This window comes from Protopterus annectens, chromosome 1.part1, assembly GCF_019279795.1.
Source record: "Protopterus annectens isolate FY-2018-M chromosome 1.part1, PAN1.0, whole genome shotgun sequence".
In the NCBI taxonomy this organism is placed as follows: domain Eukaryota; kingdom Metazoa; phylum Chordata; order Ceratodontiformes; family Protopteridae; genus Protopterus; species Protopterus annectens.
This window is the reverse complement of record NC_056726.1, coordinates 1,225,284,454-1,225,540,907: the sequence shown is the minus strand read 5'-3', so window position 1 is coordinate 1,225,540,907 and position 256,454 is coordinate 1,225,284,454. Positions and strand designations below refer to the sequence as shown.

The 256,454-nt window shown below is 41.8% G+C and overlaps 1 protein-coding gene across 3 annotated transcripts; it reads left to right on the top strand.

Moving 5' to 3' along the window:
* Positions 1-15,363: 15,363 nt before the first annotated feature.
* On the top strand, positions 15,364-192,232 carry LOC122809428 (zinc finger protein OZF-like). Of its 3 annotated transcripts, none has more exons than XM_044080948.1 (4): positions 15,364-15,561; positions 47,105-47,231; positions 88,910-89,020; positions 190,818-192,232. In XM_044080948.1, the coding sequence occupies exons 1-4, from the start codon at positions 15,550-15,552 to the stop codon at positions 192,119-192,121; spliced, it is 1,554 nt and encodes a 517-aa protein (XP_043936883.1). In that variant the 5' UTR covers positions 15,364-15,549; the 3' UTR covers positions 192,122-192,232. The 3 variants fall into 3 exon arrangements, with proteins under 3 accessions (XP_043936883.1, XP_043936875.1, XP_043936892.1); XM_044080940.1 differs by having other exon boundaries at positions 88,910-89,032; XM_044080957.1 differs by lacking the exon at positions 88,910-89,020.
* The last annotated feature ends 64,222 nt before the right edge of the window (positions 192,233-256,454 follow it).

The window sequence follows — 256,454 nt, the reverse complement described above, 5'->3', positions numbered from 1 at the left end:
GAGGAACCTTTTTTATGTAGTGGGATAACATAGGACATTTTCCACATGGTGGGAATTTTTGCCTCTGTTATGGTACGATTAATTAGTATTGATATAGGATAGGCTATGGCATCAGATGATTTTTGAAGGTATTCAGCAGGAAGTTGGTCAACAGAGAGAGTGGTGAGTTATAATTTTTTGATAAGGGTACGGATGAGTGATGTGGGCATTGGTTGTAAGCTAAATGAGAGCCTATTAAAAGGGGTGGTATTGTCAGGGCCAGGGGAGCTAGGAGGTAGTTGGCTAGCTAGGGTTTGAATTGTTTCAGTAAAGAAATGGTTGAAATTGTCTGAGACATCTTCAGGAGATTTATCAATGAAACCAGTGGGGATGGGACTGGATGTTTTTCCCAGATGGAGTAGGTTATTCAGACCTGCCCAGAACTTTTGAGGAAGCAGTAATAGCCAACTTCTTACTTGGATTTTTTACACTAAGGATTCTTTAGAGTGTTTATTAGATACTAGCACTTCAAATGCTGTAATGTAATTGTTTTTTTACTCATTAATTAAGCAGTGTATTTTTATTGGCTATTACTTCTTTTTAAACTGTAATAGCCAATAAAAAATGCACTGCTTTAATTAATGAGTAAAATTAATTAAGCAGTGTTTTTTTTTTTGGCTATTACTGCTTTTTAAACTGACTGCGGTGGTAGTGCTGCGGTAGCGTTGTCACCTCACAGCAAGATGTGCCGTTCGATTCTCAGCTAGAGCGTCTTCTGTGTGGAGACATGCGTGAATGGGCGTACCTTCGTTGGAGGTTGTGCATCAGGGCTGGGAAACTCGGCACGTAAAAAATCTACTGCCAATCATTAGCGGACCAGAGTTCCGCTGTGGTGACCCATAACCGGGAACAGCCGAAAAGACACAAACACATTACAGCTTTTTAAACTGTATTGTGTTAATGTGCTGTTGTCTGATGAAGCGGATACCAACCATGAAAACGCTTACCATGTGTGATTAAACCTTATTTTTATTTCCTTTTGGAAATTTTATTTTTTGCTGTTTTTCTGGGACTGAACTCTCAGCCTGGAATGGTATGGGGCAAACTGTGACAACTCTGGGTACACAACTAGAGGGGACTCGTACATGTCAGGATTACATTTCTGGCACAGGAGAGGTACCCTGAACTGCTGTTATGTGAATGTGCTACTGGCATGCTTCAACTGGTTTCCTGTATGTATCTAGAGTTATTGGCAGCAGTGACCACTAGCCATGGCTGCGTGACAATTGAGAGACATGTATCAGGAAGAGTGCATGTTGTATGTACCTATCCTGCTGTCATTTGTAGGCATGTGGTGGGACAGTTGAACAGTTGTACACTATTTATTAGTATACCCTTCATACAACTACTACCAACATTTCCTTACCTGTAAAACCTGTGGAGAAAATATCTGTTAACACTACCTGACTGTTTTTATATATACTCCTGATTTCTTGTGTGTAGATATGCACACATCTTAGTAGCACTCCATGGATTTGAACCATGTCTGTGTGGGCAAAATTAACAACTCAGCTATTTCACATCGCACTGAGCTACTGAGGAACTGCTGTTTCATGTTTCACTGGTTTCTTCCTAATAGTCTCTTGGTTAGACAGTCTGAACTTGTAATCCTGTGATGCATGCATGACAGATAGTTATTGTACTGTGCATTAATCCTTTGGATTACTACAATCTGGAAAACAAGGTTTAACACAAAACACTGCTGGATGGAGCACACTTTGAAACTTCACACACTGCTATTCAGGGTTCAGAGCTTAGTGCAGTATATATTTCACATTTCAGTTATATCTTGTTTTTCAGCTCCACCATCTACAGTTTTTCTTAACAGCTGTTTCACCGAACAACCTCAGTTAATTTATGCTGTCACAACCATATTTGCTGTGAAGAACCTGTATACATTCTATATGTATACAACAACATACCAGAGTAAACACAACAGTTGTTGTAGGGATCTTTATTACACATCAATATTAGTCGGTCAAACTTTTTTATTTATTCAGATAATACAGTAACAGTATACCTACTAGCAATGAGCAATGTACTCTTTCATAGCTATTTGCACAAAATGCTGAAGAATAGATTTGTACTCACCAGCCTGTCAGCATGGGCTTCTACATTACTAGCCCTCTCTGCTGCAGCTGTAGGGGAGAAAAACAAACATTATGCATACCTGTCTATCACATTCTCAGGCTAGTATTTGCTACAAACTACTTGATAGTGATACTTACTACTGGAGCATTCCATGCATCTTGGATCCAGTAGGCCAAGAGCACCCCCTTCCTCTACTTTAGGTCAGCATAGTGGTGCCATACCTGCTCACCAGTGTGGGGGATGCCAGTAGCACTGGTGAGATCATGTGCGAGACAGTCCCTGGCCTCCACTTTGTGTTGTGAGCCCTGTTACTACCCCTGCAGTAGTCTCTCCTCATGGTTTTCTACAAGGATTCCAGATTCTGATTGTATTTCCACCTGCGCCATTTAAATAAGGTGATATTCCTGCCCTTTGCCATCATTGGACCATTTTGAACATGTTAAGCCCCGCTAAGCAGTACGCAAATCTGCTAAGCTGAGTTGAACAGTGTTTAAAGGAGTAATTGCTGAGCTCTGCTTAACAGTGCACAAATCCACTTAGCTGAGCTACCTGCTGCTTAGCATTCATGTTTAAGCAATGCTTAAACCTGGTAATCATAGCTGAGCATTGCTAACCATTGCTTACTTTTCATTTCTAAAAAATTATCAGAATAATGACTTAATTTAGTAAGTGTATATGATTTACTTTACATGACATCCCTCTATGTGTTTTCATTACATTAGCAAGGGGTGTGACTATACTGTATGGGACATGTGTGTATACATAGGTAGTTTCACATGTTATATGCACTCACACTTCCATTTTATATCAGCTACACTGCCCTGGTTGACAAAAATCAATTACTACATGCTTTAAGATGAAAATAACAATTTTAATACTGCTTTCCCATGTAAAAATAAATTGCCTGATTTGGTACTTGAACCGTTAACACCTGCATGTAAATCCAGGACTGTAACCATTACACTATCTCAGTTTGAGGATTTTAGCTGTATATTTTTATTTATCTCCTCTGGGGTGTTTAAGCAATGCTGGGCAGATGGCTATAGCGGGCACACCCACTCAGCTACCCTTAAACATGCCTTAGTATGGAAAAAAATATTTAACTATTTATGTCCTTGTTCAGCTTTGTTACTCTAGGAGGTTGACGGGTATGTGAGGCAGGCATCTGGGCATTCTGCAGACACCTGTGCAGTTGAAAGCTTTGCCCATACGGTACTTTCACATGGCAGACATTTCTGTTTCAGTCTTCATACCATGCAGGAAGTCCATGCTACTGAACATCTTTTATTCTGTCAGCCTTCAGGTTTGTCAGTGCACTTTGTAAAACGTGTCCCTATTTATGTGCCTTTGTCCACCTGTTATTTATGGCTTTGTACTGCTTTATTGCTCTAGGAGGGTGAGAAGTATGCGGGGAAGGCATCTAGGCATTCTGCAGACAGCTGTACAGTTAACTGCTATGGCCGTACAGTGCTTTCACATAGCAGACATTTGTGTTTCAGTCTTCCTATCCTGCAGGAAGTCCATGCTACTGCAAACCTTTTATTCTGTCAACTTTGAGGTTTGTCAGTGTACTTTTTAAAACATGTCCCTATTTATGTGCCTTTGTCCACCCATTATTTATGGCTTTGTACAGCGTTTTTGGTCTAGGAGGTGAAGAGGTATGTGAGGCAGGCATTTGGGCATTCGGCAGAAACCTGTACAGTTGAGGGCTATGCATACCTCTCAACTGTACAGATTTTTGCAGAATGTCCAGATTCCTGTCTCATATTTTTGGCCTGCTTCTGTTCAGATTATGGATTTCTGGCAAGTCATTAAGGACTGCAGTCAGGGAATCATGGCATGCATTTGAGTTTCAGACTTCTGTCCTTCAGAAAATTCATGCTAATGTATAAGCCATTTCCTATCAACTTTATAAGTTTGTAAGAGCTATATTTAAACGCTGTCCCTATTTTTAGGGCTTTGTCCTCTCCATTATTTGTGCCTTTGTCCAGATTTCTTGCTTTAACAGGTTGGAGGCTATGGTTGTACGGCACTTTTACAATGCAGGAGATGTGTGACAGAATCTTTGAACATTGTTTTCTTGCTCCCCTATGTATTTCAGTGTCTGCGGACACTAAAATACTCATTTATTTCATTTCAGTGTCCACAGACACTGAAATACTGCATAATATTAGAGAAGTTCTCTAATAGGTTACTGGCTAAGGCTCTTGCCACCCCTATAGTGCCTTTTTTTAGGCAGAGTTCAAAGGACAAAACCACCACCATAACAGATACAAGCATGCAAAATCTGAAGGTAATGCTACTCAATGCTAGAAGTCTAAACCTCAAAATGCACTCTCTCAAGGCACTCCTAAAAATTGAGAACATCGATATCTGTGCAGTAACTGAGACCTGGTTCAAGGCTCCAGAGAGCACCCCTGCAATACCAGGCTACAACTCTTACCACACATTTCAGCCACCAAACCAGGACTGAAACACTAAAGGTGGAGGAGTGTCCATATTCACCAAGGATATTCACACTACCAGGCTAGTTGCCCAACACAATGCATCTAAAATTCTCCAGGTGCAACGAACATTAGGTAAGACTGAAATCCAAATTGTAGCTTGCTTCAGATCCCCCACCATGCCTCAAGATTCTCACTACACCTTTCTAAATATACTGGAAAATATTAAGATAGAACCAAATACTGTAATACTGGGTGATTTTAACTACCCTGCCATTAACTGGGAAAACTACTCGTGTACCAACACCTTTGCCCAACGGTTCTTGGATTTCATAAATTCCAATGCCCTGGATCAACTAATCCATAGTCCCACCAGGGGCTCCAATATCCTAGACCTGGTCATTATCAACATGGGAAATTGATGCTCCACACCTATGGTCACCCCCTCGTTAGTCAGGTCTGACCAAAAGCTAATCACCCTTAACATCCACATCCCACCCCCACCCCCCAGTAAGGAAACCTCCATAAAAAAACTTCTCCAAAGCCAACTTCATGCTACTCAAGTCAGAAGTGACAAACTTCATGACACCCATGCAGACGGGAACTGAAAGTTCGACTGCTGAATCCTACACTAAGGTACTGTACGAGCACGTCCACTCATGCATGAATCGTGCCATCCCAAATAGAACCAAGATGCTCTCCTCCAAAAAAAGGAAGCCAATGTGGTGGTCCCCTGCTATAAACAAACTTTACAACAAAAGGAAGAAATTGTTGCAGAAAAGAGGAAAATCCCAGGATGCCAAAAACTCCCTTACCAGCCTCAGTAAGAAATTGAGATCTCTCATAAAATCCTCCAAAGCTAGTTACGAAAATAAAATTGCCAAATATTCCAAAGACAACCACAAGGCATTCTATAACTATGTCAAGAATCTAAATAGCAATGCTCAGATCTGCTCTGAGCTAAAACAGAATGGCATTAAATATACTGATCCCAAGGATATTGCCAATATCCTGGCAGATCAATTCAGTGCCAACTTCACCCCCCTCTCACCCTCTAAACAGCCCATCTCAATACTGGAAGATTGCCAAATTCTGGTAATAACGGCCACACAGGTAAAAAATGCACTCTCCAAAGCTAAGAATACAGCATTCATGAGATCAGATGACATCCCAGGCTGTGTACTACATGAACTACAATATGAACTGGCACCTCACCTAAGTGTCATGTTTAATCATAGCATCACCTCAGGTTTCGTGCCCACTGAGTGGCGCAGAGCTACAGTTATCCCACTCCACAAGGAGGGATCCACCTTGGATCCCGGAAACTACCATCCCATCAGTCTGATGAGCCTTATCTGCAAGGCCATGGAGCGTATTATCATGGAACTTATAAACAAAGACATTGGCAACCTTCAAACACTGGACCCCACCCAGTTTGGGTTCGTGAAGGGCTGATCTTGTCTCTTGAACCTGATTGACTTCTTCAAATCAGTCTCCAGAGCCATGGACAAGGGTAAGGTGGTCCACACAGCCTATCTAGACCTCGCCAAGACCTTTGACACCATTCCCCACTCTGGAATCATAGATAAACTTACTAAGCTGGGCATTAATCCCTACGTCATGCAATTGGTTGCCAACTGGCTTACTGACAGAACCCACACTGTAAAAGTAGCCAACTCCAAATCCAGCTCCAGACAAGTGACAAGTGGAGTACCTCAAGGTTCAGTCCTGGGACTGCTGTTGTTTGGCTTCTACCTTTCTGAAGTACACGCCAACACTAAGGGACTCTGGCTAACAAAGTTTGCAGATGACTGCAAACTGGGAGCCATTACTGAATCCCCAAATGATGTGGATACTCTACAAAAGGGCCTTACAGAAACAGATGCTTGGTGCCAGAGCCATGGGCTCAAGCTCAATGCCAAGAAATGTAAAGTTATTCCCTTTGGGAAAACACATGTACCCGTGAATCACCACATAGGTGGAAGTACACTAAACACTGAAAGTGTGATAAGAGACTTAGGGACACAGGTGGACAGTGGTCTCACCTTCGATAACCACATCGTCACAACAGTCAGGAAATCATTCTATGTGGCACACCTCATCACTAAGGGCTTTTCATCCAGAAAAAAGGAGGTCATTGTCCCACTGTACTCATCCCTCCTTAGACTCATTATAGAATACAACATTCCATTTGGTATGTACCTCTCAAGACATCTGCAACAACTGGAAAGGCTGCAGAAATACCTCACTAAAAGAATCACAGGCCTAAAGCAGATGCCTTACGCTGACCACCTTAAAAAACTCCAGCTATACTCTGTCGCATATCGTCTACTCAGAGGCGATCTCTGCTTAACATACAAGACCATGTCAAACCCAGAGTTGTTGGACATGCTACACTTAAAGAAATCCCAATCCCTCAGAGCCACATGCTCCAGGGATCTAAACCTTGTTATCACAATAAACAAAACATGCTGGAGAGATAGGTTCCTGACCCAGAGACTCCCCAAACTCTGGAATAGACTGCAGAGTGCCTCTTTGGCCTTCTTCAAAAGGAACCTTGATGATTGGATGGGAGAAAGGAAATTCACCCCGGGGATCACGTCAATCGCCCTGCTAGACAGGGGTCCAGGGAAGTAAATAGTGTGGGAAGAAATAGCCAGGGAATTGTTATGGCTAGGGCTGATAGCCTAGTACCAACCTATGAACCTATATTATGCCGAACTACTTTTGGAAAGTGCTGTATGGCACTTTCTGAGTGCAGGGGGTGTGTTCAATGTCCGTGCACTACTTAAACATGCCCCCTGCACTTGTTCACTGTTCGTGTCCATTTAGCCTTAACAGCAGGTGCTGCTGTTAATGCTAATGCTACACAGACACAAATTAATCTGTGCAGGAAAAGCACTATTCCTGCACGGAGTTTATTGAATCCAGGGGAGTAAGATTTGATTATTGTTGACATCTACCTCCAATGTACATAATAAAACATTCTTAACTGAACTACAGTGTATGCAGACTTTTATTCTGAAAAGTACAAGAAGATCTGGCACATAAAGGAGAGACTGGTATCTGTTCAGCACAGTTCTGAGTAATTAAAAGATAAAGACATTCATTTTAGCCTCATTCTAATTTCTTAAATTTTTCCAGTTTATTCCAGTTTCATACAGTCCTTTCAATTCTTACAGATACAGAGTGCCAGAGGTAGTATGTGACAGAAGAATGCCGAAGAAGCTGAAAAGTTAGGTGTACACAAAAGTGCTGTGGCCATTGTTTCTATATGGTAGATAAACCTGGGTAATGATGGCAGAACAGTTAAGATATTTATTTGACAGTCAGGCTTGGGGGTCAAAGAAGGTAGGAGAGGGACACTGAATCAAGAGAGGTGGTGACAGCAGATGCAACACCCTGATTTTATGTAGGAAAAAATGGGAAAAAGGGTACTGCTGCTGCTGATGATGATGACAATGATGACGACTAGTGTTAAAAGAAAAACACTTATTTCTCCAACATTCGCCAGAAGAAACACAGCAATTTCGATAAGCAAATAAAAGCTTTATTTACATGCATGGAGACCTGCCACATCAATGGTGGAATGCCAGCAGTCTAACTTCTGTACAAACTGCAGGAATTTTTATAGCCCCTTCTGCACATACACACACATACTCAACAAGATGTTTATCAGACACTGAGTTTCAGTTAAGACAGAAATATGCAAGGGTCAGTTTCAGTTAAGACAGAAATATGCAAGGGTCATAAGATAATTACAAGTTCTGTTCTTTCTCGGACTGCAGGTTAACATCTGCACATTCTTTCATGGTCAACCTGTTTAAGCAGGTCAAACAGTTCTTTTAGAAATTCTTTCTTTGCACACAAGATAGTTTAACCCTTATTATGCCTGATACAAAGTAGTTGTTCATACAGAATTTTATTACAACTAGGATGTCCTTCAAGAATGCAACTGCCGTCATAACATATGGGTTGTCCTGCCTCAGGCAGCCCTCGGTAGGCCGGATTCCAAAGTCTGGGTCCGGCGTCGGCTGGTGTCGCCTCCTCTCCAATGTCAGAATGGCAGGAGTATAAAGGCATTGGCCGACGCCATCTTCTTCAGTCTTTCTTGCCGCGCGGTGCCCGAAGCAGAAGCAGTTCGCAAGTGCCGGTCGGTCAGCTCCTGTGTTTTCAGTACCGAAGTCATCTAAAAGCTAAGTACCCTGTTGGGGAACATTTTTTCTTGCCTCAGCCGATGTCAGAACAAATTGAGAAAGTTAATAATTGTTTGTCTTGTGGTAAACAAATACCTCATAAGGACTTCCATTCTTACTGCCTCCCTTGCCTGGGCCCAGACCACGACGTCTCAGCCTGCACTGCCTGTGCTTGCTTTAATAAGCGCACTCTCAGGCACCGGGCAGAATTTGCCAAAGACTTTTTTCGGCAAATCTTTCGCTTATATCATGCTGTCGGATCAACCGACAACTCAATCTACCAAAAAACAAAAGGACCGGGACCGACATCCTCGGCCCGTGTCCTCCACCGATACTCCTCCTAAACCCTCCGCGAGTGCTTCGGTCCCTTCGGAAGTGGTAATTCAACTGCTTCAGGCCAATGACACAGCGTTAACACGTGCTTCGGTCTCGGAGACTTCTCCGGTGCCGGTTGTTGATTTTCCTCCAGAAACCGAAGTTCTAGATCTACCCGACACCATTCCTGTGGACAAGATTACTCCTGCACATGGGGCTGCTAGGCCTCCTGTATCCATGTCCATCAAGGCCTTTGCATGTGCTAAGGCCGCCGGCCAGGCCAAGGCCCATCCTAAACCTACTGCCCAGGCCCCTTCTTCTGATAAACAGATCATGTCTCTTGCTGCAGATCTTATTTCTCTTATCAGGGGGTCTCAGCCTCATCCAGACAGAGGTTCTCAGCTGCCTGCAGAGAAAAGGCCCAGAACTGAGCAGGCTGACAACCTCTCTTCAGATGAAGCCTTTGGGGATTCTGAGCATTCAGATACCCAAGAAGAATCCTTCCAGGCCTATGAGGACTTTGATGCTGAGGAATCAGTTCCCTCTGCCTCTCCTCCAGTGGATTTTTCGTTCGGTGAAGTTTTACACTCTATGAGGGAGCATTTTAAATGGCAGGGTCAGCAATTCTCTGATTCCAGGAAAAGGCTACGTTCCTTCCTCAAGCTACCCCAGTACAGACCTTTAGCTATCCCTCCAGTTATGGATGTCCTGGATGATGTTTTCTCCGACTCCAGTGCTAACCCTGATTCTCTCCCTCCTGCTCCTGTCAAGCCAGACAGATATTATAGGGTCCCTGACACTCACAAACATCTCTTTAAGGCCCACTCTGTGGATCTAGAAACTATTTCACAGGCCCCCAAGGGAGTGGCTACTTCCACTGCCAAGAATCCACTGCCAGTGGATAGGGAAGCTAGGTCCCTGGAGAGATGGGATAAAAAAGTTTATACCTCTACCACCCTGGCCATGAGGTCACTTAACTGCCTTTTTCATATGTTTCAGTACCAGGATTTTTTACTGGATGATTTACAGAAAAAGCTAGCCTCTCCTGAGCCTATTGATAGAAAGGCATTGCAGAATCTAGTACATAACACTCAGCAGGTTAGCAATCATTTTCTTCAGTGTGGTTATGATGCATTGGAGGCTTCATGTAGGGCAGCTATGACTGGGGCTGTTATACGTAGACATGCTTGGTTAAAAGAACAGCCACTGCCAGACCATGTTAAAGTAAAGTTACTTGATGCACCTCTGGAAAAACAGAAGCTTTTTGGTGCTAATGCACAAGATGTGTTGAAGTCCATTGAGGAAAAAGCTAAATCAGTACAGACAGTCAAAGATTTCCTCCAGGTTCAGCCACCCAGATTCAGCAGGAATTGGCCTTCAAATAATTGGTCCTTTCCAGACACTGACAAGTTTCAAAGGGGAAAAAACAGGCATGCCCGAGGTAGAGGGCAATACCGAGGCTCCTACAGGGGCCGCCAATGGCAACCACCAAATCAAAGAAGTGGCGCAGGGAGTCCAGCTGCACCACAAGGACAATCACAATGACTTGACTTTCATACCGCCTACAAAGGCTCAAAGAGAAGCACCTTTGGGCGGAAAATTATCCTTATTCTCAAAAAATTGGCATATCTTAACCAAGGACAACTGGATTCTGGATTTAATAGACAAAGGTTACAGATTCCACTTCCATACTTTACCAATAAGACAAGGCATGCCAAACCTGCCACATCATCAAAGGGCAGAGGCACTCCTTCAAGTTTCAAAGCTGTTAAATATAAAAGCAATAGAAAAGGTCCCTCCTCAGGAACAAGGCCAGGGATTTTATTCAATACTGTTCCTTGTTCCAAGAAAAGAAAACAAATGGAGGCCTATACTGGACTTGTCTATTCTAAATACTTTTCTCATTGTGCCAAAGTTCAAAATGCTGACGTTGCAGCAACTCCTTCCCATGCTGGGCAAGGGGTCTTGACTGGTCACTCTGGACCTCAAGGAGGCATACCTGCATGTCCCAATCAGACAAAGCTGCAGAAGATACCTCAGATTTCTTGCAGGGACAGAGCATTATCAATTCTCAGCATTGCCGTTTGGCTTATCTACTGCACCCAGAGTGTTCACGAAATGCCTGGCATCAGTAGTGGCACACTGCAGACTCCAGGGGATTCAGATATACCCCTACCTGGACGACTGCCTCATACAAGCAGACAACAAACAAACCTTGATAGCAAACTTGGACTATGTCATTCAATTACTACAGGCCTTGGGATACACAGTCAACATTCAGAAATCAAGACTACTGCCATCCCAACAGATTATTTTCCTAGGAGCCAAACTGGACACAAAAACACAAATGGCCTATCTCACAGAGGAAAAACAACAGCAGTTACCAGACTACTTCAAAGGCCTAGCAAAGCTCTCCCAGCTGACTGCAAGGAAAATCCTGCAGGCCCTGGGGTTCATGGCATCTTGCATTCTTCTGATACCTTTGGCAAGACTTCATATGAGAAAGCTGCAATGGTACTTAAAAAGCTTATGGTCCCAACACAGCCAAAGCCTAGAGGATGTAATCCCACTCATTCCATGTCTGCAAAGAGAATTTTTGTGGTGGGCTCAAGCAAGTCAGTTAAACAAAGGCATGTCTTTCAACAAACCTCAAGCAGGTCAAATGATTACAACAGATGCCTCAGATCATGGATGGGGGGGTGCACATGGAGGGCAGATGCATTCAAGGTCAATGGACACCAAGGGAAAGACATCTGCACATAAACCAAAAAGAGATGTTGGCAGTGATACATGCAATCGAGACTTTCGAAAAATCACTTCAACAAGGACATTTGCTAATAAGGACAGACAACACCACTGTTATGTGGTATATAAACAAGCAAGGCACTCATTCTTATCCCCTCTGCAGACTAACAACGATTCTCTGGGAGAAATCCCTGAGTCTGAAGATACATTTGCAATCCCAGTTTGTGCCAGTCAAGGACAATGTACTGGCGGACAAGCTGAGCAGAAATTTCTTGGATCCACACGAATGGATGCTGCATCCTCACATTTTCTCACAAATAACAAGGACATGGGGAAGACAGGACATAGATCTCTTTGCTTCTCACATGAATCATCTCCTGGAAAAGTTCTTTACAAGGACCCACCATCCTCTAGCCTGGAAAACGGATGCTCTCTCCTTCAGCTGGAATTCCCTAACAATTTATGCATTCCCTCCTCTACCACTGCTGACCAAGGTGATACTGAAGATCAAAGCAGAACAACCAACAGGCATTTTGATAGCTCCAGACTGGCCAAGGCAGCACTGGTACCCATTGCTGTTGAGCATAACTCGGACCAAACCGTGGCCTCTGCCCCTATGGCCTCTGCTTCTAACACAACACAATTACAGGACTGTTCATCAAAACCTGAAAACATTGCATCTGACAGCCTGGAGGTTACCATAACTCCTTCCGATATCTCTCTTTCCAAAAAAGTTCAAGAGATCTTACTGGAAGCACACAGACCTTCCACCAGAAAACCTATTCAGCCAAGTGGAAGAGATTCATCATCTAGAATGCCAACAGGGGTCAGGATACAACAGTATTGAGTATACCTCAGATATTGGAATACTTGGCAGAAATGTTTCATACTGGTCTCTCATATTCTTCCATAAAGATTCACGCCTCAGCAATCTCAGCAAAATACAATTGTGATCCACCTGTGTTTTCACATCCTTTGCTAAGACAGTTCCTAAGAGGGATAAAGAATATCAAACCTCCCAGAAAACCGCCAGTACCTGCATGGGACCTCAATTTCGTCTTGGAAAAATTAACTCTTCCTCCCTTTGAACCAGCAGCAACTTCAGAAATGCAATTTCTCTCATGGAAAATGGTTTTCCTATTGGCAGTGACATCAGCAAGAAGAGTCTCAGAGATACAGGCACTCATGGCAGTACCTCCTTTTCTCATTTATCATCAGGACAGAGTCTCTCTAAGAACCAATCCTTCATTCATGCCAAAAGTAATTTCCAGGGTGTCTCTAAATCAAGCCATTCACCTGCCTACTTTCTTCCCCAATCCTCAAAATAGGGGGGAAAAACTGCTGCATACTTTGGACATACACAGGCAACTACGCTACTACTTGGACAGAACTAAGGCCACCAGAAAGTCTGACCAAATGTTTGTAGCCTATGCTGCTGGAGTACAAGGAAAAGCAATCTTCAAACAAACAATTTCAAAATGGATTGGACACTGCATCAGATTCTGCTATTCTTTTCATGGAAAAGGTGTGCCAGCCAATATTAGGCCACACTCCACCAGAGCTATAGCCACATCCACAGCTTTCCTAAGAGGAGTGGCTACAAAGGACATTCTAGAGGCTGCTACATGGAGCTCCGTGCATACATTTACCAAGCACTACAACCTGCCTTTATACTCTAGATCCCGAGCAGGCTTTGCTTCAGCAGTCCTGCAGGGCATTTTAGCTACACCATCCCTTTCTTAGTTCCATCCACCCCCAGCTTGGCTATGGTATTCAACCCATATGTTATGACTGCAGTTGCATTCTTGAAGGACATAGTACAGTTTTGTACCTACCATAAATGTAGATGTCCGATAGATATGCAACTGCAGTCGGATTTTCCCACCCTCCTACCCCTCTGTAACTTTCTTTATGGGTCCACTACCCCTATTTCTATTAGCTGGGGGTATCTCCTATGGTGTATCTGTTTATTACTGTTGTGCATGTCTGGAATTGTTTATCCATTCACCAAATTTAGCCTTCCTAGGAGGGCACCTGGCATCTTGGGCAAGAAACACTGAAGAAGATGGCGTCGGCCGATGCCTTTATACTCCAGCCGTTCAGACGTCGGAGAGGAGGTGACACCAGCCGATGCCGGACCCAGACTTTGGAATCCGGCCGACTGAGGGCTGCCTGAGGCAGGACAACCCATATGTTATGACTGCATTTGCATATCTATCGGACATCTACATTTATGGTAGGTACAAAACTGTACTTTTTTCATTCATTCTCTGAGCTCCAATCCCTATATTATACAATTCAGGGTCATGGGAGAGTCAGATCCTAGTCTATGCTAGCACTCACTGGGTCCAAGTATTAGAAAATAATTCTGGTAGGATGTCAGTTTATTGTTCAATGTGCATGCACACACACACACACACACACACACACACACACACACACACACACACACACACACACACACACACACACACACACACACACACACACACACACTGCATGCTTATATAGAGGTATTTAGTGGTTCAGTAGTTCACCAATGACATGTCTTTGGGATTTGGAAGGAAACTGAAGCATCTAGCAAAAAAACAAACGTGGACACAGGAATGATGTGTACACTCCATTCAGATGGCATCACTCCCAAGAAATGAACTAGAGAGCCAAGTGCTTGAAGGCAGCAGTGCTGATCACAATTAACATTGTACTTCTCTTTTGCACACTATTTAAATTGATTTACTTTTGTAGGTTTTTAGGTTTTGGTGGACTACTTTCTTTGCACATTGCTGAGGAGTTTTCTCTTCAGGGCTCTGCTGAAAATGGACCATGGCCAGTTTGAATTGCCTAAGAAATACATACATTAAGGAGAGGTAAAGCAGCCAATATTAGCTGATTTTCTAGCATGAAACTTCACAGAAAATATAAGTCACAATAAACAGAAATGTACTGGAGGATTAGCTGCATCTGGAAGAAAAAGTCATAGTTTTTAGTCTGTCCTAGCATGCTGGTATGTATGACAAAGATATCCTATCTGTAACATGAGCAAGTACTGATATAGTTTACCAACTCAGGGGTCACTGAGTACGATATACAATTTTTTTTTTAATTTTTTTTGTGTTGCTAAAACAAATTACACTAATAGACTTCTAAGTGGGTTGGTGTACGCTCATATTGTAGCTTTATTTGAAAGTGAAGATGCAAGGTGTAATTTAGGATTGGTATGCTGATTAGAACTTTGTTGAAGCAGATAGGAAATGAAGAAAGAAAAAGCCACCAGCTATCCAGCAGGAAATAATGTATAATTGGGATCAGGATATGTATGTTTCACATGTTGTTAATATTAGGTCTTGCTGCTGCTTTGAAAAAACAGCAGAAATAAACTCAGAAACCTGTTATTATGATAACATTCTGAGCATCAGGGACTCACCGTTGTGAAGCACAGAAATGTTGTTCTGTCACTTTAAAGGAACAACTGTTAGTATTTCCCCTCCCACAAGCACTAATGAATACTAGTACTGAAGGACACTATGCTTCAGGATACAGGAAGTGTACTTTGGACTACTGGGTTTAACCGTATAAGTGGAATCTCTGAAGACAGGAAATGCATTTTTGTTACGTTTTAAAGATTTCAGCCATTCTCTGAAAATATTTCAGTTCTCCTCTGTAAATGTTAGTTACACTGTCTATAACAGAACTGGTGCTACTGTGTAAAACATAGAATCATGAAACTGGAGGTAAGTGTAGCAAAGTTAAAAGTGAATTTTCCAGTCACGTGTGTTACTGATACTTTGTAATTTGTTTTTGTGTCAGTATAGTATATTAACGTGTAATAACAGCATTTATACAGTACTGCAGAGTTATTAACAAATCCGGAATCAAAAACAAAAGGAGGCACTTTCTTTTTATAGACATACTTTATTTATCCCAAACTTTACTAAAAGGCCTGAAAGTGCTAAAAAAAGTGCAGTCATTTTCTTAAGTGTGAATATTTTTATTGTATTGGCCAAATATGGCATAGCACTACAAACTTTATATTTTTCTTACATTTCTTTAAACATATTTGAAACAGTATTTTGCCACAGACATTCTATTTATATATTTTATTTTGTTTAAGGGTGACTACATACATAATGCAATATTTATATATAATACTTTTTTTGGCTTTATTTGAAAGTGAATATGTTGAGTTTTCAGTCTGGCATTTAGTGCAGATGGTTAAGGTTCTGGGCTGTGAAGGAACCGGCTCCTGTAGCCCAGGGTACAGAGTTATATTCTTTTCCTCTCCATTTGCCTGCTGCGTGATTATGAACATGTCACTTAACCAGGTAGTGCTTCCAGGGGACCGCTGAAAAGGGACACTCATATCCAGTGTGCTTGCCTAGTTAACAAATGTATAAAATGAATTAGGATTTCATAGGTTCGTAGGCAAGTACTAGGCTAGCTGCCCTTATGGGTCATTTTAAGCCTGGCCAGTTTCCCTTTTTGTGCTCAAAATATCCCATCCCATTTGGTTATAGATTAGCCTTACCCATCCCATGGTCCATAATTATATATTACCCCTAATAAGAATAACTGGGGTCCTACCATAGATACTTTGAGGGGACCCATGCATGGGATAAAGCATTTAGGAGCTGCCTCTGTCCATTAATAACACAGGGGGCAGTCCTGTGATAAATGTTTTGTTTCCCTTCCATAGATATAACTTTTGCTTGAAAATGGACAAGGATGAACTTTGTTTTATGTGGATGGGGAGTCTGTTCCACAACATCCGTAGCCTCTGCAAAATATACCTGTCCCTCCAAACCATTCTCTTGATGTTGCAGAAGAGATTTAGATCCCTAGACTGAGTATTTCTGATGCCACTTGATGAGCTGATGTGAAGGAAATCCATCAGTAGTGGGTTGGAGGATGCCTTGCATGCCAGACATGGGTCATCTCTTAGCAGTCCATAGTATACTGAATATGGTGACAGGCTTTCAGTCTGCCCATGTAGGACATGTTGTTTAGGCTTTGTATCCTTTTAGTAAGTGCAATAAAATTCTGTATGAACAACTACTTTGTATCAGGCCTAATAAGGGTTAAACTATCTTGTGTGCAAAGAAAGAATTTCTAAAAGAACTGTTTGACCTGCTTAAACAGGCTGACCATGAAAGAATGTGCAGATGTTAACCTGCAGTCCGAGAAAGAACAGAACTTGTAATTATCTTATGACCCTTGCATATTTCTGTCTTAACTCCTTCACCCCGAGTGCCTTCTCATGGTGCCTGTGCCTTTAAGGCCGAGCGCGCCATGAGAAGATACAGTTTTCAAGCCATTCCCCCCGAGTGCTTCTACAAGCGAGAGAAAGTGTATTGCTAATTTTTAGTGCAACTTAATGTAAAACACTCTGAAATCGTAACTAAATATGTAATTTATCATATCTAGTTACGATTCAGTGTGTTTTAACATTAAGGTCACATTGAAGTTTTGCAGAAAAATCATTTTAAAAAGTTCTTGCTAAGCAAGTGGTGGCAGCCAATCAGATTCTTGCATTCCGAGCCACCACTTGCATAACACCTCCACCCCATACCCAAGCTTCTTTTGTTCGCCCCTAATAAATAGTGGGTCCAGCAGCAGGTATTTCATTCTTTTTGCGAAGAACTGGAGATTTGACCTGCTACTGGATCCTCTGTTCACGGACCGCCATATAGGCACTACGAGGAGTTCCCGTTCAGCCACTAAAGTTTCGAGTTCCCGGTCAGCTCAGCAACTACCTTGTCTTTCTGCCGTTCCCAACCAAATTTGTGAGGTACTGTACTTGTTTTTTCCATAAACAGTTTTTCCTGTATTTGTTTATAACTGTTATACTGATTTAGGCATGGGTGCATGGGGCGCCAGCCAACCGCTTTTTAAACTTGCGTTTTTTTTTTTAAATAAGTTGCCTAAAATTGAAGCGCGAGTCGAATCGTTATATTTCCGATAACGAGTTGAAACTGTTTTCACTAAAGCCAGTTAGTGAGTTTGTAGTTACTGTTGTTGGTAGTATCCACAATCATCTAATTGTGCTGTAAAGTCTTTGTAAGTTGTGCAGACTGTAGATTCCCTCATATAGGCTATATTGAAACTCGCTGCGTTGAATGTGACCAAAGCAAACAGTTATCCGTATAGTGTTTGGTGGGGACATTGCCGCAAAATGGCCATAGTGAAATTGTAGAATAGTTCCGGAGTTTTGTAACGCTTTTTTTGTAAAAGTTTTGTAGGTGGTGATGTTTCTGAGCCTTTTATTGTAAGAGAGAAGCCTCGTACTCCATGGACGTTGCTGTGGAGTTGAGAAGCTGGTTGTTGATAGGCATTCTCTCCGACACCAGGTGCACAGTAATGTCTTCCTCTTTGGAACAAATTTTATATGAAAGCAGGCTTGTAACCTTACTCGCAGATGAGCAGCATAAAATGATTACAGCGCAGCAGTGGTTTCGAGGATTGCAGTTCTGGAACGGTTTCTTGCAACTTGCTTATTACTCGTTCTTTTATAAATGTTAATGCTTTATTGGAGCTGTTCTCCCCGGGCCTCTGCTGAAAATGGACATGTGTCCAGTGTGACAATCCCCAATCCCGGTAAGTGTAAAATAAAATAAATAAAACTAGTGGATGACAGGACAGGAACTTTCATTTTCTTGTGATTTCTGAAAGTCCTGTTTTGGTGCAGAACAGGGGATCTGGTATTGCGGATCGTATTTGCGTTTACTGATTTCGTAAGAAAAAATGTGAGTGCTGGCTTATTGAACCAACTAAATATCTCCTTGATTTTACTTGTATTTTTAATTGTTTGCTTTGTCTAATTCTGGAGGTAGTCATTTAGTCGGTCGGATTGAAAGTACGCTACGGAAGAACGTTTAGTACAGTAAATCAGCCTTGTTCTTCATCTTACACATTATACAGATCAAGTATTTAATACTTTGCAAATACATATTACTTACTTAAATGCTTTTCTAACTTTATCTTATATGATCATTCTAACATGCTACTGGATTCTGTATTTGCTCAGCTGTACTTATACCCATACACCTTTCTACTTATTTTTTTTTCTATCTTCCTCCTGGGCCAGCACCCTTTGGCACCAGAGTTGCCAATCAAGCTCTAATCCCTTGAGCAGTAGTGAGGGCTTTATTATGGGTTTACAGTGGTAACACAGAGGAGGCCTGCTGTACATAGTCAGGGAGTATGTCCTCCTGTAGGGTGTTGCAATTTTCCTCTTAGAGAGGGAAAAATGTTTAGTGAACTATGCGAGTGATCTGCTGATGTCAAATAAACAGGCACTGCGGACTCCACTGATAAACAAGTGTACCATGGGCCTAAATCAATATTTCTGCTCCATAATCAAAACAAAATATGGAAATGTTCAATACCCAGTTGGGGAAGTACCATGGATAAGGGTGGGTGATCCCACTTTTTTAAGATGAGAGCCTGCATTCTGAAATTCCAAAGCCTATAACTGTGATCCCTTACAAATGAAGGGGTACTAGTAAATGGAGTCTGCTCAGAAGAAGGAATTGTTGCCACAATACAGTAGGGGAGGGGGTCACTACTGGACTGGTAATTTTCATTGCATACTCAATTGACCAGGTATACGGTCTGGAAGGAAATGCCTATGATGTTGCTAATGATACAAAGGGCAGAAGACATGAAAAGTGACTTGGTAAGATTAGAGGAACAATGTATAACAAAACTTAAATTCAATGCAAATGCAAAAGAATATAAATGGGAAGCAAATACAGAAAGCAGTAGCAACAACAAAGATCAGTTATGATAACCTTTGATAATATAAAAGTAAGCAGCAATGTAAAATATAGCAGGCAGAAGCCTGGCACTAGTGTGATGCCTAAGGAACAGAGTCAGAGGAATACTAGGATGAAGCAGTTTCATCAGGAGAAAGCCAGATGTTGTTCGTCATCTTTCTAGGGTAAACAGTAAGTACCTTTTGTAAGAGTGATGTATATAGTTTTGTGAACTCTGCATTCCCAGACAGGACAGAAAGTCCAGAAGAGCAGTAAAATGTTGCCAGTCTTAACAAGAAGGCATGTAAGAAGAGATTACTACAGCTAAAAACAAATGTAATTTTTTGGAAGAGAGAGCGAGATAGAGAGAGAGAGAGAGAGACAGGGGGCTATAACAGAAAATTAAGTACTTCAAGGCCAGATAGGGGCTTCAAATGAGGTGAAGGAGTAGTATACAGCAGCTGAACTTTCTGAACAAATCAGTATGATGTGTAGTTAAAGTGGGAGATAGGGCTAGCCTTATGGTTGTGGTTAAAACTTTTTTATACACATATTAAAGTATTAAACATGTCAGAAATGCGACCATTTCGAATCCTTAGGTTCAATCCACAACTTCTGTTTCCCCCTATTTTTGCACATGGGTTCGGGCTATGACATCAATAGTGACAATCATCTACAGCTAGTGTTCACATCACTGTTGGCTAGCCCTGCTGCAGTTGTCCTTCCAACACACACACACACACACACACACACACACACACACACACACACACACACCATGGCCAAATTTAGAGTATCCAGTCCACCTACTGCATATTTTTGGAATGTGAGACAAAACCAGAGCTTCTAGAGAAAACTGCATGAACATAGGGAGAACATAATGACTCCACACAGAAGGCACCCCAGCAGAGAATTGAACAGAAGAACCTCTTGCTGTAAGGTGAGATGTAAGCATTTCATTAATATGGGATGATGTGGAATTCTTTTTTTTTTTAATCCATCCATGTGTTAGCTAGATTCTTCCCCTTTTTGCATCTCTCTATTATTGCAACTCATTCCCTCGAGTACAGCTCTTTTGAGTGTATAACTTTAACTCCCAGTGGGTATGGCCTGAGGCTTTAAAAAATTAATTTATCACCTTACAGTTCGAGCAAATCCTTATTGACAGAGGTCAAATATCAATACAAGTGTGTTTGCCATCATGTATGCTTCAAGGTAAATTATTCTGATACCTTGTATGTAGCATGTTTTGTAAATTATTAATGCAAATGTGAACAATCAATATTTGACACCTAGAGGCACAGTAGGAGCTAACTGCAGAAATGCCTGGAGGTACACTCGGTTCCTTTGTTCCATATGACTTTAATTACTTTTTTCATGTAGTACTGCGATAACAGGTTTTTTTTTTTTGAGATACAGTAACTATAAACACTCTCTGCATCATTTCCAGTTTGCATATTGTCAGAAGGCAAAGCTATTGGTCTATACTTGTTAGAATGGCTTGCAGGTTCATCTTAAGAAATTGTTTGGGAGAACGTTGTAAAGTAAAGTAACATACCACATTATGAAATGCCACCCTATGACAAGCAATAGGTGTGACAAGGCTTTGGGCTACTTAGCTGCTGGGTTTGGATGTCAGGTGTTAAAGTCAGTGAATTTACAGCTAGTGACCTGTGATAGTATTGGAAAACCTTTCTTTTAACTGACAGCTTGCTGAGTCGTGAGTAGTATTTATACAAAGATTCAATAATGGCTACGGCAGATTCCGGTCCCGAATACTCGCCCTTTTTCACAGTAATGGGCGCTTCATCTGCTATGGTATTCAGCGCCTTGGGAGCTGCATATGGCACAGCAAAGAGTGGAACTGGTATTGCTGCTATGTCTGTTATGAGGCCTGAACTCATGAAATACATCATTCTTGTTGTTTTTTATTGCCATTTATGGCTTGGTGGTTGCAGTGCTTATTGCCAATTCTCTAACTCCTACTATTTCACTGTTCAAGAGCTTCCTACAGTTGGGTGCTGGATTGAGTGTGGGCCTCAGTGGTCTTGCAGCAGGCTTTGCTATTGGAATTGTAGACGATGCAGGTGTGAGAGGGATGTATGTAGGTGTTTAATTTGGGAGGATTGCCTGGAATTTAACACCCCCCCCAACCTTTCAGTCCCATTCTTCAGAGCCTTTGGGGGGTGATCTGTAAGCTGGGTTATGCCATCAAGGAATATTCTGTGTATAAATATAGAATTGTAATTTTTCATTTTTTATTTATAAAGACTTGAAATGTTAATACATCATTATTGGAGGAACATTTGAATTCTGATGCAGTGTTTATAAATATATCCATTAGGCTGGTTGAACATGTTATCTGTAAGTACTCAGATTTTTTTTCCATTTGGCTGTAATTGGTCTAGAGGTTGCTGTAGTGTCTGGTACTGGAGTGAAAGTTAATTTTGTGTTTTATGCAAATGTTCCAAAACACTTGTAACTGTTTTCCAGTGGGATATGCCTTGACATCAGAAATGTGCACCCATTACAGCACTGCTTAGAAGTTGAGTTCCTTTTTTTTTAAACGGGTCTCTTAGAAATAGGCACTATTTACTGACATAATGATGTTTTCAGAAAATGCAGCTTGGAGGATAACATTTAGAAAACCTTGGGACAGTGTTCTAACACCAGACAGAAAAAGATTAATGTTGGCTTTGGAGCTCACCCAAGTCTCTGATAAAACATGGCAGGAAATCATTAGCAGATATGTAGTCGGAGAGCTACTTGGTATATTGTAGAATTCTTGTATAATTAATAATGACGTGTGCTGTTAGACAAACCTAGGGTGAGACTTTCACATGTAAACATGATTTTAAGTGTTTAGGTTGCAGTCTTAAAACTTTCTTGTGGAATTTCTAAGTGCTGTACACAGTGGTCAATATTGGATGTTATTTTATCTGCTGATGAAGCTTTTTTTCCCATTTTATTAATTTGGGTAAGATAGAGCAAGAGTCAGACGGATGGTACAAGCCCCCGTAGGGTTATAAACATGCATTGATCACCCTACAGAAACTGTGATATAGGGAGATTTGCCAATGCCACCTTGTTCTACACAAAAATAGTACAGCCCCCCACCCTCTTTGTTTTCCTTCTGCTGCAATTGGATTTGACTGAATTCACTGAGGTGGTGTTTTTTGATACTGGTCATTGTGGTTACTTCACTAAATATAGAGTTATAAAAGATTTTTCCTTGAGATGTTATAATGGAGGATGGAAAGGATGTAGTTGTGGTACCTTGTGTGGTGGGTAAAGGGGAAGGAAATATGTTTGCCAATTTGTTAGTATGTGCAAGATCAGGGTTTCAAGTGGATCCTAATGAGATATTACCTTTATTTTCAACTGTATAAACAAGATTGGTTTAATCATGTCGAAGGGGATGTTTCGTGAATTTAATTTCAGTTATGTATGTTGCATATTGAGACAGCAAACTTTAAATTTGAAAAGGCTTGCTCTGTAAAAATGGAGATGCTTAATAGCTATAATATTTTTTGGGAGTGATTTTTTTACAAAGACTATATCCAGCTCAGTTTTCATTATGCTCAATTTGAATGTATTCCAGGTATTTTAGGTTATTGTAGGTGATGATACTTACACACGTGATTGTCCAGGGACTGACGTAAAAACAAAAAAAAAAAACTGTTATTGACATTTTGTTAACCAGGTTAGTCCAGTTGAGCCAAGGGGCCCATTTTCAGTGGACACCTGAGGAGAAAAGCTCTAGAAATAATACAAATAATTATGATATTTACAAAATATGAAAGTAGGGTCACAGAAACCTAGTACAAGTCCTGACAGCATGGAGCTGCCATATTTTTATGCATTTCTCCTGGCTTTGTCAGTCGCGTGGAATGTAGGTGGGACGAAGGGCACAGCAATATGTAAGTGTTGTACTCTTTGACTATGGCCTTATAACAGATAATATATAGCAATATAGCAATATGTAAGTGTTGTACTATTTGACTATGGCCTTATAACAGATTGTGACTGTTGCATAACACCTGCAGAAGGTAATGTAATGAATGTCAACAATTATCACCTGTGTCTGGGCATGCATAACTTTGCAAGTCATTAGCACAGTGCACCATGCATAACTTTGCAAGTCATTAGCACAGTGCAGTTACAATATAGCGCTGAGTCATTGTCACTTTTCAGGTAAAACTGTCAGCAGCTGTCACTGTTATTCACATAAGCAGAAGTCATTATCACATTGATGAATGCATGACTAACATTTTGCTCTTTCTCCACTTGCAGTGATTGCAATATACCCCCACCCCCTCCACACTACTTTCATATGTCTTGAATAAAATTTCAAGAAATATCAGCAGTCTAGGAGGAAAATTGTAGACATTACATCTTCAATTGCTGTTTTTCTTGAGACAGTGGCTAGAATAAGAGGCTTTGTGGTGTACTTTAAGAATAATTTGAGTATATATTATTATTGACTGCCTTGCATCCTCTCATTTGACAGAAAATCATAATTTTTTTTAAGTAAGGCAATGACAATATCCAAACTCATGTGTTGTATTTATTTGAGGCTATTCTGCACTGCGGTGGTAAATTATTTCCTTTGCTTTTGAACTATGAAGTCATTCTGTTACGTTATTTATTATAGTGTTTCTCTTTTTTTATTTATCATTAAATATATAACTCCCTTTGTGAGTGAGATCTGTTTGGTGAGCTAAGTACAGTGTGAAGTAGCTGGGGAGATATATATATATATATATATATATATATATATATATATATATTTGTAGGAGCATTGATAGTGAGTACCAGGATTTTCTTGTGTTTATGGTAATAATTTGTGGAGGGCCGACAAAGAACCTGCACCCACTATTGTTAGTTCTTTTATTTTCCTATGTGGCTGAATTTCCATCTTCTGTGGTTATCATCTTGAAAATAAAGTTCCATATATTGAGGTGTATTTTTTGCAAGGGATGTGGATACTACTGATTGGTGACTGGTAAAAATCGGTTTTGCTTGAGGCAAGACTTCAGGCCCTTCAGAAAATGTATGCTAATGTAAAACCTGTTAGTCTTATCAAATTTGTAAGTTGATATCACACTAAGAAAGTGAGATGTATGCATTATTATCATTGGTTTTGTATTATGAATCTTTAATGTTTTATAATGATTATGGGCGGCCACGGTGGTGCAGTGGTTAGAAGACATGCTGCAGGTGGATTGGAAGAAGAAGAAGAAGAATGTTTTATAATGATTGATAAGTGAAGCAGTTGGGAGCATGCAGTATAGGACATTAGTGTTTCTTTTCATTTTAAATACCCATAATAGACCTCTTGGTAATCTTGTAGAATAGGAGTGGTTTCAAACTTTCTGTGATCTGTTGTGCTTGTTCTGTAATAACCTGTTGGTGGTTTACTTGCAGTTGCAGTGCTTTGTATGGCTAGTTAGGGTCTTCCCTGAAATGTATCTATAGTTTGTTGCTGAAGTAAAGTAAATACATGCTATTTTCTCTATTGACTGGGTGGATTGGTGACCCAGCAGTACACCATTTTCTGGCTCAACCAGATGCCAACAGCAAAGTTTAGATCTCCATTACCAACTGTTTGGTATGTGCTAATTTTTTGAGATGAGTACCTTTATCTACTAAGGGTGGTCATTGTAGTGGTCTGTTGTAATCACTGTTTGCTTGCTTATAAATACTTCCGCAGATTGGTCATTAATAATTTGATTACTGGTGATATGGTGTTATAGGATCTTGAACTGCTTTTATACATGGCCTTCATTGTCTACTTTATATTTTTAGTTAACATAATAGAAATTGTATTTTTTTCAGTTTGGGCATGGTATTGGGCATTATATGATTGTAATAATGTTTGGTGTTTGGCATTAGATTAATTTAAAGTGCCTTTATTGGTCATAATACTAAGTTAGAGACTCTTTCAGTTTGTCTTCTTGTAAATTCTGTTCATCAATTATTCCAAATAGACTTTTGTGATGGCTTGCTTTTCTGGGGATACTGGGGATTGTTTGAGACTTTGCTGTACACACTGAATGATTTTGTTGGATTAGTTCTTTCATATAGCTTGCTTGCATAAAGCTGAAGTTTTAAATGGCTATCTACAGTATTATAGTCTCTGTAAGCTGCTGTAGGGGAGTTCGAGTCCTGTCAGTGAACTTTTCACTTTCCAGCATGATTCTGTGCACTAGTATCAAGTCTTCCAGCCCTGCCTCCTTGTGACTCCTATGAGAAGATCTGTAGTTCCTATAGTCTTTGACCATATCCCTTACCTTCCATTGTACATCACTTTTCTGGTAGCTTTCTTCTGCATTCCTTCAATCAGTTTTCTTTGCAGAGACTGGTATGTGGAACTATTCATAATTCGCTCCACCTTGACTAAACCCCCAATTCCAGCGAAAAGCAACCCCAAAGCATGATACTGCCATGACCATGCTTCACCGTGACAATGTTCTTTTGGTGAAGAGAAAGTGGTGTTTTTGTGCCAAACGTAACTTCTTGAATGTGCCCAAAAAATTAAAACCTGCTCTCACCAGACCACAACACACTTTCCCACATGCTTCTGGGAGACTTGATATCTTGTTTCACGAATTGTAGCCTGGCCTGGATTTTTTTCTGTTAGACAAGGCTTCTGTCCAACCCTACCTACCCTATAGTCCAGACATATGGAGAATATGGGATATTGGTGTCACAAGTAGTACACAACCAGTACTTTTTCAGAAATTCCTGCAGCTCCTTCACTATTGTTGTAGGTCTCTTGCCAGCCTCCTTGACAGTGATCGTGTTGCCTTTTCATTTTGTAGGGACGTCCAGTACTTTGTAACATCACTGTTGTGCCATATGAATTACTATGATCTTTGTCCTAACAGCCTTGGTAATTGCTATGTGTTATTACACCTGCATATAATGAATATATATGAATGGCAACTCAACAGATAATCTGATGCAATTTCCCACCTGCACGCAAGGTGTTTGTTTATGAATTTTTCCTGTTGGAACCAGGAAATGCTCCTAAATGGCATCTGGACTATTACAGAGGAAGGTCAACTGGCATGGTTTTGACATGTACTAGATACTGTGACATGGTTTTGATGTTTACAGTGCAAATTAACTGTACTGTTTTTGCTTTTGTGCCATGCTACTACTGCTTGAGTAATCATGTTATAGTGACTGTATAGATGTTGTGTGCACACAGAAGTGCCCAGGAAATCCTGGATTTACATTTAAGCTGTTGAACTTGTCTATGATGCCCCAGTGGGGTATTGTGACGAAAGCTTTAGCCAAGTCCAGGTATGCTGTATGGACTGCTTTGCCCTCTTCAATGGCTCTAGTGACTCACCTTTGTTGTAGAGGTGACTAGCTGTTCATGATTGAAAACAATTATGCATTTATACTGGGCATGAGTGTACTCTGTGCTGCAAGAGAAACACGCTCATTTCTAGACTCCCTGAAATGTGAATAAAGTCAGAGCATTATGGTTGCTGGTTAGTATCTTACCAGGGCATCTTTTTTAATCTTTTTTTAATAGATTTTTTTACCTGAATTTAGAGAAAGCCAGCTCACCTAAAAGTATTGTCACTTCTATTGTGACTTCTAGTGTTGCTGATGTGAGTGAGCAGAACGGTGCGGTTATAATACATTTATCATTTGTTTAGATACGAAGATCAGAAGTAAAGCTTACATGCATGTAGTGCAAACATTTTTTAGATTCAATTAAATTAAATTTCTAAAGGCTATACTGATCTGTTATTTTTTTCTTAATTTAATGTCTGTGTAAGAGTGTTTAGCTATGCTAGTAAGTAGAAGTGCAGATTTTCACGTGCTTCTCTGCAGGTATATTACATCAGAATGTTGTATTGCATTGTGTTTTTCAGGTGTGATTTCAAGTGTAAAGCAACACAGCCACCACCAAAGATGCCATCTGTTGAGGAGAAAGCAAGCAGCATTTACCTGTTGGGTGAAGAAACTGACTGTGATGGTTCTAGCAGTGGTTCAGACAATGGTATGCACCTTGATGTACCACATAATGCCAACCAGAGTGAGGATGATGATTATGACTCAGATGATGACATTCCACTCGACGTCTGCGTGAAAAGGCCATTGCCTGTGATAAGGATGATGCTCCTGTGCCCGCCATTCCTGAAAGACCACTACCAGTTGCCAAAGCAGACCTGACCAGTAATTATGACAGTGACCAAGATAGTGAGGATGACGTGCCACTTGCACACCTAAGGAAGGTGCCCACACACAAGTTGGCCACACACTATGGCCACCAAGGGCATTCAGAGTATGACGCAGATGATGACATGCCTTTATCTGTGTTCACGAAAGCACCTGGTCTGACTGACACAGCTATGCAGTCCTCCACAGTGCATGGCACTGCAAGTGCTGATAAGGGTGTGGATGTGCCTTCGACTGTGCATGATGTGGGAAGTAGTCCACAGTTTGGTGATTGTGATGGAGATAATCCTCTAGATATGAGTCCAAGTAGCTCCTTGTCAGAGACTGATATGGGTGTGCCTCAGCAGGGAACATGTGTCAGCAGTTCACTACCAACTGCAAGCAGTACAGTTGCTACTGGCATTGAGAGAGCATCATCTCTCAACCCTTCAGCCTTTCCCATTTCCAACTCTTCCTTGCGACCCAGTGAGGTACGCCGAGCATGCCCACCACGTAAAACCACGTGGGAAAAACATCTTCAAACTTTACACATTGAGGAATTTATGGGGCCAGTAGGACCAATAGATCACTTGGGCTCAGATAGCACAGAGATGGACTTCCTGAATTTGATGTTCCCAGAGGAGCTATACACCTGTATTGCTAATGAAACCAATCGCTATGCTGCACAGAGGCAGGCCGCAGCAGGCAAGGTTGATACGCGGTGGAGTCCTGTGTGCCCAGGAGACATACGCACATTTCTAGGTGTCAGAATATACATGTCTATTGTACATGTTCCTGAATTGAGGCAGTACTGGGAAACGCACCATGTATATGGTCGCTTCCCAATAGCAGAGTACATGACCAGAGATAGGTTTGAAAAAATTCAGCAGTACTTCCACTGCAATGATAACAGCCTGAGCCTACCACATGGTGCTGTGGGTCATGACAAGCTACATCACGTACGGCCAATACTGGATGCAGTACTTCATGCATGTAGGACACGTTACAATGTGCATCGTGAGGTGGCTGTAGACGGCCATGGTTGGCTTCCGTGGACGCTTGACATTTAGACAGTTTATGCCTGGTAAGCCTGAGAGGTATGGCATTAAGGTTTGGGTGTTGGCAGACTCAACCAATGGGTATGTACGTGAATTCCAGGTATACACTGGAAAAACGGAGCAGAATACAGAGGTCGGGCTCACACACAGAGTTGTAGTTGACTTAACTAGGGGACTGATTGGCAAGAAGCATCACATTTACTTTGATAACTTCTTTACCTCTGTTCCACTAGCACAGCAATTGCTGAAAGATGATCTATACTGTTGTGGAACCATGCGCACCAATAGGTCAGGATGGCCTCTTACATTCAACAGACAGGCCATTGGAAAAGCAGCTCGAGGCTACTACAAGCAATTGCAGAGTGGACCACTGCTAGCTACTGAATGGAAGGATAGCAAACCAGTATTCCTCCTGTCAACTAACTGTAACCCAACCTTGCCAGTCTCCAGCACATACAGAAGAAAGCGTGATGGAAGAAAGACATCAGTGCCATGTCCACCAGTTGTGAACATGTACAACAGTTACATGAATGGGGTGGACAGAGCAGATCAGCTGAGGACACAGTATCCCAGTGCCAGAAAGGCCCGCAAATGGTGGCTGTACTTGTTCTGGTTCTTATGGGATGTGTCCATTGTCAATGCTTTCATTATATTCCGTGAAAGTATCAGACATCAGCAACTGTCATGTTCTGGATGTATTATTCCAGCAACACAGTTACAGTTCCGAAGGAACCTAGGCTTGCATCTACTTGCCAGTTACACAAAGAGGAAACGATGCACTGAGATTACTGTCCCAGAGGCTGTGAGCAGATTTGAGCATGGCTCTCACTTTCCAGTGAAATGGCATAAATCAAGATGCAAAAACTGTGCCAGCAAGGGTAAACGTGCTGAGCCATCATGGGGATGTCCAACTTGCAAGGTCAACCTGTGTGTTGAATGCTTTGGAGAGTACCATGGCCATAAATCTCTCCCATAGTGCTGTCGGCCTTGAGTGTGCCACTGATGTAATGGTTCCCTCCGGCAAAGGACACATGCAAAAAAACACAGCCTGGGTCAGTCTAGGCCTTTTGCCATGTTGCCTTGATGTGGCTTTCCACTCAGTCTCGCTCCCTTCAGGTGTAGTCAGTGTATGTAGGTCAGGGCAACAGGGTTTACATTAGCTCTTCCCTTTGGCCCATTGCAGAAAGGACACATGTAAATGGAAGAGGCAGAGGTAAAGCAGAGTGCCTCAACTGCATTTTCAGTGTACATGTGCTCTTTCTGTGCCCCCATGTGAGTTAGCAGCCAAGCCCTTCAGCAACAATGCCAGGAAAGTCCCTCTTCACTTTTGTTTTGCCAACTGCTCTTAGGTTGGTGGGTGCTTCACAGGGGGCATACCCAGCCAGCATGGATCTTGTGATCCACCGGGATCGCACTTGGGAACCTGGAGACTCTACAGCACAGTCCCATAGTGCTGCTGTCCTCGGTAAGCATGGGCTTGGGTGTGCCACTGTGATGTACTGCAAAAACATGCAAAAAGACACAGCCTGGGTCAGTCTTGGTCTTTTGACATGTTGCCTTGATGTAGCTCTCCCCTCAGTCTCCCTCCCTTCTGGTGTAGTCAGCGTATGTAGGTGAGAGTAGTAAATGTATGAAGGTCAGGACAGCAATTAGTGAGTTACTTCAGTCCCTCATCCCTTAGGTCCATTGCTGAATGGGCACATGTAAAGAGAAAAGGCAGAGGTAAGGCAGACTGCTGCCACTGAAGGAGGTCATGAGACCATAGTGGTATCAGCAGTCTGAGTGGGCAGCCGCACAGCTATGGGACACTACAGATAACCAACATCTGGAGCCCCATGCCTGTCCTTGGCATATTAGTGGAGCGGTCCTTACCCTGCTTTTTCTCTTTACATGTGCCCTGGCTGTGCACCCTTGTCAGTGTCCACCCATGCTTTATTTCAGATAAGGTAAGACTGGAAGGGAAGATGTTCACTGGTTCAGAAGGGATGGCATTCACCTAACTGAGGAGGGCATTGGATTCTTCTTGACCAACCTCCACAATGGCGTGAGGAGAGCCATGCATGATTGTGAGAAGAATGGAAAACACCCATGACCAAGTCGGACCAGTATAGTAAGTAAAACACTATTATGAAATGTGTTATGTAAAATTTATTTCTCTGAGCTTGGCAAATAACTGTTATGGAAATTATGATTTTTTCATATTTTGGTAAATAACTTTGCAAGGGAGCATCTGAATGTGCCAAGTAATATCTCATTTTGAAGACAGTATTGCTGGTTCTGATATGGTAAAATAATTGTGCCAGTATGTTTGACACATGTGCAGATATCAAAGTTTGTTTGAGACTTATGGTTATGGAAATTATAATTTTTTTCATATTTTGGTAAATAACTTTGCAAGGGAGCATATGAATGTGCTAAGTAGTACCTCATTTTGAAAATATTATTTATAGTTATAACATGGTAAAAGAATGGTACCTGTATGTTGTACTCATAGGCAGATATCAAAGTTTGTTTCTGACTTAGGTTATGGAAATTATGATTTTTTCATATTTTGGTAAATAACTTTGCAAGGGAGCATCTGAATGTGCCAAGTAATATCTCATTTTGAAGACAGTATTGCTGGTTCTAATATGGTAAAAGAATTGTGCCAGTATGTTTGACACATGTGCAGATATCAAAGTTTGTTTGAGACTTATGGTTATGGAAATTATATATTTTTTCATATTTTGGTAAATAACTTTGCAAGGGAGCATCTGAATGTGTTAAGTAATACCTCATTTTGAAAAGATTATTTATAGTTCTAACATGGTAAAAGAATGGTACCTGTATGTTGTACTCATAGGCAGATATCAAAGTTTGTTTCTGACTTGGGTTATGGAAATTATGATTTTTTTCATATTTTGGTAAATAACTTTGCAAGGGAGCACCACATTGTGTGAAGTAATGCATCATTTTGAAGACAGTGTTACTCCTTACAACATGGTAAAAGAACTGTGTCTAGGCACTGTACACACATACAGATATTACAGTTTGTTTAGTCTTGTACAAATATGAAAATTATACATTTACAATACTTCTCATTATTATGCCCATATCTTTGCGAGGGAGCACGGTAATCACACAAATGATGCGTCATTTTGAAGCTGACATTCAGATGCACAACTTCTACACTGATATGTAGGTTCTGTCTGTTACAGGTGATGAGATATTATGCTTCGTTTATTTATCAATTATGAGAAATAATATACTAATCATATTTCTGTGAATATCTCATGAAAGGAGCATCACACAGTTATGGTTAAGGTATCATTTTAAAGCTGACATTCATACTAACAAATTAAATTCAAATTGTATGGGTCTGCATGGTACATAGACCAAGATATTGTGCTTTTCTTTTCCAAAAAATTAAAAAAATTGCACAATATCAGCATTCCTTGCCAAATATTTCATTATGACTTTGATATGCACTATCAACATTTACACTGTTGGAAAGGTCAGTGTCTGCTGAACAACTTTCGCGTTTACACTTTTAGTGTAGCTCTTATAGTTAAAGAGTTATGAACATTTGTTTTCTGTATAGTATTACAAATGGATTTTCTGAAAATGAGCTCAGGCTGCTCTGTTGTTCCTATGGTGGAATTCAGCAGGCAGCTCTTCCTGAGCTGCTCTGGAGTGAATGAGTTAACTGAAACTGACCCTTGCATATTTCTGTCAACTGAAATTCAGTGTCTGATAAACATCTTGTTGAGTATGTGTGTGTGTACGTGCAGAAGGGGCTATAAAACCCCCTGCAGTTTGTACAGAAGTTAGACTGCTGACATTCCACCATCGATGTGGCAGGTCTCCATGCATGTAAATAAAGCTGTTATTTGCTTATCGAAATCGCTGTGTTTCTTCTGGCGAATGTTGGAGAAATAAGTGTTTTTCTTTTAACAGTAAGGTATCTCTGTGGTCATTCCAGTTATTGCATGTGTCTGGTCAGATACATGTCAAGGGGGCATTATATTCAATGGCTGGCCTAATAAGTGCTGAGTAAAGGGGACAATGACATCCCTGGATCTAGAAACAGTCCCTTTGTGTATATACTGTGCAATATAGAAGGGCTTTTTTATAACCATAGACAGATGTTGCTCAAAAGTTAGGTCACTGTCCACATAAGTTCCCAAATCCCAAACCATTGGGTCAGCTCTTAAGGCAGTATGGTCAGTATGGTAGTTCTCTGGTGTAGATGATTTGCCAAAGGTTATGATAATGCATTTTAGCACATTGTTTAGACCATGATTTTGACACCAGTTATTCGAGACAAACCTTCCTTAAGCCATTTTGGGATTTAGTGACTGCTTCTAGCTTGCAGTCATCTGCAAACTTAATCAGCCAGAGCCCTTTGCTATTGGCTTTTACTTCAGAAAGATGTCAAATAGGAGATGTCCCAGCACAGAACCCTGGAAGACTCCATTGGTAACTGATCTCTTTGTGAAGGTAACTACCCCGATTCTGATTATCTGTGATCTGTGGACCAGTTGACAATCCAGTGGTCATGATCACTTGGATCATTTGTGTATTTTGTGAATCTGAGCAAGTTTCTGCCATTTATTTCTTAGACTTCCTGGAGAAATAGATGCCTTTAATGACCTTCCTGTAACTACCAAAACAAACTGCTACAGTAACAAGCTTCTTCTTCCGGCTTTTCCTGGTTATGGGTCGCAACAGTGGATTACCTGTCCGCTCATGACTGGCAGTGGAGTTTTACGATGTTGAGTTACCAGCCTGGTGCCCAGCCTTCCACAGAAGGCACACATACGCACGCACTCACACCTAGGGCCAATTTAGAATGTCCAATCCACCTACAGCATGTCTTTTGGATGTGGGAGGAAACCAGAGCACCCAGAGGAAACCCACGTGACCACAGGGAGGGCATGCAGACACCACACAGAAGGCACCCCAGCTGAGGATTGAACTGAAGAACGTCTTACTGTGAGGCGGCAACGCTAACCGCTGCATCACCGTGGCCACCCAAACTGCTACAATAACAATAAAATAAAATAAAAAAGTTTAGTTTCAAATACATTTTTCTGTGCACCTCAACTCCACCACATTTGGTGTGCTGGTACCCATCTATTAGCTGTTATCAGTCCTGCCAGTTTTGGGTTGTTCTAAGTGAAACAGTTGTAATAGGTATTCACTTTAACAGTGGATCTTTGTGACTGAACAATTTCAGGAGATACTCTGTGGATCGTTGTGACTGAACTATTTCAGGAGAAACTCTGTTTAGCAGCTTTTTCATTATTTAAGATTCATGAGCTTTTCCAGATAGCTGGATCTGGTATCCCTGTAAAATTTGGTTCTCCAGACTTCCCTTCTTTTATTAAAGAGTAAAATGTTTTCACAATGCAGAAACAAAACCTGCCCATAGAAAGCTGTACCTCTGCTGAGTCTGTGGCTCAATGAAATATATCACCAGGTAAATGAGTCAAAGTCATCATGGTTCCATTATTATTAGGCATCAGAGAAAGTGTTGTTTTGCTACAAGATAATGTATCGAGAGATCCATTGTGGTGTTTTAATACTTCCCTTAACTGTAGTATCTTACTCTTGATGCTTTTGCAGATGGAAGCTTACTTGGTGCTCCAAGTCACAGACAGTAAATCAAAACCTGCTGGAGAAAGAAGGGACCATAATAATTATGCTAGGATACCTTTCAGCATTGCTGTACTCGAAGGTTTGGATCTGGATGTAGAATTCAGCCTGCCATGTTTATTTTATATATGTACAGTGAGGAACAAGGTGCCATACTGCATATGCTGAGGTGAAAATTTATGTAAGGACTCAGCTGATGTGAAGCCCATCCAAGCAGAGAGCTTTTTGTTACTGAGTGTATTACATCTGCATTACAGCAGGAAATTATAAGCCTATGTAGTCTACCCTTTAAGTGCATTTAACATTGTACTTCTCCAAGCTTACATTCCCCCTTAATATTTCTCCACCTGTCCCATGCATTTTTCAATATCTCTGCAGTTTTCTTCACTACCATCTATCCAGGTGTCCCTTTTACAGGGCTGCAACTGTATCTGTGAAAAAGCACTTTCACACATCCAGAAAGTAGTCTGTTGTCAATGAGTGCTTCTTCTTCTGTGTCCTTCCTGTAAAGGATGGTGCCTTAATAACTCCCTGACATTATTCTTCTTTAATTTAGTGAATCTTTTCTCTCGCTCTTTTTTGTTTTTTTCATTTGTCCCCTCAGACCTCATTTGTACAGGCCCTTTCCCCAGCATCCGCTGTCCATGCCATGTCTGCCAGCATCCTCCTACTCCCCTGGACTTGCTCCAGTGCTGCTGGGGCCAGTCATTCATGGATCTTTAGGGCTTGCATATGTTGTTTTTTTTCTTTTGCCTATCCGACATTTATCTTTCCCCTACACTCATTGGTTGCTTCCAAGTGCAGTTCTCCTGTTTGGACCATGCCTCCTAATAGGGAGCATCACCACTGAGTGCCCTCCCTGCTGCTCCTTTAGTCATCTGAGCTGCTGATTGAACACTGATTGGCTGGGACACAGTTAAGGCTTTATTCCTCTGTGCAGCTGGAGTGGCTAGCCAACATATTCTGTTATATAAAGGCATATTATTACAGGCTAATTATTTATTTGTGTTCCAACACAACTTAACCTTAATATACATTTAGAGTAAAAGCCTCTGTCAGATATGTGTGAGGCAGTGAAGCATAATGTTGGCCACATACTGGTCAGAGGCAGTGAGGAATGCTATTATTTCTGTTACTGCTTAAGTATGCAGGATACACACTGCTTTGGTGCTCAGTCACTGGTGAGATGTCTTTATAGGAAGCATGCACTCCTTACTCTTGCCTTATAAGCAAAATGTTTGTTAAATACCTACACTGGTCCTTCATGGACACTAGTTAAGGCAATGTTTGAATGTAAAATTTATTTTCCTGCTTTCAGTCTCTGTCACCTAGCACAATAGAGTTGAGGCTTACAAAATAATAGCGTATATATTGTTTTAAAAAAATCCCTTCCTCTAACATCACAAGACTATTGTTACATATAGGTTCATACCAGGCAATGTACCATTTAAGCCATTTCATTGATGTCCAGCTGTTATGTTCTACTACTTGACCCCATTGTCCATAAGGGATGGGGTCTAAGTGTGGAGATACATTTGCAGTTTCCAGTTTGTCTAAGTTAGATTTGAAGATTGAGGGGAATGCTTTGCTTTACTTTGCAAAAAGGAGTTTTTTCCAAGGTTGGGGGACTCCTAGGTGGACAGATCTGTCATTCCAGTAAGTCTTATTTACCTCTGATATTGTGGGTGTTTACAAAGTCTATATGTTCCATTCCCAATTTGATGTAATGTTTTTGAAATTATTCCTACTAATTTTTAAAGCTCAATTCCTCGGGGCTGGTCTTGGTTGGGCTACTTTGCCTGAGATTTGCACTGAATCTGCCATATCTAAAGCCAACCACTGCTAAAATAAGAAAATAAGTATCATTTTGCACTTCTGCTGATTCAGTTGTAATATTTCTCACACTTCAGTAGAATTTCAAAGCTAATTTTTTTTCTACTGCTGCTGTAATATTTAATTACATTGTGTCTGCTAGTTTTACAGGAGTGTACTATCTAGATTGTGTGGTTTCCCTGCACTTGACCACTAAAACCAGCACTTTTACATTGAGGGTTTTCTGACTGCAGTCCTGTAGCAGCTGTAGCAAACTTATCTGAGCTAGGGCCTGCTGGCTGAAAGCTTATTGTGTGTTTCCCTGACTGGTTTATAGACCTTGGTATTGTAAAACATTTTCTGATTCTGTACAGGATCAGTGTTTGTGTTTGGCTGCTCTCCATGTAGCAGTGTCCTGTATAGACGTAAACCCTATCAAGTTAACATTTCCCATAGAATAACTATCTCTGCAACCTTCACCAGTCCCCCTGCTGCTTTAGGAACATCTGAGTTGTGTGCTGAGCAGCATCACCTTTTTGGATAGCTGGTGTTCATACTACTGAAAGCCTGAAACCATGGATGGGCACTTTCCTATCTCTGTGGCCAGCCTGGCGGACATGGGCATCCTGAGTTAATGTAACTGCTCAAATAGTAAGTAGACTAAGACACTGTACAACTGTATTCATACTTAATATAATATTTATTAATTATGACCAACCAAACACAACTGTTGATATATTAGCATTTTCTTTATAACGTGGATTACAGACAGATTCACTGCACTTCCTCAAATGACTCTCAGTTCATGGTCAAATGTCCTCCCCAACCAGTTGCTTTCAGTCACTTTTTATACAGTCTGTTTAAATCTTCTTGAAACATTCTTGGCATATCTGTGGCTTTACTGTGGCCCATGCCAGTTACTGTCCCTTAATCAATTTCTGAGAATATTGTGGACTTCACCAGTTTTCTGTTTCCTTATTAGTTTCTGAGAAGACCAGGGTGTATTCTTGTGACAAGACAGCCTTTTCCTTTTGCCATTTTCCTTTCATAGATCAGTTCTGCCAATTGAATCTTTGTTCTGTATTTAGCTTGCCATGTTATTTCAGCAAGCATCTGTTATCATAGTCATCTGTTACTAATGTTTTAAGCCCACAGCATGTCTTCTTCTCTTGCAAACACATTTTTTGCTAGGCTAATCACACTTGTTTGCTACATATTTCTTTCTGCATGCTTTGCAGGATTTGTATTATACTGTTTCTAAATATATCATGCTGCTACTATGAGGGAAGGCAACTTTACTTTTGTGCGATATCTATCCCCCTTTTATTTTAAAAATCAAAAATTAAAATTTTTACAACAAAAACATTTCCTCATTGTTTATGCAATTTTCATTGCCAGTTACATTATTTACAATAGAAATCTGGTTAACATTTTTATCGATACAGATTTTAATTATTATACAGCTTGTATCAGACCCTTATTGTTATTCTCTGGATGACAATCCCTCCAGTCCATCCACCTATATTGTGTTTTTGCCAGCTGCGTTTCCTCTGATAGTCTCTCTGAATGTATTAATTTTGTCAACCCTGTTCTGTAATTTTTGTTTTTTGTCATGTTCTTATTAAAACATTCTTTAAAAAATGTATATTATATTTGCTATTTCCTACCATTTTGCTCCTGTTTGCTGTATACATATGCTTCTTTTGGAACTGTCAGTATCCATAATATTGGAACGTCTGCAGTACCTGTTTTCCCACTAAACCTACTCTTGTTAAGAATTTGCAATGTCTCTTAATAGCATAGGGAATGCTGTAAGGACTACCCTATCCCATACTGTAGGTACCAGTATGCATACCCAGCACTTGCCTGCGTTATTTTTTTTTTACCAGTAGGTGCCAGTGATGCAACTCAAGCAGCATTTTTTATGTTAAATATAAGGAAGCGGAGGTGTTTCTTTCCTCCCATTTAAATAGAATGACAATAACGTGAATTACAGCTGTCATGCTTGGCTTGTAGAACCTGGCTACTGCCTTTGTTTTTGGTTGAAGCACCCCATTTTGCATTGTTTCCAGAGCTGCTCTAATCCATTCATAGTATTTGTAAATACTTAAACTAGCTGAATTGTATTTTTGTTTTCTAAAGTTCTGTATCTGTAGTCCTTCAAGTTCTGCCAGCCTTGTCCCACACACTATTCCTGCTCTTTCCAAGGTATCAAAACTATCACTGTTAATCAGGAGTAATAACTAATGCCAATGAGCATATAATAAGCTTGAAAACTTATTCTGCCATTCCTCAGTGACTTTGGTGGGAAGATGCATGATTTTATCCTGAATGTTGTATAAGTGTGCTGTATTTACTCAAAACTATTTTACTTTCATAATTCCTATCACTATATCTTTACTCTTACAGTGAAGCACAATATTGCTTCAAAACAAGTATGACCTTCTGTTCTAAAGTTTCTGTTATAGTTGAATTTTTAATGAGGCACAAATGACTTTGTACATTTTCCCTCGCCTGTTGTTGCATTGCTACCATCCTTGATCTTTTGCATTGTAGCAAACTAGACTTCATCAAAAGTACAATCCTTGAGCATGATAAATTAGTAGGTATATTCTCTGTTTTATGCCTGAAGACTAAAACACTACCATATGTAAAAAAGGTATTGCACTTACCTCCATTAACTGGTTCACTATCCAAAACAGATGTTGTCAGCTATGTGTACTGGTACCATTTATCTTCCTGTCGGCAACAAAGGCAATGGAGAAAAGTCCCACATCTCTATGCATATTTTTATAGCAGCTGATGACATCAGCAAGAATTGCTGCCAGAGAAAGATTGTGGGCAGTACCTAATAGAAGAAAACTGTCATTCGTCTTGTGTATTCAGATAAGACAATGAGGCTTGGGTGTTCATTTAAGTAGTTTATTACACACAAACACATCAGGATGGATGACTGGAACATTAAACAAACTAACTGACTGGCTGCAACACACATACATGCTTTCACTCTGGCTGCTCACTCAAAAAGGCACTCTTACTTGCACGTGCTCAGTACTTATATGCACGTGCCCACTGACTGGAATGCATCTTAAAGGTACATCACACACTGATCTACATCCTCCCTCTTTAACTAATCTGCCTTGCATTGACGATAACAATTGAATAGGCATGCAAATTATACAGACAATAACAAACAATACAATCCTGTAAAGGTTGCTATGCATCTAGAAAGAAGTCTTGAGATATGACCTGACCTCATAATATAATAGTTAGAACTGAGTTTAGCAATAGGGACAATTATTGGGGCATGTTGTACTTCTGGATTTTCAGGGACACTTTCAGGAACAGGAACAGATGATGAAATGTTCTCTGGAACAGGAACACTGTGTGACGACCGTGCCCTGGCCCAGCAATCAAGGAGCCTCAGTCCTCCCCACTAACACCAGGGAGATCATCTCATAGAAGAGAAAAGGATAACTAATACACACAGTAAAGTATAATTTCCCTTACGTGCACACAGAGAACACAGTCATTCTGGGGCTGGTTGCGCTCTTGCTCACCAGGTACCCAATAAGACTCACCACTGGCACAGTTATAGGGTCCAGGTCTCAGCCTAACTGGGCAAGCAAAAACCTCCAGTACCCTCTCTGTCCAACCAGTGCTTTGTGTCCCTGCCAAATAGCTGACGCAACACACACACACACACACACACACACACACACACACACACACACACACACACACACACACACACACACACTTTGAGATAAGTATTTATACAACTTCACAGACACTCCTGGGAAAGGCTGCCACATATTCTCCAATTGTGCCCCTTTACCCAGAATATATGCTGGTAATTACTGCCACCACCCAGCTAATAATATTAGCTACTAAAAGGCCCCTAAAAGGGTGTCCAATTATTACTGTGCAATATTAATATCCAATGGTAGTATGACTGACAGTCAATGTTTACCTTAGAGTGGCCTATTACAATAACCTCTATAAATATGCAATGTACTCTAGAGCTTATCTCTACACAAATCAGCCACAGGTGGAAGGTTTTAAAAATATTTAATAAAAAAATAATTAAAACACAAGACAAAACTACTACACCACAGAGATATCTAAGAGTTCAGAGATCACACAGAAACTAAAAATAACACAGTAGGACAGGTCTGATTTCAAAGAAAAATACTTAATTAATCTTTACTAGCTTTAACGGTTCCTACAAGAAATCACAGTGCTAGAAACTTACATGTGAGCATAAGGCAGAGTGCTGGTAAGTTGGATATCCAAATGCTCTTTAGTCTCTCTCTGAGACACAGTTTATAAAACATCACTAATAAACATGTCTCTGGGTCCTCCCCAGATTACATCATTTTGAGTTAGTTTCCATTACATCATTTCTTTGACACTTAACCTGGAGTTCCCAGGCTAATAGAAACTGCATTATTTAGCAAACTAACACCTGCACAGGAGACTACAACACTAAAAGGCATTTCACATATACACTCTAGCAATTAGTCCTTAGTTAACACAATAGACAGAATGTCTTCAGCCAGCCTGACCAGAACCAACTTTAAAGATCAAAGAATGTCATAAAATCATTTCAATTTCAGAAGACAAATTTGAAAGGCTTGACTTAGTTTTTCTTTACAGCAAGGGGGCAGTGTTGCCACATTGTTGAAGTTCACATTTCACAGTATTCTTTTGCACTCAAGAAAACATGCCTGTATTTTACATTTATTTATACAGTTGATAGAATTATGTATCAAATTCTATTTGACTAGGCTGGCAGCCTTTGCCCATCTCTCCCCAATCGACACACACTGGATAAAGCACTCTGAGGAGTCTCCATTACAAGCAAGATGCTGTAACACTAGCTCAGACACCAGTAATAAATGTTCTGCCTAAATTCCATTCCTTGTGATTCCACAATGTATGATCTCAGTTCTTCACACAAATGTTTCACAAGTCCAAGTCGATCAAATCCTTTTGCGGTCTGCATCCTCACTGTCTCTCCTTTTAATGGATTCAGAGGTTTGCTGATTTTTGTCATAGTAGGACTTTTGGAAAAAAAACTCTTTTAGAAGTTGAGCCTTTACTGCTTTGTTGTTTTTTAGCACATGAAACCAACAAATTCTTACTAATTGGTAATGTGGTTCTGGGTTGTCTCATCATTAACTTCTGGGCAGGTGAACCAAGTAAATTAGCATGAGGAATGTTTCCGAGATTCAAGAGATTTAGAAAAAAAATTGGTATTGTCTCATTTCAATTTCTATAACAGCTGTTTTGCACTTTGAACTGCAAGTTCAGCCAATCCGTTTGACTGTGTGCATTCAGGACTACTAGTAACATGAACAAAGTCCCATGTTTCAGCAAATCTTTTGAACTGCTGATTTGTAAACTGTGCACCATTGTCAGGAATTACTTTGTGCGGACTACCATGGACAGAAAAATGTCTCTGAAACTTAGTAATGATAGTACTGGATGTTAGGTTAGGAAGTAGGTCAGTCTCAAACCAGTCTGAATAAGAGTCTACGGTACTTTTCTGTTAATGGGGCAGCAGCACTTGGCCAACAGAAATGTTGCCGTGAGGGATTACTGAGGTAAACCCATCTTTGTCTTGTTTGTCAGAGTACTATTGACTTATCATCCAAAATCACTGCTGCTTATTCTCCACGTAGTTTGTTGTTTTCATTTTGCCTTTCATCTTGGACTGTTAGTCATTTTGCCCACAGTCAGTGCCGCTCACACTGACAATCTTAGAAAGCTTCCCTGCTACCTCCTAAAACCAGTGTACATCACTGACGGGACATTGTGAAAAAAGAAGGAAGTGCTCCTCTTTCCAGCCGCCAAGATCACTGTGTCAACATTTGTACTGTTCAGACACGTTTCTGTCAGGCTAAACACACACATACAGTGGGGATAAACCTCTTCCCAAAATAGGAGCATCTGTTGAAATACTGAAGTGAGATTGCTGATTTGGATAAATATGAACATCAGTTAAAATTATGAACATGTACTTAGCCTAACTGTTGAGGTTGTTGCCCATGTTTACCTCGCAGCAAAATTTCTGTTGGCCAAGCACTGCTGCCACTTAAACGGTTGTGTGCATACAGTCCTTGTAGCTATTATTTTGTGAAAACTGTCATAACTTGGACCAGATAACTGTTGTCCACGTTTGATGTGCTTTTTTAAATAAGGCTGAAGCTGACTGCAGCTTTTAGAATGCCTATCTTTCAAACTACCATTGCTTACGTGAGTCCTCCTCCCCTAAGTTTAAAAGTTACATGGAAATATCAGCGGATCTGTACTACGACCCGCCCTCCCCTTTACTCCACAAAAAGGCAAATGCACTTGCTGCAGGTATCTGGGGTGTCGGCTGAAGTCTACATTCTGTAATTAAAATGGTACTTTCCTGCTTCAGGGCTAACAGCTGTGTGATCATTGCATGCTAGTGTGTTAGAACTGTTGCCCTGATAATGGATAAATACTGAGTCTACTAATACCAAATAATGGTGACCATTCCATTCAAAAATATCTATAGCTACTGTCGACCAAGGTAGTTCAGGAACCTGCTTTAACTGAAGTAGTTCTTTTTGTTGATGCGGTTTAGTACTATTACATACAGAACAAGTTGAAAGTACCTTTTCAAGATGAAAGTACCTTCTCAATATCTTTTGACAAAGAAGGCCAAATACTAGTGCTCTCACCTTTCTTATGGCAGAATCAGTTTCTTGGTGGCCACGATGCAAGATGTTCATATACATTTGTTGCAAGGATTTTGGGACAATGACTTTTGGACCTTTCATGATGATACTATCTTCCATCAAATCCTCATCTCTATAAGGAAAATACTGCTGCACATTTACTGGTAAACAAGATTGCTTTGAAGGCCATCCTTGACTGATAAAGTGGTTGGGCGTCTGGAGAATTGGATCTGAAGTTGTGTGAGTTGTAAGCTCATCAAGATGTGTCGAAGAAACAATTCTCACTTCCATGACTTCAGAATCAGGTTTCTCATTCTCATGCTGTTCAGTGATTTTCTGGGCGATCAGGATAAAGTATCAGCAAGATAAAGAAATTTGCCTTTTGTATAAATAAATATATAAATTGCAGAAGTACAATTTCATTCTTGAGCATCATGTGTTGCAATCTTGCAGGGGCTGTGTGCATTGGCTTTTTCAAAATAGTGACTAAAGGTTGGTGGTCAGTCTCGATTTGAATAGGTCAACCATAAATATAATCATGGAACCTTAAACATGCAAACAGTTGCCTAGAGCTCTTTCTTAATTTGAGCATACCGTATCTTGGTTTGAGTTAGAGTTCTGGATGCATAGGCTACTGCTCTACCCTGTTGAAGAATGACTGTACCAAGACCATACTTAGAAACATCACAGGAAAGAGTTACTAGTTTGTGAACATCATAGTATCTTAAAGTAGGTGGACTGGCAATTTTCTGTTTCAGGACATCAAATGCTCTTTGTGGTGTTCTGACCAAGACCAGGATACATCTTTGTGTGTCAGCTCTCTTAGTGGTGCTGAAAGCTGACTAAAACCTGGAATGAACTTGCCTAAATTGTTGACCATGCCAAGAAAATGTTGTAGGGCTTGTACATTGCCTGGAGCTGGCATCTCAAGAATTACTGTTTGCTTGGAAGAATCTGAAAGTAAGCCTGAACCGGTAAACAAATGACCTACATAAGTAACTTCTTGCAGCCTGAATTTACATTTCTGAGGATTCAGCTTAAGATTCACTTCACGAGCATGTTCCAGAACTAACTTGAGGTTTCCATCATGTTTGACTTAACCTCCTACAAGAATATCATCTACTATAATAGCACACGGATAGCCAGAAAAATTTGTTCAATTACACATTGAAAGACTTCACTGGTGGAATTTATTCCAAATGGCATTCTCAAAAATCTGTACCTTCCAAATGGTGTACTGTCATTAGCAATGAAGATTTTTGGTCAAGGAAAATTTGCCAAAATTAACTTTTTGCATCCAAGACAGAAAAAAACAGTGGCATTTGGCATGAAGGCAAAAGTCTCCTTGACTGTGCGCATTGGATGATGAGGTCATTTTAGTGTTTTGTTCAAAATATCTTGGATCAATACATATTGCAATATCATCTGAGCTTTTCTTATGAGCTACCACCATGGAAGATACCCATTCAGTCAGTTCATCTACTGGACAAACTACTCCTTGCTGCACCATTCTGTCTAGCTCAGCTTTGACTGTGTTCTGCATAGCTACCGGAACTTTCCCTGCTGGTCTGATGACTGGGCTTACCTTGTGGTCTAATTTCATGAGTACACAACTGGGAGTTTGCCTAGTTTGTCTTCAAAAATATTAGTATAGTCAAAAAAAAATAGGCTGGGTGAAATTTGAGCTGTTATCATTCAAGCTTACTTTCTTAAATGAAAGCAGTCCCATTCTCAAACTATCTCTGAGGCCCAACAGTGACTGTACGAATTTCTTCACCTCCATAAGCATCAAGTTTCGCACATTTTGCCAGGTTAAGTTGTTCTCCAGCTTCTACTCTAGCAAACATTTCTGCTGACATAACATTGCACTTTGAACTCATATCTACTTTGAGCTTTATGGGTCTCCCATTAATCAGAACAGTACAAAATATTTGTTCTTTGCCAACAAATCTACTGCATTGACTGTTTCACCAACCACAGACACACCATCACCATAAAAAGTAGGGCTGCAGCTTTCTAATTGATCAACCTATCTCTCTGGATTTTCATTTTTAATAAACAAATGTGCCTTTTTAGATTTATAAAACCTTTTGAAATGATTCCTCTTTTACATGTGTGGCACTGCTGACCAGAATATAAGCACTTTTCTAATTTGGGCTCATGGCTACTTCCACAATTAGGACAGTTGACTTGCCACAGGTTTTGCTGAGTCACTCACTGTTTTACTGAGCATGTCCTGGGTTTTACTGAAGCTGCTCTGGGATTTGCTGAGGTGACCACACCCTTAGGCCTGTATCTTTTAACTTCATGCTGCATAATATCTACATTAGCACTGGAAGAAGCAACAAGCATGTTTTTTTCATTTGTAAGCATACTTGTGTGCTTTTCTATAAACTAATATATCTGACAAATCTTAATGGCCTTATTCAAAATTAAATCACTGTCTCAAAGCAACATTTTTCTCACTGCATCATTATTAATACCACACACAAGCCTGTATTTTATCAACTCCTCTCTCTTAAATCACCAGATCTGCAAGTTTTTGCCTTATTTCTCAAGTCAGTTATATATGCTGCAAAAGTTTCACCAGGCTTTTGATCTCATGTAAAATAAGTGCCTTTAATGTAATATTTGTTTGGGTTTACACATTTCTCTAAATTTATGTTTTAAGCACTCAGGGTCTTCCCGTTTTTCAGTCAGTACCACAATATGGTGGTCTTCCTCCTCCCCTGTAAACACAGCAGGTGCATACACAAATGAATGCTCTCTTCTGACCCAGCTCAGTTAAGCAGAATAAATGCCTTTGTACATGCATCTTTGTCAGAAAAAGCAGCCTGTATGAAAATGTCATACTCTTGCTCAAACACTCTCCAACTTTCTGCAATATTGTTATCAAATACAAGCAGATTGATTCTGCAAAATATTTCTGCCATGTCAACAAATTACTTTGAAACACAGTGCAAACTTGGTCCTTGTAATCATGTAAGAAGATGCACATACACTGGGTACTTGTAATAGTATTAAAATGCACAAAATTCCTCTGAAATGACAGTGCTTTGCAAAAAACTGTACTGTAATACTGCACACACTTGCCAACACTTTGCAAACTCTGGATACTTTGAATAGCTTTAGTTAATGTGAAAAAGTTGTACAGAATGAAAAAAATATGGTAGTTTCCCTCTTTTTATACATTTTATGCAATTCAGATACTGTTTGAAACATTTCCATAATTATTTTGAATATTTTTTATCACTGTGTTGCAGTTTTGAACATTTTGAGCATTTTAAATGCTTCATTTTTTATTCATTGTGTAAAAAAATAATTTAAGCACATTTTAGTACCTGGAATTTGTTTCATGATTTTGAAGAACTTTTTCTTTGGATCCCACTTCTGACACCACGTTGCTCACCTTGTGTATTCAAATAAGACAATGAGGCTAGGGTTTTCCTTTGAGTAGTGTATTACAAACATGAGGATGGTTGACTGGAACATTAAACTTAAGCTAACTGATTGACTGCTGCATACAGACATGTTTTCACTCTGGCTACATACAGACATGGTTTCACTCTGGCTGCTAACTCAAAATGACATTCTTGCTTGCATGTGCTCAAGATTTATATGAACGTGCCCACTGACTGGAATGCTTCTTAAAGGTACATCACACACTGATCTACAAAAACTGCAGCTACTTATTCTGTGGTGTGCTGTAAAGGCAGAGACAAGTTCCTGTGATAAAGCATGCATGAGGATAGGATTAAAAAATGGGTGGACTTTCCTTTCCTTTGATTCTGAAGCAAAAGAATGAAACTTAGTACAGGCTGGTTTCTGGTACATAAACTATATTAAAGAGTGAAAGGAAACCTCAGGGTTGAAGTAATATGCAGGTGGCAGTGGTCTTTTCCTTTAATGCAATTTAGTTTGAATCTGAAAATCAAACTGACCAGAATTTGGTGGAGGGAATGACATTATGGTTAAAGTCTTTACCTCACAGATTCAAGATACAGAGTCTGATTCTGGTTATTCGCTTGGCTTGTAATAGTCTGTAGACTGATAGCCTAATATTTACCTCTGAGCATAACTGCATTGACTTTTTATACTCAAGCATGTTTCACTTTTTTTCAGCCTCCTGAAAATTTTGAAGATGTTGCTATCACATTTTCAGATGAAGAGTGGATAATGTTAAGTGAGAAGAAAAGGAAGCTGTACAGGAAAGTGATGGTACAGAATTATGAAATGATGACTTCTTTAGGTAAGTTTAAAAACTGCAGTGCAGTTTAGAAGCTTTTGTTTGGTAGCAGCTGAATGACAGAGTGTTGTAAGATATTTTTTATCCACCTGCCTGCACATTCTTAACATACATTTAAAAGAATCCATCCACAATCCGTAACCTTTTTACATCATCACAGAAAATATTGCCTTTGTTCTTCATCCCGTCATTTAATGTTTCACTACAAGGCAGTGCAGGTGACGCATGTTCCTTCTTCATCCTTATGCATGTTTGGTTAGACAGAAAAAAGGTTGTTTGCTGACATTTGTCAATCTTACCAAAGAAGAGCAGGGGATGAGTACCTGTATTCAGTGTGGGTAAGATTTAAAAGGTACTGGTGTCTATTACGTACTGAAGCTTTTTGAGCTTGAGTAATAATTACTGGTTGACGGCGGATTTGAATGCAGTCTTCATTTCTATGTAGCTGGCAGTTGTATAAAGGCCGTTTACGTATTAATAAATGTAGAATTTCTTATGCTTTATATGGCTGTGAAGGTAATGAATCTATTTCTAAAGCCACGTTTTGCATATGATAAAAGGCCACATTTATTCATTTGGTCAGGGATCTGCTTGTGAACATTTTTAATAGCCTTGTTAAAGTGCATAGTTTTTTATTGGTCAGTTGTTTTTACTGTGTTAACCTTGGAATGTGGTGACAGAGGGGGCTGTAGATGTGCATTAGAATAGCTGCTAATAGGAATGCTGTCATCATAAAGAAGTAAGGGTGACAAGATATAATGTTGAGAGAGTTGTTTTTGCTTAGTGTATTTTTCCCCCAGTAATTGTGTAGCAGTTTTAGGGGAAATTTGCCAGAGGCACTCTGAGGATGTTTCAAGTTGATATATCCCTGCATTTATGTACGTTTTCTCCAAGTGTTGTAGTTTTCTCCAACATTCCAAAGATGTGCAGTAGGCAGACTGGCAACTTCTCAGGTGTGTGTGTGTCTTTGTGTTTGTTTGCCAGGCCTTTCTTGTCTATCTTACACAGTCTACTTTTCCCCCCTCCTTGCCTGGTAAACTTTGTGGATGGTGAGGTTTCCGTTAATGGGGCCATTATAAGAATCTTCTGCAACTTTTAAATGTGAATGGATGGATGTGTTTGTGTAGGTGTTAACCTGATCTAGCAGCAATAACACTGAAAAGAATTATATCTAGACCAGAGAAATAACATTTATCCTGGCACCTTTAGCTCTTGCCCTCCAGAAATGTTATTGCATCAAAATGTGCCTTTTTATATATTCCTTTTAAACTTCCACCAATGGAAATGGGCATCCATTACATCACGCATTACATGTTACATTTCATCCATATTTAATATTCTTAAAATGTGTACAAAATAGTCTAAGCTCATATTTTTTTCATAGTGCATCTTTAATTCAGCATTAATAAAATATTGTTCATTTCTCCTATTTTTTATGCGGGCGTTTCCCTCTGTAGTTTAGCATTTTATTCTTCTGGTTATGCTTATCATATCTAAAGAAGTACCTCTCTTCCAGTACCTTCAGACTTCCTTTTTCAATCCCCGCCCCTCATCATTTTTATGTGTTCTGAAGCTATAAATTTCTTGCCATCATGCAATGTCCTAAAATGTCATTACTTTACCATTCTTATCACGTTTGCTTCATTATCTTTATTTCATTTGCCCTATATGTCAGCTGTACTCATCAGAGCTAAACTTTGGTGCATAATTCACTATTTTACTTTGTAAGGGCAACTGTCCCAAATGTATGTAACTACCCAAAATGTTATTTATTTTTATGAGAAAGTACTGGGGACTTTTCCAGATGGATCATGTATTTGGACAAGTACATGCCTGAGGGAGCATTGTGTTATAATGTGCCTGATAAGGGAGGAGTACAGAGGGATGCATTATTTGGATCTCAATTATATACCTTTGGAGATGAGATGAGCAAGATAGAATGTTTTTAATGACTATATAAACATTGCGGTCAGTGAAGACTTCATTGTCTGTGTAAGTGCCCAGATCCCTAATAAATGCATCTGTTTTGAGTGGGGGATCTTCTTTTTGGTAGGTGCTTAGGGACTTATGTTTTCTGAAGGACGTGATAATGCACTTTATTTTAATTTAGCCATAGACATTAGTCTTGGCACTATTTGTTAGAACATCAAGAACTCTTAAAAGGACCCAGGAGTACTCTTCATAGATGATGATTCCAAGTTTGCAATCATCTGCAGACTTGGTCAGCCATAAACACTTGATATCAATTTGAATTTCATAGAGGTAAATGGCAAATAGGAGCTGCCTGAGGACCCCCACGGATAACAAGCTTTCTAGAGGAGAGTGTTCCTCCAACCCTGATTTGATGGGTTCTTTTTCTGAGCCATTCATCCTCCAGTGAATTATATAAGGAGTTGTGTTCAGTTTAATTAGTTTGTGTACAATGCCTAATTGTAGGATGGTATGAATGGCCTTGGTGAGATCAGTCTGCTTTTTGTAAATCAGTTTGCCCTTGTTGAAAGTCTCATTGACTTTTACACAGCATTTTTTGTTTAATTCCGACACAAAAATCACTTGAGAAGCTAAGGTTGAATAGTCAGGTGTGGGGTGTGAGGCAGTGTTTCACACTTGCACGGAAACATCTTAGCACATTGTGACCATAGAGCAACTGTCTTTTACGTTCAAGAATAGCTTTAAGACCTGCTCCTAAGTGATCTTTGGGGGGAGGGTAAAGACAAGATGTTATGTGGAGGAAACAAGGGGGATATAGAGGGGAGAAGCTGGGAAAATTTATCTGCTAATATGTTGGCTATGCCCTCAGAAGCTGGCTCTGAACTGCCGGTTCAGTGCAATGCTGTGTAATATTCCTAAGGTTTCTTACATAACTGAAGAAGGATTTGTGGCTGTTGATAGCTGTTGTGTAAATATAAAATGGTTTCCTCTACTCCGTTTTGTATTGTTTCATTTTACTTCTACTTGTTATGTGTACTTTAAAAATGTAGCATACATGAATAGTTAATTTTTCCAGCACAAATGTTAAGTTGTAATTGCTTTGTGTTATCACAAGATCCTTGAAATGTAAGAGTCTGAGCTAACATATAATGAGATGTATTAAGTTTAGTTAACATTGTAATGTAGTAGTCCAACATAAATCACAGTGCTTTCAGACTATAGCAGTGTAATAATTTAATGTATAGCTAGGAGTAATTTTCAATTCTTCCTGCAGTATTAGAAGTGTAAAAGGTTAATGCTTTTCTTAATCAAATGCACAAGAAGTTACATGTGTTTTTCCAATAAAATGCAACTAAAAAGGCTTCACTGGCAGTCCAGTTACCAGTCAAGACTTTCAAACCACTGCTGTAACAGAAGAAAAAAACATGTTTAGCCAAGCATGCTTATAAAGTAACTGCTTGAATAGGCAGTGAAGCAAAAGGTTTACAGTATAAATAAACAGTTAATGTATTAAAATAAATAATTTCATCAGTTCTGTCAGTTGTCTTTGCTAACTGTGGTATTTAAAGTTTATACTTGGCTTTGATGGATTAATTTATTTTTCTAAGTTCATTAACTTCTTGAGTGCATTTTAGGAGTGAGGGGTCTTTTGTTTGTTTTTAAGGGGCAGGTGTTCACCTTTTTTGAGTAATGTAAATACTTTATTTTACCGTTTACTAATTTAACATTACTGCACAATCTCCATGAATATAGCACTTGTTATTTTGGCACTGATTGCTGATACAAGTAATTTATAATTTTATAAATTTACTACACTAATAAAGCAGCCTCATGTCAGTCAGTGCTTTCAATTATCTGTAACTTGCCATTGTCAAACATGCAGATCCAAATATTACTGCAGCTATCCAGTTTTAATTCCACGATTAACTTAAAATTGCTTATTACATAATTAAACAAAAACAGTTAAACACACAATTAACTATTTACAACCTAATTTAAGATGAGGCAGTAATTAGAGGCTATATTTCATTTTGACTATGTTTCAAGATTTAACAATTGGACAAATTACCTCTCAGTTGTTATTGGAGTCTACAGTATTAAGTAAATGTAGATCTTGGGTACTTTTGTTTTGTGTCAATATTTTTGTCGTTTAGATTCTATTGCAGCACCCTATATAACCCATTCTTTACTGTGGAGTTCTGTTTGTGATCTCTAAAATTCTCAATTCCATATTTTTAATTTTTGTTAATTATCATTTTCACCTCTCGTGTTAATGTTTTGTCTGTGGTTTTCTATCTTCTAGTTGTAGCTTTTAATTACTTTCAACACTAAAGATAGTAATGCTTTCACCTTTTTAGTACATTATTTTACAACAACTAAGCAAAAAACATTTCTGTACTGAGGTTAACATGCCATTGAAGTAATCTTTGTACTGTAGTAACTCTATACCTTCCCAAAGTATATACTTCTAAAAGCCCCCCCCCCCCCCAAACCATCACAACTCCAACAAATGTGCCTTTTGTCTTTAGGAACATTCTTTAAAGTTTCAATGACAGTATAGGACTAAACGTGTGAATAGTTACATGCAACAATTGTTATTCTTCTTCATTTAAGTGTGTATCTAGAATTAAGACATATTTCTCTTTACATCTGAAATTTTTATCTAGATCCCATGCTATTTGTATCTTTATACTGTACGGTCTTTATGAAATCTAATATTGCCCTATATGTTCTATTATTCTTTTCTAATCTGTCATTTCTGTTCTGGCTTCACTTACAAAATCACTATTTGTGGTTTAACAAAATTACTATCCACCCTTGAGCTGTAATTTTAGACCTGCATATGTAAGTTGACAGAATTCAATAACCCACAACTGTTTTATAGCTTCATCCCATTTTATACCTCATCTCCATTTAGCTGCTGCTGCCATTTTTTGTTCTTTCTTCTCCAAATATTCATGTCTCTCTCTAATTTGTTGTTCCTATTACTATATATTGTATAATCTATTGGTGTTATTCTATTTTTTCCCCAAGGTCTAACCTTGCTTAATATCTTTATGTATAGAAGTCTGTACGTAATGTTTTTTATGTTAATTTCCAAGATCTGCTCCAATGCCCACACATGATCTTTTTGTTACCTCATTGGAAGCCGCGGTGGTACAGTGGTAGCATTGTTGCCTCACAGCAAGAGGTTCTCCTGTTCGATTCTCGGCTGAAGTGCCTTCTGTGTGGAGTCTGCATGTCCTTCCCGCGGTCGAGTGGCCTCCAAAAGACATGCGTAAATGGATGTGCCTTTGCTGAAGGTTGGGCATCGGGCTGGCAACTTGGCACCAAAAAATCTACTGCCAATCATTAGCGAACCGGAGTTCCGCTGTGGCGACCCCTAACCGGGAAAATCCAAAAAGACAAACAACAAACATTGAACGTTGTACCTATTATGTGCTTCCATTAAGGCATATATTCCATATTCTGAATCAAATACATTAATGTAAGCTGCATAGCTTTATAATATCCCTCCAAATCTGGAAGTCCCAAACTGCCCGGTTTGTCAGTATTGTTTTTTCCTGTTGCACTCTTTCTTCTTTGTATCCCAAAAAAACTCCCGTTTTCCTTTTTTGTATTCTTCCATATCTGATTCCTTGGATGATGCAAATGAGCCTGACCTACATACGGCACCAGTAGGACCAAAAACATCTTTATTTCATGCATCTTGCTTTCAGTGTACATAAGACAAGACTACGGAAACTGCTATTTATCTCGTTCGGAGCAAATTCCCAAATCTCATCTTGTCATGACCCACAGAAGAAGCTCTGAACCAAATCATGCATTGATGCTTAGCTCATTACTAGACCCTATGTTTTTGCTTCATTTACTTTATGTTCTGCTGTACTATTAAAATACTTCATTTAATAAAATATAATTGTATATCACTTTTGATTGGTAGCATATTATCTGTAAAAAATGCTATTTTCCCATTAATATTTCTCCATTTATATCCAGTTATGTTTGATTGTCTTATGTGCCTGTCTAATAGTTCTAAATATGAAGCAAAGAGTCATGGTGGAAATGGACAGTCCTACCTAGTTCTTCTTGTAAGGCTAAATGCTTTAGAGAGCTCCCCACTGCACATCACCGTTGCTTGACCTCCTCTGATATTCACTATTGTTTCCCATGTTTGTGGAAACTGACATACATCAAGTGGTCACTTTATAAATTCCCATCTCACTCTGTCAAATAGTTTTTCAGCACCGATACTTATTAACATCTATTATTATTGTGGCCACTTTATAAATTCCCATCTCACTCTGTCAAATAGTTTTTCAGCACCGATACCTATTAGCATCTATTATTATTATTGTCCAATCATTCTTTTCAATCTTAAGGGTTCTGTTAACATTGTCAAATGTTTGCCTACCTGCTATAATACCACACTGATTTAGGTGTGCTATTCTTAGTGATATCTTTGCCATTTTTTTTTTAATTGTCTTAAGTATTTTGTAACTATCTAGTAATTATTCAGAACTGGCATGATCTTTATAACCCTGGATAAAGGGGATCCTTTCACTTGTTAGTATAACTAGCGTTACTGCTTCTTCCCAAGTCAAAATCTTATTCCCACCGAGAAAAAAAAAGTATTTAAAAGTACTAACCAGACCTTTCCACCCTGCTCATTCTTTTTTCCACACTTTCATTGGAATTGTATCACTATAAGGATTTCCCCCATATTCTGGTTTCTTATTGCATCTTTAATTTCAGTTTCCTTATTTTTGATGTTAATACCACTCTTTCTACTTATGTTAATCAAGGAAGTTATACTTACCTGGAAACATTACCATTTGCTGTGGGTTACTCTCATCCTCTGCATCTTGTTTATGCTGTAGCGTAATTTAGCATTGTATTCCTATTTTAATGGTTCAGCTTCTACCCTACTATTCACATATTTCTTGATTTTAATTATCATTCTTTCAGCCCTTTGCTGCTTCTGATGTTGAGGCAAAATTTAGGTTGCTCTAGAATTAATGTTGAAAGGTAGTCATTTTAAAAACGGCTGCTCTGCGTTCATTCATGTCTTTGTGTACTCTTTCCAGGACATTCTAGCTTCTTTCAATTGCTCTTCAGCCTGTTGCTTTCCACTTTTCTTTTTTGCTTCTATAAATTCCTTACTTTTTAATCCTTCTACATATCTACTGCCCATTATTCTGAAATTATGACATTATCCCTGGATGTAGATGAAACACCCTTGGCAATTAATTGCAGCATAAGAAGGATTTCCTAACTACACTTGCCATGAAGTGATCAAAGGAGAGAGAGAGAACTATCTGCCTAGGTGCCCAGATCTCTAACAACTTTTGCACTTGATAATGGAGTGTTGTTAATATTGTAAGTTGAAGTAAACTGCTGTTTTCCAAAGGAAACAATACTTCATATTTTATTGTTTCTGTTTAAGACCATCATCCATACACCAGGTATTAGTCTTTCTGGTGGGTACAAGTACGTGCAGGGGTTAAATCATACCCATTTTGCAGTCATCAGTAAACCATTTGCAGTTCCTCCTGTGCCGGCTGTCTTGTAAGACACTTTCATTGCTGCTTCCAAGTCTCTTGATTCTCAGTCTCCTGCTCCTAAGAAACCTGATAGGTTCTATAAGGTTCCGAAGGATTGTCAATTTTATTTGTGTCCTTCTGCTAATCCTGCTGTGGTGTGAGTCTCTTCTGACATAGGATCAAAGGAGGCTACTAGGATATTGGCCCTGGGGCCCGTATAAGCCTAGCCAAGAGTTTAGCCCATGTTTAGACAAATTAGCACCTGATGCCCCTGTCCAGCAGGGACATGGGTAGAATCCCAGGGGTATATTTTCTGTTTCCCATCCAGTTATCCAGGTTGCACTTAAAAAGGGGTAAAGAGGTACTCTGCTTGATGTAGAGAGGGAGTCTGTTCCATAGATGGGGAAGTGTCTGGGACAGAAGTCTGTCCCGCCAACAAGTCTTGTTGATGGCACAGACTTTCCAAGCGCTTGTCTTCTTATAAGGATAGGGCAATGAATAGGAGTAGTGAGGCTTACACTGCTTCTAGTTTGGCCTTTAGAGTTATTAACTTCCAGACCAACATGACCAGATATGCTGTGGCATTGATTGCTCAAGTTTTGTCAGGTTTTTTCTGACCTCCCTTATTCTGAAGGCAAATCTTCTGCCTTATCTATTTAAGATTCTACTTCTCAAGTGGCTCACCACTTTATCAAGTGTAGCTATGAGGTGGGGTAGTTCGTTTATATGCTTTATTATGAAGAAACACATCAGGATGGATAGCAGCAGTACAAAATATAAACAAACTGATTAACTTGGCAGACCACACAGACATGCATGCTTACATCTCAACAGCTAACTACAAAATGGTAGTCAGGCTCACACATGCTCAGTATTTATACATTTGTGCAAGTCCCTAGAAAGCTTCTTAAAGGTATACATACATATTGATCTACATCCTCCCTCTTTAATGAATTGTTTACGGTATAATGACATTTGAAAAGAAACATGCAATTGTACAGACAATGAGAAACAGACACAATGCTTATGTCCAAGTTGCCATGTATCTGGAACATGGTTTGGAAATGCGACCTGATCTAGTGATGTAGCACTCAAAACTGGATTTAGCAACAGGGATAGTCATTGGTGAACAAAACAGATTCTAGAGTTTCAGGATTCTTCTCAGGAACAGGGATATTTACTGGAATGTCCTCAGGAACTGGAATGCTAACTCACTCTGAGACGGTCTTTCTCACAGGTATGATACTGCACTACAGGCTCGGACACCGGGACAAAATGTTTCCGATTCTGCCTAAATTCTAATCCTTGTGATTTCACAATGTACGATCTCGGCTCAGGACATCCATTTTTCACGACTCCAGTCTGAGCAAAACCTTTGGACATCTGCATTTTCACCATCTCCCCTTCTCATAATGGATTGAGTGGTTTGCTGGACATCATAATGACTTCTGGGATAAGTGCTTTTTCAACAGATGGGCTCTCACTGATCTGCTGTTCATGACACATGGAACCAATAATTTACTACTGATAGTGTGCTTCTGGTTCATCTCAACAGAAGTCTCTGTGCAGGTGAACCAAGATGTTTATCACAAGGAATATTTCTGAGATTCAAGAAAACATCACTATTGCCTCATTTTAACTTCTCTAGTAAATGTTTCACACTTTGAAAGTACAGTTTTGTACCTACCATAAATGTAGATGTCCGATAGGTATGCAACTGCAGTCCTGACATATGGGTTGTCCTGCCTCAGGCAGCCCTTCGGTCGGCCGGATTCCAAAGTCTGGGTCCGGCGTTGGCTGATGTCGCCCTTTCCCTGACGTCAGAGCACCTGGGGTATAAAAGCGTCAGCCAACGCCATCTTCTAGAGTGTTTCTTGCCCCAGATGCCAGGTGCCCTCTAAGGAAGGCTAAATTTTGAAAATAGAGAAAAAATTCCAGACAAGTACAACAACATAAAAACAAATACACCATAAAAGATTACCCCAGGTAGCTAAAATGAGGGGTAGAAACCCAAAAGGATACCACAGAGGGGTAGGTGGGAGGGAAAACCTGACTGCAGTTGCATACCTATCAGACATCTACATTTATGGTAGGTACAAAACTGTACTATGTCCTTCAAGGATGCAACTGCAGTCCTGACATATGGGTTGAATACCATAGCCAACCTGGGGGTGGTAGGCACTAAGACAAAGATGGTGTAGCTAAAATGCCCTGCAGGACTGCAGAAGCAAACCCTGCTCTGGATCTGGAATATAAAGGCAGGTTGTAATGTTTGGAAAATGTATGCACGGCGCTCCATGTAGCAGCTTCTAAAATGTCCTTTGTTGCCACTCCTCTTAAAAAGGCTGTGGAGGTGGCTGTAGCTCTGGTGGAATGTGGCCTGATGTCAGCTGGCACAGTTTTTCCATGAAAAGAGTAGCAGAATCGAATGCAATTTCCAATCCATTTAGAAATTGTCTGTTTGGAAATTGCTTTTCCCTGCAATCCAGCAGCGCAAGCTACAAAAAGCTGGTCAGATTTTCTGAAAGACTTTGTTCTGTCCAAGTAGTAGCGCAACTGTCTGTGTATGTCCAAGGTGTGCAGAAGTCTATCTCCTTTATTTTGAGGATTGGGAAAGAAGGTACGCAGGTGAATAGCTTGATTCAGGGACACCCTGGATACCACCTTTGGCATGAATGATGGACTGGTTCTCAAAGAAACTCTGTCCTGATGAAAAATGAGAAATGGTTGTATTGCCATAAGGGCCTGTAGCTCAGAGACTTTTCTTGCTGAGGTTACTGTCAGAAGGAAAGCTGTCTTCCAAGACAGAAATTTCAACTCTGAAGATGCTGCTGGTTCAAAGGGAGGAAGAGTTAATTTTTCCAGCATGAAGTTGAGGTCCCATGCAGGCACTGGTGGTTTCCATGGAGGGTTGATGTTCTTTATACCTCTTAGAAACTGTCTTAGCAATGGGTGAGAAAATACAGGCGGATCAGTGTTATATTTGGCAGATATTGCTGAAGCATGTATTTTTATGGAAGAATATGAAAGGCCATTGTGGAGCATTTCAGCCAAATATTCTAGGATCTGTGGAATGCTCATCACTGATGGGGTCTTGACCCTTTTTGCTGTTCCAGATAAGAAATCTCTTCCATTTTGCCGAGTATGTTTTTTCTAGTGGAAGGTCTGCGCGCCTCCAGGATGATATCTTTTACCCTTTTGGAAAGTGTATCCTGAGGAATAGTCATGGAATCTTCCAAGCTGTCAGCTTCAATGTTTTCAAGCTGGGGTGTAGTGTCCTGTAATTGTGCTGTGTCAGAAGAAGTGGCCTTTGAGGAAGGAGCCACAGATTGGTGTGTGTCAAGCTCCGTAGCAGTGGGTACCAGTGTTGTCTTGGCCAGTCTGGAGCTATCAGTATGACTTTCGGTTGCTCTGTCTTGATCTTTAGTAACACCTTGGTCATCAAAGGATGAGGTGGGAAGGCATATAGTGTTAGAGAGTTCCAACTGAAGGAGAGAGCGTCCACCTTCCATGCTTGAGGATGGTATGTCCTTGTGCAAAACTTTTTCAGATGGTGATTGAGGTGGGAGGCAAAAAGATCTATGTCCGGCCTTCCCCATGCTTGAGTTATTTGTAAGAAAATGTCTGGATGCAACATCCATTCGTGTGGATCCATGATGTTTCTGCTTAGGCTGTCCGCCAGAACATTGTCCTTCCCTGGTACAAACTGGGATTGTAGCTCTATTTTCAATTGTAGGGAAATATCCCAGAGATTCATTGCTAGTCTGCAAAGAGGGTAGGAATGGGTACCTCATTGCTTGTTTATGTACCACATAACTGTGGTATTGTCTGTCTTTATTAGTAGATGGCCCTGATGCATGAACTTTTCGAAGGCCTTGATTGCATGCATCACTGCCAGCATTTCTTTTTGGTTGATGTGCAGATGCTTTTCTTTTTGTGTCCATTGTCCTTGAATGCATCTGCCCTCCATGTGCGCCCCCCCATCCATGGTCTGAGGCGTCTGTTGTTATGGTTTGACTTGTATGAGGCTTGCTGAAAGGCAGACCTTTGTTTATCTGGCTTGCTTGAGCCCACCACAGAAATTCCTTTTGAAGGCATGGAATGAGTGGGATCAATGCTTCCAGGCTGTGGCTGTGTTGAGACCATAGACGTTTTAGATACCATTGTAGTTTCCTCATACGCAGCCTTGCGTGTGGAATCAGAAGAATGCAAGATGCCATGAAACCCAGGGCCTGCAGGATTTTCCTTGCAGTCATCTGGGTGTGTGTTGCTAATTTTCTGAAGTATTCTGGTAATTGTTTGTTTTTCTTTTGTCAGAAACGCCATCTGGGTGTTTGTGTCCAGTGTGGCACCCAGGAAAGGTATTTGTTGGGATGGTACGAGACTTGATTTCTGAATATTGACTGTGTATCCCAAGGCCTGCAGTAGGTGAATGACATAGTCCATGTTTTTTAACAAGGCTTGTTGGCTGTCCGCTTGTATAAGGCAGTCGTCCAGGTAAGGGTATATTTGTATCCCCTGAAGTCTGCAATGTGCAATTACTGATGCCAGGCATTTCGTGAACACTCTGGGCGCAGTAGATAAGCCAAAGGGCAATGCTGAGAATTGATAATGCTCTGAGCCTGCAAGAAATCTGAGGTATCTTCTGCAACTTTGTTTGATTGGGACATGCAGGTATGCCTCCTTGAGGTCCAGAGTTACCAGCCAAGACCCCTTGCCCAGCATGGGAAGGAGTTGCTGTAAAGTCAGCATTTTGAATTTTGGCACAATAAGGTAAGTATTCAGTGCGGACAAGTCCAGAATGGGTCTCCATTGGTTTTCTTTTCTTGGAACAAGGAACAGTCTTGAATAAAATCCTTGGCTTTGTTTTGCAGAAGGAACCTTCTCTATTGCTCTTATTTGAAGTAGGTTTGTTATTTGTTTGAGTGCCTCTGCCCTTTGATTTGGTGGCAGGTTTGGCCTGCCATGTCTTGTTGGTAGTGTATGAAAATGGAATCTGTATCCTTTGTCTATTATGTCCCGTATCCATTTGTCCTTTGTAATATTGTGCCAATTTTGTGAGAATAAAGATAATTTTCCACCCAAAGGTGCTTCTAATTGAGCCCTGGATGGCGGAGTCAAAGTCAAGTCATTGAGATTGTCCCTGCTGAGCAGTGGAAGGTCCTTCCCCACCTCTCTGGTTGGGAGGCTGCCATTGACGTCCTCTGTAGGAGCCTCAAGTTTGCCCTCTACCTCTGCCACGTCTGTTTTTGCCTCTTTGAAATTTGTCTGTGTCTGGAAAGGACCAATGCTTAGAAGGCCAATTCCTGCTGAATCTTGGAGGCTGTACCTGGAGGAAATCTTTGACTGTTTGCACTGATTTTGCCTTTTCCTCTATTTTATTTAAAACCTCTTGTGCAGTAGCACCAAATAGCTTATGTTTCTCTAGTGGTGCATCCAAAAGCTTAATTTTCACATGGTCTGGCAATGTTTGTTCCTTTAACCAAGCATGTCTGCGTATGACCGCACCTGTCATTGCTGCTCTACATGAAGCTTCCAATGCATCATATCCACACTGAAGGAAATGGTTGCTAACCTGCTGAGTATTATGAACCAATTCCTGTAACCCCTTTCTATCTAATGGTTCAGGGGAAGCCATTTTCTTTTGCAAGTCATCCAACATGTATTCCTGATACTGAATCATATGAAATTGACAATTTAATGCTCGCATAGAAAGGGTGGAAGATGTATATACTTTCTTGCCCCACCTTTCTAAAGCCCTAGAATCTCTTTCCGAAGGAAGTGGATTCTTAGCAGTAGTGGAGGAAACCCCTTTAGGCCCCTGAGAAATAGTTTCAGGGTCAGCAGTATGACCCTTGTACAGAAATTGATGTGTGTCTGGGACCCTGTAGTACCTGTCTGGCTTGACAGGAGCAGGGGGGAGGGAGTCAGGGGAAACACTAGATTCTAAGTACACATCATCTAAAACATTTAAAACTGGAGGAATAGCTAAGGGTCTATGCTGAGGTAGCTTTAAAAATTCCCTTAACCTTTTCCTAGAATCTGAGTATTCTTGGCCTTGCCATTTGAAGTGTTCCCTCATGGAATGAAGCGTTTCCCCAAAGGAAAACTCCTCAGGAGGAGAAGCAGAGGGAATGGATTCCTCCGAATCAGAATCCTTGTAGGCCGGGAAGGCCTCCTCCTGGTAGTCTGAATGTGCAGAATCACCTGAGGCCTCATCAGAGGACTGGGGATCTACCTGCTCAACCCTAGGCCTCTTGACAGAAGGCGGCTGAGAGCCTTTATCTGGATGTGGCTGAGAACCCCTAATTAAAGAAATAATGTCCTCAGCTAAACTTAAAATTTGAGAACCAGAAGTGGATCCCAGAGAAACAGAACTTGGAGGGAGAGACTTAGCCTGTTTGGCAGCCTTAGCATGTGTGTAGGCCTTAATGGACATAGACACTGGAGGCCTGGCAGCCCCGCGTGCTGGAGTAGTCTTATCCACTGAAATGGTGTCAGGAATATCCTGGGCTACGGTCTCAGAGGGGAGAACAGAAACCGCCACCGAGCTGGCCTCCGGTACCGAAGTAACTGTGGGGCGGTGTCGTCGGTCTGTAGCGGTTGTGAAACCGGCTCAGAAGAGACCGAGACACTCGCGGTAGGCCTAAGCATGGTGTCGGCCGAGACCACGGACCGTGGGTGTCGGTCCTTATCCTTCCGTTTTTTAGGTAAATGTGCTGTCGGAAGCTCCAACGGCATGATATAACAGAAATCTTCCCCAAAATAATCCTGTGCAAACTCTGTCCGACGACTAAGAGTGCATTTATTGAAAGAAGCACAAGCTGTACAGGCTAAGACGTTGTGTTCTGGGCCTAGGCAGGGTAAGCAGTAAGAGTGGAAATCCTTATGAGGTATTTGTTTCCCACAAGTTAAACAATTATTAACTTTTACAGTTTTATCTGACATCGGCTGAGGCAAGAAAAGGTCCCCAACGGGGTACTTGGCTTTTTTGAAGACTTCAGTAGCTGAAAACGCAGGAGCTGGTCGACCGGCACTTGCGAACTGCTTCTGCTTCGGGCATGCCGTGTGGCAAGAAAGACTGAAGAAGATGGCATCGGCTGATGCTTTTATACCCTAGGCGCTCTGACGTCGGGGAAAGGGCGACATCAGCCAACGCCAGACCCAGACTTTGGAATCCGGCCGACCGAAGGGCTGCCTGAGGCAGGACAACCCATATGTCAGGACTGCAGTTGCATCCTTGAAGGACATCTGCACGTTCTTCCAAACCATTTGATTGCAGGTTCTCAGGGCTACTAGTAATATGAGTAAAGTCCCACTCTTTAGCAAATCTTTTGAATTGTAAACTGTGTAGCATTGCCAGAAATAACTTTGTGCGGACTCGACCATGGTAGTCCAGGAATTCAGTTTAGATGAACTGGTTCTTTCTGTTTATGTGGCTTAGTGCTATTACATACAAAAAAGATGAAAGTACTCTCTCAATGTCCTGTGATATAGAAGGCCAAAATAATAGATCTCTCACCCTTATTTTGGTATAATCTACTCCTGGGTGGCCACAGTGCAAAATAGTAATATACTCTTGTGGCAAGGACGTCTAAGCTCATTAAGAGGTGTGGCAGAAGAATTTCTCATTTCCATGACTTCAAATCAAATTTCTCATTTTCATGCTGTTCAGTGGTATTTCTGGGTGATCTGGACAATGCATCAGCAAGATAAAGATGTTTGCCTTTTGTGTAGAAAAGATTGAAATTATACTTTTGCAATTTCAACATCATGCATTTGCAATCTGTCAGGAGCTGTATGCATAGGCTTTCTCAAAATAGTGACTAGAAGTTGGTGTTCTGTTTCATTCTGGATAGGTCGACCATAAATATAATCATGGTGTTTGGAACATGCAAACACAGTGACAAGAGCTATTTATCTTCAGTTTGTGTTAGAGTTCTGCATGCATAGGCTACTGGTCTGCACTCTTGAAGAATGACTACACCAAGATAACATTTCCAAGCATCACAAGAAAGAGTAACTGGTTTGTGAACATCATAGTATCTGAGAGTTGGTGGACTGGCAAATCTCTATTTCAGGACATCAAATGCTCTGTGGTGGTGGTCTGACCATGACCAAGGCATATCTTTGCATGTCAGCTCTCTAAGCAGTGCTGAAAGTTGTCTCAAGTCTGGAATGAACTTGCCTGTGTAGTTAACAAAGCCAAGGAAATGTTGTAGGGCTTGGATATTGTCTGGAGCAGGCATCTCAAGAATAGCAGTTTGCTTGGAAGGATATGATTATAAGCCTGAACTGGTAAATAAATGACCAACATAAGTAGCTTCTCGTAGCCTGAATTTGCAGTTCTGTGAATTCAGCTTAAGATTCACTTCACTTGCTCTTTTTAAACATTCTTGAGGTTTCTGTCATGCTCAGTTTCACCATTACCTCCTAGTAGAATATCATCCACTATAGTAGCACACGGATACCTAGAAAAGAATCGCTCCATTGCATGCTGGAAGACTTCACTAGCAGAATTTATCCCAAATGGCATTCTCAGAAATCTGTACCAGAGTACTGAAAGTGGTTGGCAATGATGATTTTCGGTCAAGCAAGATTTGCCAGAATGAACTCTTTGCATCTAAGACAGAAAAGCAGTGGCATTTGGCATAAAAGCAGTGACTACTTTAACTGTACACATTGGATGATGAAGTCTTTTCAGCACTTTATTCAAATCTTGTTGATCAATACATATTCTGATATCATCTGAGCTTTCCTTATGAGCTTCAACCATGGAAGATACTCATTCAGCAGGTTCAGGAGTGGCCTTAGGTCAACTGGTGCCCTAGGCAAAAAGGCTCCACAGTGCCTCCACCACAACACCTGATGCCCCCATTCTGGTCTACCTACACCAAATAAATACTGGGAAAGTGCACCTGCTAGACTGGCAGCCTAGGCGGCCACATAGTTGGCCTATGCCTAAGGACAGCTATGAGCAGGTTCATCAACTGGACCAGTTACACCTTGCTGCACCACTTTGTCTAGCTCGTCTTTGACTCTGTTCTGCATAGCTACTGGAACTTTCTGGGCTGGTCTGACCATTGGACTGACTTCTGGGTCTAACTTCATGGAGTACACAATTGGGAGTTTACCTAGCTTGTTCAAAAAAATCAGCATATGTAGAGAAAATAGACTGGGCAAAATTAGAATAGTGGTCTTTTAAGCTAACATGGTGGACTTCCTTGTTAAATGAAAGTAGTCCAATTTTCAAACTGTCTCGGGGGGGCTAATAATGACTATGTGCCTTTTGACCACGTAAAATTGCAAATCATAGCTTTTCCCAGCAAAGAAACATGAAAGCATTACTGAATCTTCAGTTTGAATTTCTTCACCACCATAAGCAACAAGCTTTGCACACTTTGCCAAGTCAAGCTTCTCACCAGCACATACTCTAGCATATGTTTCTGCTGACATAACATTGCACTTTGAAACTGTATCAACTTTGAGAGTACAAAATGCTTCATTCTTTGCCAGTAAATCTATTGCATTGACTATTTCATTAAGCATGCACACACCATCAACATAAAAAGTAAGGGTCACAGCTTTCTAACTGATCTACTTGTCTCTTTGAATGTTCTCTTAATAAAATAATGTCCCTTATTTGATTTACAAAACCTTTTGAAATTATTCCAGTTATTGCATTTGTGGCATTGCTGACCCAAAGCTAAGCACTTTTCTCTTTTAGACTCAGGATTTCCATCACAATTATGACAGCACTGAAATTGGCCCATTCTTTGAGTTTGTTGACTCCTCTTTGTGCGCACTCAGGAATTTGCTAGAAAGGCATGGGGTTTCCCAGTGACGGTTACAGTGCTCACATTGCTGCCATGTGCTCGGGTCTGTTTCTTTTAACTACGTGCTGCATACTATCAATATGGGCTTTAGAAGATACTGGAAACATGCATTTCTCATTTGTAAGCATATTTGTGTACTTTTCTGTAAGCTCATGTACCTGACAAATCTCAATGGCCTTATTCAAAGTTAAATTACTTTCACAAAGCAAAATCTTTCTCACAGCATCACCTTTAATACCACACACAAGTCTGTCTTTTATCAACTCATCCCTTAAATCACCAAATCAGTTTTATAAGCTGCAAAAGTTTCCCCAGGCTTTTCATCTCTTGTGTAAAATAAGTGCCTTTCCATTGTAATATTCATTTGGGGGTTACACATTTCTCTAAATGTACATTTTAAGCATTTGAGGTCATCCCTTGACTCAGCCAGTGCCACTATATGATGGTTTCCCCTCTCCTGCACTACCGCAGGTGTATACACAAATTAAGGCTCTTTCGATGGCTTCTGAACCAGCTAAATTAAGCAGAATAAATGTCTTTGTATGGTCATCTTTATCAGAAAATGCAGCTTGTATAAAAATATCATACTCTTGCTCAAACACTCCCCAATTCTCTGCAGTATTCTTATCAAACACAAGTGGACCAGATTTTCGAAATCCTTCAGCCATGCCAACAGAGTATGCCCAAACACACTGAAAATATGTCCCTTGTAATTATATATGAACATGCGCACACAGCCAGTACTTGCAATAACTTTCAAATGCACAATAAACTCTTCAAAATACTATACTTTGCGAAATATGCTTTGAAATGGCTGTATTTTTTTAAATAACTGTACTGTAATACTGCACAAACTTGCAAACACTGTGTATACTTTGGATATTTTGAATAGCTTTAATTAGTGCAAAAAGTATGTGCTATGAGCTACTTTGAAAAAAAATTTGGTCGTTTTCTTTATTTTATACATTTTATGTGATTCAGACATTATTTAAAACATTTACCTTAGTGATTCGAATATTTTTATCAATATGTTGCAGTTTCAGACATTTCATTTAACTAGAAATTCGTTTAAAGCTTTCTGAGTGCTTCGTTTCATATTTTTTGAGTATGAAATCATTTAAGTAAGCTTTGATACCTGAAATTCATTTCTGACCTTTTTTTGTGAGTTATACATACAGTAGGGATGATCCATTTGTCTGTAGTCCTTCAGCTTTAGCTGAGGGCCTTCAGTCCTGATTCAGTATCCCATTCTGACACCATGTCATTTGTCTTGTTTCACAAGTGAAGATGAACAGGCGCATTGGTTCGTTTATATGATTTATTATGTAGAAATACGTCAGGATTGATAGCAGCAGTACAAAAAATAAACTGATTAACTGACAGACTACACAGACATGCATACTTGCATCTCAACAGCTTATTACAAAATGGCAGTCGGGCTCACATGTGCTCAGTATTTATATACATGTGCAAGCCCCTAGAAAGCTTCTTAAAGGTATACACACATACATATTGCTCTACAATGACTACCCCCACTCTTAGACCAGGTTTATTTGTCTCTTCAACTTTCCCTTTGTCTTCCAATTTGGGTTTCCATCATGTCAGAGTCTTGGGTTCTTTCTACCATCTGTCAGGGTTACTTCATGGTATGGAAGTCTGTCTTTCTCTTTTCAGGGATTTCTCAACCTCCTCTAGAGCAACTTCTTCATTTCCTGGATGTCCTAGGTTCCCTGGTGAACCAAAGGACCATTCAGCCTGTTACCCCCCTTCCCAAATGGGAAAGGGTTTTTATTCCAGAATGTTCCTGGTTCCTCAAAAGGAGTGCACTTGGAGACATTTTCTGGATCTCTTCCTGCTCACCACCTTTTCTTGAGATCCCCTCTTTTCAGATGCTTATGCTTCAAACACTGTTTCCTCTTGTAATACCCTAGGCTTTTCTGGTGACTTTGGATGTGAAGGATGCTTGCCCCCATATCCATATTCACCCTGTTTTCAGGAAGGTTTTACAGTTCTCTGTTTCTTCCTCTAATTGTCAGTTCTCTGCTTTGCCCATTTGGCCTCTTTACTGCCACAAAGGTTTTTCACAAAATGCCTATCTCCTGTGATTGCTTTCTGCAGGCTCCAATGCAGTCAGATTTTTCCTTATCTAGACAACCGATAAAAAAAAAGGAATTTGAGTGGCGGATTCAATGGTTTGCCCTTGACTCAGGCCTGCCTCCAGTCCCTTTTTTGAGGACTCTTCACTAATGCCTCAGACATGGGGTGAGGGCTTCATGTAGTCATCTGGAAGTTCGGGATGTCTGCCCCCACATCAGAGGTCAGACCATATCACCATCAAATAGATAATAGCTCTGATTCTGGCCCTTCAAGCTTTTCACCCCATGTTATTCCAGGCCCCTTGAAGGTGTGTACAGACAACACTACAGTGATGTGGTATGTCAAGAACCAGGGAGGCACAAAATTTTACCTCCTCTACAGGATGGCTGTTTAGGTTTTGGAGGTGGCTGTCAGTTATTAGTTAACTCTTCAGGTGGCATACATTCCTTTAGAGCACAATTTAGTGGCAGATTGAGTAAGTCCAAAACCTAGGCTCATGAAGAGATGCTTCACATAGATGTGTTTCTGAACATTGCCCATCAGTGGAGTGCTCTCTGGCAGATTTTTTTACCTTCCTTCTGCACAGGCATCTCCCTCTCATCTGGCACGGAAGACAGAGGCCCTTTCTTTTTCTTGGAAGGGAATGTTTCTTATCTTGGTTCTGCCACTTAAGGCAACTGGCCAGTGGCAATCACCACAAGTTACCTCACTGTTTGTATCTCCTCACACAGGATAATGGGTCTCTCATCCATCCTCAGTTGTTCACTCTTCAGCTAACACTACGGGTAATAGGGTTTTGTTTCTTTTCAGGCACCTGTTTTCTGAAGACATTCTCAATGTTGTACAGGAGGAAAGTGAACCCTCAACTGGAGAATCTTGTATGTCCAAATGGAAAAGATTTTCTGTCTGATGCCTTGCTCATAACCAGGACCCTTTTTCAGTGGAGGTCCACTTTGTTTCTCTCTTGTTTGTGTGAGGTGTTCCAGTCTGGCTTGACATTTTCTTTTGTGAAGGCCCATTTGCCAGCCATTTGTGTTTGTCTGTCCTTGAATCATCCTTCCCTTCTCATTTTCAGGTCAGAAAATTTGTTAAAGACGTCCTGCATCTTAGGCCTCCAAGAAAACCCATTCCTCCTCCTTGGGACCTTAATTTTGTTTTGGAAAAATTGACTCTGGCTCCTGTTGAGCCTGCAGATTCTGCTTCTTTGCAACATTGTACAGGGAAGACTGTCTTATTGCTGGCTTCCTACTCCTGCTCTGAGGGTTTTTGAGCTTTAGGGCCTTATTGCCATACCTCCTGTTTATAGGTTCATAGGTGTGTACTAGGCTAATGGCCCTGGAGCCTTTACAAGCCTAGCCCATAGGTTTACCCTGGCATCGTGCCACCCGACCTTAGTTCCTACTCCCTCTGTCGAGTAAAGCCACTGGAGTGATCCCTGGGGTGACTTTTCTATTTTCCATCCACTCATCAAGACTTCTCTTGAAGATGGCCAGTGAGGTGTTCTGCTTGACATGTATGGGAAGTTTATTCCATAGCATGGGCAGTCTCTGGGTTATGAACCAGTCCCTCTAGCATATTCTGTTGATTGTGGTAATGACGTTGAGGTCTCTGGAGCTTGTAGTGCAGAGGGATTGGTATTTCTTTAGATGTAGCATTTCTAACCGAGCTGGGTCAGACATGGCTCTATAAGGTAAGCAGAGATCGCCTCTTAGCAGATGATATGAGACAGAGAATAGTTGGAGTTTTTTGATTCTCTTCACATAGGACAAATGTTTAAGGCCTAGGACAAATGTTTAAGGCCTGGGATCCTCTTTGTGAGGTACTTTTGCAGCCTCTCCAGTTGTTGCAGGTGTTTAGTGAGGTACATGCCAAATGGGGCATTGTATTCAATGATTGGCCTAATGAGGGAAGAGTAGAGGGAGACAATTCCCTCTTTCTTCCTGGATGCAAAACCCTTATTAATGAGATGTGCCACATAGAAGCACTTTCTGACCACAGTGGCAATGTGGTGGTCAAAAGAGAGGGTGCTGTCAACCTGTGTTCCCAGATCTCTTATAATGCCTTCTGGACTATCATCGATGTGGTAATTCATGGGAACCAGGTTTTTCCCAAAGGGGATGATGACACATTTTTTGGCATTGAGGTTAAGGCCATGGTTCTGACACCAGTCATTGGTCTCAGTGAGACCTTTCTATAGGATGTCAACATTACTAGGGGGACTTAATAATAGCTCCCAACTTGCAATAGTCTGTAAACTTTGTCAGCCAGAGTCCCTTTGTGTTGGCCTGGACTTCAGAGAAGTAGATACCAAACAGGAGAGGACCCAGGACTGAACCCTGTGGGACTCCACTCATGACTGGTCAGCAATCTGACCTGGAGTCAGCTACTTTCATATTGTGGGTTCTACCTGTGAGCCAGTCTGTAACCCACCTAGTGATATAGGGGTTGATGTCTAGTGATGTTTTCTATGATTCCTGAATGGTTAATGGTATCAGAAGCCTTGGCCAGATCAAGGTAGGCTGTATGAACCACCTTGCCTTCATCCACAGCTCTTGTGACTGACTCAGAGAAGTTGACCAAGTTGAGTAGGCATGATCTACCCTTCACAAAACCAAACTGTGTGGGATCCAGAGTTTGGAGATTCCCTACAATCTTGTTTATTAGGCCCATGATGATGCGTTCCATAGCTTTGCATATCAGACTCATCAGGCTAATGGGGCGATACTTCCCAGGGTCTGTAGTTGCTCCTCCTTTGTGGAGACGGATGATTGTAGCAGTGCACCATTCGGTAGGGACAAAGCCTGAGGTGAGGCTGTGATTGAACAGGGCACACAGGTGAGGTGCCAGTTCACTCTGTAGTTCATGTAGAACACAGCTAGAGATATCATCAGGTCCCATAGAAGCTGTATTCTTGGCCTTGGACAGTGCTGTTTTAACCTGTGCAGCAGTAATACTGGGTGCCTGGCAATCTACTGGTATTGTGACTGGTCCTTTGGGGGGTGAGCGGTAAAGCTGGCACTGAATCTGTCAGCCAGTATATTGGCAATATCTGTTGACTCTGTGTAGGAGGCACTGTTGTGCAGTAGCTCAGAGCAAATCTGAGTAGTGCCGTGGAGATTCTTTACGTAACTATAGAAGGCCTTGTGGTTGTCTTTACTATCTGCTGCAATTCTGTTTTCATAGCTAGCATTAGAGGATTTGATGAGGGATCTCAACTTTTTGTTGAGGCTGATAAGGAAGTTTTTCTAGTCTTGAGACTTCACCTTATTCCGCATCAGTTTCCTCCTTCTGTTGTAGAGTTTATTTATGGCAGGGGGCCATCAGATTGGCTTCCTTTTTTTTGGAGAGCATCTTTGTTCTATTGGATATGTTGAGATCCATGTATTTGTGGATGTGTTTGTACACTCCATTGCTGTATGATTCTGCGGTCATGCAAGTATTCTCCATTTGCATGGGTGCCATGAAGTTAGCCACCTCTGTTTTTAGGAGTCCAAATTTGGCTTTGGAGAAGTTTTTCATGGTGGTTATCTTTGCCAGGGGGTGGTGGGGGGTGGGAGTGATGTAGGTTTCCAAGGTGATTAGTTTGTGGTCTTTTTAATGAGTTGTCCTTGAATCAACCAATACAACTTACTTCCTTTTTCTCTTCTCAGTCTGGTAGTGAAAGTATCTCGCATACCTTGGATTTGCACAAACAGCTTGGGTACTATTTGGATAAAAATAAGACCATTCATAAGTCTGACCAATGTTTTCTTTATTTTCATCTTAGGAAATTAGGTTTGGCTGTTTCTAAGCAAACCATCTCTTCCTCAATATCTAAGGCCATTTCCTTTTGTTATTCTTTTCATGGCAAATCTCTGTCTACTTCTGAGAGAGCCCATTTCACTGGGGAAGTTGCCTCTTCTGGTGCTTTCTTTAAGGGTTTGGCCACCAATTCCATCCTTGAAGCTGCTACTTAGTCTTCAGAGCATACCTTTACTATGCATTATAAGTTGGATATGGTTTCTAGGGCCAGAGCAGGTTTTGGTCTGGTGTCATTCTAAGGGGATGCAGTATCTGTCTGCCTGGGATGACATGATTGACAAACCACGATGCTTTGCCAGAGATGGCCTACATCTGTTGCCCCGGGATTCTGGATACTGGATAAGGCTCTAGCCACCCCTATAGTGCCTTTTTTAGGCAAGGTTCAAATGACAAATTCACCACCGTAACAGGTAAAAGCAAGCATAATCTGAGGATATTGCTACTCAGTGCTAGAAGTCTAAACCTCAAAATGCACTCACTCAAGGCACTCCTTAAAATGGAGAACATCGACATCTGTGCAGTGACAGAGACCTGGTTCAATGCTCCAGAGAGTACCCCTGCATTACCAGGCTATAATTCATACCACACGTTTTGGCCACCTAACATGGACTGAAAAACTAAAGCCAGAGGCGTGTCCATATTCATTAAGGATATCCACACCTCCAGGCTAGTTGCTCAGCATAATGCATCCGAGATTATCCAAGTGCAACTAACTCTGGGCAAGACCACAATCCAAATTGTAGCTTGCTACAGATCCCCCAGAACGCCCACTCCTCATTTCTTGACACACTGGAAAGTATTAGGGTACAACCTAACACCCTAATAATGGGCGATTTCAACTACCCCACCATTAACTGGGAAAACCACTCATGTACCAACTCTTGTGCTCAATGTTTTCTGGAATTCCTAAATTCCAATGCCTTGGGTCAACTTACCCACACCCCCACTAGGGGCAGCAATATCCTAGACCTGATTATTACTAACATGAGCAATCGGTGCTCCACACCAGAGATCAAGTCCTCGTTGGTCAGATCCAACCAAAAGCTAATCGCCCTAGACATCCACATCCCTCCCCCACCCACCATTAGGGAAACCACCGTAAAAAATTTCTCCAAAGCCAGCTTCACGCTTCTTAAGACAGAAGTGGCAAACGTCACGACACCCATGCTGACGTACAATAGAGGTATGACTGCTGAATCCTACACAAATGCACTTTATAAGCACTTACACAAGTGCATGGATCGTGCAATCTCTAACAGAACCAAGATGCTATCCTTCAAAAAAAGAAAGCTAGTCTGGTGGTGCCCGCCATAAACAAACTCTACAACAGAAGAAAGAAACTGTTGCAAAAAAGAGTAAAATCCAATGATTGGAGGAACTCCCTGGCCAGCCTCAGTAAGAAGCTGAGATTCCCTCATAAAATCCTCCAAAGCTAGTTATGAAAACAAAATTGCCACTGACTCTAAAGACAACCACAAAGCATTCTATAGCTATGTCAAGAATCTCAATGGCAACACTCAGATCTGCTCTGAGTTGCAACACAATGGCACTAAATATATACAGAACCAACTGATATTGCCAACATCCTGGCAGATGTTAACCCCCCCCCTCTCATCCCCTAAAGGACCCATCTCTATACCAAAAGAATGCAAAGTTCCTGTAATCACGGCTGCACAGGTAAAAAACACACTCTCCAAAGCCAAGAACACACCATCCATGAGACCTGACAACATCTCAGGCTGCATTCTACATTAACTGCAGAACGAACTGGCACCCCACCTAAGTACCATGTTCAGTCATAGCCTCACCTCAGGCTATGTGCCCACTGAATAGCGCACAGCGATGGTTATCCCACTACACAAAGGGGGAGCCACCACAGACCCCAGAAACTACTGCCCCATTAGCCTGATGAGCCTGGTCTGCAAGGCTATGGAACGTGTCATCATGGAACTTATAAACAATGACGTTGGTAATCTCCAAACTCTGGGCCCCACCCAGTTCAGGTTTGTAAAAAACAGTTTGTCTCCTATACCTGATAGACTTCTTTGAAGTGGCCACCAAAGCCATAGATGAGGATAAGGTGGTTCACACAGCCTATCTAGATCTCACCAAGGCTTTTGACACCATCCCCCACTTTGGAATTATAGATAAACTCACTAAACTAGGTATAAATCCCTATGTCACAAGATGGGTTGCCAACTGGCTCACTGACAGAACCCACACTGTGAAAGTAGCAGACTCCAAATCCAACTTCAGACCAGTGATAAGTGGAGTACCACAGGGTTCAGTCCTGGGTCCTCTCCTATTTGGTATCTACTTTTCTGAAGTACAGGCTAACATAGAAGGTCTTTGTCTAATGAAGTTCACAGATGACTGCAAACTAGGAGCCATAATCAAAACTCCAAAAGATGTGGACATCCTACAAAAGGGCCTCGCTAAGACAGATGTCTAGTGTCAAAGCCATGGCCTCAAGCTCAATGCCAAAAAGTGCATTGTCATCCCTTTTGGTAAAAACTCTGTACCCATGAACTACTGCATAGGCGGTAGTCTACTTAACACCGAAAGTGTGATGAGACCTTGGGACACAGGTGGACAGTAGTCTCTCCTTTCATAATCGTATCGCCACAGTAGTCAGGAAATCCTTCTACGTGGCACACTTCATCACAAAAGGTTTCTCATCCAGGAAAAAAGAGGTTATTGTTCCCATCTACTCATCACTCATTAGACCCATTATAAAGTACAACGCCCCTTTTGGTATGTACCTCACAAGACCGCTACAACAACTGGAAAGGCTGCAGAAATACCTCACAAAGAGGATTACCGGCCTCAAACAGATGCCCTACGCAGACCGTCTCAAAAAACTGCAGCTTTACTCCATCGCATATTGCCTACTCAGAGGTGATCTCTGCCTAACACACAAAGCTATGTCAAACCCAGAGCTGTTGGACATGCTCCACTTAAAGAAATACCAATCCCTCTGAGCTACTCACTCTAGGGACCTAAACCTTGTCACCACAATAAACAGAACATACTGGAGGGATAGATTCCTGTCCCAGAGACTTCCCGCACTCTGTAACAAACTACCTGTCTATATAAAACAAAGCTCCTCATTAGCACCCTTCAAGAAAAATCTTGATGTTTGGATGGGAGATAGGAAATTCACCCTGGAGATCACTTCTGTGGCTCTGCTCGTCAGTGGCACAGGAAAATAATTTTCTTGGGTTGCGAAAGCCAGGGTACCTTTTGGCTAGGCTTATATAGGCCCTAGGGCCAGTAGCCTAGTACCTACCTATGAATCTATGATAGTCATTTTGTATGGCTTTGTTGATGGCACTTCTCAGCCTTCCACCTTCCATTCTGTTTCTTGAGCTTTTATTACTCTCCCTATAGTAAATAATACTGCAAAAGTGATGTAGAAGAACATGGTTCAGTTGTGTAAAATCTTACCAAAACAGTACATGTCTTTCTCTTCACTGTGACAGTATTCACTTCCTCCCTCCCTCCAATCCCCTCGTTTTTGTTTATGGATTCCCTTTTGGCTGTGGGTCTCCCCTTTTTCTTCTGCATTTACTCCTTCTGGATGTGCATGGATTTCTTTGTCCTTTGTAGACTGTTCTTTACTGAGGGAATTCAGGTCTGAATAACTGTGTTCATACGTCATTTTTATGCCCTATGTTCTGTGCAGCGAACATATGTGTGATGAATGGTGCATACAAGATCATAAAGCTTTGGTATACTGTTGGGCTGTCCTAGGCAGGAGATCATTTCAGTAAAGAATACTGCAGCAGTGAGGAGAAGAACCTCTACTGTAATGGTAGGATTTTACAGAAGTGTACTTTCTGAGAGTAAATGTCACACATTGGTGACTTGACTTAACTAGTGACGGAGAGACTAGGGAGTGGCCCAGTTAGAGGCATTATCTATGAAGAACAAATAAAAAATATTTTAGCCTCTAATTGGTTCAATGTCAACCTGATCTGGGGAATTTGTTTACCAGTCGAAAAATCTCTGAGCATATCCTACATTAGCGGATTAATAACTGAAGAAATCAAGGATTACATAGTTGTTTCGTATTGAATTTTGTCCTAAAAATGCCAGGAATTGTATATGAAAATCTGGGAACATGGAGGGGAATCTATAATAAACTATAAACTGGAAACATACCTTGCCCATGATGGTAAGCTGGAGTTCTGAGAGCTCCCTACTGGGGTCTCTGAGTATTAGTTTAGATTAGATGTGTCCCCCTGATAAATTTTGAGACTCTACTGCAGTTTCCTCAAGGTACGAAGGCCTGGCGGAAAGTAAACTGGGGTATGGAGAGCGAGTATTTTCTTTGCATTTAAACCATGCATCAGTAATTACATGTACATGAACATATTCACTGTGCAGAAATGTCTTGTGATTATGAAGTTTGTTTTTAAGACTCCTGGCATTGAAAAGCACCACCTTAACATTATCCAATTTGGATGGTGCATTGTTGCAGTGGTTGCATTGTTGCCTCTCAGCAAGAGGTTCACCAGTTCGATTCTTAGCTGGAGTGCCTCCTGTGTGGAGTCTACAGTGCTGCCTGTGTTCGTGGGGGGTTCCTCTGGGTGCTCCGGTTTCCTCCCACATTACAAAGACATGCGTCTGGAGCATTTCTCCTGGGCCTCTGCTGAAAATTGGCTTTGTTCTGAGTTGACTTTCCTGGTAAGCAAATGTTAAATAAATAAATTTTGAGATTTCATGAATTTGCTAAGTTGAGATGTCCATTAGATGAACTCAGCCTTTAAAGACCCTACAAGGGCAGCAAAGGCTTTAGTCTGTAGGTAGAAATACCTGAATGAGAGATGCAGGCCATCCATCACAAAGCAAGCTGGGCCTCCAGCTGTGTTGTACTAGGCAGATATATACTGGATCTCCCTGGAATGACAGCAGCTACTGAGCCAACTGTTAAGCCGAATATCATTTCTTTATATCTAGGCAGCAATCTCGAGAAGAAAGGATTTCACTCAGAAGCAGTGCATCTGATACATCCATAAAAAAATTCAGTCATGTCTCTCTGCATGTCCCTTAGGGTTTTATTCATCCGGTCATTCACTCCCTCAGGAATCACTACCATGTTGTAGTCATATTTGTCTTAAAAAGGGGTATTAACAGTCCTTATACTGTCCTGGCTGCAGAAAGATAGCTGACTCTATCCCCATTCTTGTCCAGCGTGGGAGTGCAGAATCTGTAGCTTGAGTCACTAATTGCTGTAATATTTTTGCTAGAAGCTAATTTCTGAGAACTGGATTGGGGGTGGTCGATTTGTTGGAAACTTGTTGATGTAGGATTCCTTGGAGTACGTGAACTGCGAGGGTTTTGCTGAAAACTATTTTTGCTAATTCTAGGAGGCTTAAACAAGCATTTATTAACTGCATTAGATAAGACATTTTGTGTTGCCTGTATGGGGATGTTCATAGGTTCATAGGTTTATACTAGGCTATCTGCCCTAAGGCATTTATAAGCCTAGCCCAGAGTTTTTGTGGCTTACGCCACCCCTTATGTTAAAAAATACTGTACCCATTAGTTTGTTGTGCCTCTGTCCAGCAGTGACACAGAGATGATTCCCGGGGTAAACCTATGATCTCCCATCCACCGGTCAAGATTTCTCTTGAACAGAGCCAGCGAGGTGCTCTGCCTCACATGGACCGGGATTTTATTCCAAACATAGGGAGTCTCTGGGTGACAAATCTATCCCTCCAGCATGTCCTATTTATATCCGTGCTAAGGTTTAAGTCGCTTGCTCTAGTGGATCTGGTAGATTTGGATTTTTTGAAATGGAGCATTCCCATTAATTCCGGGTTGGACATGGCCTTGTATGTCAGGCACAGGTCACCTCTGAGCAGACGGTATGCGACTGAATAGAGCTGGAGTTTCTTCAGTCTGGCAGCATATGACAGATTTTGGAGTCCCTTTATCCTTTTGGTGAGGAACTTTTGGGGTCTCTCCAATTGCTGCAGGTGTCGGGTGAGATACATCCCGAATGGGGCATTGTACTCGATCATTGGTCTGATAAGTGAAGAGTACAGGGGAACAATGACCTCACTTGATCTGGATGTGAATCCCTTCATGATCAGGTGGGCAATGTAGAAGTTTTTCTAACCACTTTAGCAATGTGAGTGTCAAAAGAAAGGCCACTGTCAACCTGGGTCCCCAGGTCCCTGATAACCTCTTCTGTGCTTAGTGGATTGCCACCTATATGGTAGCTTGGGGTTACCTTGTTTTTTCCGAAGGGTATGACTATACATTTTTTGGCATTTAACTTCAGGCCATGGCTCTGGCACCAGCTATCAGTTTCCGTGAGACCCCTCTGAAGGATATCTGTGTCCGATGTACTTTCCACTATGGCTCCCAGTTTGCAGTCATCTGCAAACTTTGTCAGCCATAGTCCTCCTATGTTAGCCTGTACTTCTGAGAAGTAGATGCTGAAAAACAGGGGGCCAAGGACTGAGCCCTGTGGGACACCACTTGTGACCGGCTTGGAGTCTGACATAGCGCCAGCTACTCTAACCCTGTGGGTTCTGTCCTTTAGCCAGTTTGCAACCCATCTTGTGACATATGGGTTTACATTTAAGCTGGTAAGTTTCTCTATAATACCCGAGTGGGGTATTGTCAAAAGCTTTTGCAAGGTCAAGGTAGGCTGTATGGACTGCCTTTCCCTCATCAGTGGCCTTGGTGACTGTTTCGAAGAAGTCGACCAAGTTCAAAAGGCATGATCTGCCCTTGACAAAGCCAAACTGGGTCGGGTCCAATGTCTGCAAGTCCCCTATGTCTTTGTTTATGAGTTCCATTATGATCCTTTCCATAGCTTTGCAGACCAGGCTTGTTAAGCTTATGGGGCGGTAATTACCAAGGTCCGTAGAGGCACCGCCTTTGTGGAGTGGGACCACTCCTTGGGCACGTATCCTGTGGTAAGGCTAAGATTAAACAGCTGCCTTATGTGCGGGTTTAGTTCCTCATTGAGTTCGTGTAGCACACAGCCGGGGACACCATCCGGTCCCATTGATGCTGTGTTTTTAGCTTTAGAGAGAGCAGTTTTCACCTGCACATTGGAGATGTCTGGGAGGCTGCACCCCACTGGGATAGTTACCTCTCCTTTTGGGGGGGAGAGGGGGGTGAAGTTTGCACTGAACCTGTCTGCCAGTATGTTGGCAATGTCTGTGGGTTCAGTGATTTTTGTATCATTTTGGACTAATTCTGAGCATATCTGGGAGTTTCCACCCAGGTTTCTAACATAGCTGAAGAAGGCCTTATGATTGTCTTTTGAATCTATGGCAATTTTTCTCTCAAAGTTGGCCTTGGATGATTTTATGAGTGCTCGTATTTTTTACTAATAATGATCAAAGGTGTCTGCTCTTTTATGGATTTTGCTCTATCATGTAACAGCTTTCTCCTCTTATTGTAAAGTTTGTTTATGGCTGGGGTGCACCAGACTGGACGTTTGCCCTTGGTGGAAAGAGTCTTGGTTTTATTAGGGATTGCCTGATCCATGCAGTCCTGGAGGTGTACATAGAAGGCATTTGTAAGGGCTTCCGCAGCTTGGGTTGTGGTTTCCACTGGCTCGGGGGCTTGAAGGATACCACACCAGTCTTGAGTAGTGTGAAGTTTGCTTTAGAGAAGTTCTTCACTGTGGTCTTTTTTGTTTGGGGTGGGGGCGGGATGTGGATATCCAGTGAGATTAGTTTATGATCTGATCTCACCAATGAGGGATATACTTCCGGTGTGGAGCATTTTGTCCCTATGTTTGTGATGATGAGATCTAGTATATTTTCTCCTCTTGTGGGAACGGTGACTAGTTGTTCCATGGCATTTGAATTTATGAACTCCAGGAACCTTTGGGCTAGAAAGTTTGGGCTTGAGTAATGTTCCCAGTCTATATTCAGGTAGTTGAAGTCACCCAATATAATGGTGTTTGGAGATACATTTATACCCTCCAGTGTCTTCAGGAAGGCTGTGTGGGGGTCCTGAGTTTGAGAGGGTGGCCTGTAGCATGCCACAAATTGTAGAGCAGTTTTGCCTATGGTTAATTGCACCTGGATGGTTTCCGATGCTTCGTGCGTTGCCACCAACCTGGAGGTGTGGGTATCCTTGATGAATATGGATACACCCCCTCCTTTTGTGGTGTGGTCCGGGTTTTGGGGCCGGAACGCATGATATGAGGTAAAACCTGATAGTGCCGGGGTGCTCTCAGGAGCCTTGAACCAGGTTTCAGTCACAGCACAGACATCGATGTTCTCCATACTGAGAAGGACCTCGAGTGCGTGCATTTTGAGATTTAGACTTCTGGCATTGAGCAGCATTACCCTTAGTTTCTTCCCATTTTTGTTTTCTAGGGTGGTAGGTTTAGAATTTGAGCCTTGCCTAAAAAAGGCACTATGGGGGTGGCAAGAGCCTTAGCCAATATCCGGAATCCCAGGGGTGACAGGTGCAAGCCGTCCCTTGCAAAGCAGCGTGGCTTGTCAAGCATGTCATCCCAGGCAGACAGACACTGGATCCCCTTTGAATGACACCAGAAATTAAGCCACTTGTTAAAGCTGATCATCTTGTCTCTGTGTTGTGGCATCATTCTTGGTGAAGGAAGGATGCTGCTCAGGGTCAGGGTCATACCTGCCTGGGCTACATAATCGGAGAGCTCCTCTATGTCTCTTTTCATGTAGTCCAGGGAGGTATGTCTCAGGTCGTTCACACCAGCATGGACAATGACTGTGTCATATTTGTACTTGCTGTGGAGTGACCCGAGTGCTTGTGTTATGTGGCGGATTCTAGCGCCCGATAGGCAGCGTACTGTGACCCTCTCCTTGTTCAGCCTGGTGAGTGGGACGTCAGTGTGTCTGACTATGGAGTCACCTATGACAAGTATGTTTGGTGTTGTATTTGGACTTAAGGGCTGTGACTGCTTTGCACACTGATTTTGTGTTTTATGTGTTGCCTGTGGTGTGTCATGAGGTGGTGGTTGCTTGGGTGTCTGCTTTGGAGGCCTCTATGTTGCAGTGATTTAGGTGGGAGGGTGACAATATGATGCTGGATGTGTACTACAAACTAGAATTGGGATTTCTTCATTTTAGCTAGGTATTTACACCTCTTGTAGATGTTACTGAGTTGATCAGGAGTTCATTATCCATGAGCATGAGGCTTACTACTTCAGGCAGTGATGCATACTTTCAATGCAGCAATGGACGTTTTCACAAATGGTCATTAAGGCAGCTGTTCAAAAAAAGCAGTTAAAGTGTACATTAGTGTGCACAATAAGCAGATGCTTTATATGTATATTAGCATACAACAGTGAAAAATCAACACCACGATTGGTCGTTTATTGATACTAGCTTAAAACCATTGAGCACTTTCGTCCCATAAGAGAGATTAAGTCTCAAAGCAGAGGTAATAGGTAGAAACAAAAGTTCATTTTCTGTTCGTCAGTTGATCAATTAAATCCATTTTACTTTTAAAGGACCAGAGAAAAGAAGCCAGAGATTACATAATGAAATAATTCCTGCAACATAAAAAAGTTTACACATTTTTTAAGACATTTTTTTTGTAGAGATGAATGCATCAAGTTCCAAACAATATTCACTTAAAAAAATCTTCTTCTTTTTCTTCTTCTTCTTTCGGCTTTTCCCAGTTAGGGATTGCAACAGCAGATCACCTGTCTGCTCATGACTGGCAGTGGAGTTTTACGGTGTCGAGTTGCCAGCCTGGCGCCCAACCTTCCATGAAGGCACACACATGTACACACTCATGCCTAGGGCCAGTTTAGAGTATCCAATCCACCTACAGCATGTCTTTGGGATGTGGGAGGAAACGGGAGCACCCAGAGGAAATCCACCCGACCACAGGGAGGACATGTAGACTACACACAGAAGGCACCCCAGCCAAGGATCGAACTGGAGAACCTCCTGCTTTGAGGCCGCAAAGCTAACCGCAGCACCACCGCGGCCGCCCTATTCACGTAAAAAATACACTCTATAATTAATTAGCTTTTAAATTTAGTACAGGTACAATGGATGCATTCTCATTCATTTGGGAGGTGTGGGGGGGGGGGGGGATAGATCCTAATCCGAGTTGCCAGTTAATTTCACATAGCTTTAAAAAAGCTTTCCAATCCACCTTTAGGGCCCAGTTTGATCTTCTCCAGTATACCAAAGCTGAATGTATTAAATTCATTGCATTCAATGGAATGTATGAACAAGGCATTATTTTAATTTTTGCTGGCAATATCATGAATATGTTCATAAATGTGTGTCCTTAAGGCATGCTCAGTTTTGCCAACATAAAATGCTGAACATCCTGCACATAAAGCAGCATTGTTTATAGCAGGACTCTTGGGAATCTTTAGGCCATTTTAAAAAACAGATTTGGAAGGAAAATCTTATATTTGTGACTATAGATGCAAGACATATGTTCACTGTCGTTCCATAAGAATTCCTAAGAATAAAAGGTTTTGAATACTTTCATCAAAGTTTGATTCAATGGTCTACCCTCTTCATTGTTAAAATAAGTCTTATTGTGGAATTAATGGTCTTTGTCTTGGACCATAACTATATTTATTTTGAGGGGGAATTTCAAGGAGGAATTCTCCCAGCAAGTCAGAGGTGTTGCCATGGAAGCATCCTGTGCCCCTGCCTTTGCTAACATGGTGTTGTTGGGCTGGGGAAAATCAGTTTGTGCTCAGTGGTCAATTTGGTAATCAGCTACATCTTTATGTAAGATTTTTAGATGATATGTTTATTTTATGGGATGGTGAAGCTGATGAAATTCATTACTTCATAGATCATCTGAATAAAAGTACAGATTTTCTTAAATGTACTCCTGGAGCAGAGATAAGATTAATTACTTAGACACCCTTACTTCTCAAACATCAACTGGCTTCAAGTCTAATATTTTTATGAAGGAATTTTTTTGTAACTCTTACCTACATTTTTCTTGTTGGTACCCTATATGGCAGAAAAAGGGTTTAGTAAAAGGGCAAGCCATTAGGGTGGCACGTATGACATCTCGAAAGGAGGATGTGTGGGTTAAGTTAGGCAAGTTGAAGGAAATGTTTTTAGCAAAGGGGGTATCCTGGTCAATTCTTAGTTTGTTTTTGGAAGTATATAATAAATGAGGGAAGAAGTACAAACCCCTGCTGGGGATTGGGTTAGCCACACCTACAACCTGTAAGTAAGCAAAGGCATTGATTGTGGAATATAACCAGTTTTGTAAAGAAATCAGAGAGATTATTAAAAGAAACTGGTGTATTTTCAAAACTAACCCTGCTCTATCTCAATCAGTGGGGTCTGAACCTATACTTATTTCCAAAACACCACCTCATTTTAAGAGATTAATGGAGAATAAATAGGTCCCTTTTTCTAAGGTAATGAAATGCACTATGAAGTGCAGAAGCTGTAAACAATCGACAATAAGGTATCAGATGTTGGTGCTGGGTAACACCACGAAAAGCAAATCACATTTCAAGATGGTAATTTAACACCCAAATAGTGGTGTAACTTGCGTTTTATGCAGGATGTGGAAGTCCATCATTTTATGTTGGCTAAACTATGTGTACCTTAAGGACATAAGAACTGAAAGATGGTTGAAATATGAACACTGCTCGTTCCACAGGACAATAATCACCAACAGTTTATTGTAAAACACACAAATCCAAGTTGAGCGCTTTTGACTGTACCCCAGTCTTCATCAGAACAAATAAAATGTCTAAAAAGGTGATATATATACACATACATCCCTTAATCATACAATGAAGTAATTGATTAAATGATGAAAAAACCGCCAAAAGGTTTAAAGATACATGATTCATAAAAACTATGTTCACTACTTTAAAATCAACACATCAATAACCCAGATGTAAAACTAAGATTCCTACATATGAATGAAATGTATGAATACAAAAAATATGAGAAAACATGAAAAGCATAAAAATATGTACACTAAACTAATGCTCTCTCTATAGGTGCATATATACTAAATGTATTAGTGTAAAATTGGTATATACAACTCATACACTAAACCATGGTGGGATGGAAACTGCAGCACAGGTGAAAGTGTACTACTGAATAATTATTCCAATGCTAAAAAAGGTTTAATACTGATAAAATCATTGAGACCGGGTGGTCTCGTGGAATCCGTTAAAATTTGCCATTTACTTTCACACAATGCCAATTTCATTTTCCAATCACCTCCAAAGGGTGCAATGTCCACCTGTTCAATAATAGAAAATAAGAAGCTATGATCATCTCCCTTTTCTAATATATGCCTATATAATGCGTTTTTTGTGTCATGCTTCCCTATTTTATACAGGTGTTCATAAATACTCCTATTCAGCTGTCTCTCTGTCTTGCCTATATAGTGTGCATTACATGTAATGCAGACAGCCAAATAGACGACCTGTTTAGTTTTGCAATTTCCTCTCTTACACCTGATGGTAGTATGACAGATGTCATCAAGTTTTATAGTCTTGTTCAGGTTGATATATTTACACTGTTTGCAATTTCCATATTTAACAGTGCCCTTAGATGTGTCTGCATTTTGTGTAGTATAACTACCTCTTTCCAATAACCTCTTCAAATTTGGGGCTGTTTTAAAAACACATTTCGGTTTAGTATCCAATATATGATCCTTATCCATGACCATCAGAGTCATCCAATGCCTTTCCAAAATATCTTTAATAATGTATGTACTGGGAGTATACATAAGTACACATACCCTACCCAGAGATGCACTAAGTGTTCCCTCATGTTTAGTCAGTTGATATGAACGTAAAAGGGGTGGATATTTGCTACCCCATTCATTATATACATAATTGGTAACTTCCGTGACCATCTTTTCTGGATAAGCTCTACGAATGAACATATCCTTAATAGTTCTAAGTTCAGAATCCAAAATGAATATGTTGGACGACATCCTCGCCACACGTATACATTGTCCTTTGATTACGTTTTGAAATACGTGTGGAGGATGGTTGCTACTGTAATGGACGTAATCATTTGAGAATGTGGGTTTTCTGTAAATTCTGGAAGTAAACCCACAGTGGTCATGACTCAAAAGTACGTCCAAGTACGAAATTTCTTTATGACTGTACTCATGTGTGAATTGTAAAAACTCCACAGTATTGTTTAGATATACCATGAATTCCTGCAACCTATCCTCTGAAGCCTTCCACAGAATGAATATGTCGTCCAGGTACCTAACATATAGAACTATGTCTTTATAAAAAGAACTCTTGAACACGTATTCAGATTCCCATTCGGCCATGACCAGGTTCGCGAAGATGGGCACAAGCGTATTGACCTTATCATTGAGGAATATCTCATAGACAATAGGATTTCCAACGATACATATTCTTTCATGAAAGTAGACCACCCGGTTTTAGCAAAGATGGTAGGCATCCCCAAGATACATAAATCTATCGAACAACCTCCTTTTCGACCAATCGTGTCAGGTTCTAGGTCGAAAACCTTCAAATTAGGGCAACTGATCGACAGTTGGCTCAAGAAGGTATATGATAACATCCCACATATCATCAAGGATTCCTGGAGATTTTTGGGTGCTATCACAAATGATATATGGGATACCAACTTGATTTATTTGACTGTAGATGTTGTTGACCTTTTTTCAAGCATCCCTAAGACAGAAGGATTGGAATATTTTGAAAGAAGTCTCACTAGGTATACTGGTTTCTCTTGGGAGAAAATCAGCCTCATATGTGACATGATGTCAATTGTGTTAGACTACAACTTCATCTCCTTCCAAGGAGAGTACTTCAGGCAGACCAGGGGAGTGGCGATGGGAGCAGCCTGTGCCCCCATCTTCGCGAACCTGGTCATGGCCGAATGGGAATCTGAATACGTGTTCAAGAGTTCTTTTTATAAAGACATAGTTCTATATGTTAGGTACCTGGACGACATATTCATTCTGTGGAAGGCTTCAGAGGATAGGTTGCAGGAATTCATGGTATATCTAAACAATACTGTGGAGTTTTTACAATTCACACATGAGTACAGTCATAAAGAAATTTCGTACTTGGACGTACTTTTGAGTCATGACCACTGTGGGTTTACTTCCAGAATTTACAGAAAACCCACATTCTCAAATGATTACGTCCATTACAGCAGCAACCATCCTCCACACGTATTTCAAAACGTAATCAAAGGACAATGTATACGTGTGGCGAGGATGTCGTCCAACATATTCATTTTGGATTCTGAACTTAGAACTATTAAGGATATGTTCATTCGTAGAGCTTATCCAGAAAAGATGGTCACGGAAGTTACCAATTATGTATATAATGAATGGGGTAGCAAATATCCACCCCTTTTAGGTTCATATCAACTGACTAAACATGAGGGAACACTTAGTGCATCTCTGGGTAGGGTATGTGTACTTATGTATACTCCCAGTACATACATTATTAAAGATATTTTGGAAAGGCATTGGATGACTCTGATGGTCATGGATAAGGATCATATATTGGATACTAAACCGAAATGTGTTTTTAAAACAGCCCCAAATTTGAAGAGGTTATTGGAAAGAGGTAGTTATACTACACAAAATGCAGACACATCTAAGGGCACTGTTAAATGTGGAAATTGCAAACAGTGTAAATATATCAACCTGAACAAGACTATAAAACTTGATGACATCTGTCATACTACCATCAGGTGTAAGAGAGGAAATTGCAAAACTAAACAGGTCGTCTATTTGGCTGTCTGCATTACATGTAATGCACACTATATAGGCAAGACAGAGAGACAGCTGAATAGGCGTATTTATGAACACCTGTATAAAATAGGGAAGCATGACACAAAAAACGCATTATATAGGCATATATTAGAAAAGGGAGACGATCATAGCTTCTTATTTTCTATTATTGAACAGGTGGACATTGCACCCTTTGGAGGTGATTGGAAAATGAAATTGGCATTGTGTGAAAGTAAATGGCAAATTTTAACGGATTCCATGAGACCACCCGGTCTCAATGATTTTATCAGTATTAAACCTTTTTTAGCATTGGAATAATTATTCAGTAGTACACTTTCACCTGTGCTGCAGTTTCCATCCCACCATGGTTTAGTGTATGAGTTGTATATACCAATTTTACACTAATACATTTAGTATATATGCACCTATAGAGAGAGCATTAGTTTAGTGTACATATTTTTGTACGTTTTTCATGTTTTCTCATATATTTTTTGTATTCATACATTTCATTCATATGTAGGAATCTTAGTTTTACATCTGGGTTATTGATGTGTTGATTTTAAAGTAGTGAACATAGTTTTTATGAATCATGTATCTTTAAACCTTTTGGCGGTTTTTTCATCATTTAATCAATTACTTCATTGTATGATTAAGGGATGTATGTGTATATATATCACCTTTTTAGACATTTTATTTGTTCTGATGAAGACTGGGGTACAGTCGAAAGCGCTCAACTTGGATTTGTGTGTTTTACAATAAACTGTTGGTGATTATTGTCCTGTGGAACGAGCAGTGTTCATATTTCAACCATCTTTCAGTTCTTACCTTAAGGACATGCATTTATGAACATATTCATGACATTGCCAGAAAAAATGAGAATAGCGCCTTGTTCAGACATTCCAGTGAATGCAACGGATTTAATAAATTCAACTTTGGTATATTGGAAAAGATCAAACTGGACCCTGGCGGGATTGGAAAACTTTTTTAAATATACGCAAAATGAACTGGCAGCTCAGATTAGGAGCCATCCCCCACCCCCGTGTTGAATGAGAATGTATCCATTGTACCTGTTCTAAATTTAAAAGCGAATAAATTATAGGATGTATTTTTTTAAGTGAATATCATTTAGAACTTTATGCATTCATCTCTCCAAAAAACGTGTCTTAAAAAATATGTAAAAGTATTTTTGTTATAGGAATTATTTCATTATGTAATCTCTGGCTTCCTTACTCTGGTCCTTTAAAAGTAAAATGGATTTAATTAATCAATTGACAAACAAGCAATGAACCTTTGTGCACTCAATGGTTTTATGCTACTATCAGTAATTTTGAGCCATATTCCGACTCTCCAAGGCACTGATTTTTCTTGTCAAGTTCAAGTGTTTTTGGTTGACGCCACACCATTTTCCTTACTAGCACACAACAGTCAGAAGTATACAGGGAAAGGATCAGGGACACCGATTTCCCATTTATTTTCTGAGACAACAACAGTAAATCCCATATTTGGACAGTCTGAGTATTGAAAAAAATAAGATTTTAATGGAATTTATCTTTTTAGCTTAGAGTACTCTTTCACCACAAGCTTTATCTAATTATTTACTTTAGTTTGTTTACCGGGATAGTACACTGATCACTACAGACCATTTGCAGACATAGCTTGGATGAAGAGATTCACAAAAAAAGAAAATATAGAGTCACAGAAGGCAGATAATCCCATAGCTGATTGGTAAATATGTACTTATGTTTATCATCCTTTTGACTGGACTACTCAGAGTTGCACTGTCATGCACTAGTTTGAGACGATTCCAACTAGTTTACATAGCTAGCGCAGCTCATCTACTGCAGGGAAGTAGGTTTTTTTGTTGCACTTAAAATCGCCTAGCTGAAACAGAAATTTAAACTGATTTTTGAGCACTTGTTTTCCATTTTACTCTGAAAACCTGTTTGGCTAAGTTTGAGGCCTTCCTGAAAAGAATAGTACTTATTAATGTGATAGAAAATAACTGCTGGCATTCCTGAGTCATTGAGCACTATTGGTTTGAGCTACTGTATGGGTCTGTTATTTCAGTTCTGAGGTAAATACAGTAGGGAAGAAGCGACACAAGACACCAAGGCACAAGCTTGAGTAATTTGTTTTCAAAGACCAAGATATTAAAATGAACATTTATTTACAAGGATCAAAATGGTCTTCATTGCTTACTGAAAGAGGGACTCCAACTTCCAGTATTGCAGCTATCTGTTCAAATCAACACAATCCAGGCACTGACAATGAAAATACCCTGTCCAAGCCAAAAGTCCATGATGATTTAAATCAAGCTAAAGCACTGCAGGTATTAGCATTAGTATGCTCAGCCCATACTGAAGGTTCTTGCTGAGGAGTCCAAATCCAATACTGGCTGGTGAGCATTTTATAGTCTTGAATAAACAACAAGTCTAAAAGGTCAAAATGATCTCTAAACTAATGATATTTAAAGGTCATAACAATTTTAGATAGATGGTATTCAGGAATTACAAATAATTTCCTAAGTTGTAACAAGACTTTATCATATCTGATTTCCTACTTTAAGTGCCTCTTCAAACTTCTTCCTTAAAAGAGCAGCAAACTACAATCTTGTGATCATTCATTCCCCTTATCAGACTGGTAAATACATCCATCAGAGGTCAGTGCACCTTAGTCCAGTAAACACGTTTTGCTTTGTAGCATGTTTCTAGCACATTATAAATCTTTCCACAAGTTGTCTGTAAAATTCAATATTATTGCTATTATTTGACGATATGCAGGAGTGAGACTTTCTCCGCATCTAAAGGTCAGGGTAGACAGTGTGGGCCCTTCACAGCTAGTAATGTTTGTGACTGGTTCTCCCTGTTTGGTTATTTTCTATTTATTGCAGTGAGTAATGCTCAGTGAACCACCTTGAGAGGTGTAGCTGCATAGTGAGTAGTCGGCACCTTTCCACGCTTTCGCCCGAATCAGCACTACCTAACCATCTTTGTTCTACTTATAGACAATTGGCTTAATTGTACACAAGGGTTAACCTGCTTTCTATTATCAGAGCTTGGCTATGACTGACTAATCTGATTTGGTGCTGGTTGTGCTGGTGGCATCATCGTGCCATGTGGAGGCCCATTGGTATGTCAGATAATACTGTCTTAATACTCACTCAGCCTTTCCTTAACGTCGGTATTTAGGGAACTACCACTCAACACTGTGGAGAGTCAGTGAACTACTTCCCCTTAACTACCACTCAACACTGTGGAGAGTCAGTGAACTACTTCCCCTTAACTACCACTCAACACTGTGGAGAGTCCGTGAACTACTTCCCCTTAACTACCACCCAACACTGTGGAGAGTCAGTGAACTACTTCCCCTTAACTACCACCCAACACTGTGGAGAGTCAGTGAACTACTTCCCCTTAACTACCACTCAACACTGTGGAGAGTCAGTGAACTACTTCCCCTTAACTACCACCCAACACTGTGGCGAGTCAGTGAACTACCTCCCCTTAACTACCACTCAACACTGTGGAGAGTCAGTGAACTACTTCCCCTTCTGTTGCCACTTTACTAGCAGTTTAATGGCTATGTAGACAAGGGTCAGTCAGAAAGCTACATATGATTGCAGAGACCTCATTTGCTTGTATGATTTTTGGGAAAGGATGCATGCTGGTTACTGGATAGAGTCATGATGAAATGAGGATGCATTTATACTACTACTTGTCCTAGTTAAAACTGAGTACAACACTTTGTTTTGTAGGCTACTGCATTCCAGAGGAAGAGCTGTTGGCACTTATTGAAAGGAAGGTGGCACAACCTGGTAGTCGTGTTCAACAGAAACAGAAGAAGTGCAAGGATCTTTATCCAAAAGGTACTCAGCACTGTGAGTATTTGTTTGAGAGAGACTTGCGAAAGATCTGTATACAATTTCTCCCCTGTTTAGCTACTGGGGATGACATTTAAAACAAAACAAAATCTGTGGTATCCCTTGAAGTTTCAGAAAACCCAGTATGCAACCTTTACTGGGTTAAAAACAAACCAAGTAGAAACTTCTCATTGTGGAGGGTTTGAAGTTCACTCCTTGAAATATGTTATACATCTAGTTCACTAATAAAATTTGAACATTAATATAGCACTACAAAGTAATAAAATAGTAGGTAGTCCACAGTTGAGTTAAAAATGCTATTTCCTTTATTGAAACACACAAACAAGTGATCCTAGTTGAGTATAATGAAAAATGTTAAAGGAGTCTGCATGTCCTCCCCACGGTCGAGTGACATTTAAAGACATGCAGGTAGGTGTGTGCATGAATGGGTGTGCCTTCTTTGAAGGTTGAGCGTTGGGCTGGCACCGTAAAAATCCACTGCCAATCATTAGCGGACTGGAGTTCCGCTGTGGTGACCCCTAACCGGGAAAAGCCGAAAGACTTGAGACTTGATTAAAGACGTTCATTAATTTGTATATATGAAGTATTTATTTGGTAGTAAAGCAATGTTAGTTAAAAGTGTTTGTTTATAAGTTACTAATATTTATTCTGATAGATGTTTAGTGGTAGATATTTCTGTTAGTTAATTAATCATTTTGTTAGTGACTTGGTTTCTTAATTAATGAAGTTTGGATTAGTAGGTTAGCCTTAATAAGCTGTTCTTACATTATATACTTTAATTTGTCTCTATCTTTTAAGTCTCAGTTCTAAGGTAGAATGGTCTCAGTTTACACTATGGCGTTAAGGGAGAAGGGGGGACTTAGTTAAAGGAATGAGTTTAATATTTTTATTGCTCTTAACAGACCCATCCTCTGTAACCACTCCCTTGCTCCAAATAACCTGATTATATATAAATTAATGAATGCATTTAATGCTACTCATTATACTTAACTAGGATCACTTGTTTATGAGTTTCAGTAAAGGATATTTAATTTTTAAATAAACTGTAGACTACCTACTATTTTATTATTTTATAGTACGTATTTTAAAGTTTGAATTTTATTAGTGAACTAGGTGCATAACATATTTCAACGAGTGAACTTCACACCCTTCACACTGAGAAGTTTCTGGTTGGTTCATTTAAAACAGAAAACTTCTAAAGGTGTTTATCTTTTAGGGGTATCTACTCAATAACACACTCTGTACTGTCTCAATAGGGGTCAGAGCAATAGATTCATGGGTGTATACCAACCTAATGACCACCAGGGCCTTTATAAGTCTAGCTGTGTCATTTTATTTATTTTTACTTATTTACATTTTTTGACCGGGAAAGTCCAATTGGACGCAGGTCCATTTTCAGCAGAGGCCCAGGGAGAAAAGCTCCACAATTAAAAAATTACAGACATAGTTACAGATGAAGAACATAGCAATTAAAATGTTACAAACATAGTTACAGATGAAGAACATAGTACATTCAGTAGACAACTAGAATCTTTGTCATCTGCGAAGTAAAGTAGCAGTCATTTACAATTGTTACAATAAGAAATTACTGCTGTATAGTAAGTAGCTAGGCATATAAGCATCAGAGCTTGCTGTAATTAAAGGTAGTTAGTGGGGTGGAAGAGAGGTAGAGGGTAGATGGAGTGGGTGAAATTAGTGGGGGGGGGTGTTACAAGGGCATAGCCAGCATGTTTTTAAGTGTGCTTTTAGTAAAGTTTTGAAGTGGGTGCATGATGTTACAGAGGTTATTGTGGGGGGGGGGGGGTGTTCCATAATTTAGCTATAGCATTGGAGAATAGTGCTTCTCCAGCAGAGTTATTATTGGCTCTAGTAACCTGTAAGTGATTTTTGTTGCTGGATCATAGTGGTCTGGTGGTGAGATAGGGTTGGAGTAGATTCTGGAGGGATGGGACTTTTAGTGAATGGTTTACTAGTTTGTGGGCGAGTGCGAGTTGATACCATTGAAGGAGGTGAGGGAGTTCTAGCCAGCCCAGTTCAGCAAGTGAGAGACAGTGGTGACTATGGCACATACATACAAATGTTTCAAGCACGGGCATTAAAGCCCTTCCAGCTTGCCAATATGCCAAAACACTTGTTCCCATAATAAATGTCCAGGCTGTTCTTAAAAATATCTAAACTAGTACTTGCTTTAATGTAATTTGGTAGTCTGTTCCAAGCATCAGGTACTCTGTCAGAGAACCAATTAGTACACTTCTAATTCTTATAGAATATTCTACATAGGTTATCCGACAATTCTCTAGTACGTTTTGATAACCCCAAGCATTCCCAGAGGTAATTGTCTCTAAATGCCCTATATACCTGAACTCCAAACATTCCCAGAGGTAGGTGTCTCTAAATGTCCTATATACCTGAATAAGATCTCCTCTTAAATATCTGTAAGAGACACTGTACAAGTTCAGATATTTTAGTCTTTCATAGTAACTTAGATTTTCACATCCATGGATGCCCTTAATATGTTTCCACTGTACTCTTTCTAGTTTATTCATGCTTGTTTTCCTATAGGGTTTCCATATTGTTATTCCATACTCAGGTTTGGGTCTAATGTAACTAACAAACGATGACTGCATTATGCTTGATTTCGTAGACTTTATAAATCTTTTTATACAACCTATAGTTCTATGACTATCATTCATCAATTGGTTGATATTATTAGAAAAACTCATAGCTGAATCTGCCCATATACCCAGGTCCTTAAATGAGTCTACAGTTTCAATCACTGTGTGCTGTATTAAATATTCACTTTTCAGTTTAGGTCTCCCAAATTTCATGCTTAGTTTTTGATGTATTTATCAACATATTATTCCCCTGTGCCCAAATGGTCAGTTTAGTCAAATTATTTTGCAGACATGCCTTATCCGTAACACTTGTAATCAGTTTACCCAATTTCAGGTCGTCAGCATATAGACTGTAGAACACCTCAGATGAAAAAGTAAGATCTGAAAGATACAATCTAAACAAGTAAGGGCCTAGTACAGAGCCCTGTGGGACACCCTGACTGTAACCAAGGATTTCACCTGTCCAGTTGGTATGTGATACTTGCCATGTCCTATTTGTAAGTCATGCAGTTATCCATCTTATCAACAGTACATCAATACCTAGTTGTACTAATTTATTGATCAGTGTTTTGTGCATGACCCTGAAAATGCTGAAGTTAAATCTATATAAATCACATCACAGCACAATTTTTCATTCATAGCTGTTAGGATAGGGTTAGCGGTAGGATGTCCCGGTGGTGAATTTGGTGATTTTGTTGTAGCAGGTCTTGAGTTTATTTAGATCACATTGCCTTAGGTTGATATATATTGGAGAGGCATAAAGTAGGGTGGAGATAAGGTGGCAATTTGCAACTGAAATCCTTGCTGCTTTGGTGAGGAGTTGCTTATTTCTGTATAAGGCTCCTAGTTTTTTGTGCACTTTTTTTATGGTCATGGATATGTGAATGTCAAATTTGAAATTGTCTATTTCAACTACTAGCAATTTGGTTTGATTTGTTGGGTGGATAGCGGTGTTGTCTTTTGCTGTGATGGTAAAGTGAGAGTAGTTTTGAGTATGTTTGGTGGGTTGGAAGATGAGTTTAGTTTTGTTTGGGTCGAGTATTAACTGGGCATTGGATAACCAAGTTTCAACAGAGGAAAAGGCATCATGTGTGACCTTTTGCAGTTTGGGTAGGAACTGGGCTGAGCAGATGATGGTTGAGTCATCTGCATATTGTATGAGTGAGCCATGTTTGGTGGCAGCGGCTAGATTATTGGTGAAAAGAGAGAAGAGTAGAGGTCCAAGGATGGATCGTTGGGCAACACCAATAGAGACAGGTAGTTTGGGAGATATATCATTCTGCCATACAATGGATTGCTGATGGTCAGACAGGTAACTCTGAAACCAGGTGGTGACTGACTGAGAGAAGGATAGGTTATTGAGAACAGAGATGAGTTGTTTGTGTGGGACCATGTCAAATGCTTTAGAAAGGTCTAAGAAAGTAGCAGAGGAGACAGCAACATTGTTTTTATGCTGAAGGATAGTGTTAGTAAAAGAGAGTAAGGCAGTGGTGGTACTATGGTTTGGTCAGAAACCATGTTGAGTATTGGAGAGGAGGTTGTTAGTAAGGAGGTAGTCTGAGACCCAAGAGTGAATGCATCTCTCTAGTATTTTGGAGAGTGGAGGGAGAATAGCTATGGGGGTGGTAATTGGTTAGTTCTGTGAAGGGGCCGCCTTTGTGGAGGGGAATTATATGTGATATTGTCCATGGTGTAGGGACATAGCATTCTGACAGAGATCGGTTAATCAAGATTGATACTGGGTAGACTAGTGCTTCAGCTGCAATTTGTAGGTATTCACTTGGGGGGTTGTCTGCTGCTAATTTAGTGGGTTTAAGTTTAGTTAAGAGTTTTTTATGTTGGAGGTAGGAACAGGAGAAAAAGAAGATGGGGAGATTACTAGTTGAAGGCATGAGGGGGAGGGGATTGTGTTGTCTAGCTAGTGATAGTATGGTTTATGTGAAGTATGTGTTGAATGAGTTAGCAATATTTTCTGAGGAATGAGGAATGTTAGGTGGAGGGGTACTGATTGTACCTGGGTGGAGGATAGAGTTTATGGAGGAGCAGAATTGTTTGGGGTTGTGTTGGGAGGAGTTAAGGGAAGACTGGTAGTATTGGATTTTGTCCTGCTTTATTACTTTTTTTACTCTATTGTGTAGTTCTAGGAATTTCTTTCTAGCTGAGGAGGTTTTGCCCAGGCTTTATCCCTGTTTTTCATTTCTGACTTAGTGTTTTTCTGTAGCCATGGGGGTGTTGGGCTTTGGTTCTGGAAAGTCTTAAGGGGGCATGGTTATTTAGGATTCTCAGGAAGATAGTATTGAAAACTTCAACTGCGTCATCTAGGCTGAGGTACTTTAGAGGATGCCAATTACATTCTTTGAGGGATGAGATGAATACAAGTGGGTTAAAGTTTAGTTTGTTACGTAGTTGATTGTAGATGATGGGTTTAACTTGGTATAAGTGTTTTTAGAGTAGGAAAGTTGGGGAATGACCACTGAGGCTATACAATAGACAGCCAGCTATGTAAGACTGGGGGCTCTTGCTGACTAGCATCCAATCCAGGGTAGTGTGCTTGTTGAGGTTTTTATTTATTCTGGTTGGTGACACGAGTAGTTGGGTGAAGCCATGAATGTTTAGATGATGGGTTGGATGGTTGCCAGAACAGGATTGACAGTCACTATTGAAATCACCTAAAATTAGGGTCTCTTGGGGGAGATGGTGGGTAGTCCAGCTGAGGAGGTTTTCTAGTAGAGCAATATTTTGGCCAGGTGGGAAGTAGCATCCTAGTATGTTGTTGGTTTTATTTTGGTTTATTTTGAGGTTGATATATATTATTTCTTCATTGCCAATTTGGGGAGCTGATGAGTTTAGGAATCTGGATGTTTAGGTGCTGTTTAAATATTATAGCTATACCACCTCCTTTCTTGTTTAGTTAGTCTACTCTTAGTATGCCGTAACCAGTAGGGAGGATTTTCTCACTGGTAATGTGAGGTTTTAGCCAGGTTTCTGTCAGGATGATTATATCTGGGAAGTACAAGTCTGTGGTGGTATGGAGTTTGTGGACTTTGTTGGTTATACTTCTGATATTTAGGCTTAGCAGAAGGAGGTCACTAGGCTTTCAACTGGCTGTGATTTGGGAGATGTTGTTGTTAATAGTCTGATTACAAGGAGTGGGGTTGGAGATGGAGGGGCCGGGGTTGGGGTGCATTTCTCCGCTGAGGGCTAGTTTTGATATGCATGAGGTTATTAGTTTTATCAATTTGTGAAAGAGTTTGCATATTAGGGAAACTTTATTATTGTGTTCTGTGGGTAATAGGTATGGTGGGAAGGTTATTTTGTTAATTTGTAGGTGTGTTTTTTGTTTGACTAATGTAGTTGATAGAATATGTGGGGGGTGCATAGGGGTGCTTCTTGAGTTGTTGGAGAGGAGAAGAGTGAGGGTGAGTCATGAGTGATAGTAGTACAGTGGAAGTGGTTGAGTGAGGGAATGATGGAGTTTTGGTAAGATGTAAGATATGCAAGGAGAGTGCATGCAGTGAGTATAGGTATGGTATGCTTATCCATGTTAGTTGAGGTGGAGGGATAGTTGTGGGAAGATGGTGGAGTTAGAGTTGGGACTAGTATTGTGGTTAGTGGTTAGAAAGATGGGAAAGGTTTGTATTTATAATAAAGGATGGACCACTGGGGGCGGGTGGAAATTGGGGGTAGCGAGGGGAGCGAAGTGGGCAGATACCCCGTTAGTTGCTTTGAGGAGGGGTTGTGGGCTGGAAAACAGTCAGGTAACAGTGTATAGTGATGTAAAATCAGATAATAATGTTGGTGGAGAATCGGGTAGATACCCCGTATTTCCATGGGCTGTTTGTTGGCTGTGCCCAAGTTCAAGCAGTTTAAGTACACTTTATGGCAGGGCTGAGCATATAGTGCTCAAATGGTTGTATTAAAATAACTAAGCAGCTGTCCCTCTTGGTGAAACACTTCCCTAGTATGGTCATATACAAAACAGGCAGGCTGGCAGAAAATAGTTAGAAATAGCAGTAAAATATGGGCTTTGTCTTACATAGTTGCAAAGCACTTTCATAAGGTTTTGAGGCTCTTTCAGCCCAGTACGTCCCTTGTAATTAAGGTATCCGTGGTGGTTGTTGTAGGGTCCGTGGGAAGGAAATTGACCACGTGCTAGTAGTAGGGAAAGGTATCCAGCAAGGAGGTAGAGAAGAAGGGTTGGTTACTAAGAGAGGAGAGAAGTGTAACAGTCAACACTTGCAGTATGTACGTGCAGCCCTTATTAGCGCTAAAGTAATTTACACAGGTAAGGCAGTCTGTATGAATCAGAGTTAAAAACATTTCACTTACCCTCTATTCACTATAGGCAGCAGTCACTACATTCCTTTGAGCACCATTAACTGGCTGTAAAATCTCTAAAGAGCATTGTCGCCAAACAGAGTTGTTATAGATATAGAGTTCAGGCAAACCTAGCAACAATTTTCTAGCATGGTTACAATTAGAACCAGCTAGTCAGTGTATATCAAAGCTCAAATGTAGTAGGACTAGGCTTGGAGTGTACCTTGATTATGGCTACACAGTATTTAAACTAAATTTAAACTAAACTGAAGTCAGCTATTAGATCAGGCTGTACAGCAGCAGGACTACACACTAGCAGCTTTGATGCAAATAACACATTTAACATTGCAGTGTACGAGCTGTTTCCTAAATAATGTAATATGGCTATTGGCTCGGCGGCTCTGTATTAATTACTAAGCAAATTCTAACAGAAGTACACAGCTAAGAATCCCTGGCAGCAGTATAATAGCTGCATGTGTAACAAGCCACACAGCTAAGAATCCCTGGCAGCAGTATAATAGCTGCATGTGTAACAAGCCACCATATGGTAAAATACATATACAGTAAGTATTAAGCAAATGCTAACAGAAGTACACAGTTATGAATCCTGGCTGTAGTATACTGCTTTATCATTTGTAACTAGCCAGCATATGGTAAAATAACACCTACATTAATTCAGTAGCAAGATACATTAAGTACAAATATCTGCACAAGCTAGGGTAATCCATCCCACTTGTGCCTATGTGTAGGAGGGGATGTTTTTAGTTAGGATGTTTCTAGAAATTATGTGGAGGGGGGTTTATTATTATTTATTATTATTATTATCCATTTGTTGATCAGGATAGTCCGACTTGATACATGTCCATTTTCAGCAGAAGCCCAGGGAGAAAAGCTCCATGGTAGAACACACAGTAAAAATCACAAAATGATTACAAATTACACACCGTTTACAGGCTCCAGTTGAGCAAGCAGGCAATATAATCATGCATTTTTAAAACGGTGACAAATTGACTAGGCAATGTAACATGATTATAGACTATAGAGGAGGATCTAGTTGGGTTTTGAACAAGGATGTAGCCAGTGAGTTTTAAAGTATACCTTGAGGGTTTTTTTGAACTGAGTAAGAGAGGGTTCAAGAGTAGGATCAGCAGGAAGAGAGTTCCAAATTTTGCCAACAGAGTTAGCAAACAGACAGTCCCCAGCAGAATTGTTGATTTTGGATGTTTGAACCAATAGTTTATTCGAAGAGCGAAGTGACCTCAGGTTTCTGTAAGGGTTGATGATATTTTTACGTGCAGGCGTATTATCAGGGTGGTTGAGAACTTTATGGGCAATTATAAGCTGGTTGTTCTGAAGAAGGCTAGGCCATTCTAGCCACCCCATCCTATAGGCCGTGCCTGTTACAAATCTAGCAATGTGGTTATAACAGCTAGAGAGTTTGCTAAGAGCAGATTTGTTCAAATTAATGAGTAGAGGGGAGGCATAGAGAAGAGTGGAGAGTAGATGGGAATGAGCAGTAGTAGTTCTAGCAAATGGAGTAAGGAAAGGTTTGATCTTATAGAGGGAGCTAAGTTTTTTGTTAATGGTTTGGAGGGTGGCCTAATGGTTAACGTGTTTGTCTTGCAAGCACAAGGTCCAGAGTTCGAGTCTCACAAGGGATAATTGGCTAAGCTTAAAATGGCTCACAAGGGGATTTAGCTTAGTACTAATCTATGAACCTATGAATCTATGGTTTTGATAGTTTGATTGACACGGATATCAAATTTGAGAGTGTTGTCTATTGTGAAGTGTAAGAGTTTGGTTTGTGCATCTGGGACGGTAATGGTACCATTATTAGATTTTATGGTAAAGATTAGTGAGGCAGACTTGCAAGTGAGGGAGAAAAGAAGCAACTTTGTTTTGTTAGGGTTTAATATCAGCTGATGGTTAAAGAGCCATTTTTCAACTATATTGAAAGTATTCTGGGTTAATGTCATTAGATCTGTTGGGGAGGTGGCTGAACAAATCAAGGTGGAGTCATCCGCATATTGGATACAGGTAGCATTTGGGATAACAGTGGGAAGGTCATTAATAAAGAGAGAGAAAAGAAGGGGTCCTAGTATGGAGCCCTGGGGGACAGCTAGGGTGACTGGTAGATGGGTTGATAGTTTGTCCTGCCATAGGAAGGCTTGTTGTCTACCCCACAGGTAAGATTGAAACCACTGAGGTGCATGGCTGTTTAGTGAAAATGCCTTAAGGGTGTGCATGAGTATTTGGTGGTTGACCATATCGAAGACCTTAGAGAGATCTAAAAAGAGGGCTGAGGAAAGCTTGCTATTATTTCAGTTATGGTTTATAGCATTAGAGAAGGATAGGAGGACGGAGGTCATACTGTGGTGTGGCCTAAAACCATGCTGAGAGTTAACCAACAGCTTACTCTGGATAAGATAATGCATAAGTTGTTTATGGACACACTTCTCCATAATTTTAGCCAATGGTGACAGAATAGCTGTGGGTCTAAAGTTTGACCATTCGAAGGTGCTGCCTCCTTTATGGAGTGGTATTACATGAGATATTTTTCAAATGGAGGGGATGGTGGCTTCGGATAAGGTTCTGTTGATTATGACGGAGATGGGGTATGCTATGGCATCTGCTGCTTTTTGCAGATACTCTGGTGGGAGGAGATCAGCTGTTAGAGTAGTTGGCTTTAATTTCTTAATTAGAAATCTGATAAGTGATGTAGAAACAGACTGAAAAGTAAAGGAGAGTGGGGTATTAGCTAAAGGAGAGTGGGGTATTGGCTGTTACAGAATTTGGGTTGGAGCAGCTGGGTGCCAGTTGGCTGGCTAGGGATTGGATAGTCTCTGTGAAGAAACTATTGAAGGTATTTGCAATATGCTCTGGGAATTTATGGTTGGAAGCTGACAGGGTAGGAGTGGAGGACTGTCCTGGGTGAAGACGTTTGTTTATTCCTGACCAAAACTTTTGAGGTTTGTTGTGATGATTTTGTTGAAGATGGTAGTAGAAGTTTTTTTTGTCTTGTATAATAGATTATTTTGTGTGATTCCTTGGCTGTCGGTATCTGAGTTGATCTAGTGGGACTTTTGTGGCACGCCATTTGTCCCATGCCTTATTTCTAGCTATGATTTTAGATTTGGTCCCTTTTGAGAGCCATGGGGCAGTTTTTGTTTTGGTTCTAATGGAGCGAGCAGGAGTATGAGAATCAAGAATAGTAAGGAATATGGAATTAAAGTATTAAAGTATGCTACTGCATCGTCCAGTGAAAGGTGCTTTACGACTGACCAATTGCAAGCTTTAAGTTTATTTTGAAACTTGGTGAAGTTGAAGTTCTTATTATTTCTGATGGTATTAAAGGTGGTCTGGTGGGGGTTATCCACCTTGTGCTTGATAATGTACATAAGTAAGTGGTCACGTAGGTCATCTGGGAGGGTCTTTGACTTGTACATATAGGGTTGGCTCTGTCTTTGTTATTGGGTTTGCCTATCTTGGTGGGGGAGGATATGAACTGTGTAAAACCATGTATGTTGACATGGGTTGTAGGATAGTCCAAGGAACAAGTGTTCCAATCAATGTTAAAATCTCCAAGCACCATAGTTTCTTGAGGGTAGGTACTGGATAACCAGTGGAGGATGTCCTCTAGGGTGTTTGTGTTATTACATGGGGGAATGTAAAAGCAGACAATGTTTATGCATTTGTTATTGTTAATCTGTAGTTTGGTGATAACAATTTCTGCTTTATTAAACTGGGGTGGTTGTAGGGAGACCGTAGTAAGATTTAGTGTATTTTTATAGAGTAAAGCTACCCCACCACCCTTCCTAGTAGTACGATATAATCTATGTCTGTTGTACCTGGGTGGTATTGCCTCATTGTCTTTAGTTACCCATTTTAGTCAGGTCTCCATAAGACATAATACATTGGAGGAGTAAACTGCTAAGAGGGCATGCAGATTATGGACCTTATTGTTTATGCTTCCGATATTTAGTTGCTAGGTCAGGAGAGAATTAAGGGGCCTATTAAACAGTGTTATGTTAGAAGGAATATTAGTTTGGGAACTGGAATCAGCAGATGGGGATGGGCCAGGGTTTGGGTGGATGTCATCAATCCATTGTCAGGCTGTAATGTAAGTTAACTATGAATTTCATAATTTTGTTTATACATTTTTGGTAATGTTAGTTTTGGGGCCTGATATACCTGGGTCTAATTGGTTGGTAGTTTTTAGGAATGATGGGGTCAGGTATGTGGGGAATTATGAAGTGGTCAGTATTGTTTGACATTGATATAGTGATAGTTTGGAATTTTGGGTAATGGAAACAGAGGTAGGGCTGATTTTCATAGGTGCTGAGGTGATATAGAATGGGGTGATATAGAATGAGTAACAGAGGTAAAAGTTAAAACAGTAGCAGTATTTTGAGGGATAACATAGTGCCTGGCTGGAGCATTATGTTGGAACTATATTTGGAGCAGGAGTAAATTAAGAAGACTAGGAAGATTAGTGGCAGGTAGGGGGTGGTTTGATCTAGGAGGTTATCTTTGATAGGTTATAATGGGGGGGGGAGGGATTAGAGCTTTAAATTTAGCACCACTGGGGGTGGGTGGAATTTGGGGGCAGGGTGAGGTATGGAGCAAGCCCGAGCACAGCAGGGCCAAACCAAACCACCAGGTACCTGATTTCTGGGCATGCATGGTAAGTAATTGTAAAATGTTATATTTTATTTCTCTAGTTTTATACTGCAGATGTTATATTTTATTTCTCTAGTTTTATACTGCAGATTGAAAGTGCACACTTGAGGTAAAAAAGATTATATTTGCCACTAGTCATTCTTTAACTAGCAACCAAATAATTAAAAACAACACTAAGAAATTCCTGAGGTCTAATGGCTTACCAGTGAGCAGAATTCAACTGCTGATGAGCACTTGTGCCCTGATGGGAGACTAGTAATTTAAAGATGGCTCCATAAACAGCAGGAATCTAATAAAGACTTGGTATTGGTGGTAGGGGTAGCAAAAAGGTTGTGAACCAGGTGCAATGCAAAGAAACCAGCCAAACCAGAGAGTCAAGCTGTGGAAAACTATGAGGGAAGGCCTCTGAGGGGGTGAGTAGTAATACAAACTCTACTTGTAAAGTGAAGGAGAGAAGAGACAGCAAAGTTTATTAAGGGCATTACTCTCCTCATTAGTTTGGGCATTACTGTCTGTCTCTGCATATTAGACAAGGGGACCAGACCTGTGGTGAAAATGAAACTTGGAAGGAGAGAGGAACTTTGGAATATAGTCCAGACAGAGTATGGATGTGGTAGACGTTAAGGCATAATTAAGGAAGAAGAGAAGTTAGAAGAAACCACACAGAATAACAGTAAAACAGTCAGGCACAATGTATGATTTCAGTAGTTATGGAGCAGTAGGGTTTTATAAGACATTTGTGAATGTGCTTTGTTACCTGAGCTGTAGATAGTTCTCCTGGGTTGAGAGGCAGTACCAGAATTCAGGGGATCACTGATTTTATGAATTTCACAGATTCCTAGACTGTTACTAACTAAAGACCCAAGGGGCCTTTTTAAGCCTAGCCAAGTTTTCCTGAAGGAATAATGATGTCTTGCATCCAAATAGGATATTTAGGGCCAGGCATTTATAAGCTACATCTGTCCATAATTGACATGGGTCCCAGGCATTGTGTAAAATTCCTGTGCTCATCCACTTGTCTCGGTTGTACTTTAAATGGGTAATAGACAAGTTCAGCATTACGTGGATGAGAAGCATGTTCCATAGGAAGTGCAGTCTCTGGGACACATCTGTCTTTCCAGAATGTTCTGTTTAAAGTCACAGACAAAATTCAGGTCACAAAACCTTGTATTTCTGGTACTGTTTGAGTTACGAATATGCAGGAGTTAGCGGATGCCATGTAAGCTAGCACATTATAGGCAGCTGAGTAGAGGGAAATGGCTTTAAGGTGCTCTGCATAAAGCAGGTTTGTTGTGCCTTGTATTCTTTTTGTAAGGAACCTTTGAGGTTGCTCTGGTTGCTGCATATGCCTGGTTAGGTACATACCAAAGGGAGCAGTGTACTCTGATAAGGGCAGAGTACAGTGGGATAATGACCTCTTTGGACCTAGATGCTATGCCTTTACTTGTAAGTTGTGCAACATAAAAAGGATTTCCTCACCACTGTACTATATGGAGGTCAAATGTAAGGCTACCTTCTATGTACGTACCCAGATCCCTGACCACTGGGTTGACTCTTAGGGGTGTATTATCAACATGGTAATTAGCTGGGAAGGGTAATTTCCCAAAGAGTGCAATTATGCATTTCTTAGCATTGAATTTAAGACCATGGCTTAGGCACCATTGATTAATCAGAGATAGACCTTCTTGAAGAATGTTGGTGTCTGCAGGGGAGTTGTTGATAATCCCCAGCTTGCAATCAACTGAAAACTTAGTCAGCCATAAACCTTCAGCAGTTGCTTCCAAATTTAGAGAAACAGCAGCCAAAAAGAGTAGGCCCAGTACTGAGCCCTCATGGACTCCTTCAGTGACTGGCCTCTTGGTGGAGGTGGCCTCACCTATTTTGACCTCTTGGGTCCTATCATTAAGCTAGTTGGCTATTCAGTGGGTGATACAAAGGTTTATACCTAAATTAGTGAGCTTATCTATAATATGTGCATGAGGTATTTTATTAAAAGCCTTGGTCAGGTTGAGGTAAGCTGTGTGCACAGTCTTACCTTCATCCAGTGCTTTGGTGACCCTCTCAAAAAAGTCCACCAGATTTAATAGGCACAAACTTCCTTTAACCAAGCCGAACTGTGATGGGTCCAGCATTTCCAGGTAACCTATGTCCTCATTTATCATGTCTAGGGTGATTCTTTTGCATGGTCTTGCATATGAGGTTGGTAAGAATTATGGGCCTGTAGTTACCTGGATCAGTGGTTGGACCTCCTTTATGCAGGGGAATGACTGTAGCCATCTTCCCATCCTTGGGCTCAAAACCTGACTGAAGGCTGCAGTTGAAGAGAGTGATTCATGTGACCCAAAGAGGTCATGTTTCATGCTGTTTATTAAACATAATGGGATGTTATCGGGGCCCATTGATGCAGTGTTTTTGGCCTTGTTAAGTGCATTAATGACCTGTTCTCTAGTAATGGTTGGGGGGATTTTGTTATGTGGTATTTCCTTTGGACTATCAGGAAGAGAGTGGGGGAGAAATTTGAGATGAACCTGTCCGCAAGAAGGTTGGCAATAGCCTCCAGTTCAGTGTGGATGATGCCATTTATACAACAATGTGCAGAACTTATTGTATTTCCTCTGAGGTTAAGGACATAGCTGTAGAAAGCTTTGTGGTTGTCCTTTGTCTCAGAAGCTATTTTTCCTTCAAATTTAGCCTTTGAAGTATTAATTTAACTCTCTTAGTGCCTGTTTAGACTGGTCAGGGGGGTTTTAGTATGTATGGCTTTGTTCCTCCAACACTTGGGCAAGATTTTTTTATTGTTGTATAACCAATTGATAATATGATTCCACCAGGGTGGCTTTTTTTTTTTTTGAGATTGTCTTATTCTTAATATGATTGAGCACAGCTTGTTCTATGCAGCTGTCAATATGGCTGTACAGAGATTTTGTAAATAGCTCAAATGCCATGTAGGCTAGCATAGATCACCCTTCAGCAAATTATAGGAGACTGAGTAGAGGGAAAGAGCTTTAAGGTGGGAAAGAGCTTTAAGGTGCTCCGCATAGTGAACTGCGTCCTGATATAATCATAGGTATTGCAGAGGCTTCAGCTCATAACTCTTCTTCTTTTGGTGTTTACTGGGTTGGGGTACTTGGAATTTAGCTAAGGTGTTGCTTAGCAGAGAGAGGTTAGCCTTGAATAACTCCTACAGGTTTTTGGTTTTGCTGGATCCTGGGATTTAAATTTCATTTCAAGTAATACTGCCTTATGGTCAGGTCTGATAAGTAAAGATATTATATTGGGTGAGGAACATTGCCCCCCCTCCCCGTGTTCATGAGTACAAGGTCAGGGATGTTTGTATCCCTGGTAGGAGAATGGATCAGGATGTTGGTGTTAAAGTTTAGGAATTGCTGGGCTGGTGCATTAGAAGGGGTGTAGGATTCTCAGTCTGTAGAGTGGTAGTTGAGATCTCCATGAATATGGTATTGGGTTGAATGGTGAGAGACTCTAGTCCATAGAATAAGAAACACCACTACTGTCCCACTTATAAGTGCTGTTTAAACCACACTGAGATCAGGTTGTGGCTTGCATAACAGATGGACTTCTCCACATTTTTAGTTTTATCCAGTTGTTTCTTAATCTCTGGGATACCTTAGTGTTCCACTGCCCCTATTATTACTCCCAGTTTCCCCAGTACTCATTTATTTTGTACACATTTACTCATTGGGGCTTACAACATGGTGAAGATGGTGGGGCACAGGGGCCATCATTAGTGATCTCTGAGATGAGAAGGTTACATTTATTGGAACCCCCACAAGGAAACTGACTTATACAGTGGTGTCTTACCAGTTGCTTACTTACTACTAGTCAGGCATGTGTTGTAGATGTGTAAAGTCCGTATACATTTAAAAGTTTGTGTAGATATGTATCACAGTATTAGTGATATACTCATCTAAGCTGTGCCTGTAAGTGATCCACTGAGATCAGTGTACGACCCTGACAAACAAATGTTAAAAATAAATAAATATGTAGATAATAAAGTACTTGCTATACTTCCACATTGCTGAATGTTTCATTTGTTCATAGGTTCATAGGTTCATACTAGGCTATCTGCCCTAGGGCATTTATAAGCCTAGCCAGAATTTGTTTGGCTTACGCCACCCATTTTAAATGAATTTTGCTATGCCCTTTTTCGAGGTTAGTATTCTCTGCCTCTGTATAACAGTGACACAGAAGTGATACCCGGGGTAAACCTACAATCTCCCATCCACTCATCAAGATTCCTCTTGAAGAGAGTCAATGAGGGACTCTGCCTGACCTAGACTGGGATTTTATTCCAGAGTGAAGGGAGCCTCTGGGTTATGAATCTGTCCCTCCAGCATGTCCTATTTATTTCAGTGCTGAGGTTCAAGTCTCTCGAGCGCGTAGCTTGATGGGATTTGGATTTTCTGAGGTGCAGCATGTCCATTAATTCCGGGTTGGACGTGGCTTTATATGTCAGGCACAGATCACCACTGAGCAGGCGCTATGCCACTGAGTAGAGCTGGAGTTTCTTTAACCGGGCAGCATATGGCATCTGTTTGAGCCCTTTGATCCTCTTGATGAGGTACTTTTGGGGTCTTTCCAATTGCTGCAGGTGTCTGGTAAGGTACATCCCAAAAGGGGCATTGTACTCAATTATGGGGCTGATGAGGGACGAGTAAAGAGGCACGATGACCTCCCCTGATCTAGATGTGAATCCCTTCATGATTAGGTGGGTTATATAAAATGTTTTTCTAACCACTTTGGCCACGTGGTTGTCAAATGAGAGATTGCTATCAACTTGGGTACCCAGGTCCCTAATTACTTCTTGTGTACTTAATGGATTGCCACCTATGTGGTAATTTATGGGCACTTTGTTTTTGCCAAAGGGGATGACTATACACTTTTTGGCATTTAGCTTGAGGCCATGGCTCTGGCACCAGTTGTCTGTTTCTATGAGGCCCTTTTGTAGGATGCTTGTGTCGGCTGTCGATTATGGCGCCCAGTTTGCAGTCATCTGCGAACTTTGTCAGCCACAGTCCTTCCGTGTTAGCCTGTACCTCCGAGAAATATATACCGAACAAGAGAGGTCCCAGGACTGAGCCTTGTGGGATGCCACTTGTAACTGGTTTGGAGTCTGACATGGCTCCAGCAATTCTAACCATGTGGATTCTGTCCTTGAGCCAGTTTGCAACTCATCTAGTGACATAGGGGTTTATATTTAAGCTGGTGAGCTTATCTATAATGCCCGAGTGGGGTATTGTATCGAAGGCTTTTGCAAGGTCCAGGTAGGCTGTGTGGACCACCTTCCCCTCGTCAATGGCCTTGGTGACTGTTTCAAAGAAATCGACCAGGTTTAAGAGGCAGGATCTGCCCTTAACAAAGTCGAACTGGGTAGGATCCAGTGTCTGTAGGTCCCCAATATCTTTATTTATGAGGTCCATGATGATCCTTTCCATAGCTTTGCAGACCAAGCTAGTCAGGCTTATGGGGCGATAGTTTCCAGGATCCGTTGAGGCACCACCTTTGTGGAGAGGGACCACTGTTGCTGTACGCCACCCTTTGGGTACATATCCTGTAGTAAGGCTGAGATTGAACAGTAGTTTTATGTTTGGGTTTAGTTCTTCTTGGAGTTCATGTAGGACACAGCCCGGGACACCGTCTGGTCCCATTGATGCTGTGTGTTTTGCTTTGGAGAGAGCGGCTCTTACCTGAGCATCTGAGATGTCAGGGGGGCAGCACTTTGCTGGGATAGATATTTGCCCTTTTGGTGGGGAAGGGGGGGAGAAGTTTGCACTGAACCTGTCAGCTAGGATGTTTGCAATGTCTGTGGGTTTGGTGTATTTTTTGTCATTTTGGACATATCTGGGAATTCCCACCCAGGTTCCTAACATAACTAAAGAAAGCCTTGTGATTATCCTTAGTGTCCTGTGCAATTTTTCTCTCAAAGCTGGCCTTGGACGATTTTATGAGTGCCCGTAGCTTTTTGCTAATACTGATCAAAGATGCCTTCCCTTTTTGGGATTTTGCTCTATCATGTTGTAGCTTCCTCCTTCTATTGTATAGTTTGTTTATGGCTGGGGTCCACCATACAGGATGCCTAAACTTGGAGGATTGGGTCTTGGTTTTATTTGGGATTGCATGATCCATGCATTCCTGAAGGTGTTCATAGAATGCGTTTATAAAGGATTCTGCGGTCTGGGCCATATTTTCCACAGGCCCAAGGGCTTTGATGGATTCCACCTCGGTTTTGAGGAGTGTGAAATTTGCTTTAGAGAAGTTTTTCACTGTGGTTTTCTGGGCAGGGGCTGGGGTCGGGATGTGAATATCTAGTGAGATTAGGTTATGGTCTGATCTTACCAGTGAGGGATACACTTCTGGTCTGGAACATACAGTCCCCATGTTGGTGATGATCAGGTCCAGTATGTTTTCCCCTCTTGTGGGAGTGGCAACAAGTTGTTCCATAGCATTTGAGTTTATAAATTCTAGGAACCTTTGGGCTAGGGTTGGAGAGACCTTCATATTTTCCAGTGTTCTCAGGAAGGCCGAGTGGGGTTCCTGAGTTTGGGAGGGTGGTCTGTATCAGGCTATAAACTGGAAGGCAGTTTTACCCACTGTTAGTTGCACATGGGTAGTCTCTGATGCTTCGTGCTGTGCCATCAACCTGGAGGTGTGGGTATCTTTGACAAATATTGATACTCCCCCTCCTTTTATAGTTTCATAGTTTCATAGTATAGTACTAGGCTATATGCCCTGGGGCATTTGTAAGCCTAGCCATAGTGATGTGGCTTTTGCCACCCCATGAAATGGTACAAAAATGTACAGAATAAATCAAGAATACTGTGCCTCTGTCTAGTAGTGACACAGTGAAGGTCCCCTATATAATAGAATTAGTTTACTGTGCCCCTGTCTAGCAGTGACACAGATGTGACCCCTGGGGTAAACTTACGATCTCCCATCCACTCATCAAGATTTCTCTTGAAGAGAGTCAGTGAGGGGCTCTGCCTAATACGAACTAGGATCCTGTTCCAAAGCATGGGAAGCCTTTGGGTTATGAATCTATCCCTCCAGCATGTCCTATTAATACTTGTGCCGAGGTTTAAGTCTTTAGCTCTCGTGGTCCTGATGGATTTGGATTTTTTGAGGTGGAGCATGTCCATCAGATCCTGGTTGGACATGGCCTTGTACGTCAGGCAGAGATCACCTCTGAGCAGGCAGTATGCTACTGAATAGAGCTGAAGTTTCTTTAGTCTGGCAGAATAAGACATATGTTGGAGACCCTTGATCCTTTTGGTGAGGTACTTTTGTGGTCTCTCCAGCTGTTGCAAGTGCCAGGTGAGGTACATACCAAATGGGGCATTGTACTCAATCATGGGTCTGATGAGGGAGGAATACAGGGGTACAATGACATCCTTGGATCTGGATGTGAAACCCTTCATGATGAGGTGTGCAAGGTAGAATGTTTTTCTAACCACTTTGGCAACGTGGGTGTCAAATGAGAGGTCACTGTCTACTTGGGTCCCTAGGTCTCTGATTACTTTTTCAGTACTCAGTGGGTTGCTGTCTGTGATAATTTGTGGGTACTTTGTTTTTTCCAAAAGGGATGACTATACATTTTTTGGCATTTAGTTTAAGGCCGTGACTACGGCACCAGTTGTCCGTTTCAGTGAGGCCTTTTTGTAGGATGTGTGTATCTGCTGGTGTATCGACTATGGCGCCTAGTTTGCAGTCATCTGCAAACTTTGCCAGCCACCGCCCTCCCATGTTTGCTTTAACATCTGAGAAATAAATGCCGAACAAGAGGGGTCCCAGGACAGATCCCTGTGGGACACCACTTGTGACTGGCTTTGAGTCAGACATTGCTCCAGCGATTTTAACTTTATAGGTTCTGTCCTTTAGCCAGTTTGCAACCCATCTAGTGACATAAGGGTTTACTTTTAAGCTGTTTAGCTTATCTATGATGCCTGAGTGGGGTATTGTGTCGAAGGCCTTAGCCAAGTCCAGGTATGCTGTATGGACTGCTTTGCCCTCATCAATGGCTCTAGTGACTGTTTCGAAAAAGTCAACCAGGTTTAAAAGGCAGGATCTGCCCTTTACAAAGCCGAACTGGGTGGGGTCAAGCATCTGTAGGTTCCCTATGTCTCCGTTTGTGAGTTCCATAATGATTCTTTCCATAGCTTTGCAGACCAGGCTAGTCAAGCTTATGGGGCGGTAGTTTCCAGGGTCTGTAGAGGCACCCCCCTTGTGGAGTGGGACCACTGTTGCTGTACGCCAGTGTTCAGGTACATATCCCGAAGTAAGGCTAAGGTTAAATAGCATTTTTATGTGTGGGTTTAGCTCCTCTTGGAGTTCACGTAACACGCACCCCGGGATACCGTCAGGTCCCACTGATGCTGTGTTTTTTGCTTTGTTTAGGGCGACTCTCACTTGGGCATCTAAGATGGCAGGGAGATTACATTCAGCTGGGATAAGTATTTCTTCTTTTGGGGGTGAAGGAGGCGAGAAATTTGCACTGAACCTGTCAGCCAGAATGTTAGCAATATCTGTGGGTTCAGTGTATTTTTTGTTGTTGTGAACCAACTCTGAGCATATCTTAGGGTTTCCGCCCAGGTTTCTAACATAGCTGAAGAAGGCTTTGTGGTTATCTTTAGTGTCCTTAGCGATTTTTCTCTCAAAGTTTGCCTTGGATGTTTCTATGAGAGAACGTAGTTTTCTGCTAATGATGATCAGAGATGTCTTCCCTTCATGGGATTTCGCTCTGACGTGCAGTAGCTTCCTTCTTTTGTTATACAATTTGTTTATGGCTGAGGTCCACCAGACAGGTTGCTTACTTTTGGTGGAGAGGGACTTGGATTTGTTTGGGATTGCATGATCCATGCATTCTTGGAGATGTCCATAAAAAGCATTTGTGAAGGATATGTGTTGTTTAGCCTTGTGGTTCAGTCCAAATTTTGGGCCCGAAAAACATGGTATGAGGTATAACCTGGTAGTGCTGGGGTGCTCTCGGGATCCTTGAACCAGGTTTCTGTTACTGCACAGATATTGATGTTCTCCATGCTAAGGAGAGTTTCAAGTGCATGCATCTTGAGGTTTAGACTTCTGGCATTGAGTAGTATTACTCTTAGTTTCTTATCCCTTGTGATACCTATGGAGATGGGTTTGTCTTTTGAGCCTTGCCTAAAAAAGGCACTATGCGGGTGGAAAGAGCCTTTGCCAATATCCGAAAGCCCAGGGGTGACAGGTGGAATCCGTCCCTAGTGAAGCATCGTGGCTTGTCGAGCATGTCATCCCAGGCAGACAGGCATTGGATCCCCTTTGAATGACACCAATACTTAAGCCAATTGTTGAAATTGATCATCTTGTCTTCATATTGTGGCATCATTCTTGGTGAGGGTAAGATGCTACTCAAGGTCAGGGTCATACTGGCCTGGGCTACATGCTCAGAGAGCTCCTCTATGTCTCTTTTCATGTAGTCCAGGAAGGTACGTCTCAGGTCATTCACACCAGCATGGACGATGACTGAGTCATAGTTGTACTTACCTTGGAGTGACCTGAGTGCTTCTGTTATGTGGTGGATCCTAGCACCCGACAGGCAGCTCACCGTGACCTTCTCCTTGTTCAGCCTGGTGAGTGGGACATCAGTGCGCCTGATGATAGAGTCACCTATTACAAGTGTATCAGGTGTGTTGTTTAGCCTTAAGGGCTGTGACTGTTTGGCACACTGGCTTTGTGAGCTATGTGTTGCACGTGTTTTGTTTTGGGGTAGTGGTTGCTTGGGTGTCTGCTTTGGAGGTCTCTGCTGCTTAGGTAGATTTTTATTTAGATCCTCCGAGTATGTTTCTGTGTGTTTATGTGTTTGGTTTGCTGTCGTGATAGGTCGATGTGAGACTGGAATTGTAGTGAGTGTGGTTTCCTTCTCCTCCTGACTGGTTACGCAAGTACTGAGTCGAGAGAGCTTATCCTCCACTTTGGCTGTATGGTTGCTACTCTCACATATGTTGGAATTTGTTGGGAGGAGGAGAGGTTTGTCTGTGTACATGAGGCAGTTATAGCATTGCCTCAAGATTCTTAGATTCACCAGCCGGACTTTAGAGGAGATTGACAACTGACCTTTGGATATGCTTGTATATGTCTGTACCCCCATCATCATCTGGGGGTCAGTGCCACAGTGAGAGATCCTAGTCCCTTCCACTAGGATGGGAATGTCTGCCATTAGCCTCAGCTTCTATTCTTCCCAGCCTGCCATATTGATGCCTGCTTATGTAATTGAACTTTGAATGGCAATAGCGTAGTTGGCATTATAACCCCTCTGCCACCAGATCCAGCCCCTCCATAGTTCGTTTGCTGTCTTGGCTCAGATGGGTTCTTTTCAGGAGATCCCAAAAGTGATACATTAGGAGTAGGTTAATTGTCTATGAATGGTTTGGACACCTTTTTTGTGACAGTTCTCTTGTATGATATGCTTGCTGCCAGTACAAGAGTGTATGAAAAAAGGCACCAGTACAAGAGTATATGAAAAAAGTCACATTTCCATCTAGAAGGTTCTTGTCCATTACTAAACAAGTAGCCATGCCGCTCTGAATGGTGAACAGCCTGTACATCCCACTTGGTCTTTCTACTCTTAAGGCCTTTTAATCTTTGACATGTTAGCAGTTACACAGTAAGCAAAGCTGCTTCCACTAATTTGAACTGTGTCCTGATATGATCATAGATGTTCCCGAAGCTTCAGCTCATAACTTCTTTGGAGCCATGCTGTAACTTTTGATTACACTGAGTTCAGTCCCTTAACTTCAAGTATATGGCTAACATACTGGCTTGGGCCTTGACCTTTTGGCTTGTTGCTTGAAGGGGTGTCTTGAATTCAGTTTATTATTGAGTCATCAATTTTTCTCTGAGACTCAGAATTTTTCACACTATTTGTAATGACGGCATAGTTGTTCTGGTTCTTAAAGCACATTGGAAAATGTTTTAATAGTTATCATCCTGTCTCAAACATTCCCTTTGTTGGTAAAGTTATTGAGAATGTAGGTTATGCACAGCTTAAATCAATTTTAAAGGTGTGTAACTGATCCAGTACCTTTCGGTAGGATTTTTAATCTTGCCATAGTACTAAGATAACCCTTGTGAGAGTAGTGAACAATATCCTGATGGTAAAGGTTCAGTGTTTTTCTCTGGTTAAGTTCTCCTTGACATCTTTGTAACATCTGACATGGCTGACTGATGTATCCTGCCGGAACAGCTTAGATCTCACTGTAGTTCCCCTTTACTATTCTGGGTTAGTTTGCTTCACAGGGTAGTATTTAATGTTACTCTTCTTCTTTCCAGTCTGTGATTGGTGTTGCACCATGGGGTTCCATTTGTGACCTCTTATTTTTTGCTGTGTCTATTTATTAGAAGAAGAGGCCTGAGTTATTAGAGTTATGGTAATGATACATGGCTACATTTCTCCTTCCCACAAAATTATATGGTTGTCTTTCCTTTCCTTGCAGAAATTTTGGACCTTATCCATCTTTGTAGACAGGTTAATTGGTTAAAAATCAACACATCAAAGATTGAAGCCTTTACATTTCACACTACTGAGAGGAATTATTTACTCCTTCACTGTTCCTCTCGTGTGTGGTGATAACAGACTAGCATTTGTCTCCAGAATGCATAGTGTTGACATAATTATCAATGAGAGGTTTCTATTTCCTGAACAACTATCAGCCATTGTCAAGTCTTATTTCTACTATCTGAGAAATATTGCCCATATAAAGCACCTGATCCCCTCCCGCCAAGATCTACTGGTGGTGAAGCAAACATTGTGTATGTCACACCTGACTACTGCATTTCAGTGGAGCTGATTGACACTGAAGTTGACTTTCAGTTGTGGAGACCTCCATCGCATGTTTAGTTACTGGTACATTGTGTTACCATTACATCACTCCCATGCTGTGGAATCTGTACTGGCTGCATACACATTCTTGTGCTACTTTCAGGAGTCTGATGTTAAAGTGATTAGCCTGCATGACTAGGGTCCCTCATATATTAATCAACTGGTGGTTCTTTACATTGATTGTGAGAATGGTACGTCTTTCAGAATTGCATGTTTCTGTAAATGTATTAACCTTTGGGCATTTGAATAGATTGCATCCCTGTCTGCCGCTATGGTGGGCCACCTGAAGCAAGTTCACTCACTTATTAAGTGATGCACGCTTAGAAGTATTACTGTGGTAGCTTTGGGAATGCACTTATCCCTGTCTGCTTTCAGAATAAACCTTAATTTATCTCTCTTTTTCGATCTTATTCTTTTTTTCTGATGCTGACTAATGCTATATTTATTTTGTTCACTAAGCTGTTGGTTCACATGTACCGTTTCATGTTTTGTATTATGTTGACTGTTATGTATCTATTTTATATATTTGTTTTTAATGGCCTTTGTATATAAGCACAATAATAAACATGAAGCTGAATGCCTTAAATTGCTGCCATTGGCTTTATAGGTGCCCTATTTTCTTTATTTTCTATATATTTTTTATCATTGTTTCTTTGTAAATTGTTTACCCTGTACAGTGCTTAGGAGTTAAGTATTCAAACCATTAAAGATGAAAGATAACTAAAAATTAAAGATTTGTAGTTATTGTTATGATGCTGCTGGAAAGTATGTACAGGTCTGATAAGAATTCATTACATTAGAGAAAGAGGAGAGTCTGATCTGATGTTATCTAGTCACCATTCCTCAGGTTAGGGTTTTGGATCCGATATTGGATCCGAGCCGGCATACACAGAACACAGCTTAGCTCAAGCTCCTCCCCTCCCATAATGCTCTGCTGCCCTGCACTCCCTCAGATCCCGTTTGCTGCACAGTCAGATGCAGATTTCACAGCTCCTCGTTAGTGTGTCTATTTTGGATAGTTTTTAAATTTCAGTTTTTCCGGTGTTGTAGAGGTATTGGATAATTATCCTTTTCTTGATATTGCCTCCTGGTCGATTTTGACCTTTTTTCTGGACTTTTTCCCTGGTTTTCTCTCTCTGCCTAGTTAGTGTGGTGTGTAAGTAGTGCTTAACTAGAGTTTATGTAGTTGTAAGAACTTGTTGAGTTTTTTGGATGGTCTTATCAGGTTTTGGAATTTTGGCTTGTTTTGACTTCGGTGAGGTTGGGTCCTGGGTTAGTTATGTGAAATAAACCTTTGTGTTTTAAAAGGTGCTCCTCACGTGGGCAGAAAATGCCTGTTTCAGACTCACATGAGGAGTGTCTGTACTTTCTCGGTGGTGACCACCTTGAGGTGAAGTGCAGCATTTGTGCTGCTTTCAACCCGAGGGCTTTGGTCGACCATCGTAACAAGCTTCTTAAAGGTTTGGTTAAAGGAGGCTCCTTGGTCACTGGTTACCTAGCCAAGGTGGGGTCATCAGGGGCTAGAAAGAAGCTTTCCATGGAGGAGGCCCCGTCCAAACATCCCAGGCTGTCGAATCCTAGGTCTTTAGATCCAGCTCCAGCCAGGCCCGTTTTGGATCTGAGATCTTCGGGTCCCAGATTGTCCAGGGAGTCTACTCCTGGATCCAAGGGTGCAGACCCGAAGCTCTCAGGTCTGGCACCCTCAGTTTCCTCTCCCAGATCCAAAGTATTTGACTCCCGACCTTTGGATCTGAGGGCAGGAGCCATGCCTACAGATCCGACCCTTTCGGATCCGAGAGATTCAAGAAGTGTTATTTCAGATCTGTTGCTGAGTTCGGCTCCAGTTCAGTTGGATCTGAGAGTTGTGATGGAGCCGATTGTAGTACAGGATCTCCCCTTGGATCCGTTGTCCTCAGCGCAGGCCCTGTCATCTCTGGGTAGGTCTTATTCTAGGGAGCACAAGAGACGACCTTCAGGCACTGCTCTCCCAGCAGGTCCTCCATATAATTCCGATCTTCCAGGAGTGCCCTCCCTATAGATATGGACAGGATAATGCGGGCCTTTATGAAAGCTCAGACGGAGTTGGGGCTTCTGGCTTCTCCGGCCCACAGGTTGGGAATCTAATCTCCCACTTCCCTTTCAATCGCTCCTCATCTGACCAGTGGCTTGGATTTTCAGGGACTGTTGTGCGGAGGCTAGGGGAGCTCCAGGACTCCATTTGGGTCCTTTCTTGACAGGATCAGTGGCTGGTATTATTCTTACCCCCCAGAACAGACCATCCCTCTGGTCAGGGCTGTTGAGCCGGGGTCTATGGGATTGGATTTGGACCCGGGCTTTTCAGTCTGGTCTCTTCCTCTGGGCGCCTCGGCCCTTGACAGCTCTGGTCTGGTGCTGTCCAGTGGAGTGGGGGGCTGGGGGGGTCTACCTTCTCTTCTGCTAGGTTTGTAACAGTGGGAGACTGGGATGGGACCTCCTCCAGTCCTTCTGCTTTCTGGGCTGTCAAAAGATCCTTCTCTGCTATCAGAGTTGCCTCCCCCATGCACAGTCATCCTACCCAGCCCCAGCATCTGAGCGTCTGGTTCTTCCTGCTTCTGGTCAGCCCATCCATCCTAGCCTCCATGGGGATGCCTTCCCCTCAGGGGCCCCCTCCTCTTATGAGTCTTCTCGGCAGCCTCTGGCAGAGGAAGTTCCCAGGAAGAGGACATGTAAGAGGAGACAGCTTGACTCCCCTATGGAGTCCCTTACTGAGGATATGGATGCTGATGAAGGGGACTGGTCCCCAAGATCACCACCAGAGGATGTCTCCTTTGCAGGAAGCCATATTTCTGGAGGCTTTTGGCACGGGCCCATCTACCTCTTGGGTGCCCCCCCCCCTGCTGATCCTCCTATTGATCTTGTGGCAGCAGGGCTTAGAAGGAGCCAGATACTGTGGAAGCCAGTACCAAAGAAAGTGGACAAGTTTCTTAGTCCCCCAGCAGATAGAGCCTTTTGGTCCAAAGCGGACCTGGTTGATGCTATTGTGGTGGCTGCTGCCACCAAAAAGAAATTGGCAGAGCAGAATTCTTCTGTCCATCCTCCCACTCATGAATAGAGGGCTCTGGACAGATTTGGAAAGTTGGTGTTCACCTCAGCTGCTTTTAGCATTAAATTATCTTGCACATTTCACCCATCTGCAGTGGGATTTGATAAAGGAACTTTCTACTTCCCTCTCTGGGTCCATGTCTGAAGAGGAATTCAGGGTAATTTCTCCAAAGATGTCAAGCCTTCATTCAGTTGCAAATTCATCCATGAGGCTAATTTCCAACGCTGCGGAAGGGTCCTAATGGGAAGCAGGCTCAGGTATCACAATTAGATGTCATACCTGTCTCCTCCTCCTGAGCGGGTTTGCAGAGGCCTTCAAGACATCTTTTGTTAATGCCCCCTTTGATGGTTCTACACTCTTTGGTCCAACTATGAAAGAGAATTTGACCTGCAGTGAACAGGAAGGGAAGACCTTGTCCGCCATTGGGATCAGGTTTTCTGCTCCTCAGAGGTCTTTTTCCAAGACCCAGAAGGAGAGTAAAAAATGTGATTCCGGAAGGCGCAGTCTCCCTTTCAGGAGGATTCCTCTTCCAGGGGACGGGGAAGAGGTTTCAATGGTAGACCGTGCCAGGGGAGCCCTGCAGAACCAAGGTTCCAGGGAACACTTCTCTGAGAAACCTTTGCAGTATCCCTGAGATGTTGCCTGACTGTCCGTCCCTGGTGGCAGTCGGGGGTCTGTTATCTTTGCACCCTCTAGCCTGGGCAAGTGTTAAAATGATCAATGAGTGCTAGCAATTGTATACAGGGGCTATTGCATTCCCTTTTCGGAAGTTTCCCCAAAATTCAGTTCTCTTCCAGATGTGCCACCCAATCAGGAACAGGCAGCTCGACAGGAGGTTGTAAACTTTCTTCAAAAAAGAGCCATTCAAGAGGTCCCCGCATGACAGAGAGGATCCGTAACTTATTCCCGCTTCTTTTTAGTTCTAAAGAAAACAAAGGACCTATGTCCTGTTTTGGATCTCAGTTACATGAACCAGTTTGTGCAAAAGTCAAAGTTTTGGATGGTCACTGTGTAGTTGATTGTGCTTGTCTTGTACAGCAATGACTGGATATGCTCAGTGGACCTCCAGGATGCGTACTACCATATAAAAATGGCTCGACGGTCCAGAAAGTTTCCCCGATTTTGCCTGGGAGCTGATCATTTTCAGTTCCGGGCCATGCCCTTTGGTCTCATCTCAACCCCCCAGGTGTTCACCAAATGCATGGCAGTGGTAGCAACTCATCTCCAGCTGCAGGGAAGCCAGGTTTTTTCTTATTTGGATGACTGGCTTCTGATTGCTCCTACAAGGCATCAACTACTGGACAATAGTCGCACTGTACTCTCCCTGTTTCATCAGTTTGGCATATCCATGAACATGGCCAAATCTTCATTGATTCCAACCCAAAAGCTGAAGTTCATAGGCACTCTGTTGAATACCACCTCTCAGGTAGCAGCTCTACCGCTTTGCCGGGTGTCTCTTATTCATGACCAAGTTCGGGCTTTGCTAGAGCAAACCTGTCCTCTGGCTTCACTCATTCTCAGGGCTCTAGGATCAATGGCGGCTGCCATTTATTTGGTACCAATGGCTCGGTACCATATGAGGGTTCTTCAGTGTACCTTTACAGTTCAGTGGTCAGCATTGCTGCATCCCCTATCCTTTCCCATTTGGCTCACCCTGGTGTGTCACAGGCATCTTTCGTGGTGAATTCATTCACTGGATCTTCTAGCGGGCTGGTCTTTCGTTCCTCCGACTCCTTTGGCGACAGCCATATTAAACGCTTCCCTTCTGGGGGGGGGGCATTTCCAGGGACATGGTCACCCTCAGAGACCAAACTGCACATCAATGTTCTGGAAATGAGGGCAGTCCTTTTGTTGTTGCAAGACTTTCAAGACTGCCTCCCTCAGGGAACGATTGCAGTTCTATCAGACAATGTGGCTGTTGTGCGGTATATAACCACATGTTCTTATCTGCTGTGTCAGGAGGCCATGAGGGTTTGGGAGTAGGTGATGGCCACAGTGTGCTTTCTCATTGGAATGCACATTCCTGGAGCATCCAACGTGTTGGTGGACAAATTGAGCAGGGCTATCTTGACCCTTCACGAGTGGTTCTTGAATCCAGTAGTGGCTCAGCACATCTTCTGTTGGTGGGGTTATCCAAGCTGTGATCTGTTTGCATCTGCTCGCAACCAAAAATGCAGCAACTTCTTTACATTGATCCCCCCCAGAGGGGGAATCCCCCCAGGGATGCTCTCACCCAAGATTGGCCTCCAGGTCTCCTGTATGCCTTTACTGCATTACCTTTAATCCCCAGAGTACTTCAGAAAGCTAGATGCCTCAAGAGTCAACTGATCCTCATTGTCCCCTTTTGGCCTTGGCAGGTGTGGATCCCCCTCCTACGGTCTCACTTGAAGCATCCACCCTAGGAGCTCGATCCAATTCCAGATCTGCTATCTCATCAGTCTCTTCTACCGCTCCCGAACCTTCAGACTTTACATCTGACAGTGTGATGTGTCAACTTCCAGTGATTTTGGCTAAGTCCAGGCTAGCTTCACTCGTAAAGGAGATTATTCTTGCTTCCCAGAGGTCCTCCACTAGTAAATGGAAGAGGTTTTCAGTTTGGGCAAAGAGTAGGAATTTGGACCCCTTCCCTGCCTGTATTCCTGAAATACTTCTGTTTTTGACCTCTCTAGTTAAGGAAAGTGCTAGTTTTTTCCACTATCAAGGTTCAGTTGGCAGCGATTTCAAATTTTCACCTTGGTGGTAATTCTGCCTTTTCTGAGTGCCTCTGTAAGGCCTTCTTAAAAGGGGGTTTTCTATTATGGCCTCCTGTGAAAACTCCTTCTCCCCCATGGGATCTGACTTTGGTCCTGCAGGCTTTGACAAAACCACCCTTTGAACCAGTGGCTTCGTGTGATATTATTCTTGGAAGACTGCCTTAACTTCAACAAAGAAAGTTTTGGAGCTGCAAGCTCTTACTGTCAAGCTACCCAACTTAGTTTTCCATAAGGACAGAGTGCCTCTGAAACCAGATCCATCCTTCATGCCTAAAGTGGCCTTAACAGCGAATCTTAATCAATGTATTCATCTCCCAGTATTTTTTCCTAACTATTTCAGTAAAGGGGTATACATCCTACACACAATTGGACATTCATCGTCAGCTTCAGTTTTATTTACATAGAACGTAAGAATTTAGGCATTCAGACCAACTATTTCTCACCTTTTCTATGAATAGAAAGGGCAGAGGAATTTCGAAAGTCATGGTTTCCCATTGGATTTCGCAATGTATTTCCTTCATTTATTCCTCAGAAGATATTCCCTTGGCTGCACCAGTGAGGGCTCACTCTACCAGGGCAGTTTCTACCTCCACTGCCTTTGCAGATCATCAATCTTTAGATGACATTTGTGTAGCAGCAACATGGCTTTCTCCCCACACTTTCATCTCCCACTATAAGTTGGATTTGGTTTCTAGAGGAAGGGCTTCATTTGGCTCCATGGTTCTTCGGCATGTGCTTCCTTGAAACCTCCCATGGCATCTGTGTTATCTGTATTCACTATTCATCACGGTCCCACCCCCCAGCCTCCTTCCTGGAAGATTGGTTGGATTTTGGAGGTCCTGTTTTTCTTTAGTACTTTGGTCTGTCTTCTTTCCTTATGCTCACTCGATCTGAGGGAGTGGAGGGCAGCAGAGCATTGTGGGAGGGGAGGAGCTTGAGCTAAGCTGTGTTCTGTGTATGCTGGCTCGGATCTGATCTCAGATCCAAGACCCTACCGTGATGAATGGTGACTACAGATAACACAGATGCCAAGTTATGGTAAGTACATAACTATAATTTCATTGCCCTTTTTTAGGGGGTAATAACTGCAGGAGAGATCTGTTAAACAGCAAGGTTGTCTTTCCTTTATTACACCTAACTTTTAAGGGTGCAGTTTTTTTAATACATTCATTCAAGGTATGTTTCTAGGATCCTCTATCCATCTACCTTGCTGTACTTCTAGTAGGCATGAATCTGAAGAAACTGCAATAAAGGAAAATAGTCTATTTGTGTGAAGTACTCACCATGACATTAGATGTTAGCCCGCATTACTATTTCCTTTAAGAATGCCATTCAAACTGCCCACTGGTTTTGTTTGATTACTCCATTATATAGTTATGTTATGTTTGTTGTTATCCTAGTGCTGTCCTGATTTTTGATTGGTGGTCATCCAGTATTTGGGGCATGAGGTGAACAGTGTTTCACATCCTGTAGTTCTGCTGGGTGTGGCTTCATGGATAACAATATATAAACACAGTAATGTCATACTTTGCTGTTGCCTGGTAGCATTCAGAGTAAATGTGATCAGATTCCTTAGAGAGATGTATATGTTATCAAATGCTGGTGACATTAACTTACATAATACACTGCTAATACCGACTAGGGAAGGGTCCTCATGCTGTTGCTGACATGCAGGAAAATTGGAATTCTTTTGTTGTGTCTCCAAAATGCTGGGACTGGTCCTTCTGTGCAGCATGGATAATTAGCACAGAAACCTGAACTTTCTTCTAAATCACAGACAGCCTGAGGACTTGGGACAGAGGGGGGAAGTAGTACCCCTTCTAGATAATTATGAAGCCATCTTAGGGCCCCTTTGGGTGCCTAATCCGTAGGTTATGAACTCTGGAGAAAATGGGAAGAGGTCAAATGTTTTCTGTTATGGTGAGTACTTCACAAAATGTGTACACTTTTCATAGTTCATTTTTGGATTCTGAGCTGACTCAATTAATCCAGTCTTGGATTTACAAAGTTGGCCACAAAAATGGCAGATGCTTCCATGTGAGTGAATTGTCTATGCACTTGGGAGTTCAACATTCACTTTAACAGCTGTTGCAGAAACTATGCTTTTGGCTTTAGTGGGATGAGCACCTATGCTGGTTTTATGATCTGCACCTCTTCAGGAGAAGAATCAGTGTCATAAGTTGTATTTTAAAAGTTTTGTTAGCAGACATTTTAAACTAATTCAGGCGAGTGGGCATAACAACTCAACATAGCAATTATAATCCTCCTCTGAAAGTGTCTAATTGGTTAAATAATTAAGACTGTGATGTTCTTAAGGAAGGAACATAATAGCTGTTCAAGACCTCTTTCTTCAAGTCCCAGTAATGTGAGGCAGATTTTTTGAAAGCAGGCTGACAGTCTAGAATATGAACATTTTTTCACTGTGGGTAACCATGGAGTTTGCATTTATAAGATGGAGCATGTGGCATATTTCCCAGCATGTGGGATGAAAGAGAGGTTTGCCACTTGAAAAAAAATGCTTTCTTTCAGGATTACTGAAAGACACTTTTAGTGACTTTATTTACAGTATCAGGACTCAAAGAAATATCATTTGGTTACAGGCCATTACATCTTTCATACATTCTGACCACCTACTGAACATGAAAGAGCAAAAGACAGAGGTGCATCTAGCTACATAAAGGATGAGCACACCTCAAGGCTGGTCAAACAATATGACATGCTTGAGCTACTCCATGTCCAACTAACCAAGGGAAAAATCCATTACCATATTCTTGCTAGATAGAGGTCCCCCACCATAAACCAGGAAACCCATACATCATAACCGAAGTTACTAGAATCACTTACCATCCAGTGTAACACCATACTCATGGGTGATTTTTAACTACCTCTCCATTAATTGGGAGGTACACATGACCACTAATGTTCAGGGCCAAAGATTTCTTGAATTTGTAAATTCAAATTGTCCTGGAGCAGCTAGTCTGCACTCCCACTAGGAAACAAATATCCTAGATCCGGTACTCACAAATATGGGAGAGTGTTGCATCACCTCCCCACCCATGTGATGTCCTCATGGGTGAGAACAGATTGCAAAGTTTCTCCCTTGAAATAAAGGTAAAACTAGTGCCCCCCACCTAATCACAAAAACTTTAAGAACCTCTCTAAGGTAAATTACCCCCAAGTAAGGGATGGCATAGCTAGTTTCCAAGCTCTTCCAAATCTCACAAAATACAGAAACCTTATGCTGAGGCATACACAAAAGTACTGTATAACCATTAAAAACTACATAGAAGTAGCAATATCAGAACAAAATAAACCCAGTTCAAACCGCAGATACAAGTCATCATGGTAGATCCCTGGATTTAATAGGCTGTACACCAAAAGAATCCTGTTGAGAAGTAAAAGGGAATGTGCACAACAGAGCAAAACGTTCCTCATTAATCTAAACAAGTGAAGCAGGGAACTAGACAAGTCTCTGAAAGCAGATTTTGAGGTAAAAACAGCCTCCAAAGCTAAGGATAACCATAAAGCATTTTCAGTTATGTTCACAATCTTATGGGCAATACCCAACAATGTGTGGAATTAGTTGTAGATGGCATCACCTGTACTCAGCAGGAAGACTTGGCAAATCTTCTGACCACAGATTCAGCTCAAATTTCACCTCTCCATCACTCCCAGTTCTCTCCCAAGAAATACCCTGCACCACTTTATCGCCAGTTATCACCAAAGAACATATTTCTACTTCATTATCTAAAGCTAAAAACACGGCTTCATTGGGGTCTGACCGTATACCAGGTTGCCCCATTAGGATCTCTGTTTAACCACAACCTCCTAACTGGCTTTGTCTCGGTAGAGTGGAAGACAGCAACAGTCATCCCTCTGCATAATGTGTGACCATCTACTGACCTGGTAAATTACAGACCCATAAGCTTGACTAGTCTTATATGTAAGGCCATGGAAAGAATAATTATGGACCTAATAAATAATGACATTAGAAATCTTCGAACACTGGACCCGACCCATTTCAGATTTGTCAAGGGCAACTACTGAATCTGGTGGATTTCTTTTGAGAGAGTAACTAAAGTCATGGATGAGGGTAAAGCAGTACATACCACCCACCTCAACCTAGCCAAGGCATTTGACACAATTCTCCACTCCAATATTATAAATAAACTCAAAAACTGGGCATAAATCCCTACTTCACCAGATGGATAGCTAGTTGGCTCATGGACAGGACAAATGGTTAAAGTAGGTGAATCCATATCCAGCAAGAGGCTAGTTACTAGCAGTGTACCTCAAGGCTCAGTGCTGGGATTACTTCTGTTCGGAGTATACATCCCCGAAGGCAAGGCTAATGCGGAAAGCCTCTAGATTATGTAGATTGCTGACAACTGCAAGCTGGGGGCACTCATTGAAGCCCACAGTGATGTAGATATCTTTCAGGAGGGTTTAAATCAGACAAATGATTGCTGCCAGAACCATGGCCTAAAATTAAATGTGAAAAATGCATCATCATATCCTTTGGAAAGTCAAATACCCCTGCAAATTACATCATCAATAGCACTCCACAAAGAGAAGATTCAGAGGTGAGAGATCTAGGTGTGCAGGTAGACAATAACCTGAACTTTGACTACCATGTTTCCACAGTGGTGAGGAAGTCCTAGGTGGCACAACTTAAAAGTAAAGGTATGGCATTCAGATCCAAGGAAATTATTGTCCCACTATACTCGGACATTGGACCAATAATTGAGTAAAGTGTGCCATTTGGCATGTACTTGACTCGGCACTTACAGCTGGAGTGACTATTCCCCACAAAGAAAATACAGGGTGTAAATAACATGTCCTACCAACTATTAAGGGGTGACTTATGCCTGATCTAAAAGGTACTTGGAAATCCATTCCAGATGGAGATGCTACACATCCACAAGTCAAGCAGCATAAGTGCCACCCAATCTAGGGACTGTAACTTAGCAATTCAAATAAAACATGCTGGAGAGACACACGTGTCTCAGAGATTGCCCTTCTTTGGAAAACTTTTCTCATTCACATTAAGCAGAGTCCTTCCCTGGTGCTCTTCAAGCGCAGTTTGGATCAATGGATGGGGAACTGCAAATTCACCTTGGTTAGCACCTGTGTCCCTTATTGACAGGGGCAATCTGTTAAGATGCTCAGTGCACAGACAAAAAAGTATGCCATCCTGTTGCTCCAGGGGCCATATATTGGTTAAAATTGGGCTATACTGGCTAGGCCTGTAAGGACTATTAAGCAGTTTGCCTAATAATCTCCTATGAACCTGTGAACCAATCGGTTAAGGAAGACATGTGATGCCAATAGTTTGAGGTTCTCAGTAATTTATAATCTTGACAGGGGCACACTTTTTTGATATTTTCTGTTGTTGCAGGTGCATACATGTGATGTTGAGAAATGTATCTTGCATTCTAATAACACATCACAGGATCATAGAAAGTCTAAGGCCACTGAATCTTGGTGAATATTCCAGTAAGTTTTTGGACATCCATCCAGTCACCTAGGTTATGTTTAAAGGAAGATAGTAAGTTGTTGTTGTGTCTTTCGGCTTTTCCCGGTTAGGGGTCACCACAGCGGAACTCCAGTCCACTAATGATTGGCAGTTGATTTTTATGTGCTGAGATGCCGGCCCTAACGCACAACATTCAACGAAGGTACGCCCATTCACGCATGTCTCCAGGCTCTAGCTGAGAATCAAACGGGACAACGTCTTGCTGTGAAGATAGTAAGTACACTGGTTAATATGTAGTAAAGTCTTATTCTAGAAGCTTGGGAAGTGCTGGGTTATAATCCTGTCCCTCCACTGTGCTTTATTTCTTGATGAAGATTTAGGTCCCTGATTCTAGTATTGACGCAGACAACTGAGTCTGTAATGGTACAATAAGAAAGATAGATTTCCATTCAAATGTCTTTAACTCATTCACTCCAATGGAACTCAGGAAGTTTGCACTGTAACTTCCAATGGGCGGAGCTTAAGCCTTTTGACAGAAACAAATCATTTCCAACAGATATTTGTATCTCTGGAACCATAGGGGTTATGAAAAAAGTATAAATGACAAATTCTTAAGCACAGACTTTAGGTTCTAGGTCTTAAACTGAATTGTGTAAGTCATAGTAAACACAGTAACTATTACATTTGTAATATTTTGTAAACAATATCTCCGTAACCCCTCAAGTTACATAAGTACGTACTGTTAGCATCATTTTATTCATCTGGCTGAGAGCTTCCATATGAGGCTAAGGGGTTCTGTCTGTGTTACTTAGTTGTTTTAATATTTAGAAAAATATGGACATTATATCTATATTGATTAATATTATAAAAACAACATTTAATATCTATTTACCTGCACTAGAGAGAGGTCAAATATTAATGCAGTTGAGTTTGGCTCTGTGTAAGCTTTACATGAAATATTTTAAAACCTTGTACATTGCATGGTTTTGGAATTATTGATGCAAATATGAACAAGCAATATTTGATGCTCATAAGCATCAATAGGAATTAACTGCAGATGCACCTGGCGGCATCACTCGGATGTAATGACTTAAGGCATTAAATAAGGGGATAGAGCTTCCAGCATCTCTTGATAGGGGCTAAAGGTCTGTTATCTTTTTGATTAGAAATCTGTAGGGGTTGTTATGATTATTTGATACATTTAATGAGGTACATTCTGAAGAATGAATTCTGTTCACTAGTTGATATGATCAGTGCAGAGTATTTATTTATATATTTGTTTGTTGCAATTTGATAATTGGGTAGGTGGTCTGGTCCAGTGAGCCTTATATTATTTGCAACACTGCCTTTTGTATGCTCAGTAGTTACTTATACAATATTTGCACTGGGGATTGCCATGTTCTGCATTTATTATTATTATTATTATTATTATTATGAAAAGGAAAAAGGGAAAGCAGTAAGATTAGTGTTGCAGTGCATTGTAAGTTAGACTTTATCTGAAACATTTACAGGCTGTTTCATTTGTAAGATGCTCTTTCAGCTTTGCCTTAACTTCTTGTAGTGAGTACTGTGACTGTACTTCTTTGTGGAGGTGATTCCAAGAGGCTGCGGCATTTTTTTTTTTGAAAGTTTTTTTTCCCTACAGTGGTGCCAGATTGTGGGCTTATAAAGAGCAACCCCTTCCCTTGGGTGTTTTTAAGACCTTAAGTTAGGTGTTTCATAGGAAAAGTGGAAGGCGATGGCTAAGTGTGATTATTTTGAATATGAGAGTACAAAGCATCTGTAACGCTCTGCTTTGTATTAGCAGTCAGTGGAAACATTTACAAATGTCACAGCGATATGTATAATGGCAAGCCAAGATGACGAAGCAAAACATTTTGCTTTCTGTAGCTTAAAGTTTGACAGTATTTGTACTAGAATAGAGGATTAGGACATGTGGTGTGTATTCTAGTGTAGGAAAGAGTACATTTTTTTTACCAGGAATTGCCATGTTGGGAGGTGTAATATTCTGGTTCAGAGTTTTAGCTCAATTAAAACTTTGCTTATTATGAAATCAATGTGAGTGGGAAAAGATAGTGAAGGTCAGATAGGTATTTCTGTTAAGTCATATTGGATGTGCCATTACTGAAAGTGTCTTTTACTGTTATTGTAGAAATACTGGAGATTTTGTGGGAGGTTTTGAGTAACATAATAAAAGATTTGTCATAGTCTGTTTGTTTTTATTAGTCCATTGGCATGTAAATAATTTTTCTTGCATATTTTGTTGTAGTTGAGAGGGTGACTGGTTGGATTGAAAGAGAAGGAGGGAATCTGCTAACATGATTATGCCCAGCTGACGTAGATCATGTGTGAGATCCCTTACGAACAGGGAGAAATGTAGGGGACTGAAGACAGACTCCTGAGGTACTATTATATTTAGGGTTCCTGTGTTTGAAAAACGTTTACTGTAAACTTGAAAGCTTATGTGTTAAAGGTGGCTTTAAACCATTGAACAGTATTTGCTCCAAAATGAAGTCCTGAGTTTATTGAGAAGCATCGGATAATTAACAGCCTTGAAGGTCCTAGTTAACAACTATGATTAAACCTCCTGTAAAGAGGCCACCATTCATGTTACACTAGATTTTATTAGTGTTCATAAGGAGTACTGTCATCTTGCTAGATGTGTTCTAGAATCCATGTTGATGGTCACATTGTAGCCGTAGCATTTATGTGTGGGAAAATTTGAGTGTAGAGCAGGTTTTCAACTATTTTAGTTAGGGGTAAAGGTTAGATATGGAACTTCAATATTTGCAGTTCTTGAGACTTTTTATAAAGGGATTACAATATAAAGGAGTGATTACCTCTATAGACCTTGATGATATTCCTTTTTCCATTATCTTTGTAAATAAAAGGGATCCCTGACAACCATTGTCATGATGATTTAAATGACAGGGAGTTTTCAACCCAGGTTCATAGGCCCCGGACTACTTTTTTATGTCTTACAGTGACTTGCTGCTGTCTATATAATATGATGAAGGGAGGAGTTGCCTACCAAAAGTGATAAGAATACTCATTTTAGTATTTCATTTGAGCCCATTTTTAACACACTGAGAGTTTATTCTGGAAGTTTGGAGTATAAGAGAGTGGCAGTAACAATCTCATTGTTAGCCAGTGATGTTGGCTTTCTGCTTTGAGATCTAAGAGGTAAATGTGAAAAAGAGAGATCCGAGCATCAAGTCATGAGGGACATCACTGGTCACCCATTATACTTTCTGATGAGGCATATACAACTTGCACGCTGTGGGTTCTGTTTTTCTTCTAGCTTTCTATCCACTTTTCCTGCATATAGGTACATTTTTAATGTATTTAACTTCCGTAGGAAGCTAAAGTAGGAAATTTTGTTGAAGGCTTTAGCCAGGTCAAAATGGATGATGTTTGCCACATGGCCACTGTCTACAGCTTCTGTAACCCTTTCAAAGAAGTTTACCAGATTTTGTAGAGAGGATCTACCCTTCAAAAAGCAAACCTGTTGTGGGTTAAGTCTAATAAGGGTTGTGATATTGTAAGTTATAAGATTAGTTATCCTACATCCAGTGGGTTTGCAGCTGAGGCTTGTAAAGCTGATAGGTCTGTAATTGCCAGGGATGGTTGTAAGGTCACCCTTAATGAGGGACACTCCTGCAGTGCACCACTCATCAAGGACAAAACAAGTAGCCAAACTTAGGTTAAACAAGATAAGGAGTGGGTCTGCAAAGACTTGTTTAATACTATTAATTAACCAACCATGGAAGACAGATTGTTGGGTCTGGTTAGCACTTTAGTAAATGATCTTTAGAGGTAATTGGGGAAGTAAGGGATCCATATATTTCAGGGATTTGGATAGAAGTCTTGGTGGTGAAGTTGGCACTAAATTTGTTTGCAAAGATATTGGCTACTGAATCAGAATAGATGGGGTCAGAAATAAGTTCATAGTCATGTATGGTTTTGTTTCTTAATTTTCTAGCATAGCTAAATATTGATGTATAATTATCTTTGGCTTTAGAAGCCAGCAATATGTCCATGTATTCCTTCGGTGAAATTGATTTGTAATGCCTTTGATGTTTACCTTGAAGATGAGTTTTGGATCTGCTATACTATTTTGAGGAGTTTCTTTCTTTGATTGTACAGTATGTTTATGGTGGTGGTCTACCAGGGTAGTTTATTTTTTAAATGTTTTATGGTGGGGGCTGCTAGCTCTCTAAATGTGTGTAGAATTTCTTATTGAAGCTTGCTGCTGTATCAAAGTTAGGAGTAGCACAGTCTTAAGTGAATTTTGATATTTTGTCATAGAGTAAACTGAACCTGGCACATTTTTAGTCTTTACAGTGGGTTTGATGTAAGGACTTTAAGGAGTTAAAGGAGAAAGTCACAGGTTTGTAGTCGGACTTGACCGAGGAAGGAGATACCAGAGGAGCAGCACAAACAGGAACCATATTTGTAGGTAGCGGGTCTAGAATGCTGCATCCTCTAATAGTTTTTTTTTTTTTTAACCAATTGCTGAAGATAGTTTATGCTTACTATGTCTACTAAGTTGTGGGCAGATATTACATTGGAGCATACCTCTCAATTGTCCAGATGTTCAGAGAATGTCCAGATTTTTGCCTCCTATTTTTTGTCTGTTCCTCATAAAATTTGTGGTTCTCTGGATTTTTGTGGCAAATCTGTTAGAACTTAATTCACTAAATAATGACAGGCATTTGAGTTTAGGACTTCATATCCTTCAGAAATGTATGGTAACATGAAACCTTTTATTCTAGCACTTTCCCAAGTTTATTTGAGCAATATTTAAAATTTGTCCCTATTTTTGAGGCTTTGTCCCCCCATTATGTTTGGCTTTGTCCAGATCTTTTATGCATTGGAGGTATAAATGTTAAAGTTTATTGTATGATAAAGTCACCCAAAATAATGGAGTTTTTGCTGATAGGAGAATTACTTAATACACTAAAGAGTTTTACTTTTGGTCATTAGAGGCCAAAGAAGGTTTCTGTAAAAAGTTAGTTGATTAATCGTATCTAGAGTGATCTGCAGTTCAGTAAGTTCAGTTTGTGGGACTCTAGGGATCTGCCTGGAAGTCATATCTTCCTTGACAAATATGTAAACTATACCGTATTGCCATTGGGTCTGCAGGCATAAAAAGCACAAAACCCCAGTATATAAGGATTGCTGATTTTACATTTAAATGAAGTCTCTAACTGTGCAGAAGTAGATGTTTTTCAAATGCAAGAGTGTCTCAAGATCAGGCAATTTATTGTTTAGACTTCTGGCATTGAGGAGAGTCTCCTTAATGTGATCAGATCTCAGGACTGATATGTTAGTAGCATTAGAAAGTCCATCAACTGGAATCTGCCTAAAAAGGCATGGTGATGGGGGGGTGTTCAAAGACTTTACTGGGTATGAAGAAGCCTTGGAGCAAGAGGAGCAGGCTATCCTTATTGAACCAAGTTGGACTGTCTAGCATCTCTTCCTGTACAGGCACTTACTAGGTCAGCCTGAAATGCGATTTAACTAATTGAATCCAATTATCTTCTGTTGATATCTAGGAATCATTTGAGGTGAAGAAAGGATTCCACTAAGGACTAGTGTCTTAACCTGCATTTATAACATGCATGAAAATTCTTATATGTCTCCTTACATGTCCCTCAGAGTTTTTAGGTATCAAGTCATTCACTCCTCCATGTACCTCTTTCACTTCATAGTCATATTTGTCAGGAGTTAGAGTCCTTAGGGCCCTTGTACTGTTAGTGAACATGGAGCCTAAAAGACCACTCATTGTAACATTTTCCATATCCAGCTTTGTGAGTGATAAGTGAGTGTGCCAGAAAATAGAGAAACATCTCACACAAGGAATAAGCAGTAAACAATTCTACACCCTTTCATTCACTTTCTGATGGAAGAAACCCAACCATTGTTTAAAATTTGTCCAATAGAAACAGAGAATACTTCATACTGATCATTTATCTGTGGAAGGGCACAATGACTTATCTAGAATTCTGAAAAAGGTACTATTACGAAGCACAGGCCCTGCCATTCTGTAAGATATAGTTGGCAGGTGGAGTTTTGCAGACAATTGAGATGCGCAAGGAAGTAAAACATGTGTGAAGATATGGAGCAAGGAACCATGCAAGTGATAAAATAAGTGGCAGAGCTTGTGCATGCGTACTGATGACTGTTGTGATGGAGGTCTACATGAATGTGTGGTAGTGGGAAAAGTACATAGAAAGAAAGAAGGAAAGCATCTAGTTCCAAGTTCACAAGGGACATGTTTAGGATGGCTTCATGTTAGTAGTGGTGCAGGTCATCACAATGTGCAGGAGTGACTGACAGACTATGTGTGGCAGTTTGTGATGCATGTTCATTATGTAACACTTTCATGACAAGTACAGCTGAGAGGTAAAGGTGCATATAGATACATGCATATGGATGCCAAGAACACAAGCATGCAGTCAGTAATCTAAGGTTCACCAGTATGTGAAGCTTGTGTAGCATAATGTATACACTAGTGTGGGGAAGGTAAATGGGATATAAAACACAGCTATGCAAGCAAGACATGGCATTGCTGTATCTGTCCATTACATGCATTACAGTGGAGTACACATACCTGTGCAGCCTGTGCAAGATGCAGTGATACATCACATGGGAACGGGTATACTGTGCTGACTAGGAATGATGTACTAATATATTACAGGGGAAAACATACGCCTGTGCAAACTATGAGGGATATACTAATATATTACATAGGAACAAACATACCTGTGCAGCCTGTGAAATACATACTGATACATTACATGGGATTAGATATACTTGTGCTGACTAGGAATTTTATAATGACACATTATAAGGGAACAGATACACCTGTGTAAATTATGAAAGATATACTAATACATTATAGGAACAAACATACCTGTGCAGACTGTGAAGGACATATTAATACTTTACAGGAAGTACACATTCCTGTGTAAGCTATCAAGGATATACTAGTACATGACAGGAGAATTGGTACACCTGTGCAAACTATGAAGGGATATACTACTATATTATATGGTAACAAACATACCTGTGCAGACTGTGAAGGATATGCTAATACTTTATAAGGGAACATACCTCTGCAGACTGTGAAGGATATACTAATACATTATAGGGGAACAGACATACCTGTGCAGCCTGTGAAAGATGTACTGATACATTACAAGGGAACAGATATACCTGTGCTGACTGGGAATTTTATACTAATACATTAAAGGGGAACAGATACACCTGTGTAAATTATGAAAGATGTACTAATCAGTACATTATAGGGGAACAGACATACCTGTGCAGACTGTGAAGGATATATTAATACCTTACAGGGGAATACACACTCCTGTGTAAGCTATCAAGGATATACTAGTGCATTACAGGAGAATATATACACCTGTGCATACTATGAAGGGGATATACTAATATATTATATGGGAATAAACATAGCTGTGCCAACTGTAAAGGATATATTAATACCTTATAAGGGAATACATACTCCTGTGTAAGCTATCAAGGATATACTAGTGCATTACAGGAGAATAGGTATGCCTGTGCAAACTATGAAGGGGATATACTAATATATTATATGGGAACAAACATACCTATGCAGACTGTGAAGGATATATTAATACTTTATAGTGGAGTACACAGTCCTGCATAAGCCATCAAGGATATACAAGTGCATTACAGGAGAATAGGTACGCTTGTACATACTATGAAGATGAGGGTTGGGAGGGTGGCCTAATGGTTAAGGTGTTTGCCTTACAAACACGAGGTGCAGGGTTTGAGTCTCACAAGGGATAATTGGCTAGGCTTAAAATGGCTCACAAGAGCAGTCAGTCTAGTACTAATCTACTAATCTATTAATCTATGAAACAAACATACATGTGCAGATTGTGGAGGATATATTTAATACTCCTATGTAAGCTATCAAGGATATACTATTGCATTATAGGAGAATATATACACCTGAGCAAACTATGAAGGGGATATACTAATATATTATATGGGAACAAACATACCTGTGCAGACTGTGAAGGATATATTAATACCTTGCAGGGGAGTACACTCCTGTATAAGCTATCAAGGATATACTAGTGAATTACAGGAGAATAGGTACGCCTGTGCAAACTATGAAGGGATATGCTAATATGTTATATGGGAACAAACATACCTGTGCAGACTGTGAAGGTTATATTAATACTTTACAGGGGAGTACATACTCTTGTGTAAGCTATCAAGGATATACTAGTGCATTACAGTAGAATAGGTACGCCTGTGCAAACTATGAAGGGGATATACTACTATATTATATGGGAACAAACTTACCTGTGCAGACTGTCAAGGATACATTAATAATTTACATGGGAGTACACTCTCCTGTATAAGCTATCAAGGATATACTAGTGCATTACAAGAGAATATATACACCTGTGCAAACTATGAAGGGATATACTAATATATTATATGGGAACAAACATACCTGTGCAGACTGTGAAGGATATATTAATATTTTACAGGGGAGTACACACTCCTGTATAAGCTATCAAGGATATACTAGTGCATTGCAGGAAAATAGATATGCCTGTACAGACTATGAAGGGATATACTAATATATTATATGGGAACAAACATACCTGTTCAGACTGTGAAGGATATATTAATACATTATATGGGAACAAATATACGTGTGCAGACTGTGGAAGGATATATTAATACATTATATGGGAACAAATATACTTGTGCAGACTGTGAAGGATATACTAATATATTATATGGGAGCAAACATACCTGTGCAGACTGTGAAGGATATATTAATACTTTATAGGGAAGTACACACTCCTGTATAAGCCATCAAGGATATACAAGTGCATTACAGGAGAATAGGTATGCCTGTGCAAATTATGAAGGGGATATACTAATATATTATATGGGAACAAACATACCTATGCAGACTGTGAAGGATATATTAATACTTTACAAGGGTGTACACACTCCTGTGTAAGCTATCAAGGATATACTAGTGCATTACATGAGAATAGTTATGCCTGTACAAACTATGAAGGGATATACTAATATGTTATATGGGAACAAACATAACTGTGCAGACTGTGAAGGATATATTAATACCTTATATGGGAATACACACTCCTGTATAAGCTATCAAGGATATATTAATGCATTATAGGAGAATTTATACACCTGTGCAAACTATGAAGGGATATAGTAATATATTATATGGGAACAAACATAGCTGTGCAGACTGTGAAGGATATATTATACCTTGTAGAGGAACAGACATACCTGTGCAGGCTGTGAAGGATATATTAATAATTTACAGGGGAGTGCACACTCCTGTGTAGGGTATCAAGGATATACTACTGCATTACAGGAGAAAAGTGGATACTACACATATTATATGGGAACAAACATACCTGTGCAGACTGTGAAGGATATACTAGTACATTATAGGGGAACAGACATACTTGTGCAGATCATGTAGGATATGCTAATACATTATAAAGGAACATACGTGTACAGACTGTGAAGGATATATTAATACCTTATAGAAGAATTCACACTCTTGTATAAGCTATCAAGGATATACTAGTGAAGTACAGGAGAATAGGTATGCCTGTGCAAGCTATGAAGGGCTATACAAATATATTATATGGGAACAAACATACCAGTGTAGACTGTAAAGGATATATTAATACCTTATAGGTTCATAGGTAGGTACTAGGCTATCTGCCCGAGGGCATTTATAAGCCTAGCCAGAGTGTCAGCTTTCGCCGCCCCATTGATTAATTAACTGAGCCTCTGTCAAGAAGAGCCAATGAAGTGATTCCAGGGGTGTATTTTCTGTTACCCATTCACTCGTCAAGGTTTCTCTTGAAGAGTGTTAGTGAGGGGCTCTGCCTAATGTAGTTAGGAGTTTTGTTCCAAAGCATGGGGAGTCTCTGTGACAGGAATCTATCCCTCCAGCATGTTCAATTTATTGTTGTGGTGAGGTTTAGCTCACTAGAGCGAGTGGCTCGCAGTGACTTGGATTTCTTTAGGTGGAGCATGTCCATCAATTCTGAGTTGGACATGGCTTTGTAAGTCAGGCAGCGATCACCTCTGAGTAAGCAATATGCGACTGAGTACAGCTGGAGTTTTTCCAGTAGGGCTATATAGGACATATGTTTGAGGCCCGTAATCGTCTTGGTGAGGTACGTTTGTGGGTTTCCAGCTGTTGGAAGTGTCTTGTGAGGTACATCCCAAATGGGGCATTGTACTCTATGATGGGTGTGATGAGTGATGAGTAGAGGGGCACTATGACCTCTTTATTTCTAGATGTGAACCCTTTAGTAATTAGATGGGCTACATAGAAGGATTTCCTAGCTACTTTGGAAATATGATTGTCAAAGGAGAGATTACTGTCTACCTGGGTCCCCAGATCTCTTATTACCTCTTCTGTAATAAGGGGCCTGCCACCTATGTGGTAATTCATGGGTGTTTTGTTTTTCCCAAACGGGATGACCATGCATTTTCTGGCATTTAGCTTGAGACCGTAACTTTGACACCAGGTGTCCATCTCAGTAAGGCCCCTTTGGAGAATGTCCATGTCAGCCGGAGAGTCACTTATGGCTCCAGTTTGCAGTCATCGGCGAACGTGGTTAGCCATAGTCCTCCTGTGTTTGCCTGTACATCTGAGAAGTATGTGCCGAACAGTAGGGGTCCCAGGACCGAGCCTTGTGGGACACCACTTGTGACTGGTTTAGAGTCGATTATAGGGGAACAGACATACCTGTGCAGACTGTGAAGGATATACTAATATATTATAGGGGAATTCCTGCCTTTCCTGTGGGTAGTCTAGTCTGGATACAGATTTGCTGTGTCCAGGACTGTTTGTGGGCTACTGAGCCCCCAAGTATTTCTGCATTGGAGGGAAGCTTTCTAGCTTATTTTGTTTCTTAGAACTAGCCAGTTTTTTAGTTTCAGCACTCATCTGTTTCTTTGAGCTCAGCACTTGTTCAATACTTGTTGTAAGCACTCAATAAGCTACAAATTACTACAGCACTCAACTTTCCTCACTCGTCTAGAGGAAAACAGTTTCTAGTACTTAACAAATAAGCAACTATCTAGGCATGTCTTAGGGTCAGCTCCCGGTGTTTTCTCCTGTCTACCTGATGAATCTGGGCATCTTGGGGCAATGCAGCAATTGCCTCATGTACACAGACAACCCTCTCCTCCTACCACCCAACACTGCAGCCTGTGAGAGATGCACTTGTATAGCCAAACTGGAAGCAAAGCTCTCTTCACCCAAGACTGGATTAGATAGTCAAGAGGAGAAGGTAAACACTTGCACCACACCACACTCATCACATAGTCCCTCAAAACCTACAACACCAAAACACACACACAGAAACACAAAACACACACCTACATTTTTTTTTTTTAATAATATTTGTTAACCATGAAAGTCCGACTTGGAACAAGTCAATTTTCAGCGGGGGCCCAGGGAGAAATGCTCCAGACACATGTCTTTATAATGTGGGAGGAAACTGGAGCACCCAGAGGAAACCCACACGAATGCAGGGAGGACATGCAGACTCCGCACAGAAGGCTCCCTAGCCGAGAATCGAACCGGAGAACCTCTTACTGTGAGGTGACAACATTACCACTGCACTACTGTGCCGTACATTTGTGGAGGCTCTCCGTAAAAACCTGCCTAAGCAACAGGGACCTCCAAAGCAGAAACACAAGCAACCTCCACTCCCCCAACACAACCCAAATGACACAAACTCAGTGTGCCACTCAACCACAGCCCATAAGGCATAACAACATACCCAACACTCTAGTCATAGGTGACTCTACAGTCAGGCAAACTGATGTTCCACTCACCAGGCTAAGCAAGGAGAAAGTTACTGTCAGCTGCCTGTCGGGTGCCAGGATCTGACACATAACGCATTCACTCAGGTCACTCCACAACAAGTACAAATATGACTCTGTCATTGTCCATGTTGGTGTGAATGACCTGAGACATACCTCCCTGGACTACATGAAAAGGGACATGAAGGAGCTGTCCGATCTTGTAGCCCAGGCAGGTATGACCCTAGCCCTGAGTAGCATCCTGACATCACCCAGAATGATACCACAGTACAAGGATAAAATGATTGACTTCAACAATTGGCTAAGCTTCTGGTGTCATTCTAAGGGGATCCAGTATCTGTCTGCCTGGGTTGACATGATCGATAAACCATGATGCTTTGCCAGAGATGACCTGCACCTGTCACTCCTGGGATTCTGGATACTGGCTAAGGCTCTAGCCACCTCTATAGTGCCTTTTTTAGGCAAGGTTCAAATGACAAATTCATCACTGTAACAGGTACAAGCAAGCAAAATCTGAGGATATTGTTACTCAATGCTAGAAGTCTAAACCTCAAAATGAACTCACTTGAGGCACTCCTTAAAATGGAGAACATCGACATCTGTGCTGTGACAAAGACCTGGTTCAAGGCTCCAGAGAGTACCCCTGCATTACCAGGCTATAATTCATACCACACTTTTCGGCCACCTAACCTGGACTGAAACACTAAAGGCGGAGGCATGTCCGTAATTTATTAAGGATATCCACACCTCCAGGCTAGTTGCTCAGCATAATGCATCTGAGATTATCCAAGTGCAACTAACTCTGGGCAAGACCGCAGTCCAAATTGTAGCTTCTACAGATCCCCCACCATGCCCCAGGATTCCCACTCCTCATTTCTTGATACACTGGAAAATATTAGGGTGCAACCTAACACCCTAATAATGGGTGATTTCAACTACCCCACCATTAACTGGGAAAACTACTCATGTAGTCTTTTCAGCCCCCTGTAATAAAGCCCGCTTTAGCGCGCTTTTTCACTTGTATTCAACTCAGCACAGCTCCTCGTGGTGTCCTGCAGAGTTCTACAAGCAGCAGAGAGCAAAAGAGTGACTTTTTCCTGATTTAAGTATTTTTTTCTGGCTTTTTGATTATTTACTGCTTAACGACTGCATTTTCGCCTGTTTATACAGCTCTGCATTCTATTTAAACTGTTTTTGTGTTGATTAACTGTTTTGCACTTTTAAAAAAGTTATTTGTTGCTTAATTTTGCCTGTAGGCTAACACACTCAAGTGTGCTAGCCGTTTAAAAGCATTTATAGCATTTACTGTCTGTTTTTCCTCTGTTTTCTGCAAAAAAAAAAAAAAAAAAAAAAAAAAATCTTGTTTTCCCGCCTTACTGAACTAGAATAGTCCAGTCTTCAGAGTTTGCTGATCTCTGGGCTTTGGCTTGGTTCCTGTGCTATTCCATATCCTTATTTGGATAAAGGGGAAGCTTCATTGTTCACCAGTGGGAGTGGGGAGCACTGAGCAGCCTATTTGTCCCTAGAGCAGTGGTTCCAGCCAGAAACTTGTAGTCTACTGGCCATTTTGGGTCAGTTCCTAGCTCTTTTCAACCCCCTGCTATAAAGCCCGCTTTAGAGTGCTTTTGCATGATTTAGCACGGAGTTGCCCATAGAGCACCATCGGGCAGCGCTGGTTAAACAAGGTTAAACTATTTCTGGCTCCGTAAAGTCTGCTCTTCAATTTTTCCCTTAGAACTTCTCTACTTGCAATCTAAACAGTCTATTCTCTATCTCAAAAGCTCAGCACTTGCTCCTAAAGCATTTCTATATAGGTAAAGTACTTGTATACTAAACAAAGTACTACATTAGCCTAGAATCCCCTTGAATACCCATTTCCCTATAGATCCCTTCTGACTCAGTTACACAGCAAACTTTTTCACTTTTTCTAGCATGTCGAAGGGTCAGTTGCTAGCATCCTCTCCTGTTCAGCTGGTGAATCTGGGCATCTTGAGGCAATGTTACAATTGCCTCATGTACACAGACAACCCACTCCTTCTCCCACAAAACACAAATACATGTGAGAGATGCAACTATATAGCCAAACTGGAGGCTGAGCTCTCTCAACTCAGGACTGGCAAGACCATACAGGAGGAGAAGGAAACCACGCACATCACAAACCCAGTTTCACATAGAACTATCACAACTGCAAAACAAACACATAAACACACAAAGACATACTCGGAGGCACTGATCAAAAATCTACCAAAACTACAGAGGCCTCCAAAGCAGACACCCAAAGCAACTGCCACCTCAAGACATAAGACATGCAACACATAGTTCTCAAAGTCAGTGTGCTAAACAGTCACAGCCCTTAAGGCCAAACACAATGCCAGACACACTTGTTATAGGTGACTCCATAGTCAGACACACTGACGTCCCACTCACCAGACTGAACAAGGAAAAGATCACAGTAAGCTGCCTGTCAGGCGCTAGAATCCGCCACATAACACAAGCACTCAGGTCACTCCACAGCAAGTACAAGTATGACTCAGTCATTGTCCATGCCGGTGTGAACGACCTGAGACGTACCTCCCTGGACTGCATGAAAAGAGACCTAGAGGAGCTCTCAGATTATGTATCCCAGGCTGGTATGACCCTGACCCTGAGCAGTATCCTACCCTCACCAAGAATGATGCCACAATACAGAGACAAAATGATCAGCTTTAATAATTGGCTTAATTACTGGTGTCATTCTAAGGGGATCCAATGTCTGTCTGCCTGGGATGACATGCTTGACAAGCCACGCTGCTTTGCAAGGGACGGCTTGCACCTGTCACCCCTAGGCTTCCGGATATTGGCAAAGGCTCTTGCCACCCCCATAGTGCCTTTTTTAGGCAAGGCTCAAATGATAAAGCTACCTCCCTAGAAAACAAAAATGGAGAAAAACTAAGGGTAATACTGCTCAATGCCAGAAGTCTAAACCTCAAGATGCATGCCCTCGAAGCCCTCCTCAGTATGGAGAACATTGATGTCTGTGCTGTGACTGAAACCTGGTTCAAGGCTCCTGAGAGCACCCCAGCACTATCAGGTTATACCTCATATCATGCGTTCCGGCCCCAAAATCCGGACCGAACCACAAAAGGACGGGGAGTATCCATATTCATAAAGGATACCCACACCTCCAGGTTAGTGGCAACGCACGAAGCATCGGAGACCATCCAGGTGCAATTAACCGTAGGTAAAACTGCCCTACAGTTTATAGCATGCTACAGACCACCTTCTCAAACTCAGGAAACCCACACAGCCTTCCTGAAGACACTGGAGAGTATGAATGTCTCTCCAAGCACCATCATATTGGGTGACTTCAACTACCCAAACATAGACTGGGAACATTACTCAAGCCCCAACACCCTAGCCCAAAGGTTCCTGGAGTTCATAAACCCAAATGCTATGGAACAACTAGTCACCATTCCCACAAGAGGAGAAAATATACTAGACCTGATCATCACAAACATGGGGACAAAATGCTCCACACCGGAAGTATCTCCCTCATTGGCGAGATCAGACCATAAATTAATCTCATTGGAGATCCACATCCCGCCCCCACCCCCAGCAAAAAAGACCACAGTGAAGAACTTCTCAAAAGCAAACTTCACACTTCTTAAGACTGGAGTGGTATCCTTCAAGGCCCCCGAGCCAGTGGAAACCACAACCCACGCTGCTGAAACCCTTACAAATGCCTTCTACGAGCACCTCCAGGAATGTATGGATCAAGCAATCCCTAATAAAATCAAGACCCTTTCCACCAAAGGCAGGCGCTCGGTCTGGTGGACCCCATCCATAAACAAACTCTACAACAAGAGGAGAAAGCTACTACATGACAGAGCAAAATCCCTAAAAGGGAAGGCATCTCTGATCAATACTAGCAAAAAACTACGATCACTCATAAAATCATCCAAGGCCAACTTTGAGAGAAAAATCGCTAATGACACAAAAGACAATCATAAGGCCTTCTTTAGCTATGTTAGAAACCTGGGTGGAAACTCCCAGATATGCTCAGAATTAGTCCAAAATGATAAAAAAATCACTGAACCCACAGACATTGCCAACATACTGGCAGACAGGTTCAGTGCAAATTTCTCCCCCCCAAAAGGAGAAATATCTATCCCACCAGAGTCTAGCCTCCCAAACATCTCAGATGCCCAGGTGAGAGCTGCTCTGTCTAAAGCAAAAAACACAGCATCAATGGGACCGGACGGTGTCCCCGGCTGTGTGCTACACGAACTCAGTGAGGAACTAAACCCACACATAAGGCTGCTGTTTAATCTTAGCCTTACTACAGGATATGTACCCAAAGAATGGCATACGGCAACTGTGGTCCCACTCCACAAAGGTGGTGCTTCTACGGACCTTGGAAATTACCGCCCCATAAGCTTGACGAGCCTTGTCTGCAAAGCTATGGAGAGGATCATAATGGAACTCATAAATAAAGACATTGGGGACCTACAGACACTGGATCCTACCCAATTTGGCTTTGTCAAGGGCAGATCCTGCCTCTTGAACTTGGTCGACTTTTTCGAAACAGTCACTAAGGCCATTGATGAGGGTAAGGCAGTTCACACAGCCTACCTTGACCTAGCAAAAGCATTCGACACAATACCCCACTCGGGCATCATAGAAAAGCTCACCAGCTTAGATGTAAACCCATATGTCACAAGATGGGTTGCAAACTGGCTCAAGGACAGAACACACAGGGTTAGAGTTGCTGGTGCCATGTCAGACTCTAAGCTGGTCACGAGCAGTGTCCCACAGGGCTCAGTCCTGGGCCCCCTCTTGTTCGGCATTTATTTTTCTGAAGTGCAGGCAAACATAGGGGGATTGTGGCTGACAAAATTTGCAGATGACTGCAAACTGGGCACCATAATTGACACTCCATCAGACACAGACATCCTCCAGAGAGGTCTCATAGAAATGGATAACTGGTGCCAGAGCCATGGCCTTAAGCTAAATGCCAAAAAATGTATAGTCATACCCTTTGGGAAAAACAAGGTAACCCCTAATTACCACGTTAGGTGGTAATCCATTAAACACGGAAGAGGTTATCAGGGACCTGGGGACCCAAGTTGACAGTAACCTCTCTTTTGACACTCACATTGCCAAAGTGGTTAGGAAGACCTTCTACATTGCCCACCTGATCATGAAGGGATTCACATCCAGATCAGGAGAGGTCATTGTACCCCTGTACTCTTCACTTATCAGACCAATGATTGAGTACAACGCCCGTCGAATGTACCTTACCCGACACATGCAGCAGTTGGAAAGACCCCAAAAGTTCCTCACCAAAAGGATAAAGGGGCTCAAACATATGTCATACGATGCCCGACTGAAGAAACTCCAGCTCTATTCAGTCGCATACCGTCTGCTCAGAGGTGATCTGTGCCTGACATACAAGGCCATGTCCAACCCGGAATTAATGGACATGCTCCACCTCAAAAAATCCAAATCCACCAGAGCCACAAGAGCAAGAGACTTAAACCTCAACACGGATATAAATAGGACGTGCTGGATGGACAGATTCATCACCCAGAGACTCCCTACCCTATGGAACAGAATCCCAGTCCATGTGAGGCAGAGCCCCTCACTGACTCTGTTCAAGAGAAATCTTGATGAGTGGATGGGAGATCGTAGGTTTACCCCGGGAATCATCTCTGTGTCACTGCTGGACAGAGGCACAGCAAACTAATGGGTATAGTATTCTCATCCTAAGGGGTGGTGAAAGCCACACACACTCTGGCTAGGCTTATAAATGCCCTAGGGCAGATAGCCTAGTATGAACCTATGAACCTATGTACCAACTCTTTTGCAAAACGTTTTCTGGAATTCATAAATTACAATGCCTTGGATCAACTTATCCACACCCCCAACAGGGCAGCAATATCCTAGACCTGGTTATTACCAACATGGGCAACCGGTGCTCCACACCAGAGGTCAGTTCTTCATTGGTCAGAACCGACAACAAGCTAATCACCCTAGATATCTACATCCCTCCCCCATCCCCCATTAGGGAAACCACCATAAAAATTTTCTCCAAAGCCAACTTCACGCTTCTTAATACAGAAGTGGCAAATTTTATGACACCCATGCTGATGGACAATAGAGGTATGACTGCTGAATCCTACACAAATGCACTTTATAAGCACTTACACGAGTGCATGGATCTTGCAGTCCCTAACAGAACCTAGATGCTATCCTCCAAAATAAGGAAGCCAATCTGGTGGTCCCCTGCCATAAACAAACTCTAAAACAGAAAAAAAAAACTGTTGCAAAAAAGTGTCATCCCATGATTGGAGGAACTCCCTGGTCAGCTTCAGTAAGAAGCTGAGATCCCTCATAAAATCCTCCTAATCTAGTTACAAAAACAAAATTGCCACTGGCTCTAAAGACAACCACAAAGCATTCTATAGCTATGTCAAGAATCTCAATGGCAACACTCGGATCTGCTCTGAGTTTCAGAACAATGACACTAAATATACAGAACCAACTGATATTGCCAACATCCTGGCAGTTAGGTTCAGTGCTAACTTTGCCCCCTCTCATTCCTTAAAGGGCCCATCTCTATACCGGAAGAATGAAAAGTTCCAGTAATCACGGCTGCATGTGTAAAAAAATGCACTCTCCAAAGCCAAGAACACAGCATCCATGGGACCTGACAACATCCCTGGCTGTCTTCTACATGAACTACAGAACGAACTGGCACCCCCACCTAAGTACCATGTTCATTCATAACCTCACTTCAGGCTATGTGCCCACTGAATGGTGCACAGCGATGGTTATCCCGTTCCCCAAAGGGGGAGCCACCATGGACCCAGGAAACTACCACCCCATTAGCCTGACAACCTTTGTCTGCAAGGCTATGGAACATATCATCATGGAACTTATAAACAATGACATTGGTACTGTCCAAACTCTGGACCCCACCCAGTTCGGGTTTGTAAAAGGTGGATCATGTCTCCTAAACCTGATAGACTTCTTTGAAGTGGTCACCAAAGCTGTAGATGAGGGTAAGGTGGTTCACACAGCCTATCTAGATCTCGCCAAGGCTTTCAACACAATCCCCCACTCTGGAATTATAGATAAGCTCACTAAACTAGATATAAATCCCTATGTCACAAAATGGGTTGCCAACTGGCTCACTGACAGTACCCACACTGTGAAAGTAGCAGACTCCATATCCAACTTCAGACCAATGACAAGTGGAGTACCACAGGGTTCAGTCCTGGGTCCTCTCCTGTTTGCTATCTACTTCTCTGAAGTACAGGCAAACACAGATGGTCTTTGGCTAACAAAGTTCGCAGATGACTGCAAACTAGGAGCCATAATCAAAACTCTAAAAGATGTGGACTTCCTACAAAAGGGCCTCACTTAGACAGATGCCTGGTGTCAAAGCTATGGCCTCAAGCTCAGTGCCAAAAAGTGCATTGTCATCCCTTTTGGTAAAAACTCTGTACACATGAACTACCACATAGGCGGTAGTCTACTTAACACCGAAAGTGTGATAAGAGACTTTGGGACACAGGTGGACAGTAGTCTCTCCTTTGATAATCACATCGCCACAGTAGTCAGGAAATCCTTCTACGTGGCACACCTCATCACAAAAGGTTTCTCATCCAGGAAAAAAGAGGTCCTTGTTCCCCTCTACTCATCACTCATTAGACCCATTATAGAGTACAACGCCCCTTTTGGTATGTGCCTCGCGGACATCTACAACAACTGGAAAGGCCGCAGAAATACCTCACAAAGAGGATTACTGGCCTCAAACAGATGCCCTACACAGACCATCTCAAAATACTGCAGCTTTACTCCATCGCATATCACCTATAGGAGGCGATCTCTGCCTAACACACAAAGCTATGTCAAACCCAGAGCTTTAGGACATGCTCCACTTAAATAAATCCCAATCCCTCCGAGCTACACACTCTAGGGACCTAAACCTTGTCACCACAATAAACAGAACATGCTGGAGGGATAGATTCCTGTCCCAGAGACTTCCTATACTTTGGAACAAACTACCTATCTATATCAAACAAAGTTCCTCATTAGCACTCTTCAAGAAAAATCTTCATGATTTGATGGGAGATAGCAATTTCACCCCAGGGAACACTTCTGTGATTCTGTTCAACAGTGGCACAGGAAAATAATTTTCTTGGGTGGCAAAGGCCAGGGTACCTTTTAGCTAGGCTTATATAGGCCCTAGGGCCAATAGCCTAGTACCTACCTATGAACCTATGAACAGACATACCTGTGCAGACTGTGAAGGATATATTAATAGTTTATAGGGGAACAGACATACCTGTGCAAACTGTGAAGGATATATTAATACTTTACAGGGGATTACACACTCCTGTATAAGCTATCAAGGATATACTAGTGCATTGTAGGTGAATAGGTACACCTGTGCAAGCTATGAAGGGCTATACTAATATATTGTATGGGAACAAACATACCTGTGCAGACTGTGAAGGATATATTAATACATTATAGGGGGAACAGACATACCTGTGCAAACTGTGAAGGATATATTAATACCTTATATGGGAACAAACATACCTGTGCAGACTGTGAAGGATATATTAATACCTTATAAGGGGGACAGACATATCTGTGCAGACTATGAGGGATGTACTAATATAGTATAGGGGAACAGACATACCTGTGCAGACTGTGAGGGATATATTAATACCTTATAGGGGCGTAGGGGAGTACAAACTCCTGTGTAAGCTATCAAGGATATACTAGTGCATTACAGGAGAATAGGTACGCCTGTGCAAACTATGAAGGGGTTACACTAATACATTTTATGGGAATAAACATACCTGTGTAGACTGTGAAGGATATATTATACATAATAAGGCAATATACATACCTGTGTAAGCTATCAAGGATTTACTGAAGTGTCGCAGGGAAACAGACAAACCTGTACAGAATATGTAGGGTATGCTACTACATTATGAGGGAACAGACTTACCTGTGCAGACTGTGAAGGATATACTATTACACTGGATGGGAACGGACAATCCTGTACAGACTGTGAAGGATATACTGATAGTAGGGGAACAGACATACCTGAGCAGGTTATGAAGAACATAGAGGTACTCTAGAGAGGAGTCTGTATACCAGTGCAGACTATGAAGAACATAAGATCTGGGAAGCATGATCCATCTTTCTCTACCTCAAAGTCTATACCCAGCAGGACATGAAGATTGACATCTAAAACTTTCCCTGCTTACCTCATTTCTTCCATTTACCTACAATCCTGGACACAAAAGGACCACTCATTTAGTCTCTTTTCACACATAAGGTAAAGAAGCATCTGTAAAAGGCCCAAGTTACCTTTACTGATTTTAGAGTTTGTTTTGTGCATTTTAGCTTTTTTTAATGAGATCTTCAATGTACTTCATTGCAATGACTTCTGAGCACTGAACCTTCTGTCTCGAGGAAGTATGTTTAAGTTTAGTGTGTCTGTCTCGAGGACAGTATATTTAACTTTAGTGTGTCTGCTTCCTTTCCTCTTTGCATTCTGTTAGGATCTTGCTGCAGAGTTGCTGTTTGCTTCTTCAATGTACAGTTGAGTCATATTTTTTGAGAAAAGTACAATTTAATAAATATCCTTCTTGATGCCATTTTTGACACTTAAGTGCCTCTCCTTAATTCCCATAGTCTTAAGTAAGATGTGCAGTCTTGGGACTTTCTTAACTCTGACGTATGTGTGCTCACTGAAACCTAGTTTAAGTACCCACCTAACATCCTCCATATTCCAGTGTGTTTCAACTCCTGTGGGACAGGGTTGTATATTCAAACAACAAAGTCATCCACTTGTGCAGGAAAAAAGAGAAGAAAGTAATACATTTGCAGTAGTTTTATTAAGTGCTTTCATCTGTTAAGGGACTTCATCAGAATAAATAACATAGACATTCAGTTAGTTTAAATAAAACAATAGACCCAATCAACGTCATCTCCCAATTATTACATAATTAGTCAAAAAAACAAATAAAAGCTTAAAGCTTTAAAAACACACCACATTACAAAAAACATTTAATACAAATAGTTTCATTTAAACCCAAAAATGTATCTGCTTGCATTTTTAACTGCCATAAAGTTTTCTTTTTTTAAAGGTGTTTAGTTTAACATCCCCCTCTATAATCAAAAGGCAAATGTTCTAAAACGGGAAAATAAAATTTCTTAAAGGAACCACAAGTTAATGTATGCATGAACAATGCATTACTGCTTTCCTTAACTTTAATGGCATATAAATGCTCTTTAATTCTTTTACATAATGTTCTTGTGGTCAAACCTATATAAAAGGCATCACAATATAAACAGACCACTATTTATATTAAACCCTTAGAGTTACAGTCATAGTGTACATTAACTTTAATTACTCTATCATATGCCTTAAATTGAGATCTGGTCCTTTCAATACAAAATTTTGGTGGAAGGTCTACCTAAGAAAATTGAAAGTAGTGGAAAATCTAGCTGTTATAATAATTTTATTCTACAAATGACAGTTGATGATACTAATATTAAGAATATTGTCAGTGAAAACTGGAAGATTTTTAAAGGGAATACTAATGTATGTCATGTTGTTGGTTCATCACCAAACTTTGTAAAAAATCCATGTCTATTAAGAATTTTTTTTTGCGAATGACAGTACAAAAAAACATTGGTGCATACTAACAAAAGTAATGTTATGTTTTCGTGTGGTTTTTGTAATGCCTGTAATTTTATATATTTGTAATGTGGTGAAACTGTAGAACAAACTGTGTAGATAAAAAAGGCTCTACAGCATTATCGTTAATCCTCTTTTACATTATGTCAGGGTGTTCCATTAACTGCTGCCCCCTCTATCAGTTCTGACATTCCTCTGCTTTATATAAATTTTCATAACATTTCCGAATTATCTTTAATATCTCTACAGGCTTTGGGTTTAGATTTCTTCATTCTTATGATTTTTGCTGAAATATACACCAGTGCCAATGGCTCAACAGATAATACACTCTCCTTTGATGCTGGAAGATCAAAAGGCTGAGGGTTCTATTCTTATACCAGGTAGGTGGAGTCCTCTCCAAATACATGAGTGCTACATTCCTAAGTATGCTGTCCTTTAGCTGAAGTGATAAACGGACATCTTGCTTACATGAGTCAGTGGGAGATCAAGTGATTCTGTGGCATATATCAAAAAAGCTAAGGAATTTCCCAATGTCTTACCCAGTTTTCCCCTAGTCATTACAAATAACACCCACCTGGTGCAATTGTTAAGCACTTGGCTTCCCATGCACAAGGTACAAGGCTTGATCCTGACTCTGGCCAATACCTGTGCAGAGTTTGCATGTTCTCCCTTTGTCTTTGCGGGATTCCTGCTAGCTCTTAAAAACATTCTGGGTGTTTTCACCTTATACTCACCCAGGAAATGCATTGTTGGGCAGAAGAACAGACTCTTGACAGTGGAGACTTATATAGACCAACTGCTTTGAGCATTGACTGTGGTATGAAGTATCTTCTAGATAGGAGAACATGGATCACCAGCTGCACTCCATGTCATGACTAGCTACTCAAAGGTGTAAAATTGGCTCTTGGTGATTTTGTCACATTGACTAATGCCACCAAAAATTAGCTTTGGTATTTGCCAGTGATAAGTGGGTTGAGGATCCAGACTGCTCTGACATATGTCAGGGACTCATGATAAAAGTGGTTGGAGTCTATGTGCCCCTAGTGGCCATTGTGTGCCCACCATAAAATCCAGCAATTCTGGGTCAATAAGCTATGGGCTGGCCAGTGTCCAGTTGCCCAATAGAGGATACCTGGGATAGCTGTTTTCAGAGAAAGCTGGACAAAAAACACAATTAACCTACCAAAGATGAACTAAGGATTACTACACTCAATATAGGTTCACAGACAGGGCACAGCTTAGAAGTGGATAACATGATGGTAAGGTGAGGCTGGACATCATCTGTATTCAGGATACAGGTTATGAAGAAGTCCTGATAACTGTGGATGAAAGCGCTTAACATTTTGTGATTGTTTAATAAAGCCTTTGTGGTACCTGACTCTGAGGACTTCCTTGCATTTGTTATTTAAGAATGAATACTTCTTGACTAACAGAGGCTAAGAGAGCAGTTGCATTAGCAAATACAAGGCATCAGAAGCACTTCGCTAGCTTTAGGAAAGTAACTCAGTGGATGGCACAAAAAAACTCTCTCGAGTTGCAAGGCACAGACATAGAGATAAAGAAGACGGTCATTAGACATCCTTCATAAAAGATGCCTGCAGCAACCTGCTCAACAGTCCACTGGGCATCAAGGGCAGGTGGACGGAGCACTTCCAGCAGCTTCTGAATGAAGAAAACCCCGCAGAAACTGTACTGCCCCAGACACAGCCTGCAATGAAAGAGGAAGAGGAGCCCACCCTAACAGAAGTAAAAACAGCACTAAGAAAAATTAAATCGGAGAAGGCAGCAGGCTTAGATGAGGTCACAGCAGATATGATCAAAATTAGGTGAGTTAAGGGAGAAATAACTCCAAAGGGCTCGCATAGCAGTATGGAGAGAAAGACATATCCCAGATAAGTGGAGAATAAGCATTCTCATGCCAGTGCACAAGAAAAAAAGGAGCATTCACAACTGCAGTCAGTATAGAGGTATGAAAATCCTGCCACACTGAAAGTTCTGGAGAGGGTTTAGGTTCATAGGTAGGTACTAGGCTATCGGCACAAGGGCTAAGTAAGCCTAACCAACAAGGTCCCCTGGTTTACACCACCCAAGAAAGTTATTTACCTGTGCCTCTGTTGAGCAGAGCCACAGAAGTGATCCCCGGGGTGTATTTCTTATTTCCCATCCACTCATCAAGATTTTTCTTGAAGAGTGCTAATGAGGAACTTTGCTCGACATAGATGGGTAGCTTGTTCCAGAGTATCGGAAGTCTCTGGGACAGGAATCTATCCCTCCAGCATGTCCTGTTTATTGTGGTGACAAGGTTTAGGTCCCTAGAGCATGTAGTCTGGAGGGATGGGATTTCTTTAGGTGTAACATGTCCAACAGCTCTGGGTTTGACATAGCTTTATATGTTAGGCAGAGATCTCCTCGGAGTAGGAGATATGCTACGGAGTAAAGCTGGAGTTTTTTGAGACGGTCAGTGTAGGGCATCTGTTTGAGGCCAGTAATCCTCTTTGTGAGGTACTTCTGTGGCTTTTCCAGCTGCTGCAACTGTCTTGTGAGGTATATTCCAAAAGGGGTGTTGTACTCTATAATGGGTCTATTGAGTGCCGAGTAGAGGGGGATCAATGACCTCTTTTTTCCTGAATGAGAACCCTTTTGTGATGAGGTGTCACACATAGAAGGATTTCCTGACTACTGTGGCAATGTGATTATCAAAGGAGAGACTACTGTCCACCTAGATCCCAGGTCTTTTATCATACATTCAGCATTAAATAGACTGCCGCCTATGTGGTAGTTCATGGGTACAGAGTTTTTACCAAAGGGGATGACAGTGCAATTGTGATTGATTGGGTGATTGATAAATGAATATGCAGAATAGTAGAAAGTAAGATGGAAGACTGACAGATTCAGATTAAGATGCAATAAAACTGAACCCCAGTTTCCAGTGAGAAGTATAGCTGAAAAGAAGCTAGAGGTGAGGAAAGAGAACTGAACTGGAGAAAGATATGACAGGGCTCCAAGGAAACTGAATTAGGCACTCCTGTGATGGTTCAAAATCCCAGAAACATTGCTAGAATTAGTACAGGCTTTGTACAAGGACTCAGTAATGAAAGATCATACTAAGAGGGGTCATAGTGGGAGTTAGTGTAAATCAGGGTTCAGCTCTGAGTTCACTGCTATTAGTACTGATGGACTACATTAGCAGGACAGAGAGGACAGATCAACAAGGCTGCTGTATGCAGATGATGTAGTATTACATGTTGATTCTGATCAAGAGCTTCAGTGAATGCTAGGGCAATGGAATGCAAAACTGAATGCACACAGGATAAAATGGAGTACAAATAACATAGCTGTAATGGCAGCAAATGAGGGAAATCAGAAGAAACAGAAAATTGGGATAGAACAGAAAAGAATAGAATTGATTAACAGCTTCAGGTGTCTGGGAGGGGTGGTTGCGGAGGAGTGAAGTCTGAATGAGGAGGTCAAAGCTAGAATCAAAGGGACTGTAGTCAACTGGCTTAGAGTGTTGAGGGTAGTATGTGACAGAAGAATGCTAAAGAAACTGAAAAATAAGGTGGCGCAACCAGTAGTACTATATTGTACAAAAACCTGGACTTTGAAATCAGAGCAGTTGAGGCTAGAGGTGATGGAGACAAAGTATTTCAGATGGGTTGTGTGATGCACACTGTGAAACAGAGGAAGACATGAAGGCATCAGAGCAGAAGCACAAGCAGCTCCAGTTGCAGAGAAGGTCAGATTATGGTGGTTTGGGCACATGTTCAGGAAAGCAGACGGCATTCTGGGGAAGAAGATTTGTGAGAAACCAGAAGAAGGAAAAAGGATGTCTAGCAAAGAGACAGATCTATTTTAAGAGAAGACCTGTGATGTTTGATGAAGGTAGGCGTGAGAGAGACATGACACCCCACCCCATGTAAAAAATGAGAAAGTGGGTTAATGATGATGATTTTGAATATGGCCATGTGGCTCCCTTCAAAAGAGGTTGCTAACTTAGTGAAACTAACCCAGTAAACAAAGCATTAATAAATAAATAAACTGAGTAATCAAAGACTTTGTGGTTTAGCTGTGTTTTTGCGGTTGATGTTATCTCCAGAAATAATTACCACTGAGAGTGCTTGTGAGAAACCTTACCACATGGTTTCTACTTTTAATGCTTTTTCTGTTTGCATTAAGATTACCCTGTAGACAATTGCAAGATGTGTTTTTACTTTAAAGAAAATGCCCAAAGTAGAGAGAGAGAAATTTTAAAGGTGCTTTTTAAAGCACCAAAATGTAATTTGCTTAGGCCAGGAGTTTTCCCATTCCCAAGATATCGTTGGTTGGGCTCTCCTTTTTTAGACCTGAGAAACTGAAGGAAAAACAAGATAGTGAAATGAAAGATTTGTGAGAAACAAATACAAGTACCTCCCTATGTGTCTTAGGCTGTTATGAGCGTAGCATTGAGTAGCATTTTACTTTCTCCAAGGATGGTGCGACAATAAGACCAAAAGATAGCTATACAGTCTCAGCCTCACTACAGGATATGTGCCCACAGAATGGCGTACAGCAACAGTGGTCCCACTCCACAAAGGTGGAGCCTCTATGGACCCTGGAAACTATCGCCCCATAAGCCTGACTAGCTTAGTCTGCAAGGCTATGGAGAGGATCATCATGGAGCTCATAAACAAAGACATAGGGGACCTACAGATACTAGATCCTACCCAGTTCGGCTTTGTCAAGGGCAGATCCTGCCTTTTGAACCTGGTTGACTTCTTCGAACCAGTCACCAAAGCCATAGATGAAGGGAAGGTAGTCCACACAGCCTATCTGGACCTTGCAAAGGCATTTGACACAATACCCCACTTGGGCATCATAGATAAGCTATCCAGCTTAAATATAAACCCCTATGTCATAAGATGGGTCGCAAAATGGCTCAAAGACAGAACCCACAGAGTGAGAGTTGCTGGAGCCATGTTAGACTTGAAACCGGTCACAAGTGGCATCCCACAGGGTTCTGTCCTGGGACCACTCTTGTTCGATATATACTTTTCCGAGGTACAGGCAAACGTGGGAGGACTATGGCTCACCAAGTTTGCAGACGACTGCAAACTGGGCGCCATAATCGACTCTCCAGCTGACACAAACATCCTTCAAAAAGGTTTCACAGAGACAGATAACTGGTGCCAGCGCCATGGTTTAAAGCTAAATGCCAAAAAGTGTATAGTCATACCCTTTGGCAAAAACAATGTGCCCACAAATTACCACATAGGCGGAAACCCATTAAGTACAGAGAAAGTTATTAGGGACCTGGGGACCCAAGTTGATAGCAATCTCTCCTTTGACAACCACATTGCCAAAGTGGTTAGAAAGACCTTCTACATAGCCCACCTCATCACGAAGGGTTTCACATCTAGATCAAGAGAGGTAATCGTGCCCCTTTATTCATCCCTCATCAGGCCCATCATAGAATACAATGCCCGTTTTGGGATGTACCTTACCTGACACCTGCAGCAATTAGAAAGACCCCAAAAGTATCTCACCAAGAGGATCAAGGGTCTCAAACAGATGCCATATGCTGCTCGGTTAAAAAAACTCCAGCTGTACTCAGTTGCATACCGCCTACTTCGAGGCGATCTATGCCTGACATACAAAGCTATGTCAAATCCAGAATTAATGGACATGCTCCATCTCAGTAAATCTAAATCCCATAGAGCCACACGCTTGAGGGACTTGAACCTCAGCACAGAAATAAATAGAACTTGCTGGAGAGACAGGCTCATAACCCAGAGGCTCCCTTCACTCTGGAATAGAATTCCAGTTCATGTGAGGCAGAGCACCTCACTGAATCTCTTCAAGAGGAATCTCGATAGGTGGATGGGGGATCGTAGGTTTGTCCCAGGGATTACTTCCGTGTCACTATTAGACAGAGGCACAGTAAACTAAACCTTAAAAAGGGCACAGTATACTCAAATCAAGGGGTGGCATAAGCCATACATAATCGGGCTAGGCTTATAATTGCCCCAGGGCAGATAGCCTAGTATGAACCTATAAACCTAAGATGATTAACTTTAATAATTGGCTTAGTTTCTGTGTCATTCTAAGGGGGTGCAATATTTGTCACCATGGAAAGAGATGGTCAACAGACCAAGCTGCTTTGCCTGGGATGGTCTGCACCTCTCCCCTCTAGACTTGAAAGTACTTCTGACATAGTAAATCAAAACCAAGAAAACCTAAAGGTATTACTGCTCAGTGCCAGGAGTCTAAACAAAAAATCTCCACTCCCTATAGCCTTCCACACATTTAGGCCAGCTACTTTCCAGGCAGGGACTAAAGGTGGAGGTGTCTCTATGTACATCAAAAATAAATATACTTCAAGGCTGGTCAAACAAGACAATGCACATGAGCTGCTCCATATTCAGATCACCATAGGTAAAATCCAATACCATTTCCTTTAAAGCTATACGTCCCCGTCTATGATCCAGGAAACTCATACCATGTATTTAAACTTATTAGAAACACTAATCATCCAACCCAATACCATGTTCATGGGTGACTTAAATTACTCCACTATTAACTGGGAATCCTATACGACAACAAATATACATGCACAGAGATTCCTGGAGTTTGTAAACACAAACTCCCTGAACCAGATAGTCAATACACCAACTGGGGGTGCAGCCATACTGGATCTAGTCCTCACTAATATGGGAGACTGCTGCACACCCCCAACTGTAACACCTTCCCTGGTAAGGTCAGACCACAAAATGGTCTCCTTTGAAGTAAAAATAATACCTGTTCCCCCAGCTAAACCTGAAATATTCAGTAACTATTCTAAGGCTAACCTCCTGCTATTAGGTTAGAACCTGGCAAAATTTCAAGTCCCCATAAACCCTGAGAACTCTTCTGCCTATGCAGAACTGTTCACAGAAAACCTGTACAAGCATGTTAATGGCTGCATAGATGCAGCTGTACCCACCAGGAAGAAGTACAAAACTTCATCTCTCAGCTTTACTCCTGTCCTCCTCCTCAACCTTCCCTCAGGAAATATCATCAAATATAACTCCTCCTACTATCACTAGGGAACAGGTTCTTAATGCTGTCTCTAAGACCAAGAACACTGCATAAATGGGCCCAGACAATATCCCAGGATGCCTTCTTAATAGCATGAAACATGTCCTATCAGGGCCTCTGGAATTACTATTTAACTGTACCCTGCAAACAGGCTTTGTGTCACAGGAATGGAGAAAGGCAACAGTCATCCCTCTGCACAAAGGTGGGCCATCTACAGATCCATAAGTCTCATTAGTCTTATATGTAAAGCCATGGAATGAATTATCATGGAGGTGATCAGCAGAGATATAGTAAACCTCCAGGCACTGGACCAAACACAGTTTAGTTTCATCAAGGGCATATCATGCCTACTCAGCTTGGTGGATGTCTTTGAGAAGGTCACCAAAGCAATGGATGAGGCCAAAATCATTCACACTGCCTACCTTGACCTGGCCAAGGCATTTGACACAATACCTCACTCAGGCATTGTTGACAGACTCAAGAGATTAGGTACAAACCTGTATGTCACCCGGTGGATAGCCAACCCAGGAAGTTAGAATTGGGGGAGTCCACCTCTACAAAGAGGCCAGTCACAAGTGGAGTCTGTCAGGGATCAGTTCTTGGACCACTCCTTTTTGACATTTACTTCTCAGAAGTCAAGGCCAATGTCAGTGGTCTGTGGCTGACTAAATTAGGAGCTGTCATTGAATCTCACACTAACATAAATGTTCTCCAGGAGGGCTGACACAGACAAACAACTGGTGTCAGAGCCATGGACTAACACTAAATGCCAAGAAATGCATACAAGTTTCCTTTGGGAAGTCATCCATCCCTGGTAACTATCATGTTAACAACACATTTCTTAGAGCTGAACCAGTAGTCAGGGACTTAGGGACCCACATAGATAGTAATCTATCTGTGTGGGTCCCTAAGTAGATAGTAATCTAGCCTTTGATTATCACATGTCTACAGTGATGAGGAAATTGTTCTATGTTATGCAACTTATAAACAAAGGTATGGCATCTAAGTCCAAGGAATTCATTGTTCCACTGTATTCAGCATTTATCAGACCTATCATTGAGTACAGTACCGCCTTTGGTATGTACCTAATCAGGCATATCCAACAAGTGGAACATCCACAGAAGTTCCTCACTAAAAGAATACAGGGTGTAAGTAATATGTCTGTGCAGACCGCCTCAAAGCCCTGTCCCTGTATTCTGTTTCCTACGGGCTTTTGAGGGGAGATCTATGTCTAGCATACAGGGCATTGTCAGTCCCCACTCTGGTGCACCTCCTGCATATCCACAAAACAAACGGCACCAGAATTACCCATTCTAAAGACTTACCCCTTGCCTGTGATATAAATATGACCTGCTGGAGAGATGGGTATGTATCCCAATGACTACCCCTTCTGTGAAATAGTCTCCCCATCTATGTAAAGCTGAGTTCCTCCCTAATGCAATTCAAGTGCAACTTGGACAGTTGGATGGGAAACTGGAAATTCATCCCTGGTTTGGCATCTATGTCTCTAATGGACCTAGGTAACCTGTAAATGGTTCATCTCCCAGGCCCGTGCTTACATGTATCAAGGGTATCAGAACTTATCAGAGATTTGGGATGTATGGCTAGGCTTTAAAAGGCCTTTGTGATCATTAGCCTGATAAACACCTATGAACCTATAAACCTAAAGCACCCAAGAAGGTAGTACCCAGAGAAGCAGGCAGGGTATATGGTACCTTAGAGACCTCATCTGTCCTGCACAGACCTGATGAGTTTAATTCTGTGGAGGCACTATTTGGTAACCTTCCAGTCCCAGTGTCTGCAGTACAGACATCTGTTGTAACCATCTTAGAGGCCAAAAATAAAGTTACTGCCCATCCTAGAGGCCAAAAAGAAAGTTACTGCCTCCTTCTGATGATCACACCCCTGCAGCTGGTACTGTTGCATTAGAGCTGGATGCTAGGCAGCGGGCATATTTTGTAGGATAGCACATTAATAGGCTCAATAAACATCCATACTAGGGACCTACATTTGCACCAACAAATATGATCCTTTTTAAATTATTCCTATCCTATAGAATAAGTTTCAACTGCATGTCAAGCAAAGTACTATTGTCTGTTTTTAAGGCTGTTTTTGATGGCTGTAAGGGTAGACACAAATTTACACATGTATGGCCCTACTTGATTTGTGAGGTGGGAAATATTAAGTACTCATAAATGGTGACAAGAATTTAAGTGCACCTTCTTAAAGGTGCGCATGTCCAGGCATCTTATGGTTCCTTTGATCACTTGCCTAATATTGTTCCCACATCCTTATCAATCTCATTGGTGTCCTGTGCAAGGTTATGGAGAAGATGGTTATGGAATGTATTCAGAGAGAAAGGAGTGATCTTGTGTGTGAGCCAGTACAGATTTATTAAGGGAAGGTGATTTGGGTACTTTTTTTAGGTCACAGCTGTTGTGGATAAGGGATTAATTGTATACAGTGTACTTGATCAGGCAAGAGCATTATGAACAAGGTCAGTGAGCTCATGGTCAATACATGTATCATCCGCTGGATTGACAACTGACTTCGCAGTCAGTAAAGGTGGGATACTTACTGTCCTCACCAGTTAAAGTTACCAGTGGTGGAAATGATGAACTCAGTTCTTCTTTCTGATATTGTCTTTCCAAATTTATAGGTTGGTAACAACCTTTGACTCAATAACTTTGCTGATGATTACAATAAGCACAGCATTTCTTTCTCCCCCAGATAGTTTTGGAAATGTTGGATACGGCCTGCAGCTGGTGTAAAAATAATGGTTTGCTCTTCAGTCTTTGCTAATGTACCATACTAATGTTTGGAATTCAGGTGGTCCTTGCCATTTGTTTTGATGATGGAAAATCACTTAAGATGGATTATTTTAAGTACATAGGTATAGGAAATACTGATCTCACCTTTGATCAGCAGGTTGTGATATTATAAAGAAAGGCTTTCAGTGTGATCATTTCTTGACTTATTTGGAGAGGCTTCAGCAATTCTTCAGAAAGATATTAGTTATGCCTGGCAATGTGGGTTATTCAGGTTTAAAAGGTTGTCCTATATTTTGGCATTATATCCCCTTCTGAGAGAAGATGTGTACCATGATTTATGGACCATAAAAGACCTGCTTCTTTTTAGGATTCTGTTTCAGGAGCACACCAGTGAGAGAGGATTGAACATGCACAAAGATAGGCAACCTTAAAATATGCATTAACAACAGTAGAAAACAAAACATATTTATCACTCTGTGGCTCTCCCAGTTTTGGAAAAAAAAAATCCCCCCTGCCCTTAAGAGAATGCTAGTCCCTTCACACAATTAAAGTTGCCTTGATGAACCCTGTTTTTTTTCAGTGTGGGATAACAACCATTAAGCTTTTGTATGGCCTTTAGGCCATAAACTTGTTACTGAAGCTAAGGTTATAGAAGCAGAGCATTCCAGTAGTATTCCATAATTAGAAGGGCTTTCAGATGGATTCACATGGACAAATGCAGGAAGATGTGTAAATATTTTGTCTGAAATAGGATGTCTGGTGAGGAGATATTGATGAGAACTCTTGAGTGCCCCCCTCCCCAGCACAGAGGGATAAAGCCTTTACTGCTCCCGTTGGTTTGTAATTTGGGCGCTGTAGGGTTTACAGGGGAGTATGGGGTGAACAGCTGATGTCATTTTGCCCATCCTAAGGGGTAGAAGGCAGCCTAGGCTCACTACAGTAGTGGCATTTAGGGACTGGTAGGCTTCATGCTACAGAAGCAGTGTGCCACTTTGTCAGGAGCTTACTCATGCTTGGAAGTGTTCATGCACCTCCCAGTCATAGCAGTTGTGGAGCTTGCAAGGCTGATACAAGGTGGTTTAAGGCACATTCCCAGGAGTAGTATGATGCTGCACCAGCATCCTTATATCCTCACTAGCTGTGGTTGTGGGTCAGGTTGAGGTCAGGAGAGACCAAAGAGGATCTGGTCAAACAGTAAACAAGGAGAGGAGCTGGTAGCAGCTGATGGTCAGCTGTGGAGAGAAGAAAAAAAAATGAAACTTAAGAGAATTATTTTCCTTGGCACATCATGTTAAGTAAAAAATAAAACACTTTTGATATGAAATATAGAGGCTTATAAATCATAACCAGTGTTTTGTGTGTACAAGACAACGGATGCCAAGAAATTCACCTTAAAAAGGAATGAAGCAAAGCTCAAATAGTGCATCCTGATATCCATGTTGAATGTTATGATCAGAAATCTGACAATAAGGCTTTGTAGCACATGGAGCTTAGCTGTTCTGGTGTATACTGAGAGAGAACAAGTCTAAGAACGCAAGATATGTCACAGTTTTGAAGACAATGAAACGAGAGCTGTCAGACAGAAAGCAACTAAGAGCAAAAAAAGAGAAGCATATTTAGCTTCTGGCTGGTGTCTGTGACTGCAATAACTGTTTTTTGTTTCTGAGAACATGAAGCTTCATGTTATTTCACTTTTGGATTCTGTCTTTGCTCTATTGCAAGACTATAGCTTAAGAACATGTAGAAGTGTTTCACGTTTCTTTTGTATTTTAAGTTTCTTTTCCCCTTTGCCACATTATTGTGATTTTGATTGCAGTACCTTTAACTGGTCATTTCTGTTTATAGTACTATCCCTGAAAACAAATATAAAATAATAAATAAATAAGCTTGTGTTTAATTTAAGCTATACATCTGTCACATGGTTCCATAGTTATCTGTCTGGCAGACGAGCTGTAAAATGGCAACGTGATTTATCCTCTCTGTTACCTGTTCCACTTGGTGTTCTACAAGATTCTGAGTCCACTCCTATTTAGCATTTTCATCAACAGGCTCCACACTGCCACTCACCTTGCTACAATTTTATAGTACAAAGATGAGTCTACTCTCATCTCCTCTACCCCCCCCCTCTCTCTAAGCTCCTAGAAATAACCCAACTTTTCTTCACTTAATTCTGAATCTCAACAAAACAAAAGTTAGACTTTTTCAAGTAACAACATTTCAGATCTGCATTCCCCTTTACAGATATATACGTCTAACAATTCCACTGTTGAACCTGTATCATACACTAAGCTAATTGGGGTTATAATCAATAATAACATCAGATTTGACAAACGCATGTCTCTTACCATAAAAAAAGTTCGTATTAAACTAGGTTCACTTTACAGAATTAAACCATACCTCACCAACTCCACAAGACCATCTATTCCCAGGACTCATCTACTCTTCTTTATGCCTGCCCTGCTTTCACCAATCAGAAGAAAACAGATTTAGTCAAACTAGATGCTTGTTATAGTAAGACTGCCAGATTTGCCACCAACTTACCATATAGATCCCATCACTGCATTGCCTTATGCCAATTAAATTGGCTTGAGTTACCTAATTAGCTAATTAACAGTTAAGCGCTTTCGTCAGCAACCACAGTTTGACTTCATCAGAACTGATGAAGTCAGCCTGTGGTTGCTGATTAAGGCACTTAACTGTTGTGGTTTCCCAAATAAAAGTTTTTGAGTACAGGACTGTCAGCATTTTTTTGGATATTGGCAATATCTGTTGGCTCAGTATAGGAGGTACCAATTTGCTGCAGCTCAGAGCAAATCCGGGTATTGCCGTGGAGATTCTTTACATAACTATAGAAGGCATTGTGATTGTCTTTACTATCTGCTGCAATTCTGTTTTCATAGCTAGCTTTAGAGGATTTGATGAAGGATCTCAACTTTTTGTTGAGGCTGATAAGGGAGTTTTTCCACTCTTGGGACTTCATCTTATTCTGCATCTGTTTACTCCTTCTGTTGTAAGTTTATGGCAGGAGACCACCAGATTGGCTTCCTTCTTTTGGAGGAGAGCATCTTGGTTCTATTCGATATGGTGAGGTACATGCATTTGTGTATGTGTTCATACAGTCCATGGGTGTATGATTCTGCGGTCATGCAACTATTTTCCATTTGCATGGGTGTCGTGAAGTTAGCCACCTCTGTTTCTAGGAGCCCAAAGTTAGCTTTGGAAAAGTGTTTATGGTGGTTACCTTTGCAGGGGGGAGTGGGTGGGAGGGATGTAGATTTCCAAGGTGATTAGTTGCTATCTCTAGTGCGGGTAAGAATGAGCTAGTCCAGGGAATTGGAATTAATGAATTCCAGGAAATGATAGGCAAGTGTATTGGTACACAAGTAGTTTTCCCAGTTAATGGAGGGGTAGTTAAAGTAGCCCAGTATGAAAGTGTCAGGTTGGATCCTAATATTCTCCAGGGTGCTTAGGAATGTGGAGTGTGAGTTTTGGGACATGGTTGGGGACCTATAGCAGGCTACGACCTGAGTCACTGTCTTACCCAATGTTAGTTGCACCTGAAGTATCTCAGATGCATTATGTTGGGCTACTAGTCTGGAGATGTGTGCATCCTTTATGAATATGGAAACACCACCGCCTTTGGAGCTTCAGTCCAAGTTCTGGGGCTGAAAGGTGTGGTAGTGCAGGGGTGCATTCTGCTCCCTTGAACTGGGTATCTGTTACAGCACAAATGTTGAAGCATTTTAAGGAGTGCTTCGAGCGAGTGCATTTTGAAATTTAGACTTCTAGCATTGAGCAGCATGACCCTCAGATTGCATTTCATAGGTACATAGGTTCATAGGTTCATACTAGGCTATCTGCCCTGCGGCAATTATAAGCCTAGCCTGATTCTGTATGGCTTACGCCACCCCTTGATTTGAGTATACTGTGCCCTTTTTGAGGTTTAGTTTACTGTGCCTCTGTCTAATAGTGACACGGGAGTAATCCCTGGGACAAACCTATGATCCCCCATCCACCTATCGAGATTCCTCTTGAAGAGATTCAGTGAGGTGCTCTGCCTCACATGAACTGGAATTCTATTCCAGAGCGAAGGGAGCCTCTGGGTTATGAATCTGTCTCTCCAGCAAGTTCTATTTATTTCTGTGCTGAGGTTCAAGTCCCTCGAGCGTGTGGCTCTAAGGGATTTAGATCTACTGAGGTGGAGCATGTCCATTAATTCTGGATTTGACATAGCTTTGTATGTCAGGCATAGATCGCCTCGAAGTAGGCGGTATGCAACTGAGTAGAGCTGGAGTTTTTTTAACTGAGCAGCATATGGCATCTGTTTGAGACCCTTGATCCTCTTGGTGAGATACTTTTGGGGTCTTTCTAATTGCTGCAGGTGTCGGGTAAGGTACATCCCAAAAGGGGCATTGTATTCTATGATGGGCCTGATGAGGGACGAATAAAGGGGCACGATTACCTCTCTTGATCTAGATGTGAAACCCTTTGTGATGAGGTGGGCTATGTAGAAGGTCTTTCTAACCACTTTGGCAATGTGGTTGTCAAAGGAGAGATCGCTATCAACTTGGGTCCCCAGGTCCCTAATAACTTTCTCTGTACTCAATGGGTTTCCGCCTATGTGGTAATTTGTGGGCACATTGTTTTTGCCAAAGGGTATGACTATACACTTTTTAGCATTTAGCTTTAAACCATGGCGCTGGCACCAGTTATCTGTCTCTGTGAGACCTTTTTGAAGGATGTTTGTGTCAGCTGGAGAGTTGATTATGGCACCCAGTTTGCAGTCGTCTGCGAACTTGGTGAGCCATAGTCCTCCCACGTTTGCCTGTACCTCGGAAAAGTATATACCGAACAAGAGTGGTCCCAGGACAGAACCCTGTGGGATGCCACTTGTGACCTGTTTCGAGTCTGACATGGCTCCAGCAACTCTCACTCTATGGGTTCTGTCTTTGAGCCAGTTTGCGACCCATCTTGTGACATAGGGGTTTATATTTAAGCTGGATAGCTTATCTATGATGCCCGAGTGGGGTATTGTGTCAAATGCCTTTGTAAGGTCCAGATAGGCTGTGTGGACTACCTTCCCTTCATCTATGGCTTTGGTGACTGTTTCGAAGAAGTCAACTAGGTTCAAAAGGCAGGATGTGCCCTTGACAAAGCCGAACTGGGTAAGATCTAGTGTCTGTAGGTCCCCAATGTCTTTGTTTATGAGCTCCATAATGATCCTTTCCATAGCCTTGCAGACTAAGCTAGTCAGGCTTATGGGGCGATAGTTTCCAGGGTCCGTAGAGGCTCCACCTTTGTGGAGTGGGACCACTGTTGCTGTACACCATTCTGTGGGCACATATCCTGTAGTGAGGCTGAGATTGTATAGCTGTTTTATTTGAGGGATTAGTTCCTCTTGGAGTTCATGCAGGATGCAACCTGGGATGCCATCTGTTCCCATGGAAGCAGTGTTTTTAGTTTTGGAGAGGGCAGCCTTCACCTGAGCATCAGAGATGTTTGGGAGGCTGCCCTCTGCCGGGATAGATACTTGCTCTTTTGGGGTGGAGGGGGTGGAGAAGTTTGCACTGAACCTGTCTGCCAGGATATTGGCGATGTCTGTGGGTTCAGTGTATTTTTTGTCGTTTAGAATCCACTCAGAACAAGTCTGGGAGTTGCATCCCTGGTTCCTAACATAACTGAAAAAAGCCTTATGATTGTGTCTGGTGTCCTGTGCAATTTTTCTCTCGAAGTTGGCCTTGGAGGATTTTATGAGGGATCGTAATTTTTTGCTAGTACTGATCAGAGATGCCTTCCCTATTATGGAATTTGCTCTATCATGTAGTAGCTTCCTCCTTCTGTTGTACAGTTTATTTATGGCAGGGGTCCACCAGACTGGACGCCTGCCTTTGGATGATTGGGTCTTGGTTTTGTTTGGGATAGCATGATCCATGCATTCCTGGAGATGTCCATAGAATGTGTTTATATAGGATTCTGCAGTTTGGGCTGTAGTTTCCACTGGCCCTGGGGCCTTGAAGGATTCCACTTCAGTTTTGAGAAGTTTTTCACGGTGGTTTTCTGTGCTGGGGGTGGGGTCGGGATGTGGACATCCAGTGAAATTAATCTATGGTCTGATCTTACCAATGAGGGATATACTTCTGGTGTGGAGCATAGAGTCCCCATGTTGGTAATGATCAGGTCTAGTATGTTGTCCCCTCTTGTGGGAGTGGTGACTAGTTGTTCCATAGCATTTGAGTTTATAATTTCCAGGAACCTTTGGGCTAAGGTGCTGGGGCTTGAGTAGTGCTCCCAGTCAATGTTTGGGTAGTTGAAGTCACCCAATATAATGGTGTTCGGAGAGATCTTCATGTTCTCCAATGTTTTCAGGAAAGTCGAGTGGGATTCCTGACTTTGAGTGGGTGGTCTGTAGGATGCTATAAACTGAAAAGCAGTCTTGCCCACTGTTAGTTACACATGAATGGTCTCTGATACTTTGTGCAACGCCACTAACCTGGAGGTGTGGATATCCTTGATAAATATGGAAACTCCCCCTCCTTTTGTGGTTCGGTCCGGGTTTTGGGGCCGAAAAGCATGATATGAGGTATAGCCTGGTAGTGCTGGGGTGCTCTCTGGAGCCTTAAACCAGGTTTCTGTCACTGCACAGATATCTATGTTCTCCATACTGAGGAGAGCTTCGAGTGCATGCATCTTGAGGTTAAGACTTCTGGCATTAAGCAGCATTACCCTTAGTTTTGTGTTCCTTGTGCTGTCTATGTGTGTGGGTTTGACTTTTGAGCCTTGCCTAAAAAAGGTACTATGGGGGTGGCAAGAGCCTTTGCCAATATCCAAAAGCCCAGTGGTGACAGGTGCAAGCCGTCCCTAGCAAAGCAACGTGGTTTGTCAAGCATGTTATCCCAGGCTGACAGACACTGGATCCCCTTTGAATGACACCAAAATTTTAGCCAATTGTTAAAATCGATCATTTTGTCTTTGTACTATGGCATCATTCTAGGTGAGGGTAAGATGCTGCTCAAGGTCAGGGTCATACCAGCCTGGCTACATGATCAGAGAGCTCCTCTATGTCTCTCTTCATGTAGTCCAGGGAGGTACGTCTCAGGTCATTCACACCAGCATGTACAATGACCAAGTCATATTTGTATTTGCTTTGGAGTGACCTGAGTGCTTGCGTTATGTGGCGGATCCTAGCACCCGACAGGCAGTTCACCATGACCTTCTCTTTATTCAGCCTGGTGAGCGGGATGTCAGTGTGTCTGACAATAGAGTCACCTATTACAAGAGTATCAGGTGTGTTATTCAGCCTTAAGGGCTGTGGCTGCTTGGGACACTGACTTTGTGGGCTATGTGTTGTGCGTGTTTTGTTTTGAGGTAGCGTTTGCTTGGATGTCTGCTTTGGAAGTCTCTGATGCTTAGGTAGATTTTTATTTAGAGCCTCCGAGTATGTTTTTGTGTATTTATGTGTTTGGTTCGCTGATGTGGTGGGACTATGTGATACTGGAATTGTGTTGTGTGAGGTTACCTTCTCCTCCTGACTGGTTACACCAGTTTTGAGATGAGAGAGCTCAGCCTCCAGTTTGGCTAAATAGTTGCATCTCTCACATATATTTGAACCTGTTTGGAGGAGGAGAGGGTTGTCTGTGTACATGAGACAGTTGTAACATTGCCTCAAAATTCCCACATTCACCAGCTGGACTGGAGAGGAAACCATTGACTGACCTTTGGACATGCTAGAGTAATATAGGGAAACTGAATTTAAGACGGACCAATAGAGGACAGGGTAATCGTAGAAAGTATAAGAGTACGTAGTGCTTATGGTTTAATAGTGCTAACTTGTAGGATTACTTAATTGGACCAGTGAAGGGCCTTAGAATGAGAATATGGTGTTTAAATTGAGAGATAGAGCAGTTCTAAGGGAAAAAGTGAAGAGCAGACTTTGTGGAGCCAGGAATAGTCCAAACCTAATTAGGCGGCGCTGCCCGCTGTTGCGCTATGCACAAAAACGCTCAAAGCCGTGTTTGTAGCTGTTATGGTGGTAATTTGATCTTTGGAACACCACCTAAAAAAGGCACTATAGGGTTGGCAAGAGCCTTGGCCAGTATCTGGAAGCGCAGGGGTAACAGATGAAGGACATCTCTGGCAAAGCATCGAGGTCTGTCAATCATGTCATCCCAGGCAAACAGATACTGGATCCCCTTAGAATGACACCAGAAACTTAGCCAATTCTTGAAATCAGTCATTTTCTGCTTGTACTGTGGTATCATAAGTTCATAGGTTCATACTAGGCTATCTGCCCTAGGGCATTTATAAGCCTAGCCAGAATGTTTGGCTTTCGCCACCCATTTTAAATGAATTTTACTATGCCGTTTTTCGAGGTTAGTATACTCTGCCTCTGTCTAACAGTGACACAGAAGTGATACCCAGGGTAAACATACAATCTCCCATCCACTCATCAAGATTCCTCTTGAAGAGAGTCAATGTGGGACTCTGTCTAACCTGGACTGGAATTTTATTCCTGAGTGAAGGGAGCCTCTGGGTTATGAATCTGTCCCTCCAGCATGTCCTATTTATTTTCAGTGCTGAGGTTCAAGTCTCTCGAGCGCGTATGTCAATGGAAAATCAAAGATCAATGCAGCCAAGGTTCAGTTAAGGTTCCTTTATTCTTGTACAAGGAGACAAAAATGCAGTTCAGAAATTTGTCTGACATTATACAGGAAATCCTTCACAATTATACCGTTCTGTAAGCCATTGCCCTCTAAGCTGACGTAATTAAATACAACTCTAAGCATTGTTCTAAGATAGGTGTTTACTAAGTTTTTCTGCTGATAGAACAATTATAAATGTTCCCATGAGAAAGTTTTCTCAAAAACAACGTGGCCTTCCTGACCACCAGGCTGTAACTATTTAGTGTTACAATTCGTGATTCTTTCTCACTTCGAACACAAAGCACATACTGATTGCAGTCTATAGTCTTATCTAGTTCCTCTACAGCTGCAGTGTTCATCTAATACAAACAAGGTTACTTGTCTACGTCTAATAACATTTCATTGTTTTCCTACCTTAATGCTAGCAAAATCATCTGTTTCTCAGTGTATGATTAAGGTCATTCACTGAGCTGACCAGAAGCAAAGTCAGAAAGTACATGCAATTATTTTTCAAGCCTGTAACAGAAAAAATGTGTTAACCCTTTTAGGCTTCTAATGCTGCAAGCATAATGCTAATACATATATGAATACATATTTTGCTCTATCATGTAGTAGCTTCCTCCTTCTATTGTATAGTTTGTTTATGGCTGGGGTCCACCAGACAAGACACCTAACCTTGGAGGATTGGGTCTTGGTTTTATTTGGGATTGCATGATCCATGCTTTCCTGAAGGTGTTCATAGAATGCATTTATAAAGGATTCTGCGGTCTGAGCCATATTTTCCACAGGCCCGGGGGCTTTGAAAGATTCCACCTCGGTTTTGAGGAGTGTGAAATTTGCTTTAGAGAAGTTTTTCATTGTGGTTTTCTGGGCAGGGGCTGGGGTCGGGATGTGAATATCTAGTGAGATTAGTTTATGGTCTGATCTTACCAGTGAGGGATACACTTCTGGTCTGGAGCATAGAGTCCCCATGTTGGTGATGATCAGGTCCAATATGTTTTCCCCTCTTGTGGGAATGGCAACAAGTTGTTCCATAGCATTTGAGTTTATAAATTCTAGGAACCTTTGGGCTAGGGTGTTGGAGCTAGAGTAATGCTCCCAGTCTATGTTAGGGTAGTTGAAGTCACCCAATATAATGGTGTTTGGAGAGACCTTCATATTTTACAGTGTTTTCAGGAAGGCTGAGTGGGGTTCCTGGGTTTGGGTGGGTGGTGTGTAGCAGGCTGTAAACTGGAAGGCAGTTTTACCCACTGTTAGTTGCACATGGATAGTCTCTTGATGCTTCGTGCTGTGCCACCAACCTGGAGGTGTGGGTATCTTTGACGAATATTGATACTGCCCCTCCTTTTATGGTTCGGTCCACATTTTGGGCCGAAAAACATGGTATGAGGTATAACCTGGTAGTACTGGGGTACTCTCGGGAGCCTTGAACCAGGTTTCTGTTACTGCACAGATATCTATGTTCTCCATGCTAAGGAGAGTTTCGAGTGCGTGCTTCTTGAGGTTTAGACTTCTGGCGTTGAGTAGCAGTACTCTTAGTTTCTTATCCCTTGTGATACCTATGGAGGTGGGTTTGTCTTTTGAGCCTTGCCTAAAAAAGGCACTATGGGGGTGGCAAGAGCCTTTGTCAATATCCGAAAGGCCAGGGGTGACAAGTGCAAGCCGTCCCTAGCGAAGCATCATGGCTTGTCGAGCATGTCATCCCAGGCAGACAGGCATTGGATCCCCTTTGAATGACACCAATACTTAAGCCAATTGTTGAAATTGATCATCTTGTCTTCATATTGTGGCATCATTCTTAGTGAGGGTAAGATGCTACTCAAGGTCAGAGTCATACCGGCCTGGGCTACATGCTCAGAGAGCTCCTCTATGTCTCTTTTCATGTAGTCCAGGGAGGTATGTCTCAGGTCATTCACACCAGCATGGACGATGACTGAGTCATATTTGTACTTACCTTGGAGTGACCTGAGTGCTTGTGTTATATGGCAGATCCTAGCGCCCGACAGGCAGCTCACCATGACCTTCTCCTTATTGAGCCTGGTGAGCGGGACGTCAGTGTGCCTGATGATAGAGTCACCTATTACAAGTGTATCATGTGTGTTGTTTAGCCTTAAGGGCTGTGACTGTTCAGCACACTGGCTTTGTGAGCTATGTGTTGCACGTGTTTTGTTTTGGGGTAGCGGTTGCTTGTGTGTCTGCTTTGGAGGTCTCTGTTGCTTAGGCAGATTTTTATTTAGAGCCTCTGAGTATGTTTTTGTGTGTTTATGTGTTTGGTTTGCTGTCGTGGTAGGTCTATGTGAGACTGGAATTGTAGTGAGTGTGGTTTCCTTCTCCTCTTGACTGGTTACACCAGTACTGAGTTGAGAGAGCTTATCCTCCAGTTTGGCTATATGGTTGCATCTCTCACATGTGTTGGAATTTATTGGGAGGAGGAGAAGGTTGTCTGTGTACATGAGGCAGTTATAGCATTGCCTCAAGATTCCCAGATTCACCAGCTGGACTGGAGAGGAGATTGACAACTGACCTTTGGACATGCTAGAATAGTATTGGGAATTCCTTTATAATTGAAAAAAAGGGCCAGTGGGGAACAAAGTACTTAAAGGGGAGTTTGTGAGGGTGTAGTGGTTTTAAATTTTTAGTGCTGACTTATATAATTGCTTTAGTGAGCAAGTGCCAAGCTTTAGAGTGGGAATAGGGTGTTTATTATGAGAACTAGATCAGTTCTAAGGGAAAAAGTGAAGAGCAGACTTTGTGGAGCCGAGAATGGTTTAAACATGATGCTGCTCTATGAGCGAAATCGCTCAAAGCTGCGCTAAAATGGGTTTTATACAGGGGGGACTTGAAAGAGCTAGAAATTGGCCCCAAACGGGCAATAGACTACCAGATTCTTGTGCTGGGAACACTCCTCCAGGGATAGATAGGCTGCTCTAAGCTCCCCACTGCCACTGGTGAACAAAGAAGCCTCCCTTTATCCAAGAAAGGAAATGGGCAACACAGGAACTTTCCAAAAGTCCAGAATACAGCAAAGCCTGTATTTGGACTACTCTAGGTCAGGAACGACGGGAAACAAGGATAATTTTTTTTCTTTTTTGCATTAAACAGCAGGAAAGTGCAATAAATATGTAACACAGGCTAGTGCACTTGAGTGTGTAGCCTCAACAGGTAAATGCAACAAACAGGGCAAACTTTAAAAGTGCTGGTGCAAAAACAACTTTAAACAGTTTAAAACAGTTCAAGAAGCAAAATTACTTGCAGTTTAGCTAGATCAGACAGTCGCCCAGGTAGTAGCAGGAAAAAAAACACTTATCAGGTTAGCAGTCGCTCTTTTAGCCTCTCTGCTGCTAGCACCACAAGGAGCTTGGCTGAGTAGTAACAAGCGCAAAAACCGCGCCAAAGCGGGTTTTATACAGGGGGGACTTGAAAGAGCTAGAAATTGGCCCAAAATGGCCAATAGACTACCAGATTCTTGTGCTGGGAACACTCCTCCAGGGATAGATAGGCTGCTCTAAGCTCCCCACTGCCACTGGTGAACAAAGAAGCCTCCCTTTATCCAAGAAAGGAAATAGGCAACACAGGAACTTTCCAAAAGTCCAGAATACAGCAAAGCTTGTATTTGGACTACTCTAGGTCAGGAAAGATGGGAAACAAGGATATATATATATTTTTTGCAACAAACAGCAGGAAAGTTCAATAAATATGTAACACAGGCTAGCGCACTTGAGTGTGTAGCCTCAACAGGTAAATGCAACAAACAGGGCAAACTTTAAAAGTGCAGATGCAAAAACAACTTTAAACCGTTACAAAGCAGAAATACTTGCAGTTTAGCTAGATCGGACAGTCGCCCAGGTAGTAGCAGAAAAAAAAACACTTATCAGGTTAGCGGTCGCTCTTTTAGCCTCTCTGCTGCTAGCACCACTCTGCAGGACCACAAGGAGCTTGGCTGAGTAGTAACAAGCGCAAAAATCGCGCCAAAGCGGGTTTTATACAGGGGGACTTGAAAGAGCTAGAAATTGGCCCAAAATGGCCAATAGACTACCAGATTCTTGTGCTGGAAACACTCCTCCAGGGATAGATAGGCTGCTCTAAGCTCCCCACTGCCACTGGTGAACAAAGAAGCCTCCCTTTATCCAAGAAAGGAAATGGGCAACACGGGAACTTTCCAAAAGTCCAGAATACAGCAAAGCCTGTATTTGGACTACTCATTCTGTGTGATGGTAGGATGCTGCTCAGGGCTAGGGTCATACCCACCTGGGTTACATATTTTCATAGGTGGGTACTAGGCTATCTGCCCGACGGCATTTATAAGCCTAGCCAGAATGTGTTGTCTTTCGCCACCCCCTTAAGTTAGTTCCTTATGCCTCTTTCCAGCAGAGCCACTGAAGTGATCCCCGAGGTAAACTTTCTGTTTCCCATCCACTCGTCAAGGTTTCTTTTGAAGAGTGTTAGTGAGGAGCTCTGCCTAATGTAGATTGGGATCTTGTTCCAAAGCATGAGAAGTTTCTGGGACAGGAATCTATCTCTCCAGCATGTCCTATTTATTGTTGTGGTGAGGTTTAGATTTCTAGAGCATGTGGCTCGAGGGGATAAGGTTTTTTTTTTAGTTGGAGCATGTCCATCAATTTTGGGTTAGACATGGCCTTGTATGTCAGGCAGAGAACACCTCTGAGTAGGCGGTATGCAACCAAGTACAACTGTAGTTTCTTCAGTCGAACTGCATAGGGCATCTGCTTGAGGCCATTGATCCTCTTGGTGAGGTACTTCTGTGGTCTGTCCAGCTGTTGCAGATGTCTTGTAAGGTACATCCCAAATGGGGCGTTGTACTCGTAAGATGGGTCTGATGTTTGATGAGTAGAGGGGCACAATAACCTCTCGATCTGGATGCAAACCCTTTTGTGATTAGGCAGGCCATGTAGAAGGATTTTCTAACCACTTTGGCAATGTGATTATCAATTACTATCTACTTGAGTCCCCAGATCCCTTATTACGTCTTCAATATTTAGGGGACTACCACCTATGTGGTAGTTTGTGGGTACTTTGTTTTTTCCAAAGGGGATGACTATGCACTTTTTGACATTTAGCTTGAGGCCATGATTTGACACCAGGTATCCATCTCAGTGAGACCCTTTTGGAGGATGTATGTCTGTGTCAGCTGGAGAGTCAATTATAACCCCTAGTTTGCAGTCGTCTGCGGACTTGGTTAGCCATAGTCCTCTTGTGCTTGCCTGCACCTCTGAGAAGTATACACCAAACAGGAGGGGTCCTAAGTCTGAGCCCTGGGGAACACCACTTGTAACTGGTTTAGAGTCGGACCTAGCTCCTGCAACTCTCACCATGTGGGTTCTGTCCATGAGCCAGTTGGCAACCCATCTTGTGATGTAGGGATTTATGTTCAGGCTGGAGAGCTTGTCTATAATACCAGAATTGGGAATGGTGTTGAAGGCCTTAGCAAGGTCTAGGTAGGCTGTGTGTACCACCTTTTCCTCATCTATAGCCTTGGTAACTGTCTCAAAGAAGTCTACCAGGTTTAGGAGGTGTGATCTGCCCTTAACAAAGCCAAACTGGGTAGGGCCTAGTGTTTGGAGGTTCCCAATGTCTCTGTTAACGAGTTCCATGATGATGCATTCCGTAGCCTTGCAGACCAAGCTAGCCAGGCTTATAGGGTGATAGTTCCCAGGTTCTGTTGTGGCTCCACCTTTGTGGAGCAGAATAACCATTGCTGTGTGCCACTCTATGGGTATGTAGCCTGTGGAGAGGCTGAGTTTGAACAGTGTGTTTAGGTGAGGGGTTAGTTCGTCTTTGAGCTCATGTAGGATGCAGCCTGGAACACCATCCGGTCCCATTGATGCTGTGTTTTTGGCTTTGGAGAGGGCTGTTTTAACCTGAGTATCTGTGATTTCAGGGACTCTACATTCCTCTGGTATGGTTATGGGCCCTTTTGGGGGTGAAGCTTGCATTGAACCTGTATGCCAGGATGTTGGCGATATCGGTCGGTTCAGTGTATTGTGTGCCATTCTACACTAACTGCGAGCAGATCTGAGCATTGCCACTTAGATTCATGACATAGCTAAAGAATGCCTTGTGGTTATCTTTGGAGTCCTTGGGAATTTTTCTTTCAAAGCTCGCCTTGAATGATTTTATGAGGGATCCTAGATTCTTGCTGATACTGATCAGGGATCCTTCTTGGGATTTTACTTTTTTCTGTACTAGTTTCCTCCTTCTATTGTATAGCTTGTTTATGACAGGAGTCCACCAGACTGGTTTCCTTTTCTTGGAGGAGTGAGTCTTGGTTTTGCTTGAGATGGCACGATCCATGCATTCTTGTAGCTGCTCGTAGAATGCATTAGTAAAGGATTTTGCAGCTTGGACAGTGTTATCCTTCAGCATGGGGGCTTTGAAACTTTCCACCTCAGTCTTAAGTAATGTGAAGATTGCTTTTGAAAAGTTTTTCATGGTGGCTTTCCTGTCCAGGGGTGGGGGCGGAATATGGCTATCCAAAGTGATTTGTTTATGGTCAGATCTAACCAGCGAGGTGTTAACCTCTGGTGTCGAACACCGGTTGCCCATGTGGTGATGACCAGGTCCAATATGTTGTCACTTCTGGTGGGAGTGTTGACAGTTTTACCAGGGTGTTTGAGTTTATAAATTCTAGGAAACGTTAGGCAAGGGAGTTAGTACCTGAGTAGTTCTCCCAGTTAATGTTTGGGTAATTGAAATCACCCAATATTAGGGTGTTTGGTAGGACCTTTATGTTTCTCAGTGTTTCCAGAAATGCAGAATGGGGGTCCTGGGACATAGTGGGTGATCTGTAGCAAGCTACAATTTGCATTGCAGTTTTGCCCATTGTTATTTGCACGTGGATGATCTCTGAAGCATCGTGCTGTGCCACTAACCTGGAGGTGTGGGTATCCTTGATGAATATGGATACTCCCCCGCCTTTTGTATTTTGGTTTGGGTTCTGTGGCCGAAATGTATGGTATGAGTTGTAGCCTGGTAGTGCTGGGGTGCTCTCTGGAGCCTTAAACCAGGTTTCTGTTACTGCACATGTATCGATTTTCTCCATACTGAGGAGTGCCTCGAGTGCGTGCATTTTGAGGTTTAAACTTCTGGCATTCAGTAGCATTACCCTCAGTTTTTTGTTACTTGTGCTATTTACTGTAGTTGGTTTGTCTTTTGAGCCTTGCCTAAAAAAGACACTATGGGGGGTGGCAAGAGCCTTGGCCAGTATTCGAAAGCCTAAGGGTGACAGGTGCAAGCCGTCTCTAGTGAAGCAGCGTGGCTTGTTGAGCATGTCATCCCAGGCAGACAGGCACTGAATCCCCTTTGAATGACACCAGAAACTTAGCCAGTTGTTGAAATCGAGTTTTTTTTCTTTATACCATGGTATCATTCTTGGAGAGGGCAGGATGCTACTCAGGGTCAGGGTCATACCAGCCTGGGCTACATGATCAGAGATCTCTTCCATGTCTCTTTTCATGTAGTACAGAGTGGTACGGCTCAGGTCATTCACACCAACATGGACAATGACAGAGTCATATTTGTACTTGTTTTGGAGTGACCTGAGTGCTTGCGTTATGTGGCGGATCATGGCACCTGACAGGCAGCTAACAGTAACCTTCTCCTTATTCAGCCTAGTGAGTGGGACGTCAGTGTGCCTGACTGTAGAGTCACCTATTACTAGTATGTTGGGTATGTTATTTTTCCTTAAGGGCTGTGATTGCATGGCACACTGGTTTTGTGAAGTAGGTGTTTCATGGTTTGTGTTGGGGGGCTGGAGGTTGCTTGGATGTTTGCTTTAGAGGTCTCTGTTGGTTTTGCAGATTTTTATTTAGAGCTTCTGAGTATGTTTTCATGTATTTATGTGTGTTTTTTGCCAGTGCTAGTTTAATGGGTCTATGTAAGACTGGTGGTGTGATGCAAGTATTTCCCTTCTCCTCTTGACTGTCTAATCCATTCTTGGGTTGAGAGAGCTTAGCCTCTAGTTTGGCTGTATAACTGCAGCTCTCACATGTATTAGTGTTTGGTGGTAGGAGGAGGGTGTTGTCTGTGTAAATGAGGTAGTTGTAACATTGCCTCAAAATGCCCAGATTCACCAGTGGGACTGGAGAGCACACCTGAAGCTGCCCTTTGGACATGCCTGGATAGGTACACTGAACTGTTTTACTGGATGGCTGGTAAATTCGAATAGAAAGCCTTGTCCTTCTGTATAGTACAGGAGGGTCTAAAGCTAGGGTTTATAAGTGCTTGCTATAAATTTTGAGCAAGTGCCAGGCTGAGGAATGAATGGCTTGAGTGCTTAAGTTGAAAGGTTGTCTAGTTCCAAGAGAAAAATTGAAGAGGAGACTTTGTGGAGCCAGGAATAGTTTTACCCTAGCTAACCGGCTCTGCCCGGCACGCAAAACTGGGCAAATACAGTATTTATAGCAGGGAAATGAAAGGATAGAAATTAGCCCAGAATGGCCAATAAATTACTAATTTCTGGGCTGAAACCACTCCTCCAGGGACAGATAGGCTGCTCAAAGCTCCCCTCTCTCACAGGTGAACTGAGAAAATTTCTTCTATCCAAGTAAGGTATGGGCAAACACAGATATTTGTAACACAGCCCTGAATTCAGCACTAACCTGAAAACTGGACTATACTAGCTTAGAAAGGCGGGAAACAAGCATATATATATATATATATATATATATATATATATATATTTTTTTTTTTTTTTTCAGAAAATAAAGCAGATACACTCAAAAAAAAACAGTTTAAAAGCACAGAAAAGGATACTTATTGTTATATATCGCAGATCAGAGTTGTAGTCAATGCCCCCACTAAAAAACAATAGAAAATGAACAAACTGATTTTAAACAAGTTACCCAATTGACCAGAAAAAAGCTCAAAACTGAGCCCTGTTCCAGCAGTCTTCAAGTCAGACGAGTTCTAACTGCACACCCCTGCTTACTAGGGTGCAGGGGAACCTTCTCTAAAAAAGATGGCCTGGATCAGTGCTAAAGTTATACAAACAAAGCTAGATTCAGCAGGCCTGAATCTGGTCTATGCTACAGCAACAAGACGCACCAATTTCAGAATAAAATAGTTTAAATAAGCAGTCACAATAAGCCTGTGACCCAAAATTCCCAGCTCAGAAGGGCAGAATCCAGCCACTCCTCCCACAAGATTGCAGGCCACAAACCTTCTTAATGAAGAATAACTGCCCTGAAGCCCAAGTGCTTAAACCACAACTAATACACTTTTAGAATAGCAGACACTGGACCTTCAATCAGCAATTCCCAGCTTATAAGGATGTAAGCTACCTGTCCTGCCACAACAGTGCAGACCACAAACCTTCTTAATGTAAAACAGCCTGGATGAAGCCCAAGTGCTTAAACCAAAAGACTAAGAATAACAGTTACAATTTAATCAGGCTACGACCAAGCAGTAATAAATGCAGCAGAATAAATAAAATTGAGTACTTTTAAAAAAAGCAAAATAAAGTAGGAGGAAACACAAATACAGTAAAAGCAAATGAATAAAGTACAAACATTTTTTTTAAGTGCAAGAAGAGAGGAAGGAAGAACCTAAGTGGGCTAGCTTTCGCTCCTCTTGTCTCTTTTTATGTAGTCCAGGGAGGTACGTCTCAGGTGATTCACACCCACGTACCATGACCAGAGTCATATTTGTACTTGTTGTTGAGGGACCTTTGTGTGTGCGTTATGTGGTGGATCCAGGGGCATGACAGGCAGCTGACTGTTGCTTTCACCTTATTCAACCTAGTGAGTGGCGGCATCAGTGTGCCTCACTATCGAGTCATCTATGACTAGTGTGTTGGGCATGCTGATGTTCTTCGTGTTTCACTGTTGCAGTCATTACATTTGGGTTATCTGCTTGCAGTAGCCCTCAGTCAGCCTGCTTATCAAAGTCTTGGGTCCTGCATCGGTTGCTGTCTCATCTTCCATGATGTCAGGTAGTCAGGGGTATAAAGCATGCAGCTGATGCCTTTACACCAGTCTTTCTTGCCATGTTGCTGATGAAGTCTGAGGCATAAGGTTGACGAAAGCGCTTAAACAAATAAAATGGTTGCTGTGGATATATTGTTTTTGTTGCTTACTTCCATCTACGTATACTTTGCAATGTGGTTTTGATTCACTAGAGGCATCTTGCAGGGCTGCTGTCACTGGGTCTGTACTTGGAAGGCATGCTTGGCTTAAGGAGCAATCTTTGCCAGATCATGTTAAAGCTAAATTGTTGAATGCTCTTAAACCAGGGCCACCTGTTTGGCAACAAAGCAGAAGTACTTCAAAAGATGGAGGAAAAAGCTAAATCTATGCAAACTGTTAAAGATTTCCTGCAAGTACAGCCTCCAAGATATAGTAGGCATTGGCCCTCTAAGAATTGGTCCTTTCCTGCCTCTTCCAGGCCTTCACAGTCCAAACCCAGAATCAGCAGAACATCCAGGCTTCAAGGTATGCACAGGACTAAGCAGTGGGGGGATCCCATTTCCAAATCAGGGAGTAGTAAGACTCCCCCCTATAGTAAACTATCTCAATGACTTAACTTTAAAACTTTCAAGCCCTTCTCAACTGACTGCTCCTTTAGGGGGAAATATTGCTCTGCAGGCAAAAAATTGGGAACGCATTACCCAGGACACATGGGTTTTAAATATAGTTTCAAGGATACAGGTTACACTTCCATTTTGCAGGAAAAGAAATATTCAAATATACCCATACCTGGATGATTGTCTAATTCAGGCAGAAAGCCAGGACGTACTATTGAATCACCTTGCGTTTGTACAAAAGGTGTTAACTTTTCTGGGGTACACCATAAACGAAAAGAAATCACATCTTGTACCTTGCCAACAAATTGTATTCCTGGGAGCAGGCTTGAACGCAAATTCCCAGATGGCTTTCCTCACGCCAGAGAAACACTGTTGCAGTCATCACATTTGGGTTATCTGCTTGCAGTAGCCCTCTGTCAGCCTGATTATCAAAGTCTTGGGTCCTGCATCAGTTGCTGACTCATCTTCCATGACGTCAGGTAGTCAGGGGTATAAAGCATGCAGCCGATGCTATTTTACCAGTCTTTCTTGCCATGCGGTGCCCAAAGCAGAAGCAGTTCGCAAGTGCCGGTTGGCCGACTCATGAAATTTTCATTTTCGAGTTTCAGAACCAAAGTCTTCAACTAAAGCTAAGTACCCCATTGGTGAAACTTTTTCTTGCTCTAAACCGATGTCAGTAAAAGTCAGTAATTGTATTTGTTGTGGAAAGCAAATACCTCATAAAGATTTTCATTCGTACTGTATTCCTTGCCTAGGCCCGGACTATAACGTACCTCATTGTCGGTTTTATGCCTTATTTAAACCATGGACTATTAGTCATCTGTATATTTTCGCTTCTAAATATTTTGGTACTCAGTTCAATTATCCAGATATGTCTTCGGTAAGCCATCCGACTACTGACATTCCAAAAAAACACAAAGATAAAGACAGAGACAGGCCACCCAGTACCAAATCTGCCGACGACGCTTCTCCTAAGCTAGTCGCCAGTTCACCGGTCCTCATTGAGGCACTTTTGCAGCCCCTGATACCTGCTACTTCAGATACTCAGGCCTCTACTGAGACCCATTTGGAGTCCAGTATGCAGCGAGATGCTTCAACTGTGGAACCTGCGGATGTCTCTACCTTGGATGGATCCGGAGCCGCTGTGCAGGCACCGGCTTCTGAGGGTGTATTCAGGCCTACTGACTTGCATATTAAACGGACGCCATCTTCTTCTTCAAGGCCTAAAACTCGAACTATGCATAGGAAACAAATGACCAGACTGCATGGTCAGGCCTCTCTGCCTAAAAAAAAAAACAAATGATAAGAATGGCTGAAGATCTTATTACTTTAATCAGGTGAAGCCAACCTTCCCCCACTAAAAGACTTAGGACTGAATTTGCTTATGATACTTTTGACCAGGATTCTGAAATTTCTGTCTCCTCTGATGACCAGGATTTACCCTTATCCACCTGTGAGGATTGTGATGCAGAGGACTCTATTTCCTCTACTTCTCCCCCAGAGGATTTTTCTTTTGGTGAAAACTGGCATACTCTTAGGGAGCATTTTCAGTGGGAAAGCCAGGATTACTCTGATTCTAAAAAGTGGCTTAGGGATTTCTTACTCCTGCCCCAGCACAGGCCTTTATCTATCCCTCCTGTAATTGATGATGCCTTTTCGGAATCTAGCTTGGCCCCTGACTCTTTACCTCCTGCTCCCAGAAAACCTGATAGATATTACAGGGTTCCTGATTCTCACAAGTTTCTTTTTAAAAATCCTACTGCGGATCCTGAGACCATTTCACAGGGACCCAAGGGCATTAAGGCTACTACTGCCAAAAATCCTACCCCCTCTGATAGAGATTCCAGGGTCCTGGATAGATGGGGTAAGAAGGTTTACACCTCTGCAACCTTGGCCATCAGGGCTGTAAATTGCCAGTTTCATATGTTAAAGTATCAGCAGCATATTATTGGATTGCTTAAATAGAAAATGATGTTGATTCATGATTGTACTGAAAATAAGGATTTACAGGATTTAATGCAGTCTGCTGAACAGGTTGGGAAACATACGTTGCAATGTGGTTTTGATTCACTAGAGGCATCTTGCAGGGCTGCTGTCACCAGGTCTGTACTTAGAAGGCATGCTTGGCTTAAGGAGCAATCTCTGCCAGATCATGTTAAAACTAAATTGCTGGATGCTCCCTTAAATCAGGACCACCTGTTTGGTAACAAAGCAGAATAATTTCTTAAAAAGATGGAGGAAAAAGCTAAATCTTTGTAAGCTGTTAAAGATTTCTTGCAAATGCAGCCTGCAAGATTTAGTAGGCATTGGCCCTCAAAAAATTAGTCATTTCCTGCCTCTTCTAGGCCTTCTCAATTCAAACTTAGAACCAGCAGAACAACCAGGCTTCAGTCCCAGGGTACACACAGGACTAAGCAGTGGGGGGCTCCCACTTCCAAATCAGGGAGTAGTGAGACTCCCCCCTGTGGTAAGCTGTCTCAATGACTTAACTTTAAAACTTCCAAGCACTTCTCAACTAACTGCTCCTTTAGGGGGAAAGATTGCTCTGCAAAAAAAAAAAAAAAACTGGGAACTCATTACCCAGGACATATGGGTTTTAAACATAGTTTCCCAAGGATACAGATTTCACTTCCACACGTTACCAACCCCAAACGGTTGGCCAGATCTACCCCCAAATCAGTGGGCAGAGGCTCAAAAGCAAGTACTCTCTCTCTTAAGATTAGAGGCTATTCAGACTGTACCAGAAGAGGAAAAGGGACAAGGTTTCTATTCAAGACTTTTCCTGGTACCCAGAAAAGACAACTCATGGCACCCTATCCTGGACCTTTCTATCCTAAACACCGTTTTGGTGATTCTAAAATTCAAGATGCTAACTCTTCACCAGTTGCTTCCCATGATAGGCAAAGATGTCTGGTAGGCAACACTGGATTTAAAGGAAGCCTACCTGCACATCCCAGTCAGGGAATCTTGCAGAAGATACCTACGCTTCAAAGCAGGCTGCATGCACTATCAGTTCTCTGTACTGTCCTTTGGCTTATCTACTGCACTCAGGGTGTTCACAAAGTGCCTAGCTCCAGTCATTGCATTTTGCAGGCAAATAAATATTCATATATACCCATACCTGGACAATTGTCTAATTCAGGTAGAAAGCCAGGACATACTTTTGAATCATCTGGCATTTGTACAAAAGGTGCTAACTTGTCTGGGGTACACCATAAACGAAAAGAAGTCACAGCTGGTGCCCTGTCAACAAATTATATTGCTGGGAGCAAGCTTGAACACAACTTCCCAGATGGTTTTCCTCACATCAGAGATACAAATTCATTTGACAACTTATTTCAAACTATTGGCCACAAACACCCTGCTATCTGCTAGGCAAATACTGCAAGCATTGGCGTTCATGGCCTTGTGCATTCTACTAATTCCATATGCAAGACAGCATATGAGGAATCTACAATGGTATTTAAAAAGGCTCTAGAAGCAATGATTCCTATCATACCTTGTTTGTGGTTAGAATTCCTTTGGTGGGCAGAGGCCTGCCACCAAAACAAGGAACTACCATTCACTCTTCCCCCTGCTGCCCAAACCCTAACAACAGACACATCAGACTATGCATGGGGGGCTCACATGGCAGGGAAGTGCATTCAGGGCAAATGGAACCCAAGTCAAATGCACCTGCATATCAATCAAAAAAGAAATGTTAACTGTGCAGAATGCTCTGACAGCATTCAAGGACTACATTCTTCCAGGACAATTAATGGTAAAGACTGACAACACCACTGTCATGTGGTACATAAACAAGTGGGGGGGTACCCATTCCTAACCCCTTTGCAGACTAGCCATGGCTTTGTGGAACACAGCCTTGAGCTACCAAGTGCATCTACAGGCTTAATTCCTGCCAGGAAAGCTAAATACACTGGCAGACAAACTAAGATGAAATCTAATGGACCCACATGAGTGAAAACTGGAACCAAAGACTTTCAACACGTTGATAAACAAATGGGGGAGCCCAGATATAGACCTGTTTGCCTCCCCCCAGAACTACCAACTGGATAAATTCTGCACAAGGACTCCCCACAAACAAGCTTGGAAAGTGGATGCTGTGTCCTTCAGCTGGAAAAATCTATCAGTTTATGCCTTTCCTCCTCTGCCTCTCCTCTCCAAAGTACTACTAAAGATCAAACAGGACAAACCAAGGATGATACTGATTGCACCAGACTGGCATTGTCAACACTGGTGTACCCCCTCTTGCACAGTGTGTCACAGCTAGCCCCATGGCACCTGCCTCAGACCCCTACCCTGCTGTCACAGCAGGGGAGCCAGATTCTGCATCACCAGCTTCAAACCCTGAACCTGGCAGCCTGGCTAATTACCTAATCTTTCTGTTACCATCCCTCCGTAAACAAGTGTTGGATGTCATTTTGGAGGCAAGGAGGCCTAGTACAAAAAATCTTTTGCTGAAAAATGGAAAAGATTCTGTGCCTGGAACCAAACTCAAGGGATGGCCACAGCAGTGCCCAGTTTACCTCAGATTCTTCAATACTTAACTGAGATGCTTCACAAGGACCTTTCCTTTTCCTCCATCAAAATTCATGCCTCAGCCATTTCAGCTCATTACAACACAGAACCATCCCTCTTTTCTCACCCACCGCTCAAGCAGTTTCTCAGAGGGGCCAAAAAGTTAAGACCACCCAGAAGAGCCCCAACTCCAGCCTGGGACCTTAAGTTTGTATTAGAAAAACTCGCTCTGCATCCTTTTGAGCCAGATGCAAGTGCAGAGTTAAAATTCCTTTCTAGGAAAACAGCTTTGCTTTTAGCAATCACTTCAGCAAGAAGGGTATCTGAATTACAGGCCCTTATGGCAGTGGAGCCTTTCATCATCTTTCATGTGGACAGGGTGCCCCTCAGGACCAATCCCTTTCCAAGGTAGGATCCAGTGTGGCTCTTAATCAGTCCATTCGTTTGCCAACCTTCTTTTCTAATCCACAGAACAAAGTGAAATGTATACTGCACTCCTTAGATGTGCACAGACAACTTAGATTTTTCTTGGACAGGGCTAAACCTCTCAGGAAATCTGAACAGCTGCTGGTGGCATTTGCTGCATGGGCAGAGGGGAAGGCCATTTCAAAGCAAACCATTTCTAAATGGATATGCCATTGCATTCATTTCTGCTATAAGCACCATGGAAAACATATCCCACAGGGGATAAGACCACATTCAACCAGGGCTGCATCTACCTCTACAGCCTTTCTCAGAGGTGTCCCTACCAAGGACATCCTAGAAGCTGCTACCTGGAGTTCTGTACATACTTTCACCAAGCATTACCATTTGCCAGTTTTCTCTAAATCCAGAGCTGGCTTTGCCACTGCAGTCTTGCAGAGCCTTATAGCTGGTCCTAATGCTATCTAATTTCCTCCTCCCATCCTTCGGTTTGGAAATCTACCCAAATGTGGTGACTGCAACATTGAAACACGAAGAACATAGTACAGTTGTGTATACTTACCATAAATGTAGATGTTTAAGCGTATTTACTGTTGCAGTTTTGATTACCCTCCCTCCAGCCCCCTGACTTCTTTTGACTAAACCTCTATTCCTTTTTACTATGCTTAAAGCTTTTTGGTGTATTTGCTTTTTTGCTGGAGGTGTAACCTTGTGTATGTGTATATATATATATATATATATATATATGTATGTATATATATATATATATATATATATATATGTATATATATATGTATATATATATATATATATATATATATATATATATATATGTATGTATATATATATATATATCATATTTATTTAATTGCTTCCCATTAGGGAGGCACCTGACATCTGGGGCAAGAAAAACTGATATAATGGCATCAGCTGCATGCTTTATACCCCTGACTACCTGACATCATGGAAGATGAGACAGCAACTGACACAGGACCCAAGACTTTGATAATCAGGCCGACTGAGGGCTACTGCAAGTAGATAACCCAAATGTGATGACTGCAACAGTGAATGCGCTCTTAACATCTACATTTATGGTAAATGCACACAACTGTACTTTTTGCCTTAGGGGCTTTGGTTTAGTGGCACACTGTTTAGCAGAGTTATGTGTCTCATGATTAGTGTTGTGTTGTGATGGTCAAGATGGTCAAGTGCATTTCTGCCTTGGAGGTCTCTGCTGTTTGGGTAGATTTTTATTCAGAGCCTCCGCGAAGATGAGTGTGTGGTTTGTGTTTTTATGTGAAGGCAGTGCTGTGTGTTCTGGAGGGCTATGTTTTCCATATGGTGTGGTGCAAGTGTTGACCTTTTCCTCTTGACCAGCTATTCCAGTCTTGGCAGGAGACTGCGTGGCTTCCAATTTGGATATATAAGTGCATCTCTCGCAAGTCTGAGTGTTGGGAGGTAAGAGGAGAGGGTTTTCGGTGTACATGAGGCATTTGCTACATTGCCTCAGGATGCCCAAGTTCACCAGGTTAATAGGGGAAAGCACAGATAACTGACCTTTAGCCATGCCTGGAGGGGGTTGGCATTAATAATAAGTACTGGAGCGGTTTCCTTGTAGCAGTATTGTGTGCTACAATAATTCCTACAAGAAGTCTGGTAAAGTGCTAGACTAATAAGCTAGTAAATGTGCAGGAGAGGAGAACTAGCAAATCTACTGGAAAAATTGAAGAGCAGACTTTGTCACCACTCAGAAGCTTACAAACAGTACTACATACAGCAAATCTGTATTTGGACTAGACTAGTTACAGAAAAGGTGGTAGACAAATGCAAACGTGGGCTTTTAAACCAGAAAGTTGAAAGAGATGGAAAAACTGCCCAAACTGTAAATAAACTACAATTTCTGGGCCAGAAACCACACATCTTGTGGTAGAATAGGCTACCTAGTGCTTACCACTCCTAGTGATAAGCTAGAAGGCTTCTCTCAAACACAGAAAGACTTGGGGGCTCAGAAGCTTATATACTGTCCTGGATACAGCAAATGTGTATCTGGACTAGACTAGTTACAGGAAGGGCAGGCATAGCGCAAACAAGGGCTTTTAAACCAGAAAGTTGAAATAGTTGGAAAAACTGTCCAAACGGCCAATAAACTACAATTGCTGGGACAGAAACCACTCCTCTTGTGGTAGACAGGCTACCTAGTGCTTACCACTCCCACTGATAAGCTAGAAGGCTTCCGTCCAACACAGAAAGACTTGGGGGCTCAGAAGCTTACAAACGGACCTGGGTACAGCAAATCTGTATCTGGACTATAGTTGCAGGAAAGTCAGGAAACAAGCTTAGAATTTTTTTTCTTACAGAAAAGTAGCTAAAACAGCACTAAAGACAATTCAAGTGCAGTGCAAGCTTGTGCACTTAAGTGTGTAGCAATATTAAAGCAAATACAGTTTAAATAAATGCAATTTATTCAAAATGTATTCTGAAGTGAATTCAATTATTGTTTTATCCAACTCTGAACAATTAAAAAGTGCCATAAAATATACTTGTCAGCTGAGAAGCACACTCAGTGAGAACACAGGGGAGTCTAGCAAAGTTTTTTTTTTTTTTTTTTTTTTTTTAGTAAAGTAGAAAGAGAAAAAGGAGGAGCAGAAGATAATTCAAGGTTAAGAAACTAAGCTGGTTGGCCTTCTCAAGCATTCTCTCTGTATTAGGTAGAATGAGGTAATGACACTAGACTGGGAGAAGTGTCCCAGATCAAATTTACAGTAGAGGCGGGCAACTCCAAAGCCACCAAGTATAAGAACAAGACACCAGTAAGGAGGGGGGTGGGAAACTAAATCAGTTACATGATACACTCCTTGGCAGAAAATCAGAACAAACAAACAGATGTTTAACAATGGAGAAAATTTCCAGTAAATATCTTGCACACAGTGAAACTAGCTAGAAAATAATTACAAACTGTGTGACAATAAAACCTTATTTATCAGGCCCTGTGTGGCAGACAATTTTAGTACAACCATGCAGATTAGTTTATAGCTATAAAATACAGTAAACATATGCAGCAGACAATAAAAGTGCTATAAATATATAGAATAAGCAATAACTAGTAAAAATAAGCAAAAAAACAGGATACCTAATGTTATGTATCACAGATCAGAGTTTTGCTCATATATGTGTAACACATGAAAAAAACATTTCTAGTAATGTATTATTTATGTTTTTTATACAGATATTTTTATGTATAACCTTGTATATGTATTTTATATAAATTATGTTCTGTTTGTTACTACTGAATAAGATTACAACCTATGTCTTTTGTTACTTGTATTTACTGGGGCTTTCCTCCCGGGCCTCCACTGGAAGCAGGCCTGTGCCCAGTCAGACTATCTCCGTAAACAAATGTCAAATAATGATAATAGTAATAACAACAACAATAATAATTTTATTTATGCAAGTCTGTGTTTCCCCTGATTTTGGGGAGTAATCATGGACACACAGGAAAGATTTTTTTTACTGACATTTGATGACTGGGAAAGTGTGACTGGTTAGGAGGCCATTTTCAGCATAGGCCTGGGGAGAAACAATTTAAGAATAATAATTTTACAGTCTTTAAAAAGCAGTACAAAAAACAAATGCCATTTAAATAATATACCAAATTAGACATAATATGAAAACATTGGTTGAGAATAGATACATGTTATATGACAATGAGACATTGTGACGACAGTATTATTTACAGAAAGCAATTTTTTTTTTCAGAAGATTTTACCTCAAGGTAACCCCCAGCAGTTTGGTGTTGTCAGGGGTAGCTCCTGTCTAATGAATGTTGTAAACTTCTTTAAGAGGGTCACTCAGGCTGTTTACTCTGGACAAACTGTCCACACAGTGTACCTTGACCTCTCTAAGGCATTCAGTACCATACCACATGCGAACACAATAAACAAAGTGACCCATATGTGGTTAGGTGAATAGGCAACTGTCTTAAAAGGAGGACTGTCACACTGTGAAACTTGAAGGAGGAGGTGAGCATCCTCTGAAAACATCAAGGTGATCAGTGAAGTCCCGCAGGGATAATTTCTGGGACCAAACAAAAAAAACGGCTGTAGGGAGCCCTGCTGTTCTGGATCTACTTCACCAATCTCCGGTTATCAAATGAGAATCTCTGGTTAACACAATTTGCAGATGATTGTAAGCTAGGAGTTGTCAAGTCCTATCTGACATACATGCACTCCAATGTTGAAAAAACTGCTCGAAACCACCACGATATAATCCAAGTAGCATTTATTGTAGAAAAAGAACAGGAACGAGCGCTTTCACACAAACAAGTTGTGCTTCATCAGGTTACAATCATATGAAAAATCTAATCACTTTTATAGAGATCCTTTATCATAGTTAACAAACTAATCAAACTAATTGAAATCAATTAGCAAACTATAGGCTCGTTAGTAATGATAAACAATCAAGTTGAATAAAACGTAGCAATGCTATTTTAAACCATCTAGCATTATATTAAAACCTACATATAAAATCTATTAAACATTTCATTCTAAAACACAGCATTGGACTTATGCCTTTCTATAAATATCATGTTAATTAATAAAATGCATAAAATTGCTCAAATACCGGCATCCCGCCTCTGTAAATTAGTTCAGGAAATCATACCCATATTAGGAAAGGAGAGCAAGGTGAGGTATAACTTCACTAAAATGTCTGGTTAACAATCCTAGTTTGTTTCATAAGGATAAATTACCATCATTTATTATTACTTTCCAATACATGGATATTATTTCTAAGATAGTTAGTTAAACAGTTAATATTTACGTAGTCTCAAGAATTACTATAAAAACACTATATCATTCCGATGTATAAATACATTAGCTCAAAATATTCTACGGACAATATTCATTGTTAGAACAAGCCTGTCATCAAATGAGGTAGTATTTGTATCATAGTAAGTTATGTTCCCGGAGAAAAGGAAGTGTCATTATATAGCAGCTAACCAAGCAATATGTTTAACGCAGTCAATTGCTGCCATATTCGCCATAGCAAAAAATTATATAGTCACAAAATCCACGACTATAAATATATTCTGGCATTAAATAATCAAGGCACAACCAGTGTCCAAAAATATATAAAAACCTTAAAGAGCACATATATAGGTCCTGATATACAGTCCCATTTGAATGAAATCTGAAGCCGCAGATGGAAATTGCTGCAGACAAATAAACGCAGTGCACATTATAAAACCCCGCTCAATGGACTATAAGTAAATTCTAACATTGAATAATCAAGGCACAACCAGTGTCCAAAAATATATATAAACCTTAAGGAACACATAGATAAGTTCTGATTTACAGTCCCATTAGAATGAAATCTGAAGCCGCAAATGGGAATTATTGTAAACAAAGAAACATGATGTGCATTATAAAACCCCGCTCAATAGACATAGGAGTAAGATTAGCATTCTGCTGTATTGCAGTCTCAATGACTAGTGTTAAACACTGAACTATAAGATAGCATTAGCTTTTGAGTTTAATGTAGATAGACATAATCAATTCAAACCTCATAACAAAAATACATGCACTCCAGCAGGAACGTTACTGGTGCACTAAAAATGGGTTCAAGCTCATTGCCAAAAAATGAATGCAACATTATAGTATTTAGTAAGAAACCTTCTAGCTCCTACTTAAAGCATAGCTAATGCACCACTTCAAAGTGAAAATATTCTCACAGACCTGGATACGTGAGTGGACAGCCCCCTTACATTTAACCATCACATTGCTACAGTGGTTAGAAAATCCTTTTACTTGCACAGCTCATAGTTAAAGATATGTCTTCTGGATGTAAGGAAGTCTTCACCTCTTGCTCCCCACACTGATTAAACCTGTCATTGAGTACAACATCCCCCTTGGAGCATACCTTACTAAACATATTAAGTAATAAGAGGGATCCCAGAGATTTGTAAAAAAATATCCGGGGTTAAAATAACTAACTACCAGGAAAGACTGGAGGCTTTGTCTCTGTACTCAGTTTCATATAAATGCTTTAGAGATCACTAGAGCATTGTTTATGGGGTTTAAGAGATCTAGTAGTGCAAGAAATCATACACCTCCAGTAAATCAACCATTCCAGGAAATGCCAGAGATCTAATTCTTCTCCAACAAATAAATAAGACTTGGAGGAAAGAGAGATTTATCATGCGATGCTTATCCCTTCTCTAGAACAAACTCTGTCTCCAAATATAAGCAGTGTGACTCACTGCCTGCCTTTAGAAAACATTCACAGACTCTCTCCTGGTGCGAATGTCCTGGCACTCCTTGAAAAAAGCGGTGAGACCTATATTGGCAAGGTGGAAATGACTTTGCAGCTCAGTTGCCTTGTAACTGCTATGATGCTATAGTGTTATGAACCACTTATGCGTTGTGGGTTAACTTTATAAAGCCCGACATGTGCTTATTTGCATGGGGAAACCCTCTGTTATGCTTGATATTTATGAGAGGTTTAATCTTTTCTATGGCTTGAATGATGCCTCTTGTGAAGTCAGATAACTCATGAGAATCGAGGGCTTTTTGGAGGAAGTGTTTGTCTGTTATATTTAATGCAAAATTTGAATTCTTTCAACACAACTTCAATATTTGCCTTTGCAGTCATTGCCATTGAAGCAATACATCCTCTTGCAAGGGTGTTTTGTAACCTGTAGGGTCCTGTATAAACTGACTCCCATTAAACTGTAAGACATATTTGTTCTGTAGTCCCTGGTTTTACTGTTTAACATTTTGAGCAAGGGGCTTCTACAAATTATAGGTATTCAAATTAAACTAGCAACATGATGATTGCTTCTCGGTATTCTGCAAGCCTTCTTTGCATTTTTTTTAACCAGGCCAGTTAGTCATATCACTTCATGAGAAGTCAATCTTCTTGTACCACTTCTCTTTCATTGTTGATACTGCTTTACCTCCATTTGCTTTCTCATTTTCTGAGATTTGCTTCCCAGGCTTATATTTTATTGAATTTAAGTTGCCCATGTCACTGCCCAGGAACAGACAAAGATTGGGTAAGGGATTGAAAAGTGCCAGCTAGCTATAGCTGTATACAACATTGGTTTTGGAACCAGACTTATCAAATGGAGTTGGTCTGTCTCCTGCTGTAGAGATGAGACCTGACTGAGGCATCTGTTGGTATGAAGATATTCATAAGTCCCGATATTATTGCCATGTATCTGGAGTTTATGTGAGCAGATGAATGATGTTGTCACTAAGACTGAACAACAGAATAACACTCTTCTTTGTATGCCTAGATCTAATAGTTATTCAGATTGTTTGGACTTAATGGAGGCCATCTAAAAGGCACTTGATTCGGTATCATCTGCTAGTTGTACAACTTGCTGAAAATTTGTGATTTTTTAAGAATTATGATACTGAAGAGTGTGATTGGGGTTTATATCTTTCATGGTATGAACCTAAATGTTGGGTTGACTTCTGTGTTAGTTCGAATTGTCCATGAGGAAAGCCATGCTCAAACACAAGGCTGAGCCGAGGTGTGTGTGTAAAATAGAGCACTTTGGGCCATAGACTAAAGACTAAATTTATATTCATGTCATCTGATTTGAGCCAGTAAAGTTCTGCACAGCTCCAATCAAGAGAATCTGTTCAGAACAGGACAGCAGCTGGACAGGCCTGGAAAAGAAATTCTAACATGTAGTGAGAATATCCTAGAAACACCTGCTTCTTTGTGGGATGATTTAAACTTTCTCTTCTAGAGGAGCTTTTTCCACATACCAGAAGGGGATGGAAGAAAGGAGATTGAATGCATCACATTTAAGACAGCACTAGTAGATGAGCTGGTTGCTTGCAGGTTTGGCTGAATGATGGTTGGTACTTATCATGGCAGTAACCCTGTCACCTGCTTGTAGAAATTAGCAGCGAGAGAAGCCATCAAGAAAAGTAAGACTTCCATACAGTACTACTACCATATAGTAGTAGTGGAAAGGGTCTCCCTGTTTGACATATTGGTACAGATGATCTGGAAGGAGCAAATACATCAGTCTGTAAAGTGAAAGCCTTGGTGTGGGAGGAGTTTGAGACCATGGGGAATAGCCTTCACATGGTCTCAAAAATACATTCTGGCAAACCATGTGGTGACCTGATACTGGGAGGCACATTGCTCAGACCTTTCTCAAAAAGGATGGAGAAACACAGACTTTAACTACAGTTATTTCTGAGAGATGGTGGGGACACTTTGAGCAACCCCCATGAAACCAGGGAACGGGTCTTAAATCTGAGGAAGCAGTACCAAAAGTCATTATCAGGATCAGGTCAGTGTCTGTAGATGAGATCACTGTAGCATTTATGCAGTTCAAACACAAGGCCGAGATTTGCCCATATATGCTGAAAGAGCTGGATATTTGGTAGGAGATGTGATTAATGTGCCTTTTCAGTATTGAGTAAAATATCAGGAGATTATGTGTGGACTGGCAAATTTGGATGGTGGTCCTTATTTTTAAAAAAGTGAGACGGAAGATGTGTTCCAGTTGTAGAGGAATTGTGTTTCTCATCTTCCTGGGAAAACCTGTGCAAGGGTACTCAAAGGAGACTTATACCTGGTAACTGAGTGTTTGATTTAGAAGGAGCAATGCAGGTTTTACCTTGATTTTGGAACAGTGGACCAACTCTTCATCCTTACATGAATATCGTAGGGTTTATCAGAGCTTACCAGTACAGTCCTCATGTGTTTCATGGACATGTATGCCATGTGCAAGTGGCTACAACTGTATAGGTACAAGGACTACTGCTGTATGCCATTCAGGCCCTCTATTTGCAGAGCAAGAGAGAGGTTTGTGTCCATATTTTCAGTATGTAAATCCAATGCAGTCAAAATGAGTTTAAGATTCTCCCAGTGATGTATATTCTTCTCACCCCTGTTGTTCATGATATTTGTGAACAATATATTATAGCACGGTTAATGTTTAGAGGGTATCCAGATTGTGGATGCGAGGGTTGCATCCTTGTTGTTTGTAGACAGTGTTGTCCTCTTGGTCTGAAGTGAAAGAAGTTTCAGCATGCTAGCTAGTAGCTGAGTGTTAAGCGGATAGGCTGCAGATCATTTCCAAAGAGAGGTCAGGATTATTACCTGTTAAGGAGTGGATTTCTGTCTGCAGATGAGAAGAAAGTAACTCTTCCAAGTGGACAAGTTTAATTACCTTGGGCTCTTGTTTGCAAGTGACAGTACATGAAACTGGGAGATTAACCAGTGAGTTAATGTAGCTGTCAGTGCTGCAGGTGTTATCCTGGAGAGTGATGCTGAAGCAAGAGCTGCGTCAGTTTACTAGCCCTCCATTATCCATCATTTTCCTACGACTATAAGTACTGGCTAATGACTTAAAGAATGGCATCGTAGACACAAGCGCAGAAATAAGATTCCTATAGAAGGTTGCTGCACTCACTCTGTTTGGAGTAGAGTTGGTTCTCCTTCTGCGTTGGCAAGAGTCAACTGAAGATGTTTGGGTGTCTAGTGAAGATACCTATTGGACCCCTTCTAGGAAAGGTGAAGAGGCCACATGGCAGACCAGGATATACAGAAGCTGGATAGGTTATATATTTTAGGTTGTCCAGTAATGCTATGCCATAGTACTGGATGAGCTGGTAACAGGTTCTGGTGATACCCTGGTCTACCTGTTTATCTTGCTTACCACTATGACCTCCGCTAAAATAAGTGGTTTCAAACTGTATAGCTGTTTTAAGGTATTCCACCAAAACTGATAAGATCCTCCTTGTTCAGTCTTTATTATCTTTTGTGTAATTTCTGTTGTGCAGCATTGTGCAAAAGGCAAAAAAGTCAAAGTTGTCCTCCTGCTTTGTTTGTATCCTGTACATACTGCTTCTTTTCCCTCATTCTCCGACATGTTGTGGTCTCTATATATAGGGACCATATATGATTGCAGCCCGAAGAGAACAGCTATCTCTGCCACCATTACTCTGCTATTCTGTTGCAAGCACTCCAGTCTTCCCAAACAGCTGTCGGGTATTACTTAAAAAAACAAATCCCCTACCCCCATGTATACACAATTAACCATTAGCATTTCATGTTCTGTTAATCCTATGGCATTTGCTTCAGCAATTTAGTCAGAGTCAAATGGATCACAGGTGGGAGTTTTCCTGTGCCATATATTGTGAATGTAGTTTCTGTGCCCTCTTCCTGTGTGACTACAATTAAATCAAATCAGGGCTCTTTGGTTCTGTCTGATGACCATCACCCATTAGCAAAATAAAAATTGTCATTATTTTCAATTCTACGTTTCCTGCTTTTGTGTGCTATCAACGTTAATGAGTGTTAACGTGTTTTCCATACATTTCATATATGTACATATAATTGTTCCTGGCTCATGCACTGTAAATCAAATAATGTAATGTATTTTTCATTTTTTTGCAGCTGCAAAACCTGTCATCTCTCAATCAGAACTTCTAGAAGGCCTTGAAAAATTTGCTGGCAAAATAAAATTTAAATACTCCTCCCATCAAACAAGTTTCTCTGGTGAAGTACCGTTACTTAAAAATACCATCAAATGCCATCCAGTGAATCACCTAGTAAAAAGTTTTGGACAGAAAACTAAAAAAGCATGTGGTCTGAGAAGAAATGCTGAAGACAAGCACTCTAAATTCAGTACATCAAAGAAGACTGTTGCCGAATACAAAAGGAGTCAGATGACACCTGAAGCACATCAGCACACGGATTGTGAAAAAAGGTTCCAGTGCAAACAACGTCATGCCAGACAACAGTGTAATCCTACAGATGAGAAGCTGATAAAAGGTGCTGCTTGTGGACCGAGTTCTAAACACAGAACTGACTTGAATGAAAAACACCAGCCAGATCAAAATAATAAACTTACGAGTGAAAATTCTGTCAAACATGCTGAATATGATAGTCATGTAAATAGATTTCAGAGTAAGAAACCCCAGCAAGTTCAGTCTAAGGAAAAAGCCCATAAATGTGCCGAGTGTGGTAAGTGTTACAAACGTAAGACACATCTTCGTAGACATCAACTGAGTCATACTGGATTAAATCATTATGAGTGTAAAGATTGTGGAAAGGTGTACAAAGCCAAAAGTACACTTTACCGCCATCAGTGGGTACATGCAGAGATTAAGCCATTTGAATGTACTGTGTGCCGGACCGTTTTTGTAAAGAAAGCTAATTTTAAAGCTCACAGTTTGATACATAAATCAGAAAATATGTTTAAATGCAGTGATTGTGGGCGAACATTCACTCGGAAACATTCACTCTTAGAACATCAGTTTATTCATGCTGAAGTGAGACCGTTTAAGTGCATCACATGTGGGAAGAGTTTTGCTAGGAATAATCGACTTGTTAGACATGAGATGATTCACACACAAGAGAAGCCTTTTAAATGTACTGAATGTGGAAAATGTTTCAATTACAGACCACATCTTACTAGACACCAGCTAATTCACACAGTGAAGCCTTTTGTGTGTGAAGTGTGTGGAAAGGGTTTTAGAAGAGAAAATCATTTCCTCAGCCATCATTTAGTGCACACAGGAGAGAGGCCTTTTGAATGTAGTAAATGCTGGAGAACGTTTGCAGAGAAAGCTGAAGTCTCTCAGCATGAGAAACTCCACAGCCAGGAATGCAAGTTTACATGTTCTGACTGTGGAAAGATTTACTCATCTAAAACAAGTTTCTATCGACACCAGCAAATTCATACAAGTAAAATTTGAACATGTGCAAGAAACAGACAAATGTAGGTTTTGTAAAACAGAATTGGAAACAGCCGCATGTCTTTCTGCTGGTTGCGACACACTAATGGCAGAAGGACTGTATACTGAAAGGCATAATAATGTGCAATACTGTTACATTGGGGATTGTGCAAACATTATGGTATTGAAGTGGCTGAAAAACACTGGAAACATGAGCCACAAAGCAGCACAGAAAATGATGAAGTTTATATCACATGGGATCACCTATTACCAACAGTTCAAAAGATAGATGCTAGAAAACTGTTTATAGTAGTCCAAGAAAAGAAGACAAAAGTAGCGTTGATCATTGAGATCGCCACACCCAGTGACTATAGTGTCTTGCATACAGAGAGAGAGAGGCACAAAGTCATAAAAAAACAGGATTTGCAGGCAGAAATGAGAGCAATGTGGAAAAAAGATACCCAGACAGTTCCAATAGTAGAAGGAGCAATGGGTCTTATAAAAAAGAATCTACAATTGTATTTAGATATGTTACCAATACATGTAACCTCGTATGGATTGCAGAAGTCATTACTGGGCACATTGCAGGTGCTGAGAAGAGCACTTTTGACTGACATCAAAGATTGAAGCAATACTAATTTCATGAACTTTAATCGTACTTTAACTTAGGAATGGGGCCCATTCCTGTCATGGTATTAGAAACACAAAAAATTTGGAGAAATTAGAAAAAAAGAGAGGCCTTTTGAATGTAGTAAGTGCTGGAGAACGTTTACAGAGAAAACTCAAGTGCCTCAACATGAGAAACTCCACAGCCAGGAATACAAGTTTACATGTTCTGACTGGAAAGATTTACTCAGCTAAAACAAGTTTATATCAACACCAGCAAATTCATACAAGTAGTCATTTGAACATGAGGGAGAAACAGACAAATGTAGATTTTGTAAAACAGAATTGGAAACAGCCACATATCTTGCTGCTGGTTGTGATATACTAATGGCAGAAGGACTGTATACTGAAAGGCATAATAATGTGGCAATACTGTTACACTGGGGATTCTGCATACATTATAATATAGAAGTAGCTGATAAACATTGGAAACATGAGCCACAAAGCATTATAGGAAATGAAGTTTATATCACTTGGGATCACCCATTGCCAGCAGTTCCCAAAATAGATCCGAGAACACCAGATGTAGTCCATGAAATGAAGACAAAAGTAGCGTTGATCACTGAAATTGCTGCACACAGTGACTACAGTGTCTTACATGCAGAGAGACAGTCATAAAATACCAGGATTCGCAGGCAGAAACAAGGACAGTGTGAAAGAAGGATACCCAACAGTTCCAGTAGTAGTATGAGCAGTGGGTCTTATTAAAAAAAAAAAAAAAAAAAAGAATTTACAATTGTACTTTGATGTTACCAATAACATGTAACTCCATATGAATTGCAGGAGTCATTATTGGGCGCATTGCGGGTGCTGCGAAAGGCACTTTTGGCTAATGTCAAAGATTGAAACAATGCTAATTTCATGAACTTTAATCATGTTTGACTTAGGAATGGGGTTCATTACTTTTATAGTATTAGCAACCCAAAAGACTTGGAGAAATAAAAAGTGGTAAACCTGCAAAATTAGAAATGGATGGATTTTTAAATAAAGATCAAATGCCCAAACTGCATGATTGTTTAAAAAAATCATCAACTAGCAGTCTAGAATGACCTGATATGATTTTCAAATGTCAAACATCTGAGCCCACATGAAGCCTTTTCTGCTTTTGATCATAGAAAATACTAATTAAAGGGGAGAGTTTGTCCATAGCCATTACATTTGTTTAAAAAGTTAAAAAGTTTGAAATTCAAAGAAAGGAAAACAAAATTGCTACATTAATGTCTCTGGTGGAAATTATTCCTCACCTCATTGCTCAAACCTTTCAGCATTCATCACCAGTACAAATAATAGCAAAAAAAAAAAAAAACACTCAGCAGCTGTTAGAAATGACAAGATGCCTGCAGTGAACATAACTAGTCTTATAAGAGTTTGGAATATACCAACTTAAATTTATGACCTATATACATATTTTCGCAACTTGGCTATGTACATTAAGTTATGGACTGATGGTAAGAAATAAAACAAAATATTTTGCAGCAGCATCACAAAATCTTTGACTTAGTAAACAGCAGTGCATAAACACCAAAAGATCAGTCTCATTGCATCTTTACAAACCTGTCAACCTAAAATCCTTGAAAAAGAACTGCTATTACTGCCCAGTGAAAGGACACCAAACTCCCTAAAGCTTAAACCCAAACGTGGTACGGTACCATGTTCTGTAATCCACAGGCTGCTGCCATAGGCTGATAAAGGTTTAGTTTTCTATGCTACTTGGTCAGCTTCCACAGTCAGATAGAATGGTGCCACAATCAGATTTAACCAGGACTTTACAATACTGTGGCCCTTGGCAAAACATCAGAAGTCAGCAACCCAATAAGTCTCACAGTAGCCTACAGTAATTTAATATGCATCTTTGAAAGTCTGTGTCAGGCTTTTGAATATTTTCATAAAAACCTGAAGAAGCATAGTGTTACTATGCGAAAGCGCTTGTGTGTTCCAGTTCTTCATTAAAGAAGTTTTCTACATTGTGGATTCCTCTGTGTGGTGTATCCAGTGGATTTGGTGTGTTCCCATTTTCATAAAAATAGAATTTTGTCAAAGCTAGAAATTAATTGGATATCCAGGAGAAAAAAAAAAGATGAGCGTGAAATCTGTACCCTCCCATTGTCGATCTATAAACAAACAAACACAAAAGGATAAATACTGACCTGGGTCATGTTTAAGGTCATAGGTTTATAGGTAAGTAATAGGTAGCTGCCCTTGTGGACCATTTAATGCACAGCCAATTTCCCTCAAAGATGAGAATCAAACCTTGTATCCTGTGTCTGTTTGGTAAATACCTTAACCATTCTGCCAACCCCCAACCCTCAACAGTCCTGTACTGATCTTTCAACCTGTTAAGTCTTTCTTAGTAGCTTTGCATTGCATTATGTAATTGCAGTGGCATAGAAAGACAAATTGCCTCTGTAGTTTGTCATATTTCTGTAGTTAATGTATTTCAGTTGTCCCACATGTGCCTTCCCTTGGCTCACAATCATACCAAACCTTATTGAAGGACTCTGTAGTCTTGAGCTCCATTTCCCATTTAGGTAACATGTTCCATTTGACAACTATTTTTTTCCATGGGAAAAAAAGTATTTTCTAAAGTCTAAGTTGAACAATTCTACCTTTAATTTTCATAAGTATATTTCCTCTCTATTTGCCTTGAGTTGTATGACTAATTTTTTGTTTTTGTTTTGTTTTGTTATTAATTGTATGCAGTTGCCATGTAATCTCTTTGCAGTCTTGTTGCTTTTTGCTGAAATGTAAACCTGTCTTCTCTTACCTGTGCTGAGACCGAAATGCATCACTTGTGATTAGTGTTCTATCCTGGTTAAGGAATTTAAAATTAAAAAAATAAATAAATACATAAAAGTGAGGATGTGCAACATTGGCCAGACTTCCTTTGTCCGGTCCCAGTATAACCTTGTTCTAAATCTGTTTCAGACTGGACTGGTTTTTCAGAAATCCATTTTAGTACTTATTCAGTTTGTTGTTCTTTACGAAATTGGCTCTCCTTTTCATTCATATCCAAAACCCTCACTACTACTGAGGTTGGACTTGTGGATCTGTAGGTGTCCTCCTATTCCCATGTAGCAGTATTCATCACATATGGGTTTACTCCTCTTGCTACCCGAATGTCTGGCCAATATACAAAAGATTTCTGTCACTGTAAGGTGTGTGGGGCATCTTATGGGGCTAGGAGAATGTGGACCATAAAAGTGGCATCTGCACGCACTAACCCTCAGGACTTCTCAGCTGCCAGTTAAACATCAGGTGTTCCTGCCATCCTGACCATCTCATTCTGAAGAAATCGGATAAGTGCCCTGTTGTGGAACCTTTTTGCAGTCATTTTCCTTATCCTAATTTTTGTTCATGTTATCCAGACAGGAGAAGTATAAGTGCGGCCTTCAGATACCTCACAAGGATGCCCGCGATCAGTTTCTTTTTTGTTTAGGTCAGTCGCACGATTACAAAGCCTGCACCATCTGCCAGGTGTTTGTGCCCAAAACTCTGTGTAGCCATCTGCATGTGCTCAATCTGTACCTGGAAAATCAACATCTCAGACAAATAGCCTTGAGTATGAAGGGTTATGCCGACTTACCTGCCAAACCGCCAAAAAGAAGGCCAAGAATATTAGGCCTACAACTACCATTGCATCTCTTTTGTCCAACTCTCAGCCTGTGGCTGATGGCGGCATGGCTGAAGACTCTGGCTCCCCCAACTTGGATACAGTGGGTACCTCCATGGAAGCTGCACAATCTCTCGTGGAGGGCACATCCACAGAGGCTCAGTTTCTGATGCTGGGGAGGGGGCAGCAATTTTGATAGGGTCTGTTGGATCCCTCCGTTTCCTTATAGTTGCCAGATTCTAGGCCTTCCTCCATTCAGATGCCTGCTGATTCTCTTAAAAGAAAGAAAAAAGAAAACTCATATCTCCTATTCCTGAAACTACCCCAGACTGGCAGGCTTTCAGCCAAAGTCTGTTTAATGCTTTTCTGGCCTACCATTTCAGGGACATCCACTATCTCTTCTCCTATACTAAGCCCTAGGCCTCAGACATCAGATCCATCTTAGGAATTCTCTGATTCTTCTTCAGAAGAATCCCTATCATGTACCTCTCAGCTGCCTTCCCCCCTGGGATGTGGCTACCCAGAGGAAGAATCCATTGCCCCTGACTCCCCAGCAGAGGGTTTGACCTTTGGGGGAAACAATTACAAAAATGAAGGAGCATTTCAAGTGGGGAATTATCTGAAATGACAGAGGTCCAAAAAAGGTATTATGACCTCATTCAGATAGATTCCCCAACTCCTATTGCTGTTCCTCCCATTCTACCTGCCTTTCTGGATGCCTCCTCCTCTGCATCCTTGAACCTGGACTCACAACCCCCTGCTCCAAGCAGACCTGACAGGTTTTATAAAGTCCCTGAGACTGCCAAGTTTCTAGTTAAGTGTCCTCCTGCAGACCCTGCCACAATTTCCACTTCCACTGATACGACTTCAAAATTATTGCCTAACACCACTATCCTCCCAGCTGACAAATACAGCAAAACCATGGAACGTATGGGTAAGAAAATCTATACCTCTGCTTCTCTTGCTTTCAGAGATACTAACTACCAGACACACATGGCTAAATATGCCTTATCCTTTTTGGAGAAAATCTTAAAGGAATTGTCTGACTCAGCAGATTTTGCTGCCAAAGCTTCACTATCCACCCTAGTGGCCCTCACTTCTCGGGTCACCAGACACACTATAAAGTGCAGTTTCAATGCTGCTGAGGCCTCAGCCAGGTCAGCAGCTTCAGCATCTGCCTTGAGAAGATACTCCTGGCTATGTCTCCAGCCTCTACCAGATGACTTTAGAGCCAAGCTGGTTGATTTTCCTTTAGACAAGTCAGCCCTGTTTGGAACTAAAGTGGCTGAGTTATTTAAGTCATTACAACAAAAAGGGAAAGAGATGCAGGATTTTAAATGCCTGCTGGTGTTTCCTATTCCAAAATTCCAGCAGAATTACCCAGCAAAAACTACATTTTTATTTGTTTTATTTATTTTGTTGACCGGGTACTGTCCGACTGGGCCAGTAGCCCATTTTTAGAGGAGACCCGGGGAGAAAAGCTCCTAGATTTACAGAATAAGAATTAAGTACAATAACATATTACAGATACAACCAGAAGTAGCTAAGTAGCTAAATAACCATAGATTTGCAACATGGGCATGTACAGAGACATACATTTTGAAGCTTTACACTTTAACTTGTTATAAGGACATGGTCTCTGAGGCATACATTTTGAAGCTTTAGATTTTAACTTGATAGAATGACAGTGACAGTTTAGATTTCAACAACCAGTTACTGCAGGTTAAGCTACAGTGTATACATAAAGGTAGCATTTATTATTGACTGTTCTTTTTTATTGGATGTCTCTGGATGCTCTAGTAGACCAAAAGTTCTATGGAAGCTCGCAGTTAGTTGAGCAGGTGAAGTACAGTGGGTACCAGAGGTTGAGATGGGATAGAATAATGTGGGAGAGTGGAAAGGTAAGGGGAGGTAGGGTGTTATTAGCCTGGATTATGGCAGGAGCATAGCCAGTGATTTGTTAAGTATTCTTTAAGGAGTGTTTTGAACTTGTGGCTGTTTGGGTTTCTAGTGATGGGCTGTGGAAGTGTGTTCCATAGCTTGGCTATCTTGTGTGAGTATAGGCAGTCGCCATGAAGGTTGTGGATGGGGGAAACTTGTAGCATGAGTTTTTCTGATGATCTGAGAGGCCTGGCATTGTGACTTGGTTGTACTAGGCTAGCAAGAGCAGGGAGTTTGTCAGGTTGGTGGACAGCTTTATGGGCTATGGTGAGTTGATTAAAGGAAAGGAGGTTTGGCTGTTCAAACTAGTTTAGTTGTGAGAGAGCCGCGCAATGGTGTGTTCTGTTTGGATGACTGGTTGCGAATTTGGCTGTTCTGTAGTAGTAAGCTTCTAGATTATTGAGGTCAGACTTACGCAAATTAGTGAAAATGTGGGATCCGTAAAGTAGAGGTGAGAGCATGGAAGACTGGGCAGTGGCCTGCCTAGCGCTGAGGGTTAGGAATGGCTTTGCTCTGTACAGGGTGCAGAATTTGATATGCACTTTTTTTGATTGTAAGAGAAATATGTTTGACAAATCTTAGATGTTCATCAATTGTCACACCTAGAAGCTTTGCTTGACTAGTGGGAACTAATTTGGTGCCATTTCAAGCAAGAACTGAGAGTGAAGATTGGTTGGGATTGGCTTTTTTTATTACTGAAGACTATTATCTTGGTTTTGTTTGGGTTTAGAATGAGTTGATGTTCCCTGAGGTGTTTTTCTATGCTTTGGAAGGAAGATTGCATTTTTGTTTGAAGCTCTTGGGGAGATGGGTCTGAGCAGATAAGTGCTGAATCGTCTGCATATTGGACAATAGTTGTGTGGTTAGTAGCAGAGCAGAGATCATTTGTAAATATGCTAAAAAGGAGTGGACCCAGTATGGAGCCTTGGGGTACTGGAGAGAAGGGGAGAAGGATTGTTTTCCCATTTTGTGGTTTGCTGACGATTGGAAAGATAGCTCTTGAACTAGGACAGAGATGTAGATGCTAGACCATAGGATGAAAGCTTGTTTAGTAGTAACTGATGGGAAACAATGTCAAATGCTTTGGACATATCGAGAAAGATAGAGGACACTAGTTGTCCTTCATTTAACTGATGACGAATGGTATTGGAGAATGATAGCAGGGCAGTACTTGTACTGTGATTGGGTCTAAATCCATGCTGGGAACTGGATATTAGGTTGTGATTGAGGAGGTGGTTATTGTGGATGCATTTTTCCAGTATTTTTGCTAGTGGGGACAGGATGGCTATGGGGCGGTAGCTAGTAAGTTCTTTGGATAGTCCAACTTTGTGGAGGGGAATGATATGGGATATCTTCCACAGAGTTGGGACTTATTGATGTTCTTCGTGTTTCACTGTTGCAGTCATTACATTTGGGTAATCTGCTTGCAGGTTGCCCTCAGTTGACCTGATTAACAAAGTCTTGGGTCCTGCGTCGGTTGCTGTCCCTTCTTCCATGACATCAGGTCATCAGGGGTATAAAACATGCAGCCGACGCCATTACATCAGTCTTTCTTGCCGTGTGGTGCCCGAAGCAGAAGCAGTTCGTAAGTGCCGGTTGGCCGACTCCTGAAATTTTCGTTTTCGAGTTTCAAAACCGAAGTCTTCAACTTAAAGCTAAGTACCCCATTGGGGAAACTTTTTCTTGCTCCTTACTGATGTCAGTAAAAGTTAACAGGTTCATAGGTTGGTACTCTGCTATCTGCCCGAAGGCATATATTAGCCCAGCCACGTTGTGCGGTATTCACCGCCCCTTTAGTAGTTCCCTAGACCCTTGTACTAGCAGCTAGTACCCTTGGCCCCTATCTAGTAGTGCTGTTGGTGTGATCCCTGGTGTGATCTTTCTGTTACCCATCCACTCATCGAGGTTCCTCTTGAAGAGTGATAGTGAGGGGCTCTGTCTTATGTAGATCGGGACCCTGTTCCATAGTAAGGGAAGTCTCTGCGAAGGGAATCTATCCCTCCAGTATGTTCTATTCATTGTTGTGTTGAGGTTTATATCCCTAGAGCGTGTAGCTCGAGTAGATTTGGTTTTGCTAAGATGGAGCATGTTCAACAATTCTGGGTTGGACATGGCTCTGTATGTTAGACAGAGATCACCTCTGAGAAAGCGGTATGCAACTGAGAACAGTCTTGGCTTTTTCAATTGTGCTGCATAGGGCAACTGTTTGAGGCCAGTAATCCTCTTGGTTAGGTACCTTTGTGGTTTCTCCAGCTGCTGGAGATGTCTAGCCAGGTGCACTCCAATTGGTGCATTGTACTCAATAATGGGTCTGATGAGGGAAGAGTAGAGGGGCACCATTGCATCCTTAGATCTTGATGCAAACCCTTTTGTGATCAGATGGGTCACATAGAAGGATTTTCTAACCACTTTGGCAACATGGTTATCAAAGGAAATCTGACTATCTACTTGGGTCCCTAGATCCCTTATTTCTTCTTCAGATTTCAGGGGATTACCTCCTATGTTGTAGTTTGCGGGTACTCTGTTTTTTCCAAAGGGGATTACTATGTATTTTTTTGCATTTAGCTTGAGACCATGGCTTTGACACTATGCATCAATCTCATTTAGGCCCTTCTGGAGGATCTCCATGACCATGTAATAATTGCATTACTTGTGGAAAGCAAATACCTCATAAAGATTTTCATTCGTACTGTATTCCTTGACTAGGCCCTTACCACGATGTACCTTGCTGTCGGTTTTGTGCATTATTTAATCAACGCACTATCTGTCATCTGTATATTTTTGCCTCTAAATATTTCGGTTCTCGGTTTAATTATCCAGAAATGTAGTTGGTTAGCCATCCCACTACTGAGATTCCGAAAAAATGCAAAGATAAAGACAGAGACAGCTGGTCAAAGTCCAAAACTGCCGACGACGCCTCTCCTAAGCCAGTCGCCAGTTCACTGGTACTCAGTGAGGTGCTTTCGCAGCCCCTGATACCCGCTACTTCAGATTTGCAGGCCTCTACTGAGACCCATTTGGAATCCGGTATGCCGCGAGATACTTCAACTATGTCTATTCCTTGGATGGGTCCGGAGCCGCTGAGCAGGCACTGGCTTCTGAGGGTGTATTCATTGCGAAGGCCTAAATCTCGATCCATGTCTAAAAAAAATTATGCTCAGGCCCCTATGCATAAAAAACAAATGATAAATGATAAAAATGGCTGAAGATCTAATACCTCTAATCAGGGGTAGTCAACCCCCCCTCCCCAAGGGGCCTAGGGCTGAGCTTGATTATGAATCTTCTAATCAGGATTCTGTTTCTTCTGACTCTTCTGATGACCTTTATTTGTCCTTACCTACTTATGAGGATTCTGATGCAGAGGGTTCTATTTCCTCTGCTTCCCCTCCTGAGGATTTTTCTTTTGGGGAAACCTTACATACTTTAAGGGAGCATTTTCACTGGGAAAGCCATGAATTCTCTGATTCAAAAAAGAGGCTTAGGGATTTGCTTCTTCTATCTCAGCACAGGCCTTTGGCTATTCCTCCTGTGCTAGACATTGTTGATGATGTTTTCTCTGAGTCCAGTCTGGCCCCTGATTCCCTGTCTCCTGCTCCTAGTAAACCTGACAGATACTACAGGGTTCCCGAGTCTCACAAGTTCCTTTTCAAAAATCCTACTGCAGATCCAGAGACTGTTTCTCAGGGGCCCAAGGGAATTAAGGCTTCTACTGCCAAAAATCCTATCCCTTCTGATAGAGACTCCAGGGTGCTGGATAGATGGGGTAAAAAGGTTTATACTTAAGCAACCTTGGCAATCAGAGCTTTAAACTGCCAATTTCATATATTAAAATATCAGCAACATGCATTGGACTGCTTAAACAGAAAATGATGTTGATTCCTGACTGTGTGGACAAGACTTTATGCATTCTGCTGAACAAGTTGGAAAACATACTTTGCAATGTTGTTTTGGTTCTTTAGAGGCCTCTTGCAGGGATGCTGTTACTAGGTCTGTCTTTAGAAGGCATGCTTGGCTTAAGGAGCAATCTTTGCCTGATCATGTTAAAGCTAAATTGTTGGATGCTCCTTTAAATCAGGACTGCCTGTTTGGCAACAAGGCTGACGAAGTTCTTAAAAAGATAGAAGATAAAGCTAAATCTATGCAAACTGTTAAATATTTTTTACAAGTGCAACCTCCTAGATTTAGTAGGCACTGGCCTACTAAGAACTGGTCCTTTCCAGCCCCTTCCAGGTCTTCTCAAGCCAAACCCAGACACAGCAAAAACCTCAGGTTTCAGTCCCAGGCGACTTTCAGAACTAAGCAGTGGGGGGGGGGGGGGGCTCCACTTCCAAACCTGGGAATAACAAGACACCCCCATATGGTAAACAGTCTCAATCACTTCCTTTTAAAATTTCCAAACACTTATCTTCTGACTGCCCCTTTGGGGGGAAAGATTGCTCTTCATGCAAGGAACTGGGAACTCATAACCCAGGAAAATGGGTTTTAAATATAGTGTCCCAGGGATACAGATTTCATTTCCACATGTTGCCAACACCAAATGGGTGACTGGACCTGCCCCCAAATCAGTGGTCAGAGGCTCAAAAATAAGTACTTTCCTACTTAAGCATGGGGGCTATTCAACTGGTACCAAAAGAGGAAAAGGGACAAGGTTTCTACTCCAGACTTTTCCTGATGCCCAGAAAAGACAAGTCATGGCGTCCAATCCTGGACCTGTCTACTCTAAACACCTTTCTGGAGATTCCAAAATTCAAGATGCTAACTCTTCACCAATTACTTCTTATGCTAGGCAGACGCCTGGTTGGCAACACTAGATTTAAAAGAAGCATACCTGCACATCCCAATCAGGGAATCTTGCAGAAGATACCCATGATTCAAAGCAGGCTACATGCATTATCAGTTCTCTGCACTGCCCGTTGGCTTGTCTACTGCTCCCAGGGTATTCACAAAGTGCAGGCTCCAGTTATTGCATTTTGCAGGCAAAGAAGTATTCAAATTTACCCATACCTGGATGATTATCTAATTCGGGCAGAAAGTCAGGGCATACTTTTGAATCATCTGGCGTTTGTAAAAAGGGTTCTAACTTGTCTGGGGTACACCATAAACGAAAATAAATCACAACTGGTACCCTGCCAACAAATTACATTCCTGGGAGCAAGCTTGAATCCGACTTCCCAGATGGCTTACCTCACGCCAGAAAAGCAAATTCATTTGATAACCTATTTCAAACAAGTGGCCACAAAAACTCTACTATCTGCAAGACAAATACTGCAAGCCTTGGGGGTTCATGGCCTCCTGCATTCTTCTAATTCCATATGCAAGACTGCATATGAGGAAACTACAGTGATATTTAAAAAGCCTATGGAGTCAACATTCTCACAGCCTAGAAACCATGATTTCTATCATACCTTGCCTATGTCTAGAGTTCCTCTGGTGGGCAGAGGCCTGCCACCAAAACAAGGGACTACCATTCACACTACCCCCTGCTGCCCAAACCCTAACAACAGATGCATCAGACTATGCATGGGGGGGCTCACCTGGCAGGGAAGAGCATTCAGGGTAAATGGAGCCCAAGTCAAATGCACCTACATATCAATCAAAAAGAAATGTTAGCTGTCCAGAATGCTTTGACAGCCTTCAAGGACTACATTCTTCCAGGACAACTAATGGTAAAGATGGACAACACCATGGTTATGTGGTACATAAGCAGGGGGGTACACATTCCTACCCCCTCTGCAGACTAGCCATGGCATTGTGGAACACAGCCTGGAGCTACCAAGTTCACCTACAAGCTCAATTCCTGCCAGGAAAATTAAATGCACTGGCAGACGGACTAAGCAGAAACCTCATGGACCCACACGAGTGGAAACTGGAACCAAGGATTTTCAACATGTTGACAAGCGAATGGGGGAGCCCAGACATAGACCTATTTGCCTCCCCCCAGAACTACCAATTGAACAAGTTTTGCACAAGGACTCCCCACAAACAAGCCTGGAAATTGGATGCTCTGTCCTTCAACTGGAAAAACCTATCAGTCTACGCCTTTCCCCCACTGCCTCTGCTCTCCAATGTCCTACTAAAAGTCAAGCAGGACAAACCAAGGATGATTTTGATTGCTCCAGACTGGATGCACCAACACTGGTACCCCCTCCTGCACAGTGTGTCACATTTACCTCCATGGCACCTTCCTCCGACCCCTTCTCTGCTGTGTCAGCAAGAGAACCAGACTCTGCACCCTCAGCGTCCAACATTGAAGCTTGCAGCCTGGCTAATTACTTAAACTCACCCATATCATCCCTCAGCAAACCTGTGATGGCTGTCCTCTTACAGGCAAGGAGGCCTGGTACTAGTAAATCTTGAGCTGAAAAATGCTAAAGATTCTGTGCCTGGAACAAATCTCAAGGGATGAGCACAGCAGCACCCAATTTACCTCAGATTTTGCAATACTTAACTGAGATGCTTCACAAGGGCCTGTCTTTTTCCTCCATTAAAATCCATGCCTCAGCCATTTCAGCTCATTATAACACAGAACCTCCCCTCTTCTCCCATCCTCTGGTCAAGCAGTACCTCAGAGGGGCCAACATTTGAGACCACCCAGGAGAGCCCCAACCCCTGCCTGGGACCTTAACTTTGTATTGGAGAAACTCACTCTACCTCCTTTCGATCCAGCTGCTACTGCAGACTTAAAATTTCTTTCTTGGAAAACAGCATTCCTTTTTAGTAATCACTTCAGCTAGAAGGATATCTGAATTACAGGTTTTTATGGCAGTGGAGCCTTTCATCACCTTTCATGCGGACAGGGTGTCACTCAGGACCAATCCATCCTTCATGCCCAAGGTGGTATCCAGTGTGACTCTTAATCAGTCCATTCATTTGCCAACCTTCTTTCCCAGTCCACAGAACAAAGGGGAACGGATTCTGCATTCCTTGAATGTGTACAGATAACTTAGATTCTACTTGGATGGGACTAAATCTCGAGGAAAATATGAACAACTGCTGGTAGCATTTGCTGCAGGGGCAGAGGGGAAGGCTATTTCAAAACAAACCATTTCTAAATGGATAAGCCATTGCATTCATTTCTGCTATAAACACCATGAAAAACCCATTCCCCAGGGAATCAGATCTAACTCCACCAGGGTTGCATTTACTTCTGCAGCCTTTCTCAGCGGTGTTCTTACCAGGGACATCCTAGAAGCTGCTACCTGGAGTTCTGTACATACATTCACCAAGCATTATCATTTGACAATTTTCTCTAAATCCAGAGCTGGCTTTGCCACTGCTGTCTTGCAGGGCCTTATAGCTGGCCCTAATGCTATATAAATGCCTCATCCCAACCATAGCTTTGGGAATCTACCCAAATGTAATGACTGCAACAGTGAAACACGAATAACATAGTACAGTTGTGTACACTTACCATAAATGTCGATGTTAGAGTGTATTCACTGTTGCAGTCCTGGTTACCCTCCCTCCAGCCCCCTAATTTCTTCTGGCTATACCTCTACTTTCCTTTTCTATGCTTAAAAGCCTTTTTGGTGTATTTGCTTTTTGTTGGAGGTATACCTTTGTGTTTATGTTTATTTGCTCCCCATTAGGGGGGCACCTGACATCTGGGTCAAGAAAAACTGATGTAATGGTGTCGGCTGCATGTTTTATACCTCTGATGACCTGACGTCATGGAAGAAGGGACAGCAACCGATGCAGGACCCAAGACTTTGTTAATCAGGCTGGCTGAGGGCAACCTGCAAGCAGATTACCCAAATGTAATCACTGCAACAGTGAATACACTTGAACATCCACATTTATGGTAAGTGTACACAACTGTACTTTCTGAAATGGATCGATTAATCAGGATAGCTATGGGTTAGGCAACAGATGGAGCAGCTACTTTTAGGAATTCATTTGGGAGTTGGCCGGCTGCAACACAGCAGGGTTTTAGTTTAGACAGGAGTGTTTTTATATAGCTAGTTTGGATGGGAGTAAAGGTGAAGAGGGTGGGATGATCAAGAGAAAAATGGGGAAGAATGATGACTTTATTTAGTTGATTTCCTAACAAGGAGGTAACAGTATTAATAAAGTGTGAGTTGAATTGATTAGCTATTGGGTCAGTGTTGTTTGGGGTGGTTGGGGCTGGGGTTGAGGAGTAGCCAGGATTGAGGAGATAGTTGATGCTTTGCCAGAATTTTTGGGGTTTGTTTTGGTTAGACTGCCAGGTCAGGCAGAAGTTTTGTTTGTCTTTCTTGAATTATTTTTAGCTAGATTTCTAAGTTGTTGATAGTTAGAGAGACATGAGTTGTTTCTGGCAGTATGGTAAGTGGCCCATGCCCTGTTTCTGCGTTTTCATAATAGTTTAGTATCTGTTAACCAGGGTAGGGGGTTTTGCTTTTGAGCGAATTTTCCTGATTGGAGCAAGATCATTAAGTATTTTAAGGAAGGCATTATTAAAGTATTGAACTGCCATGTCTAGTTGGAGTTCTCTGAGTGGTGCCCAGTTGTGATGTTGAAGCAGTTGATTGAAAATGGAGGGGAAGAAGTTTTTATTACTGTGGATGTATTTGTAGGTTATGTTCTGTTGGGTGTGGACTCATTTTCTACATAGTAAGGTAGGAGTATGGTCACTGAGGGAATCGGGGAGACACGCTGCAAGGTAACCATGGTTGGGTTTATTAGTTAGAATCCAGTCTAATGTAGACTGTTTTTAGAACGTTTGTCAGTTCGGGTGGGATAGGTTATGGTTTGGGTGAACTTAAATTGATTTAGAAAATATGTGGGGGTTGTTGGATGCACAGGTGTGCCAACCAAGGTTGAAGTCCCCTAGAATGATAGTTTCCTGGTGAAATTACTAGAAGCCCATGATAGTAGACTTTCTATGGAGTGTAGGTTATTACCGCGGGGAAAATAGGTGGCTATGATAATTATAGATTTGTTTGAGTTGATGTTTAGGTGTGTGGTTAGTATTTCTGAGTTGGACTGGTCTGGGGAAGTGCAACTTAGCTGATCTATCTTAAGGGTGTCCTTGAATATAATGGCTACGCCACCGCCTCTTATATTTAATCTTTCTAGTCTAATTATGTTATAACCTGGTGTAATGACTTCTGTGTCTTTTATGTGGGGCTTTAACCAGTTTTTAGTTACGACTGCTATGTCTGGAGCATAGGTGGCTAGGACTGCATTAAAGTCGCTTGCTTTGTTGATTATACTGCGTAGATTGAACTTAGTTAAGAGCAAGTCAGAGTAAGAATTGTTGGGTATGGGTGGGTAGGGATGGGAGTGGCAAGTTGTTTTACTGGGTGTATTTGGGGTGATATGTGTGAGAGACAGGTCATTGGGTGAGTGGCTTATGTCTGGGCCTGGGTTTGGGTGGACGTCAGCTTGTAGTTTAAGTTGTTTTAGAGAGTGTAATAGCAAGAAAGCAGTCTCATCCTGCTGCTCACACTAGGCATTGGAAAACCTCCAGGGACCAATCCACTCCTACTAGAGCTTTGACCTCTTCTAGCCAGAGGCCACCCTTTCAAGACAGGGCAGGTAGTGTCGGACTACCTGCCAACCTCAAAACCCTCACCTTCTCCCTCTATTTCTTTCAGTGCATCTCTCTCACTGTCTCCAAGTGTGGACCCTTATCACCTCAGAAAAATGGGTCCTTTCAGTAATACAAAACTGGTATTTTATGACTTGGATTATGCCTCCAAAGAGAAGGGGCATCCCCCAGTCCCCAAAAGAACAGCTCCCTCTATTGCAACCAGTGCTAGACAACCTGATGGTCCAAGGCACCATTCAAACAGTCCCTCTGTCTGCAAAAGGAAGGGGTTTCTACTCCAGGATTTTCCTGGTACCAAGGAAAGATGGCTCCTGGAGGCCAATTCTGGACCTCTCCCTACTGAACCTCTTCCTTCAGGTTCCAACCTTCAGGATGTTGACTTTACTAACTCTTTTCCCACTCCTACTTCCACAAGGGTTCATGGCCATCTTAGATATCAAGGATACCTACCTTCACATCCCTATAAGGCCCGATTTCAGGAAATAACTGAGGTTCTCTTTTGGGTATTCTCACTTTCATTTTTTTTCCTTGCCCTTTGGGCTTTCCACTGCACTCAGAGTCTTTACCAAATGTCTGGCTCCAGTTATTGCCTTTCGCAGGACAAAAGGTATCCAGATATTCCTTTACCTTGATGACCTGCTCATTCAGACAGACAGCAAATGGGCTTTTCAGCAGCACTTACAAGTTGTCATTACTGTCCTACAGTCCCTGGGATTTCAGATTAATTGCCCAAAATCCCACCTGGAAGCTACTCAAGACACTGTCGTCTTGGGGGTGCAGGATTCATGCAGACATCATGAAAGTCTACCTCCTCCCCAAAAGGTGGAAAGCTTGACACAACAACTACTTCTGATCCTCCAGATAACAGAACTAACCACAAGGCAGTACCTCAGGCTCCTGGAGTCATGGCATCTACTATCTCCATGTTACTGTTTGCAAGACTCCATATGAGGAAATTGCAATGGTACTTCAGGTCTGTTTGGGCCCAGCACTCCCACCCCCTGGAGTACAGGGTTCCCCTCCTGCTATGCCTCAAACAAGAAATTCATTGGTGGTTGAAGCAGGTGAACCTCAACCCAGATCTTCCTCTCCAGCCACCTCAACCCAAGCAGATCATGCATACAAATGCCTCAGACTTGGGCTGGGGAGAAACTCTGGGGCACCTGAGAGTGCAAGGGCTGTGGTCAAGACCGCACAGAAAAGAACACATCAGTATCCTTGGATGAGGGCAGTTCCATTGACCTTGTTTGCCTTCCAATCTAAGCTGCAACAGTGGCCACTGAAAACCTTTACAGACAATACCACAGTGCTGTGCTATCACAACAAGCAGGGGGACCAAATCTTATTCGCTCTACAGACTAGCTGTCCTGGTGTGGGAATTGGCCACCTCCCTAGGAGTTACCCTGCAGGCAGTTTACATACCTTCATAACAGAATTCTCAGCCAGACTCCCTCAGCAAATCCATAATGAACAACCATGAATGGATGCTTCACAGGGATGTCTTCCTGAACGGGGTCCACTAATGGGGTACACCTCAAATAGACCTGTTTGCCTCCTCCTCAAACAGGCAACTTCCTTACTTCTGCACCAGACTGCCACGTCCTCAGACTGTGGCAACAGACGCCTTCTCAATCTCCTGTAAGGGGATGTTTCTTTATGCATTCCCCCTTCCTCCTTGTACAGAAGGTCCTGCTGAAGATCAGGCAGGACAGACCAAAAATCTTGATGGTGACTCCCTATTAGCCAAGACAGCATTGGTTCCACCTCCTCTTACAGCTATCCAAAGGCAATCACCACAAGTTACCCCTCAGAGTCGATCTTTTCACACAGCACAAGGGATCTCAGATACACTCACAGTGGCAATATATGCACCGCACCTTGTGGCTGATAAGATTCTGATCCCTTTCAGACACCTTTACAATGAGGACATGCTGACTGTCCTGCAGGAAGCCAGGAAACCTAATATAAGAAAACCCTACCTGTCAAAGTGGAAGAAATTTTTAATATGGTGTCTCAAAAGACAGTTAGACCTGCTAGAAAGTGAGACCCCTCTAGTGCTGTCTTGCCAGTGTGAATTACTGCAGACAGGGCTGGCCTACTCATCCATTAAAGCCCACTTGTCTGCCATTTCAGCATGTCTTCCCCTAGCCCCCCCCCCCAGCTTCCAGACTACAAGATAAGTTATTCCTTAAATGGGTCCTCCAACTCAGACCACCCAGGAAACCCATCCCACCTCCATGGGACCTCAACTGTGTTTTAGAGAAACTCACACTTCCCCCATTTGAGCCAGTGGATAAAACTTCCCTAAAACATTGTACATGGAAAACTGTCTTCCTTGTAGCCTTGACCCCAGCCAGGAGAGTGTGAGAGCTACAAGCCCTCATGGCTACTCCACCCTTCCTAGTATTCCACACTGACAGGGTTACTTTTAGAACTAACCCCTCCTTCATGCCCAAGGTGGTGAATGACATTTCCCTTAATCAGACCATCCACCTGCCAACCTGTTTTCCTAACCCACAGGGAGATGGTGAGAGAGTACTCCATTACCTGGACATGCACAGACAACTCAGATTTTATCTGCACAAAACCAAGTCCATGAGACAAGGTAAGCAACTGTTTGTCTCCTTCCACCCCAGGGCCTTAGGGAAGGCAGTAACCAAACAAACAATTTCAACTTGGATTTCCAAAGCATGGAAAATCCATGCAAGGTAAGCAGACTCCACCACGGTAATGGCATCCTTAGGGGCCTTCTTCAGGGGTTTGGATACCTCCTCTATACTGGAAGCAGCCACTTGGTCATCAATGCATACCTTTACCAAACATTACAAGTTAGACTCCATTTCTAGGGCCAGAGCTGGGTTTGCTAGGGCTATCCTCCATGGATTCCTGGAGACCTCTACTAGACCACCTCCCCCTTCTTCACAGTGAGCTTTGGCCCTCAACAATATGTGATGAATACTGCAACATGGGAATAGAAGGACAGAGAAAAGTTGAGTAAAATCCTACCATAACCATAGATGCCCTTCTCTTCTATGTTGCAGTATTCCTTCCCTCCCACCTACTCCACCTGTTATGCAGCATTCCCCTTTCTGGATGGCACAGGGCTGGCATTACCTTTGCTAGGACTGGTTCTGACTGGGGCTTACTATTCTGAGGGCTGGTGCATGCAGATGTCACTTTTATGGCACATGTTCTCCTAACCACATCAGACGTCCCATGCACCTTACAGTGACTGAAATCTTTTCTATACTGGCCAGATGTTCAGGTAGCAAAAGGAGTAAACCCATATGTGATGAATACTGCAACATGCAAGAGATGGACATCTATGGTTATGGTAAGATTTTACACAACTTTTCTTTTCCTAGGTCAGTTCTAGCTCCACCTTGCAGACAGGAGCCACTGTGGCATTCTTCCCATCCTCCAGAATCTCACCACTGGGCAGTAAACAGTGGAAGCGTCCTGTCAAAAGATCAATAAATACATTTGCCATTATTAAATAAATAAATAAATAAAATACACTTGCTAAGTTATTCTGAATCCTAAGGGTGTGCCAGCAGGATCATGTTCCTTGCATACCCTTAATTACTTGAATTTCTTTTTTACACCTTTTTTTTTGTATATGAGACTCAGATTTCCTTCTTTCCACCTTTCTGCTCTCAAGCTTACATTCTTTTCTTATCTTTTATGAACACAGAACCCAAGAACTCATTGATAATTATTGCCTTTTCCTGTCTTCATTGTTGTGTCACCCACTCCTTGTCCAGTCCTACAGCTCTGCTTTGATCTTTCTTTTTCCTCTCTGTACATAAACAGTCCTTTCTTTCCTCTCATTGGTATTTACGCTTATATCTTTGTTAGTATCTGAATGTGTTTTCTGGCGTGTGCAACACTTCAGTATCGCTAGCAACTCACAGCATAACTTCAGGCCAAGCTTCACTACAATACCGCACTTCTAGCTACAGAATATATTTTCAGCTCCCCAATTAAATGTTGGCACTCAATAACTTCAAGTCCCACTGTACCCCCCCCCCCAAAAAAAATATACTAACTCTCAAGAAATTGCTGTATCCCAGAGATAGGTGAATATTCTGAGAAATTGTATTTGTTGGACTTAATATATATACATCATTTTTTTTTTGCCACTCAGTTTTCGCATTACAGGACTTGCTAAAGTGGGTCTGGACATTTTAAATGGTTATCTATATTTTCTCTAAGCTGCGGTGGTGCAGCAGTAGCATTGTTGCCTCACAGCAAGAGGTTTTCCTGTTCGATTCTTGGCTGGAGTGCCTTCTGTGTGGAGTCTGCATGTCCTCCCCACAGTCGAGTGGCGTTCGAAAGACATGCATGAATGAGTGTGCCTTCGTTGAAGGTTGGGCATCGGGTTGGCAACTCGGCACCATAAAAATCTACTGACAATCATTAGTGTACTGGAGTTCCGCTGTGGCTACCCCTAACCGGAAAAAGCCGAAAAGACAAACAACAACCTTTATTTTCTCTAACATGGATATTGTTTTTTTTTACAAACATGCAATTTTTATTAACCTAAAATCATATAGCCTTGTAGGCTACCACCCTCTTATCTCTCAGGTAGCAGGTGTTAAAGTTCAAAAATAAATAACAGAGAGTTTTACCTTTTAGTCTTCAGTCAAGAATAACTCCTTAGGATGTGCAAAGTACTGGTTTATTCCATAAACAGTGCTGGAAGAGACTGCCTGCCAAGATTTTCAAATAGCCTTAAAGAAGAAAGGAAAAAATACTACCTATGTACCTTTTTATTACTTTCATGAATGCAGAACTTTGACATTAATGATTCATTGAAAATAATGTATATTTAAAGATGTCCTCATCCTTTGTGATTTTCTCTTAGTGCTTCTAAAATTTATCTTTTAACCTTGTAACATTCAGTGCCCAGTACACACTGTCTTACAGACATCCTTACAAAGACTCATCCCCCAGCCTGAGAAGGCCAGAGTGTACTGTTAATCTGGTTTCAAAAAGATTCCTGGAACTTTTTTTTTCATTAGCATTTTGTTCGATTCTCAGCTAAAGTGTCTTCTGTGTGGAGACATGCATGAATGGGCGTACCTGTGTTGAAGGTTGTACGTTAGGGCTGGCAACTCGGTAAGTAAAAATCTACTGCCAATCATTAGTGGACCGGAGTCCCGCTGTGGCGACCCCTAACCTGGAAAAGCTGAAGGATACAACAACAACACCAATTATCATTCTGCTACTAGGTTCTTTAAGCATGATATAACATAACATCACGTAAATCCTTCAGCACTTACTTTGCTTTCAGCTGTCTGTCAGTACAGAGAAAGTGCAATTGTAAAACACTTGAAATATAAAACTACAAGTTATGTAAAACTATATTTTGCATAATCACGCATCTATTTTTCATTTTTTTTTATTTTGACATAAGCATATTATAGCATTTTATTTGACTAATTTGTGAAGAAACTACAAGTTAATATACATTTTGTAAAAAAAAACTAATCATGAGAGAGATTTTTCTGTAACACAGGTATAGGTTTTCATTATGAAATACTAAGCAGGTTCAAAGACTATGTCGTAGAAAAGCCTATTTCATTGTGCTTTGAAAAGTAATGTCCTCCCCTGTGAGGCTTCACTTTGGTGTTTTCCTAGGCTGCATTCTAGAATCCAGTGTTAAATAGTCTTTCAGCTAATATACCAGATATAAGAGATGATGTCCTTCAAGGATGCATCTGCAGTCCTTACATATGGGTTGTCCTACCTCAGGCAGCCCTTCGGTCGGCCGGATTCCAAAGTCTGGGTCCGGCGTCTGCTGATGTCGCCCTTTTTCCTGACGTCAGAGCGCCTGGGGTATAAAAGCGTCAGCCGACGCCATCTTCCTCAGTCTTTCTTGCCGCGAGGTGCCCGAAGCAGAAGCAGTTCGCAAGTGCCAGTCGGCCAGCTCCTGTGATTTCAGCTACCGAAGTCTTCAAAAAAGCTAAGTACCCCATTGGGGACTCTTTCTTGCCTCAGCCGATGTCAGATCAAACGGTTAAAGTTAATAATTGTTTATCTTGTGGGAAACAAATACCTCATAAGGATTTCCACTCTTACTGCTTACCCTGCCTAGGCCCAGACCATGACGTCTCGGCCTGTTCAGCCTGTGTTTCCTTCAATAAACGCACTCTTAGGCGTCGGGCAGAGTTTGCAGAGGAATTTTTTTGGGGAAAATTTCTATTATATCATGCCGTCGGAGCTTCCGACAGCTCATTTACCCAAAAAACGAAAGGATAAGGACCAACACGCGCGGTCCACGGTTTTGGCCGACTCCACGCCTAGGCCTACCGTGAGTGTCTCTGTCTCTACTGAAGCCGAATCTCTACCGCTTCTGACCGACGACACCGCACAGCCGGTAACTTCGGTACCGGAGGCCATCACTGAGTCGGTCATAGAATTTCCGTCTGAAACTGGTGCTCAGGAAATAACCGACACCATTTCTGTTGATAAAACTACTCCAGCACGTGGGGCAGCCAGGCCTCCTGTATCCATGTCCATTAAGGCCTTTACATGGGCTAAAACTGCTAAACAGCCAAAATCTCTCCCTCCCAAGGCTATTCCTCAGGGATCCACCACCAGTTCACAAATTTTAAGTTTGGCTGAAGACCTTATTTCCTTAATCAGGGGCTCTCAGCCTCATCCAGACAGGGGCTCTCAACCACCTCCAGGCAAAAGGCCCAGGGTTGAGCAGACAGATCCTCAGTCTTCTGATGAGGCCTCAGATGACTCTGCCCTTTCAGACTACCAGGAGGAGGCCCTTCCGGCCTACGAGGATTCTGATGCAGAGGAATCTATTCCCTCGGCCTCCCCCCCTGAAGAGTTTTCCTTTGGGGAGACCCTTCACTTCATGAGAGAGCATTTCCAATGGCAAGGCCAGGAATTCTCTGATTCCAGGAAGAGGTTAAGGACTTTTTTACATTTGCCTCAGCATAGACCTTTGGCTATTCCTCCTGTTTTAAATGTTATAGAAGATGTGTACTCTGAGTCTAGTATTTCCCCTGACTCCCTTCCTCTGGCTCCTGTCAAACCTGACAGGTACTACAGGGTCCCGGACTCACATCTATACCTTTACAAGGGCCACTCTGCTGACCCAGAAACTATTTCCCAGGGCCCTAAAGGGGTTACAACCATCACTGCCAAGAATCCACTTCCTTCTGAAAGGGAATCCAGGGTTTTAGAGAGATGGGGTAAAAAAGTGTATACTTCTTCCACTCTTTCTATGAGAGCATTAAATTGTCAATTCCATATGATACAGTATCAAGAGTATCTGTTAGATGAATTGCATAAAAAACTATCCTCGCCTGAACCCCTAGACCGCAAGGCGCTTCAGGATCTGGTGCATAACTCTCAGCAGGTTAGCAACCATTTCTTACAGTGTGGTTATGATGCATTGGAAGCTTCATGTAAGTCAGCAATGACAGGTGCAGTCATACGTAGACATGCTTGGCTGAAGGAACAAACACTGCCAGATCATGTTAAAGCAAAGCTTCTGGATGCACCACTGGAAAAACAAAAGTTATTTGGTTCCACGGCTCAAGAGGTCTTAAAGAAATTTGAGGAAAAGGCTAAATCAGTACAAACAGTTTAAGATTTTCTCCAGGTCCAACCACCAAGATTCAGCAGAAATTGGCCTTCTAAGAATTGGTCCTTTCCAGACACAGACAGATTTCAAAGAGGCAAAAACAGTCATGCCAGAGGTAGAGGGCAAGCTCGAGGCTCCTACAGAGGACATCAATGGCAGCCTCCTAACCAGAGAGGTAGCGCAGGACCTTCAACTGCTGCACAAGGACAAACTCAATGACTTGACTTTGACTCCGCCAACCAGGGCTCAATTGGAAGCACCTTTGGGCAGAAAGCTATCTTTATTCTCAGAAAATTGGCGCAGTATTACAAAGGACAAATGGATACTGCAAATAATAGACAAAGGATACAGATTCCATTTTCATACATTACCAAGAAGACAAGGCATGCCAAACCTGCCACCAAATCAAAGGGTAGAGGCTTTCAAGCAAATTTCCAAACTACTACAAATGAAGGCAATAGAAAAGGTTCCTTACACAGAACAAGGCCAAGGATTTTATTCCAGACTATTCCTTGTTCCAAGAAAAGAAAAGCAACGGAGGCCTATTCTGGACTTGTCCGCACTGAATACTTATCTCATCGTGCCAAAATTCAAAATGCTGACCTTACAGCAACTCCTTCCCATGCTGGGCAAGGGGTCCTGGCTGGTAACTCTAGACCTCAAGGAGGCATACCTGCATGTCCCTATCAGACAAAGTTGCAGAAGACACCTCAGATTTCTTGCAGGTTCAGAGCATTATCAATTCTCAGCATTGCCCTTTGGCTTATCTACTGTGCCCAGAGTATTCACGAAATGCCTGGCATCAGTAATTGCACATTGCAGACTTCAGGGGATTCAAATATACCCATACCTGGACGACTGCCTTATACAAGCAGACAGCCAACAAACATTGGTAAAACACTTGAACTATGCCATCCGCCTACTACAGGCCTTGGGATACACAGTCAACATTCAGAAATCAAGACTTGTTCCATCCCAAAGAATAATTTTTATGGGTGCAAAGCTGGATACAAACACCCAAATGGCTTTTCTCACAGAAGAAAAACAAGAACAATTACCGGATTATTTCAGAAATCTGACAACACAAACCCAGCTGACTGCAAGGAAAATCCTGCAGGCCCTGGGTTTCATGGCATCTTGCATTCTTCTGATTCCAAAAGCAAGGCTGCATATGAGGAAACTATGATGGTACCTAAGGAGTCTATGGTCTCAACACAGTCACAGCCTAGAAGCTTTGATCCCCCTCATTCCATGCCTTCAAAAGGAATTTTTGTGGTGGGCACAAGCAAGCCAGTCAAACATGGGTCTGCCTTTCAGCAAGCCACATATCAGCCAAACCATTACAACGGACACCTCAGACCATGGATGGGGAGCGCACTTGAAGGACAGATGTATTCAAGGGCAATGGACACAAAAGGAATTGCGCCTGCACATCAACCAAAAGGAAATGCTGGCAGTGATACATTCAATCGAGGCCTTCGAACATTTCCTGCATCAAGGTCACCTGCTAATAAAGACAGACAATACCACAGTTATGTGGTACATAAACAAGCAAGGAGGTACCCATTCCTACCCTCTTTGCAGGCTGGCAATGAATCTTTGGGAACTTTCCCTAAAACTCAATATAGAGCTGCATTCCCAGTTCGTACCAGGAAAGGACAATGTACTGGCGGACAGCCTAAGCAGAAACACCATGGACCCACACGAATGGATGTTGCATCCAGACATTTTTCTTCAGATAGCACAATCATGGGGAAGGCCAGACATAGATCTTTTTGCCTCCCCCCACAACCATCAACTGAAGAAATTCTGCACAAGGACATACCATCCTCAAGCATGGAAAGTGGACGCCCTATCCTTCAGCTGGAATGCTCTAACAGTATATGCATTCCCACCTCTTCCCTTAATGACCAAGGTCTTACTGAAGATCAGGACAGAGCAACCAAAAGTGATTCTGATAGCTCCGGACTGGCCAAGACAACACTGGTACCCACTGTTAAAGAGCATGTCACGCACAAAACCGTGGCCTCTACCACAATGGCCACTTCTTCTGACACAGCACAATTACAAAACTCTACACTCCAGCCTAAAAACCTTGCAGCTGACAGCCTGGAAAATACCTTGATTCCTCGCCAGGATAAACTATCCAAGAGGGTAAAGGATATCATCATGGAAGCTCGGCGGCCTTCCACAAGAAAGGCATATTCAGCAAAATGGAAAAGATTTCGAACCTGGAGCTCCACAAAGGGTCAGGATCCAACCGTGATGAGCATTCCACATATCCTTGAATATTTGGCTGAAATGCTCCATAATGGCCTTTCTTATTCATCCATAAAAATTCATGCTTCAGCTATTTCAGCAGAGTACAACATTGATCCACCTGTTTTTTCTCATCCTCTGCTAAGGCAGTTTCTAAGAGGGATAAAAAACATCAACCCTCCAAGGAAACCACCAGTGCCTACATGGGACCTTAACTTCATGTTGGAAAAATTAACTCTACCTCCCTTTGAACCAGCAGCATCTTCAGAACTACAATTCCTGTCTTGGAAGACTGCCTTCCTTCTGGCCATAACCTCAGCAAGAAGAGTATCTGAGTTACAGGCCCTCATGGCAGTACAACCATTTCTCATTCTCCATCAGGACAGAGTCTCTTTGAGAACCAATCCTTCATTCATGCCAAAGGTGGTATCCAGGGTCTCACTGAACCAAGCTATCCACCTGCCTACTTTCTTTCCAAATCCACAAAATAGAGGAGAGAAACTTCTGCATACCCTGGACATTCACAGACAGTTGCGCTACTACCTGGACAGAACTAAGGCTTACAGAAAAACTGACCAACTGTTTGTAGCATATGTTGCTGGTGTACAAGGAAAAGCAATTCCCAAACAAACAATTTCAAAATGGATAGGAAATTGCATTCGATTCTGTTACTCTTTTCATGGAAAAGCTGTGCCAGCTACCATCAGACCTCATTCCACCAGAGCAACAGCCACCTCCACAGCCTTCTTAAGAGGGGTGGCTACAAAGGACATTTTAGAAGCTGCTACATGGAGCTCTGTGCATACATTTTCCAAGCATTACAACTTGCCTTTATATTCCAGAGCCAGAGCAGGCTTTGCTACTGCAGTCCTGCAGGGCATGTTAGCTACACCATCCTTTTCTTAGGTCCTACCACCCCCAGCTTGGCTATGGTATTCTACCCATATGTAAGGACTGCAGATGCATCCTTGAAGGACATAGTACAGTTTTGTACCTACCATAAATGTAGATGTCCGATAGGTATGCATCTGCAGTCAGGTTTTCCCTCCCTCCTTCCCCTCTGTGGTATTATTTGGGTACCTATCCCTCATTTTAGCTAGCTGGGGTTATCTTTTATGGTGTATTTGTTTTTTATTGCTGTGCATGATTGGAATTTATTCATTTCTCCAAAATATAGCCTTCTTTAGAGGGCACCTGGCATCTGGGGCAAGAAAAACTGAGGAAGATGGCGTCGGCTGACGCTTTTATACCCCAGCCGCTCTGACGTCGGGAAAAAGGGCGACATCAGCCGACGCCGGACCCAGACTTTGGAATCCGGCCGACCGAAGGGCTGCCTGAGGCAGGACAACCCATATGTAAGGACTGCAGATGCATACCTATCGGACATCTACATTTATGGTAGGTACAAAACTGTACTTTCTCTCTGCTGATGTTTTCCTGTTGCAAAGTTCATCCCCACTGAACTTGAATTATTGCTAACAATCTATCTGACTTTAACGCACACTGGCTTTGGGTCAGTAAGCATTATCTACAGGTTAATACTTCCAGAATAAACTCTGGATTGCTTTGCACTAGTTGGATCTCATTACTTTTCCATTGTAACATCTATAATCCTGATTGACTGCTGTATATATATATATATATATATATATATATATATATATATATATATATATATATATAAGGTATTTCACTTGACATAATTTTGCTAAACAGACCAAGAGAATTCTAGCAAGAAAAGTTTTAACTAAACTGAGTGTTTGTTTATTTGTGTCTTTCGGCTTTTCCCAGTTAGGGGTCACCACAGCAGAACTCCGGTCTGCTAATGATTGGCAGTAGATTTTTACGTACTGGCTTGCCGGGCCTAACGCACAACTTTCCCTGTACAATTTCAAATAATTTCACTCCTGATCTATAACCAAAAATATAGTAATTTCCAAAGTGGAGTATGCGCTACCTCTTGTCACATTATGTAACCTGAAAAACAAAGTTAGATTTTTAAAAATATTTAAATAAAATCTGATAATTTACTAACCTCTTGGAAGTAAGATCCCATCACTAGACTCTTCACTCCATAACTCTTACATGAAAGACCTACTTTTCCTTTTTGCAACCACCCTTCATAGATTCCTATACTGTGAATTCTACACTCAATTTACAGTACAACTTCCATTTCCAGTTATCCCTGTTCTAGAAGATCCTAACAAACCAGAGCATTAATGCAAGTCACCATTTTCTTTATGCTCCATGTAAAGAATATTGTAAAAATGTATTCCAGCTATATGGTGCACACAATCTATGAAGAAATTGTAAAACTCAGTAACCTCTCTCATATTATGTACATGTTCTCTCCTGCCTTATGTATGTTTGCATAGTGAGTACCTTTTGTGCATGTAATTCCTCTTTATTTTTTCTACGTTGAGCTTTTTCTTTCATGCTGTCCTTATTCACTATGTTTTCCACATTATGCCTATTTTTATCATGCAATTCTTATGGTAATTTTATGTCATTGTTTATACTGCTTATGGTTTAATGTCATGTATTGTTATTTAACTGTAACTGTTCAACAATATGTATAGCCCTATTGTTTATCTCATGTCAGAATTTCAGCAGTAGAGCAGAGCAGCAGTTAGAAGTGTCATCCCACATTGCCTAGTCTTATATTTCATTTCTTATCAGGGGGTGCTTCCCTGTAGAGTTTACATATCTAATCTCTTGTCTGCATACATTTGTGCTGTGTGCTTTAGATGTCCTTCAAGGATGCATCTGCAGTCATAACATATGGGTTGTCCTGCCTCAGGCAGCCCTCGGTCGGCCCGATTCCAAAGTCTGGGTCTGGCCTCGGCTGATGTTGCACTTCACCCGACGTCATAGCTCCTGGGGTATAAAGGCATCAGCCGACGCCATTTTCCTCAGTCTTTCTTGCCGCGCGGTGCCTGAAGCAGAAGCTGTTCGCAAGTGCCGGTCAGTCAGATCCAGAGATTTCAGCTACCGAAGACTTCTAAAAAGCTAAGTACCCCGTTGGGGACTCTTTCTTGCCTCAGCCGATGTCAGAAAAAGTAAATAATTGTTTAACTTGTGGGAAACAAATACCTCATAAGGATTTCCACTCTTACTGCCTTTCTTGCTTAGGCCCAGACCACGACGTATCAGCTTGTTTAGCCTGTGCCTCCTTCAACCGACGGACACTTAGACGTCGGTCGGAGTTTGCAGAAGAGTTTTTTGGTCCCGCTTTTGCATATAAAATGCCGTCGGAGACTCCTCATTTAGCTAAAAAACGCAAGGAAAAGGACCGACACTCGCGGCCCACGGTTTCGGCTGAAACCACGGTTAGGCCTACCGCGAGTGTCTCGGTTTCGGCTGAAACCGAGTCCTCGGTTCTTCCTCCGGCCACAAGCAGGCCTCCGACGACCGAGGCCTCAGAGACCCCGGCGGAGTCGGCTACAGAAATTCCTACCGAAGAAGCAGGCACACTAGAATTGTCCGACACCATTCCGTTGGACATTTCTACTCCTGCACGTGGGGCAGCTAGACCCCCTGCTTCTATGTCCATTAAGGCTTTCTCCAGGGCTAAAGCAGCTAAACTTTCCGAGGCCTTACCTACAAAAGCTCCACCTCACAGACCTTCCTCAAGTTCTCAAATTCTCAGCCTTGCTAAGGACCTTATTTCTTTGATCAGGGGATCCCAACCTCACCCAGACAGGGCCTCACAACTCCCTCCTGAAAAAAGGCCTAGGACTGAACCCCCTGAACCTCTTTCCTCTGACTATTCCTCGGATGGATCAGATGTATCAGACCATCAGGAAGGCCCATACTCACCTTATGAGGATTCGGATGCAGAAGACTCCATTCCTTCTGCCTCCCCCCCAGAAGAATTTTCATTTGGGGAAACTCTACATTCAATGAGGGAACATTTCCAATGGCAGGGTCAGGATTTTTCTGATTCTAGGAAAAGGCTAAGGACTTTTTTACACTTACCACAGCATAGGCCTCTAGCCATACCACCTGTACTATCAGTTGTTGATGATGCATACAATGATGCCTGTTCAGCCCCTGATTCTCTTCCCCCGGCCCCTGCCAAACCTGACAGATATTACAGGGTCCCGGATTCTCACTTCCACTTGTACAAAGCCCACACTCCAGACCTAGAAACCATTTCTCAGGGACCCAAGGGTGTTGCAGCTGCCTCTGCCAAAAACCCCCTACACTCTGAAAGAGAATCAAGAGCATTAGAGAGATGGGGTAAAAAGGTTTATACATCTGCTACTCTTTCTGCCAGGGCTTTAAACTGTCAATTTCACATGATACAGTACCAGGAATTTTTGTTAGATCAGCTAAATAAAAAGCTTTCCTCTCCTGAACCTTTAGATCGTAAGTCCCTTCAGGAGTTGGTACACAATTCTCAGCAAGTCAGTAATCATTTTTTAAAATGTGGCTATGATGCACTGGAGGCTTCATTTAGATCAGCTATGACTGGAGCAGTGATTCGAAGGCATGCCTGGCTAAAAGAGCAATCCTTGCCAGACCATGTAAAATCTAAACTCCTAGATGCCCCTATGGAGAAACAAAGTTTATTTGGCTCCCCTGCACAGGAGGTACTAAAGAAAGTGGAAGAAAAGGCAAAATCTGTGCAAACAGTCAAGGATTTTCTGCAGGTCCAACCTCCGAGGTTCAGCAGAAATTGGCCTTCAAAGAATTGGTCCTTTCCAGACACCACCAGAGCACAGAGAGGCAGAAATAGATGCCCAAGAGGCAGAGGTCAATCAAGGGGTGCCTACAGGGGCCGTCAGTGGCAACCTGACAACCAGAGGAGTGCCTCCACATCTGCAACCACTTCCACAGGACAGACACAATGACTTGGCTCTGATTTCCACCTACCAGGGAACAATTGGAAGCACCCTTGGGCGGAAAGTTAGCTTTATTTTCAAAAAACTGGCATTGCATCACAGGAGACAAATGGACTTTGCAAACAATAGACAAAGGCTACAGGTTTCACTTCCACACTTTACCAAAAAAGAGAGGAATGCCAAACCTTCCACCAAGCCAGAAGTCAGAGGCTCTAAAACAGGTCATCAACTTACTAAGGATGAGAGCAATAGAAAAGGTACCATCTATGGAACAAGGCCAAGGATTTTACTCCAGACTATTCCTTGTACCAAGAAAAGAAACTCAATGGAGGCCTATTCTCGACTTGTCCGCACTGAACACATATCTCATTGTACCAAAATTCAAGATGCTGACCCTACAGCAACTTCTTCCCATGTTGGGCAAGGAGTCTTGGCTGGTGACTCTAGATCTCAAGGAGGCATACCTGCACGTCCCTATCGACCAGATTGCAGAAGACACCTCAGATTTCTTGCAGGATCAGAGCATTATCAATTCTCAGCATTGCCCTTTGGCTTATCTACTGCGCCCAGAGTATTCACGAAATGCCTGGCATCAGTAATTGCACATTGCAGGCTTCAGGGAATTCAAATCTACCCATACCTGGACGACTGCCTAATACAAGCGGACAACAAGACAAAAATAATAAAGGATTTGGCCTATGTCATACAACTGCTACAAGCTTTGGGATACACAGTCAACATACAGAAGTCAAGACTAGTGCCATCTCAAAGGATAACATTTTTGGGTGCAGAACTGGACACAATAACTCAGATGGCTTTTCTCACAGAAGAAAAACAAAAACAACTTCCAGTCTACTTCACGGCATTGGCAAGGCAAACTCAGCTTACTGCAAGGAAAGTCCTGCAGGCCCTGGGTTACATGGCATCCTGCATAATCTTGATACCACATGCCAGACTGCATATGAGGAATTTACAATGGTACCTAAGAAATGTATGGTCTCAGCACAGACACAGTCTAGAAACCATGATACCAATCATTCCATGCCTGAAAAGGAATTCCTGTGGTGGGCTCAGGCCTGCAAGACCAACAAAGGGTTGCCTTTCCACAAACCACAATCAAGGCAGACCATCACCACGGATGCTTCAGACCTAGGCTGGGGCGCACACATGGAAGACAAGTGTATCCAAGGCCTATGGTCCCAAGACCAGCTGAATCTACACATAAATCTAAAGGAGATGCTGGCAGTGAAGCATGCAATAGAGGCATTCAAATCATTCCTTCAGCAAGGACACCTGCTGATAAGGACGGACAATACCACAGTCATGTGGTACATCAACAAACAGGGAGGCACGCACTCCTACCCTTTATGCCGGATGGCAATGGAGCTGTGGAACCTAGGCCTGAATCTCAACATTCAACTGCAGGCCAGATTCGTACCAGGAAAAGAGAATATACTAGCAGACAAATTAAGCACAACTACCACGGATGCTCACGAATGGATGCTGCATCCAGATATCTTCAAAACCATAACAAAGACATGGGGAATGCCAGAAATAGACCTGTTCGCCTCCCCACTCAACCACCAACTGAAGAAATTCTGCTCAAGAGAATGCCACCCACAAGCCTGGAGGGTGGACTCCCTTTCTTTCAGCTGGAAGGCCCTGACAGTTTATGCCTTCCCACCTCTCCCATTGATGTACAAAGTTCTACTGAAGATCAGGGAGGAACAGCCAAAGGTAATTCTGATAGCTCCAGACTGGCCAAGGCAACATTGGTATCCGCTACTGAGAAGCATGTCTCGGATGAACCCATGGCCTCTACCTCTATGGCCTTTACTTCTAACACAGAACAACTACAAGACCCTGCATCCAAACTTGAAAACTCTGCAGCTAACCGCCTGGAAAATTGCATAAAACAAAACCAGCCTGCTTTATCTCAGAGAGTCAAGGACATTATCCTGGAGGCTCGCAGACCCTCCACAAGGAAAACATACTCAGCCAAATGGAAGAGATTCCTCATTTGGAGTGCATCAAAGGGAACAGATGTCACGATTGCAAACCTAGCACACATCCTAGAATACTTAGCAGAACTGTTCCACAATGGCCTGTCCTATTCTTCCATTAAGATTCATGCTTCAGCAATTTCAGCAGAGTACAACATGGATCCTCCTATCTTCTCTCAACCTCTCCTCAGACAATTTCTAAGAGGGATCAAAAATGTAAAACCTCCAAGGAAACCACCTCTGCCTGCATGGGATCTCAATTTTGTGCTGGAAAAATTAACACTTCCCCCCTTTGAACCAGCTGCATCAGCAGACTTACAGTTCTTATCTTGGAAAACTGCCTTCCTTCTAGCAATCACTTCAGCAAGAAGGGTATCAGAGTTACAGGCATTAATGGCAGTACAGCCTTTCCTTATCTTTCACCAGGATAGAGTGTCTCTGAGAACTAATCCTACCTTCATGCCAAAGGTGGTATCCAGGGTATCCTTGAACCAAGCTATTCATTTACCTACGTTCTTCCCTAACCCACAGAACAGGGGGGAAAAGCTACTACACACCTTAGATGTACATAGACAACTGCGCTACTACCTGGAGAGAACTAAGACCAGCAGAAAAACTGACCAGCTTCTGGTAGCATATGCAACAGGAGTGCAAGGAAAAGCAATTTCCAAACAGACAATTTCAAAATGGATAGGAAATTGCATTCGATTCTGTTACTCTTTTCATGGAAAGACAACTCCTGAAAATATCAGGCCTCACTCCACAAGGGCTACAGCCACCACTACAGCTTTTCTACGAGGAGTGGCTACCAAAGACATTTTAGAAGCTGCTACTTGGAGCTCCGTGCATACATTTGATAAGCATTACAATCTTCCCTTATACTCCAGATCCCGAGCAGGCTTTGCAACTGCAGTTTTACAAGGGATCTTAACTACACCATCTTTATCTTAGTGCCTCCTCCCCCAGTTTGGCTATGGTATTCTACCCATATATTATGACTGCAGATGCATCCTTGAAGGACATAGTACAGTTTTGTACCTACCATGGGTATGCATCTGCAGTCAGGATTACCCACCCTCCTTCCCCTCTGTGGTATTCCTAGGGTGCTTACCCCTCTTTCAGCTAGCTGGGGGAATCTATTATGGTGTATTTGTTTGTATGTATAGATATATATATATATATATATATATATATGTGTATATATATATATATATATATATATATATATATATATATATATATATATATATATATATATATATATATATATATTTTGGTTGCTACTGTTTGGAATTTACAGCAATTATCCAAATTTGGCCTTCTTAGAGGGCACCTGGCATCTGGGGCAAGAAACACTGAGGAAAATGGCGTCGGCTGATGCCTTTATACCCCAGGAGCTATGACGTCGGGTGAAGTGCGACATCAGCCGAGGCCAGACCCAGACTTTGGAATCCGGCCGACCGAGGGCTGCCTGAGGCAGGACAACCCATATGTTATGACTGCAGATGCATACCTATCGGACATCTACATTTATGGTAGATACAAAACTGTACATGTCCTTCAAGGATGCATCTGCAGTCCTTACAAATGGGTTGTCCTGTCATCAGGCAGCCCTTCGGTCGGCCGGATTCCAAAGTCTGGGTCTGGCCTCGGCTGGTGTCGCACTTCACCCGACGTCGTAGCTGCAGTTATTCGGGTATAAAGGCATCAGCCGACGCCATTTTCCTCAGTCTTTCTTGCCACGTGGCGCCCGAAGCAGAAGCTGTTCGCAAGTGCCGGTCGGTCAGAACCAGAGATTACTACCGAATACTTCCACCGAAGACTTCTAAAAAGCTAAGTACCCCGTTGGGGACTCTTTCTTGCCTCAGCCGATGTCAGAAAAAGTGAATAACTGTTTAACTTGCGGGAAACAAATACCTCATAAAGATTTCCACTCTTACTGCTTACCTTGTCTAGGCCCAGACCACGACGTAGCAGCTTGTCTAGCCTGTGCTTCTTTTAACCAGCGGACGCTTAGACGTCGGTCGGAATTTGCTGAGGAGTTTTTCGGCTCTGATTTTGCTTATATTATGCCGTCAGATCCTCCGACTTCGCAAATATCTAAAAAGCGCAAGGAAAAGGACCGACACTCGTGGTCCGCGGTTTCGGCCGAAACCGAGGTTAAGCCAACCGCGAGTGTCTTGGTTTCGGCTGAAACCGAGCAAGCGGTTCTTCCTTCAGCCGAAAACTTACCTTCTACCGAGGCCTCTTCCAACCTGGTGGAATCGGCTTCTGAAATCCCACCTGCTGTTGCAGTTTCTCAGGAATTATCTGACACTATTCCCTTGGATATTTCAACCCCTGCACGTGGAGCTGCTAGGCCACCTGCAGCCATGTCCATTAAGGCCTTTGCCAGGGCTAAAGCAGCTAAAGCTACCAAATCTGTACCTGCTAAGCCCCCCTCTCACAGGCCTAGCTCTAGTTCTCAAATGCTTAGTTTAGCAGAGGATCTCATTTCTTTAATCCGGGGATCCCAAACTCAACCAGACAGGGCCTCTCACCCACCTCCAGAGAAGAGGCCTAGAGCAGAGCCCCCTGAGCCAGTTTCTTCAGATGATTCCTCTGATGATTCAGATAATACAGACCCTCCAGAGGCTCCTTTCTCCCCTTATGAAGACTCTGATGCTGAGGAGTCCATCCCTTCTGCCTCTCCGCCTGAGGAATTTTCCTTTGGGGAAACCTTGCATGCTATGAGGGAACAATTTCAGTGGCAGGGCCAGGATTTTTCAGACTCCAGAAAAAGGCTTAGAACCTTTCTGCATTTACCACAACATAGGCCTTTAGCCATACCTCCAGTTCTTTCTGTTGTAGATGATGCATTTAATGATGCTTGTACTGCTCCTGATTCTCTACCTCCAGCCCCTGCTAAGCCCGATAGGTACTACAGGGTCCCGGACACACATTACCATTTATATAAGGCTCCTTTTGCAGATCCCGAGACTATCTCCCAGGGACCTAAGGCTGTAGCAGCTACCTCTGCCAAAAACCCCCTCCCTCTGAAAGGGAATCCAGGTCCTTAGAGATGGGGTAAAAAAGTTTACACTTCTGCTACTCTTTCTGCTAGGGCCTTGAACTGTCAATTTCACATGATCCAGTATCAAGAATTTATGCTAGACCAGTTAACCAAAAAGCTGTCCTCGGATGAACCATTAGATAAAAAATCTGTTCAGGAAATGGTACATAACATTCAGCAAGTCAGTAACCATTCTTTAAAATGCGGCTATGATGCACTGGAGGCTTCCTTTAGATCAGCCATGACTGGCACAGTTATCAGAAGGCATGCATGGTTAAAAGAGCAGGCCTTACCAGACCATGTCAAATCAAAACTATTAGATGCTCCCATGGATAAGATCAATTTGTTTGGCTCTCCTGCACAACAGGTGCTGAAAAAGATGGAAGAGAAGGCAAAATCTGTCCAAACAGTGAAAGACTTCTTACAGGTCCAACCTCCAAGGTTCAGCAGGAATTGGCCCTCCAAGAATTGGTCCTTTCCAGACTCCTCCAGAGCTCAGAGAGGCAGGAATAGGCGTTCAAGAGGCAGAAGCCAATCCAGGGGTGTCTACAGGGGACGCCAGTGGCAGGGTAACAACCAGCGAGGTACAGCCACAGACACAGCCACCACCGCAGCTACAGGACAATCACAGTGACTTGGCACTGGCACCGCCTACCAGGGAACAACTAGAAGCACCCTTAGGCGGGAAGCTAGCCTTATTTTCAATGAACTGGCATTACATCACAAGAGACAAGTGGATTTTGCAGACAATAGACCAAGGTTACAGGTTTCACTTCCATACTCTACCAGGGAAGAGAGGAATGCCGAACCTACCTCCAAATCAAAAGGCAGAAGCTCTAAAACAAATATCTCAATTATCAAGGATGAGAGCTGTGGAAAAGGTACCATCTAAGGAGCAAGGAAAGGGATTTTACTCCAGACTCTTCCTGGTACCAAGAAAAGAAAACAAATGGAGACCTATTCTCGACCTGTCCGCTTTAAACACATTCCTCATTGTTCCAAAATTCAAAATGCTGACTCTACAGCAGCTTCTTCCCATGCTGGGCAAGGAGTCTTGGCTGGTAACTCTAGATCTCAAGGAGGCATACCTGCACGTCCCCATACGACCAAATTGCAGAAGATACCTCAGATTTCTTGCAGGATCAGAGCATTATCAATTCTCAGCATTGCCCTTTGGCTTATCTACTGCACCCAGAGTGTTCACAAAATGCCTGACATCAGTAATTGCTCATTGCAGGCTTCAGGGAATCCAAATCTACCCTTACCTGGATGACTGCCTGATACAAGCGGACAACAAAAACAAGCTAGCAGAAGACTTGAAAAGGGTCATTTACCTACTACAAGCCCTGGGATATACAGTCAATATAAAAAAGTCAAGGCTGATACCATCCCAAAGGATAACCTTTTTGGGTGCAGAGCTGGACACATCAAAACAAATGGCATTCCTAACAGTAGAAAAACAGGAACAACTACCTCTCTACTTCTTGGCATTAACAAAGCAGAACCATCTAACAGCAAGAAAAGTCCTGCAAGCCCTGGGCTTCATGGCATCCTTCATTATATTGGTTCCACACGCCAGACTGCATATGAGAAAGTTACAGTGGTACCTAAGGAATTTATGGTCTCAGCACAAGCACAGCCTAGAAGCCCAAATTCCAATAATTCCATGCCTGAAGCAAGAATTCCAATGGTAAGCTCAGGCCTGTCAATCAAACACAGGATTGCCCTTCCACAGCACTCAACCAAGCCAAACCATCACGACGGACGCCTCAGACCTCGGTTGGGGGGCCCACATGCTGGACAAGTGCATACAAGGCTTATGGACTCAAGACCAGATGCACCTACACATAAATCTAAAGGAAATGCTGGCAGTAAAACTGGCAATTCAGGCATTCAGACCATTTCTACGAGAAGGTCAATTGATGATAAGGACAGACAACACCACAGTTATGTGGTACATCAACAAACAGGGAGGCACACATTCCTACCCTCTATGCCGGATGGCACTGGATCTCTGGAATGTGGCCCTGAGCTACAACATTCAGTTACAAGCAATTTTTGTACCAGGAAAAGAAAACATTCTAGCAGACATATTAAGCAGGACTACCACGGATGCCCACGAATGGATGCTACATCTGGACATCTTCAAAACCATTACAAGAAAATGGGGACTTCCAGAAATAGACTTGTTTGCATCCCCATGCAATCACCAGCTAAAGAAATTCTGCACAAGGACGTACCACCCACTTGCTTGGAAGGTGGACTCCCTATCTTTCAGTTGGAAAAACCTGACAGCATATGCATTCCCACCACTTCCTTTGATGCACAAGGTGCTATTGAAGATCAAAGAGGACCGCCCAAGGATCATTCTGATAGCTCCAGACTGGCCAAGACAACATTGGTACCCATTACTGAGGAGCATGTCTCGGGAACAAATATGGACCCTTCCCCTGGTTCCCTTGCTGTTAACACAGAACAACTACAACATCCTGCATCCAAACCTGAAAACTCTGCAGCTAACTGCCTGGAACATTGCATAAGACCAATTAACCCAAATTTATCCCAAAGGGTTAAAGACATTATCCTGGAGGCTCGCAGACCCTCAACAAGGAAAAATTATTCAGCAAAATGGAAAAGATATCTCATTTGGAGTACTGCTAAAGGAGAAGATGTGTCACTGGTAAACATAGCCAACATCCTGGAATACTTGGCAGAGCTCTTCCACAAAGGCCTGTCCTATTCTTCCATTAAGATTCATGCATCAGCTATTTCAGCAGAATACGACTTGGATCCTCCAGTCTTCTCACATCCTCTGCTCAGGCAGTTTCTGAGAGGAATTAAGAATGTAAAACCTCCTAGGAAGCCACCATTGCCCGCATGGGACTTGAACTTTGTGCTAGAAAAATTGACACTTCCTCCTTTCGAACCAGCAGCAACAGCAGAATTACAATACTTATCATGGAAAACTGCTTTCCTGCTGGCAATCACTTCAGCAAGAAGGGTATCTGAGCTACAGGCATTAATGGCAGTACAACCCTTCCTGATCTTCCATCAAGATAGAGTGTCCATGAGAACAAATCCTACTTTTATGCCTAAGGTGGTCTCCATAGTATCTTTAAATCAGGCTATCCACCTACCTACATTCTTCCCCAACCCACAGAACAGGGGAGAAAGACTGTTGCATACCTTGGATGTACATAGGCAATTACGCTACTACCTGGACAGGACCAAGGGCAATAGAAAAACTGACCAGCTACTGGTAGCATATGCAACAGGAATGGAAGGAAAAGCAATTTCAAAACAGACAATCTCCAAGTGGATAGGAAATTGCATTAGATTTTGTTACTCCTACCATGGAAAGAAAACTCCTGAAAACATCAGGCCTCACTCTACAAGGGCTACAGCCACTACCACAGCTTTCCTACGAGGAGTGGCTACCAAGGACATTTTAGAGGCTGCTACTTGGAGCTCAGTGCATACATTTGCCAAGCATTATAATTTACCTTTATACTCTAGATCCCGAGCAGGTTTTGCCACTGCTGTTTTGCAATGGATCTTAACTACACCATAATTTTATTTTACCTCCTCCCCCAGTTTGGCTATGGTATTCTACCCATTTGTAAGGACTGCAGATGCATCCTTGAAGGACATAGTACAGTTTTGTACCTACCATAAATGTAGATGTCCGATAGGAATGCATCTGCAGTCAGGATTACCCACCCTCCTTCCCCTCTGTGGTACTCCCAGGGTATTTGCCCATCTTATAGCTAGCTGGGAGAATCTATTATGGTGTATTTGTTTGTATATATGTACATACATGCTTATTTTTTGTTTGCTCTCTACTATTTGGAATCATTGGCATTTATCCAAATTTAGCCTTCCTAGAGGGCTCCTGGCATCTGGGGCAAGAAACACTGAGGAAAATGGCGTCGGCTGATGCCTTTATACCCGAATAACTGCAGCTATGACGTCGGGTGAAGTGCGACACCAGCCGAGGCCAGACCCAGACTTTGGAATCCGGCCGACCGAAGGGCTGCCTGACGACAGGACAACCCATTTGTAAGGACTGCAGATGCATTCCTATCGGACATCTACATTTATGGTAGGTACAAAACTGTACTTTTTCCTTTTACATTCCAAAGACAGACAAACAGTAGGTGAATGTGTGTGTGTGTGTGTGTGTGTGTGTGTGTGTGTGTGTGTGTGTGTGTGTGTGTGTGTGTGTGTGTGTGTGTGTGTGTGTGTGTGCGTGTGCGTGTGTGCGTGCACTCTGGCTCCCCACGACCCTAAATTAATAAAGTTAACACTCAAAGAATGAGTTGTAACAGATGATGTTCTTCGTGTTTCACTGTTGCAGTCATCACATTTGGGTTATCGGCTTGCTTTGGATGCTATCACTTCTTCCATGATGTCAGGGGTATAAAACATGCAGCCAATGATATTACATCAGTCTTTCTTGCCGTGCAGTGCCGAAGCAGAAGCAGTTTACAAGTGCCGGTCGGCTGCCTCCTGAAATTTTCATTTTTCAAGTTTCAGACCTGAAGTCTTCTAAAAGATAAGTACCCCGTTGGGGATCCTTTTTTCATGCTCTAACTGATGTCAGAAAAAATTAATAATTGTCTTGCCTGTGGAAAGCAAATACCTCACAGAGATTTTCATTCTTACTGCGTCACCTGTTTAGACCCAGACCATGACATCCCCCTCGGTTTTGTGCCTTGTTCAACGCCCGAACTATTCGTCATTGGGCTATTTTTGTCACTAAATTCTTTCGCTCTCAATCTCTGTATTCTGAAATGGCTTCGATAAGCCACCCGACTACTGATCTTCTGAAAAAAAGTAAGGATAAAGACAGAGACAGACTGCATAGGTGCAAAACAGCTGATGATGCTACCGTTAAGCTAGTCGCCAGTCCACCATTACTCAGTAGGTGCTTTCGCAGCCCCTAATACCCGCTTCTACAGATTTGCAGGCCTCTACCGAGACCCATTTGGAGTCCGGTATGCCGCATGATGCTTCTTCGACTATGGAACTTGTGGATGTGTCTACCTTGGATGGGTCCAGAGCCGCTGTGCAGGCACTGGCTTCTGAGGGTGTATTCAGGCCTTCCAATTTTCATATTAAACCGACTTCATTTCAAACCAAAAATACCAAATTTCTCAGGCCTACAGTTCGCACTACGCCTAGGAAACCAATGACCAAAGCGCATTCTCAAGCCCACATGCCACAAAAACAAATGCTTAGAATGGCTGAAGACCTTATTACTTTAATTAGGGAAAGCCAGCCTTCCTCCTCAAAAAGACCAAGAACTGATTTTCCTTTGGATTCTTCAGATCAGGAGTCTGATAACTCTGACCTTTCTGATTACCAGGACATACCCTTGTCTACCTATGAGGATTCTGATGCAGAGGATTTCATTCCCTCTGCTTCCCCACCAGAAGAGTTTTCTTTTGGTGAATCCCTGCATACCCATAGAGAGCATTTCTGCTGGGAAAGCCAGGACTACTCTCAGTCCAAAAAGAGACTCGGGGAATTTTTAAACTTGCCTCAGCACCAGCCTCTAGCTATTCCTCCGGTTCTGGAAATGGTAGATGATGTCTTCTTGGAATCCAGCTTTACCCCTGATGCTTTGCCTCCATCTCCCAGGAAAACTGATGGGTACTATAGAGTACCTGACTCCCACAAATTCCTCTTTAAGAATCCTACTACAGATCCAGAGACCATTTCCCAGGGACCTAAAGGCATTAAGGCTACAACGGACGTAAATTCTACCTCTTCGAACAGGGATTCTAGGGCTTTAGACAGATGGGGTAAGAAGGTATACTCCTCTGCTACTCTTGTCATCAGGGCTTTAAATTGCCGGTTTCATATGTTAAAGTTTAAACAACATATTTTCGAACTAATTAAACAGAAAATTATGTTGATTCCTGATTGGACAGAACATAAAGATTTACAAGAGTTAATGCATTCTGCTAACAAAGTTGGTAAATATGCTTTGCAATGTGGTTTTGATGCCTTAAAAGCATCTTGCAGGTCTGCTGTCACTGGGTCTCTTCTTAGAAGGCATACTTGGCTTAAGGAACAAACCTTATAAAACAACGTGGCGGCAAACGAAAAAACTATAAAACCAAAACACAGGAACAGACTGCAGGACGGTACCACAAAACTTTAATGTGTTAAGCGCTTTTCGTTTGTTCAAATGGCAAACTTCTTCAGATATAAGAAAATCACTTAACATAGTCTTTAAATAGAAAAAGTGTTAATTAATCAATGGTTAAAACAACTCATTTAAAGAAATACACGCATTGCCTACAAGCACCTCCCTTACGAATCAACGTTATACTAAGCAAATATAAGTAGATAGTAACAATAATTATAAAAAATACTGTATTTTAAAAATACTGTATTTTAAAATACATGTAAATGTTTAAACAAGGTATAATATAAAAAACAATAAAATACATCATCTTAGCAGGCTTTTAATTTTAAGGATGCTACTAATTGTAGGCAATGTGTGTATTTCTTTAAATGAGTTGTTTTAACCATTGATTAATTAACACTTTTTCTATTTAAAGACTGTGTTAAGTGATTTTCTTATGTCTGAAGAAGTTTGTCATTTGAACAAATGAAAAGCGCTTAACACATTAAAGTTTTGTGGTACCGTCCTGCAGTCTGTTTCAGTGTTTTGGTTTTAAGAAACAAACCTTGCCAGACCATGTTAAAGCAAAATTACTAGATGCACCATTAAACCAAGAGCGTCTATTTGGCAATAAAGCAGAAGTCCTCAAAGGATGGAGGAAAAAGCTAAATCTATGCAAACTGTTAAAGATTTCTTACAAATACAGCCAACTAAATTTAGTAGGCATTGGCCTTCTAAAAACTGGTCTTTTCCAGTCCCTCCCAGACCTTCTCAGTCCAAACCCAGGGGCCGCAGACCATCAAGACTACAGTCTCAGGGTATGTACAGATCTAAGCAATGGAGTGCTCCCATGTCCAAACCAGGGAGTAGTAAGCCACCATCCTATGGTATAATCTCACAATGACTTATCCTTAACTCTTCCAAGTCTTGCCCAAGCACTTGCACCTTTAGGAGGGAAACTTGCCCTGCATGCCAAAAGCTGGGAGTACATTACCCAGAACAGATGGGTCTTAAACATTGTTTCCCATGGATACAGATTCTACTTCCACTCACTCACAACCCCAAGCAGATGGCCAGACTTCTCCCCAAACCAGAGGGCAGAGGCCCAAAAGCAAGTACTTTCTCTTCTCAGTATCAAGGCTATTCAACTTGTCCCAGCAGAACAAAGGGGACAAGGCATTTATACCAGACTGTTTCTGGTACCCAGAAAAGAAAACTCTTGGTGTCCTATCCTGGATCTGTCTATTCTCAACACCTTTCTGGTGGTTCCAAAATTCAAAATGCTTAATCTCCAACAGCCAACCCTAGACTTAAAAGAAGCTTATCTGCACATCCCCATAAGGGAATCTTGCAGGAAATACCTACATTTCAGAGCAGGCTCTATGCACTATCAGTTCTCTGCACTTCCCTTTGGCTTATCTACTGCGCCCAGGGTATTCATAAAATGCCTAGCTCCAGCCATTGCATTTTGCAGGCAGAGAATAATTCAAATGTACCCATACTTGGACGATTGCCTGATTCAGGTGGACAGTCAGGAATTGCTACTACAGCACCTGACATCTGTAAAGAGACTTCTAACTTCACTGGGGTTACACCATCAATGAAAAGAAATCACAATCTGTTGGCTGAGTACCAAATGTATTCCTGGGAGCAAGCTTGAACACAACTTTCCAGATGGCATTTCTCACTCCAGAAAAACAATTTTATTTGACAAACTAATCTACTGGCCACCAAAACCCAGCTATCTGCAAGAAAAATACTGCAAGCCCTAGGGTTTATGGCCTCTTACATTTTACTAATTCCATATGCAAGACTGCATATGAGGAAACTTCAGTGGTACTTAAAAAGTCTCTGATGTCAACATTCTCAGGACCTGGAAACAATAATTCCTATCATTCCTTGCCTCAGGACAGAGTTCCTTTGGTGGGCAGAGGCCTGCTACCACAACAAGGGACTCCCTTAAACTCAACCCCCGCCACCCAAACCCTAACAGACGCATCAGACTATGCATGGGGGGGCTGACATGGCAGGACAATGCATTCAAGGCAAATGGAGCTCAAAGCAAATGCACCTGCATATCAATCAAAAATAAATAGTTGTACAGAATGCTCTGACAGCCTTCAAAGGCCTTATTCTTCCAGGACATCTATTGGTAAAGACAGACAACACCACAGTTATGTGGTACATAAACAAGCAGGGGGGAACCCATTCCTGCCCACTCTGCAGATTAGCCATGGCTCAGTGGAACACAGCCTTGAGCAACCAAGTGCAACTGCCAGGCAAACTAAATTCACTGAAAAACGACTTAAGCAGAAATCTCATGGACCCACACAAGTGGAAACTGGAACCTAAAATATTCAAGCTTTTGAGGAACGGGTGTGGGGCACGAGGTGGACCTCTTTGCTTCCCCTCAGAACTATCAATTGAGAAAATATTGCACCAGAACTCTCCACAACCAAGCTTGGAAAGTGGATGCCCTGTCCTTTACCTGGGAAAGCCTTTCAATCTATGCGTTTCCCCCTCTGCCCGTCCTCTCAAAGGTTCTACTAAAGATCAAACAGGACAAGCCAAGGACAATCCTTATCTCACCAGACTGGCCACGCAAGCACTGGTACCCTCTTTTGCAAAGTCTGACAGTAGTGGTACCATGGCAACTGCCTCAGACCCCTTCCCTGTTGTCCCAGCAGGAGGGCCAGATTTTGCATCCTCGGCTACAGACCCTGAACCTAGCAGCCTGGCTCATCCCCTGAGCTCATCACCAGCAATCCTCAGTAAGCAGGAGCTGGATTTCATTCTTGAGGCAAGGAGGCCTAGTACTAGAAAGTCCTATTTGGAAAAGTGGAAAAGATATTGTTCCTGGAGCCAGTCTTAAGGAATGGACACAAATGTGCCCAGCTTACCTCATATACTAGATTACTTAACAGAAATGCTCCACAAAGGCAAATCCTTCTCTTCAATTAAGATTCATGCCTCTGCCATCACAGCTCAGTATAATACTGAGCCACCCCTCTTTTCTCATCCTCTGGTCAAACAGTTCCTGAGAGGACCCATACATTTAAGACCCCTCAGGAGAGCTCCCACTCCAGCCTGGGACCTTAACTTTGTATTGGAAAATTTCACGCTTCCGCCCTTTGAACCTGCTGCTACAGCAGAGTTAAAATTCCTCTCAAGGAAAACAGCTTTACTTCTAGCCATCTCTTCAGCAAGAAGAGTGTCTGAATTGCAGGCCATTATGGTCGTGGAGTCCTTCATTATCGAACATGCGGACAGGGTTTCCCTCAGGACTTAACCCATCATTTATGCCCAAGGTGGTATCTAGTGTGGCTTTAAACCAATCCATTAATTTGCCAACTTTTTCCCTAATCCTCAGAATAAAGGGGAATGGATCCTGCACAGGCAGCTTAGGTTCTATCTGGACTGGGCTAAACCTCTCAGAAAATCTGACCAGCTGCTAGTCAGCTTTGCTGCAGGGGCAGAGGGCAAAGGCATTTCAAAGCAAACCATTTCTAAATGGATAGCACACTACATCCATTTCTGCTATAAACACCATGGGAAACCTACCCCACAGGGGATCAGAACACATTCCACTAGGGCTACATCAACCTCTACAGCATTTCTCAGGGGAGTCCCTACCAGGGACATCCTGGAAGCTGCAACCTGGAGCTCTGTACATACTTTCACCAAGCATTACCACTTACCTATCTTTTCTAAATCCAGAGCTGGATTTGCCACAGCAGTCTTACAGGGCCTGATTGCCAGCCCTAATGCTTCTTAACTACCTCCACCCATCCTCAGCTTTGAGAATCAACCCAAATGTGATAACTGCAACAGTGAAACATGAAGAGCATAGTACAGTTGTGTACACTTACCATAAATGTAGATGTTCGAGTGTATTCACTGTTGCAGTCCTGGTAACCCTCCCTCCAGCCACCTGACTTCTCTTTACTTCTACCAATCTTTTTTGTTAAGAATATCTTATATCATTGGTATTTGCCTTTTGCTGGGGGTGCTCCATACCATGTAATTGCTTCTATTTTGGGAGCTCTTGACATCTGGGGCAAGAAAAACTGATGTAATGTTGTCAGCTGCATGTTTTATACCCCTGACGACCTGACATCATGGAAGAAGCGACAGCATCCGACGCAGAAATCCCAAGACTCTGGTATTCAGGCTGACTGAGGGCTACCTGCAGGCAGATAACCCAAATGTGATGACTTCAACAGAGAATACACTCAAACACATACATTTATGGTAAGTGTACACAACTAAACTTTCAGTACTTTTTATATTTTATATCATCATGTTTGCCTCTGACCCAAGTCATAGCTGAAAAGGACCTTTAAATTTCATTATTTGAGTTTATCAGGATGGTTGACTGGATTGTGCAAGATTCCTTTACAGGGGAAGCTGGGGAGAAAACCTCTGCAAAATTATACATTGATACACTACAAAGAAAAAAAATATAGAATACAGAAGAATAAAATACAAAATAAATGACTTTAGCACAATGGTTATTTTCAAAAGAAAAAGTTATAAAGTAGTGTAAGATACTTGGTGTGAAAAGGAGGGAAGTGGACAGGGTATTAATGAGAGTAGAAAAAAATTACGATTAGGAAAAGACAGGAGAGCAAGGAGGTATTATTAAAGGGAAACTTTTATGACTGATTTACATACAGGAATTTAGTGTAAGTGGAAATGTAACAGTTTAGAGTTGGAAAAGCGAGTAATTTTTGATGTTCCTAGGATGATAAAGGGCTGACAGCATGATTACAAGGAAAGAATGGAGTTAAAGGAAACAAAATTTGGATGTAATATATGAATAGTTGCAGATGAAAATCAACAGACTTAATGGCAAGCTTAGTCACTTGAGCTGTATCAAGAGCACAATATGCAACCAATTCAAGAAAATACCAGTTTTTGGTTGGCAATGTTTATTCAAATACTTTTATACCCTGGCGAGACTTTCGAGGATATTTGCCAACACCTGCTACCTCTTTTGGAGATATTTAGGTACAGGGATGGCAGATTGGCAACCATATATTTTGGGGTTGTTCCATTTTAAGGAATTTTAAGAATGATCTTCCAAACGTTTTGGTAGGAATGAGTTTAAACCCTGAGCACCTTAACCTAAATATGTATTTATTAGGAGTGCCCCATATTACTGGCATGTCACATCAAGTAAATGTTTGTAACACCCTCTTACTGTTATACAAGAAGTGCGCAACCAGAAGATGGAAGCAGAGGTCCCCTCCTTCTATGCAAGTCCTCAAAAGATTATTAAACCTAAGGGCATGGAACTGCGATCAACAGCTCATTGTGGATCTGGTCCCATCATAAAAAAATGGGAGATGGTCAACGCTGGTTGGATGTCTAACTGGACCCTATAGAGGATCACGTCTTCTGTGTGTAATACTGGTAAAATAAGTATTGAACTAGTCCTTCCTTCTTGCATTTACAAGTTTAAGCTCTTTACTATTTACTTAAGTCAGTATTTTCTCATCCAAAACCCACTGGTAATATATATATATATATATATATATATATATATATATATATATATATATATATATATATATATATATATATACCACCTGTTTCATTTTTAATATGTACACAGTTAAAATTAAATTTGGGACTTTCTTGTCATTGCTGTTTGAGTTACAGCAAACTTTTGTTAAAAAGATTTTTCATTAACTTTGCAATGGGAATATATGGACCAATTGTCATTGATCCGTTTTTATTACTTCTTAAATCACCAGACCTGGCAAACATTGCATCTCATTTCTTTTCACAGCAGAGTAAGGTAACATTTAGATAATATTTATGAATGTTTTTAGTTGTTCTACCATTGCTTTTTACTTTTGTATGAGTTTTTTCTTGTTATAAGATTGTCTCAGTAAATTGCGATGTTTAAAACAAATTTTACATTTCTAACTTTATTATTATTTGTGGATTTGTGTATGTTTTTCTAGTGATGAACTGGAAATGGTGGCTGATGGTCACTTAATGTGTCTAGCAGTGTACCTGAAATGTTAATTTTGCTGGGGTGTTGGTAAAAATCCAGTCAAGAGTGGTGTATTTGTTGGCTGTTTTATGAAGTCTAGTAGGACTTTTAATTAATAGAGTTAAGCCAAATAAGTTGTGTGTGGTACAAGAGGAGTTATTAGTGGAGTCTCAATTAACATCAGCTGGGGCATTCATCAAAGTACTGCAATATGTGTACACTTCTGCATACCTGTCTCTGTACGTTTTAGGGATTACGCGACTCCCTAACCTGGTGCTGCATGGTGCTGTAGCATGAAGACGTGCAGTACTGCACAGGACTGGCTCCACGGTCATTCTGAATGCTAATGAGCAGTCTGGGGAGAGGTAAATACTAATTATCCATGTGCTTTCTTCCATGAAACCCCCTCCAAGAAGGCATCTACATGCTAAGCATCTCAAGAAGTTGCTCAGCCATGTAGTTCAGCATGGCAGGCACCCCCACATCGTGGTACTGAATATGACCAAAAGGTCATGTTTCACTACCTACCATGACAGTGGTGCTGGAATCGGGGGTGGGAGAAAACAGTAGACACCAGGGATACATTGCTTTTAGTGCCTTAGTGGTACTAGCAACACTATAGGGATTGAGGGTGGGGGAAACATTAGATGCCAGAAAATGTTTAATGTCAGTGCTTTAACAGCCACCATGGAAACATTTAGCTTCAGTCCCTTAATGGCACTGGCATCAGTATGGGAATCAAGCAGGTGAGGAGGACACTAACCACCAGGGATACATTTAACTTCAGTGTTGTAACAGCACTGGCAGCAGTAAGTGTACCAGGGGTGTGACGGGACACTAACCACCAGGGACACATTTAACTTCACTATTGTAACAGCACTTGCAGCAGTAAGGGTATCAGGGGTGGGGGGACACTAACCACCAGAGATACATTTAACTTTAGTTCAGGGGTGGGGGGGACACTAGTCACCAGGGACTATTCAGCAGTATAAGTGCTATAATGGCAACAACTTCAGGATGAGGACTGGTTGACAGGGGAATCATGGAAGTGCAAAACAAGTCATGGACAAATTACAAGGACTGTGGTATGTGTGTTTTGTGTACATGTGCGGGGGAAATTGGGGGGCAGTGCCTCTATGAGCAGCCAACAGTGTACCACCACAGTGTTCATGTTGTGGTACTAATTGTGATTCAGAGACATTCAAATTAGCCAGTAAGGTAGTCTTACATCTTTACAATTAACATGTCTCTGAATCACAAAATAATGAGTCATGGGAGCAGGGCCTGTCTTGTGTGAGCTGTGCATTAGACCCTTTAATGATTCCCCAGGCTGCTATTAGGGTTTCTTGGAGGGCATTGGAAATAAGCCAGGAGAGAATTCTTTCAGTTATAGAAGTGTTGCTGTTTGGGTCAGTATAAAGAGAAAGTAAGCATAGTGGTTATTTGGTTAAGCTTTTATTAACTAAGATTTCTGCATTAGAGAAACAGGTTATCTTGTCTGTTGACCTGTGCAAATTCAGTATGTCTACCTAATTAATACAAGAAAAAAATCCATCTGTTAGGTTTGCCTTTCTTGGTAGCCTATGTATATCTCTTTACTAGTTTCCCTATAGTTTGTACACCCCTTGGACTCTTCATCTTGCATTGCCCTTAACTAATGTTGCAAATATTATTTGAACTGAAATTATTAAACAACTGCCTCTGTTACTTTACAGTATGATTTATTACATTTGGTTATCAAAATTCAAATAGAATTAAGTATAGAAAACATCAATATGTATGATAAAACTCTGCAGTCATTATTTAACTCGCACTTATGTTCTTCAGGGCAGATCTGAGTTTGACAATAAGCTAAGTATTATGATTTATTGTTAAATACAGGATATTTGTACTGTAATTAAGAAAGCACTGGTCATGTTATACGAAGCTTGTTTTTCTTGCTGCTAAATTGTACGTTGGTATACAGTGCTGCAGCTTGCACTGTGCAGTTACACTGGTTGCACTTAAGTTTTAATAACACAGATTTAAAGTGAGACTGAAGATTTATATATAACAAATTTGATTAGGTTAACAATTGGAGGTACTTTGCATCAAAGATGCTGCAATTAGGCCAGCTGCATGGCATATAGAGAAAAAGCCCTGACTATAGCCCAGGCAACCTGGAGATGAGTAGCAACTCGGGCTTCTGAAACACTGATAGGGGAGCATGGGCAGAACCATTCAAAAAAAGGGAGTAGGGAGGGGTTTGTGCATGGGACAGATCTGCGCCTTTAAGTTTCCCTGACGGAACCTAGGGAGACAGGTGCAAAGTGCTTCCTGAGGGTGACAGCAGTAGTATGCAAAGATCAGCTCCATGTGGAAATGAGGAGGGGATTGGTGCAGTCCATCCATTGCATGCCCAACCTCGAGGGTATTACGGGGGCATGCTCAGGGCAGGGACAAAGATAAGAAAATACTCGCAGCAGCAGTATTACAGACTTAGAATACCTTGATCTCCTCAATGGACCAGATCTTTGTTTGGAGTTAATCTTGCGGTGGCCAGGAATGGCAGTTAGATCCAGCAGTTTAGGGGAGACACTGGAGTCTGCTGATGGCTTGCTGTGGGAAACAAAAAATGTAGCAAAAAGTTTTATAGATGGGGAATAAGGCAAAATGGAGGAGTCTGAAGCCCATGAGGAGTTTGAGGCATTAGCTTGAAGAATGAGCACCGTACAAAATCTGGGCCTACAGGTTTTGTAGGGTGGCCTAATGGTTAAGGTGTTTGCCTTACAACCACAAGGTACAAGTATTGAGTCTCACAAGGGATAATTAACTAGGCTTAAAATGGCTCACAAGGGCAGTTTGCCTAGTACTAATCTATGAACCTGCAGTAATACCTACCATGCATAACCCCCTTATGCTGTACTCTGTGTATAAAATGAGCATCTGCATTTTATATAACATTTTTGCATATATGTGTATGTGTGTGTGTGTATGTGTGTATATATATATATATATATATATATATATATATATATATATATATATATATATATGCGTATATATATATATATATGTATATATATATATATATATATAATATTTATATAAAATTATTTTAAATTAATTAAATTGTGTATGTATATATATGTGTGTGTGTGTGTGTGTGTGTGTGTGTGTGTATATATATATATATATATATATATATATATATATATATATATATATATATATACACTTACCCCCTCTACTAATACCTACATTCACCTATACCAATGGGTCTCCAATCCCACCTTTACTCTAAAACCCATCTCAACGTCAACTATAAAATATTTCTACAAAACTAAAACCTTGCTCAAATGCCCCTCATGATATACTCTCAGAATACCTAAAAATGGCCACTGACAGTATCCCTTACCTCATAAGCATGCTTCTCAATACATCCATCCTTGAGTCCTATGTTCCCAAACCCAGAAAAGGGCCTTCATTCCCCCATTCCGTAATGGAGGTAATAATACTGACATCACTAACTTGCATCTCATTGCTATTCTTTCCCCATCTCTAAAAACTCCAGAATCTTAGAAAACGGCATCCAATATTCATCTTCTTCAATATCTTCTTAAAACCAAATACTTTCACCTATACAACATGGCTTCAGACCTGGCCGTAGTACTACAACTGCCCTTCTGTCCTTCATGGATGCTGTCAGCGTCCATGACACTGGCAAAATTGTCTCCTCTATCTTCCCTGACCTATCTAAAGCATTCAACACTATTTCTGACCCTTTACTAATCACCCAATTTTCTAATATCGGTATTTCCCTCCCTACACTAAACTGATTCTCCAGTTGCTTAACTGAAAGATAACAGGCTGTCAGATGGGAAAACTCCATCTCTCCTTTTCTCAACATCCCCACTGGAGTTCCCCAAGGCTCTATACTTGGACCATTCCTGTTTAGCATATTCGTAAAAAATTTCCATTCATCTCTGCCTCAAGGATCTGTTGTACAATACACAGATGAGGCTACTATTGTCTGCTCTGCCAACTCCATATCTGACCTATTACAAATAACTCAAAAGGCCGCCTTCTTCACTGAACACTGTATACACACCAACCACATAGCCCTGAACCCTAATAAAACCAAAATCGTATTATTCACCCCTAAGAAAACTATCCCCTTAACTAAAATCAAATTCACCATCTATCTCATAGTAAAGCTTTAAGCAAAATCGTTAATCACACAAAGCTTCTTGAAGTCATAATCAGCGAACACATGAAATCTGACCTGCATATAAAACACAACATTCACAAAACACATCTTAAACTTGGAACTCTCTATAGACACAATCACTTCCTATGTCCATTAACGAAAACAACCCTAGTCACAACTTACCTATTACCCTCATTTATCTGCAGTACCCCTCTGCTTACCAACATTCATAGCTCCTCAAAATCCAAACTCGAGACATGCTACGACAAACTTGTTAAATTTACAACTAATTCTAAATACCCCACCCATTACTTCACAGCTCTTAAGTCACTGAAATATCTCAAACTACCAAACTATGTCTCCTATTTGCAACTAATTACAGCTCACAAAATGCTATTTAAACTCTAGATTGCCATTCCCTGAGTTCTGTATTTAGCTACTACTACCCAAACAGACCCCTTAGATTAGGGGATCAAAAACTCCTACATGTTCACAAACCTAATCTCCCACCCAGCCAGCTTCTGTACACTTGCTCAGTAGACAAAAATTGGAATGCTCTGCCTCTAACAATTAGAACAACCCAAAACCCTACCTCTTTTAAAACCTCCCTTCACAACCCCCTGTCAACAAGCTAGATATGCACCTGCACTAAGCCCCCCTAAATTACATGTGCTATACTACTTAACTACCCTGTTTCATGTGGTAATAAAGTACTACTCTAAAACGAGATCAAAGAGACATTATTCAATGTAAATCTTTACGTATACTTTGACTGTACAAACTATACTATTTTTATGTTTTTTACTATGTATTCTGTACAAATCTGTACCTTGATACTCAAGTCTGTACAGATGATACTAGTCCTATGGGGTTTTTTTACTATTTATCTTGTATAAATTTAGTACTTGAAACTCATAAATTGTAATTTGTAATTGTGACTGTTACTTTTTGTATTGTTGAGCTTTTCTCCCTTGGCCTGCACTGAAAATGGGTTCTCTATGGCCCAGTGGACTTTCCCGGTAAACAAAAGGCAAATAAATAAATAAAGGTTTTGCATTTATGCATTCATTATCTAAAGAAATGTACATTGCTTTAAGTTTTACTGCAAAAAAGCAGATCCTTGTAAAGTTATCCAATACACTTTAAAGTAAGTTTAGCTTTGTATTTTCCAAAACTGTTCAACACACACATTTTATGATAGAAGCATAAGAGCAATACTTGGTAAGTGATCATGAAGACCATAAGACACATAGCTCTTTGCACCTACATCAGACCTCTCAATCTTTCTGAATTCCTCGGCATTTACCAGTTTTGAAGCCAAAATATTGGGGTGCCACAAATTCAAATGGAAATACCCTGCAAGTATGGTAGCTGCACAGCTCCAAAAGTCCTTGGTATGATTCAAAAAAAGCAAGAGCCAGCAAAACATTGACAATAGAATGTATTGTAGTAACATAAGGAGAACAAGCAGACCAGTTTTGGCTGAAAAATTACCAAGCCTTCATCAGTGTACCCAATCCTAGTAAAAAACATTCCCCTTGTATAGTAGCTGGTCCACCTGGAGGTTATATAAGACATTACACTTTTATAAAGATATTAAAAATATTCATTTAATCCTGGAGGGAATAGTGCCCCTAATTTAACAATCCATTTCTTCTCTTTGTTGTTAAGTAATTGGTGCCAGCCTGATTTGTTATTGTTGTTACCCTGAATTTTATCTATGATGGTAAAATTAAAATTAGCTTTGGGATGTTTTTCTGTGGGTTTTTTATAATGCATTACTTATTCTCTTAGTCCTAACATCACTTAGATGCTCCGAAATTCTGAACTTGAATGATGTCCTTCAAGGATGCATCTGCAGTCATCACATATGGGTTGTCCTGCCTCAGGCAGCCCTTCTGTCAGCCGGATTCCAAAGTCTGGGTCCGGTGCCGGCTGAGGTCGCCCCCTCCCCGACGTCACAGCGCCTGGGGTATAAAAGTGTCAGCCGACGCCATCTTCCCCAGTCTTTCTTGCCGCATGGTGCTCGAAGCAGAAGCAGTTCGCAAGTGCCGGTCGGCCAGCTCCTGTAAATTCGCTATCCGAAGACTTCAAAAGCTAAGTACCCCGTTGGGGACTCTTTCTTGCCTCAGCCGATGTCAGAAAAAGTTAATAATTGTTTAACTTGTGGGAAACAAATACCTCATAAGGATTTCCACTCTTATTGTCTACTTTGCTTAGTCCCAGACCACAACGTCTCGGCCTGTTCTGCCTGCGCTTCCTTCAACCGACGCACTCTTAGACGTCGGTTGGAGTTCGCAGAAGAGTTTTTTGGGGATAGTTTTGCTTACAAAATGTCATCGGAAACCCCAACATCACATTTAATTAAGAAACGGAAAGACAAGGACCGACACACGCGGGCCGCTGTTTCGGCTGAAACCGCGGCTAGGCCTACCACGAGTGTCTCGGTCTCGGCTGATACCGAGTCCTTGGAACTTCCGAACCCTGAAATATTACAACCGACAGCCTCGGCCCCGGAGGCTCCTACTGAGTCGGTTACAGAATTGCCTTCCGAAACTGGTGTATTGGAATCTTCCGACACCATACCTTTAGACAAAGCTACACCAGCACGTGGTGCAGCCAGGCCTCCTGCATCCATGTCTATTAAGGCCTTCACCAGGGCTAAAGCTGCAAAACACTCTAAAGCCATGCCTCCCAGAGTTATTCCTCAGGGACCTTCTTCTAGTTCACAGATTCTAACTTTAGCAGAGGACCTTATCTCCTTAATTAGAGGCTCTCAGCCTCATCCAGACAGGGGCTCCCAACCCCCTCTAGACAGAAGGCCCAGGATGGATCCTCCTGATCCCCTTTCCTCAGAGGAGGCCTCTGTTGGCTCGGATCACTCAGACTACCAGGAGGAGGCTTATTCGGCCTACGAGGATTCAGATGCAGAGGAATCTATTCCCTCGGCCTCCCCTCCTGAAGAGCTTTCCTTTGGGGAGACCCTTCACACTATGAGAGAGCATTTCAAATGGCAGGGCCAGGAATATTCTGATTCCAGGAAAAGACTAAGAACTTTTCTCCATTTACCGCAGCATAGACCTTTGGCTATTCCTCCTGTTTTAAATGTGATTGATGATGTATACTCTGACTCTAGTATGACCCCTGACACTCTGCCTCCGGCCCCTGTTAAGCCCGATAGGTATTACAGAGTCCCGGACACACATAATTTTCTTTATAAGGCCCACTCTGCTGACCCTGAAACTATTTCACAGGGCCCTAAAGGGGTTGCAGCTGTTACTACTAAGAACCCACTCCCCTCTGCAAAGGAGTCCAGGGCATTAGAGATGGGGTAAAAAAGTGTATACTTCGGCCACTCTTGCTATGAGGGCATTAAATTGTCAATTTCACATGATACAGTATCAAGAGTATTTGTTAGAAGAAATGCATAAGAAATTGTCTTCTTCTGAACCCCTTGACTGTAAATCCCTTCAGGATCTGGTACATAACTCCCAGCAGGTTAGCAACCACTTCTTGCAGTGTGGTTATGATGCATTGGAAGCTTCATGTAGGTCAGCAATGACAGGTGTTGTCATACACAGGCATGCTTGGCTGAAGGAACAATCTCTGCCAGAACATGTTAAAGCTAAACTTTTGGATGCTCCACTGGAAAAGCAGAAGTTATTTGGTTCCACTGCTCAAGACGTCTTAAAGAAATTTGAGGAAAAGGCAAAATCTGTACAAACAGTTAAGGATTTTCTTCAAGTCCAACCGCCAAGATTTAGCAGAAACTGGCCTTCCAAGAATTGGTCCTTTCCGGACACAGAAAGATTTCAAAGGGGCAGGAACAGGCGTGCCAGAGGTAGAGGGCAAGCTAGGGGCTCCTACAGAGGCCGTCAATGGCAACCTCCAATCCAGACAGGCAGTTCAGGACCTGCAACTGCTGCACAAGGACAAACTCAATGACTTTGCTTTGACTCCGCCAACCAGGGCTCAATTAGAAGCACCTTTGGGCGGAAAGCTTTCTTTATTCTCAAGAAATTGGCACAACATTACAAGAGACAAATGGACACTCCAAATAATAGACAATGGATACAGGTTCCATTTCCACACTTTGCCAAAAAGAGAAGGCATGCCAGGTCTGCCACCAAATCAAAGGGCAGAGGCTTTGAAACAAATCTCAAACTTACTACAAATGAAAGCCATAGAAAAAGTTCCTATTTCAGAACAAGGCCAAGGATTTTACTCCAGGCTATTCCTTGTTCCAAGAAAAGAGCATCAATGGAGACCAATTCTCGACTTGTCTGCACTGAATACTTATCTCATTGTGCCAAAATTCAAAATGCTGACTCTACAGCAACTCCTTCCCATGCTGGGCAAGGGGTCTTGGCTGGTTACTCTAGACCTCAAGGAGGCATACCTTCATGTCCCTATCAGACAAAGTTGCAGAAGATACCTCAGATTTCTTGCAGGGTCAGAGCATTATCAATTCTCAGCATTGCCCTTTGGCTTATCTACTGCACCCAGAGTATTCACGAAATGCCTGGCATCAGTAATAGCACACTGCAGACTCCAGGGATTCAAATCTACCCATATCTGGACGACTGCCTTATACAAGCGGACAACCAACAAACTTTGATAAAGGACTTAAATTATGCCATCAATCTTCTACAGGCCTTGGGATATACAGTCAACATGCACAAATCAAGACTTGTTCCATCCCAAAGAATAACCTTTCTGGGTGCAGATCTAGATACAACCACCCAAATGGCTTATCTCACAGAAGAAAAACAAAGTCAACTACCGGATTACTTCAAGAATCTGACAAGACAAACCCAGCTGACTGCAAGGAAAATCCTGCAAGCCCTGGGTTACATGGCATCCTGTATTCTTTTGATTCCACAAGCAAGGCTACATATGAGAAAGCTACAGTGGTACCTAAGGAGTTTATGGACTCAGCACAGTCACAGTTTGGACGTTAATCCCACTCATTCCATGCCTTCACAAGGAATTTCTGTGGTGGGCTCAGGCCAGCCAGTCCAACAGAGGGTTGCCCTTCATAAAGCCAAAAACCTCCCAAACTATTACAACAGATGCTTCAGACCTAGGTTGGGGAGCACACATGGAGGGCAGAGGTATCCAAGGACAGTGGTCACAAAAGGAGCTACGCATGCACATAAATCAAAAAGAAATGCTAGCAGTGATACATGCAATCGAGGCCTTCAAACTCTTTCTGCATCAAGGCCATCTACTAATAAGGACAGACAACACCACAGTTATGTGGTACATAAACAAGCAAGGAGGTACCTATTCTTACCCTCTTTGCAGACTGGCAATGAATCTATGGGATCTTTCCTTGAAACTCAATATACAGCTACAAGCTCAGTTTGTGCCAGGGAAGGACAATACACTGGCGGACAGCTTAAGCAGAAATATCATGGATGCACACGAATGGATGCTGCACCCATACATTTTTCAACAGATAACACAATCTTGGGGGAGCCCGGACATAGATCTATTTGCATCCCCCCACAATCATCAACTGAAGAAATTCTGCTCAAGGACATACCACCCACAAGCGTGGAAAGTGGACGGCCTCTCTTTCAGCTGGAGAAATCTGACAGTGTATGCATTTCCTCCTATTCCATTAATGACCAAGGTGTCACTGAAGATCAGGGCAGAACAGCCAAAAGTGATTCTGATAGCTCCGGACTGGCCAAGACAGCACTGGTACCCACTGCTAAGGAGCATGTCACGTACGAAACCATGGCCCCTACCTCTATGGCCACTTCTACTGACACAGCACAGATACAAAACTCTACATTCCAACCTGAAAACATTGCAACTAACAGTGTGGAGAATACCTTGACTCCTCCTCAGGATAAGCTATCCCAGAGAGTGAAGAATATTATTATGGAAGCTCGCCGCCCTTCCACAAGGAAGGTATATTCAGCAAAATGGAAAAGTTTTCTCATCTGGAACACCACAAAGGGCCTAGATGAGACAATGATGAACATGGCACATATCCTGGAATATTTGGCAGAAATGTTCCACAATGGGCTGTCTTACTCTTCTATTAAGATTCATGCTTCAGCAATTTCAGCTGAGTACAATACTGATCCACCTGTCTTTTCTCATCCTCTCCTAAGACAGTTTCTAAGAGGAATTAAAAACATCAAACCTCCTAGGAATCCACCTCTACCTGCTTGGGACCTTAACTATGTGTTGGAAAAACTAACACTGCCTCCATTTGAACCAGCAGCATCTGCAGATCTACAGTACCTTTCATGGAAGACTGCTTTCCTTCTGGCAATAACCTCAGCAAGAAGGGTTTGAATTGCAGGCCCTGATGGCAGTTCAGCCATTCATTATTTTTCACCAGGACAGAGTTTCATTAAGAACTAATCCTACTTTTATGCCAAAGGTGGTATCCAGGGTTTCATTGAATCAAGCCATTCACTTGCCTACCTTCTTCCCAAATCCACAAAACAAAGGGGAGAAACTGCTGCACACCCTGGACATTCACAGACAGTTGCGCTACTACTTGGACAGAACTAAAGGTTTCAGGAAAACTGACCAGCTGCTGGTAGCATATGCTGCTGGTACTCAAGGAAAAGCAATTTCCAAACAGACAATTTCAAAATGGATAGGAAATTGCATCCGCTTTGTTACTCATTTCATGGAAAGACTGTACCAGCTAACATTAGACCTCATTCTCTGAAAGCCACAGCCACCTCCACAGCCTTCTTAAGAGGGTGGCTACAAAAGACATTTTAGAAGCTGCCACATGGAGCTCCGTGCATACATTTGCCAAGCATTACAATTTACCTTTATACTCCAGATCCAGAGCAGGCTTTGCTACAGCTGTCCTGCAGGGTATCTTAGCTACACCATCCTTGTCCTAGTACCTCCACCCCCAGATTGGCTATGGTATTCTACCCATATGTGATGACTGCAGATGCATCCTTGAAGGACATAGTACAGTTTTGTACCTACCATAAATGTAGATGTCCGATAGGTATGCATCTGCAGTCAGGTTTACCCTCCCTCCTTCCCCTCTGTGGTATTCCTAGGGTGTTTACCTCTCTATTAGCTAGCTGGGGGGATCTATTATGGTGTATTTGTTTTTACATACATATATTTTTGCAAATGTTTGGATTTTTTATTGCTTATTTTCTAAATTTAGCCTTCCTAGAGGGCACCTGGCATCTGGGGCAAGAAAAACTGAGGAAGATGGCGTCGGCTGATGCTTTTATACCCCAGGCGCTGTGACGTCGGGGAGGGGGCGACCTCAGCCGGCGCCGGACCCAGACTTTGGAAGGGCTGCCTGAGGCAGGACAACCCATATGTGATGATGCAGATGCATACCTATCGGACATCTACATTTATGGTAGGTACAAAACTGTACTGTCTAGAGGTTTGACCAACATAGAAAGCAGAACAGCTGCATGTGGCCAGATATATTAGCCATTCCGACTGACAATTCGCAAAAAAAAAATGATATTAAATATTTGGCCAATATTCTTGCTTGAAAACTCCCTTGTTTTGAAGATACTTTTGCAATGTGTACAGTGTCCACATGGAAAACGAGGATTAAATGAATATTTTTAATATCTTTATAAAAGTGTAATGTTTTATTTAACCTCCAGGTGGACCAACTACTATATAAGGAGAATACTTTTTACAAGGATTTGATACACTGATGATGTCTTGGTAATTTTTCAGCCGAAACTGGTCTGTTTGTTCTCCTTATGTTACTACAATAAATTCTATTGTCACTGTTTTGCTGGCTGTTGCTTTTTTGAATCATGCCACAAATTCCCAGAGTGGCCCCCTTAATTTCCGAATTTCACTGTCTTTCTTTTTTTTTTTTTGTATTTGCACTTTAAATTTTTGGCTGATGTCACCACACATCACCAGCCTATAGGGGCATGCATGGGCAGGAGAAATGAGGAATATAACAGTGATGGCAGCATAATTTAAAGTTTGCAGACTCCTCTAAGTAAGAGGAAAAACAGCTGTTATGTTTTGTTGTACTGGTATTACTGGGCATTTAGTTTATCTGGTGTGTATGTGTGTTCAAAACCATTGTTGCTGGCTGTGTTTAAGTGTATGGCATTCAATGTAAACTAACCTGTTGCATTTAGTGTGTCTGTCTGGGCAAGATACTGTAAGTTCATTTGTTCTTGTACATTTTAATTGCTGCATTTAAGTTAACTGGCTCACTTAACTGTTGCTGTAACTAGATACTGTATGCAAGTTCATTCATTAAGTCCAGCATTTGGTATCAGCCATTGCTGCAGGCTCCTTGCATTTAGAGTTCAGTGTGTGTAAGTTCATTCGGCATTCAGTTTATCAGCCATTGCTGCTCCTTGCATTTAGAGTTCATTATAACTGGCTCTTCCTTGCATTTAGAGTTCATTCATTTGTGCGTCTGTATTCATTGCTTTAACTAGATACTGTGTGCGAGTAAGTTCATTCGGCAAATCTGTATTCAGTTTATCAACAGTTGCTGCAGGCTCCTTGCATTTAGAGGTCTGTGTGTGTGTGTGTGTGTGTGTGTGTGTGTGTGTGTGTGTGTATATGTGTGTATATATGTGTGTGTTCCCCAGTTAGGTATGCCTGGAGGTTATGGTAACCCAGGCTCAAACCCTGTACTTTAGGTGCAAGGAGCAAGAGCCTGAGTTCTCTACCCATACCGCTTCTGATTGAAGGAGTTATAGCTCTAAACTTTACAAATATTCACAGAATGTCTGGAATGTTTGGCTCATACATTTGGCCTGTTCCTCTTAAAATTTGTACGGAGCAGTTGTAGTGTTATTGCCTCATAGCAAGAGTTCAATTCTCAGCTGAAATGCCTTCTGTGCGGAGTCTGCATGTCCTCCCTGCGTTTGTGTGGGTTTCCTTTGGCTGCTCCGGTTTCCTCCTATGATACAAAAGCATGCACCTGGAGTGTTTCTCCTCAGGCCTCTACTGAAAATTGGCTTCATTCCAAGTTGGACTTAACAAATGTTAAATAAAAAAATAAATAAAATTTATGGTTTTCTGGCAAATCATTAAAAACGGAGTTCACTAAATAATGATAGCTATTTAAGTTCGTCTTCCTATCTTTCAGGAAACACATGGTAAAACAACAGTTTATTCTAGCAACTTTCTAAGATTATACAAGCAATGTTTAAAATGTGTCCCCAGTTTTGGGCCTTTGTCACCCCCAATAAAGTTTGACTTTCCTGATTTCTTGTGCTATACAGTTCTTCAGGAAAAGAAGTTTAGTGCTGATTATGCAACGTCTACTTGTATTGTTAGTAGCACAACAGGTAGTATACTTGCTTTTGCTGCAGAAGGCTGTGGGTTCTACTCCCACAATATGTAGATGGATTGCTGATACTGTACTGTATTGTACTTTTAAAGGGGGTGGATGTGGCAGTCCCGAGAATGTTCTCCTTTGGCGAAGATACCTAGTAACTATGAACCTGTTATCAGTTTGCCATCCATTCCCTATTGAAATATTACTTATCATTTTTTTTAATGCAACCTAGACAATTTATTCATCAAGTGCAACAGGCACTTTACTTGTAGATGAAACAAAGAAATATAAAGTTGATGTTCTTCGTCTTCCATTGCTGCAGTCCTGACTATTGGGTATAGTCCGCGTCCAGTCGGCCCGAATACCAGAGTATAAGGCTGACGTCGGTCAGGGCGCATTAGACTGACGTCAGTACGTCAGGGTACTAATGCGCATGACCGGCGTCATATCAGTCTTTTGCCGCATGGTCCGATGCAGAAGCAGTTTTGCGAGTGCAGGTTGGCGTACTGAAATATTTCCCGGAGTTTCAGACCGAAACAGAGTTGGCTAAGTACCCGTTGAACATTTTGTTTTCTTGCCTCAGTATTTTACCGGATGTCAGAAAAAGTGAATAACTGTATTTCTTGTGGGAAACAGATACCTCATAGGGATTATCATACCTTGTGTATACCTTGTTTGGGGCCTGAGCACGGCGTTGTTGGTTGCCGCTCTTGTGCTAGGTTTAACAAACGCACTATTAAGAGGAGGTTAGACTGTGCCAGGTTAGTGTTTGGGAAGCGTTGCAATTATAACATGCCGTCGGATGCTCCGGCCCGCTTCCTCTAAGAAGCGCAAGGATAAAACAGTGAAGCCTAGGGTTGAGGAACCGGCAGTCCCGGACGTCGGTTCTTTAGAAGGCTCAGTGGAGCGGAGGTTTTGCCAGGAGTTTCCATGGAGTCCCAGGCAGAAACTATACTTTTACAGGATGTGCCTTCTCAGGAGGTAGGCCAGGCTGAGGGGCTTCTCAGGTAACTGTTCTTCCCTCTCTTCCCAAGGTAGTTAGGGCCTCTCCTTCTGTTGCCAAAGCTTCTTTGAGAGGTAGGCCTACTTCAGCTTCAGTGGGGCTTCTCCTAGCATTTCGGGTTCTGTACCTAAGAAACATATGCTTAAAATGGCAGAAGATCTAATTACTATGATTAGGGTTCTATGCCCCCTGATAAGAGGCCTAGGGTGGAACCGAGTTTGATAGTTTTGAGCAGTGTTCAGAGGCTTCAGAATCTTCTGTGGAAGATATGCAGGAGTACCCTACTTATTCTGATTCTGATGTGGATGATTCCACTCCTACAGCTTCTCCGCCTGAGGATTTCTCATTTTCAGAGACTCTGCATTCCATGAGGGAGCACTTTAAATGGGAAGGCCAGGATTACTCTGATTCAGGAAAAGGCTTAGGGAGTTCTTGTTTTACCCCAGCATAGGCCTTTAGCTATTCCTCCTGTGTTGAATGTGGTGGAAGATGTTGTTGCAGAGGCTTCCCTGAACCCTGACTCTTTGCCTCCTGCTCCTGTTAAGCCTGATAGGTATTATAGGGTGCCCGAAGCTCATAAATATTTGTTTAAGAGTCCTAGGCGGACCCAGAAACTATTTCTCAAGGGCCTAAGGGTGTAAAGGCTTCTGTGGTTAAAAATCCTGTTCCCACTGATAAGGAGGCAAGGGCTTTGGATAGGTGGGGAAAGAAAGTGTATACTTCTTCCACTCTAGCCATGAGAGCTTTGAATTGTCAGTTTCACATGCTAAAATATCAGAATTATCTCCTTTCACAATTGAAATCTAAGGTGGATGCTTTGGCGGAAGGTATTGAGTGTAAAGAGTTGCTGGATTTGGTTCATGTGTCTGAACAAGTGGGTAAGCATTCTTTGCAATGTGGTTTTGATGCTGTACAGGCCTCCTCGAGGGTGGCTGCTACCAGTTCTGTTCTTCGCAGGCATGCCTGGTTGAAGGATCAGAATTTAGCTGAGCATGTTAAGACAAGGATTTTGGATGCTCCTTTACAGTCTGATGTTTTGTTTGGATCGCCTGTGGAAGCAGTTTTAAAGAAAATGGAGGACAAAGCTAAGTCTATGCAAACTGTTAAAGATTTTTGCAGGTGCAGCCACCAAAGTTTAGTAGAAATTGGCCTGCTAAGGGGTGGACATATCCTGCTTATGATTCCCAGTCTAGGGGAGGTCTAGACGTGGTAGGGGCAGGGCTCAAGGTTCTTTTAGGCCTAGAACAGGAGTTCGCCTGCTCAGACTTCTGGTGAGGGCAGGGGTCAGTCCTTTCGTAAACAGACCCAATGACCTGTCTTTTCAGCTGCCAGCAGATTCACGTTTGGCAGCTCCTTTGGGAGGAAGACTGTCTCTTTTCAAAGAAAATTGGGATTTAATTACTCAAGACAAATGGGTGTTGGATATCATTCACCACGGTTACAGATTTTATTTCCATACAATGCCCCTTTCAAAGGCATGCCAGATGTTCCTCCTCCACAAAGAAAAGAGGCTCACAAGCAAGTTTCTCAGTTACTTCACATAGGGGCCATTCAGCCAGTCCCTGTATCAGAAAGGGGCCTAGGATTTTATTCCCGCCTGTTCCTAGTACCAAAGAAGGGGAACACGTGGAGACCAATTTTGGATTTATCTATCCTCAACACTTATCTGGACATTCCCAAGTTCAAGATGTTGACGTTACAACAGCTTCTACCTCTGCTGGGCAAAGATCACTGGATGGTAACTTTAGATCTCAAAGCTTACCTTCATGTGCCTATAAGGCTAAGTTGCAGGAAGTATCTGCGGTTTCGAGCTGGAAATTCTCATTATCAGTTCTCTGCATTGCCCTTTGGCTTATCTACTGCGCCCAGAGTATTCACAAAGGTTCTGGCTCCAGTGATAGCTTACTTCAGGCTTCAAGGAATTCAAATCTATCCTTACTTGGGCGACTGCCTGATTCTGGCTCAAGAAAAGGAAGACCTTCTACAGCATCTGAAATATGTCATAGCAGTGCTAAGATGCCTAGGGTATTCTGTGAACGAAATAAAGTCCAGTCTAGTACCCTCTCAAGACATGTGCTTTCTGGGTGTGAGACTGAATACAGCAGCCCAGATGGCCTTTTAACCCCGGACAAACAAAAGAGTCTGTCACTTTACTTCCATCAACTATCTCATCAGTCCGTGCTGACTGCAAGGACAGTCCTTCAAGCATTAGGGTTC

What these genes read in the sequence shown, in the direction of transcription:
- LOC122809428 (XM_044080940.1), top strand. An exon ending in TGAAATGATGACTTCTTTAG is followed by an intron (nt 47,232 to 88,909) that starts GTAAGTTTAAAA and finishes TTTGTTTTGTAG; the next exon opens with GCTACTGCATTCCAGAGGAA. An exon ending in TCCAAAAGGTACTCAGCACT is followed by an intron (nt 89,033 to 190,817) that starts GTGAGTATTTGT and finishes ATTTTTTTGCAG; the next exon opens with CTGCAAAACCTGTCATCTCT.